At 40.7% G+C, this 288,358-nt stretch overlaps 3 protein-coding genes across 4 annotated transcripts in view; 2 read left to right on the forward strand and 1 right to left on the reverse strand.

The window, feature by feature from the left end:
* The first annotated feature begins 10,169 nt into the window (after nucleotides 1-10,169).
* mut (methylmalonyl CoA mutase) lies at nucleotides 10,170-137,695 on the forward strand. Of its 2 annotated transcripts, none has more exons than XM_039749442.1 (13): nucleotides 10,170-10,240; nucleotides 27,239-27,679; nucleotides 40,956-41,323; nucleotides 45,333-45,490; nucleotides 49,284-49,455; nucleotides 59,977-60,225; nucleotides 60,675-60,789; nucleotides 67,346-67,461; nucleotides 74,959-75,074; nucleotides 85,865-85,996; nucleotides 98,320-98,467; nucleotides 104,542-104,709; nucleotides 136,955-137,695. In XM_039749442.1, the coding sequence occupies exons 2-13, from the start codon at nucleotides 27,277-27,279 to the stop codon at nucleotides 137,081-137,083; spliced, it is 2,274 nt and encodes a 757-aa protein (XP_039605376.1). In that variant the 5' UTR covers nucleotides 10,170-10,240; nucleotides 27,239-27,276; the 3' UTR covers nucleotides 137,084-137,695. The 2 variants fall into 2 exon arrangements, with proteins under 2 accessions (XP_039605376.1, XP_039605375.1); XM_039749441.1 differs by lacking the exon at nucleotides 10,170-10,240 and adding an exon at nucleotides 12,797-12,850.
* Nucleotides 137,696-151,401: 13,706 nt separating this feature from the next.
* Nucleotides 151,402-172,706, reverse strand: opn8b (opsin 8, group member b). Its single transcript, XM_039749443.1, has 4 exons — nucleotides 172,591-172,706; nucleotides 162,728-163,021; nucleotides 161,361-161,686; nucleotides 151,402-152,022 (listed from the first exon to the last, which is right to left on the reverse strand). The coding sequence occupies exons 1-4, from the start codon at nucleotides 172,658-172,660 to the stop codon at nucleotides 151,702-151,704; spliced, it is 1,011 nt and encodes a 336-aa protein (XP_039605377.1). The 5' UTR covers nucleotides 172,661-172,706; the 3' UTR covers nucleotides 151,402-151,701.
* A 31,266-nt stretch (nucleotides 172,707-203,972) lies between these two features.
* The window catches only part of cdc5l (CDC5 cell division cycle 5-like (S. pombe)), a 98,313-nt gene continuing 13,927 nt past the window's right edge, over nucleotides 203,973-288,358 (forward strand). The window contains exons 1-14 of the mRNA XM_039749444.1: nucleotides 203,973-204,115; nucleotides 214,035-214,138; nucleotides 220,800-220,961; nucleotides 233,043-233,170; nucleotides 240,438-240,537; nucleotides 240,840-241,058; nucleotides 246,730-246,874; nucleotides 246,968-247,156; nucleotides 248,861-249,009; nucleotides 250,459-250,621; nucleotides 253,886-254,050; nucleotides 256,558-256,638; nucleotides 270,714-270,956; nucleotides 277,896-278,093. Coding sequence (XP_039605378.1) covers nucleotides 204,071-204,115; nucleotides 214,035-214,138; nucleotides 220,800-220,961; nucleotides 233,043-233,170; nucleotides 240,438-240,537; nucleotides 240,840-241,058; nucleotides 246,730-246,874; nucleotides 246,968-247,156; nucleotides 248,861-249,009; nucleotides 250,459-250,621; nucleotides 253,886-254,050; nucleotides 256,558-256,638; nucleotides 270,714-270,956; nucleotides 277,896-278,093 — 2,091 coding nt within the window. The 5' untranslated portion in view covers nucleotides 203,973-204,070. The remainder of the gene's footprint in view (nucleotides 204,116-214,034; nucleotides 214,139-220,799; nucleotides 220,962-233,042; nucleotides 233,171-240,437; nucleotides 240,538-240,839; nucleotides 241,059-246,729; nucleotides 246,875-246,967; nucleotides 247,157-248,860; nucleotides 249,010-250,458; nucleotides 250,622-253,885; nucleotides 254,051-256,557; nucleotides 256,639-270,713; nucleotides 270,957-277,895; nucleotides 278,094-288,358) is intronic.

Below are 288,358 nucleotides of genomic sequence, written 5' to 3' on the forward strand. Positions count from 1 at the left end.
CGTTTTCCCTGTGCTGTGTGATGGACTCCTATCCCATCCTGGGCTGGTTCTTGCCTTTTGATCTGTAGGGATGGGATCAGGTTCAGCTGTCATTATCCCGAATTTCAAAATGAATTCTGTGTTTTATTTTTAAATTGATTGATTGATGTTAGGGATTTTCTATTTATTAAACAATCGGCTGGAGCTCTGGATGATTTGAAGGTTCCTTGAAGGTACTAAAAGAGCCCAGCACAGTTCCTTGAGCAGGTTTCTGGCTGAGCTAAAGTCGTACTGTTTTGATCACATTGTGCATTTACGAACCTCTGTTCACGGGATTTGCCCTACATCTGTCTTTTCCAGGGTTGGCAGCCTAAGGACTGACCATAAACAACAACCACCTTACTGCCCTTCAGTATCTTGTGTGACCATCCTTGGCGCACAGAGCCAATTGGCTTCTGGTTCTTGCTTTTTGGATGTTATCTCGTTCCTATAGAAGGTGTTGATGAAGTTGCTTGACATTGGCAGACAGAGAGTCATGTCTCCAAATTCTGTCATCCAGGGCAACCCAGAGGTGTTCTGTAGGGTTACATTCAGTCCAAAGTAGCATCTGCACTCCAGCACCCATTACTCTGGACAACTATGACTACGGCCACTGTGAGCCACCTTCCATTGTCCTGATTTAAGGTCAAGTGGTCAAGGAAGTACGAGCACAGTGCATCTGAGAGTTGACCCATAAGGCCAGCAGTACAGAGTTTGTCCCTCACTGCCCTGTAATTCAGGTAGCTTTTTTTTTCTGACGATATTTTCAAAAGACAACAACATTTATTTCTATAGCAAATTTTAATACAAATAGTGTAGCTCAAAGTGCTTTACATGATGAAGAAAGAGAAAAAAGACAAAATAAGAATTAAAATCAGAGAACACTAATTAACATAGAATAAAAGTAAGGTCCGATGGCCAGGGACTACAGGAAAAAAAAAAAAACTCCAGACGGCTGGAGAAAAAATAAAATCTGCATGGGTTCCAGGCCATGAGACCACCTAGCCCCCTCTAGGCATTTTACCTAACATAAATGATCAGTCCTCATTGTATTCAGGGTTCTCATGGAAGGACTTGATGATCACCACCCTCCATCTGGTTCTCTCTCACCTGAACAAGAAGGAAACTTAACGTTCAAATGCTGTTCATAGACTTTAGTTCAGCATTTAATACAGTGTGGACGTGGCCCGGACACAGACAGGCAGACATGTTGTAATCCACCACCACACGTTTATTTACAATACTATATACAAGATTAAAGTGCACACAAACCCCAAAAGTCCCCAAAGTCCTGGCCAATAGCACATCTGCCTTCACTCTTCGGGCCGCCTTCACTCTCGTTTCCTGAGTGGTCCTGCTTCCACCCGACTCCAGCCTCGAATGAAGGGAGGCGGCCCCTTTTATACTCACCCGGATATGCTCCAGGTGCTCCCGGCAATCACCCCGACACGCCCCTGTGGGGCGGAAGTGCCGGCTGTTCTCCCGGAAGCTCTCCGGGTGTCCCTGCTCCTTTTCCCCCCAGCACTTCCTGGTATGGCGGAAATACTGAGATCCAGGGTTCCCAAGGCATCGGGGCGCCCCCTGGCGTTGACCACAGGCCCCTACAGGGTTGGGCTTCCAAGCCCTCTACCCGTGGCCCCCAAAGCAACCAAGGTGGCGGCCCCCATGTGATCCAGGGTGGGCGTAGACCCTCTTCTGATCCTTCAGAGTGTCCTGGCCGGGTCGTCGCCCCTGGCATCCCTGACAACAGTCATTTTTCAACAACTGACTGGAAAGCTATGCCTGCTGGGCCTGAACACCTTCCTCTGCAAATTGGATCCCAGACTTCTTGACTGAGAGACCTCAGACAATCAGGAAGGGAAACAGCATCTCCAGCAACACCACACTGAGCTCCGCAGGGCTGGGTGCTTAGTCCACTGTTGCTCACTTTAATGACTTGCAGCAATGTACAGCTTAAATCATATCATCAGGTTCGCTGATGACATGACTGTGGTGGGACTCATCAGCAAGAATGACAAGTCAGCATACCGAGAGGTGGTGCAGCGGTAACAGACTGATGCAGATCCACCAACCTGTTTCTGAATGTAGACAAAACAAAGGAGATGGTTGTTGACTTCATTGAAACTAGAAGTGACCACTCTCCACTGTATATCAACGGCTCAAGTGTGGAGATCGTCAAGAGTACCAAATTCATTCAACCTCACCTCATGCATGACGCTGTGCGTAGAATTCACACTATAACATGACGTAAGCACAAAAGCGGAAATGTACTTATGCACAAAAAAATACAGATGCATAAATCTGTGCATTTGCCAACTTCCACGTTCTTCCGCTACATAAATCCTGGTCAGTGTGGAAATTAATGCACGTGCACGTGCCTGCTGTCCCGCCCAGTCTCCTCCCAGAATTACGCCTCTTTGAATATGTAAATCAATAAAAATAGCCCTTAAGCTCAGTGTTCTGTGAAAAGACAACGGCAAAACCACAAGGAAAACTAGAACAATTTCAGCGAATATCAAGTGGAGGCACAGTGTCGCACAGTGCCTGAAATAAAAAAGAAGTTGTCAGATAATCAAATTCGCCATGAAAAGCCGAGTCGTAGCCCACCGTCTGAGTGGCATATGAAAGCTTATTAGGGTACAATGAAAAAAAAATAGGCACACAGTGGGGAAAAAGCACAAAATGTCAACTTTAATCTCGAAATTTCCACTTTAATTACGTAGTTTACTTTGTCATTAAAGTAGAACATCATAAACGTCATCTCAAAATCGTTTAATTTACTAGTTTCTCAAATCCCATCGTAACTAAAGTAGCACGTTAAATACTTTGTTTTGTATGTGCTCTATGTGTGTGAATCACTACGGGCTTCCGTGCTTTGTCTTCCTCCGACAGGACACAGAATCCATTACATTCGTAATGTTACAGCTCTCTGAATAATTAAAATACTGAGATGTATACTTGATATCATTTTCATGATGATAGGGGTTGAAGCATGTTATTAAACATGGGAACACGGTGGCGCAGTGATTGTGCACGACCTTCGATGAAATAATTTATTGCAGCAGTACAGTCTCTTTCAAACGTACTAACCTCCAATTCCTGTCCTTACTTTTCTTTCTCCAAGTAACCAATCGCCACACAATCAGCTCTGTAATAGACGTTAAGCCATCTGTAAGCTTAGAACGCCAATTCTTCAAAACTTTTAAGGAACATTGAAATATCTTTGTAGTACATGTTTAATTATTCTATCCTTCACGCCAGTCCCAGTGAAGCATACAGTGCAAGGCAGGAACAATCGTGAGCGGAGTGCCAGATCCTTGCTAGCGCAGTGACACCGTGTCCTTTAATTATTAACAATATAGATTATTTAAATGCAGTTAAAGTTTTATCTGTATAATATAATAAACATATTTTGCTGCATTTCATCTTAAAAATGATATCATCAGCATATGTAAATGCGTGCTTTATAAAGTGGCTCAGGTTGTGCAATATTACGACTGTATCACAAGTTTACAGGGAGGTGATTGTACAAATAAGTACAGACAGTTCAACAAGGAGCAGTTGATGGACTGATGGATTGCGTTTAGAGCTCTTGGGATGAAACTCTTTTTGAACCGCGAGGTCCGTATAGGAAAGGTTTGAAGCGTTTGCCATGTGAGAAGCAGTTCAAATAGGAAGCACGGCTGAGGCAGTGTGTGCTTGATGCTGTATACTGATAATTCTCTTTCCGATCAGCTGCTCCGAGTGATGCAGTGAGAGTAATATGGAAAAAGATGATCCGCTGTGGCAACCCCTAACAGGAGCAGCTGTAAGAAGGAAACAAAGGTGCAGTGAGAGTAACAACGCTAAAGCAGCTATGGTATTTAGAACAGTTTGAATATTCTGTGAACCATTATATTGTTACAGGTTAATTACAATCAGATGCATTAAACTAATAAACAATTTGCGGTTACTTTCAGTGTATTTACAGGTGCCGGTCATAAAATTAGAATATCATGACAAAGTTGATTTATTTCAGTAATTCCATTCAAAAAGTGAAACTTGTATATTAGATTCATTCATTACACACAGACTGATGTATTTCAAATGTTTATTTCTTTTAATTTTGATGATTATAACTGACAAACTAATGAAAGTCCCAAATTCAGTATCTCGGAAAATTAGAATATCAATTAAGACCAATGCAAAAAAAAGGATTTTTAGAAATGTTGGCCAACTGAAAGGTATGAACATGAAAAGTATGAGCATGTACAGCACTCAATATTTAGTTGGGGCTCCTTTGGCCTGGATTACTACAGCAATACGGCGTGGCATGGAGTCGATCAGTCTGTGCCACTGCTCAGGTGTTATGAGAGCCCATGTTGCTCTGATAGTGGCCTTCAGCTCTTCTGAATTGTTGGGTCTGGCGTGTTGCATCTTCCTCTTCACAATACAATTTTCTATGGGGTTAAGGTCAGGCGAGTTTGCTGGCCAATCAAGAACAGGGATACCATGGTCCTTAAACCAGGTACTGGTAGTTTTGGCACTTTGTGCAGGTGCCAGGTCCTGTTGGAAAATGAAATCTGCATCTCCATAAAGTTCGTCAGCAGCAGGAAGCATGAAGTGCTCTAAAACTTCCTGGTAGACGGCTGCGTTGACCTTGGACCTCAGAAAACACAATGGACCAACACCAGCAGATGACATGGCACCCCAAACCATCACTGACTGTGGAAACTTTACACTGGACCTCAAGCAATGTAGATTCTGTGCCTCTCCTCTCTTCCTCCAGACTCTGGGACCTTGATTTCCAAAGGAAATGCAAAATTTACTTTCATCAGAGAACATAACTTTGGACCACACAGCAGCAGTCCAGTCGAGACGCTTCTGACGCTGTCTCTTGTTCAAGAGTGGCTTGACACAAGGAATGCGACAGCTGAAACCCATGTCTTGAATACGTCTGTGTGTGATGATTTTTGAAGCACTGACTCCAGCTGCAGTCCACTCTTTGTGAATCTCCCCCACAGTTTTGTGTCACAATCCCTCAGGGTACAAGTGCGTTATCCCTATTGCTTGTACACTTTTTCTACCACATCTTGTCCTTCCCTTGCCTCTCTATTAATGTGCTTGGACACAGAGCTCTGTGAACAGCCAGCCTCTTTAGCAATGACCTTTTGTGTCTTGCCCTCCTTGTGCAAGGTGTCAATGGTCGTCTTTTGGACAACTGTCAAGTCAGCAGTCTTCCCCATGATTGTGTAGCCTACAGAACTAGACTGAGAGACCATTTAAAGGCTTTTGAGTTAATTAGCTGATTAGAGTGTGGCACCAGGTGTCTTCAATATTGAACCTTTTCACAATATTCAAATTTTCCCGAGATACTGAATTTGGGACTTTCATTAGTTGTCAGTTATAATCATCAAAATTAAAAGAAATAAACATTTGAAATACATCAGTCTGTGTGTAATGAATGAATCTAATATACAAGTTTCACTTTTTGAATGGAATTACTGAAATAAATCAACTTTGTCATGATATTCTAATTTTATGACCGGCACCTGTATAAAGCCACGTCAGTAATGTGGATCTGAAAAAGAAAGATAAACCACACAGGAATTGTAGCACTGCTTTGACGCTGGGTGCCGCCAGTCTGCAACACTGAGCGGAGAACTTGCGTATGACAGGGTATGAGCTACCGTGGAAATGTGCGTGGCTTTACGCCAAGTTTAGGTTTTATACATCGTGATTTGAAGGAGGAAATGTTCTTACGCAACATTTCTGTGCATACGCACCGTTTCTACATGAGGCCCCTGGTCCCTCAACACCAGCTCCAGAGCCAAGAAAGCCCAGCAGCTTCTTTACTTCCTGTGAAGGCTGAGGAAAGCATATCATCCACTACCCATGCTCACCACCTTCTACAGAGGGACTATTGAGAGCATCCTCAGCAGCTGCATCACTATCGAGTTTGGGAATTGCACCGTCATGGATCGCAAGACCATACTGCAGAGAGTTAGGACAGCCAAGAAGATCAACAGAATCTCTCTTCTCTCCATCATGGACTTGTTGTAAACCACACCCTGCATCTGCAAAGCCACCAGCATTGTGGAGGACCCGATGCACCCCTCACATAAACAGTTCACCCAAGCACTTAAACCTGCATTACAAGAATGTGTAATAATTTCTTTCCTCAAGCCATAAGACTCCTAAACACTCAGGGCTTAGTCTGACAGCACACACACACACCGTGCTACTCAACTAGATCATGTCTTATATTATTACCTTCTTCCTACTTCCAGTGTGATGTTTACAGGTGCATCTGAATAAATTAGAATATCATTGAAAAGTTAATTTATTTCAGTAATTCAATTCAAAAAGCGAAACTGATATATTATGTAGATTCATTACATGCGGAGTGATATATTTAAAGCGTTTAATTCTTTTCATTTTGCCGATTATGGCTTATAGCTAAAGAACACCCAAAATTCAGTATCTCAGGAAATTTGAATATTGGTGAAAAAGTTCAATATTGTTGATTCCTGGTGTCCCACTCCACTCCACTAAGTAACCCAAAACACCTGCAAAAGGGTCCTGAGCCTTGAAATGGTCTCTCCGTCTGGTTCAGTAGGTCACACAATCAGACTGCTGACTTGCCAGTTGTCCAGAAGACAGTCCTTGACACCCTCCACAAGGTGGGTAAGCCACAAAAGGTCACTGCTAGAGAATCTGGCTGTTCACAAGAGTGCTGTATCTAAGCATATTAATGGAAAGTTGAGTGTAAGCAAAAAATGGGGCAGGAAAAGGTACACAAGCAACAGGGCTAACCGCAGCCTTGGGAGGATTGTGAAGCACAGCCCATTCAAGAATTTGGGGGAGATTCACAAGGAGTGAACTGCAGCTGGAGTCAGTGCTTCAAGAGCCAACACACACACACGTATCCAGGCCGTGGGCTACAACTGTCACAGCATTCCTTGTGTCAAGCCACTCCTGAACCAGAAATTATGTCAAAAGTGTCTTACCTGGGCTAGGGAGAAAACGGACTGGACTGTTGCTCAGTGGTCGAAAGTCCTCTTTTCAGAAGAAAGACAAATTTGCATTTCATTTGGAAATCAAGGTCCCAGAGTCTGGAGGAAGAGTGGAGAGGCACAGAATCCAAGTTGCTTGAGGGTCCAGTGTGAAGTTTTCATAGTCAGTGATGATTTGGGGAGCCATGTCATCTGCTGGCGTTGGTCCACTGTGTTTTATCAAGACCAAAGTCAGGGCAGCCAGACGTCTACCAGGACATTTTAGAGCACATCATGCTGCCCTCCGCTGATAAGCTTTATGGAGAAGCTGATTTTATTTTCCAGCAGGATTTGGCACCTGCCCATCTACCTGGTTTAATGACTATGGTATCACCGTGCTTGACTGGTCAGTAAACTTGCCTGACCTAAACCCCATAGAGAATCTACCAAGGGGAAGATGAGACACCAGAGCCAACAATGCAGAGAAGCTGAAGGCATCCATAACACCTCATCAGTGCCACAGACTGATCGCTTCCATGCCATGCCGCATTGACGCAGTAATTCATGCAAAAGGAGCCCAGACCAAGTATTGAGTGTTTACACAGTCGTACTTTTCAGTAGGCCAACATTTCTGCATTAAAAATCTTATGTAATATTCTAATTTTCTGAGATACTGAATTATCAATTGCACCTGATGACCCCAATTCTCTTGATTCACTAACAGAATGTCTGACTTCTATCTCAGAATGGATGAATAGTAACTTTCTCAAGTTAAATAAAGAGAAAACTGAAATCTTAGTGATTGGCAATAATGGATACAATGAGGCTATTAGAAATAAACTGGATACATTAGAATTAAAAGTCAAGACGGAGGTAAAAAGCTTAGGGGTAATTGTTGACTGTAATCTGAATTTTAAATGGCATATTAATCAGATCACTTGGACAGCATTTTTTCACCTAAGAAACATAGCAAAAGTTAGACCTCTTATATCATTGAAAGATGCTGAGAAATTAGTTCACGCGTTTGTTTTCAGTCGACTAGATTACTGTAACACACTCCTCTCAGGACTACCCAAAAAAGACATAAATCATTTGCAACGAGTGCAGAATGGAGCTGCTAGAATCCTAACTAGGAAAAGAAAATCTGAGCACATCTCTCCAGTTTTGATGTCACTACACTGGTTACCTGTGTCATTCAGGATTGACTTTAAAATTCTGCTTATGGTTTATAAAGCCTTAAATAATCTTGCTCCATCGTAACCTCAGATCCTCAAATGAGTGTCTCCTTAGAATTCCAAGAACAAAACTTAAAAGAAGTGGTGAGGCGGGCGGCCTTCTGCTGCTATGCACCTAAAATCTGGAATAGCCTGCCAATAGGAATTCACCAGGCTGATATGGTGGAGCACTTTAAAAAACTGCTGAAAACACATTACTTTAACATGGCCTTTTTATAACTTCAATTTAACTTAATCCTGATACTCTGTATGTTCAATTCCTCATAATAACTATTCATGGTGGCTCTAAAATCCGTACTGACCCCTACTCTCTCTTCTGTTTGTTTTTCCGGTTTCTTTGTGGTGGTGATGACCTCCACCTACTCAAAGCTTCATGATGCTCCAACAATGATGGATGGATTAAAAGCCAGAAGTCTACGTGACCATCATCATCAAGTCCTCCCGTGAGAACCCTAAATCCAAAGAGGACTGTTGCATTTATGTGAGGTAGAATGCCCAGAGGGGACTGGGCGGTCTCGTGGTCTGGAATCCCTACAGATTTTATTTTTTCTCCAGCCGTCTGGAGTTTTTTTGTTTTTTCTGTCCACCCTGGCCATCGGACCTTACTCTATTTCTATGTTAATTAATGTTGATTTATTTTATTTTTCTTACTGTGTCTTTTATTTTTTCTATTCTTCATTATGTAAAGCACTTTGAGCTACTTTTTGCATGAAAATGTGCTATATAAATAAATGTTGTTGTTGAATTTTAAGTTTTCCTTACCTGTAGGCCATAATTAGCAAAATGAAAAGAAATAAATGCTTGAATATATATATATATATATATATATATATATATATATATATATATTACTCTGTATTTAATGAATCTATATAATATATGAGTTTCACTTTTTGAATTGAATTACTGAACTAAATTAACTTTTTGATGATATTCTAATTTATTGAGATGCACCTGTACATCCGTTCCTTTTATTCAAGGTATTGTCACATTTCGGCACAACCTGCCACTTTTTTCTACCTTAAGATTATTATAAATGTGTACTGGTTAGCGTTGTATTGTCTTCGTTTGCACCACTCCTGCAATGTTTGCACATACGTGCATACATGCACTTAATGAATGGTGTACAAGTGTTCCTAATAATTTGCTCATTTTAGGATGAACAGTCACACACAAAAAACACATTGGGGCCAAATTAGCATCCCCGATCCGCCTAACCTGTTTGTCTGTGGGCATTAAGGTTAGCATTTCTTTGTGGGTGCTTAACAATATATTTGCATTTCACAGGCAAGCTTTTCAGATCGCGGCAGGAACCAGGGTGCCACGAGAAAAGTCACACGTGGGTACTGAAATGACGTACAAACGTCTCAGAAGCATCCGAGTTATTGGTAAACCAGAGCTCCGGGTAAATGGATGTCCACGCCGAGAAGATTTGAGTAGATACACTTTATTTATCCAAAGGAGAAATTCAAACGCACGCAACGTTAAAAACATCAAAAAAAAAAAAAAATCCTCAAAATAATACTTAACTGATTACACATATGCTGCATGCAATTTTGTACGTTTCGCGTAACAAATTAACATATTTTTAAATGACACTGAAGCACTGTGCACAGACCCCTATCGATTAATCTTGAAAGTTGCGCCTTCATTCATTGGGAACCGCTATAGAAAGAGCGAAACGAACCTCGCCGTATGTATAGCAGGTTAAGCCTAAGAGAATGGAATTGTTAAAAATGCAATTTTAAGGCAAATAATGCATAAAATAAGAGAAATGTTTTCCACGTCCCCCTTTTCTTTGTAGCCAATAACTCGTATGACACTGGTGTTTTTTTTCTGTTTTGCTTCCGTGTCGATCTTCGGGTGTCACATAACTTCCTCCTCATTCTGATTGGTTTACGGTCATAATGAAGATTTTGATTGGATGATTCTTTGGCGAAGGCGTTTACTTTCCTTCAGGGCTGGTGGGGGCGCGTGTAATGCGGAAAGATCTTCATATGCACCCACACAGAGGTCAGTTTGTGACGTTCAAATGTTCATTTTCTGCAGTAGTGTGTTTATGAACGGTTTGTACATTCTTCTGATGCAACGGGTTAAAGTGTATACTGTAATAACAATTGGGATCTCAAAAGACTTGATACACTTTAGCCTTAATATACCTATTAGCGTTTCGTAGCGAATGTCAAATAACATGAGTAAAGTAGTTACTTATTGAAGCAGATAGTTTCTTACTGCTCCGTTTTGAAAACCTTTTTGGCTTGTTTATTTCTGCACATGTGGCGATTTTATCTTTCTCCTTGTTCATCATATTTGCTCAGTGCTGTTAATGTAATTTTTCGTAATATTAAGTAGACGACCATCTTCAATTTCTGCGGACTGCTTTGCATTTTGAGGCTGCCCCTGCTTTAAAGCAAAGCGTCTTGTTTGGCATCTTGCGGGTTCCTCTTTCGACTTTGCCTTTTATCTCAGTCCTATGTAAACACGTTTCGTAATCATTACATTTTCACGGGAATTTAAGCTAAAACAAAACTTTAATAAACGTGTGGGCTTTACTACAGCTGTCGAAGTGCATTCTGCTTTACGCAGCGTGTTCATTTATTAGTTTCATCCTCGGCAGTGCTCCGAGCAGTCTGGAACAATATCTGCTGTAAATGAGAATCGTCCGCAGCCTATTCTGTTGTCATTCCTGCACTCTAGGCAAACCAGTATATTGATTCTGTTCGACCTTAGTGTCAACCAGTGACCCCTCTAAGGCACGGGTGGCGAACTCTGGTCCTGGAGGGCCGCAATGGCCATACGTTTTCATTCTAACCATCTTCATTAGTGATCAGTTTTTGCTGCTAAAAAAATTCTTTTGCTTTAGTTTTAATCAACTTGACTCAGGTCCCTTAGTTGTCACTTTTTCCTTAATTAGCAGCCAAAGTATAATGAGACATAAAGCAAGCCACCACATGACCAGCACACAAGATCTGAAAATAGTGAAAGGTGAAGGTGTCATTAAGGCTGATCTCTCTGGTCACCAAAACATTTTGACGTTCCTAGAAAAATCATTCATCCATCCATCCATTTTCCAACCTGCTGAATCTGAACACAGGGTCACGGGGGTCTGCTGGAGCCAATCCCAGCCAACACAGGGCACAAGGCAGGAACCAATCCAGGGCAGGGTGCCAACCCATCGCAGGACACACACCAAGCACACACTAGGGCCAATTTAGAATCGCACAGTTCTGGAAATGTCTGCTGTGGCAGAATGAGAGCAGCAACAAGCAGTGGAATTAAATAACGGGTTTAATTAACGGCAAGAATTGGCCTCTCATTCAGAGATCAGTTGGAGTGAAATTGGTTGGAGTTTGAAATCCCAGTTTAGCTGGTCATCTGTTTCACATCTCATTTCTTTTTGGCTGTCATTTAATGATGAAGGTAATAAATTCCGAGGACTGAATCCTTACAAATAAGGCTATTAAAATGAAGGAAAAAGAAGTTAATTAGCAGTGAAAATTGGTCACTGATTACGAAAGGGGTGAAAATGAAAACCTGCAGCCACTGCGGCCTTCCAAGCCCAGAGTGGCCTGGTCCCAGCATTTTTTTTCATGTGAGCAACAATTTCTACAAACCAACTATTTTTGAGTGCAGTAATAGCAACCTTAACATTTGTTTCTATAGCATGTTTTTATACAGACAATATAGCTCAAAGTGCTTCACAAGATGTTAAAGTTACAAGAAAAGAAAAACAAATTGTTAAGAATATTAATGAATAATAAGGAAAAAATGTGTATGATATTATAAAACAAATATTATATAATTAGTGAGATTAATAGGAGTTCGCAGTGTTGTGTGTAGATGCAAAATAGGCTCAGATACAGGAAGAGGCTGATGGTGAGGGGAACCTTATCAGCACTGGCTGATGTTAAGAGTGGTGTCCAGCAGGGGTCAGTGCTGGGGCTGCTGCTATTTTTAATATACCTGCATATACAATAATAAAGGATTATTAGGACCACCATACTAATACGGTGTTTGACCCCCTTTCGCCTTCAGAACTGCCTTCATTCTACGTGGCATTGATTCAACAAGGTGCTGAAAGCATTCTTTAGAAATGTTGGCCCATATTGATAGGATAGCATCTTGCAGTTGATGGAGATTTGTGGGATGCACATCCAGGGCACGAAGCTCCCGTTCCACCACATCCCAAAGATGCTCTATTGGGTTGAGATCTGGTGACTGTGGGGGCCATTTTAGTACAGTGAACTCATTGCCATGTTCAAGAAACCAATTTGAAATGATTCGAGCTTTGTGACATGGTGCATTATCCTGCTGGAAGTAGCCATCAGAGGATGGGTACATGGTGGTCATGAAGAGATGGACATGGTCAGAAACAATGCTCAGGTAGCCTGTGGCATTTAAACGATGCCCAATTGGCACTAAGGGGCCTAAAGTGTGCCAAGAAAACATCCCCCACACCATTACACCACCACCACCAGCCTGCACAGTGGTAACAAGGCATGATGGATCCATGTTCTCATTCTGTTTACGCCAAATTCTGACTCTACCATTTGAATGTCTCAACAGAAATCGAGACTCATCAGACCAGGCAACATTTTTCCAGTCTTCAACTGTCCAATTTTGGTGAGTTTGTGCAAATTGTAGCCTCTTTTTCCTATTTGTAGTGGAGATGAGTGGTACCCGGTGGGGTCTTCTGCTGTTGTAGCCCATCCGCCTCAAGGTTGTGCGTGTTGTGGCTTCACAAATGCTTTGCTGCATACCTCACTTGTAACGAGTGGTTATTTCAGTCAAAGTTGCTCTTCTATCAGCTTGAATCAGTCGGCCCATTCATTCTCCTCTGACCTCTAGCATCAACAAGGCATTTTCGCCCACAGGACTGCCGCATACTGGATGTTTTTCCCTTTTCACACAATTCTTTGTAAACCCTAGAAATGGTTGTGCGTGAAAATCCCAGTAACTGAGCAGATTGTGAAATACTCAGACCGGCCCGTCTGGCACCAACAACCATGCCACGCTCAAAATTGCTTAAATCACCTTTCTTTGCCATTCTGACATTCAGTTTGGAGTTCAGGAGATTGTCTTGACCAGGACCACACCCCTAAATGCATTGAAGCAACTGCCATGTGATTGGTTGATTAGATAATTGCATTCATGAGAAATTGAACAGGTGTTCCTAATAATCCTTTAGGTGAGTTTAAATGATTTGGATAGGAATGTATGTTACAAGCTTGTTAAGTCTGCAGATGATACTAAGCTAGGTGGACTGGCAGATAATTGAAAATCTGTTGAATCATCACTGAGGGACTTGGACAACATACAGGCTTGGGCAGGTTTGTTTCAGATGAAATTTAATGTCAGTAAATGTAAATTATTGCATGTAGAAAGTAAGAATATGCAATCGGAATACAGAATAGTGGGTCTTGTAATTGAAAGTATACCTAATGAGAAGAATTTAGTACTCGTAGTGGACTCAACACTATCAACTACCAGACAACGTTCAGAAGCCATTAAGAAGAGTAACAGGATGTGAGGTTATATAGCGCCCTGAGTTGTGGAGTACAAGTCACAGGAGTTTATGCTGAAGTTTTATAACACAATGGTGAGACCTCATGTGGAGTACTGGGTGCAGTTTTTGTTTCCAGGCTACAAAAAGGACATAGCAGTGCTAGAAAAAGTCCAAAGAAGAGCAACTAAGCTGATTCCAGGACTACAGAGGATGAATTATGAGGAAAGAATAAAAGAGCTGAGCCTTTTCATTTTAAGCAAAATAAGACTAAAAGGTGACATGATTGAAGTGTTTTAAATTATGAAGGGAATTAGTCCAGTGGATCGAGACTGTTATTTTAAAATAAAATCATCAAGATCATGGGGACACAGTTGGAAACTTGTTAATGATAAATTTCACACAAGCATTTGGAAATTTTTCTTTACTAATAGAACCACAGACGCGTGGAATAAGTGACCAAGTGGTGTGGTAGACAGTAGGACTTTAGTTAACTTCAAAACTCAACTTGATGTTACTTTAGAAGAATTAAGTGGGCAGAACTGGCGAGCTTTGTGGGGTGAACGGTCTACTGACGTCTCGATTGTTCTGATGTTCTAGTAGAAGGGTGTACAGTACTTATATGTCAATGTCAATTTATTTATATAGCACATTTAAAACAACATAGGAATGCTGTGGCCAAAGTCCTTTACAATAATAGAATAAAAGGAAACAAACAAATAACATAAATAGAAATAAAATATTAGAACATAAATAAAATACATAATAAATAGAAGTAATGTTATATAATCACAATGAGGAAACCATCAGTATTACTGAAGGTGACAGAATGCAAGTGAGTAGAAATGAGTCTTTAATCTCGTTTTGAATTGTAGACGACTCCTTTATGTGACGAGGTAAAGAGTTCCACAGGCGAGGAGCAGCAGCTGCAAAGGCCCTGTCTGTCCCCCTTGGTTTTACACTCGGTACGAGGGACAACAAGAGACAACTGAGCAGAAGATCTAAGCACTCTGGATGGCTGGTGTAAAACACACAATTCAGATAAATAGGCAGGAGCGAGCCCGTGTAAAGATATAAAAACTAGCAACAAGATTTTAAAATCAATTTGAAAACTGACAGGCAGTGAGTGTAAAGAAGCTAAAATTGGAGAAACAGAGTCAGACTTTCTTGCCCCAACCAGAAAGCGAGCGGCAGCATTCTGGAACAACTGTAACCTGCGTCTCAGGGATTTATTAATCCCAGAATACAGCGAGTTGCAGTAATCAAGGCGAAAAAAGATAAAAGCAGGAGTAGCTTTCTCAAGATCCCTAGAAGATGATAAAAAAGGCTTGATCTTACCTAATAGACAAAGCTGGAAAAAGCAGCTGTTGACTACAGAATTTACTTGTTTCTCAAAAGAGAGGTTGCTGTCATATATAACGCCAAGATCGCAGACTTGAGGTTTGCAAAAGACAGAGAAAGAGCCGAGAAGTCCAAGACCAATTTGGGTTTAGCTGATGGACCTGCTATAAGCACCTCTGTTTTATTTTGATTCAGATCAAGAAAATTTATTAGCCAAATTCAAAAAGACAGTAGTGCAGTTGATTTACTGCAGAGTTGCAGACAGGAATGTAAACCTGAGTATCATCAGCATAGCAGTGAAAAGAAATGTTAAATTTCCTAAAAATCGCTCCAATAGGGTGAAGGTATATTGAGAATAAGATAGGACCCAAAATGGATCCCTGAGGAACACCACATTTAAGTGGAGCAGTAGACGGAAAAGAGGAATTAAAAGTCACTGAAAAGTGTCTACCAGTTAGATATGACCTGAACCAGTTAAGAGCAGCTTCTTTAAGCCCAACAAGATGTTCAAGCCGCATCAGCAAAGCCCAACAAGATGTTCAAGCCGCATCAGCAACATCTCATGGTCAGTAATATCAAAGGCAGTGCATTTCTGTATACATACAGCAGAAAAAAAATCACATCATTGTGTACTGTAATGCATAATGTCAAAAAAATGAACTGACCTGATTTAACAATTTTTAGACAGTTTACTTCTGCTCAAAATTTTACTGAATATTTAAAGTGTTTCTCTTCTATCTTTTTTGTCTTTGTTATAACTATAATAAATATTAACAATCTCTCCAGAATTTTGTAGAGTTAAATTTTTACCAAGTTTTCCAAATGCTTGACATCTAAACAGTTCCTAGATTTTGTTTTAATATTCTTCATTGGACTAAATAAAAAACAACCATTTATTTCTTATATAGCCCCAAAAGTACATAAGGAATGCCTTAGTAGGCTTTAAAAGTTCCCCAGCCTTGACTTCCTAATAAGATAAGAACCCCCCCTCTCCCCAAAAAAACCCTTATAAGGAAAAAAAAATTAAAGAAATCTTGGGAAGGGCAATTCAGAGAAACAGTCCATTCCAGGTAAATTGGGTGTGAAAAAAATAGAACAAATGCAACATACTAAACATAATCCTGTTCACAGAGCTGGATGGCCAGTCTATCATGGCCATCTCAGAAGTACAACACAACAGTATAAACAACTTTATTCTTGCACAACACGGCTCACCAAATGCAGGTGCAGACCACCACAACAACTCTTCAAGGGAAAATGTAGGAACAGATTATACCAGTCACTAAATACAGAACTATCATATATGAAGATACAGGTTTGTTCGAATACATCAAAAGCAAAGTAGAAAGTAATTAACATTAATTAAAAACAACAACATCTGTCCATCAGCTAATTGTAAAACTGTGACCAGATTGTAGAAAACAATTCACAGCCTCCTGAAACAAATTAAGTTTGAAGTATGAGGCACCACTGTGTATCTATCGCACGTGTGTGTATGTGTGTATATATATCTTATATATAAACATGGAAGTGTGTGTGTCTGTCTGTCCGGCCCAGAAGTGTGAGCCTACAACAAGATACTCAAAAGCAACTCTGTCGCCAAAGTGAAACCGCTGACAAAAGAGAAGCTTGCTTAGCCGTTAATACACAAGCAAAGCAAGCACATCAGCAAAAAGAAACCTCAGAGGAAAGAGAACCTCGCTTAGCTGTTAATGTACAATGATGTGATTCATTGAAGTACCAGAATCTATGGTTTCTAGGAGCCTGGGCTTTTTACATCACGGGCTTATACTAGTGTGTGTATATATATATATATATATATATATATATATATATATATATATATATATATATATATATATATATATATATATATATATATATGAGAGAGAGATTATATAAGATAGATATATAGATATATACTGCACATATAGATCTATACTAATAAAAGGCAAAGCCCTCACTCACTCACTCACTCATCACTAATTCTCCAACTTCCCGTGTAGGTAGAAGGCTGAAATTTGGCAGGCTCTTTCCTTACAGCTTACTTACAAAAGTTGGGCAGGTTTCATTTCGAAATTCTACGCCTAATGGTCATAACTGGAAGGTATTTTCTCCATTAACTGTAATGAAGTTGAGCTGGAATGACGGGGCGGAGTTTGTGTGACATCATCACGCCTCCCACGTAATCACGTGAACTGACTGTCAACGCAGCGTAGAAAACCAGGAAGACCTCCAAAAGCGCTTAAGAAAACATGCATTATATAATTGAGAAGGCAGCGAAACAATAAGAAGTGAGCGAGTGACATATACTACCATATTCATGAGTGCTGCTACCTCGGAAAGAAAGCACACGGTGTAAACCTAAACTTTAAATTAAGTTCATAGACAGGCTACGCTGGTGTTTTCATGCCCACAGGTAATGCGGGATACAAGTTTAATGAGAGGACGAGGATATAAACGAGAGTTTTGATCACTTTGTAACTAAGTTAAAATTGTAGGTGAAGGGGTGTGCTTATGCAAATTCCGAGACTGTGTTTGTGGGGATTGACAGTTAAGGCGGGTGGGGAGTCACGTCATCATCTCCCTCCCACCTCATTTTGCTCTGAGCTGAGCTCCGCGGCTAACGCTGTCTTCCGAAGCAACTTCGTCAGACTGCCACCAAATACTCACAGAAAAATCCACAAGTTAATACACAAGCTGTCTCCAGAGTTTCTACACACTGAATCCTCCAGGCACTACTTACAAAAGGTCACATTGACAATCGTGTTACATTATTTTTAAAATCTTTCCTTTTCTTAGCACAAGCACAGCCGAGAAGCTTCGATGCATGTGCTCCATAACGCGTTAAAAAATAATGCATTTAATCACACTTTGCATTACAAGCAAAGGGAGCTTTTGTCAATGCATGATTTCCTGGTACACGGATTACATTGATCAGCGCATCACGATTCATTTTACCCTCACACCACCTTAGTTTGAGAAGAAGTATGAAAAAATATGAGGTTAACACAGAAAAACAGATCACCAATTCAAGCTTTATGAATAATCGATTCACCATCAATAATTGTTTTGGTAAAGCCATCCTCCTTCCATTTTATAATTTTTCCGCCACTAGCCATGATTAAATGAACGGTAAAAAAGTAAGAGCAAAGCGAGGGTGACTTATTTAGGCAGGAATATATATGACAGCAACACTCATGACAATGTCAATCATGTTACGTTATTATTAAAATGTTTCCTTTTCTTTTTCATTACTTCTTTAACACACTACTTCTCCGCTGCGAGGCGCGGGTATTTTGCTATATATATATATATATGAATGACCTCCAAAGAGCGCTGAGACTTTTGATATCATGAACGTGTCTGCAAACTGGGGTCTCCTGCCCAGCAAAAGTCGAGCAGCCAGCCTGCGCATAGCTGTGCCGGCCTTTGAGACGCTGACTGCGCTTCTGCCTTAAGTCAAAGTGAGCACTTTTAATTTTTTTCATCCTCCCCCTGCGCTATAGCCCAGACAAGTGCAAACACGGGACCCCTTTTCTACACCACAGCAAAATAATATTAAGGCGATTCACACTTTCTTTTGCACGTATACGATTATCAGGTCCTCACCTCGAATTATGAAGACACGCACACGAGTGCAGGAATGACAGTGCCATCACAGCCGATTAATGGCGGGGACGTCTCACCAGTCTACACAAGACCCACCAAATACACAAAACAATTACTTTGACAATCATGTTACATTATTTTTAAAATGTTTCCTTTTCTTTTTCATAACTTCTTTAACACATGACATCGCTGTGAAGCGCGGGTATTTTGCTATATATAAATATATATATCACAGCGACACTCATAACAGTGACAAAACAATTACATTGACAATCATGTTACGTTATTTTCAGAATGTTTCCTTTTCTTTCTCTTTTCTTCTTTAACACACTACTTCTCCGCTGCCAAGCACGGGTATATATATATATATATATATATATAGATAAATATGAGAACAACATATACTGTATATATAGATACATAGATATATATATAAATATAGATAGATATGAGAACAACACTCATATCAATGACAAAACAATTACATTAACAACCATGTTACGTTATTTTTAAAATTTTTCCTTTTCTTTTTCGTACCTTCTTTAACACACTTCTTCTCAAGCTGCTGGTATTCTGCTAGTAGATTTTATATATATATATATATATATATATATATATATATATATATATAATATTATATTAAAATATATATATATATATATATAGATAATATATGACTTCTGGTGAAAGGGTGAAATCTCTAATGAACCTATTCCCAGGAAGCCTGCGTCCACTGCTGGATACAAGTCTCAATGTCGCTCATCATGGGGACTGTCTTTCAAAGCGTCATCTCTACACCAGGATATGCCTCACGACATGGCACCCAGTGGCACTCTGGTTAGGTGTGGAATGGACTGCTGCAAAAGAGCAGGCGCAAATTTTTGTGTGTCCTGCATGACTGATGCACCCTCTGAGGTAAACATTAACAAGCTTTACCATCTGGTTTAACTTGATAGCCCCAAGAGTAGATATATTGTCACATGCTGTTCATGTTATTGCGTCAGCGACCACAGTTTTATATATACTAATAAAAGGCAAAGCCCTCACTCACTCACTCACTCACTCATCACTAATTCTCCAACTTCCCGTGTGGGTGGAAGACTGAAATTTGGCAGGCTCATTCCTTACAGCTTACTTATAAAAGTTGCGCAGGTTTCATTTCGAAATTCTACGCGTAATGGTCATAACTGGAACCTATTTTTCTCCATATAATGTAATTATGTTGAGTTCGATGGCCGTGGGGGGCAGAGTTTCGTGTGACATCATCACGCCTCCCACGTAATCACGTGAACTGACTGTCAAAGCAATACGTAGAAAACAAGGAAGAGCTCCAAAAAGCGCTGAAGAAAACATGCATTATATAATTGAGAAGGCAGCGGAACAATAAGAACCGAGCGAGTCACACATAGAACCATATTCATGAGTGCAGCTACTTCGGAAACAAAGCACGGTGTAAACCTAAAGTTTAAATTAAGTTCATAGACAGGCTGCCGCTGGCGGTTGTCATGCCCACGGCTAATGCGGGATACAAGTTTAATGAGAGGACGCAGGATATAAACGAGAGTTTTGATCACTTTGTAACTAAGTTCAAATTGCTGGTCAAAGGCTGTGCTTATGCAAATTCCGAGAGACTGTGTTTGTGGGGGATTGACAGTTAAGGCGGGTGGGGGAGTCACGTCATCATCTCCCCTCCCATTTACCTTATTTCGCTCTGAGCTGAGCTTCGCAGCTAACGCAGTCTTACAGAAGTGACTTTGTGACGCTGCCACCAAATACTCACAGAAAAATCCACAAGTTAATACACACGCTGTCTCTAGAGTTTCTCCACACTGAATCCTCCAGGCACTACTTACAAAAAGGTTACATTGTCAATCATGTTACGTTATTTTTAAAATGTTTCCTTTTTTTAGCACAAGCACAGGTGAGAAGCTTCGATGCATGTGCTCCATAACGCGTTAAAAAATAACGCATTTAATCACACTTTGCATTCCAAGCAAAGGGAAACTTCTGTCAATGCATGATTCCTGGAACACCGATTACATTGATGCACACATCAGAGCTACAAAAATGTAACAGTTGGAAGAAAGTGCGTTGCTACGACTGATTGGAGGAAAATTTCATTTCAAAAGACTACCCGACGGAAGCCTTGATAAAAGCGTGGTTTTGTGCACATATATGTATATATATGTAGATGTATATGTATATATACTGTATATATGTGTGTATATGTATATATATGTTTATGTATGTGTGTGTATATATATATATATATGTATATATATATATGACAGCAACACTCATGACAATGTCAATCATGTTACGTTATTATTAAAATGTTTTCTTTTCTTTTTCATTACTTCAACACACTACTTCTCCGCTGCGAGGCTCGGGTATTTTGCTATATATGTACAGTGGTGTGAAAAAATATTTGCCCCCTTCCTGATTTCTTATTCTTTTGCATGTTTGTCACACAAAATGTTTCTGATCATCAAACACATTTAACCTTTAGTCAAATATAACACAAGTAAACACAAAATGCAGTTTTTAAATGATGGTTTTTATTATTTAGGGAGAAAAAAAATCCAAACCTACATGGCCCTGTGTGAAAAAGTAATTGCCCCCTGAACCTAATAACTGGTTGGGCCACCCTTAGCAGCAATAACTGCAATCAAGCGTTTGCGATAACTTGCAATGAGTCTTTTACAGCTCTGGAGGAATTTTGGCCCACTCATCTTTGAAGAATTGTTGTAATTCAGCTTTATTTGAGGGTTTTCTAGCATGAACCGCCTTTTTAAGGTCATGCCATAGCATCTCAGTTGGATTCAGGTTAGGAATTTGACTAGGCCACTCCAAAGTCTTCATTTTGTTTTTCTTCAGCCATTCAGAGGTGGATTTGCTGGTGTTTTTTGGGTCATTGTCCTGTTGCAGCACCCAAGATCGCTTCACCTTGAGTTGACGAACAGATCGCCGGACATTCTCCTTCAGGATTTTTTGGTAGACAGTAGAATTCATGGTTCCATCTATCACAGCAAGCCTTCCAGGTCCTGAAGCAGCAAAACAAGCCCAGACCATCACACTACCACCACCATATTTTACTGTTGGTATGATATTCTTTTTCTGAAATGCTGTGTTCCTTTTACGCCAGATGTAACGGGACATTTGCCTTCCAACAAGTTCAACTTTGGCTCATCAGTCCACAAGGTATTTTCCCAAAAGTCTTGGCAATCATTGAGATGTTTCTTAGCAAAATTGAGACGAGTCCTAATGTTCTTTTTGCTTAACAGTGGTTTGCGTCTTGGAAATCTGCCATGCAGGCCGTTTTGCCCAGTCTCTTTCTTATGGTGGAGTCGTGAACACTGACCTTAATTGAGGCAAGTGAGGCCTGCTGTCCTTTAGACGTTGTCCTGGGGTCATTTGTGACCTCTCAGATGAGTTGTCTCTGCGCTCTTGGGGTAATTTTGGTCGGCCAGCCACTCCTGGGAAGGTTCACCACTGTTCCATGTTTTTGCCATTTGTGGATAATGGCTCTCACTGTGGTTCGCTGGAGTCCCAAAGCTTTAGAAATGGCTTTATAACCTTTACCAGACTGATAGATCTTAATTACTTCTGTTCTCATTTGTTACTGAATTTCTTTGGATCTTGGCATGATGTCTAGCTTTTGAGGTGCTTTTGGTCTACTTCTCTGTTCTCTGTATTTAAGTGATTTCTTGATTGAAACAGGTGTGGCAGTAATCAGGCCTGGGGGTGGCTACGGAAATTGAACTCAGGTGTGATACACCACAGTTAGGTTATTTTTAACAAGGGGCAATTACTTTTCACACAGGGCCATGTAGGTTTGGATTTTTTCTCCCTAAATAATAAAACCATCATTTAAAAACTGCATTTTGTGTTTACTTGTGTTATATTTGACTAATGGTTAAATGTGTTTGATGATCAGAAACATTTTGTGTGACAAACATGCAAAAGAATAAGAAATCAGGAAGGGGGCAAATAGTTTTTCACACCACTATATATATATATATATATATATATATATATATATATATATATATATTTATATATATATATATATATGAATGACCTCCAAAGAGAGCGGAGACTTTTGATCACGTGAACGTGTCTGCAAAAAGTGGCGTCTCCTGCCCAGCAAAAGCCTTAAGTCAAAGTGAGCACTTTTAATTCTTTTCATCCTCCCCCTGCGCTATAGCCCAGACAAGTGTAAACACGGGACCCCTTTTCTACACCGCGGCAAACTAATATTAAGGCGCTTCACACTTTCTTTTGCACATACTGTATACGATTATGAGGTCGTCAGCTCGGATTATGAAGACACGCACACGAGTGGAGGACTGACAGTGCCATCACAGCCGATTAATGGCAGGGACGTCTCACCAGTCTACACAAGACCCACCGCGACTGTCCCCAAAAGGCTCTCATATCGTCAGCGAAGACATCTCTCTACACTATATAAAAGAAAAAGGCAACTTTCCTTTCTTTACACCATTTTTCCTTTTATCCCAAACCAAAGCCTTTCTCTCTTAACACTGCAGAGGACACAAAACTAATTTTCTTTAATTGCTGGTAATGCTGGTAAGGCACATTACCAGAGGCAGAAATTTGGACGTTCACATAGAAAATGTAATTTCTATACCACAGCCGTCGTGTAGCGCCTTGTATGTGTGTGTATATATATGATGTAGATAGTTATGTATATATGTAGATATGTATATAGATATGAAAATATGTATGTGTGTGTATATATATATATATATATATTATATATATATATATATATATATGTAGACTCAAACCCATTATGACAGCAGCAATCCAAGCTGTGAGAAAACACTAAAAAGGAGGCGTGTCAGACGTCGTGGTACATTTTCTGATGCAGCTAGACGAAAACAACTTCGTGACGCTGCCGCCAAATACACAAAACAATTACTTTGACAATAATGTTACGTTATTTTTAAAATGTTTCCTTTACTTTTTCATAACTTCTTTAACACAACACACTCAGCTGGTGTTTTGCTATATATATATATATATATATATATATATATATATATATGTATATATATATGACAGCAACACTCATAACAGTGACAAAACAATTACATTGACAATCATGTTACGTTATTTTCAAAAAGTTTCCTTTTCTTTTTCTTTCCTTCTTTAACACACTACTTCTCGCGGGTATTTTGCTAGTGAATGGATAAATGAAAAAATATAAAAATTATATGTTGTAAAACGCTGTTGCCCCGTTGACCCCAACAGACGCTCTAGACACCAAGTAAAAGTACTAAGGAGTATTTTAATGACTTTTCTTTCTAGTAACAGTGCCTTAAGCACCACAGCCACAATAACACAGGTAAATAACATTTAAACAATACAAAATTGTCTCTCCAATTCTTTTCCACACCTCCCAGCAAGCTTTGTCCACCTCCACCCGACTCTGGCTCACTTGCTGGGTTCCCAGCAGTCCTTTAAATAGTCCTTGACCCAGAAGTGGTTCTGTCCTTCCAACCACATGACTGGGTAGCATTTCTGGGTCCAATGAAGAACTGGCTTTTTTCTTCAGCCCGAAAGTGCATCAGGGCTTCCGTCCTCGTGACTACCTAATACTTCTGGGCTATAGGGATAGGATGAGTCCTCATGTCCTTCGAAAGCTCCCCCTGGCAGCACCCAACAGGGCTGAGAAACCGAACTCCAAGTCCCAGGACGCCCTGCGGGAATCCAGGGAGCCGCTACACTCCAGGGGAGCTGCCATCTAGCATTTTAGGGGAGGCAGTGTCCCCTTTAGGAAGGAAGGATGGGCCTTTGGGCTTCCCTCACGATGTATAAAAAGTGTTTTCATTTCCACATGTTGTGACCAAAATGTATGCAAATACTCTCAAATGAAACACTTTAGTGTGTGCTTTAATCGTGTCTGACTTGCAGTTTTAAACTGTGGAGCAGAGGGGCAAATGAAAGAAAAATGTGCCTTTATCCCAAACATTATGAAGGGCACCGTAAGTAATATCTCTAACATAATTGAAAATATGAACATAAAAGCATTAGACATGAACAAAGAAGACCTAAAACAAAGATCTGAACTCCAGCCAGAGGAGGAACCCTGGCTGAAATATAACCGTGTCCAAATTGCTGAAATTACTTCATTTTACTGATGTGTCGATTCACATAGGATTAGTTCTCCCTGGGGTTATTGATTTACAGACTGTCATAAGTGGTCTGTGGCATAGAGCAGATTTTAAATAATCAGCATCCCGGGGGCGTGCAGGCTTAGAATAGGTGCAGATGTGCGCATGATGGTGCTGCTCCGGAGTTGATTGCAGGGCTTAGCCGATCACACGCTCCTGTGGGTAGAGGGCCGCATCTACGCCCAATCAGGACATATAAAGAGGAGCCTGCACAGCAGATAGGGGAACAGAGAGGGACAGAGAACGAAAAGATCAAGACTGAGGTTAAAAAGGAGAACAAGAGAGAGAGAGAGAGCTTGAACAAACAAAGGCAAGATCGAGAGACACACCAGTGTGTGAGGGGATGGAGGCAGGCAGCCGGGAGGAAGGATCCTTGATGGAGCATTGGGATGACACTCAGGAGCTGCAGAGGGCCATTCAGCTAAGCATTTGTTGGTGTAACTGGAGTGGTTTGCCGTATGGCACTGGAGTGGCAGCAAGAGGAGGAAGTGTGAGGTTCGGCCCCGCGCCCTGCAGGGAGCCTGTGAGACAGCAGGACCCCCGAGCCTGTGAAGAAGTTTGGCTGTGCCTGTCAGTTGGACGTCTCCTCTGCTGCAAGGTCTCGTGTGGGATAAGCAGAGGAGACGTCAGTTTGAGAAGAATGCACCAGGGCTTGTGCAATGTTCTATAGAACAGATTCTAGCTGTGTGATTTTTAGCTTCGATTTTATGGATTATTTACTAATCACTTTTTACCTCCACATTCACTTTGGTTTTATGGCATTATTAATTTATTGGCTATTTATTGAGGACTTTGATCACTGCACTTTTGAACACTGCCATGTTTTGGATTGTTTTAAATAAAAGCACTTGTCACTTTTGCTCTTTAGCCTTGCTGTAAGTGTGTGCCCTCATTTGCCTGGCTCAACTCAGTTCATGACAATTGACGGTTCGGGTTTAATGCAACAGGGAGCATGGAGCCAACACAGACCATCACGCAGACTTATAATTGAAAGTAAAAGGCTCCATGATCTTTACTTGAGACGTGAACACGCAGTCCATGAAAAGTTACTGACATTAGCATTTTGGATGAGACTAAAATTGCAGATTAAAATGTTAAAGAGGAGTTGTGCTCCAGTAGCCAATGGTAAACTTTGTAAATGTAAAGGCAATCGTATTGTGAGGTTGATGGATAGTTAGAGGAGTTTCATTCAACTATTAGTCACTATGATGGTCTGCCATTCTCTTTTGTATTGGGCACTGCTTTTCACCCAATGGCATCAGAATAGTGCAGGGGTGGCGAACTCCAGGCCTGGAGTGCCGCAGTGGCTACAGATTTTCATTCTCACCCTTTTCCTAATCAGTCACCAGTTTTCACTGCTAATTAACTTTTTCCCCATCACTTTAATAGCCCAGTTAGAAGAGTTCAGCCCTCTGAATTGATTCCTTTCTTCATTAAATTACAGCCAAGCAGAAATGAGATGTGAAACGAGCTAACAGATGACCAGCTAAAGTGGGGCTTCAAACTCTAACCAATTTCACTCCAATCTCTTTCTTAATGATAAGCCAATTCTTGCTGTTAATTAAACCTGTTATTTAATTCAATGGCTTGTTGCTGCTCTCATTCTGCCACAGCACACATTTCCAAAACTGTTGTTTTTCTGTTCTTTTAAGAGAACCGTCAATATGTTTTGGTGACCTGAGAGATCAGCTTTACCAAGACCATCACCTCTCTTTAATTTCAGATATTGTGTGATGGGCACAGGGGAGCTGGTTATGTGGTGGCTTGTTTGATGTCTCATTATTATTTGGCTACTAATTAAGGAAAAAGAGACAACTAATGGGCCTGAGTCAAGCTGATTAAAATGAAGGCAAAAGAAGTTAATTAGCAGCAAAAATGGCTCACTAATTAAGAAGATGATAAGAATGAAAACCTCGTGGCGTGGAGTTCGCCACCCCTGGAATAGTGTACGGCGTCAACTACTGTGTAAGAGGAAGAGCAATTTTGAAAATCAGATTGACGTGTGGATATTTTCTGCTTCATCAGTTGTTGTCTCTTTCTTCTGTTGTCTTCCTACATGCATTTTCCAATCCTATTTATTTTAACTGTAGGTTCATTGGAAGGTGGGTTCAGTCTCCTCAGTATCACACTGGGCAGGAACCAGCCTGAGGACTTCACAGTGCACATGCGTTCACACTCAAGGCCAGGTCAATATAGAATCATAAATGAAAGCCTGGTGAGACTGGCATGAGACTTTGTTGCGTAAAGTCGGAAAGCTTTTTCCACCATCCCATTAGAAGAAGGTATTTGACTTGGTGTACAGTGCATCTTGAAACTTGCCTTTGTTTAATGTGCATTTTTTTTTTTTAATTTTAGCTTTCACATGTCAAATTAATTCAAGAAGAGGTTGAAGAATGTTGGGAGTTCGGCAAATCTGTTTATCCTTACACCGCAGAAAGCTGCTGAAATCACAAAGTGCCTTCCCTCAGTTGTCTAGATTTGGCTGCAGGTACTTCCGGGTAGCAACCTCACTGGATCACGAGCAACTGAATCCACAGTGGGCCTCCTTGGCAAAGAAACAGCTTAAAGGGAAGAATCCAGAGGAGTTAATATGGCACACTCCAGAAGGAATCAGCATCAAACCAGTATACTCCCAGCAGGATACAGAGAACTTTCGAGATGAGTTACCTGGTGTCAATCCTTTCACTCGAGGCCCTTACCCCACCATGTACACCTACAGACCCTGGACGATCCGCCAGTATGCAGGCTTCAGCACAGTGGAAGAAAGCAATAAATTCTACAGGGACAACATTAAAGGTATTTGGTGTATTGATTTGTAGATTTGTAGGTGTGTGGTATGGTCCATGCTGTGCTGTAGCGAAAGATCTGTTCCCTCTTGGAATTCATGGATGGGCAATCAGAATTTAGACTTTATTGTATAGATGCACAAAAGCCATGTTAGTTCAATGAAGTGAGTGCCATATTTTGGTGGTACCTCATTTTACTACAATTTTCTTATCATAACATTAGCTCACTCTATATATTTCTCTACATTATCTGACCCCAACTTTCTTGAGTTTTTGCCTAGTCACCAATATATTCTAATGCCTAATAAACATTAATACATTTCTGAATGGATATAATAGCCCCCGTCTTGCATTTTACCTACCTTCTGACTTATAAATTTTACCAGTGTATTCTTGAGCTTAAAGGGCACAAATAATCTCCTAAAGGACACAATTACCTTTCCACCATTATCTTTTGACCTAAGAAATATTTCTGCCATCTTTTATTTACTTGGCTCATTCCAAAACTTAGTTTTTGTAACTAGTGATGGCCTTCCAGAATACTTTTAGAGAAAAGATATAGGCTTTAGCTTTTAATATTTAACTGTTACACTGCTTGAGGCTATCAGTTACATTCACTACATGCTGAAGCTACCTAGTGCAATATATGATTTAACTTTTTAAGTGAATTAAGACTTTCATTACTTACCGATTTCATGTCACTTGATTGGCCAGTTCCACTACCGATTTCAATTTTTTTTTTGCCATTATTCCTTTAAAGCAGGTGTCTCCAACATGTCACGGTAGCTCGCGACTCCTTTCCAAGTAGCTCGGCAAAGGGTTAATGAATCCTACATAAATTTGAAAACTTGATTTGTCAAATTAGGGGTGAGCAATCTTTCCAAAAAATCACATCATGATCCACAATCTGAATTGCAATCTATCTTTTCAATGTGGCATACATTTAAGATAATGTCCGGACTTAAACTCATCAAGACCTAAGTAACACTTTATTAAACAAAGGAACACGCCCCAAAGCTGGCGAGTGAGTGAGAAGCCCACCGAACCCCTCCCTGCTCCCTTCGGCAGGCTGCGTGTTTCTTGGATTGGCGCTAATAAATCAATACCGCAAGCGAGCTGTGATACATAGCGCAATGAGAGACGTTGCACAATCAACCAGAATGTTCAATAATATTGTAGACAAATCCATTAAGTAGTTCTCTCGTGAAAAGCGGACAGATGACAGACAGACATTGGATTTAATATATTATATATTAGTAAACTTTCAAACTAATGTGCAGTTAAAGTCTCAACAGCATTCTCAGCATTTCTGGAGCTTAGCAGAGCCCGCTAACTATAAGAATCTTCACCAAGCTGCAGCTCTGAAAATGTCTGCTTTGTTTGGGTCTCCATACCTCTGTGAGTCTGACGTGAATGTCATGAAGTCAAAGTTCAGAACAAGACTGACAGAGGAACATTGAAATGACTCCATGAGAGTGAACCTCAGTGGCTCCACTCCACCAGACACCTGCCTCTCCTGTTGACTCCATGCAGTGGCAGTCATCTGACTAACTGAAAAACACATCACGCATACAACTGGACCAGTGAATAAAGTGACACAGTGACATGGAACAAAATGACAAATGAAGAAGTCAGATCTGTGGATTTGGAATTGCATTGTTTTGTTTTGACAGCATTCATGTTTTAATTCAATAGTGTGAGATACACTAGGAAATGCATACAGACGTACAAAATGCACTTGGCAGGTGAACTAAATATTTTTTTTGTTATGTTTTAATGCAAAATGTGAGTTGTGAACACCAACATTTTGTAAATGTTCAGGCAAAAAAGCATGTTCAGTTTGTTTGGGTTAAAATAAGCTATGGGAATAAACGTTAGAAAACAGGAGGACTTCTCGGCCATTTTCATTTTGTAAAAGTAGCTCTCAGGGGAAAAAAGGTTGGAGACCCCTGATGTAAAGGGTGCAGCAACACACAGTATCAGTGCATGCTCCCTACCTCCTCCTCCTCCAAACATCTTTTTACACTAAGCTGCTGCATAACCAGATGTATTGAAGTGTTATGTCTGATATTAAAGTGTTAACTTTGGTATTTTTATAATTAAACTATAGACCACAAGTGTTTTTTATTACCAAAATTAAGTTCTGTATGTCTATTGTTCAAGGACCATAAAAAAATACTAATACAGATAAAACTAATAAAATATATGTAAAAATATTTACCCATAATACGTATGACATAAAAGAAAATAAAGCTTTTCATAATTACAAGCTGCCATATTGTTTAATTTTTTTTGTAATGTACTTATCTGAAAAGGTTCAATTAAAAAAGTAGTTTTCACCCTTTCCCTAAAAACAAAAACATATATATATTCTCAAACAATAAGTCAATTGATATTGGCAATTAAACGCTGATTATATGTAAATTTAAATGCACTTCTAGGCCTTAGTCAATTTTAAATTATTAATGGCAATGCAGATGTTTGCTGTTAAAATGTACATTTAATATATTTATACATGTGTGTTTTTTTTTCTTCTTCAGTGTATCTCCTAGACGTTCGTAATTCTTGAGGTGTAATTATAAATATGGGTCATTATTTTAATTATGAAGTTCTTGTTTCTTACCAAAATGTACGCTGTATGATAACAGAAACAAATAATAAACACTAGCATAATTTCAAATTCGTCTTTATCTTTTCTTTTTCCCAATTAAATATGTAAGGTGCTGCACTTAAAACAAACTGAAACATTGTGCATTTTAATTTAAAATACAAAGCAATAAGGTCTGAATCCCTCAACCTCCTTACTTAGACCTGAGCATCACACGGGCTTTAAAAACGGAGCTAAATAAAAGTGTTAGTCAAGAGTGTCACACAGGCAACTGTATAGTCACGTCTCACGTAAGTGTTAGACTTGAGGATTACTCGGGCTGTAAAAGTGTCAACAGCATTACTGCTGAGCATTACTCGGGCAATGGTATAAATGTCTCATGTAAGCATCAGGCCAGAGTGTTACCCGGTCAACAGCGTAGATGTGTCTTCCTCTGTTCTCGTAATGGCATTGCGTGAGAAATATTTTTTAGCAGCCCAGGTGTTGCGTACTCTTGACTGTGATAAGAGGAGTGTTGTTTAGGAACCTCTCCTCAGCACAGATGACAAAGTGAATCTATCTTCAGGTAGTAAACTGTGAAACCGAAAGTGATTCTGATGAATCCGAAAGTGACAGTTGTGCACAATTTACAGTAGAAAGATGAGGGTTAATAAAAGTTGAATTTTTCAAGGCAAAAATGCAATGTTTTCTTGCTTTTTCGAGAAACAATGTAACACTAAGGAGATTAAAGTAGCTTTTCTTACCGTGATGACTTCTTCAGTTCCCTTTTTTCAGTTTATTACTCCACTTTCTTTAACGTAAAGGCTGATATTCCAATCGCCTCTCAATACCAACCTCCCATTCCTCTAACTCTCTAATAAAATGAGCCTTCACTCACTGCTGTTTGTTTACACTGCAGGAATTTAGGTCCTCCCCAAAAAAATAAAAAGAAGTATGCTGTTTCAGCTACACTAATACCTTGTATTAAGGAACACTGTAAAGTTTAGGAAAGCAGGGGCTGAGAATATCGTAGCTAATATTATTGTGGCTAATTTACCAATCACTGATTGAATCTTTTTTATTGAAAATTGGACAATTTAGATCAGCACATCCGTAGTTTTTACATTTTACATTACATTCTGTACGTAACAGGATTCGGACGGAGATGGGTGGTATGATGCGTATTGGTCAAAGGTGCATCAAAGTACTGCGTGTGACAGTACTTTTTATCTTTTTTACTGATTACATTACTGAACATTTTTCATCATAGCAAAGCCCTCAATTTTTGAAAGAGCTAAAGCCATTGTTCACCTGCATATTAATGCTAAGTTTAAAATAGCAATCATCTCTCAACAATGAATATTTTTGGTATTATTTTGTTGTTTTCAGCTTTGGTCCCAATTGATGCCTATGTGTTGCCTTCATTGTTCATAAAAACACGACATTAACAATTTTTCTTGGCCATCACTACAAACAACACAGGGTAGAAATGATTCTGAAAGTACTCAGACCCCTATCAATCAACACTCAATAACCCATAATGACAAAGTGAAAACAATCAGTTATTTATTATAGTATGACTACATGGAAGGCTCAGTTGTGTGGAGTATTCCCAAATGGCATTTGAAGAACTCTGAGAGCCTGAGGAAATTGATTCTCTGGTCTGATGACACAAAAATTGAACTCTCAACTCCAAGCACTATACCTCATCACCATTCTAATACTATCTCCACGACGAAGCATGGTGGTGGTGGCGGCGGCATCATGCTATGGGGGTTCTACTCAGTGTAGGAACAGAGAAACTGGTCAAAACTGAGGGAATACTGATGTGATGCCCCATACCTACCATGTGCCTTGTCCAGGGTTCACCCTGTGGTGGAGCAGGCTTTCCTGATAGCTTTGTTTAGGCATTGTGCTTCTTTTCAGGTCAAGTTGCTTCCCTAGGAGACAACAGCGTAGAACAACCCACTGACAAATATGGACTGATTGAACATTTCCAGCATCTTGCTGCACATCGTAAAAGACTTGAGAGTCTCCTTAGCAAGTCCAGTCAGCTCTGGCCACTGTGTTGTCAGACCAGTCCAGTTTGTTGTTTATGTGAACCCCCAGGTCCTTTTAGCTCTGTGCCACTTCCACGTCTTTCCCCTGAATGGTGACTCGCCTCAGAGGCTCCTTGGCATGTTGGAAGTCAACTACCAGCTCTTTTCTCTTGCTGATGTTGAGTTGCAGGTTGTTCTCCTTGCACCACAAGATGATGTCCACAACCTTTCAGTACTGTGACTCCTCTGATTTAATTAATGCAGCCAATGATGGAAGAGTCATCTGAAAATTTCTGTAGTTGGCAAGCGCTGGTATTGTGCTAGAAGTCTGTTGTGTAGAGGATAAACAGAGAAGTATGTAAGAGTGGTACAGGATATTGACGAGGGAAGTATGACAATAGTGAGGTCTGCGCTAGGAGTGACAGATGTGTTCAAGCTAGAGGTGGGATGGCATCAGGGATAGGCTTTGAGCCCTTTCTTATTTACAGTTGTAATAGACAGGTTGACAGATGAAATTGGACGATGATGTTTGCTGATGACATTGTGAGCTGTAGCGAGAGTAGGGAACAGGTTGAGGAGACCTTGGAGGGGTGGAGATCTGCTCTAGAGAAGGGAAGAGAGGGATGAAGATTAGTAGGACCAGCAAGGCAGAATACATGTGTGTGAATAAGAGGGAGGTCCGTCGAATGGTGAAAGTGCAGGGAGTAGAATTGGCGAAGGTGGATGAGTTTAAATACTTGGGATCAACAGTACAGAGTAATAGGAATTGTGCAAGAGGGGTGAAAAGAGAGTGCAAGCAGTATAGATAGATAGATAGATAGATACTTTATTAATCCCAAGGGGAAATTCACATAATCCAGCAGCAGTATACTGATACAAAGAAACAATATTAAATTAAAGAGTAATAAAAATGAAAAGAATTAAAATAAAATTAATGTTCGCATTTACTCCCCCGGGTGGAATTGAAGAGTCGCATAGTGTGGGGGAGGAACGATCTCCTCAGTCTGTCAGTGGAACAGGACAGTGACAAAAGTCTGTCACTGAAGCTACTCCTCTGTCTGGAGATGACACTGTTAAGTGGATGCAGTGGATTCTTCATGATTGACAGGAGTTTGCTTAGTGCCCGTCGCTCTGCCACAGATGTTAAACTGTCCAACTTTAATCCTACAATGGAGCCTGCCTTCTTAACAAGTTTGTCCAGGCGTGAGGCGTCTTTCATCTTTATGCTGCCACCCCAGCACACCACCACGTAGAAGAGGGCACTCGCCACGACCGTCTGGTAGAACATCTGCAGCATCTTACTGCAGATGTTGAAGGATGCCAACCTTCTCAGAAAGTATAGTCTGCTCTGAGCTTTCTTACATAGAGCATCAGTATTGGCAGTCCAGTCCAATTTGTCATCCAGCTGCACTCCCAGATATTTATAGGTCTGCACACAGTCACCTCTGATGATCACAGGGTCCATGAGGGGCCTGGAGTGGGTGGAGAAGAGTGTCAGGAATGGTTTGTGACAGACGGGTATCAGCAAGAGTGAAAGGAAAGGTCTACAAAATGATAGTGAGACCAGCTATATTATATGGGTTGGAGATGGTGGCACTGACCAGAAAGCAGGAGACAGAGCTGGAGGTGGCAGAGTTAAAGATGCTAAGATTTGCATTGAGACTGAAGAGGATGGACAGGATTAGGAACAAGTACATTAGAGGGTCAACTCAGGTTGGACAGTTTGGAGATAAAGTCAGAGAGGAGAGATTGCATTGGTTTGGTCATGTGCAGAGTAGAGATGCTGGGTATAGTGGGGGAAGAATTCTAGGGTTAGAGCTGCCAGGTAAGAGGAACTGAGGAATGCCTAAGAGAAGGTTTATAGATGTAGTGAGAGAGGACATGCAGGTTGTAGGTGTGGCAGAGCAAGTTATAGAGGAGAGGAAGAGATGGAAAAAGATCCTCTGATGATCTGCTATGGTGACCCCTAACAGGAGCAGCCAGAAGAAGAAGATGAATTAAGGATAAGCAAAGGGAGTTGTCCATTAGGGCACAGAAGGAAATAGCTGCTGAAAATAGGGCTTTGCAGCCATATGTGAATAATAAATTGAACATCAGTCATTTCACACAGTAATAGCCATTGTAAATAATAGTAATGCTTTTTAAATCCATTTAATGTCATCTCAGTAAGGAAATGTATGAACATTTATGTCTACAACATTATAAAGTGTGCAGAAAGTGAAGGGGTGTGAATACTTTGTGAATCCACTGTAGATCACCTCCCCTTTGATCATTCATTTTTGTGCTACTGAAGTAACAAAGTAGCCCGTTAGGCCTGACATGTCCATTTTTCAGCTCTTTGGCTGCTCTAACTCCCTTTTGATGTTTTTCATTTTTCCTTTCACTGTTGTCTTCCTGCTCATAAGTTCTGCGGTTACTGCTGGAGTTTTTTAACTAGTATGCATTGTAAATTCATTTTTTTTTCCTTTAATTTCTTTTTCATTTTTTTCAATTGTCTGCTCATCTCTTGATGATTTAAGTTTGCTTTTGATTTTAAACTTTAGGATTTACTTGTCCAGTGCTGTTTGAAGCAGAGCTTTAAACCAACCCCACTGCTCTCCCACATACGTCTCCATACCTAAAATTCCACCCAAGTTTGTTTCTTTAAGTTTTTTTCACATCTGCCACAAATTTGCCTTACTAAAATTAAATGTAACAGTTAGTTTTTTGTTTAATACACTCTGCCAGAACATCAAAAGTAATATTTTTTTTAACTACCAGATCTTAAAGGTTCAGTAAGTTTTAAATTCTGTATTTTTCCTTGATTACTAGAGGATATTAAATCTTGATAGGCTTTTCTTTTTGGTGTTTTGACATACTGGATTTAAAACAGTCATTAATTGCAGCTATGAGCTCTTATGCCTCTGCTGTGCTTTTTTGTTAGATTTTATTTTTATATATAGTTAGTTAAGTTACAATAAATTCTAATCTTGCTCTTTAAATATTGTAATTTGGACACCGTTTTCTTCTTTGGTGTGTCTTGTGGCCCCTAGGGAGTGTCCCTATGCCCCAAACCTCAGACACAACTATGCAAGGACAGTCTCTGGTTCAAACCAAGTTATTTAAATTTTCAAAAGGCTTTATTTCCTCAGCAATGCACAATTCAATCCACTCCTTTTCTTTTCTTGACTCCTCCACTCTTCCCAGTCGAGTGTTGCCCACTCTGCATTCTGAATCCCTGGGGCAAAACCCAGCTTGAAGCATTTTCAGTTCCCCACACCATTGTCTCCAGGAAGCACTTCCCAGTCAGGCAGACTACCCTATAACAAGGCATTCATCTCTTGATAGCTCCCCCTGGTGGCCCACGTAGAACCCAACAGGGGTAGCCCTATGGGACCACAACTCCCATACTGTCCTGCGGGTTTCAGTATGCTGTAGGGGCTTGCCACAAGAGATGCTGCCTTCCAGTGTATGGGATTGTTTTTCTCTTGGGGGCGATAGCTCCCTGGTTGGAATAAGTTCTTTTTAATTGCGGCTTTTTAAGTAACCTGAACCTATATTAACGAGGCAGTTTCCCTCCCATAGTGATACAGCGGTAAGAAATTACATAAGAGAAAATAACTTAGCTTTCTTTAATGACAATTTACGCTGCATGACAGATGAAAGGAAGCCAATGGCAAGACAATTACCGAAGTGGAAGCTTGATGTATATAGTCTCCTATTCGTCTGTCGGCTTCCTGGTGTGCCGGGCAATGTTCTACGGCTTTATAATCTTTCTCCATGTGCAGGCCCTTACTTAGGTACAGTGCTGCTTGAAAGTTTGTGAACCCTTTAGAGCTTTCTATATTTCTGCATAAATATGACCTAAACATATCAGATTTTCACTCAAGTCCTAAAAGTAGATAAGATAGAGAAACCAGTTAAATAAATGAGACAAAAATATTATACTTGGTCATTTATTTATTAAGGAAAATGATCGACTATTACATATTTGTGAGTGGCAATAGTATGTGAACCGTTGCTTTCAGTGTCTGTTGTGACCCCCCAATAACTGCAACTAAACGTTTCCGGTAACTTCTGATCATTCCTGCACACCGGCTTGGAGGAATTTTCGCCCATTCCTCCGTACAGAAGAGCTTCAACTCTGGGATGTTGGTGGGTTTCCTCACATGAACTGCTCGCTTCAGGTCCTTCCACAACATTTCGATTGGATTAAGGTCAGGCCTTTGACTTGGCCATTTCAGAACATTCACTTTATTCTTCTTTAACTGTTCTTTGGTAGAACGACTTGTGTGCTTAGGGTCGTTGTCTTGCTGCATGACCCACCTTCTCTTGAGATTCAGTTCATGGACAGATGCCCTGACATTTTCCTTTAGAATTCTCTGATATAATTCAGAATTCATTATTCCATCAATGAAGGCAAGCCGTCCTGGCCCAAATGCAGCAAAACAGGCCCAAACCCTGATACTACCACCACCATGGTTCACAGATGGGATAAGGTTCTTATGCTGGAATGCAGTGTTTTCCTTTCTCCAAACATAACACTTTTCATTCAAACCAAAAAGTTTTATTTTGGTCTCTGTCCACAAAACATTCTTCCAATAGCCTTCTGGTTTGTCCACGTGATCTTTAGCAAACTGCAGACGAGCAGCAATGTTTTTTTTGGAGAGCAGTGGCTTTCTTTCTCCTTGCAACCCTGCCATGCACACCCTTGTTGTTCAGTGTTCTCCTGATGGTGGACTCATGAACATGAACATTAGCCAATATGAGAGAGGCCTTCAGTTGCTTAGAAGTTACCCTGGGGTCTTGAATTTCCTCCATTTGTACACAATCTGTCTGACTGTGGATTGGTGGAGTCCAAACTCTTTACAGATGGTCTTGTAATCTTTTCCAACCTGATGAGCATCAACAACTCTTTTTTTGAGGTCCTCAGAAATCTCCTTTGTCCGTGCCATGATACACTTCCACAAACATGTGTGGTGAAGAGCAGACTTTGATAGATCCTGTTCTTTAAATAACACAGGGTGCCCACTCACACCTGATTGGCATCCCATTGATTGAAAACACCGGACTCGAATTTTACCTTCAAACTAACTGATCATCCGTGAGGTTCACATACTTTTGCCACTCACAGATATGTAATATTCGATCATTTTCCTCAATAAATAAATGACCAAGTATAATATGTTTGTCTCATTTGTTTAACTGGTTTCTCTTTATCTACTTTTAGAACTTGAGTGAAAATCTGATGATGTTTTAGGTCATATTTATGCAGAAATATAGAATATCCTAAAGGGTTCACAAACTTTCAAGCACCACTGTAAATCATGCCATTCCAAACAAGGCAAAGAGAGGCATGCTGACTCTTAACACACAGAAATAGTGCATGTTGTCCATTTGTCTTTGTCTATCTTGTCCTATGCTTTGCCTAGCAGTTTGAAATGCTGAGAGCCCCCCTGTGTTAAATCTGGCCTGTACATGTGAGTGGATTTATTAAATATTTTTTGTACAGAGCACAATGACATTAAACTTATATTCTTATTACAGGGATTCAGTCTTCTACTGACCCCCATTTCTTCTGGCCTCCCGAATAGGAAAAAGGCTGCTGCTGATCCCAATTAGGATGCTTCTCCCAGCCAGTTATGGGCCTCCCATCCATTGCTGCTGGGATACCATTACCATTGCATTAGCTGACACAGTGCTCCTTCATGCTCACCTCCTGGCTGTAACCGTTCTGTTCATGACATACGTTATAATGACCTCCCAAGGAAACGGGGTCCATCCTGACTGGCACTCCCATCCGTCTATCATAATCTGTAACACCCTTGCAGCTTTTTATTTGAACACATATTATTTTCACTGAGGTGTTGCCTGTGTCAGACGAGCTTTCAAATCCTTTGTTATATAAATGGCTGCTTGTTGATCTTGCCCAGGCATTTAAAAATACTGTAATACTGTACCTCATAGGGCTGGGTGATAGATCAAATTAGGGTTTTGATCTGTATGATTAATATTCGCTTCCCGGGTCCTCCCTGCGTGGAGTTTGCATGTTCTCCCCGTGTCTGCGTGGGTTTCCTCCGGCTCGGTTTCCTCCCACAATCCAAAGACATGCAGGTTAGGTGGATTGGTGATTCTAAATTGGTCCTAGTGTGTGCTTGGTGTGTGGGTGTGTTTGTGTGTGTCCTGTGGTGGGTTGGCACCCTGCCCAGGATTGGTTCCTGCCTTGTGCCCTGTGTTGGCTGGGATTGGCTCCAGCAGACCCCCGTGACCCTATTCGGATTCAGCGGGTTAGACAATGGATGGATGGATGGATGGATGTATTGTTTTTATTTTTTTGTAGTTCACACAGTTTTGTACTGTTATTTGAGTATTTGTACTGGATAATCTGGACAAGGTTGCTAATGTACACTACTGGTCAAAGGTTTTAGAACGCCTCAGATTTTTCCGTTTTTCTTCAGATTTAATCAGCTGAAATTAAATGAATGTCCTAAAATGGTGAAATGGTAAGCAGTAAACAGCCAAAGGTCTAAATTTATAGTTTTGTTTAGCAAAAACTGGAAAAAAAAAGGAAATTTCAGAATATTACAAATGGGTCTTCTTCAGGGAACATCTAATAGGTTACAACCTACAGATGTTCTGCAGCAGTCTATGTGAATTAGGCCTTGCCAGTTGAAGCAAACAATTTGCACAGGTGTCCCAACTTCTGTTGATTACTTAAAAACCATCGGTGCGTCTTAAAGCAGAGCTGACCGGGAACTGACTGTGTTACTACACCCTCTGGAGTACTATTTGGACAATATTCCAGTGATAATGGCAAGAAAATGGCAATTAACAAATGAAAATTTGCCAGAGTATTGTTACCTTTAAAAGTGTAGGCCTTTCATTTAGAGAAATCGCAAAAAAAATCAACGTGTCAGTGAGTCCAGTGGTGTCCTACACAATCCAAAGGCAATTGGAAACTATAAGAAACTCTGATAGGAAAAGGTCTGGGAGAGCTAAAGTCACAAGCCAATCAGAAGACAGGTTTCTGTCAGCTTGCATGATCACAGGTGCCTCACAACACAGGCTTAACAGTTATGAAATTAACAGACTCAGCACACTTAAAAAGGTTTGGGGCAGCCACTCGTATTATTTCCCTGGCTGCAAAAGAGCTTGAACAATAGCACTGATGTGCATTGGTTGGAGTCTGAAACTGAACTGACTTACTTAAGCAAAGATGGCGGCTTTAAAGATCTTTGCAGAAAATGACGTCTTTCTTGAGGTCAGAACCGGAAGTGATGTCTTTCTTGAGGTTGGAACAGGAAGTGATGTCTTTCTTGGTGCCGGAACCGGAAGTGACATTGTCAAGGCTGAATCAGGCAGAACTTCCCGTATTTGGTCTGCAGAAATAACAGAGGAAGGTTTACTGCACCCCGCCAACCCATGGCCTAGAATTACCATCATTGGGTCCATTCAGCTTCCTACTAAGCGCACATGTGTGACATAGTTCAGGTTGAAAAAAGCAAGTGAGATTGGAGGAGGCACAAAGATGTAAAAAAATAAATAAATAAAAATTAAGCGTCACATGTTCGAATGTGCGCATAAGTCAGGGTCTGATTTTATGATCGATTTTTCAGGTTTCAAGACCTGACTTATATGTGAGTATATACGGTATACAGCAATGTATAAGCAATTTCAAAACAATGGTACGTGATAGTGAAACTTGAAGGTTTGTGATCAGCAGGCTAATATATCCATAAGATAAGAAATTTGACAAATGAGAGTAGACCGTTCAGTCCGTCAAGCCCATTTGTTTAGATAATAATTAGGTTGTCCCAATTTCCCATCTAGAATTTTCTTAAAGGTTTCTAAGGCCTCTGCTTCAACTCTATGTCTCTGTAGTTTGTTCTTGATTCCCACAATTCTTTGCTTAATGGCTTCAGTCCTAAATGCACTTTCCCTTTATTTCCACTGATATCCTCGATTTACCCTTAAGTTGAAAGAATGTTGCTAGATCTACCGTATTAATGCCTTTGTGAATTTTAAAGACCTCGATGAGGTCCCCATGCAGTCCCCTCTAGTAGAGACTAAACAGATATCATTTTCTTAGTCTGTCAGAGTAGGACATGCCCTTAAGTTCCATGATGCACTTGGTTGCTCTCCTCTACACAGCCCCAAGTGCTGCTATGTCTTTCTTGTAGCGTGGTGACCAAAACTACACGCAATACTCTAGATGTGGTTTTACTAGAGTATTATATGGTTTGAACATAATGTCCCTTGACTTGAATTCAGCGGTTTTTATGATATGACCTAACATTTTATTTGCCTTTTTAATTGCTTCTGTGCATTGCTTAGTCAAAGAAAATGTTGTGTCACTCAAATCCTTGTCAGAGTTTGCTTCCTATAGGACAGTGTCTCCCATCTTGTATTTATAATTAATGTTCCTAAACAAGTTTTCTTTCATAAATCCAGACATTTGCGTGAGAATTGGCTTATGCAGATTTCAAGCCTCTTCACAGGTTTCATGAATGAGGTCCCTGAGGTGATGGTTGTTGAAAAGGTAGTAACTAATGAGCTACAGTATATCACTTTTATTCTTAGAATTAGAATTCTTAGAATCTGACTTTGTGTATACCATTTTTCTGAAAAATATCGCTGCCTTAATGAAGTTTTCTGTTTTTTCTTTGTGTTTGATTTTGCAGCTGGCCAGCAGGGACTTTCAGTAGCATTTGATTTGGCAACTCATCGTGGCTATGATTCAGACAACCCTAGAGTTCTTGGTGACGTTGGTATGGCAGGTGTGGCCATTGACAGTGTGGAGGATACCAAAATTCTCTTTGATGGGATCCCTTTAGAGAAGATGTCTGTTTCTATGACAATGAATGGCGCTGTTATTCCTATCCTAGCCATGTTCATTGTAACGGGTGAAGAGCAAGGTGTCCCAGCTGAGAAACTGACAGGAACCATCCAGAATGATATCTTGAAGGAGTTCATGGTCCGTAATACGTACATTTTTCCCCCAGAGCCATCCATGCGCATCATAGCTGACATATTTGCCTATACATCAAAGGTATTTATTTTAGTTTTTCTCTAATCTGATACGCTAATTGTAGTATAAATATGAAAAACTGCATTCAGTTTTGTTTTTATGGGTATACCATCATGTTCTCTGTTCCCATTAACCCTGCAATCCTGGGTGTCTAAAAATGCTGAATTGATTTCAAAGTGCATTGGGCAAAATTTGAGACTGGCCTTCACACGAGGTTGGACTTTGAAAACAAGAATCTTGACCAATGAATTAATAAACCCATGCAGACATACGGAGAACATGCAAGCACCATGAAGGGAGGGTCCTGAATGCAAACCATGATCTCTTTACTGCACTGTGCCATCCAAATTGAAATTTAAAGGTCTCTAAAACCATACACTCCAATATACTACTTGATAGTTTATGTCTCTGGCTCTTTGCATGAAGAAAATATTTCCACCATGTTCTTCTTTTAAATTAAGAAACTGAGATCTACACAGACACTTTGATCGTGTCACCTCTTAATCTCCATTTACTTAAACTGAAAAGGTCCGGTTCCTGCAACCTTTTCTTCATGGCTCATACCCTGCAGTCCTATATTTGGCCTAGTCTCTTTTCTCTGAACTTTCTTTAACACTGCTGTGCCTTTTTCTGATATATAGACCAAATACATGCATAGTTCTCCAGTTGACACCTCACGAGTACATTATACCACTTACAGACATGAACAGATTTGTTGGTATCCATCCATCCTCTTCCGCTTATCCGAGATCAGGTTGCGGGGGCAGCAGCTTGAGCAGAGATGCCCAGACTTCCCTCTACCCGGCCACTTCTTCTAGCTGTTCCGGGGGAATCCCGAGGGGTTCCCAGGCCAGCAGGGAGACATAGTCCCTCCAGCGTTTGTTGGTATCCCTCCATGGAAATGAAGAACCCAGAATTGTGTCTGAAATAACTTGAAATTGACAAAAGTCATTGGCACCCTTCATTGTTTATTCCATATTTAACAAAAATCAAACTTTGCTTTAGAGTGTTAATTCAACAGAATATTTCAAATAATAATGCAAAAGGAAAACAATTGAACAAAGTAATGGGACCCTTAAAATAATATTTTGTTGCACGAACTTTAGCGGCCGTCACTGCAAAAAAGTGATTCCTGGAACTCTCCATGAGACTTCTGCACCTGTCCACAGGTAGTTTGGCGCACTCTTCCTGAGCAAACTGCTCTAGCTGTGTCAGGCCTGAAGAGGTCTTCTCCAGACTGCATGTTTCAGTTTTTTTTTTCTATAGATGTTTGATGGGATTCAAATCAGGACTCAAAGAAGGCCACTTCAGAACAGTCCAATGTTTTTGTTTTAGCCATTCTTGCGGGTTTTTCTCTGTGTGTTTTGTCTCCCTTTGCTGTTGAAGGATCCTTGACCTACAACTGAGACAGAGATTTCTGACACTGGGCAGGACATTTTGCTCCAGTATGTCTTGATAGTCCTGAGATTTAATTGTTCCCTGCACAGACTCAAATCACCCTGTGGCAAATGCAGCAAAGCAAGGCCAACACGTAAGCAAGCCTCCTCCATGTTTCACGGTAGGTCTGGTGTTCCTTTCTTTGAAAAGTTTCATTTTTTCATCTGTGGACATGAGCTGATGTGACTTGCCAAAAAGCTCCAACTTTATCTCATCTGTCCAGAAGCACTGTGGCATGTCAATATGCATTTTAGCAAATTCTAGTCTTGCTGTTTTTTAGTTTTTCTTTCAGCAGTGGAGTCCTCCTGGATCTTCATTCATTGATCTCACTGTCACTCAAAAAGTGATGGATGGTGCAATCAGACACTGGTGGATCTTAATGTGGAGTTCAGTTTGTATCTCTTTGGAAGATGTCCTTGGCTTTTTCTCTACCATTCTCAATATCCTTTTGCCCATTCTGGCCTCAATTTTCCTCAAGTGGCCTTGTCCAGGGAGACAATGAACTTTAAACTTTTTCATAATATTTGCCACTGTTGTCACTGGAACATCATACTGCTTGGAGGGATGGTCTTCTAGCCTTTCTCATTAACATGTTTGTCTGTCATTTTCTTTCTGATCTCCTCACGATGCCACCAAACTGCAGAGTGATGACCTTTCTCCATTTAAATAGGCTGGATTGCTCGATTGCTACTTTGAATTAATAACTTAAATCCAATTATTTATGAACATTTCCCAGGGTCCCAACAAATGTGTCCAAACCATTTTAGAATCTCTTTGTAGAATAAGCAACAACATTTATTTGTATAGCACATTTTCATACAAATTATGTAGCTCAAAGTGCTTTATAAGATGAAGAAAAAAAAAAGAAAATTAGGCAATACTAAGTAACAAGGAATAAAGTAAGGCCTGATGGCCAGGAGGACAGAAAGAAAAAAACAAAACTCCAGAGGGTGGAAAAAAAAATAAAAAATTTGCAGGGGTTCTGAGGCCACGAGACCACCCAGCAGTAACTGATCTCTTGTCACATTTGCTGTGCTGTACATGATTACATATCGTAGGCATGCAGGTACACAGGGTGCAATTGCTTTTCATGTCATCACTTTTTAGGAGGCATACAGCACTTTTACAATGAACTGTAAGAGGACCAACAGATTTGTCCACGTCTGTAAGGTATAATTTTCCTTGACTTGTAATTTACACAATGTGATATATAAACTAAAAGTTTTTTATCTTCTGTTATCAGCTTCAGTCCACTGCAGAAATGTAACAACAACAACATTTATTTCTATAGCACATTTTCATACAAACAGTAGCTCAAAGTGCTTTACATATTAAAGAATAGAAAAATGAAAGACACAATTATAAAACAAAATAAATCAACATTAACATCGAATAAGAGTAAGGTTCAATGGCCAGGGGGAACAGAAAAAACAAAAAAACTCCAGATGGCTGGAGAAAAAATAAAATCTGTAGGGATTCCAGACCATGAGACCGCCCAGTCCCCTCTGGGCATTCTTACCTAACATAAATGAAACAGTCCTCTTTGGATTTAGGATTCTCACGGAAGGGCTTGATGATGATGATGGTCACGTAGACTTCTTCCTTTTAATCCATCCATCATTGTTGGAGCATCATGAAGCTTTGAGTAGGTGGAGGTGGCGCAGGACACCACCACAAAGAAACCGGAAAAAGAAACAGAAAAGAGAGTAGGGGTCAGTACCGATTTTAGAGCCACCATGAATAGTTATTATGATGATGAATTGAACATAGGTAGGTAGTGACCAGTCCACAATGACTCCCAGGACTTTCTCAAACGGCAAATACCTAGTACACATTAGTGTACCTGGCTAATGAAGCAAATTCTGATAAGCTGCATGTCCAAATATCAAACATCATTTAGTGCATCCAAATAAAACATTTTTCACTTCCTATATGCAATAACTTTGTATTTGCTTACATTATATGTCATCTTCCACAAATGTGCCCAAGCCTGTATGAAGCTGAGCTAATTCTCCATTAGCTGCACTTCCTCTTAGTTTGGAATCATCTGAAAACTTAACCAGTTTACTGATTATATTAATGTTCAGATCGTGTATGCATATTGTTCTCTGGGAGTTATCACTTTTAATGTCACCTAATTTAGAGTAAAAAAAAGTTGTATTCTTTTGTGTGTGAGTTAACTTTTTATTTAAGTCCCTAAAGATAGCCCTGGAGAGGTAGGATACTATAACAATGAGTTAAGGATGTGAGAACAGATATTTTAATTTTAGAAACTGATCAGATTTAAAATAGATTATGTAACTGAAATCTACTCATTGGCTTCATTTGGGATTTCATTGGTAAGTGAATGCTGTAGCTCTGGAGCACCAGACTGCAGCTATAATCCCTTGAAAGAGGCTGACTGTACCCACAGGCTTTTGGGATATGCCATTTTTAATTTATGACCTTTACCTAGATCTAATTAAATTCAGAGGCCAAATGATTTTAGAGAGTGAGCAAATTAGCATGGCCTTATGATTTTCCTCCTTTTTTCTACTTTGTTGTTTGGTTCTCAATTTCATTAGTTACAGTCTTTCTGTTTTTTTGCACACAGCACATGCCAAAGTTCAACTCCATTTCAATAAGTGGCTACCACATACAGGAGGCAGGAGCAGATGCTGTGCTTGAGCTTGCCTACACCATCGCCAATGGACTTGAGTACTGCAGGACTGGAATCAAGGCTGGCCTAACCATTGATGAATTTGCTCCCCGGTAAGAGTGACAGCACACACCATGCTATCATATTTACCATCAATATCACATGACCATCACATTTACTTTTTTGTTTCCGCTGTTAAGTTAGGAATGGATGAATATATATCCTAGGTAATAGTACCTTCAGACTTTTTCACATTTTGTTATGTTGCAGCCTTGGGTTAAAATTGTTTACGTTCATTTCTTGCCCTCATCAGGCAACACTCAGTACCTCAGACTAATAAAGTGAAAACAGGATTTTCAAAACTTTGTGCACATATAAAAAACTAAAATCTCACATTGACACAAGTATACTCAGTACTTTGCTGAAGCCCCTTTGGTGGCAATTATAGCCTGGAGTCTTCTTGAGTCTGACAGAAGGTCCACACGCACACCTATAATTGGGGATTTCCTGACATTCTTCTCTGCAGACCCTCTCAAGCTCTATCAGGTTGGATGGAGTCAGTTGATGGACTGACTATTTTCATGTCTCTCCAGCATTTTTCCATTGAGTTCAAATCCAGGCTTTGGTTGGACCACTCAAGGACATTCCCAGAGATCACCCTAAGCTAGTGCTTCCTAAATTCGGTCCTGGGGACCCACTGTGGCTGCAGGTTTTTGTTCCAGCCAGATTCATTATCTGTTACAACACCTGGTAACACTGATATCCTTTAATTAGCTGGTATTTTATTTCTCTTATTCTACATTCAGAAAAGCACAGCAGCATGATTTTTACATTTATAGCACACTAGCCATTCCCCGCAGCTCTGCCTTTGTAGTAGTGAAACAGGACAAACTTTAAAAATCAATAAACAAAAAGGTATTGCTAGCTAAGCGGAGGTAAGGAACACTCCAAAACACAGAAGTAGACCGACTCCCCACTCCTGACTTCACGTTTCCCCCTTCCCTCGGCCCACAGCCTCTGTCTTGGATTAGCGCGAATATATCACTCTTGCAAGCGAACTCTGATTCTTAGCACAATGAGAGAATTCGCAAAATCAACCGGAATGTTCAAGCAAATTATAGAAAAAAAAGATCTAAATCCGTTAAGTAGTTCTGTCATTTGCTAGCTAAGCAGATGTAGGACATGCCCCAAGGCTGGCACATGAGTGAGGAGGAGCCCCCCACCTTCCCTTGCCCCACTGCGTCTCTCTCAGATTCATGAAATAAAATATGATACTTAGTGCAATGAGAGAAGTTGCAAAATCAACCGGAATGTTCAAGCAAGTTATAGAAGAAAGCCCGATCTAAATCCGTTAAGTAGTTCTCTCGTGAAAAGTAGACAGACAGGCGTACGTTGGATTTTATATATTGTGGCAAAGGCGATATATAGGCATCGACCTGACAGACTGGTAATGGAGGCATGTGTAAAATAAACAAAAAGAAGTTTTAATTTTTCTTCAGCCGTGGGGCACGTCTTCCCCATGTCCCACAGGCCCAACACAGATCCGAAATAACACCCAAAGTAAATCACCCCAAACCACACTCTTCTTCCACCACTACTCCTCCCAGGCAGCTTCATCTTCGTCGTCCTCCTCCTCCCAACTCTGGTGCCTTGAGTAGTGGCTGCAGGCTCTTCTTATAGCCCACCCGGAAGTACTTCAGGTGGTAATTAGCCTAATTAGGCTGCACTTCTGGGTGTGGCTGCATCACAGCCCAGACGGGCTCATTAACTCCTTGCAGCTTCCCATTGCGGTGGCCACGGAACCCAACAGGAATGAGCTCCGAAGTCCCATGCCTGTGGCCCCGATGCATCCCAGGAGGGCTGCAACCAAGTGTTCCAGGGGACAGAGCGTGGATCCCATGGCTGCTCCCCCGGCTCTAGTGTCAAAGGGGCGTCCCGGCCAGGCATGGGTCTCGGCTGTCTGTCACTATATATATATATATATATATATATATATATAGTGAAAGGCGCTATATAGCGCCCGACCCAGCACAGACCACGCAGAGGCACGTGTACAAAAACACACAGACTTTATTTTTTCATCAGCTGTGTGACACGTCTTCCCCGTGCCACACAGCCCAAACACAGTCCCAAAGCACAAACACACAGCAAACCACAATTCTCCACCTCGCTCCACCACTCCTCCCAATCAAGCTTCGTCTCCTTCTTCCTCCCAACTCTGGCTCACCGAGTGGTGGTGGCTGGGCCCTTTTATAGCCCGCCCGGAAGCGTTCCAGGTGATTAACCACCTGGTCCTAATTGCACTTCCGGGTGGGGCTGAAAACTCGTCCAGCCGGGCTGTGGGAAGCAGGCAGCTCCCCATAGCGGCCACACCGGGCCCCAACCAAGCTGTGGAGGACTCCATCTCCCATGGAGCCCTGCGGGCGGCTGGGAAGTCACCGTCAGCCAGGGAGGCTGCCACCAAGCGTCCCGGGGAAGGTATTGGACTGCCCATGGCGGCTCCCCCGGAACATAAGTAGCAGGGGCGTCCCTGCCAGGCATGGGACCCAGCTGTCCTTCACAATATATATAATTCACTAAGTCGCCTGACCATGGGATACGCACGACAGAGCCCCACCCGCCAACTCTAATGCTCCTTCTGCATCCACCCTCACTCTTGAGGCATGCGTACTTCCTGCTCATGTGCCCGCATGCCTTAATAGTCTTACTCCCACTGGCATGCCTCCGCATAAACTCAAAATTAAAATTGGTTCAGTTGTCAAGCTTCTCAGAAACCTCCTGCCAGCAAGAGGTCTCTGTAATGGCACTAGATTTTCTGTTACCAGCATTCACCGCAATGTACTGGAGTGTAAAACTATCACAGCTGCTATCTCACAAACTGTCCTTATTCCCTGGATTTCAATGACCCCATCAGATTCCAATTTGCCTTTTACACGCAGACAATTTCCTGTTAGATTGGTCTTTGCAATGACAATTAATAAGGCACAGGGCCAAAACCAGTTTTCAGTCACGGACAATTGTATGTTGCTCTCTCCAGAGTTCCATCTTTTCATTCACTCACAGTCGTATCCTCAAACCCACCACATTTGGACAACTGTGTCTTTCAGGAAGTCTTCACCCATCAATGAATAATTATGTGGCATATGCTACGCCGCATATATATACAGTATATATACATACAGTACACATACATGGATATATATAGAGAGAGATTTAGAAATATTTCTGCTTTTGCTGTAGATTTAAATGCTTAACTCTCTTTTGTTGATTTCATTATACTGTATATTGCCCTTTCTCTGTGCAGTTTTCCCCCTTCATTGTATCTTATTAATGACAATTAAAGACAAGCAGAGTGGACACCCAGGCAAACACTGCATAATCAAAAGCTGCAACTACTTTAGCATCAGTCCCACTAATTAGTAAATAATAAATTAATTAAACAATTAAAAAAACACCTGGAAAAGTAGAATGAAAATCAAGTTGAAAATATTGTTAAAAAGAAAAAAAATACATTTTTCCCATATCCAACTGCTTGATACATTTTAATATTCAATTTAATAATCAATTTGAAAGTGATAGTAGTTGTGTTCATTTTCTTTATATACAACATTTTCAATCATGTAGAACATTCTTTACCTTTCTTTTTAAACATAATTACAATTTTCATGTGTAAAATGGTTTTGACTGTTAGATAATCCTATCTCATCCATCCTTCTACCTCAAGAGGGTGTTATTGTTCAAGTAATTCTTATTCTGCTGCATGTACTAAAGTGCACATTACTGCAGTCATACTTGAAGAGGATCTGACTAGATGACTACAACAGAAGAGGTTAAACATGTTTCTTTACAGATTATTATTTTCTCAATGACTGCTATGAAAACCGTAGTATTTATTTTTCTTTGCAGATTATCTTTTTTCTGGGGAATCGGCATGAACTTCTATATGGAAATTGCAAAGCTGAGAGCAGCACGGCGCCTTTGGGCCAATTTAATCAAGGAAAAGTTTCAGCCTAAAAATGAGAAATCCCTTTTGCTGAGAACTCACTGCCAAACATCAGGCTGGTCACTTACAGAACAGGTAAAGACTAAATAAATATGTTGTGGAGGATGTAGTTAATTAGATGACCAGCGCACAGCCATTTTGGCCAAGCACTTCTTTCTGGGCTCTTTCAGGGTGTACGTGTAGCTGCGATTTTCCAAAATTGCCAAAGTTCGGCAGCCCCAAGTTAAAAAATGGCATTCAACAAAAGCCTGACGCACTGAAATGATTCCATTGACAAAAATCTTTGTTTTTAAAAGTTTTAGGTAAAATTCAAAGTAAAACAGTTCACACAAAAAAGAAAATGAAAATAGCAAAAGCAGGAAAAATTATTGTTAAGAAAAGTTCTGTTCAAAGCATAAATCTTGTTACATTTCAAATCGTTACAAATCACTTCAAACGTTTCTGAACCATTTCTAAACAGTCAGAAAACTGTATGCCTATCCCATTTCTAAGTTGAAAATGTTCTAAACTACAACTAGGTCAATTATCAAATTGTATCTCAGTTACAGCAAGAAAGTTCTATCTCTTACTAACTTATAGGGGAAAAGACTATACCATTGTCTATGGCTATATAGGTTAGGAGCGCGCGCCCACCACATGACAAACCAACTCAGGATCCAGATTAGGACCCGAGTGCAGCCATGCAATGGGTGACACCTCAGCACCACACTAGTTCAGATGGCTATGAAAGAAGTTATATTGTACTGAAATTAAGCAAACATTAATATGAGCTTAACTCAAAACTTTAACTTTCTAAGATTGGCTCTTACAGGGTGTTTTAACAGTTTTATTTTATGTTATTAAGGTCTGCTTTTCTTTACTCTTCCTCCTTTTAAAGTATGTTCAGTTACACATTTCTTCTTATAAGATTTTTACGTTTATGGGAATAATATTGCCTCACAACATTGAAGACCCGGACCCAGGCTTCTGGTGCTGCAAATTCATCAGTTGTTCTGTTTTTTTGTTTTCGTTTTCCATATCATAGAGAATATTATTCCCTGTACTTGAAAATGCTTATTTGCATTATTAAACTGTTGTGTTATTTGTTTTTTAAGGCGAGGCATTATTTATTATTATTTGTATTTCTCAAATATAATTGCTATTCATCAACATTGGGCAGAGTGATAACTCTGAGGCTAAGGATCCATGCTGGTATCTGGAAGGTTGCCAGTTCAAATCCCATTACTGACAGAAAAGATCCTACTCTGTTGGGCCCTTGAGTAAGTCCATTAACCTGAAAATTGCTCCAGGGGTGCTCGCTGTACACTGGCTGACCCATTGCTCTTGATTCCCAAAGGTCATAACACAATTTTCCCTAGGGGATTAACAAAGTATATCAAATAAAAAAAAATAAAAAATATCATGTTACTTCAGACATATTTCCTGGGATTCCCTTCATTGCCACTCTTTCCACAAGAACTACAGTGGCTTGTTTAAAGCTATCCAGGTAATATAAGCCTCCTGATTCCGAATTCTGTTTTCTCAACCAGTATTTAATACACATTAATAGGCTAACTGAGGTACCCACCTCTTTTCCACAGCCCTTAAAGACATCATATCCAAAAGCATCAAAAGATAATTATAAGTGTATAATGTACTGTGGAGCTTGCTAAACATAAACAAAATTTGCATTTTTTAGTTACATCCTAGCCCCCATGGCACATTTTCAACAGACAATGACAGTTGTGTTTTTCAGCATTGACAGATTTGTTCATAAACAGTTTTTTGTCAGTGTTATACATTGAATGTCTGAGGAAAGGAAGGCATCAGGAAAAAATGTCTGGAGAAGTGGTGCACCCAAAACTGGATTTTGCACCATGAAAATGTACCTAAACATGCTGTATTGCCAGTTAAAGAGTTTTTGACCTAAAACAATGTGGTTGTTACTATATTCCCCCCATATTTCATCTGATCTCGTTCCCTGTGACTTCATTTTGTTTCCTGAAATTAAAATTAGTACTAAAAAGAAGAAGATTTGCTACCATGGAAGAAATGCTGGTACTGTTCCTTCATCTTTTAAAACTGCTGCAATAACCCCAATACTGAAAAAACCTGGTGCCGATCCAACTAATTTCAGTAATTTTCGTCCTATTTCTAATCTACCCTTCATTTCCAAAATTCTTGAAATAACAGTGGCTATTCAACTTCATTCTCATTTATCTCAAAATAATCTGTATGAACAGTTCCAGTCTGGTTTTCGCCCCCTCCACAGTACAGAAACGGCACTTATAAAAATTACTAATGACCTCCTTATGGCAGCTGATTCTTGTTTAATTACTATTCTCATCCTCCTTGATCTGAGTGCAGCCTTTCACACTATTTGTCACACTACTCTTCTCAATAGATTATCTTCAATTGGCATTACCCACACTCCACTACATTGGTTCAGATCCTACCTCTCAGACCGCACTCAGTTTGTTCAGCTTAAAACTTTCACATCCCAACCCACCGCTGTTACTTCAGGTGTGTCCCAGGGTTCTGTCCCGGGGCCCCTCCTTTTCATTATTTATCTCCTCCTTGGCAACATCTTTCGTAAATATAACATTAGCTTCCACTGTTATGCTGATGACAGCCAGCTCTGTCTCACTAGCAAACCTACTGCTTCCTTTCCACCCTTCTCACTTACTGATTGCATAGCAGAAATCAAATCCTGATTTTCTTCAAACTTTCTTCAATTAAATAGTGACAAAACTGAGATTCTCCTCATTGGTACAAAATCAACATTATCCAAAACTGATCATTTTTCATTTGTTATTGATAATTTCTCTGTGTCCCCTTCCCCACAGGATAAAAGTCTGGGTGTCATCCTTGAGAGTACTTTATGCTTTCAGTCCCACATCAATAACATCTCCCGGTCTGCGTATTTCCACTTGCGTAACATTAATCGTATTCTCCCCTCCCTCACTCCCCACACCACTGATATCCTTGTTCATAGCCTTGTCACTTCTCGTTTGGATTATTCCAGTTCCCTTTTCTTTGGTCTTTCTCACAGATCTCTTTATAAGCTTCAACTGGTCCAGAATTCAGCTGCCCGCATCATTACTAGAGCCCCCTCTACTCACCATATCACTCCTGTTTTGCAGCAGCTTCACTGGCTTCCAGTTCAGTTCCGAAGTCAATTCAAAATTCTCCTACTAACTTTTAAGGTACTCCACAACCTCGCCCCTCCATATCTGTCTGACCTCCTCCATGTTCCCATTCCCTCCCGTACCCTTAGATCCTCTTCATCCATCCACTTGACTGTCCCCTTCGTCCGTCTTACCACTATGGGGAGCAGAGCATTCAGTTGCTCTGCTCCCCAGCTTTGGAACTCACTACCATCTGAACTTAGAAATATTGAATCATTTTCACTTTTCAAATCTAAACTTAAAACTCGTTTGTTTAAGACTGCTTTTTCTCTTTGATTACAATTGCTCTGTCTGGTTTTAACTTTTGTATTTTAGTTTTGTTTATAATCTGTGTTTTGTCTATTGTTCGCTGTCCTTGAGTGTTTAGAAAGGCACCTACAAATAAATTAAATGTATTATTATTGTTATGTCCGCATCCTTCCCTGTCGTAACCATATAGATAGATAGATAAATATAAAAAGCACTATATAAAGATAGATAGACAGAAAGATATAATAGATGGATGGATGGAGATACAAATGCACACACTATGGTCTGAACACACACCAGAGTGACTGACTAAAAAGGAAGAAAATTATAAAGAGTGAGTCACTATACAGGCATATTTGTGTTGGTATAAAGGAGCCCCCATAGTGTTTCTCAATACACTTTTGCTGAATACTTTCCATCTATCCATTCTCCAACCCGCTATATCCTGACTACAGGGTCACAGGGGTCTGCTGGAGCCATTCCCAGCCAACACAGGGCTCAAGGCAGGAAACAAACCCCGGGCAGGGCACAATGAAAATCCTCATTGTTGGTGTGTCATGGTGTGGATGTGCAGCATTGTTCATAATGACACTGTTTTGTTTTAATTCTCTCCTACTTTATGACCTCTAGGGGGTCCAGAGTGTGTCCCATATCTGACCCTGCCTTTTTTAATCAACTTGTTGATTTGGTGGTCCTCTCTTGAAGTGATGCTTCCAGCCCAGCACACCACAGTGTAGAAAATCACACTGGCCATCACAGAGTTATAGACGATATGAAGGATGTCATTACCCACATTAAAGGAACACAATCTCCTAAGGAAAAAGAGTCTGGTCTACCCTTTCTTCTCTAGTTCCTCTGTGTTCTTAGACCAGTCCATCCTGTCATTGATGTGAATCCCCAAGTCCGTGTTGGTGTTGACCACCTCTACATCCGTTCCTTTAGTAGTGACCAGACATAGAGGGTCTTTGGTGCGGTGAAAGTCAATAAGCAGTTCCTTGGTTTTGCTGATGTTAAGTTGCAGACAATTCTCAAACTTCTCCCCTGACTCCTCTCCTCTGTGTCATTCCCTTTATCAATACATCCCTATAAGTGCAGAATCATTTGTGAATTTCTGCAAGTGATATGATAGTGAATGTGGTGAACGCTGGCGTGACTGCTCGCCGCTGCCATTTTTTTAGAGGTTAAATTCTTAAATACTTTTTAATTAACTTCTTTTAAGCATTTTTTGAACTCGTAACAATTCATAACAACTTTTGTGGACTGTCTGTGAACTCTTCAAGTAAGCTTTAAACTTTTTGACCAAATTGAACTCGATTTGAAATCTTATCGGGATTGCTGGGTGCGGTTAACAACTTCTAACGATGGCAGGATCAGTGCAAGGAAACTGGATATGCAGGGCTCTTACCTGTCTTGTGCTGGCCCTTTGCCTCCTGTCGACGATGATTCAGCCGGTTTTGGGCCTGTATCAATATTCGGCGGCGGATCTTCTTTGACTTCGACCAAGGTTGACTGGATCTCCTATGGACGTCCTGTTAACCTTCCCGGACATCTTTTTTCAGCCACGACGGAGATATATCCACAGAGGCTCCTGCCGGAATTTTCAACAGGATACTCGAGCTCCAATAACCTCTTACTGGTCCACTTCTCGTCCATCGCTGAGGCCATCTGGCAGAGCCTCGGATCCGAGTGTGTTAGCCAGCCTAGCTACGGTGGCTAGCGCCCCTGCTCATCTCAGCGAGCATACCATCAACTTTGCTCATCTCAACATCCGTTCCCTTACAGGAAAGACCCATCTCATTCAGGATCTTCTCACGGATCGTAACATCGACATTCTTTCTCTAAATGAGACGTGGCAGCAACCCCAGGACTTTACTTTGCTCAATGAAGCAACAGCTCCTGGGTTTGTTTACATGGCGCAATCTCACAACTCTGGTCATGGAGGAGGTCTCGCGATACTCTTCCGCGAGACAGTGCGAGTTACGCTGCTGACAGTTTCTTCCTATGGTTCATTTGAGTCTCTTGTCTGTCAACTACCTGGCTCTATTCCCACCATTGTTGCAACTATTTACCGTTCCCCTAAATTCAACAAAGAGTTTCCGAATGACTTTTCTGCTTTTTTAGCTTATTTGTCCTCGTTATCTTCGAACATAATAATAATGGGTGATTTTAACATTCATTTGGATAACAGTAAGTCCTTGGCAACCAGAGATTTTATTTCTTGCCTTGATAACTTTGACTTTCAGCAGTTTATGGAAACCCCGACACATTTCAAAGGACATAGCTTGGATTTGATTTGCTGTACTGGACTTACTCCGAATGATTGTACTGCGGAAGAATTTCCATCTTCAGATCATTTTCTTCTTACATTTAATATGACTCTTACTGTCTACATCATCAAACCTCTCCGTGTAATAAGTTTTAGGAATCTTAAAAATATCAACATGGACAATTTTCAATTAGGTATTGATACATTTGTGGAATCATTACAAACTACTTCTCCGCCAGATTTAGTTAACTTTTATAATGAAGGACTTCTTGATATTTTGAATTCGGTAGCCCCACTCAAAACCCGATCAGTTTCATTTACACATACTGCCCCATGGTTTACACCAACTTTGCGCATTTTAAAATCTAAAGGTCGGCAGTTAGAACGGCTGTACAAGAAGACAGGTCTTAATGTTCATAAAGAGATGTATTTCAGCCATATGCATCACTATAGGGACAGCATACGGCATGCTAAAGCTGCCTATTTTACTGTCCTAATTTCTTCCAACAAGGGGAACTCTGGAACACTTTTTTCCCTGTTCAGATCGCTGACAAGTCCTCCAGACTCTCTTTCCTTGCACTGCCTTTCTAACGAATTCTGTAACACCTTAATGACATTCTTTAATGATAAAATCCAGGCAATACATTATAATTTAGGCTCTGCTGCTATTGACTCCACCATTGATGATTTTCCTCCTCCTACTCATTCATTTTCTATGTTTGAGCTTCCCTCCACCTCAGAAATCATGGATCTTATCAATAGCTCTAAGCCTTCGACCTGTCACATGGATCCAATTCCCACTGCCTGCCTTCCCTCGCTAGCTCCTCTTGTTGTTTCAATTATTCACTCATCACTTTCAACCAGAATTGTTCACCAATCTATGAAAACTGCAGTGATTCACCCCTTACTGAAAAAACCTGGGGTTGACCCTACTGACTTTAATAATCTTTGACCAATTTCTAATCTTCCTTTTATTTCAAAGGTTCTTGAAAAAACTGTGGCTTCCCAACTACATCAGCATTTATCTGCTAACAGTTTATACAAACCGTTCCAGTCAGGTTTTCGACGTTTTCGCAGCACTGAGACGCCACTAATTAAGATCACTAATGATTTGAGTGGCTGCAGACTCAGGCCCTAATCACAATCCTTGTTCTTCTTGACCTCAGTGCTGCATTTGATACTGTCTGTCACTCCACCTTACTAAAAAGGTTATCTGCACTAGGTATTTCTCACATTCCGTTAACTTGATTTAAGTCATATCTTAAAACAGAACTCAATTCATTCAGCTAGACACATGTACCTCTACTCCCACTCCTGTAGTATCTGGGGTTCCTCAGGGTTCTGTCCTTGGCCCCCTGCTGTTTATCATTTATCTGCTTCCTTTGGGTGTCATTTTTCGTAAATGGAAGATAAACTTTCATTGTTACACAGATGATACCGTTATATATCTCAACTTCACCATCTGCATCGCTTCCACCATCCTCACTTACTGATTGCCTTGCTGAGATCAAGTCTTGGTTCTCTTCTAACTTCTTGCAGTTGAACTCTAATAAAACTGAGGTGCTTCTTATGGGCACAAAATCTGCAATAGCGAAGGCATCAAAGATCTCATTATTAATAGACAACGCATCTGTTACCTGTACAGATCAGATAAAAAGCCTTGGTGTAATTCTGGACAGCACGTTGTCTTTTCAGTCTCACATTAGTTCTGTTACTCGAGCAGCTTACTTCCACCTGCGTAACATTAATCGCCTGCGTCCATTTTTGTCAAATCACTCTACTGCCATTTTAGTCAAAAGTTTGGTCACCTCCCGCCTGGACTATTGCAACTCACTTCTCTTTGGTCTGCCCCAAAAGTTACTACATAAACTTCAACTTGTTCAAAATTCGGCTGCTCGTATAATTACTAAAACACCCTATTCTGATCACATTACACCAGTTATTCAGCAGCTTCATTGGCTGCCAATAAAGTTTAGGGTCAACTACAAAATTTTAGTCCTTACATATAAGACTATTCATAATCTTGCCCCTACATATCTCTCACAGCTCCTACAAGTCATTAAACCCTCTCATTTGCTCAGATCCTCTTCTTCCATCAACTTAAATAATCCACCAGCACGTCTTGTCACGATGGGATATCGAGCATTTAGCAGATCGGCACCTTCCTTATGGAACTCATTACCTGCTTATCTTAGGAATATGACTACCCTTCACCAATTTCAGGCTAATCTTAAAACTCATCTGTTCAAAATTGCTTATTCACTGTAATTGTTACTGGTGTTTTATCTGATGTTTTATTTGGATTTAAAATTTTTTAGTCATTGAATGTTTATTTTTTTATCTGATTGTACAGTGACCTTGAGTTTTCAAATAAAATGCATTATTATTATTATTATCCATCCACCCAACCATTTTCTAACCCGCTGAATCCGAACACAGTGTCACGGGGGTCTGCTGGAGCCAATCCCAGCCAACACAGGGCACAAGGCAGGAACCAATCCTGGGCAGGGTGCCAACCCACCGCAGGACACACACAAACACACCCACACACCAAGCACACACTAGGGCCAATTTTGAATCTCCAATCCACCTAACCTGCATGTCTTTGGACTGTGGGAGGAAACCCACGCAGACACGGGGAGAACATGCAAACTCAACGCAGGGAGGACCAGGGAAGCGAACCCAGGTCTCCTAACTGCGAGGCAGCAGCACTACCACTGCGCCACCGTGCCGCCCATTATTATTATTATTATTATTATTATCATCATTATTATTATCATTATTATTATCATCTGCTGTTATATTTACTGTATTTATATATGTATGTGCTTTTTTCCATTCCAATAGGGTTTCCAATTTAAAACAATGCTTTTGTAACCATTCTTTTTATACAAACCGGATTCCAAAAAAGTTGGGACACTATACAAATCATGAATAAAAACTGAATGCAATGATGTGGAGGTGCCAACTTCTAATATTTTATTCAGAATAGAACATAAATCACGGAACAAAAGTTTAAACTGAGAAAATGTATCATTTTAAGGGAAAAATATGTTGATTCAGAATTTCATGCTGTGTCAACAAATCCCAAAAAAGTTGGGACAAGGCCATTTTCACCACTGTGTGCCATCTCCCCTTCTTCTTACAACACTCAACAGACGTCTGGGGACCGAGGAGACCAGTTTCTCAAGTTTAGAAATAGGAATGCTCTCCCATTCTTGTCTAATACAGGCCTCTAACTGTTCAATCGTCTTGGGCCTTCTTTGTCGCACCTTCCTCTTTATGATGCACCAAATGTTCTCTATAGGTGAAAGATCTGGACTGCAGACTGGCCATTTCAGTACCCGGATCCTTCTCCTACGCAGCCATGATGTTGTGATTGATGCAGAATGTGGTCTGGCATTATCTTGTTGAAAAATGCAGGGTCTTCCCTGAAAGAGATGACGTCTGGATGGGAGCATATGTTGTTCTAGAACCTGAATATATTTTTCTGCATTGATGGTGCCTTTCCAGACATGCAAGCTGCCCATGCCACACGCACTCATGCAACCCCATACCATCAGAGATGCAGGCTTCTGAACTGAGCGTTGATAACAACTTGTGTTGTCCTTGTCCTCTTTGGTCCGGATGACATGGCGTCCCAGATTTCCAAAAGAACTTGAATCGTGACTCGCCTGACCACAGAACAGTCTTCCATTTTGCCACACTCCATTTTAAATGATCCCTGGCCCAGTGACAACGCCTGAGCTTGTGGATCTTGCTTAGAAATGGCTTCTTCTTTGCACTGTAGAGTTTCAGCTGGCAACGGCGGATGGCACGGTGGATTGTGTTCACTGACAATGGTTTCTGGAAGTATTCCTGAGCCCATTCTGTGATTTCCTTTACAGTAGCATTCCTGTTTGTGGTGCAGTGTCGTTTAAGGGCCCGGAGATCACGGGCATCCAGTATGGTTTTACGGCCTTGACCCTTACGCACAGAGATTGTTCCAGATTCTCTGAATCTTCGGATGATGTTATGCACAGTTGATGATGATAGATGCAAAGTCTTTGCAATTTTTCGCTGGGTAACACCTTTCTGATATTGCTCCACTATCTTTCTGCACAACATTGTGGGAATTAGTGATCCTCTACCCATCTTGGCTTCTAAGAGACACTGCCACTCTGAGAAGCTCTTTTTATACCCAATCATGTTGCCAATTGACCTAATTAGTGTTTATTGGTCTTCCAGCTCTTCGTTATGCTCAAATTTACTTTTTCCAGCCTCTTATTGCTACTTTTCCCAACTTTTTTGGGATTTGTTGACACCGTGAAATTTTGAATCAACATATTTTTCCTTTAAAATGATACATTTACTCGGATTAAACGTTTGATCTGTCATCTACGTTCTATTACAAATAAAATATTGACATTTGCCATCTCCACATCATTGCATTCAGTTTTTATTCACAATTTGTTTAGTGTCCCAACTTTTTTGGAATCCAGTTTGTAAATTTTTTATGAGTCATTCATTGTTTTTGGAAATGGTTAATTAAAAAAGTACATTTCTGTTGAGAAGATACAGTGCCCATCATAATGTTTTGGACAAAGACACATTTTTCCTTAATTTCCCCCTCTGCTCCACAGTTTAAAATTATAAATCAAACAATTCAGACATGTTTAAAGTACACTTTGCAGACTTTCTTTTAAGGGTATGTGTATATATGTTGACCACAGCAAGTAGAAGTGACAATGTCCCAAACATTATGGAGGGTGCACTGTATATCGGGGAAATGCCAGAGCAATTTCTTTCAGGTCTGATCCTCAGGTTGTTTTTGCAGTTGTGTTGGTTTACAAACTTCTTAAAATCTGAAGTCAGATCTTGGGGAAAACTGAAGTTTAAAATAAAGACTTCTGAAGTGTGTGTTTGTTATTTTAGGACCCTTACAACAATATTATCCGCACTGTAATTGAAGCGATGGCAGCAGTTTTTGGAGGGACCCAGTCTTTACACACAAACTCTTTTGATGAGGCTCTTGGCTTACCTACAGTCACCAGTGCCCGCATTGCCAGAAACACGCAGATCATACTTCAGGAAGAATCTGGAATCACTAAAGTGGCTGATCCTTGGGGTGGTTCATACATGATGGAGTCTCTCACTAATGATCTCTATAATAAATCCTTGAAGGTAAGATTTGTATATGAATTTTACAATCAGTCACTCTTTATTTTCTGTAGCCTGACATTATTGTATTTTCCATGTGTCTGTGTGAGATTTTTGATAGTTTTGTTCTCATACCCCAGACATTTTCAATAGAACATTCAAAATATTTTGCCAAGATCAGGTCACTCAATCCAACAAAGTTCACTAATCCTATCCACCTGTTTTTCCAAACTGACATCAAGTCAAGTTCTGAAAGTCCCTAAAGTCCTAACCCATGTGATGTCTTTCTTTTTTTGTATTACCTACAAGAGCATTTCAGATTAATTATTGTTTATGAAATTAAAAAGTACAATACTTGCAATCTTATGGCACTTTGCAGCTGTACACACTGACCATGCATAGTTAGTGGTTTTTACAGTTTTTGCCATGTCATTCGTACCCTGCTGATATTTTTGCACCTCTTGTCCTCACAGTATATAAAAGAGATTGAAGACGAAATGGGAGGCATGGCCAAGGCAGTGGCAGAAGGGATCCCCAAACTGCGCATTGAAGAGAGTGCAGCACGAAGACAGGCTCGCATTGACTCCGGTAAAGATTCTTCTTCCTATGTCAGGCTGTGGCGGTAGCTGCAGGACTAGTTTCCTGCTAAAAATTAAAAAAACATTTTCATAATCTCCTAATTATGAGAATGTAATTAGACCTGATGTCTCAAAGTGTTCATATTTCTTCATTCTACATTAAATGTTTTGTTTACATTTGAAGTGAAAAAATCAGAAATACAACAAACTGTAAACAAACTTTAAGATAATTTACAGTTAGAATTTATTTGATGAACTAAACAAATGTAAAACCATACTGTAAAAGATTAAATTTGCCGTTTACTAAGGTTTGGGTACCATTTCATTTGGAACAAATGGACTGGCATCCCGAATGGGACAGTGATGCCTTACCCAGCTGGGATACCATAATAGTTGGACTAATGTATTGTTGTGGAAATTTGCCTTAATATACAGTGGGTATAGAAAAGAACCCCCTTCAAAATATTCCCATTTTTTTTTTGCTTTACAGCCTTAAATGAAAACACACAAACCAATATTTTCCCAGCTTTACTTACTCAGTGCAATCGAAAACATCCAAATGAAAGATATCACAGCTACAGTTCAGAAGAATTTAAAAAAATAAAAAAGAAGAAATCTTGGGATTAATAAAGGATAATCCCCAACCCCCCAAAACTCATTCAGGTGTAAGTACCCACCGTTTTCATTGTGGTTACTGGCTTCCTTCCACCTGTGATTCAGTTGTAATGAGTGTGATTAGTGAAGCTGTTCCTGGAGCATTCATTCCCTTGCTTGGTGGTGCAACTGACTATGGGTGGCAAGCCACATTCAAAAGATCTCAGGGATGGAGTTGTGGACAGACATAATGCAGAAGATGGAGACAAAAAAATCCCAAGGAGCTCAGTAAAGTTCATAATAATGAAATGTCAAGTGTTTCGTACTACTTGGACCGTCCCTAAATCCAGCGGTCCTTCCAAACTGGATGGAACAGCAAAGAGGAAACTGGTAAGAGAGGCTACCAAGAGGCCACTGGTCACTTTGAAGGAGTTACAGGATTTTTGACAAGGAGTGGTCATTGTGTGCAGGTGACAACAATTTGACAAGCACTCCACAATTGTGGCTTGTTCAGGTGGGTCGCAAGAAAAAAGCCACTTCCCAAGAAAGGCCACATTAAGGCTCGTTTGAGCTTTGCCAGAATGCTCCTTGAAGATTCTGATGCCAAGTGGAAAAAGGTCTTATAGTCAGATGAGACCAAAATCGAACTATTTGGCCTCAATACCGAATGTACACCTGGCGGAAATCCAATGTAGCTTACCATCCACAACACACCATACCTACACTAAAGCATGGAGGTGGCAGCATCCTGTTGTGGGGGTGGTTCTCTGCCGCAGGGCCTGGGGCTCTCGTTAGGGTAGAAGGAAAAATGGATGGGGTAAAATACCATCAAATTCTTGAGGAACACCTGCTACCCTCTGCCAGAAAGTTGAAGATGGGCAGAATGTTCACCTTTCAACATGACAACGACCAGAAGCATGCAGCAAAATTGACCACACAGTGGCTGAAGGAGAAGAAAGTGAATGTCCTCATGTGGTCCAGTCAGAGCTCAGACCTAAATCCCATTGAAAATCTGTGGAAAGATTTGAAGATAGCAGTCCACCAACGCTCACCATCCAATTTGTCCAAACTTGTACAGTTCTGTAAAGAAGGGGGGGGGGGGCTAATATTACTCAATCTAGATGTGCAAAGCTGATAGAGAAGAATCCTAACAGACTCAAGACTGTCATTAAAGCAAAAGGTGGGTCAACAAAATAACATTTACATTGGGGGGTGATCCTTTATTAATAATCTCAGTAGGTCTTGTTTTTGATTTTTTTATAATTTTTCTTAACTGTAGCTGTGATCTCTTTCACTTGTATGTTTTATAGGTTGCATTGAGTAAGTAAAGCTGGGAACGCGTTATGGAGCACATGCATCGAAGCTTCTCAGCTGTGCTTGTGCTAAGAAAAGGAAAGATTTTAAAAATAACGTAACACGATTGTCAATGTAACCTTTTGTAAGTAGTGCCTCGAGGATTCAGTGTGGAGAACCTCTAGAGACAGCGTGTGTATTAACTTGTGGATTTTTCTGTGAGTATTTGGTGGCAGTGTGACGAAGTTGCTTCGAAAGATGGCGTTAGCCGCGGAGCTCAGCTCAGAGCGAAATGAGGTAAATGGGAGGGAGATGATGACGTGACTCCCCCACCCGCCTTTAACTGTCAATCCCCACAAACACAGTCTCGAATTTGCATAAGCACACCCTTCACCTACAATTTTAACTTAGTTACAAAGTGATCAAAACTCTCGTTTATATCCTGCGTCCTCTCATTAAACTTGTATCCCGCATTACCCGTGGGCATGAGAAATGCCAGTGGCAGCCTGTCTATGAACTTAATTTAAAGTTTAGGTTTACACCGTGCTTTCTTTCCGAAGTAGCAGCACTCATGAATATGGTTGTATATGTCACTCGCTCGCTTCTTATTGTTTCGCTGCCTTCTCAATTATATAATGCATGTTTTCTTCAGCGCTTTTTGGAGCTCTTCCTGGTTTTCACGCACCGCGCTGACAGTCAGTTCACGTGATTATGTGGGAGGCGTGATGATGTCACACGAAACTCCGCCCCCCACGGCTTTCGAGCTCAACTCCATTACAGTAAATGGAGAAAAATACCTTCCTGTTATGACCATTACGCGTAGAATTTCGAAATGAAACCTGCCCAACTTTTGTAAGTAAGCTGTAAGGAATGAGCCTGCCAAATTTCAGCCTTCTACCCACACGGGAACTTGGAGAATTAGTGATGAGTCAGTCAGTCAGTCAGTGAGGGCTTTGCCTTTTATTAGTATAGATAATAAAACTGCAACTTGCATTTATAATGCTATTTGTGGTATAGCCCTACGGAATCGTATTAGGGCCACAGTGAAGAAAAAAAAATTCAACACGGGGAAGAAAAAAACAAACTATATATCGAGAATAAAGTCGACATGTTGACTTTATTCTCGACATTTCCACTCTAATTTTGACGCTTATGTTGAGATTAAAGGTGACATTTCCACTTTATTCTCACTGTTTATTTTATAATTAAAGTAGAATGTCGTAAACTAAACTTCATCCTAAAATCAGTGTTTAATTTACTAGATTTTCTCAAACCCCGTCATAAGTTAATGCAGCACGTTAAATGCTTTGTCTTAAGTGTTTCCTGACCCAGTTGATAATCACTATGCTTCTTAAACTGACTTTCTCCGCAGCGATCCGCACAGAATCCATTCACTTCATGATATTCCTGCTCTCTGAAAATTTAGAATCATCGAGATTAAATTGGAAATGTCGAGAATAAAGTCAACATGCCGTCACGCTGTTACACAGTACCCAGGTACATTACACTGTATTGAAAACAAATAAAACAAGTACAACTTGGTTTGCAGTATTATCCAGTAGTATAGAAACAGTATTTACACATTTGAACATAATGGTCCACATCCGACCTTTTAAAACCAAAGTATTTCCAGGCAAAGGGCTTGACTCCTTTTTTTTCGGCAGAAGTTCTTATGTGTCATCATGTTCAACTTTAGTGTCAGCTACAGCTTCAATTTCAGAATGTTCTCTGTATATTTTAACCGTTCAATACCTACACTACCACTACCTATTTAGCGGTGTAGCAGTGAAAAAGAGCCCCCGGGCAAAACACCTCTGTGATTAGCGGTGTAGCAGTAAAAATAGGTCCCCACTTGAACAGTTTGCTGCACCATGTTCCGAACGTCGTTTAGGCAATTTAAACCGGTGTTGCGGTATAAGAAAAATCCATATCATAACAAAAATCGGTATACCGCCCAGCACTATTTTAAGCAATGAGACTTACTAGCTTGGCATAAGCAGACAAAGTGGTTAAGCTACATCTGTGTTAATCTCCAAAGCAGGTCCCAACTCTTCACACTGCTTTTTATTGGATGCGTCCCCCCTCAGCTGCCCTGTGGGAGTAAGGCAGTCACCCACATCTTGTTTGCTTATTAGTATACCTTGAATATTTTACCATTGAGATTTCCATGTTCATTCTTTTGGTTCACCTATGCTATGATAACTATTAACTGTATTGGTTATTTGAGCATTGGGTATTTTATACTTTATAGCGCCCCACATGTTCAGCCATACTTGTACAGGGACGGCTACCTCAGGCAAAGAAACTTACTAGCTAGCTCAGCACAAGCAGACCAAATGGTTAAGCTACATCTGTGCTCATCACCAAAGCAGGTGCCCTCTCATCTCGCTGCTCTTCATTTGAGAGAACCTTCCCCTCCATTAGCTATTAACTCTTTTGGCATTGTGGCAATCACCCACACCAGCTGCTCATATAATTATGCCTTGAATATACTTTCATGGAAATTCCTGCGTTCATTATTTTGGTTCACCTATGCTTTATTTCCTGTTAACTATATTGTTTATATGAGTATTAAGTATATCTACTTTATAGCGCCCTGTCCTGATACACTTGTCATGGATCATCAGGATGTGATTTTAGTAGGTGAACGGGACAGACGCACACAATTTCAAGCAAAGACAGTTGCTGCATCAAAAGCTCTGACAGAGTTTTAATTGAGAGTGTAGCCATTGTTTGTTCTTACATTCCCACCTTATCATTCAAACAGTACAGCTTGTATGTAACTTATTCATGATTCCACCAAAGTTGAATTACTTTCTATCCTGTAGTGGTCTAAGAGCCCATCAAGTTTGTTTAGATTTTGTGTTAGTTTTTCAGGTTTATGAGGAAAGGCTTCATCTGTATTTTCTGCAAACATTCAATTATGAATTACTTAATTCAAGACCCTTTTTAGTTTGCTAGTGTCTCTCAAGAAGTCAAAACTGTGAATTGAAGAAAAAAACTAAAACTATTCTGATTTTACCATTCTATTTTGTTTTAGTTACTTGGGCATTATTGTCTTTGTTTATTCATTTTTAACAGTAATTTTTATTTTTGTTTCAATTCAAAGTATATTTTCACTGCTAGTTCTGGTTTTAGTCTTAGTTTTCATGAGCCCTAATAAACTTGTGCCATTCACGGATCACTAAGTGTCAGTCAACAGCATTGTAAGGAATTGTGGTTTTGATACACAATTCAGAAACCAAAGACCAAATTTTCTGGAGATGTTCATGACATTATAAGCTGGCTTTAGTGAAAAATTGACCAATTTTAAAATCTAGGTTTTTTTCGCTATTCATTTTATAATATTACTAGGGAGCACCCGGCCTGCGCTACACACCATTATAAAGAGGGGGGCTGAATGCACCCGAAGGAGACGTGGTCGCTCCTCTGAAACCCCTCTGAAATGGTGATACAATGGCAAACAGATAACAGTTTTTTTTATTTATTTATTTATTTTTACCTCCTCTTTGCTGTATCAGCTGCTGCTGCTGCTATGCCACGTGATCTGCACTGTGAAAGTTTAAAAAGCCTGTACAGCAGCTGTCCTTTTGCCTCACTGCCTTGTGTCTCTTCTCCCCCAGACAACCTCAAACACTATTAGATCTCTTTTTGCTGTTCCATTATTTCACCGGGTAGTTTTTTCCATTTGTTTGCGCTAATGAAATCTTTACTCTCATTTTTTTGAGACTTTCGAACTTTCCTACTTCCATTATCTCTAACATGCTCTGCATGTGTATCACAGGACTTGCTTCCAAAGGTTGTAAGTATGACGTGACTTGACCGTCTCACGGGATGTGAAAGTGTCTCTCTGTCTCTTCAAAAGATCTCGTCTCGTCACAAGATTTGTTTTTATAATAGAGAGATAGTCACTCTTAACAAGATAATTTTTAATTTTGGGAATAGCATAGTATGTCTGCAAAATATAGAGTTAGAAAAAAGCTTTAAAACAATATGGGAACCATTTCTTATATTTAGGGAGATATAGCAAGTCAAAGTCATAACCACCACCACCCCCACAAAATAAGTTCAAACTTTATTAGCTTAAATCTCCCTTAATATTAATCCATGACATGTGCAATTTCAGTTCCATGGGTTACTCATATGACCAGATTGGCATGCCAAGGTTTGTTAAAATATTTGGTGATAAGGTCCAAAAAGTGTGATGACTTGACATGGAATTACTCATGTGTTAATTCCACATACCTCAACTACCTTTTAAGAAGTGGCTGAATTCAAGAATTGGAGAGATTGCGAACCGAACAAGAGACCCGGATTGAATGCCACCTACTTGTCATTTTTGGCGTAACTTTTTTGTTTTTTTCCTAGTATAAAATGTTGAACTTGCATGACTTCAGAATACAAGAAAATGTTTTCCTTTTGATTTGATGACATTTCCACAGATGGTAAAATTCCTTTATTTAAATGATTAAATAAGATGAACATTTCCAGTGCCCTCTTAATTCTACAACCCTCAGACTTTTATTTTCCTGTTTTAAAAACGCACCTTAGCATCTCCCTATTAAATCCTCCCAGTTGTTAGTCTTTTTGGTTTTAAAGGTATTTAAGAGATGTTTTTACATTTATATGCAAGATTTTCGGAGACTTTGATCTTATGTTATGGCCCTCTTTTATTTCAGGAGCTGAAGTCATAGTAGGTGTCAACAAGTACCGTCTGGAAAGAGAAGAAAGGGTGGAGGTGCTCTCCATTGACAACACAGCAGTGCGCAAGAAACAGATTGAGAAATTAGAGAAGGTAAAATGTTATATCATGGAGCACTCTTTAAGAGTATCCATCCATCCATGAACAACAACAACAACAACATTTATTTATATAGCACATTTTCATACAAACAGTAGCTCAAAGTGCTTTACATATTAAAGAATAGAAAAATGAAAGACACAATTATAAAACAAAATAAATCAACATTAATTAACATCGAATAAGAGTAAGGTTCAATGGCCAGGGGGGACAGAAAAAAAAAAAACTCCAGACGGCTGGAGAAAAAATAAAATCTGTAGGGATTCCAGACCATGAGACCGCCCAGTCCCCTCGGGGCATTCTACCTAACATAAATTAAACAGTCCTCTTTGGATTTAGGATTCTCACGGAAGGGCTTGATGATGATGATGATGATGGTCACGTAGACTTCTGCCTTTTAATCCGTCCATCATTGTTGGAGCATCATGAAGCTTTGAGTAGGTGGTGGTGGCGCAGGCCACCACCACAAAGAAACCGGAAAAAGAAACAGAAAAGAGAGTAGGGGTCAGTACCGATTTTAGAGCCACCATGAATAGTTATTTTGAGGAAATTGAACATATAGAGTATCAGGATTAAGTTAAATTAAGATTAAAATGAAGTTATAAAAAGGCCATGTTAAAGTAATGAACTACAGTATCTACATCAGTTTGGCACATTGCATAATGTGCTGTTTTATAATGCAGGCAATTCATTGGTCAAATAGAGCCCAAAATAAAATAATCACCCTCTTTGGACATTTTCATATTTTATTGTTATACAGTATTGAATTACAGAAATTTTTAATTTGGTCTTTTTTGGCATTGATCAGCATAATAATACTATAATGTCAAACTGAAAATAGATCTCTGCAAAGTGGTATAAATAAATTACAAATATAAAACACAAAATAGTGCATTACATAATTATTCAGCCACTTCAATATGACTTATCTGGTGCCTCCAATCAATATTAGACATCACAGAAACAGTTCAATGGAGATCACCTGTCTGGAATTTAAATTAATTGAATCTCTAGGGCCAACTTCTGATGAGTCGGCATGATGATCTAACCTACACAGTGAAGACAAAATAACACTCCAAGCAATTTGATGAAAAGGATATTCTCTTGTCCCCATTTCCTGACTTGTGCTTTTCAATTACCAAGTCACTGAATATTCCTTGGAATCTAGCTAGCTAAAATCATTAAATAAATTAAAAGTTCATGACACAGATAAAAAATCTCCCTAGAGAAGACAATCCACAACAACAGATTGGTCACAGAAGACGAAGACTAGTAAAGGACGCCACCAAAAGCCCTCTTAAAAACTCTGAAGGAGATACAAGCCACATTGAATAAGATAAGAGAGAAGGTGCAGACAACACCAGGGATAACTTTATGGTTGAGTGGCAAAGACAAATTCACTGTTAGAAAATGCATGTGACATCTCAGTAGAAGGCACCTGCGTGAAGGTTCAATGGTCTTAAGTTCTGTGGTCTTCTACACCATTCTCACTGTCAAACATGGTGGTGGCAGCATCAGGCTGTGCAAAGTAGGCCTTGGATGGCTTGTGAGGCTATGAATGAATGTAGCAAAATACGTAGAAATCCTGGAAGAAAACCTGATGCTGTCTGTGAGAAACCTGCACCTTGGGAGAAGATTTGTTTTTCAGCAAGGTAACAACCCCAAGTACAAAGCCAAAGCTCCCCAATAATGGCTTCAAAACAACAATGTTAATGTCATGGATGGCAGAGTCAGATACCAAATCTCAGTTTAAGTGAGAATTTGTGTCTGGACTTGATAAATTCTTGATAAAGAGGAAGGGGATAAAATGGTAGAGTCCAGATGTGCAACGCTAATAACATAAATAGGGAGACCTTTGCACAGAGACGCAAGGCTGTCATGGCTGCCGTATGCTAAATATTCTTCTAATGGGATGAAAACGTATGTGATGAACTTTTTTTCTGTGGCAGGGAAGGACTTTGGAGCAGGAAGAAATGTTGGGGTACCAACCTGGTAACCTTGTTTAATTGCTGCAAACTAGTACTAGGGCGTTGTACCTTGTTAGCCATTATGGATGTAGTGAGAAGTCAAGCAAAATTACACTTTTTATTGACTAATACAAGAGATTACAATATGCAGGCTTTCAAGGCAACTCGGGCCCCTTCGTCAGGTAGGATGTAACCTGCATCAGAGTGATGATGGCAAGAGCAAGGGGATTTTTTACAGGTTTTTACTATAGCACTAACTCAATCATTTTATCAGTTTTATCTTTAAAATGTACACTTCATAATGTATTTTAGTTTTTGTTTTCATTTCTGTTAGGCTACTTAAGGTTACAGTGAGGAGGATAGATAGATAATCATGTATTTTTTCCATATAAGAAATTGCAAACTAAAATAGTTCATTTTACCAACAGGCTTATTCAGTGCTGCCTGTCAATAGTGTTTTTTGGCCTATTCCAGAAAATTCCAACAGACACATTAAGCTGCTGGTGGCAACAACGCATGGCAGCCTTCTTTTTTTTGGTCCAGATATAAAATGTCATATCAGTTTCATAACACATTCTGCCAGACTAAACTCAAATGGCAGAAGATTCATATGAATATAAACAATTTTTACAGGATACTTTTCTTTGCTTACTTGTTTAAAAAAGTATGGCAACTAAATTATGAAGGCCTCATTAGACATTTCTGACCGTTTGTAGTCAGCTGCAGTCACAGCCTTCATACAACAGCTTCATTCAGACTCTCTTGTTGCAGACCTGTGCCCAGTTGGTGTTTACTCTTAAGATTAATTTGCATCTGTTATCCACCTTAATTAATGGACAAGTGCCTGTGTGTCTGTCTGTGCGTCCGTCCGCAAAGTTACTATGTCTCCATCATTCTGAAAGATGGCGCATCACAAACATTGTCTGTAATGAAAGGCATTGCTTTTGTCATTATAACAGATCACACGTCACAAACATTACTGCTTTTACAAATCCCATACCAAATGGCATATAACACTTGTCATTCCAACAGGTGGTGTATTGCAATGTTAACGCTGCTTTTATGAATCCCATACTAAATGGCATATAACAGAGACGTGCATTCCATTTGCCATTCCAAAAAATGGTGCATCACAAACATTAACACTGCCTTTACAAATCCCACACCAAATAGCATGTAACAAAGACATATGCATTGCATTTTACATTCTAACAGATGGTGCATCACAAACATTAACACTGCTTTTATGTATCACATACCAAATGGCAAATAACAGAGACACAAACATTAAAGCTAAGACCTACATTGAGTATTTAGATTTCAACCTGCTCATGATGAAAAGAATCCAGGTTCCATCCTTAACAAAATCCAAAATTTTGTATTTTCATCCACCTTATTCTTTGAAACACAGAATGTGACAATTTTTTTTTTTTTACCATTCGAAATAATTGATGAATTGCCTAAAGTTCTACAAGCGATAACATCACAATAATGGTAAAAAAAATTAAAACTAATCTAGTGCTGGACATACGTTCTCCATAATTCTTTACAATGGATGGAGCACATGTTCATCTGCACTGTCTGGCCGAAAGTGCTAATACGTTTCAAGCAAATGGCCAAATCAGTCAATTGTGTCATCCATTCTCTCCTGCACTGCTCTCTCCAGCAAATCAGGAGGTCATCCCAAAACTGAACCTGCCTTACTAATCAGTTTGTTGATTTTGTGGACTCTCTTTTGTAATGTTACCAGCCAAGCATAACACACTAGCTAACATAGAGCTGTAGAACATGAAGTGGATATCCCCACATTAAGCTCCTTAATGTTACGTTTACCCCAGGAAAGATGAACCAAAAACAATGAGTATTGTTTCCACAAGAACAAAACCTATAAATACCAAAACGTCAACATAATTACAGTAGGAAAGGTCTGTCTGTTGTTCACTGCTGTACTGATGCAGATTTATTACATATTGTTAGCATGACATGTTTTGAGACAGTCACCAGCATACAGCCCGAAGTCACAATCAGGACAGCACAGGCATGTTTCTTTGTGCAGTTTTCTTATATTGTTTCTGTTGCTTGTACATGAGAGGGTACAATGTCAGTGCCTGATCTTCACGATTGATGCACACCTTGTGTTATTGCAGGCTACCACAAAACAAGGCATTGTGACTTCCACATTTCCCCTGACACGGACATTGACAGTCGCTGTATTGTGAACTGTGCTTAGGGGCCCACATCTTGCTTGTCCTTCCATTTGATCGCAGTTATGTAGCTCGACTGAATTCACCGGGCGTATTACAAACGTTTGGTCATATGTTTATTGCATCACACATTAGTTTCAGTTTCCTCGTCAAAGTCTGATGTCCAATTCAAATCATCATCCCTATCGCTTGATCTAAGCCAGTGTTTTTCAACTTTTTCACTGGAGTGGAACCTTGCGCAAATGGTTACCTTGCTCACGGAACCCTGTGCAATTATCCACCAGTATGTCCTATATCATTAGGACTTTTTTGGCGGAGCCCTTGGGTTCCATGGAACCCCGGTTGAAAAACACTGATCTAAGCAAAGGTTCAGTTTCAGTTTATTGTAAAACTGCCTTTATGGCTTTTTGTTCACCATTGTGTTTTACGTTAAAGGCTCTGCCCCTCTCATGAATATTGATTAGTTAATTAGGAGTTACTATAAAGTGGCAGAAAGTATCAAAATATTCTTTTTTTTTTCTGAAGCATGACGTTATTTCATCCATCAGCATAATACTGTCCCAAGAGTGACCCGGAGTTAACCGTAATTACATAGAATTTTGAGCCTGAGTCACGCTCAGGGTTAACGTCAAGGCAGTTAAAGGAATGCAGTCTCTTAAAGGAAACGGAGTCTGATCTGCCCTTATTATACAGTTTCTGTCTGTTACGAGACCAGTCCAGTCTGTCATTGATGTCGACCCTCAAATATCTGTAGCAGTGTACCATCATATTCCCTAATCAGTGACTGATATTAGAAGCTGTTTGGTGTGGAGAAAGTTAATAAGCAGTTGCCTGGTTTTGTTGATGCTGAGTTGCAGACAGTTAACTTTGTACCAAGAAACGAATCCTCTGTCTCATCCCTCTTGTAAATAACCCTGTTAGTGCAAAATCAACAGAGAATTTCTGCAAGTGACTTAACCTTTAGTTAGAGGTGTACAAGGTGATCAGAGAAAGGTGACCAGACTGTTCCTTGTGTTGCTCCAGTGCTCGTCACACAGTCCTTAAGTCTCACAAACTGTGGTCTGCCCAACAGATAGTCCATTATTCAGGACACCACAGTCTTATCAACCCACATATCTCTCAGTTTACCCCTTAACAGGGATGGCTGGATGGTATTAAATGCACTGGAGAAATCAAAAAACATCTTCCTCACAGTGCTGCCAGCTTTGTCCAGATGAGAATAAGCCATTTGGAGCAGATGGAGCATATGGATAATTGCATCGTCCACTCCAGTCTTTGTTCATTAGGCAAACTGCAGTGGGTCTAGGTGGTCAACTAGAAGAGCACGGGTGGGCAGATTCAGTCCCGGAGGGCCGCAGTGGTTGCAGGTTTTTGTTCCAACCCAGTTGCTTAATTAAAAACCAATCCTTGTCAATAATTTAATTTCATGACTTGTTGTTGCTTTAACTCTGCTATGTCAGGTCATTCTCATATCCTAGATTTTTTTTTCCTTTCTAAGGATATCTAAATAAAAGTCTAAAACAGACGAGTTATTCTCAGTGCTTCACTTTTTTCTCTTTACTTTCCTTCCAAGTATTTAATTAAACCCAATAGTGCCCGATAAATACACACGGGTGTAAATGGAAACAAGCCAAATGGAGTAATGCTGGTTTCTTTTGTCATTTGCATCTTATTGCTAATGACGAGCAATTAAAAACCAAGACTACAGCCGTTTAAGACTAAAATAAGCAAGCAATAAGGGTTCAAAATCTTAACGAGTGAGACAACTAAAGTGAAGTAGAAGTGTTACTTGAGCAATAAGTGCTTCTTATTAAGCAATTGGGTTGGAACAAAAACCACTGCGGCCGTCCAGGACTGAATCTGCCCACCCCTGTACAAGAAGACTCCTATAGTTCAGGACTAGCCTGTCAAAGGTCTTCATGATGGGAGATGTAAGTGCCACTGGCCTGTACTTAGTGGGGGAACAGGTGCCTGCCTTCTTTGGAATCAGGAACTTGTTTTCAATAGCAGTGGCATTTTATGGATCCTTAGTGACAGACTGAACAGATGACAGAAAACACCACAAAATTGGATCAGCACAGGCCTTTAGAACTTGAGGATTAACTCCATACAGTCCCATAGCTTTTCCTGTGTTTAGCTCTCTCAGTTGTCTCCTTCCTTGGTCTTTAGTTATGAGCATCTCAAGCTTATGGTCAGATGTGGACTGGTTGCTGGCCATTCCAGTTGACGTGGAGGGAGTTGTTGATGTAGTAGAGATTATATAGGGAGACTGGTCATTGGAAGAAGGTGGCAATGGGAAGTTACATCTGTTAAAAAAAAAAAAAACTGGTTCAGGGTGTTAGCTTTGACTAAACTCCTTGTAGTGCTCGAGTCCAGTAGTGATACTAAGTCCTTTCCGCACACCTTTCATGTTATTCTGCGTGAGTTTGTTTTTTATTTCACCCTTGTAAGCTTCCTTTCCTTCACTCAGCTTTTCTTACACACACGCTGTCCCACATTCAGAGACTCTTTGTTTGGATTTGAATGCTCTCATTTTTCATTCAGGGGACCTTTTAACTCCTTAGTAATCCAGGGCTTGTTGTTTGGAAAGCAACACATTGTCTTTGTGTATACCACAGTGTCAACACGGAATTTAATATAGTTTGTAATCAATTAACAGAGTCCTTCAAAATTGTTCCCATTTGACTGCACATCATTTCCCAGTCTGTCATTTGGAGACACTCATTCAGAGCCATTTCAGCCTTTACTTTCTCACTATTCTGTTGATAGCGGGTTGCTGCCTAATAACAGGCTTATAGCTAGGAATAAGATGAATCAGGATGTGGTCAGATCTGCCCAAAGGTTTGTCAATAGGTAAAAGATGTGCATCTGGAAAGTCACATTTGAAGCACAGTTGTTCATAAGATGCAAACGTCTATGTAAAGATCTCTAAGCATCTTAATGTTTAGCCTTTTCCATAGATTAAATACTGAGTAGGTCTGAAAAGATGGTGAAAGCTGATTATCGTGTTTAGCATTAACCAATTAGAGCCCTTGAAATGTGTCCTGCATTGGTTACATCTTTTAAGTAATTGGTGGATGACTGGATTACTGGTAAATTGGCGATGGTAAGAATTGATTGGTGCACTGAGCAGTAAATACAAAGGTTTACAACAGGATTTGCAAGTCAGACTAGTGTGAATTCATGAATTTCTGCCGATTTCCAAGATGTTATTGTTCATATGTTTGCTGCCCAGTAATACAAGTGAAAGTTAGGTAGTGCCATGCCACCTTCTGCTTTAGACTTTAAACAATGTTTTTTGCTTTCCTCTAAATTTTCAGGTTAGAGCAAGCAGAAACCAAAAAGCAGCAGCAGATTGCTTGAGCGCCATTACCAAGTGCGCCGAAACCGGAGAGGGCAACGTGTTGGCTTGTGCAGTGGATGCGGCTCGAGCAAGGTTAGTTAAAAAAAAAGAAAGAACTGCTTACCGAAACCTCATTATAATGGGTATATTATGACAGCAATACTGCCCTATATTACAAGCATTCAAAAATAATTCTTTTCTCCTATACACTGTGTGCACAATTATTAGGCAAGTTGTATTTTTGAGGATTAATTTTAATATGGAACAAACACAGTGCTATCAGTCAATCCAAAATGTTAATAAACCTGAAACCTGAATGTTTCACAACGGAAATGTGAGTGTGAACATCATCAGGGGAATACATATGTGCGCACAATTATTAGGCAACTATTAGTGTGCAGATTTATTATGCAACTAAAGGAAAAATGAAAATGTTCCCATCTCACTTGTTTATTTTCATCTGTTATAGTGAGAATAATAAACAAACACCTCAAAATTTACAAATAAACATCTCTGACATTTCAAAAAATCAATCAATCAATCAATGACCAATATAGCCACCCTTCTTTCCAATAACAGTCATAAGCCTTTCCATTCATGGAGTCTGTCAGTTTCTTGATCTGTTGACGATCAGCTTTTTGTGGAGCAGTGACTACAGCCTCCCAGACACTCTTCAGAGAGGTGTATTGTTTTTCTCCCCCGTAAATCTAGCGTTTAAGAAGTGCCCACAAGTTCTCGATAGGGTTTAGGTCAGATGAGGAAGGGGGGCCATGTCATTATTCCTTCATCTTTAAGGCCTTTACTGGCTGGCCACACAGTGGAGAACTTCGATGCAAGTGATGGAGCATTGGCCTGCATAACAATCATGGTCTTTGTCCTGTATCACTGTTTGAAGAAAGTGTCTTGAAAAACTGGCAGTAGGTTTGGGAGTTGATTTTGAGTTCATCTTCAATGCAAAAAGGTCCAACTAGCTCATCTTTAAAATACCAGCTCATACCAGTACCCCACCTCCACGTTGGAGTGGAGCTCTGTGCCCATTACTGATCCACAGGTCCATCCATCTGGTCCATCAAGAGTCACTCTCATCTCATCGGTCCATAAAACCTTTGAAAAAATCTGTCTTCAGATATTTCTTGGCCCAGTTTTGACGTTTAAACTTATGTTTCTTGTTCAGTGGTGGTTGGGTTTCAGCTCTCCTTACCTTGGCCATGTCTTTGAGCACTGAACACCTTGTACTTCTGGGCACTCCAGGTAGGTTGCAGCTCTGGAATATGAAAGTACTGGAGGATAATGGGTTCCTGGTAGCTTCACGTTTGATTCTTCTCAAATCTTTGGCAGCTAATTTGCGTCTTTTGTTCTCAACACGTTTCTTGCGACCCTGTTGACTATTTGCAACAAAATGTTTGATGGTTCTGTGATCACACACCAATATCTTAGCAATTCCAAAAGTGCTGCATCCCTCTGAAAGACTTTTTACAATTTTTGACTTTTCAGAGTCAGTTAAATCTCTTTTTTGGCCCATTTTGCCTGAGGAAAACTAGCTGCCTAATAATTCTGCACACCTTGATATAGGGTGTTGATCTCCTTAGGCCACACCCTCCCTCATTACACAAATACACATCACCTGACGTGCTGAAATCCAATAAGCATTCAAGTTAATACAGCTTGGAGTTGGAATATATGTATTAAAAATGATGATATGGTCAAAATACTCACTTGCCTAATAATTGTGCACACAGTGTAAATTAGATTTGAATGTGAAAAGCAATATTATAGTGGCTTTTAAATTAGAAATAGAATAGTGTAATTAACATTCAAAAAACAAATTACAGTAAAAGAGTAAATAAGCTCTCTAATATTCACAAGTATGTTAAAAAGTATATAGCATGCCCTCATACACTTGTGTCTGTTATGAACGAGGGATCCCAAGGCACATAATAACCAAACGGTCCCAAAAAGCACCTTCAAAAAATGCCCACTAGAGAGGGAAATACCACCACACCTAGGCTAGGTAACAGGACAAATGCAGGATCTTTTTGAAAATAAAAGATTTATTTTTAACAAAATGCTCAGAGGATCACAAATAGGAATTGTCTGAAAAGGCAAAGTAATTCAAGGTACACATAGTTTCCAGAAACGACATCAAAAAACAGAGCACAAGTTCAAAAATCCAGAAGTTCACAAAAAGGCACAGCAAAACACAAAAACCCACCCACTCCAGAGCTCATTCACAATGAACCACTCCTAGGTTTGCAGGGCGGAGAGCAATTCCTGGTGATGATTGGCAGGTGGAACCGCCCACAAAACACACGGTACATTATCAGGGCATTGACACAAAGAAAAAATTAAAAACAAAAAATGTAAATAATAAACACATGCAATATTACTGTAATGTAAACCAAATAATCAAAATGGCACAAAAAACAACATAAAACAAAGATAGGGTAAGGACCCTGGCTGAAACATGACAGTATGTTTGTTTATTTATAAAAAAAAAAATAATAATGAACTTTTCCATGGTGTATTCAACCAGAGTACAAAGGAATGTTTCACTGCCCCAAAAAAAAAGAGTCATAAAATGGCTACAGCCAGAATATTCTAGAGTTTTGTACACCTTGTGGCTGAACAGCAGTGAAGCCTGGGTTCAAGGATGAAATTTTGGGACACCAATTGGGTTATCCCTTTTAATTCTTTCAACAGAAAATAAACTAAACAACACGATGCCACTGTATAACAAAAAAATATGTATCATGGTATGCATAAAGTCCTGTAAATCTATGATTTTCATTTGATGATTGTCAAGGTAGTAGTAACAATAATACTAATAATACCTTTTATTTATATAGCACCTTAAGTAAATTATTGTGAAATTTAAAAGTTTCTATGAGCTAATTGCTCTTTTATTAGTATACAATATTTGATTAATAGAGAATATTATTAATGAAATTAAAATTCTACAGATCAGTCAATGGCCTGGGCTGTTTCTCTCTGACTACATCTTTTAGTGTCCTATATTACTCAAGTGTTTGTGACAGGATTTCAAAGCTTACAGGAAATGTCAGGATTCCCAGAGAGAAGTGATAAATTCACTCTCCAGGGTCCTGCCACACTGAATGAAAGTGACAGCTAGTCTAGCTTATCAGTTTTTGGCCTTTTTCTGTTTTTCTCTTAGCCATTTATTAACATCTCGACAGGGTCCATAGATTCCCTTTGGTGACTGGAGGACAATTTTAACAGGTTGTGTGAAGTGTTTACAGCAAGTAAAAAAAAATGAACAAACAACCAGAAGGATTTGACATAAGGCAGCATGTTGAAAGTGAGAATGCTGACAGTTTTGTGCTCTTAGTGTGATTTCCTCTCTTTATTTTGTAACCTTTTAAAAACAGTTCCACTTGAGAAGTTGCAGTGAGCCTCATGTCCTAGACTGACTCTCACTGGTATTAATTTCTGATTTCCTGGGAGGTTTCAGGCTTAAAGCGTATCCTAAATGTTCCACTAATCACAGCACTTTACCCCATACAAACCTGTCAGACATCCTAGAGCTTTCTTACAAAACTCTTGAACTTTTTTTTACTTTTGTGTATCCTGCTAATGATTAGTGTTTTTCCTTTCTTTGTTTATGCATTTCTAGTATTTTATTTAGACATATTATCCATCTATTAAGTTGACTGAATTGAGGGTTTGGATAGGATTTACAGCCGGATACCTTTCCAGACACTATACCTCTCTATTTATCCGGGTTTGGGACCAGTACCAGGTTGGGCTGGTTTGCCCCCCTGGTGGGTCGAAATTGTACCCACTTCTAAGGAGAAGCGTGATGTTCAGGATTGTAGAACCTTTGGGGGAATATAGCTGATGTCACATATAATGAAAATTTGGGAAAGCTTTACAGAGAGATGGCTTAGGGAAGAGACCACTCTGGGGTTTATACCAGGGACAGGAACAACTGATGCAGTCTTTGGATTGAAACAGATCATAGAGAAGCATCGAAAACAACAGAAAGGTTTGTATATGGTGTTTATCTATCTGGAGAAGGTGAGACGTCAATAGACCTTGGTGGTGCATGAGAGATAAAGGTGGCTCAGAGAAGTATATGAGGATCCTGAGGGAGCAGTGTTGGGGTAAGAGACAAGATTTCAGTGTGATTAGGGCTGCACCAGGGATCATGTTGAAGTCCTGACCACGTTGATCAGGACATGAATGTGTTGAGTCGTGGGTTAAAATCCACCTGGTGCAGGTTTTTGCTGATAACACTGTGTTGTGTAGCACCAGAAAAGAGGACGTTGAGAGGAATTTGGAAGAATGGAGAAGGGCTTTGGAACACGAAGGTTTGAAGATAAATAAGAAGAAGACAAAATGTGTGAGGTTTAATGATGATCAGGATTCAGAGGTTAGCCTGCAGGGGGAGCTTTGAAAAGAGTGGATAAATTAAAATATCTAGGGTCAGTGGTAGCACATGTAAAATTGCATACAGAAATAACCCATAGAGAGTAATGTGGTTGGGACAATTGGAAGAGTATTGTGGGATTGAAAAATTAAGGTGAAGGTTAAAAGCAAGACAATGGTAAGACCAGTGATGATGTATGTGTGGAGCTGAGACAAGGGCAGTAAAGGGGGTGCAGGAGAAGAAGTTAGATATGGCAGAATTGAGAATGTTGAGATGGTTATGTGGAGTTACAAAAAAGGACAGAATAAAAAATGAGACAAATACAGGAAAGCAGGTTGAGGAGGTATGGACGTGTGATGAGAGACAATGAATATGTGGGCAAAAGAGTGATGGGAATTGAAGAACAAGAGAACGAAAAAGTGAAGGAATCAAAAGTGGAGGTAGATGGATAAAGTAAAAGAAGATGTGAAGGAAAAGGGCCCGACTGGTGGTGAGGTACAGGACCAAGCTGTTTGGAGAAGGTTGATCAAGTATATCAACAACACATAGAAGTGGGAACACATGAAGAAGAAGAAGAAGAAGCATCTGTTAGTGTTTTTTATTATGATATTTGGAAATTATGTATTTTTCATACAGTTGCTAATGCAGCTTCTAGTTAATTAGACGTGGAGTATAGGGTTTTTAACACAAGGAGATCATGAGTTTAAGGTGTGCTTTGTTTTATCTTACATCATTGAAAAGTTCCTAATTGGTTTACATTTTATCATGATGAACACCACCATTTTAGGTTATTGTTTTGGCCAGCTTCATTGATAGCCTTCCCAGCATTCCCCAGAGTGTGCTCATTTGTGACATCATTTAGGCAATGGGTTAAAGGTCATCCTTTAACAGTTTCAAGGGAATCCGAGCTTCTCTACTAATTAACAAGAGACAGAAGTAGGAAACTTGAAATATGACCTGGAAGATGCATATTCAAAGAACGGGCCAAAGTCAAAACTGGGAGTCAGATCTTTCATCAAGGCTGATAGCACAATCAAAAATCAGTGTTGCAAAAGATTAGTTAGCCAGACAGTCAAGAAAGTAAACTTTTTAAATCACAATCATGGAGTAATCAGTCAAGCTCGGATACCCCAAAACTACCGAGGATGGCCTGTAATCCATCACCTACCATCACATTACTTTACAAACAAACACACTTTAAATTGTCCTGTGCGGCAGGTTGACACTATTCACATCCCATTATCTAAGATTACTGACATAATACTCTAACTTCTGTCTGTGATTATTTTTCTTTAGGGTTACCTCCTACAAAAAATGTCAGCTTCATCTTTTGACTTTAATTTTGGATTTGGATTTGGCCTTGACAATTGTACAGGTTGACTTTCTGGTTTTGATCTTGTCCTGTTTATACTGACATGTTTTCTTCAGGTTCCTTCCCATTTAGAAACCTGCCATTTCCTTCTACAGCAGTTTAGTCTTGGACACCACTAGTCTGCTGCAGCATACAAATCACACTGGTTTAACACAATGTAACTTTTTTGCCATATGAATAAATATGGGTGAATCTTAGTGTTTTCTTGCTGAATTTAATTATCTAATCAGATTTTCTCTCTTAAAAAAAATGAAAAATTTAGAATAAACATATTTACACAAGCAGGACAGTGGTACAGTGGTAGTGCTGCTGACTCACAATAAGAGGACCAGGGTTCATGTCCAGGTTCCTCCCCATATGGAGTTTCCATGTTCTCCCTATGTCTGCATAGGTTTCCTCAGGGTTCTCCAGTTTACTCCCACCGTCTGTAGACATACAAGTTAGAGGTGGATTGGCATTGCTAAAATGACCCTAGAGTGTGTATGGTGTGTTTGAGTGCATTCACCCTGACACAGACCAGCGCTCTGTCCAGGAGTTCTTCCAGCCTTGCACCATGCACTAGCTTGAATTGGCTCCACCTGGCACGACCCTACCCAGGATTACATGGATTAGAAAATGATGACCAATATTTACTCTGTATATACATTTTGGGAGAACATCACCTAGAAGGTAGAAGCATGCAATTTTTTGTTCTACTTGGCCCTAAGGGTCCATCAGCAGTCGGCAAACACACCGAGATTACACTTGCCTTGGTATTGCTTTTTTATTTCAGAAATGGTCTTAATGAGACTTTTCCTTGGAAATGTTGAAGTGTTGGCAATGAGCATGGTGAACAAAGTCTAGAAAGTTCTAAAATATTCATAAACAACAACAAAAAATTTTAATCATGATTTTAACTTAAAAAATAACATACACCTTAAAAAGGATTTACAGTGCCCTTCGTGATGTTTGGGACAGAGACACATTTTATTCTTTTATTTCTCCATCTGCTCCACAGTTTAAAATTACAAATCAGACCATTCAGACTTGAATAAAGTGCACATTGCAGACTTTAAGGGGAGTTGTGCACATTTCAGTCACACAACACTTTTTTCTACATGGTTCCCCCATTTCAGGGCACCTTAATGTTTAGGCCACAACAATGGCAGGTCTATTAAAGCAGTCATATTTAAGACTTTGTCTCATATCCCTTGCATGCAATGACTGCTTGAAGCCTGCGATTCGTAGACATCATCAGGTGCTGAGGGTCTTCTCAGGCGATGCTCTGCAAAGTCTCTAATGCAGCCATCTTCAGCTCCTGCTTGTTTGGGTGGCTTGTCCCCGTAAGTTTATCCTTCAGAATATGGAAGGCCTGCTGAATTGGATATAAATCACATGACTGGCTTGGCATTCAATAATGTTTCATTTTTTAGCTTTGATAAACTCCTTTGTGGCTGTAGCAGTGTGTTTGGATTATCATGTTGTTGTAGGATGAAGAGCCGTCCACTGAGTTTGGAGACATTTACTGGAATCTGAGCAGGTCAGATATTTCAACAGACCTCAGAATTCATTATGCCATTGCCGTCAGCAGTTCCATCATCAATGAAGAGAAGAGTGCCTGGACCTGTGGCAACCATACATGCCCAAGCCATAACACCCACAGCACCATGTTTAACAGATGAGGTGGTCTGCTTTGGATCTTTGGCAGTTCCTCTTCACCTCCACACTTTGCTCTTGTCATTACCCCGATGCTGGTTCATCTTTGTCTCGTTTGTTTACAAGAACTTTTTCTAGGAATTCGGCAGGCTTTTTGAAGTCCTCTTTTGGCAAACTGGCATCTGTAATGTGGCTAATAGTGGTTTGCATCTTGTAGTGTGGCCACTGTGTTTCTGTTCACGAAGTCTTCTACAGATAGTGGTCTCTGACAAATACACACATCTGCCTGGTGATCTGTTGGGCATGCATGTGGGGCTTTTTCTTGACCATAGTGAGGACTGTCCTGTCATCAGCAGTGGAGGTCTTCCTTGGCTTACCTGTCTGTTTGCGATTACTGAGCTCACCAGTGTGTTCTTTCTTTTTCATGATATTCCAGATAGTTGATTATGTCATCCTAAGGCCTTACTGACGTCTCCAAAGGTTTGATTCTTGTTTTTCAGCCTCATAATGGCTTCTTTAACTTCCATTGGCACAGCTCTTATCATAATGAATAATGGCAGCTACAGACTCCAAAGGATATAGGCAAGCTGAGGTATCTTATGAAGCCATGAAACCCACCCAAGGAATCATAAACACCTGTGACGCCAATTGTCCAAACATTATGGTACCCTAAAATGGGGCAACCATATGGCACTTTTCCACTGCATAGTACGGCACAGCACGGTTCAGTACAGCTCACCTTGGTTCGGCTCAGTTCGGCTCGGTTTGTGTTTCGACTGCAGTTTAGTACCGCTTTAGAGTGGGTGGGATTATTCACGTGTCGTTATAGTTGCGCCGCCTCTACTGCCGTAACATCATCGTAAACGCGCCACAAGCGACCTCCTGAAAAACTTTTTCATTCCGCGTCGCCCCATCCAACTCTCGCTGGATCCGCTCCTCGGCTACCAACGAGAGGAACGTCTGTACTTCCTCAATAGACCACGAAACAGCCATTTTTGGTTAAAACAAAATGGTGCGTCCGAACCTTCGCTGGCTTTGCTAAAAATCTAGCGGGTCTGTTGTGTCTCGTGTCGCAAGTTCAGTGACGCAGTAATGACGACTTTCTCCGGCCAATCAGTGACCAGCAGAGTTTACACGTCACGTTTTGGTAACGGTTCGGCGCGCTTGGAACCTTGGCTGAGGTGGTACTAAAAAAAGGACCAGGTACCAGGTACTGTTCCCAGTGGAAAACCCCCCAAAAGTGAGCTGAATTGAACCGTGTCGTGCTGTACTATGCAGTGGAAAAACTCCAATATAGAAAAAGCACTGTAATTTCTACATGGTGTGACCAAAATGTATTTAAATCCCCTTTGAAAGTCTGTAATGTGCATTTTAATACGTCTGAATTATCAGATTTGGAATTCTGCAGTGTGGCGTAACCATTAAGGAACTGGATTTCATACCATGAGGTTGTGGGTTCATATACTGACTATTGACACTGTATGATGATAAGCAAGTCATTTGACCTGCCTGTGATCCAATTGGAAAAAAAAATGTACCCATTTATATCCTAACTGTTATAAGTTGCCTTGAATAAAGGCATCAGCCAAATAAGTAAATGTACTGTAAATGACCTCATGTTGAACAAGGACAAATAAGACTCCAAAGGGTAGAAGCAAGCCAAGGTATCTTATGAAGTTATACATCTGAGGAATCACAAACACCTGTGATGCCAATTGACCCAAACATTAGGATGCCCTGAAATGGGGGGACGGTGCAGAAAAAGTGTTGTGTGACTAAATGTATGCAAATTCCCTTAAGTGAAAGTCTGCAAAGTGCACTTTAATCAGGTCTGAATTGTTTGGTTTATAATTTTAAACTGTGGAGCAGAGGGGGTTATCAAGAAGAAATGCATCTTTGTCTCAAACATTATGGAGGGCACTGTATATACTAAGCATACTGTGTGAAAAGAGACAAAATCTTTATTCACGTCTTTAAAATATTGTTTTATTTGAAAGCCATGCGCAGACACCATAGCTGGGCTTAAAATTGAATTATTGAGGTAGTGTCAGTAACCACTGCACCACCCTACCCTCAGATCAAAGAGCTTCATTTAAAAAGCATTGAGACAGAAGGCATCCTTCAGGAACTTGATAAAAAACATTTCAAACAGTCAGCTTACTTCAGTATGTTCAATATTTCCTTTTATTACAGTTTTGTTTTTATTTATGTGTTCCTGTGTGGAGTGCAACATTAAATATTTCCCGGTTTACCTCAACTCTTCATTCTGGATGCATTGTACCCCAAGGGACCACAGGGCCAAGCTGGTGATGAGACTAGAAATCGCACATTGCTTGAAAACAAGCTACATCCCCTCCAGTCACAAAGAAGACAATCAGTATGCATCTGATGCGGGTGATAGCTTATTTAATTTCTCCTTTCATTCATCCATTCATTATTATTTCTAAAGCAGCTTTGACGTGTAAGCCACTCAAACTGTCAGATCTGATCACTTCTACATTTAAAAAGTTTTGCCTAAAGTGGTGACTGTATGAAGAGATAATTTAAAGTCAAGGATCTGTGAACTGACGTCACTAATGTGAAATTACTTTGGTCTGCATTTATAAGATACAGTAGTGCTTGAAAGCTTGTGAACCCCTGTCTTCATTTCTTTTATGTGTTACTCCACCTGCACTATTTTCTTTAACTGCAACAATTGGTGAAAGTTAGGAACCAACCCTGAAAACAATGCCAGTGAAGATGTCCTTTTTTTAAATAAGTTATTCTGGAATTACTCCCCTACAGTACATTCATTTTGAGAAAAAGAGATATTTTCATTGGGGATTTTTTATTTAAAAGTTTACAAGACTGTTCTTTATAAAGTGAAATTTTTATCATCTGAAGTAACTTCAGAACAGGAAGTCCATCTGAAGCTAAACATGTTCATGCCTGGCCAGTACTTGCATGAGAGACCAACCAGAAAAAGGCTGGGTTGCTGCTGGAAGAGGTGATGGCGAGAGTATTCTGTGTGTGGATCCCAGTGCCCCAGTATAGTGACAGGAACACTGTGCTGTAAATATGATGCTGTCATTTGGATGAGACATTAAACTGAGGTCTTGACTCTGTGTAGTCATTAAAGTTCCCTGAATATTCCTGGTAAAGAGTAGAGTGTATTACGATGTCCTGACTAAATTTCCCACCATGACTTATTCACTCTGGCCCCCTAATCATCACCTGTTTCTAATTGGCTATCTATCTCACTACCCATCACCACCTAACAGCTAATGTGTGTTGAACATTCTAGTGCAAGATGGATGCTGCACATTAGTGGTGGCTGAAGTGTAAAGCCTTTGAGTAGTGAGAAAGCTACATAAATATAAAGAATTATTTTTGTTTGGTTATGTGAGTTATGTCTGGCCTTCATCAAGAGTGCAGAAATGGAGCACCTGAATGAAACGAACAACTCCTCCACTGGATGATGGAAGTCTTTTACTTTTTTCCCTGTTTTAGGTGCACAGTGGGAGAAATCACTGATGCAATGAAGAAGGTGTTTGGAGAGCACAAAGCCAGTACTCGAATGGTTAGTGGAGCCTACATTAATGAATTTGGGGAAAGTCAGGAAATCGCAGAAGCCCAGAGGAGGTAAGAGTACTTTTCATGACCTAGAAGAATGTTAGACTTGGCAGATAATTTACCCACAAGGCCTATCAAGGCTTTGATGATTCTCATTTTTTACGTTGGGGCTTTTTTTAACTGTTAATTGATTATTTTAACATGTATAAAGCTATCCATTATTTTTCTTGAACCTGCAAATTTTAATATATGGTACAGTCTACCACAAATATGACACAAACAAGGGAAAAACTGTAACCTTCAGGGTGATATTGCTTTAAATTATATAGCTTTTGAGTGTTAATTATTAAATAACCCAGTGCTTTAAAGAAAATGAAGTTCAAGGTGCGCAAAAGCTACTCAGTTAAATGAACACTTTTATTAGGGCTGTGTCAACCTCCTTGGCGTTTACCGCAAATGTCTCTTGGGTTTAGAATTATAAGTAAATGTGGTTAAGCCTGAGTGTCTCTCGGGAAATTGCATGTACAGTGTTAAGTCCAAACTGTACTTTGGACAGTGTTCTGCTGCCATTTACCTGATAAAATAACATCATGCTCCAAAAAAATCATGAATATTTTTATGTTTTGCCACACTATGGTAACTCCTCAGTAACATACTATAAGTGAGACAAAGCCTTCAACCAAAACACAGAACGGTACGTAAATGAAAAAATATAAAGCCAGGATTTAAACAAACTAAAACTAAACCATTAGTTGTATCAAGCGATAGTGATGATGATATGAATTGCTCATCGAACATTGACAGAAATAGTGAAACTGATGCACAGAGAACTATATGACTGAACCGCCTTAATATCTCCAGTAAATTCAGTCGCATGAAGTTTTAGTGTAGCAAAAGGTAAAATGATTGTGATAAAATGGTAGGACAAGAAAGATGTTAACTGCCGAAGCACTGTTTACAATATACCTGTCAATGTTTGTGTTGAGGCTGTGACCGTCTGAGTTAGCTCCATGCTCCCTGGTTGCTTCCGAGAGCCCTTTGAACCTGAAACCATTGTTAATGGCATGTACTTAAAAACAACCAAAAGTGTCCACACTGCAGTGCAAAAAAAAAAAAAAAAAGATATTCAATAACTAAATAATCCATAAAATCTAAGTGAAACTAAACTAAAATCCAATAAATTATCAAACAATAAATATCTATTACAGTAAGGCTAAAACCCTAGTCAGAATTCTTCTTTCAAAACAGTCATGAGCCCCAAGGCCTCTTTCTAAAATCTGACATCTCCTCAGCTCATCCCAGCAAGACCTTGCAGCATGAGGAAACAACCGCCAACAGGTGCAGTCATCCAATTAATCCCGGATTCAGGATCCTACCTTCAGTCCGTCGGCATCCATCGGACTCCCCGCCGGATCCCACTCATGTCTCAGCCAGTCCATGGGTGTTAAGAGGGGGACGCAGTACAGTGGGGCTGCTCCTACTTCCCTACGTTACTCTAAGGAGCTCCCAATCTCCAGCCCCACACTTGAGTGCAGGCCTGCCGCTCGCTTCATAGGGTATACGCCATACAACCTGCCTCCACTCTTTACCACATGGGCACTCCTGATCCTGCCTCTTACTTCTCTTGTGACCACCACTCCCTCCTCTTTGTTTCTTTTTGTCGTTTTTTCTTTTGTTCTCAGATCTGCTATCTTGTTTGATCCTTGATCTTCTCTCTTTAATCTCCTCTACCTGCCATAGAAGCTCACTATATAGCCCTGATTGGGTGAAGGTGCTATCACCCCAGCTACTTGGATGTGTGACTGAAGCACTTGACTGACCAGCTCACATTTTCAAATGAATGTGCGATCAGGCAAGCGCCCCAATCAACTTCAGAGTGGCACATGCACCCGTACCTGCTGGGATCCTGCACGCTCCAGGACTCACAATTATTTATTAAATATTGCGCTTCACCACAGACCTCCGTGGAATGTGGAGGTTGCTAAGCCTTGTGCTGTGGTAGCCTACAATAATACGATACACATGTCCACCATTCGGATCAGATACTGACATCCTACTCTCTCATGTGGAAGCAACATATTATAAGAAAATTATTATAAGAAACTGCAAAGAGACACACTTCTACTGTCTTGCTTGCAACGTCGGGATGTGTATTGATGTCTCAATACACGTCACATGAAAAACTTGTTTTTAAATCTGAATCAGTACAGCAGTGGGCACTGGACAGACCTTTCCTATCGTATTCATTTTGACATTTTCATATTTACATGTCTCTAATACAGGTAATAACATTTTTCCTGTTGATAGAAGTTCGTTTTTTGGCTTATTTTTCTGGGGCTAAATGCTAAGGAAGTAAATAGCGAGAAGACAAGCATCAAATAATCACAGGTATCATGCAAGTGTATGTGAGGCAAAAGGCATGTTAGAACTACATAAATAATGCCTTGTTTTGTTTTTCATTTTTCCTGTTATGGCTGTTAAGTCATTTCTTTTTTATGAGCCCTACCAATTGAGACATTTGGTCACTATAGTGACGTGTGCCTCTGGACACATGGTGGATGTGCTGCACTATACATAAGTAATTCTCAACTTTTTTTGCCTTGGGACCCACTTTTATCTATTTTTGTTTATTAGCAGTAATGGTTAGTTAATTAATTAATTAATTAATTAATTGTCATTAGTACAGTGGAACCTTGGGTCACGAACGTCTCTGAACACGTACAAATCGGGTTACAACCAACAAGTTCGCCAGTGGGCCCCTAAAGTTGTTAAGTTAAAGTGAGGTTTTAGTAATTAAGTTTGCTCATATTATAGATTTGGTTATTGTGTTTTCTTTAACAGTGGGATGTTTTAAGTGCTGGTAAAAGCAAAGAGTTAAAAGTACTGTAAGAGCCATTTTCCTAGTTCTATAAAACGTATGAATATTTACTAGATGATAATGCATAACATATGGGAGGTTCCTAAAACCCCCGTAAATAGAATTGAGTTGGTATTTTCCTGTCATTTCTTAACAGTTTTTGAGTAAACAATGTTCTCTAGTAAGTGTTTAGCCTTGCCTTGTGTAAGGTACAGAGGCATACGGTTTTTTAACCGTGTCCTTGAAATAATTCTTTTTCGTGCTCGCGTTCGTGCTTGCACGTCACTGAGCATGGCGCATAGTGCCAACGGCCTAAGGGTCTTTTGAGTGTGAAGTAACTCGTAAATTAAAAGATCTAAGTTTTGAACCGTATGTTTAAAGCATACAGAAGAAGAAAAAAATAACCTTTAAGTACAGAAGTAACCAAAGCTTCATAAGAAAAACAAAGTTTATAGAAGATACATTTTTCCCTTTTTTTGCCTTTATTCTTTGTGTGTAACTATTTTTCTTTTTATTCTTGTATGGATTATTTGCCTTTAACTTTCACTAAATATTTTTAAAAACGAACTTTTGGACTGAGAGATTTCTTTGACACGCGTCTTACCCGTGCCTGACTTCACCTTATGCACAAGTACATTTGTACGGTTTAAGTACACTGCCTGAACCTATAGGTTTTTGTTTTTAAAGGGTAAATTTACTGCAATTTGTATGAGTTTTCTAATTTCTGTAATCTATGATTTGGGGGAATTTTGATTGGATTTAACTATAAATAGTTTTTTTTTTTTTTTTATATTTATTTCCAATTTAGTCAATAAATTTTGTAAAATTTTGGGAACATATTTGTTTGTGAATTGTGTTACAAGTTACTAATTGTGAAACAGCTGGCAGCTTATTACTGAGGGGTAGATATTAGTTAAGGGATTCTAATTTATTCTCTAAAAACACGTATTTAAAATTAAAGGGGTTTTCATAAATCAGGTTAGGGAAATAGAGTTTACGAACTTGTGGCGCAATCCTGTGGCTTAAGGGTAAAGAAAGCGCTACACTTACACAATGTCTTTAAATGTCAATGTACAATCTGAATGTACAGAAAGGTTTTTTGCTTGCCACATGTTTATTATTCTGTTTATTTTTAACGCATGCAATGTGCTTTCTGTATAAGCGACACACATATTTAATGGAGTCTTTTCAACTGTTTATCGTAATCAAAAGTTTGCTGTCTGACGGACCAGATTAACAAGACCATTACTTTTTGTAGTTCAAAATCACCAGCCCTTCATTGAGCACCTCCTTCATGAAGTGTTGGATTGGTTTAGAAATGTAACACTCAGCCGTTTAATCCCACCCAGTCTTGTGCGCAGTTCACCCATGGACGTCTCAACATGTATAGATTATATGTCTGGCTCAGTGAGACTAGTTTGTGTGCGACAGTGATCCAGTCTTAGCACCCTCATGGTAGGGCAAGTGACATGCTGGTGATGTTTAAAGCAAAAATCTCAACCAATACCGACAATATAAATGCTTATATTTTGTAATGATACTGTATAGGGTGCGTGGCTAAATGCTGGAGGTTGTTTGTTTTTTTTTAAACAAGTATAGACAGCAATCACAAAACCAGTGGAACAACAGTTTCCATTCATTACATGATACACGATCTAGTAGATGAAGCCAATTGTATGTCTATGCACAGAATTTCTATCCACTAGTAGAATATGTCTTTTCAAGGTTTAAGCACAAACAGTTTTTGTTTATCCACTCTTTTCACTTGTCACCTTGAAGTGACTAACATTACAAACCTGGAGATCAACTTTTTGAGATCAACTTTTTATTAAATAAAGACGAAATGACAGGATATAAAAATAAACTGACATAACGTACAAAAGAAAACCCAAACCACCCACTCCCACCAACCTGTGCCATGGGGTGGGAAAAAAAGTTCAAGGAGTTACAAACCTTTTTGAATGTATTCCGAGTCTCTAAGCTTTGCCTCATTTGAAACATGAGTTTGTGCACAAAAGAAAATTACTTTTATTGTTGTTTTTTTCTTTTCCTTTGACAAGAGCATCAAAAAGAAAAACGAAAGCTCAAAAGGTCCTTGAAATGGAACAAGGTGTCTCTGAAAGCATTAGCAACGTGAGAATACAATATAACTAGTGGAACACACAGATGTTGCCTGCCTTCTTCTTGTTCCTGCCATTGTGGTTGTTTTTACTTTGATTTTTGATCACTTTTGTGATACACAAACACAGGGCACTGTCCCTTCCTTTATACACATATAATAAAAGTTTGATATTAGAGGATCAGAAAGTATAATAAATTTAAAAACAGAATGTTGTTGTTATGTGCACATTATTTGTAGCAGGTAAAGTAAGGAGCGTTTTCAGTTAATTAATTAACTAATTACATTTATATAGCACTTTTCTCACTACACATATAGCTTTACATAGACACCACCACCAGTGTGTAGCTCCCTGCTGTATAATGCATCAGCAGCCATTATTGCACCAGTACTCTCATCACACATTAGCAGGAAGGAAGGATTTTGATTATTAATGTACGCTTAATTACAGTAATCCCTCCTCGATCGCGGGGGTTGCGTTCCAGAACCCCCCGCAATAGGTGAAAATCCACGAAGTAGAAACCATATGTTTGTATAGTTATTTGCATATATTTTAAGCGCTTATAAACTCTCCCACACTGTTAACATTATTAGAGCCCTCTAGACATGAAATAACACCCTTTAGTCAAAAGTTTAAACTGTGCTCCATGACAAGACAGAGATGACAGTTCTTTCTCATAATTAAAAGAATGCAAACATATCTTCTCTTCAAAGGAGTGCGCGTCAGGAGCAGAGAATGTCAGAGAGAGAGAGAGAGAGATAAAAGCAAGCAATCAAAAAATCAATACTGTACGTGCTGTTGGGCTTTTAAGTATGCCGAGCACCTCAATAAAGCGGCCGTAAAGAAGGGAGCAATGTGAAGGTAGTCTTTCAGCATTTTTTAGAGCAACGTCTGTATCCTCTAGGCAAACAGCCTCTGTGCTCACACCCCCTCCGTCAGGCAGAGAGAGTGAGAGAGACAGAGAAAAGCAAACAATCAAGCACAGCTCGGGAAGCACATTGTATATCATTGAGGAGTTGTAGTTAATACGTAATACATGCTCTGATTGGGTAGCTTCTAAGCCATCCGCCAATAGCGTCCCTTGTATGAAATCAACTGGGCAAACCAACTGAGTAGGCATGTACCATAAATTAAAAGACCCATTGTCCGCAGAAATCCATGAACCAGCGAAAAATCCGTGATATATATTTAGATATGCTTACATTTTAAATCCGCGATAGAGTGAAGCCGCGACAGTCGAACAGCTATATAGCGAGGGATCACTGTACTCAGTAACATCCATCCATCCATTATCCAACCCGCATTATCCTAACTACAGGGTCACGGGGGTCTGCTGGAGCCAATTCCAGCCAACACAGGGCGCAAGGTAGGAACCCCGGGCAGGGCGACAGCCCACCGCAGGGCTCACACACACACCCACACACCAAGCACACACTAGAGACAATTTAGGATAGCCAATGCACCTAACCTCTATGTCTTTGGACTGTGGGAGGAAACCGGAGTACCCGGAGGAAACCCACATAGACACAGGGAGAACATGCAAACTCCACATCCACTGCACCACCATGCCACCTCTACTAAGTAACGATCATTGCAAAAAATAAACTAAATCTCCACAGTCATGAGCTCTCAAAATGTATTTAAAAAGCATAAATACCAAAATTTGGTATTAAAATTACAAACAAAAAAAGAGTTCCTCATTCCTGATTGTACAAACTGCCCCACTTATACACCACTGGTGAGTAGAACTTTGTAAGTTAAAATTAATTTTATAAAATGCACATTCGGAAGAAATACCCTTGCTTTTACAAAGGTAGTAAACATTTTACCTAAATCAGAGTCTCTTTTATTATTGATGTTTTGTCTGGTCTAACAAAAAATTGCCAATCCTACTCTAGTGTGCTTCAAATCAGATACTCCACCTGAAGCTAAACTTGTTCAGGCCCAGCCAGTACTTGGATGGGAGACCATCAAGAAAAAGGTTGGGTTGCTGCTGGAAGAGGTGTTGGTGAGGCAGGCAGGGGGCCCTTACCTTGTGGTCTGTTTGTGGATCCTAATGCCTCAGTGCAGTGATTGGGACACGGTGCTGCAAAAATGATGCTGTCCTTCAGATGAGACATAAAACCAAGTCAAGTTGGGAAGCATGCACTGGTACAGCCCATTTCCACACCCACTACACAATGAAACAACTCGGGATCCCGGTTGGTAACCCCCCCAGGCAGACATGCGGTCCAGTCCCACCCTTCAGAAGTGACCCTCTATATGCCACAGCCAGGTGTTACGTAGGCAACCCCTTGGCCTGGTCCAGCCACTCAGGTCCCTAACAATGAGGATCTTACGAGCAGGATCACTCTCGGGGAAACGCACCACATGGCCGTGGTGCCGTAATTGACACTCCCTCACAGTGCAGGTAATGTGCCTCATTCAGGACTCCATGAGAAACCGCTCAGTCAACACAAAGTCACACCAGTGATACCCAAGGATTTTCTGGAGAGACACAGTACTGAAGGAGTCCAGTCTTCATATCAGGTCACTGGATAGCATTCATGTCTCGTAACCATATAGCAAGACAGGAAGCACCAGGACTCTAAAGACTTGGACCTTCGTCCTTTTGCATAGATATTGGGAGCGCCACACAACCCTTTCCAGCGACCTTATTTCCTGACACTCTTTGTAGTCATTAAAAATCCCTGCTCATTCTTCATAAAGAGTAGGTTGTGTATCCCGATGTCCAGGCTAAATTGCCTGCCATGGCCTAGTCATTCTGGTCATCTCATAATTCCCCTGTCTCTAACTGGCTATCTCTCTCACTCTTTTACCATCCAATAGCTAACATGTAGTGAGTGTACTGGCACAATAATGAATGCCATTGCATCATCCAGGTGGGTGCAACACATTAGTGGTGGCTGAAGTGGTCTCCCACACACTTTGAAAAGCGCTATGTAAATATAAAGAATTATTGTTGCAATTGTTATTATTATTATTATTAAATAAATACAGATTAATTAAAATGCAAATCCAAAGCATTAAAAATAGAATTAAGAACAGCTAAGAGTGGCTGAATCCTAAAACAAACAGAACAGAAAGGGCGCTTATCACATCAGTGAGACATACAAACAAGTTCACAGCGCTCAGCAGTCCTCTTATTCAATGGTGGTCTGTATAGACTGCCCCAAGATGAACTGTAATTCCCTAATCTTCCCAGTCCCTCTCTCCAGGGTGTATCCAGTTTTTTCCTGAGCTGGCTTTGATGTCTTATCTGGACACACAGTTTATAAAGTTCTTTCCCTTCTGCAGCATCCAGGTCAAGTGTTTTAATATCCAGTTTGGCTTCCATCTTGACTTTGGAATTTTGAGTTAACTGAAAGGTATGGAAACCCAAAAAGTGACTCAGGAGTGTCCACATTAAAAAAAAAAATAGTCTTTCAGCAGTTCTTTAACCACTTTTTCTATTTTTGCAGCTGTATGCAGAGAGCACATCTTTAAGTCTACCACTACCTTTGGTGGGAGTTACCCAATCGCTCTGTGTGTCATTCAGATTCTTGATTTGCAACGTCCCAGCATTCAGCAGTTGTTTTTACATTGACATAGCGTCTGTCAAGGAGGGTAACGAAATATGGGCATTTGTAAAACCCAGTACAGTGTAAGATAGTCTTCCTCAAGGCTTGCTTTCAGCTGTTGCCAGCATCTCAAAAGACTAGAGTAATATTTTGGAAGACTGGCCAAAAGAAGAAGGGAACTGTGTGACAGTACAGGTCCTGCTCCATGCTCCCTCTTCTTGTTTTGGGAGCCTCTTGAACTCAACACTGTCGGTAATGTAACCGGATGTGCAGTGCTTTTATTAAAAATACTCAAAAAAAAAAATGTCCACAATGCTCAAAGTTAATAAATAAAAACAATCCATAAAATCATGTAAAATGGGTGGAGTTCAAAAATCCAAAAATAACCCTTTAAAATGAGGTTAAAATACTGGCTAGAACCTGTCCTTTATAAAAAACAAACCTGGGTCCCCAAAGACCAGGGTGCTCACACTAGGGCTTTCCATCCCAAGCCTCCTCAACTCCCGCTGCCTTCTTGGCCTTACGTGGCGAACCGTCCTTACTCCCGGTCACTCCAGTTCCTCAGAACTGCTCAGCTTGAGCGACTGCTTCCTACTGCACCCGCCGAGTGTCTGCCAGGGCACTTCTTCCAACTTCCTGCCTTTGCTCAAGCAAGACTGCTTTCACTTGCTCCCGCACCGGCATTTTTCTCCTGCCTTCTTCTTTCTATCTTGTTTCTCCCTTTTTGTCCTTTCCTCCTATGCCAGCCCATACTTGTATGGCTCCGTGAGTGCAGCGTCTTAAATCACACACTGCAGGAAGCCAATGAAGCAATAGAGAACGATCGCAACTTGACGTGCAGGTGCATCTCGCCCCAACTACCTCATTAACTCCCCATGGTTGCGCAGGCCCTCCCACAGAGACTGACATGGGTAATGGATTATTTAAAAAAATTCTTTCAGAGCTGCGGACCCGCTATATCACAAACTGTCCATCAAAAACAGGGTCTGGTCCAGCTGTAAAGCTTCCATTTGATGGTGATGAAGTAAGCTGCAAGCAAATAGATAGAGGGGAGCTATTTCAACCACCACCAATGTGTAGTACTCACCTGGATAATGTGACAACAGATTATTGCATCAGTATGCTCACCATCCATGAGCTATTAGGTGGTTGGGAAGGAAGGAAGGAACAAGAAGCCTAATTTTCTTTCTTTGTATCCATGATAAAATGCCAGGGTTAGGAAAAAGCAAAATAATAAGTTTAGAGTTTACCCCCTAGTCCTAACAGTTTGTCTAATAATGGATGCGGCTGGATAGTGTTAAATGCACTGTTAAAATCTATAAACACAATCTTAATGAAGCTTTAGCTTTGTTCCAAATGTTCAAGGGCATTGTTTAGCACAAACAACAGCGCATTATCCACCTCCCTTCCTGCACTAAAGGCAAACTGGTACAGATCAAGATGGGAGATAACCTCTGAAAGTAGGTGCTTTATAACAAATCGCATCACTTTGCCACAAGACCACACCATGTCCAATATGACACATTAGGAATCATATGGTCTTTGCAAAAATACTAAACTAGTTGTAATAAAAAATTAAAGCAATAATAAATTCATGGGGGCAGCACAGTGGCGCAGTGGTAGCGCTGCTGCCTCGCAGTTAGGAGGCCCGGGTTCGCTTCCTGGGTCTTCCCTGCATGGAGTATGCATGTTCTTCCCGCATCTGCGTGGGTTTCCTCCGGGCCCTCCAGTTTCCTCCCACAGTCCAGACATGCAGGTTAGGTGCATTGCCGATCCTAAATTGTCCCTATTGTATGCTTGGTGTGTGTGTGTGTGCGCGGTGGGCTGGCGCCCTGCCCTTGGTTTGCTTCCTTCCTTTGCGCCCTGTGTTGCCTAGGATTGGCTCCAGTAGACCCCCGTGGATATAGCGGGTTGGATAATGGATGGATGGATAAATTCATGACAGTGACACGACAGAGGAAGTGTAATTAGAATTTATAAATCTACACAGCTTTGTGACTCAGATATACAAACTAAACAGTATTGGTCTGAGCACTAAACTCTGGACACCATCTCTAAATACAGGTAGATTTGAGGGGGCACACTCTCAGGCTTGCATACATTGTTTTGTTTGTTTGTTTTTTTTAAGATTAGAACAATCGGGACATTTTCAGGCCATTCAGCCCAACTAAACGTTCACTAGTCCTATCAACTGAATTCTTACTAAATAACATCAAGTCAAGTTTTGAAGGTCCGTAAAGTCCTACTGTCTACCATACTACTAGAAAAACTTTTAATGTTTGTGCGAAATGTTCTCTTAACAAGTTTCAAACTGTGTCCCCGTGTCCCCGTGTTCTTGCTGAACAAATTTTAAAGTCACTGTCTCTATCCAATGGACTAATTTCCTTGATAATTTTAAACACTTCAGTCATGTCACCTCTTATTCTCCTTTTGCATTAACTGAAAAGGTTTGACTCCTTCAGTCTTTCCTCATAACTCATCCCCTGTAGCCCTGGAATCAGCCTAGTTGCGCTTCTCTGGACTTTTTCTAGCTCACTTAAGTCCTTTTTGTAGCCTGGAGACCAAAATTGCACAAAGTACTCCAGATGAGGTTTGTATGTTCTCACCGTGTCTGCATGGGTTTCCTCCAGGTGCTCTGGTTTCCTCCCACAGTCCAAAGACATGCAGGTTAGGTGCATTGGCGATCCTAAATTGTCCCTTGATGTGTGCTTGGTGTGTGGGTGCCCTGCAGTGGGCTGGCACCCTGCCTGGGGTTTGTTTCCTGCCTTGCGCCCTGTGTTGGCTAAGATTGTCTCCAGCAGACCCCCGTGACCCTGTGTTAGGATATAGCGAGTTGGAAGATGACTGACTGACTCCAGATGAGGCCTCACCAGTGTGTTATAAAGCCTGAGCAGAACCTCCTGTGGCTTGTACTTCAGACATCAAGGCGCTATATAACCTGACATTGCCTTCTTAATGACTTCTGAACACTTTGTCGGTTGATAGTGTTGAGTCCGCTACGACTCCTAAGTCCTTCTCCTAAGGTCTTCTTTCGATTTTCAGACCTCCCATTGTGTATTCAAAAAATGTATTATGTATGCTTTTTAGCATTTTAATGAAATAAATGTCTTTTGTGTGCTGCTCTTGTTTTAATTAGTCTTTTCACATTTCCATACTAAAACTGGTGCTGTCATGTTGTCCACAAGAAGGTATTGCTGTATGGTAAAATATTCATTGTAGTGAAATCCAAACTGATCTCACAATGAACACTTTATCTGAGTCCTGATTCCGGTTATACACGTGCATTCCTACTTTTATTGTGAAGGCAAACAGAGAACAATACAGAGGAAAAGGGCGGCAAGAAAAGTTTTCCACAGAAAAGAAAATCTCACCGTGCAGCTAATTTTGTTAACATATTCCTCCTTTTTTCAGCTGTTGCCTTGCATTTAGTTACTAGATACTGAGACAGCACAGCGGCGCAGTGGTGCTGCTGTCTCACAGTAAGAAGACCAGGGTTCGCGTCCCAGACCTCCTTGCATGGAGTTTGCATGTTCTCCCTGTGTCTGAGTAGGTTTCCTCTTGGTGCTCCGGTGTACTCCAGCTTTCCAAAGACATGCAGGTCAGATGATTTGGCAATGCTGAAACTGGCCCTAATGTGCGTTTGCTGTGTGGGTATATCTGTGGTTTCTTCCCTCGATGGACTGGCGCCTTATGCTGACTGAGATTAGCTCCAAATTGGTCTGAATTAAGCAGGTTTGAACGTGACATGCCCTTCATTGAGATTTAGAAAACCAGCATGCCATATGTTAATCTTTAAAAAAAATATAAAACCAACTTTCCATAATGCCTTTCCTTTTTTGTTTTTTCTGCCTGTAGAATTGGACGATTTTTTGAACGTGAAGGCCGTAAACCACGTCTGCTCGTAGCCAAAATGGGACAGGATGGACATGACAGAGGCGCCAAAGTTATTGCAACTGGATTTGCAGACTTGGGCTTCGATGTTGATATTGGACCTCTTTTTCAGGTAGAAAACTGTGTGTTATGTTGTTAAAATGTTTAACCTTAAGTTTTTAATATCTCTTTTTGGTTATTCTCTTTATTTGAATTAAATGCTTTCATTTTGTGAAGAACAAAATAATGCTCTTCTTTTTTGACTAGAACGTGATTAGTATAAAGATGAATGTGCAATCAAAAAAGCTAGTATATGCAACTTAATGCTCAAATTGAAGTTGAAGACCACACTTGGAAATTGGGATCCACACACCGACCACTGGGTATGCGCCCCCTGCTGGCCTCACCAACACCTCTTCAAGCAGCAACCCCTAGCTTTTTCCTTAATGGACTCCCATCCATCCAAGTCTGCTGTTAAGGAAGACAGAGCCTCAGAAGTGACAGACTAGTTGGTGACACTTTCTCATTATATTTCAAGAAGTCCCAAAAAATAAAGCAGACTCATCCATGTCCGTGCATTACTATTACACTTTAGGTCCATGCTGCAAAAAATTAAGTTGGGTCCCACAGGAATGCAGACCTCCACCTCAAACTTCTTGAGGATTTTGTCTTTATTCTTTTGCATGTAATTATCTTGTAAAAACCTTTTTTTTTCAGCAGCCATACCATCTGTTCTTCAGAAGGGTTTATCCAGTTGAAGCTGAGCACATTCTGGCCCAGCCTGTACTTGGACGGGAGACCATCTAGGAAAGCTTGGGCTCCTTGCTAGAAGAGGTGTTGGTGAGGCCAGCAGAGGGTGCTTACCCTGTGGTCTGTGTGTGGATCCCAATACACCATTGCAGTGATGGGGACACTGTGCTGAAAAAGTACGCTGTCCTTCAGATGAGACATAAAAGTGAGGTCCTGACTCTCCATGGTCTTTAAAGATTCCTGGACATCCTTTGTAAAGAGTATGGTTTATCCCGATGTCCTAGCTAAAATGACCACCACGGCCTAGTCATTCTTGCCCCTTTACGATCCCCTGTCTCTAATTGTATATCTAGCTCACTACTTCATAGCTCATGTGTGGTAAGCAAACTGGTGCAGAAATGGTTGCTACCGTATCATCCAGGTGGGTGCTGCACATTAGTGGTGGTTGAAGCGGCTCACCATTCACTATGAAAAGCACTTCCAGTAGTGAGAAAAGTGCAATATAAATGTAAAGAATTGTTGTTATTATTATTAAATACCTTAAATATCGGTCACTTTGTTTTTAAATGGCAGTTTTGTTCCATTTGTGTTGGGTGGGTCAATAGTTTTGTCCTTAACTGTATATATTTTATCTTCTATCTTCTAAAAATAGAACATTTCAATATCATACTGCTCAGTCAGTAATAATAACATTGTAGATACAACCATTTATTTCAAAATAAATGCAGAGACCACAAAAGGCGGATTAGTGGCTCTGAGGCTAGGGAGCTGCTCTGGCAATTGGAAGGTTACCGGTTTTGAATCCCATAAATGCTAAAAGGGACTCTGCTCTGTTGGGCCCTTGAGCAAGACCCTTCACCTGCAATTGCTGATCGCTTTGAGCAGTGAGAAAAGCGCTATATAAATGCAAAGAATTATTATTATTTATTAAAAGCAAAACAGGATTCAACCCCACATTGACACCACAATATTGTGATTGTTGTGTTTAATACATTTGCAAAAACTTATAAAATCCTGTTTTGCTTTGTCATTCTGTGTTATTAAGTGTTGCTTGATGGGAGAAACAATGAATTGAAATGATTTTAGTGTGAGGCTGCAGCATCGCAAAATGTGAAATATAAAAAGTAAAGGGGTGTGAAGACACTCTGAATCCACTATAAATAAAAAATACACTTCCAGAATACCACATATTCAAAATAGACCAAGAATAAATATAATTCACAGAGGATGCTAACACAGAGACTGACACGGGTTTTTAACATTCTTTCTCCAGTTCCAGTGTCTGTGTCCAATTACTTATAGCACTGGGTTTGCACTCATTCGACATAATAATTGGAAGGCTAAAAAATGAGTATTAACATTGTTAGTTGTTTTTCTTGATTTTTTTTTTTAGCATTTGATGGTGATCTAAGGATATTTATAGCTACAAATCGCATGGTTTGTGATGTGAAAAAAGGCTATTAGGGGCAAGAAACATTTTAAAATGCCTTGCTTGTGTTCTCTAATTTGGTTGAACACAGTTGCTTTTGCATGGCTAATGAATCTTTCTTGACAGTCCTCTAAATGAAGGCCCACAAACTTTAACTGATTACTTCCTTGGATCATGGTGGACTTTGTGAGGGTTGTCCTTTAATGTTGTGTGCCTGGTGCTTTAAATAACATTTAAGTAAATCCTGCAGTAAATTGATTACAGTTGGTGAAGTTGCCCCAAATTTAGCATGCAGAGTGGAGGAAAATAGCATAGTTCCTTCTGCAGCATGTACATATATTATTCTCAGTGAAGAGAAATATTTTCTGCAATACATGAGAGAATTTTTTTTTGTGGAAGGATTGCATCCATCCATCCATTTTCGGAGAACAATGTTCTGAAATTACCTTTAATTTGCTGATTTGTGGCAGTCTTCTTTCAAGACAGCCTCAGAACACTTACCGTACTTGCATGATTAGTTAAAAAATGTCATATTTACTGTATATTTTTATAGTGAGTGTGTATATTTGTTTATTTATTTACCCACCTATTTAAACAGCTTCTGTAAAAGTGAAAAATTTGTTTGTGGGTACAAGTAAATTATCTGTCTGTCTGGCTAGCTAGCTAACCATATCTTTTTAAGTATATAGTAAGTGAGAATAACATCAGGAGGTGTATGACAGGGAAAGCGGGACCAGAGAAATACAGTATGTGAGGAGGATTTCCGGGATAACGACCACGTTTTTTGTATAGCCCAAAATCACGCAAGGAGTGCCACAATGAGCTTGAACAGTCCCTTGACTCAAAAAAAAAGACCCTTCTAGAGATAAAAATTGGAAGAAATCTTAGGAAAGGCAATTCAGAGAGAGACCTCTTTCCAGGTAGGTTGGGCATGCAGTGGGTATCAAAAAATGTGATAAACAGAACATAAAAATAGAACACAAGTAATCCTCTTCACAGAGTTGGATGGCCACCTCAGGAATACAACACAACAGTACAAACTGCAAAGCAAAATGCAAGAATATATTGCCGTATAGTATCACTCACTAAATGCAGAAATATAACAAATGAAGATTCAGATTTGTTCAGAGTCTTGGAGGTCTCAGCCAACAAGCCACAAAACCCTACTGGCCATTCTACAGTTGAATCAGTGCAAGCCGGCCAATCAGGTGAAAAGACTCTTCTGCCAGATGATTACAGTGCTCCTTTATCAGTGATGACTTTTCCAATGGCAGACAAATAATTTGGCAGTATAACAGTGGCACCCAGTGCCACATGAGGATACTGAGAAGAGAAACAGAATAGCGGAAGGTTAGTAACATTTTATAAAGAACATTTTACTCATATTTTAGAACTAATGAATAACAGACATGCAGTATGCACAGCTAATCAGCAGTTCTAGTCCGAATATGCCAAACTGAAATCGTGAGTCTTTAGCCTGGATTTAAAATATATATTAAATAACATTCCATACAAGCAAGTCAAGTTTAACAAAACTAGGTTCGAAACCCATCAACCCTCCACCCATGAGAAAGAGAGTTAGGCCAGCAGAGCAACTTTAAACTAGTAAAAATAAGAAAATAGATAAATTAATGAATGAATAAAAATAAATAGAATAAAAAAGAGAGGAGAGAATCCGATTTCTCAATATAAATGCTTATTCTAAAATGTTATTAATTAGATCCTGCCAGGTTTTGAAAAAGTGTAGTTTTGTACAGATCCTCTAAGTGAGAATTAGATTTTTTCCAATTTCCAATAGTATATAACATCAGTTATCCACTGACTTAAAAGAGGTGAGTTAGGATTCTTCTAGATGAGCAAGATAAGTCTACGTGCTAATAGTGTAGTAAAGGCCATTATAGTTTGTTTGTCCTTCTCCACTGTAAGCCCACCAAACACAGCTGTTAATGGATTAGGAGGGATTGTGACCCCAAGGCTGTGTGTAAAGCATTTAAAGATTTTGGCCCAGAATTATGTTAATTTGGTGCAGGCCCAAAACATGTGGCCCAGTGAGGCTAGAGCTCGATTGCAATGTGCACAGGTTGGATCTTGCCCTGGAAACATTTTGGACAATTTTAAAGAAGACAGATGTGCTCAATAGATGATTTTAAGTTGAATAATTGTATGCTTTGCGCATACGGAGCTGGAGTGAATTCTGTGCATGGCAGCCTTCCACTCCTTTTCTGAGATGTTGAGTGAGAGCTCCTTTTCCCACTGTACACTGGGATCTTTGAAAGGGAGGGACTATAAAATGTTTTTATATATTACAGAAATGCTGTTCAAGTCCTGAAGACTGATCAATATTTTTTCCGGCATAGAGGTTGGTGGGAGGTGAGGAAAATTGGGCAGGTTTTGTTTAACAAAGTTTCTGATTTGAAGGTAGTGAAAGAAATGCGTTGCTGGAAAGTCAAATTTGGAGTGTAATTGTTCGTAGGATGCAAAGACGTTGTCTGTGTACAGATCTCTAAGTGATTTAATCCCGAATGTTTCCAGACATTAAAAACTGTGTACATTTGAGAGGGTGGAAAAATGTGGTTCTTGTGCAGAGGTGCCACAGATAAAAGCTTCTCTATCTTAAAATGCTTTCTACATTGATTCCATATTCTGAGTGAGTGAAGCACAATTGGGTTGTTAGTACTGTATATTGGGGATGACTTGTACTTATTGGGGTACAAAGCAAGGAATATGAAGAAGTACTGGAGGATTTTATTTCTATTGCAGACCAAGCCTGTGTATGTTCATCTATTTGTGTCCAGGTGTTGATCACTTGTATATTTGTAATAAAATTGTTAGGTAGAGCCATGCCACCTTCTGTCTTAGGTCTTTGTAGGGTTGCCCTTTGGATATGTGGATGTTTTGAATTCCAAATAAATGAGGTTATGGTTAAATCTAATTTCTTAAAAAAATTATTTATTGATGTATATTGGAATGTTTTGAAATAGAAAAAGAAGAGTCATCTCTTATAGTAGCAGGCAGACCATTCCACAGCTTTGGGGCCATGTAACTAACAGCTTGAAAAACCAATGTTGTTATGCATGAGGATAGGAAGGACTCAGGTTAAAAGCATTATTGGTGTAACAGACAAGATCCCAGCTAGAATAGGTCTGCACCAGGGATCTTCTTCAAGTCCTTACCACTTTGATCTGCTTATGGATGATGTGTTGAGTCATGGGATAAAAGACTAATGCTGGTGCTGGCTTTGTGCTGATGATGTTGTGTTGTCCAGAAAAAAGGAAGTGGAGAGGAAGTTGGAAGAATGGAGACAGACTTTGGAAGATAGAGGATTAAAGATAAATAGGAAGAATATTTGAGGATTATTGATTGATTGGGATTCAGAAGTTAGGATGCTGGGAGAGCTGTTGAAAAGACTGGAGAAGTTTAAATATCTAGAATCAGTGATATCCCAAAGTGGAGATTTAGATGAAGAGATAATCCACATGGATGGAACAATTGGAAGAAGGTATCAGAAGTATGGAGTGATCAAAGAATTAAACCGAAGGTTAAAGGTAAGGTTTTTAAGACAGTGGTAAGACCAGTAATGATGTAAGAAGATGAGGCATGAGCAGTAAAGGGAGTGCAGGAGAAGAAGTTAAATGTGGCAGAAATGAGAACATGGAGATGGATGTGCAGAGCTGCAAAAAAGGACAGAATAAGAAATGAGACAATCAGAGGTACAACAAAATTGGGAGATATATCTAAGAAAGTACTGGAAAGAAAATTGAAGTGGTATGGACATGGGATGAGGAGAGACAAGGGCCCTCATGTATAAACGGTGCATAGGCCCATTTCCATGCACACTTTGAGACACATTTTCACGGCAGCCTCACACCATGCGGATGCAAGTTCCTGCTCGGTTTTGGAAACGGGCGGCACCCAGCGTCAAAGCTCAATTGTACGCACTTACAGCCACAAATGTGACAGTATGAGAAAATGGATCATATTGGTCTCAGATTTAATTCATTTGTTCTGTTCCTTAATATTTTTCATAGACTCCTGTAGAAGTTGCCCAGCAAGCCGTCGATGCAGATGTTCATTGTGTCGGTGTCAGCACGCTGGCAGCAGGTCACAAGACCTTAGTTCCTGAGCTGGTTATGGAGCTTGCAAATCTTAAAAGACCAGACATCCTTGTCATCTGTGGCGGTGTTATCCCACCTCAGGTAAGCTTGTTTTTTATTTGTACTCTGTTGCTGTTGTTGACAAATGTCCAGAGGATTGTACTCTTATTTTTCTTGTTATAACACGATTCGGTTCACCGACAAAAGCGCGATAGACATATGAGCGCCGACAAAACCGCGACGGACAAATGAGCACCGACAAACTCGCTAACTGGTTTTCGACAAATGCGCATTGACAAAATCACCACAACAAAATCGCGAGAGAGGCCAAGAGAGTGGGACGCATACGTGGGCATTATGTACACATTATGTGCTAGGTTATAACTGTTATTACTGCTGATGGCATGCCGCGAACAAATAACTCAGTCGAGGGTTGGCATAACGCGTCGTATGCAAAGCAGAATTACCAGCAGTCAGGCAGCCAGCAAGTCTAAATACGCTCAACTATCAAGACATCTTGCTGCAATTCTTCCTACATATGCAGGGCGTGATCTTAAGGACTATCTGCGTGCCATGTCTCATAATATTGACTTCTAAAATAAACATTATTATATATGCTTTAAACTTGCAATTCATATTTAATGAAACTTTTGCGATTTTGTCGGCGCGATTTTGTCACCGCGTTTTAATAGGCGCTATTTTGTCGGCGCTCATACAGTACAGACCAAAAGTTTGGACACACCTCCTCATTCAATGTGTTTTCTTTATTTTCATGACCATTTACATTGGTAGATTCTCACTGAAGACATCAAAACTATGAATGAACACATGTGGAGTTATGTACTTAACAAAAAAAGGTGAAATAACTGAAAACATGTTTTATATTCTAGTTTCTTCAAAATAGCCACCCTTTGCTCTGATTACTGCTTTGCACACTCTTGGCATTCTCTCGATGAGCTTCAACAGGTAGTCACCTGAAATGGTTTTCACTTCACAGGTGTGCCTTATCAGGGTTATTTAGTGGAATTTCTTGCTTTATCAATGGGGTTGGGACCAGCAGTTGTGTTGTGCAGAAGTCAGGTTAGTTGGAGGATCATTTATTTTTCAACAGGACAATGACCCCAAACACACCTTCAGGCTGTGTAAGGACTATTTGACCAAGTAGTTTTGATGCCTTCAGTGAGAATCTACCAATGTAAATGGTCATGAAAATAAAGAAAAGGCATTGAATGAGGAGGTGTATCCAAACTTTTGACCTGTACTGTATGTCTATCGCGCAAATGTCGGGTCACTACACGATTCTTGTCTAATAAGCAAATTATGTGCCAGCAACAAAATGTATAAAATCCTGTTGATGCAAGTCAGGAGCTTCAGTTAATATTCAAATCAAACACCGGAATGGGGAAAAAAATTGTGATCCCTGGGATTTCCCCCGTGGCATGTTTGTTGGTGCCAGACAGGTTGGTTTGAGTATTTCTGTAACTGGGATTTTCATTCAAAAAATGTCTGTGCAGAGCTTTCTCAGCGTGGTGCAAAGTCACATCAAGTGGGAGGCCTAATGATGAAAGAGGTCAGAGGAGAAAGGCCAGCCTGGTTCAAGCTGACAGAAAGGCTACGGTAAGTTGGTCTGTACAACTGTGGTGAGCAGAAAAGCATCTCAGAATGCACTATATGTTGAAACTTGAGGCGGATGGGCTACAACAGCTGGGGACCTTATTGGTTTCCACTCCTGTCAGATACGAACAAACAGCTGACAGTGGGCACAGACTCACCAAAACTGGACAGTTGAATACTAGAAAAACAGCCTGGTCTGATGAATCTCAATTTCTGCTAACACATACAGATGATGGAAGGGTCAGAGTTTTGGCATCAACAGCATGAATCTATGCACACAACCTGCTTTGTGTGAATAGTCCAGGCTGGTGTCGGTATTGGTGTTGTAATGGTGTGGACAATGTTTACTTGGTACACTTTGGGCCAGTCACTGTTAATTAATCATCTCTTGGATGCCACGGCCTAATTGAGTATTGTTGCTGTAAACTGTGGGCACAATTTACCCAGCTTCTAATAGCTACTTCCAGTATGATAATGTACCTTATCACAAAGCTAACTGGTTTCATGAACAATGACAATGGGGTCAAAGCTCTTCAGTGGCCTTCCCATTCACTGGATCTGAATCCAGTAGAACATGTTTGGGAGGTGGTGGAACAGGAGATTGACAGCTGACAAACCTGCAGAAATTGCATGATGCAGTCACATCATCTCAAAAGTATGTTTCCAACATCTTGTGGAATTCGTGCCATAAATTAAGTGTTTGTGAGAGCAAAATGAACCCCTACCCAGTATCAGTGTGGTGTTCCTAAGATTAAATTAGGTTATATGAACTTTATGGGCGGCATGGTGGCGCAGCGTTATCGCTGCTGCCTCGCAGTTAGGAGACCCGGGTTTGCCTCCCATGTCCTCCCTGCATGGAGTTTTCATGTTCTCCCCGTGTCTGCGTGGGTTTCCTCCAGGTGCTCCGGTTTCCTCCCACAGTCCAAAGACATGCGGGTTAGGTGCATTGCCAATTCTAAATTGTCCCTGGTGTGTGTTTGTGTGTGTGCGCCCTGCCCAGGATTTGTTTCCTGCCTTGCACCCTGTGTTAGCTGGGATTGGCTCCAGCAGACCCCCATGACCCTGTAGCTAGGATATAGCGGGTTGGATAATGGATGGATGGATGGATGAACTTTATGAATCCCAAAGGAAAGTTCAGATGCATACAGCTGCAAACACATAAAAATCAAGGATAAAGACTCACGGAGCAAAACATACAGCCAATTAATCGATAGATTAATAAATAAATAAATGTGTAGTATATTGTAAAGATATTTCAAGTTGAACTTAAAGTACATCAAGAGGAACTATTAAATTGCCAGATATCAGTGGGTAGAAAAGACCACCAGAGGCTGTTCTTAACTCACCATGGTAAAATGAGCCTGTGACTAAAAGTGCTTCAAGAGAATGCCTTCTGGAGGGGATGGAGGGGATTTTTCATGATGGCATACAATTTTGTAACCATTATCTTTTCCACAACAGCTTCATTGTGTCCACAGTGGATTTGCCCTCTGATGGAGCAGGCTTTCTTGAGAAGTTTGTTCAGGCAGTGTGCTTCCTCAGGGGACCACAATGTAGAACACCTCAGTGGTTACTATTGACTGGTATAACATTTCCAGCAGCTTGCTGTATACATCTGTTCTTGTACAGTGCCACTGTGTTGTCAGATCAGCCTAGTTTGTCGTTCATGTGAACCCTCAGGTACTTGTAGTTCTGCACCACTTCCACGTTCTCCCCCTTTACATAGTGATTGGTCTCGAGACTTCTTGGTACGTCAGATGTCCACCACCAGTTGCAAGTTTTGTCCTCCACAACCGTCCTGTACTCTGACTTTGTCTCCAAGAATTTTCTCAGTGAGTTTTTTTAAGACAAGGGGCTGTAGAAAAGCAAACAGGATTATTGAAGACTTCAGCGATCCGATAAGTTCACTTTTTTGCTTCTACATTATGGACCATTGCATCACTAGACTATGGAGACAGCTTTTACGCTCTGGTCATAAGACTCCTCAACAGCTGGTCATAATGGCAAGACCCTCATCAGTCTACCTGATGTATGTTTTTTTGTATCCATTGACATATGTTGTGGCTTATGTCTGGTATCATATTCACCCTGTATTGGTATTGTACTGCTGTCATTAGTCTGTGATAGACATGGACATAAAATTTGTATTTTTTGTTTTTATATAAAATACAGCTGCCAGCCCTGTTTCAATGTCCACTTTACATGATTACTTCACTGCCATCCCTGGCATAACTGCTAACAGCCCACTTAGCATTCAGATGAATGTGTGAACAGTAGTCGCCTTATTAACATGGGAGCACCAGGCCCTGAAGCAGCTCATTGTGACGCTAGTTGTTACAGGCAGGAATGAAAGCAGAATCATCCTTGAAATGTGTTATTTAATAGAAAAAAAAATGCTTCAGGTTTTTTTTACCATGCAAAACATGATTTAGACTGCTTGACGCTTAGATATTTGGACGTATTTTTTTCCTAGTCACATCTTAGTGTTTTCAGCTTTATTTATAATCTGACATTCCTTTAAAGTGTAAAGTTCAGTTTTGTATTATATTGGGCGATAGATAGATAGATAGATATGAAAGGCACTATATGATAGATAGATAGATAGATAGATATGAAAGGCAATATACAGTATGATAGATAGATATGAAAGGCAATATACAGTATGATAGATAGATAGATAGAACATCCTATCTATCTATCATATAGTGCCTTTCCTATCTATCTATCTATCTATCTATCTATCTATCTATCTATCTATCTATCTATCGATCGTCACACAAAGTACACCAAAGAGTCATAGAAAGGTTTGGGGTAGCCATCCGTATATTGTTCCCTGGCTGCAAAAGGATATGAATTATGGATGTGCACAGATCGAACTTCAAGCCAGAACTGATGCTATAGATGAAAAATGGCAGCTTTAAAGGCCAGCAAAGGAAATCATGCCATCTAGGGCGGAACCAGAAGGACCCTTCTCCTTAGGCTCCGACCCGGACGTGACGTCATCAAAAGGGCCAGGACTGGAAGAGCCTTCGTCCATAGGTTTGGGGCTGGAAGTGACGTCATCAAAGGAAGCAGAAGTGACGTCATCAAGGCCAGGTGGAATTTTCCATGAACAGTTTGCAGGAAAGCGAGTCAATGCACTCCGCCACCCCCTGGTCTGCCATGGAATTAGATAGATAGTCTCATTCAGGGTCTCTATCTATCTATCTATCTATCTATCTATCTATCTATCTATCTATCTATCTATCTATCTATCTATCATATAGTGCCTTTTCCATCTATCTATCTTTCCATCAAAGGGGTGGCCAGCTTCAATCCTGGAGAGCCACACTGACTGCAGGTTTTCATTCTAACCATTTTCTTAATTAGTGACTATTTTTTCTATTGTATCAAGATGAAATGATGGTGCAGAACAAGATATGAAGTTTGGGGTGCCACCGGGGCCATTAAACCCATTTAACTAGGACAAAGATGCAGAAAAAGCAAGGAAAATTAAACAGTTTAATGTGTAGTTTTAAACAGAAAATACTACTTTTAGTTAAACATTTCCAATATAGCTTGAATCGGCACAGAAGCCGGATCCACATCAAAATGTGATGCCATCCTCCGTCGTCATTCTGCGTGTATACTGTGCAGACCAGAAGGGGCATTCCTTTTGGTCTGGTGCCCTCAAGGGGTGGTTTCTCAAGACCGTGATGGAGAAAGGAGACAAGTCTCTTAGTGGCAGCAGCCCTTTTCATCCTATGGTTGTACAACTTACTGAAGGTGACCCTCTGGTGGGAATGTGTAACACTATTTATTAGAAGTCCATGATATGAATAAAATGTTTTATGTTGCTAAACACTGTATTGTGATATAATCTAGAATCAATTGAAATAATGTAGAACTCCATGAATCCTTACAGAGGGACTTGAACGGCATTTAGGCTTCAGCAGATTTGTGGACGGTGGAATTTAATATAAGTAAATGTAGAGTATTACACAAAGGAAGTAAAAATGTGAGATCTGAATACGCAATGGGAGGTTTGAAAATCAAAAGTTCACCTTGTGAGAAGGATTTAGGAATTGTAGTGGACTCGACACTATAAACTGGAGACAGTATTCAGAAGCCATTCAGAAGGCTAACATAATGTCAGGTTATATAGTGCCCTGATATGTGGAATACAATCTCAGGAGGTTCTGTTCAAGCTTTATAACACACTTGTGATTCCTCATCTGGAGTTCTGTGTGCAGTTTTGATCCAGTGGTTTGACAATGAGAATCATCAGGTACACAGGGACATAGTTGGAAACTTGTTAAAGGTGAATTTTACAAAAATATTAGGAAGTTTTTCTTCATGCAGAGAACTACAGGCACTTGGAGTAAGTGATCAAGTACAGGGTAGGATTCAAAAGTAATGAATCTCATTTTGTTCTGACGCAACGTACCTCGCCGCACGCCCCACTTGCCAGCGACGGAAACGGTGGGTGTTGGCTTCACAACGCAACGGAGCTCCTACCGCTCCAAGCTTTCGGAGCGGTAGGATTGGCCTTGACGGGAACCCCTGCGCGGTAGTGCGTTACACGGCAGAATGGAAAGTTTGTGAGAGCAACGGTACGCAATCAAGTTCTTCGGAGTGAAGGGGATCATCCACTACGAGTTTGTCCCGCAAGGACAGACCGTGAATGCTGCTTACTACTTGGAAGTCCTGAAAAGGCTGAAAAGAAGCGCCGCGCGCAAGTGAAGGGACATCAAGGACAGCTGGAAGCTTCACCACGATAACGCGCCCAGCCATACCGCCTTCATCGTGAGCGCCTACCTGGCCCGGGTGAACGTTCTGGTGGTCCCCCAGCCTCCCTACAGTCCGGACGTGTCGCCTTCTGACTTCTTGTTTCCACGCTTAAAATCAGCGCTGAAAGGAAAACGCTTCGACTTGATCGAGGACATCCAAGCAAATGTCAAGGCAGCCCTTGCAACCATCCCGGAACAGGCCTACGTGGACGCCTTCGAGTCATGGAAAAGCCGCCTACAAAAGTGTATTGATGCAGGAGGTGCCTATTTTGAAGACTATTTATTAGTTGTACCGATTTGCTCAATAAATTTGTCTTTTTGAACAAAGGCTCATTACTTTTGAATCCTACCCTGTAGTATGTTAGACAGTAGGTCTTTCAAAACTTGATGTTATTTTAAAAGAAGTAAGTGGATAGGACTAGCGAGCTTTTTGTGCTGAATGGCCTGTTCTCTTCTAAATTGTTCTAATGTTCTAAAATCTATTGTCAGTCAATGCAAGGATCATGTGATATTTCCATCTGATATCCATTAAAAGGAGAAAAGTATAAGCTATCTAATAATGATGCAAGCACACGTTATTTTAGATTAGTTTTAAACAAACAAAAAAAGATTTTTTTGCTTTACTTTTGTTTAGGTGTATTTGCATATAATGCAAGAAGCACCTACTGTGAAAGCCCAGGTCTGTCTGTCCACATGAAACAGCTCGGCCCCTTGTGGACCAGTTTTATTGAAATGTGGCATACATTTTGTCAAAGAAATTTGTTGATACAGTTCTGTTTTCATTGAGATATTTGAAACAGATTGCACTGTACAAAGTTTAAAAATGTCAAAATCTCCCATTGAAAAGCATTGCCATATTGTGAACTCATCCATCATAAAACGGACAAACTTTTGATGTGTGATTTCAACTAGAAATCTATCAGGGTAGGGGACGCTGGTGCACACATGTTGGTGTCATTAAAATTCACCCCTTAGCCGTTGTACTTTTTGCATGTCTTTCATTTTTTTTATTGTATGTATAGTTCATGGATACATGTGACTCAAACAGTACTGATTTGGATATAGACTTTATGGGCTTTGACAGATTTTGCAGCCTCTGGGACAAATTAATCTTTCTGTGGTTCAAAGGACAAGTCTTATGAACGTTTCTTTGCACTATGGTGATCTAGGAGCTGGAAATGGTCTGTCTTCTTGATTACAGTGGATATACTGGATTGCTCTCCATTCCTTTTATACATGCATAGTGACTGAGAAATGATCTGATATTACCACCACATGGCTTGCGGCTCTGGGGTGATCACGTCTGTAATGCAAGCGTAATATGTATGTGAATGTATATTGGAACCCCAGGATTCTGGTATCTTCATGTGCCTCTTGTAATATCTCCTACTATGCTTTTTCTGCTGCTTGCTATCGCCACTCATCTGCGCCATCCCACCCTGCCCATCTCACCTTCCCTACTGTGCTATGCTGCTTCTCTCCTATTATCATATAAGTATTGCTCTGTACTATGCTAAAATACTCTGGTGACAAATTTGTTCATATTAAACAGTTTGTCCAGAGCAAATGGTCAGACTGGAATGTCGTAAAAGTCACTGGCATTGTGCTGCACACAAAATATTTATATCTTGGGTCAGATCGCTGCTACTCCTGGGCTGCAAATGAAAAGTGCAGCGGCAGCATTTGTTCAGGAATACATCGTCCTCTTCATGGCTTTGGAAACGGTAGTGTCAGCGTGCCAAATTTGAATTCTTTTTTTTTTAAATGAACTCTGATCATGAATCTGTGTACATTGAACCCTTGTCAGCTAATATTGCTGTCAAAATTCATTACAGACTCCAATATTGTCATGTTATGCCTAACAGAAACCTGGCAAAAACAAAACAATTTTACATCTCTCTTGAAGGCGACACCACCCGAATATGGTTACTTCGCAGAGCCTTGCAGCTCAAAACAAGTCGGAGGAGTCACAGTAGTTTTGTTCTCTGTGGTTGGCTACTTCAACCTGCATCTGGTGCAATTACCTCCTCCACCGAAGTGTTTGAAAAATGCCTCCACTTCTTCCACAATAAAATGAAAGATCTAAATAATTCAACTAACATAAATCCATCATCCATTTATGTCTTTCCCTGTCTTCCCACTCCATCCAGTTCTTTTACTAAATTTTCACCAGTCACATCAGCATTTGTTATTAACCTACTTTTTACTACTGGACCCCATCCTCACCACACTTCTTAAATCCTGCCCTCATGCTGTTACAACAATAATAAATACATTAATTGACACTGGCTTTGTGCCAGCCACTGTTAAAACCACTTGTGTAACCCCAATGTTAAAAAATCTGGTCTCGATGCTTGACAGTCTTAGCAATTTTTGGCCCATCTCTCACTTACCCTTTCTGTCAAAAGTTCTTGAGCATGTTATAGCCTCTCAACCAGGGCTGTGGAGTCGGAGTCGAGGAGTCGGAGTCGGAGACAATTTTAGGTACCTGGAGTCGGAGTCGGCAAAAAGTTAACCTACTCCAACTCCTACTAAATTTAAATGGGAATTAAAAAAAGTAAGTTGAAATGTCCCAATTCACAAACAGTCATAATGAACTACTTCTCTGCTGTAAGAATAAAGCCCAATGCATGCAGTGCATAATGTTACCACAAAACGAACATGTCAAGTAACCATGAAGCATGCTTTTCATTGACTGTATGCGTCACTATATGGGATGTAATGCACAGGTAAGGTGCGGCACCGCTTTCCATTGTGTCGTGTTCCACTGTTACAGGGAACTGTGAACCTAGCCTAAAGCCCCCCATACATTTGCAGATTCACTGCCGATTTTTTGGTCGTTCAACGAGTCATCACGTGTCAAACGCCTGAAAAATCATCTAGTGTGTTCTCAGCTCCGTCGGCTCCCCTTCGCTATGCGCTAGTGAAGGGGGGGCCGGAGCCGAGAACACAGATCTCCCTACCTGTCTCCAGCAGAGGCTCGTTCTGCTGATCAGCTGGCCGGTGAGTGACACAATGCACTAAACTTCCGGCTGGCTGACAGACGAGACAGCCACTGCAGCAGACAGAGGCATCACATTACTTTGGATGGGGGCGGTGGTCGAGATTTTCGGCAAGCTGGATCTGCCCGTCCATGTGGACACCTGCAATCTGCGGCCGCCAATCAATTGTGTTTGTCTTTAATCTGGCATTATAGTAGAGTGTTGGCTTCCTAGCCAGTAGTTCTGTGGTGAAATGACATGTATGTTGCCTTCCTTTCCTTTAATGGATGTAGAAAATACATTAGCATAGTATATACATACAGAGGAGTTGGAGTCGGGGAGTCGGAGTCGGAAGATTTGGAAAGGAGGGGTCGGAGCATTTATCTACCGACTCCACAGCCCTGCTCTCAACTCACCAATTACTTAACTTCTAATAATATGGTGGAACCCTTTCAGTCTGGCTTCAGAACGCAGCACAGCTGCGAAACTGCTCCACTTCGAGTAACCAATGATTTGCTTATGGCAGCTGCATATTAATTCTGTTAGATCTTAGTGCAGCATTTGACTCTGTCACACATGACATTCTACTGTCCAGAAAGGAGTGCATGCTAGGTGTCTCTGGCACTGCCCTCCAGTGGTTTAAGTCCTATCTGAGTGACAGGCAGGAGTTTTTTAGTCTTGGCCACAGAAGATCCATTGCAGTGCTGGACACACAAGGGGTTCTTCAGGGCTCTTTCCTTAGCCCTCTGCTCTTCTGTATTTATATGCTTCCCCTTGGCCATATCATTCGTAGTGAATGATACTCAACTCTATTTCAGTGTTAAAAGTAATTTTACCTTTTGTAGCGGTTGCTTGAACTTGTAGATTTTATTTGTCTGACAAACACTCTGATGCCCAATGCAAGTCGGTCAGATCCCAGGAAGAGCGCAGACAACTCATGCAGCAGCGCCCTCTCCTTGTGCTTTAGGTAAGTCAACTAATAGAGGACAAAAAAAAGTCACTTATCTGGAAATAAATGGAAGGGGAAAGCAATTATGTAAGCATACAAAAGACTGAATTGATTGATCAATATTTTCTACAGATTATTATTGTGAAGAACTGACAATATCAACCTGTAACCAAATGGCATTTGAACTAATTAATAACACAGGAAAGGCACAGTTGCCCTAACCAATGTAAACACAGGATGGGTTTAAAAATGGACAGTGGCATCAGAAGATGGGGGTCTTCAGTGGCTTTAGCCCCTGATCTCTGCTTCCTGGCCTATGATCTTTCAGTCCCAGATATGTACGATTCATCACGGCAATCGTATACCATTTATATCCCGGTTATATAATAAATCAGTTTCTTTCCAGGTTCATACTTGTTTATATAATTTTTAACAACTTACTGTGTTTTAACAAATATTAATAGCTAGATGGAGAACTAATTTCTGTTCCTTTTCTCCCTTTTGAAGTTAATATTGATGCTACTTTTATACTAGTTTTGGACATTTTATATTAATAAATATTTTTCAATTGGTAATTATTGTATACTACTCTGTCGGGTATACTTTCAAAAATGTCATGTTTAAAAAAAATTGAACAGCAGTTAGTCACAAACCCTGCATCATTAACACACATCAGTCGATGCCATTTTCACATCACTTCAATTGCAGTCTGCTGTGTATGAAAGCTGTCAAGCCACCAGAAGCCTCTTGTGCTCTGTTTTTAACGCCATTGTAAAGTGCTGTTAAAGAGCACAGATTTGGAGTCTGCTAACACATGGAATTGCACTCTAGTATCGCTAATGTGAAAGGCCACAACTTTGGTATCAGTTAACTTAGTTGCTGAACATCAATAACAGAGAGTGACTTCAACGTCTGCAAATACACCCAGATAAATGGGGTCTCAGTTTTTAACAAACTTCTGACTTAATGCCGCCACTCCAGGGTAATCTACAGAAAGGCACTGGCGTACAAAACATCTGGGTCCCCATTACTCCTCGGCATTATTTTATGAAAGGAATGCTCCTCCTTTATACCTCATATAGTAAAATAATGTGTTATATGTGCCAACCATCGATTAAACTCCATCCGCCAGCTTTTAGCTAGCAATTAAAACGCTTCATATCTGCACCATAATAACAAAAAAATGAAACTTGTTCTTTGACTTGCTAAAATGTGCCTTTATGGTATACTTTGGGTCTAAGTCGCATGATTAAAAACATATTTTTGTAAGTTAATTGTCAAAATTCTGTTTTCAGTATATAAATTGATTTTACTATTTTCATCTTGCAATTTATACTTAAAGCATTCCATGCAAAAAAAGCCATGATAGCCTGGTTTCACACCTTGAATAACATTCACAGTATGATCATTTGTTTAAAAGTGCTAGCTGTGCGTTTAACTTGTCAATGTCACCTAGAATGGTTTCCAGTCTGTTTATTTCACACTAGTAGCTAAACATTTTTTGTCTTTTAAGATTTTATGATATGCTGTTCTTCCATTTTCTTTCCATATTCAAAGATGTACTTGTGAGGTTGTGACAGTCCCGGTCAGCTGCAGCTGCTTTGTCCCTCTTAAACCTGGGACCATCGATAGTCATATACCTAGATGAACCAGAGCAATGAGGGCACAAATGGGTAGTAAGAGTGGTGGTGAAAAGTGCTTTTATTTCCACAAGGTGCAAACAATGCGGAAGCTCTTTCCATTGTAAATGAATAGAACAATAATCCCAATAAAACCTGTGCTCATGGTGAAGGTTAAAATCAACAATAAGTATTCCAATAAATACAGTAGGTTATATTCGAAGGTAAAAATAAAGTCAAGATCCCTTTATTAAAATCACAAGACTCTGTGCATCCTTCCATGTTCATGTTTGTGCTGCTCGCCATTTTCATTTCACCATACACCAGTCCAGGGTTGTCTTGTCAGCATCATAGGCCCCCGGGCAAAGTAGTGTACTGGGGCCCCTGTTTTGATAGCAAAACAGAAGCATACATAGGCATCAGAAATATATTGACCCCTATGCTTCTAGGACCCCTGGCCAGTGTCTATTGTGCCCATACATTAAGACTGCCCTGCACCAATCCTCTTCCAGCCTGTTCAGCTGACATATCAGCCCCCTCAGGTAGTACCCGCTGGGGCACTAGAAGCCAGGCCTCCATCATTGTGTCACCTGACATTAGTCTAGCCAGACCGCTGGAGCACTCAATCACTACTCCATCTCCAGGAATGCTCGGCTGGAGTGAGACACCCCTGGAACACCATACCTTTCGTTCCTCCATGGGACCACCTCCTGCTTTACCTTCCTTCCACCATGCTGGTTGTTAACCTGTGCACAGCACCACTCAGATAGGCTTCTGTTCCCTCATCAAGCCAGCAGAGAAAGTGGATGGATTGATACCTAAGCAAAAGAAGATTAAGATGAGACATGACTGAAGTGTTTAAAATTATGAAGAAAATTAGTCCAGTGGATTGAAACTGAGAATCATCAAGAACACGGGTACACAGTTGGATCTTGTTGAGGGTAAATTTCACACAATCATTAGGAAGTTTTTCTTTACACTGAGAGCCACAGACACATGGAGTAAGTGAGCAAGTAGTGTGGTAGACAGTAGGACTTTAACACTCGACTTGATGTTATTTAGAAGAAATAAGTGGATAGGACATGGGACCTTTGTTGAGCTGAATGACCATTTCTCATCCTTATTGTACTTACGTTCAAATAAAATACTTGCTAAAATATTGTCGTCAGACAGTAGTGAAACCCAGGATCAATGAAGAAATGTTGAGACAACAACTGGATTGTCCCATTTCATTCTTTCAAACAGAAAATAAAATGACTTGGAGTGGCACATAGGCATTTGGCTTTCTCTTTTAAAATAATCATTGTCCGTCCAAGTGGTTCCTTCCTTTCCTCTGAATTTGTCTCTCTGCACAGCTCTGATCAAAGTCAGACTCCATCCTCCGTGGAAGCGCAGCTTTATAGGAATTCCATCAGAAGGGATGGAGTCAAATGCCATCAGTGGGCGTTGGCTCTGAGCTGTTGAGGTAGAATCAGGTGACAGAGTCAACAACAGCACCCTCTCTCACTTTGGGGTGGTACTACATACTTCAAGACAGCCTGGAAAATGACCCATTGTACCCTTATGCTAAAATTGTTTAAATTATTTTTTCTCCTAATCAAGCAATAATCACTATCCCATAACAACGAAATAAGACAGAATTTATTATTAAAAATAATATACTGAAATCTCACATTGACACAAGTAATCAGACCCTTTGTTATGACACCTGAAATTTGTCTCAGGTGCATTCTGTTTTATATTGATGACTAGCAAAATACCTGCGCTTCGCAGCGGAGAAGTAGTGTGTTAAAGAAGTAATGAAAAAGAAAAGGAAACATTTTGAAAATAACGTAACCTGATTGTCAATGTAATTGTTTTGTCACTGTTGTGAGTGATGAGTGTTGCTGTCATATATATATATATATATATATATATATATATATATATATATATATATATATATATATATATATATATATATATATATATATATACACATACATATATATATACTGCTCAAAAGAATTAAAGGAACACTTTTTAATCAGAGTATAGCATAAAGTCAATGAAACTTATGGGATATTAATCTGGTCAGGTAAGTAGCAGAGGGGGTTGTTAATCAGTTTCAGCTGCTGTGGTGTTAATGAAATTAACAACAGATGCACTAGAGGGGCCACAATGAGATGACCCCCAAAACAGGAATGGTTTAACAGGTGGAGGCCACTGACATTTTTCCCTCCTCATCTTTTCTGACTGTTTCTTCACTAGTTTTGCATTTGGCTACAGTCAGTGTCACTACTGGTAGCATGAGGCGATACCTGGACCCTAAAGAGGTTGCACAGGTAGTCCAACTTCTCCAGGATGGCACATCAATACGTGTCATTGCCAGAAGGTTTGCTGTGTCTCCCTGCACAGTCTCAAGGGCATGGAGGAGATTCTAGGAGACAAGCAGTTACTCTAGGAGAGCTGGAGAGGGCCATAGAAGGTCCATAGCCCATCAGCAGGACCAGTATCTGCTCCTTTGGGCAAGGAGGAACAGGATGAGCACTGCCAGAGCCCTACAAAATGACCTCCAGCAGGCCACTGGTGTGAATGTCTCTGACCAAACAACCAGAAAGACTCCATGAGGGTGACCCAAGGGCCCCATGTCCTCTAATTGGGCCCTGAGCTCACTGCCCAGCAGCATGCAGCTCGATTGGCATTCGCCATAGAATACCAGAATTGGTAGATGCACCACTGGTGCCCTGTGCTTTTTACAGATGAGAGAAGGTTCACCCTGAGCACGTGACAGAACTGAAAGGGTCTGGAGAAGCCATGGAGAACATTATGCTACCTGTAACATCATTCAGCATGAGCAGTTTGGTGGTGGGTTAATGATTGTCTGGGGAGGCATATCCATGGAGGGTCACACAGACTGCTACAGGCTTGACAAAGGCACCTTGGCTGCCATTAGGTATCAGGATGAAATCCTTGGACCCATTGTCAGACCCTATGCTGGAACAGTGGCTCCTGGTGCACGACAATTCCTAGCCTCATGTGGTGAGAGTATGCAGGCAGTTCCTGGAGGATGAAGGAATTGATACCATTGACTGGCCACCACACTTTCCTGACCTAAATCCAATAGAACACCTTTGGGACATTATGTTTTGGTCCATCCAATGCCACCAGGTTGCACCTCAGACTGTCCAGGAGCTCAGTGATGCCCTGGTCCAGATCTGGGAGGAGATCCCCCACAACACCATCTGACATCTCATTAGAAGCATGCACCGATGTTGTCAGGCATGTATACAAGAACACAGGGGCCATACAAAGTGCTGCGTACAATTTTGAGTTGCTGCAATTAAATTTTGGCAAAGTGGACTAGCCTGCCACATAATTTTTTCACTCTGATTTTTGGGGTGTCTTTGAATTCAGGGCTCTGTAGGTTGATCATTTTCATTTCCATCAAACGATGTGGCATCCTTTCGTTCCTAACACATTACCCAGTCTATAACAGTATAGATATCCAGGAGGATTTCTTTTTCCCATTGAGATCTGATGTGTTTTCAAAGTGTTCCTTTAATTTTTTTGAGCAGTTTATATATACATATCTACATACATACATACACACATACATATACATATACACATACATATATACATATACATACATATCTACATGTATACATACACACACACATACACACATATATATATATATATATATATATACATATACACTCTTTGGGGTGCGAGCAAATGTTGCTGGGGGTGGCAGAATCCATCAAGGAAGAAAAATGAAAAACATTATTTGTACAAAATCTTAATTTATTTATCCATTCCTAAATAATTAAAAGGGCAGGCTATTTCATATCAGTGCAATACGCTGTTTGTTAAAACGGATGACTCCCGCTCTTACGTGCAAGTCTGAGTGGATATTATGAACTATCATAGCTGTTCAAGTTCTATTTAAATTTTAAATAGAAGGAATTTTTATTTAGTCGACAGAAATATCTTTGGTAGGAATGGAAGTTAAATGTAGGCATCATTGCATAAATTTTTCTTCACCATACAAATGTAAAGAGTAAATTAGCCTTACATTCCAACCAAAGATATTTGTGTCGACTAAATCAGGGGTGTCAAACTCAATTGCACAGGGGCCAAAATCCAAAACACACTTTAGGTCGGGCGAACAGGATAAACATTTATTGAACACACTAAAACTAAACTTTTAAAACTTTAAAACTTTTAAAACTTAACTTTTTTGAACATAAATATGAATTAAAACAGACAGGAATATTATTCCGGAATAAATCAACTCAAACCTTAAATAACTTATAATATTTTGCTCTCCATAAAAATATATCCTGTCTAAATTATACAAGTTAGAAATAAAGTAAACGTTAAAAGAACAAACATTCAAATTTCTTTACTCTTATGTAATTTTATATAAAAAGTAAACTTAAATTTTAAATATCCCAAAAGATTTTGCTCTCCATAAAAATATATCCTGTCAAAATTATACAAATTCAAATATGAACATGCTGCATAACAAAACCTGGAAATATAAATAAAATGTGTTCTTTTCAGCAATAACAAATCAAATCATTCAGTTGTCTTTGCTCTTATGTCATTTTATCAGAGCTGGACGCCTGGCATCTTTTTTTGGCAACAAGTTCGTTTATGTTTGGTGTGAGGTTCTGTGTTGTGGAGATTCTCAGGATGGACTGCAGGTGCTCATCAGTGAGGCGACTCCTGTGTGCTGTTTTGTTAGTCTTCATCACTGAGAAGAGCTTCTCACACAGATATGTGCTACCAAACATGCACAAGGTTCGAGCCGCATGTAGACGGAGCTGGAGCATTTCTGCGGGAATGGAGTGAATAAACTGCGCGGGCCCTGCAGTATCGTACTTTGCCTTCAGTGTGCCATTACACTGCAGCTCAATCACCTCCATCTGAATCTGCACAGGTGCAGTTTCCACATCGACGGCAAATGGGTTGCGAAACAACTCAAAATTCTTTTTTTGTTCTTCAAAGTCACCAAAGCGCAGTGCGCTCAGTTTATCAGCAAAGTGCGTATTTGGGAACACCGTTGTGCCGACTTGGTTCAACATTACTTGGCAACAGGGAAAGTGGGGCAAGTTGCACTGGTGCATTTGTGTCTCCCATAAAAGCAGCTTCACTTGAAATCACTTTGTGATTTTGCATGGGTAAAACGTCTGCTGAAGTGTCAGATTCTTCTTTAACTCTTCTGCTTTCTGTATCTTCTGCATTGCATTCAGGTCTTTCAGGTTATCCTGATGTTTTGTCTCATAGTGCCGTCTTAGATTAAATTCTGTAATTACAGCCACATTAGCTCCACAAATGAGACACACGGGTTCAGTAAACATATACTCAGCCTCCCATCGGTTTTTAAAGGCTCTATTTTCAGAATCAACTTTTCTCTTTGGCATCGTGTGGGCTAGCTTCGCAATAACTTGCAGCATCATAAGCTAGACTTGATTAACGCGGTAAGTGTTGGAAGGCAGCTGAAGCGCTGCATTATGGGATCTGTAGTTTATTGTGTTACCAGCGCTTCATATCCCCGGGCCATTAATAACAATAATATATAAAATGATCTTGCGGGCCGGATGTGGCCCGAGGGCCTTGAGTTTGACACATATGGACTAAATAGAACTTGAAAAGATATATTTTTTCGAATGTGATCGTGCAATTCAGATCGAGTTGACACGCACTACAGTACATCGAGCCCGCGTGCTATTGTGGTTTTGCCAGCATGCCTCAATAAGTCACCCTCCCCTTCGCTCTTACTTTTTTACCGTTCATCTAATGAATACACTGAGTATGGCTTTACCAAAACAATTATTGATGGTGAATCGATTATTCATAAAGCTTCAATTGGTGATCTGTTTTTCTGTGTTAACCTCATATTTTTTCATACTTCTTCTCAAACCAAGGGTGTGCGAGGGTAAAATGAATCGGGAAGTGCTGATCAATGTAATCGGTGTACCATGAAATCATGCATTGACAGAAGTTCCCCTTTGCTTGTATTGAAAAGTGTGATTAAATGCGTGATTTTTTTACGTGTTATGTAGCATATGCATCGAAGCTTCTCAGCTGTGCTTGTGCTAAGAAGAGGAAACATTTTAAAAATAACGTAACACGATTGTCAATGTAACCTTTTGTAAGTAGTGCCTGGAGGATTCAGTGTGGAGAAACTGTAGAGACAGCATGTGTATTAACTTGTGGATTTTTCTGTGAGTATTTGGTGGCAGCGTCACAAAGTCGCTTCCGTAACACTGCGTGCGTTAGCTGCGGAGCTCAGCTCAGAGCGAAATGAGGTGAATGGGAGGGGAGATGATGACGTGACTCCCCCACCCGCCTTAACTGTCAATCCCCTAAAAACACAGTCTCTCAGAATTTGCATAAGCACAGCCCTTCACATGCAATTTGAACTTAGTTAAAAAAAGTGATCAAAACTCTTGTTTATATTCTGCGTCCTCTCATTAAACTTGTATCCCACATTACCCGTGGGCATGACAAACGCCAGCGGCAGCCTATCTATGAACTTAATTTAAACTTTAGGTTTACACCTTGCTTTGTTTCCGAAGTAGCAGCACTCATGAATATGGTTGTATATGTCACTCGCTCGCTTCTTATTGTTTCGCTGCCTTCTCAATTATATAATGCATGTTTTCTTCAGCGCTTTTTGGAGCTCTTCCTGGTTTTTATGCACTGCATTGACAGTCAGTTCACGTGATTACATGGGAGGCGTGATGATGTCGAACGAAACTCTGCCCCCACGGCTTTCGAGCTCAACTCCATTACAGTAAATTGAGAAAAATAGCTTCCAGTTATGACCATTACGCGTAGAATTTCGAAATGAAACCTGCCCAGCTTTTGTAAGGAAGCTGTAAGGAATGAGCCTGCCAAAGTTCAGCCTTCTACCTACACGGGAACTTGGAATATTAGTGATGAGTCAGTGAGTGAGTGAGTCAGTCAGTCAGTCAGTGAGGGCTTTGCCTTTTATTAGTATAGATTATTGAGATGTTGGACACCTTGTTTGGAGTCCACCTGTCATCAGTTCCATTCATTGGATGTGTTTAGGAAAGGCACACACCTGTCTATAGGAGTTCCCACAGTTCAACCAAAGCCAAGCAGTGTGAGGTCAAGAATACTACTTAGAGACGGGGTTGTGTTGAGGCACAGATGACTAAACAATTCTGCAGAACTCAAAGTTCCCAAGATCATGGTGCCCTCCATAGTTCTTAAGTAGAATATGTTAGGGAAAAACCCTGACTCTTCTTGGAGCTGTCTGCCCAGCCAAACAGAACAACGTGGTAGAGAGTCCTTGGTAAGAGAGGTTACAAAGAATCTGATGGTCATTCTGACTGAGTTCTAGAGAACCTGTGTGGGAATGGGATAAACGTCCAGAATAGCAACCATCACCACAGTACTTGCACTAATCTGAGCTTTTTGGAATAGTGGCCAGACGACATGTGAAAGCCCACTTAGGGTTTGCAAAAAGGCAGCTAAAGAACTCCGTTGAAGACTGTGACAAAACATGATTAATACATGAATTTTGCATGTGAGTACTTTTGAAAGAAAGAACATGAAAAGGGTATTTGTGAATAATACAATGTAATTTATTTTGAACCCTTGGTTGTGTATGTGCACTGTATCTTGAGTCAGGGGTGTCAGTGGCACCCCCCTAACCTGTCACACTAGGAAATACAAAAAACAGCATTCATAGTTCAAACTCAGCAAGTAGTTGCCACAATTCTGGAATGTAGTCATACACAAAAATAACAAATTCTTGACTTAAGAGAACAACTAATCAACAGAAATAGTATTGTTGATTGGTCCCTCATGGACCCTGTGATCATCAGAGGTGACTGTGCAGAGGGTGCAGACCTTTAAATATCTGGGAGTGCAGCTGGATGACAAATTGGACTGGACTGCCAATACTGATGCTCTATGTAAGAAAGGTCAGAGCAGACTATACTTTCTGAGAAGGTTGGCATCCTTCAACATCTGCAGTAAGATGCTGCAGATGTTCTACCAGACGGTTGTGGCGAGTGCCCTCTTCTACGCGGTGGTGTGCTGGGGTGGCAGCATAAAGATGAAAGACGCCTCACGCCTGGACAAACTTGTTAAGAAGGCAGGCTCTATTGTAGGAGTAAAGTTGGACAGTTTAACATCTGTGGCAGAGAGACTGGCACTAAGCAAACTCCTGTCAATCATGAAGAATCCACTGCATCCACTTAACAGTGTCATCTCCAGACAGAAGAGTAGCTTCAGTGACAGACTTTTGTCACTGTCCTGCTCCACTGACAGACTAAAGAGATCGTTCCTCCCCCACACTATGCGACTCTTCAATTCCACCCAGGGGAGTAAATGCGAACATTAATTTTATTTTAATTTTTTTCATTTTTATTACTATTTAATTTAATATTGTTTCTTTGTATCAGTATACTGCTGCTGGATTATGTGAATTTCCCCTTGGGATTAATAAAGTATCTATCTATCTATCTATCTATCTATCTATCTATCTATCTATCTATCTATCTATCTATCTATCTATCTATCTATCTATCTATCTATCTATCTGTCATAACTATTAACAGTAACAGACATTTTAAGCAAGGGGATCCAAACTTTTGCATACAACTGTATGCTGGGTTCAGTTCCAGCACCTGCTCATTATCCTTGTGAAGTTTTCCTTCAGGTACTCAGATGCCCCCAAGACTTGACTGATGTTTCCAAACTGACCCAAGCTAGAGTGAGCGTGGATGTGTGAATGTGCAGAAATCAGCTCTGCCAAGGACCAGCACCCTATTCTCCAGCCCTGTGCTTACTGGGGATAGGCTGCCCCTCACCCTGCACAGCCCCTGGATTGGATTAAGCACATTTGAAAATGTACTTTCTCAATACACCAGATGGTGCAACTTGGACACATCATCGGTAATGAACCCAGGGTCACTGGATGATCAGTCCCCAGCTTGTGTCTAAGTAACACGCTACACCTTGAATCATCCCTCTTGATCCACAACCACCTTGACACTTTTTCTGCAACATCCATGATGTTTTTGGTGGCTCTTCTTTCCTGTAATCATCTAATGCCATGGAGACTGTGTGTCCGATGTAGAGACTGCCCTGCAGCTAACCTCAATGGGTTTACAGTAGGTTTCACAGTAGGCTTACCACCCATGCCTTCCATATTTTTTTTTTTTACCAATTCTAGATGTTTTGCCTTCTTATGCTAATGGGTCTCCTCAGTCTAGACTTCCAAAGGGACAGTGAGGTCCTTGCTTAGAACAGTCAGATGTTAAGGCCAAGTGTCACCCTTGTAATGGGTTCCAGACTCTACAATTGCTTCCCTAGGTCAGCTTCATCTTCAAGTCACACTCTGGGGCTAGCTGCCCAGTTGAGGTCCAGAGCTCCACCTTGAAGTTTTTCTCCTGCTTTAACAAAGACAGAGTTGTGCCTTATTGGGATTTGATGCTTGGTCCGTTGAATTCCAGTGCAGATGGTCTCATCTACTATCTTCAGCACCTGGTCGTGGCATCATGTATACCTCCGCTCTCCCAAGGCTTTCAGGCAGAAGCTCAAAATGTGTTCCAAGGAACCTTTTGCCAGGCACAATAGCCATGTCAGGGTATCAACGAGACCCCAACACTGCAGATTGGAAGGGCATGGAAGGACATCATACATTGACTTGTTATGAAACTTGAGTCTGGCTGGTTCTGACTTCCAAAGTTCTGCCCATGTGATTTTATGGGAAGTTATATGGTCCTAGTTGATCCAAGTTCCCTACTTGCACATAGCCACTGTCCTGTTGCTGCATTCCTCTTTCACATCTGCACAGATTTTTCCCTGGATCAGCTGACATCTCTCCGTCTCCCCCGGCTTTATTGTAGCATAGTCTTGTATAGTTCCAAACCCAAGTTGCCTGGCTTCCTCCCAACCTACCGGTAGGCTGTGTCTCTGCCTTGAATGCCTCCTGTGCCCATCACTTCCTTCCAGTTAGTCTCTATGGGAAATTTTCAAATAATTCTTCAAGAATGAACCCCCCTACTATGCGGTTGATTCTGACAACAGTCAGTGCTATAAAGAGCATTGCACACGATGCTGAAGCACTGACCCAAGGGCATCCTCCTCGTCCTCATCCTCCTCCACCACCATCTGTTGGTAATTAGCACAGTCTTATTCATAGTCTTCAGGGGTGCTGTATTCTAGTCATTTTGAAAGGTCAGTTTTATGTTTTATATGCATCTTACATGTTTTTGCCGTCTCATTAATGTCAATGGCAAAAATGCCTCAAGATAAATGCTTTCGTGCCGGATCAGGTTTATTAACTATGTTCTTGTTTTATATAGTTAGTGTGTGTCATTTAATTTCTAAAAATAAAATGGTTAGCATATGTTAATGTCAGTATACCATCTGATAGAGCTAAACACAACCCTGTTCAGGACTAAGCAGGTTTGGAAATGACTGACTGACTGTTATTGCTAGACAAACGTTGCAATCTCCATTGAAAGCAGCCAGTAGTTTCTTGTGATGTTTCATGCAGTCAAGGTTATTTCTTTACAAACATGGTAGATATGCATCTGAAATGTGAAACTGTATTCTAAAGTTACATGTTTTCTATAGATTTAAAAAGTATATCTTGCCCTCACTGGTGCTTTTGTCACCACAGTGTTGACAAAATAACAACTACAACAACTACTGATAAGGTGCCACATGAGAGGTTGGGCATCAAGTTAAAAGAAGTGGGAGTTCAGGGTGATGTTTTTAGATGGGTGCAGAATTGGCTCAGACACAGGAAGCAGAGGGTGATGGTGTGAGGAACCTCATCAGAACTGGCCAATGTTAAGAGTGGTGTTCCACAGGGGTCAGTGCTAGGGCCGCTGCTATTTTTAATATATATAAATGATTTGGATAGGAATATAAGTAACAAGCTGGTTAAGTTTGCAGATGATACCAAGATAGGTGGATTAGCAGATAATTTGGAATCCGTTATATCATTACAGAAGGACTTGGATAGCAGACAGGCTTGGGCAGACTTGTGCCAGATGAAATTTAAAGTCAGTAAATGTAAAGTATTACACATAGGAAGTAAAAATATTAGGTTTGAATACACAATGGCGGTCGGAAAATCGAGAGAACACCTTATGAGAAGGATTTAGGAGTCATAGTGGACTCAAAGCTATCAACTTCCCAACAGTGTTCAGAAGCCATTAAGAAGGCTAACAGAATGTTAGGTTATATAGCGCCTTGATGTGTGGAGTACAAGTCACAGGAGGTTCTGCTCAACCTTTATAATGCACTGGTGAGGCCTCATCTTGAATACTGTGTGCAGGTTTGGTCTCCAGGCTACAAAAAGGACATAACAGCACAAGAGAAGGTCCAGAGAAGAGCGACTGGGCTGATTAGAGGTCTACAGGGGTTGAATTATGAGGAAAGATTAAAAGAGCTGAGCCTTTACAGTTTAAGCAAAAGAAGATTAAGAGGTGACATGATTGAAGTGTTTAAAATTATGAAGGAAATTAGTACAGTGGATCGAGACTTGTATTTTAAAATGAGTTCTTCAAGAACACGGGGACACAGTTGGAAACTTGTTAAGGGTAAATTTCGCACAAACATTAGGAAGTTTTTCTTTACACAAAGAACGATAGACACTTGGAATAAGCTACCAAGTAGTGTGGTAGACAGTAAGACGTTAGGGACTTTCAAAACTCGACTTGATGTTTTCTTGGAGGAAACAAGTGGATAGGACTGGCGAGCTTTGTTGGGCTGAATGGCCTGTTCTCGTCTAGATTGTTCTAATCAGCTCTGTAATAGATGTTAAGCCATCTTTAAGCTTAGAACGCCGATTCTACAATGACACAAATCAATTTAGGCCCTGTTCTACAAAGAGAAGGAAAATTTCAGACAATTGAATGAATGCCTTCCCCATTCCCACAAGCTCAACACATTCCCAGCACAAGCACAGCACAAACACAATAGTCTTCTCTCTCTTTTCCTTCTCCTCCACTCCTCAGGTCAACATTAGTCTTCCTCCTTTCCGACTCTGGCTCCCCGAGTAGTGACTGCTGGCTCTTTTTATAAGGCACCCAGAAGTGCTCCAGATGCTTGATGATTCATTTCCGGCAGCACTTCCTGGTTGTGGAAAAATTGCCCATAAGGGCTCAGCAGCTCCTGCTGCAGCACCCCCTGGTGGCGCCTGCAGATCCCAACAGGGTTGCACCAAACTCCAACTCCCATGAAGCCCTGCAGAAGTCACAGGCACTGCTATAACCCAGGAGGGTTGCCCTCTAGCATCCTAGGGGAAGTAAGGCTCTGGCCACGCTTGCTCACCCGGACCTCCCAGCTTAGAGATTCCCCAGCTGCATGCTACACAGGAAAGAAAGCCTAATATATTTTTCAAACTCAAAATGTGTACCAAAATCAAAGTCAAGAAACTGTCTGTCACACACATGGACAGATTAAGGACTCTGGTGATTGTATTTCCCTTCTGTTCCAAGGGTTGGCGCTGTGTTCTAATGCCTTTTCGGATGATTGATAGCTGTAACACCTCTGATGTCACTTCTGGTATCAGTACATCTGGATAAGGGATATGCGATAACTTCTTAAATATGAAAACAGCTTTAATAGACCTGCCATTGCTGTGTCTCAAACATTAAGATGCCCTGAAATGGGGGGACCATTTAGAAATAGTGCTGTGTGACCAAAATTTATGCAAATTCCATTAAATGAAATCTGCAATGTGCACTTTAATCGCATCTGAATTGTTTGTTTTGTAATTTTAAACTGTGGCGCAGAATTTGCACTATAACATGACGTAAGCACAAAAGCCGAAATGTGCTTACGCACAGAAAAATCCATATGCAGGAATCTATGCATACTCCAACTTCCGCGTTCTTTCGCTACATAAATCCCGGTCAGCATGAAAAGTAATGCTCAAGCACACGCCTTCTGTCCCGCCCCATCTTCTCCCAGAATTACGCCTCTTTGAATATGCAAATCAATATAAATCGCCCTTAAGCTCAGCCTTATGTGAAAAAACAATGGGAAAAGCACGGGGAAAAATATAAGAATTTCAGCGAATACCAAGTGGAGGCAAAGGAATAACATACTAATTGTTTATTTAAACCGTGGTATAATCAACAAAAGGAAGTTGATCGAGTGATATAGCGTGTTGGAGAAACTTGAAAGCTCACGTTCACAAAGTCGCACAGTGCTGGAAATAAAAAAAGTTGTCAGATATCAAAGTCGCCGTGAAAAGGCAAGTCGTAGCCCACTGTCTGAGTGTCATATGAAAGGTTATTAGGGTACAGAGAAAAATAAAGGAACACAGTGGGGAAAAAAGCACAAAATGTCAACTTCAATCTCGAATTTTCCACTTTAATCATGTAGTTTATTTTGTCATTAAAGCAGAACATCATAAACTTCGTGTTAAAATCGTTTAATTAACCAGTTTCTCAAATCACATCGTAATTAAAGTAGCACGTTAAATGCTTTGTTTTGTATGTGATTATCTATATGTTCTATGTGTGTGAATCACTACCTGCTTCTTAAACCGGCTCTCTTCCTCTTACTGGACACAGAGTCCATTACATTCGTGATATTACAGCTCTCTGAATAACTAGAATACTGAGATGTACTGTATACGTGATATCATTTTCATGATAATAGGAGATAAAGGACGTTATTAAACATGGGTTTCACGGCGCAGTGATTGTGCACAACCTTCGATGAAATTATTTATTGCAGCAGTACTCGGGGGCAGCTCTAGGCTTGTGGCAGCCCTGGGCAGAGAAAGAATCGGTGGCCCTTCGCCGCCAATGTCAATATGGTATCTTATGCACGGTGGATGGCCATGTCCGTTGTGGACACTGCATAGCCGCCTCGTGCTCATGACACAAGCATTTAACTTTTGTCGAAATTTGTCGCTGCGTTTTTAGCTGTGTCGATATTTTCTCTTTCTGTTGTATATTCAATATATGTTGGCGTGGCGCCCCTGCAGTTCCTTGCTTTTCTTTCTCCAAGTAACCGATCGCCACACAATCAGCTCTGTAATAGACATTAAGCCATCTGTATGCTTAGAGCGCCGATTCTTCAAAACGTTTAAGGAACATTGAAATATCTTCGTAGTACATGTTTAATTATTCCATCCTTCACGCCAGCCCCAGTGAAGAATATAGATTATTTAAATGAAGTTAAAGTTTTATCTGTATAATATAATAAACATATTTTGCTGCATTTCATCTTAAAAATGATATCATCATCATATGTAAATACAGGCTTTATAAAGTGGCTCAGGTTGTGTAATATTATAACTATAGTGCAAGTTTACAGTGGGGTTATTGTACTTATACAGTAAGTACAAACAGTTCTACAAGGAGCAATGATTGAGTGCGTTTAAAGTTCTTGGGATGAAACTGTTTCTGAACCGCGAGGTCCGTACAGGAAAGGCTTTGAAACATTTTGCTGTGCCTGAGACAGCGTGTGCTTGATACTGTATACCGATAATTCTCTTTCTGATCAGTTGCTGCTGTGATTCCCCACTCAGATACAGTGATATAAATACTCAAAGTGGTGCAGTGAGAGTAATATGGAAAAAGATGATCCGCTGTGCCAACTCCTAACGGGAGCAGCTGAAAAAAGAAGAAGGTGCAGTTAGAGTAACAACGCTAAAGCAGTTATGGTATTTGGAATACTATGGCTGTTCCCTGGACCATTATATTGTTACAAGTTAATTACAATCAGATGCATTACACTAATAAACAATATGCGGTTAGTTTCAGTGTATTTATAAAGCCGCATCAGGAAAATAAGAGTAACCACACTGGAACAGTAGCACTGCTTTGACGCTGGGTGCCGCCAGTCTGCAAAACCGAGCGGAGAACTTGCGTACGACAAGGTATGAGGTACCGTGGAAAAGTGCGTGGCTTTATGCCAAGTGTAGGTTTTATACATCGCAATTTGAACGTGGAAAACTTCTTACGCAACATTTCTGTGCGTACGCACCGTTTATACATGAGGCCCCAGATCATCACCCATTGGTGGTTCCGCAGTCAAACCTAAACAATCAATCAATCAATCAACATTTATTTATATAGCACATATTCATACAAAAAAAATGTAGCTCAAAGTGCTTTACAAAATGAATAGAAAAATAGAAGACACAATAAAAAATAAACATAAGTCAACATTAATTAACATAGAATAAGAGTAAGGTCCGATGGCCAGGGTGGACAGAAAAAACAAAAAAACTCCAAAGGCTGGAGAAAAAAATAAAATCTGTAGGGGTTCCAGACCAAGAGACCGCCCAGTCCCCTCTGGGCAATCTACCTAACATAAGTCAAACAGTCCTCTTTGTATTTAGGGTTTTCATGGAAGGACCTGATGATGATGGTCACGTAGACTTCTGGCTTTCAGTCCATCAATGTTGGTGCATCATGATGCTTTGAGTAGGTGGTGGTGGCGCAGGCTTTTCTTGTACTTTGTCTTACATAGCACCCAAGTTATGGGACATGTTAACCTGTTGTCATCAGATCAGCCTCATCAGTTATGCTTTTCAAATCTACTTTGAAAATCTATTTGTGTTTTTTGGATTATAAATGATTTGTTAAAGTGTTCTTTAACCAAAGGTTTAAATCGTACCACTGTGATCTGTGAAATTTATCCCACAGTGCATGGTTTTTACCAAACGACGAAAGCCATGAACTGACACAGATGAACTATCCAAACTACAAAGACCAGCTGACAAACCCCCCTCTCTGCAACATTTTAGTGGATCAGAGAAGAACATAGCAGTCATCTTCTGTCACTGCACTGTGGAACAGAATACTTTAGAAGATCATTTGTTCCTACTGCCTATTTATTATATTGTGCCTTTCACATGCATCTATCTATCTATCTATCTATCTATCTATCTATCTATCTATCTATCTATCTATCTATCTATCTATCTATCTATCTATCTATCTATCTATCTATCTATCTATTATATAGTGCCTTTCATATCTATCTATCTATCTATCATATAAGAAACCTGACAGAGAGATTGGATGATACAAGTAGAAGCAACTCGGGCACACTAATTAATAAGAGTATGTGTATCCACAGGTTCGGTGGTCAGTTTATGGTGCTGACGTGACTATCTGCTATTTTCTTTTTATGCTATGCCAGCAGAAGATTGCAATCATGTTTGGAGATTGCATTCTGCTCTTTTGGGAATCTTGGATTGTAGAGAAAGTATACAATGCTCTGACAATTGCCCAGAAAATGGAAGCTCATCTAGGGATGGGTGGGTGATGTCATTGCTGCCCTTGCCTAATGAATGCCTCCAGCACTGTCGAAATTGATGGGATCCACTTCTAGGAATCTCAGTCAAGTATCAGGCTTTGACAAGAGCTTCATTTGGGTTTTTATCTACAGTGTTAGCCAAAATTAAACAGAAGCTAAGTGTATCCTTCCTAAGTGTTTATTTTCTTCTTTAACATAAATTTACCACCATATCACTAAGGATGGCTGTATCATTTTATTTTATATCTATATAGATTTTGGTTAAGTAAAAAACTGAAATCGCTAATGGACATATACCCAGGGAGTGTGCACCCCCTGCTAGATACACTCCTGCACAGCACTCGGGTCAACCATGGTTGTTTTAAAATGTGCTTCATGAATAAAACTTACTTACTTACATACTTATTTCTGTAGAGCTCCTGCATCTTTTTTTGCACTTTGGGTACCAAAACTGCATGCCATACTCCAGATGAGACCTCACCAGTGTGTTGTATGACTTAAGCGTAACCTCCCTTGGCTTGTACTCCACACTGTGGTATATACTGTATAGCATGACATCCTAGCAAGCCTTTATAATATCCTCTGTACAGTGTTGTGATGTAAATATCGATGAGTCCACTGGGAGTCCTAGGAACTCCTCATGAAGTGTGCTTTCATGTTTTAGACCTCCCATAGTGTGTTCAAATCCAGAATTTTTAATTCCTGTGTATAATACTTTACATTTGCTTACATTAAATTTCACCTGCCCAAGCTCTCTTCTGTCCAAATCCTTCTGTAACAGTTGAGCTGATTCTACTGTACATTATTTTCCCTTCCATCTAGTTTGGTATCTTCTGCCAAGTTAACCAATGTAGTGATTCATTTCTTGGTGCACATAGTTTATATATACTAAAAGGATATTTCTTGGTCTCTTTTAAAATCAGCTAATCATGAAAAAGTTCCACTCCCAATAACCATTTGCTTCCTGTGTTTAGTTATCAATTAGTATCAATTTAGACCTCTTTCCAGAGATCTGCTTTCACTTGGCAATTAAAGAAACCTCTGTTGATCAGCATATAGAATGTCAAGTTCAATCCACCACAATGTTAGATAACAATAAAATGTGAAAACGTTCAAGTACAGTATGTGAATACTTTTTATAGGCACTACACATATCTGTCTATTTTTCTTATATAACTGTTCAGAATTGGTCTAGCAGTCTGATTGTTAGTTGAACTAAGCTTATTAGGAATGATGAGAACATTCTTGTGAAGCTCTCATCATTTTTCTGCTCATCCTTATTTTGTAATGCATCGTCTCCCACAGATTCCAGTCCCCTGCCTGGTTTTCCACTTGGTGATACTTAATGTGAGTCATTAGTTTTCTGGCCATCTCGCCTCTCCTACATCACTAATTATCAGGCACTCAAGCATCGCCACTCCCTATGACCTCTAATCACATGGCCCTGGGCCAGCAACAACAGCAGACTCTAGGAACAGCACTATGGTGCCATTATCCAGTAGACACCGTGAATCCACTTCTTAATTCAATGAGAAGCAAGATTTTTAATGCTTAGCCAGGTCCAGTTTAGAATTCTCCTAGAAGTTGAGTGTACAGCACACCTCCTGTTCCAGGCTTTTGGCTTGTCATGTCTGGACTACTGCAACTTTCTGCTGACAGGATTTCTGTCATGGGTCACCAGTTTGCTTTAGATGATTCAAATACAATGGCCCATCTGGTGTTCAACCAGCTGAGGCAGGCAGATGTCACTCCTCTTTTGAGATAACTGCATTTGCTCCTTGTGGCGGCTGTGACCTGCAGGGGGTACCACTGAAACCCCCACTTCCCAAACACAGCAGCACCACCACCATAAGTCCCGGGTGCAGATGATAATTTATTTTAACAAATACCTTACCACAGGTTATTTTGAAGTACACACACAAGCAAAAATTGCTTCATTCTCTTCCCATTCTTCTTCTTCCTCTCTTTAAGGTGAGCTTCAGCCTCCGCCTTCCCACTTCAACTCCCTGGGGTGATGCATCAGAGCTCTTTTATACCAGATGAGGGAGTACTTCCGGTGATATAGCTAGGCACGTTGGAATCACTTCCTGGTCAGGTGGAGGTTCCTTAAAGTAGGGGTGGTCTGTCCCTGCAGCTCACCCTGGCGGCCTCCATGGAACCCAGTAAGGCTGTCTTAATGAGACTGCAATTCCCAGCCTTCCCTGCAATTGTCCATACAGCTACTGTAGCCTAGAGAGACTGCCACCTATTATATCAGGGGACCAAATAGTCCATGTGGGTGTTCTCCCCCTCTCCTTCAATTATGCTAGCCTCCCAGCCAGAATGCCAACCTATGCTTGGTGCCCGTGATGCAGCACATATTACATTCAAATTCTTGATGCTTGCCTACAGTGTGCTCAATGTGTCTGCACCTACAATGCATATATGGAGACACTGATGAGGTCCTCTGCTCCTTCTCACCCATTCAGGTCTGCTGATGAACAATGTTTGGTGATGTCATCTCTGCATGATATGAAATCCCAATCCAGGCCTTTTTAATTTTTAGCTCCTATCTGGTTTAATGAACTGCCCACTGCCAGCAGCCATGCTACATGCACTTCAGATCAGGACATCCACCTGAAGCTAAGTATGTTCTGGCCTAGACAGTACTTGGATGGGAGACCATCTAGACAAGTCAAGTCCATTTTTTTTTAAGAAAAGCTTGGGTTGCTGCTGGAAGTTGGTGAGGATATAGAAAAAATGTATTCTTAAAATTGGTAATCTCTACGTATTAGAAAAGTATTACAAGCACATGAGAAAAGAAGACACTATATTTTATTAAGCGTTAGGACTAAAAAGACTTATGCCTATATATTTTTTATTATTCTGTATGAGCGAGAAACCATCAATAGTTTATTAAGCCAAAGGTTAGACGTGCAGGAGAGCAAGATGGGCCCCTTGCTTAGAGAGGAAATGTGAACTCTTTGGCTATAAATAATAGTAGCAAGCGCCGACCTAATAGGGAGTAAGGATAGGCCTTGTCAAACAGAAATGATGTCGTGTAAGACGTCGTGTAAGAAATATTGGTAGAAATAATTAGAGGCAAGATTAGAGCAGTGAAATGATAGGAGTCAGATGAGGATGAATAATAGCTTGTATGATAAGAATTGTAATACATGTAAAAGATGCCTATGAGTCAATTAATTGAGTCTGTATGTGTGCCGTATAATAAAGCTTGATTCTGCTGTCTGTCCTGAGACTCCGTGTGCCTTCATTGGGGCTAAGCGTGCCTGCTCCAGTCTGCTTCAACAAGGCCAGCAAGGGGCACTTACCCTGTGGTCTGTATGTGGATCCCAATGTCTCCGTGCAGTGACAGGGACACTATGCTGTAAAAATGGTGCTGTCCTTTGGATGAGACATACAGCCAAAGTCCTGACACTCGGTGGTCATAAAAGATCCTTGGGCATCTTTTAAGAGTAGGGTGTATCCCGATGTCCTGGCTAAATTGCCCACCATGGCCTAGTCATTCTTGCTTCCTATCATCCCCTGTCTCTAATTGGCTATCTCTCTCTCTCTCACCACTTCACCACCTAATAGCTAATGTGTGGTGAGTGTACTGGCGCAGTAATGGCTACCGTCACATCATACAGGTGGATGCTGCACATTAGTGGGGGTTGAAGTGGCTCCCCACTCACTATGAAAATTGTTTTAAGTAAGGAGAAAAGCACTGTATAAATGTAATGAATTATTATTATCATTTGAACTTCTACCTCCCTCAGTGTGTTTAAGAAGCATTTGAAGACCCTCTTGTTCAATGAATTTCTCTCAAACAGATAATGGCTGTTAGGTTTTTATTATCAACAAATTGTAACCTTTTTATATTTTGAGTTCTTCACTTGTGGTGATCAATTTTTGTCACCTTGTCCTTTAACACTTGTTAACAGACAGTCGCCCAGACTGATTTTTATTCAATTATGTTGACCTCATGTGTAAGTCTCTTAGGACAACAGTATCTGCTAAGAAAATAAATGGAAATGGCAAAAAGTCCCTAGTGTGTTTCTCTCTGTAAACCTTCAGAACTTTAACACTGTTTTATGTTTGACTCTCATGCAGAATAGTGGTGAAGTTAAATAACCTTTGTATATTCTTTTTGTTTTTCAGGATTACGACTTCTTGTATGAAGCTGGTGTTTCCAGTGTTTTTGGACCAGGAACAAGAATCCCAAAAGCTGCTGTACAGGTCCTTGATAAGATAGAGATGAGTCTTGAGAAAAGACAGCATGCCATGTAGAAAGTTTTGGAGAGTTTTGCTTTTGTTGTTGCCATAGTCACTTCACAAATTCAAAATTATTCATTTTCTATTTGGTTTAAAAGGTCTAAGTGGCCTTTCATACCAACTTCAGCAAATAACATAAAATAAATTCAAATGTGTTAGAACTCAGCTTTTTGTAATGTACATAATTCATGTTTTGAAATGTCCGAAATATGAAACTCTGCACATTTTTGTGTCTGACGATCACATAAAATTCAAAAACATTTCAAAAGACCATAACGAAATTCCACATAATGTGAAACATAATAAGTACTGACAACATTTTTAGTGAAATTGGAAACCTTTAATGATTTTAGGGTGAAGTTTTCCAAATGAAGCAAATGTTTCAAAACCATAAACAAAATCCTAAAATGCCATTTCCAGTCATTTAAGCATAACGTCTTGACAACTAAGGGCTTTAGAACTGGCAATCTCGAGATTTTTGTCGCGTCTGTGTGTGTGCAGTGCAACATATTACTTTGTTATCAGTACTTCAATGGTATGGATATTTCCTGCTGTACATTTAGCTGCACTTGTGGAATGCTTTGTGATGAAAGATGCTATATCAAATAAATGGATCTTTTGATTCAGGTGACGCCTGACCTCTTTAGCCTGCGAAGGCTTGCGATAGTTTTGGGTAACAAATTCTTCATTTTGACTTTGAAAATATATTGTTACAGCACAAGAGTTCACATTACAAATACTGAATGGACAAATGTGTGGACAAATCTTTTGTCATGCAGAAAATTAGGATGACATTCAAGGGTATTGAATACTTTTGCATGCCACTGTAATAGCATACAAATTATTACGTTGTTCTTATATATTGATTTCATCACTCAAACGTTCACAGGTACAGGTTGGAAAAAGTCCATGGAATCCTAGGCTGCTGACTTCAACGAAAGCTAACAGGAGTCAGGACTTGGCAAACCTGGAGTTCAACCAATGAACCGAGATTGGTGGTATGGTTTAGGGCTGTGCGATGCCTTCAAAGTTCACATCACCATTTCAAAACATGGACGACGTTCGATACCATTGTATGGCGCTTGGGGAGATTCCTGTGGATTTACGAAAAAATTAGCGACATGTACCCATGCACCTCAGAAAGTGTCTACACTTTCGGTGTGTGGGTGTTTTAGCTCGGGATACAGTAATTTTGCTTTCTTATAGATTCCTTCAACTCGACACATGTCATGGTATGTGGTAGTATCATTACGATGATTCAAAAGTGATTCGTTCCAAGTTCATTTAAAAATTGCTACAAATCACATTGGTACGAATAGATTTGCATCATCGTAAAATGGATTTGAATAAATGTCTGCCAACAGGAGAATGAAGGCTGCTAACAACTTCTACTCACTCAGTCACAGCATCCTCAGTTCTCTTTTTACTGTCTTGTGAACACAAAAGGCAACTTGCCACACGTTATACAAAAAAAATCGTACTTCACTGTAGTGCATATTTTTCCTATTCTTGTGAGCAAGCGACATGGCGCATAACGATTAATTGTGTTATACTGCTCTGTAATATTATGTTACTCTTTGGCCACACACTTTACTTGAAGTAACACCAAATTTCTGGCAGTACTCTGTTTAGTCAGTGCCTTGATCCTCTGCCAATTCATTATTAATTTTACATGGCGGGGTAGAGGGGGCTCCCACTCGGAGGTCAGTGTATGTGTATATTAGTATATCATATCAGAAGGTTGGGGGGGCACCACTGGTACCGGCCCAGCTCAAGCACAACACGCAAGACCGAACACACGCCACCACTTTCCTTTTCCACTGCCTATAGGAGGAGGAGGAGTACAGGAAGCTAATCAAAGACCTTGTTAAATGGTGCGACTCAAACCACTTACATCTTAACACCAGCAAAACCAAGGAGCTGGTGGTGGATTTTAGGAGGCCCAGGCCCCTCATGGACCCCGTGATCATCAGAGGTGACTGTGCAGAGGGTGCAGACCTATAAATACCTGGGAGTGCAGCTGGATGACAAATTGGACTGGACTGCCAATACTGATGCTCTGTGTAAGAGAGGACAGAGCCGACTATACTTTCTGAGAAGGTTGGCGTCCTTCAACATCTGTAATAAGATGCTTCAGATGTTCTACCAGACGGTTGTGGCGAGTGCCCTCTTCTACGCGGTGGTGTGCTGGGGTGGCAGCATAAAGATGAAAGACGCCTCACGCCTAGACAAACTTGTTAAGAAGGCAGGCTCTATTGTAGGCACGGAGCTGGACAGTATGACATCCGTGGCAGGCGCGGCGCTGAGCAGACTCCTGTCAATCATGGAGAATCCACTGCATCCACTGAACAGGATCATCTCCAGACAGAGGAGCAGCTTCAGTGACAGACTGCTGTCACCGTCCTGCTCCACTGACAGACTGAGGAGACCCCACACTATGCGACTCTTCAATTCCATCCGGGAGAGTAAATGCTAACATTACTCAAAGTTATTGTCTGCTTTTTTATTTTTATTTTTTTCATTTTTTCATTTTTATTACTATTTAATTTAATATTGTTTCTTTGTATCAGTATACTGCTGCTGGAGTATGTGAATTTCCCCTTGGGATTAATAAAGTATCTATCTATCTATCTATCTATCTATCTATCTATCTATCTATCTATCTATCTATCTATCACCACGTAGGTTCTTTAAAATACAACGCCACAATTACAAGCTCTGGCAGCTCTGTGACCCTTTTCAGGATAAGCAGGTTAGGAAAACAAATGGTGAATGAAGAATATTGTAATGTTATTGACAACTTCATCAGGCCGTGATCTTCAGCTCTCTCTTTAACGGTTCGCAGCTGAGTGTGAAGCGGCTGGGATGAGAATCGGCACCTCCAAATCCGAGACCATAGTCCTCAGCCGGAAAAGGGTGGAGTGCCCACTCAGGGTTGGGGGAGAGATCCTGCCCCAAGTGGAGGAGTTCAAGTATCTTGAGGTCTTGTTCACGAGTGAGGGAAGAATGGACCGTGAGATCAACAGGCGGATCGGTGCGGCGTCCGCAGTGATGCGGGCTCTGCATCGGTCTGTCGTGGTGAAAAAGGAGCTGAGCCGTAAGGCAAAGCTCCCAATTTACCAGTCGATCTACGCTCCTACCCTCACCTATGGTCATGAGCTATGAGTAGTGACCGAAAGAACGAGATCGCGAATACAAGCGGCTGAAATGAGTTTCCTCCGCAGGGTGTCTGGACTTTCCCTTAAAGATAGGGTGAGAAGCTCAGTCATCCGGGAGGGGCTCAGAGTAGAGCCGCTACTTCTCCGCATCGAGAGGAGTCAGATTAGGTGGCTCGGGCATCTGATCAGGATGCCTCCTGTACGTCTCCCTGGTGAGGTGTTCTGGGCACGTCCAACTGGGAGGAGGCCCCAGGGAAGACCCAGGATGCGCTGGAGGGACTATGTCTCCCGGCTGGCCTGGGAACGCCTTGGGATTCTCCCGGAAGAGCTAGAAGAAGTCTGGGCCTCTCTGCTCAGGCTGCTGCCCCCGCGACCCGACCTCGGATAAGCGGAAGAGGATGGATGGATGGACAAGTTGCACTACCCAGGGGAATCAATCACCCAATGTATGAGCTGACACTCCATCACACTAATGAGTGACTTCAGGGGACACTTTAAAAGTGAAAAACCAGCCAAAGTCACAAAAGAAGTTCAAGTTCTGCGTCCAAAATGAGCGATCATTTTAAGTATAGCGAGTTGCCTAAAAGAGTAAATAACCATGGGTAGTCAGAGTGGCACGGTGCTACAAATCCACCTGTGCTCCTGCCATTCAGAGTGTGTGCGACGCACTGTTCAGGCTGCCGCCCCTCAGCTATTACACACTCCTGCGAGTAAGACAGCAAGATTAGCGTAACGGCTCAAGTTTAACGCTTTCAGGAAATCTCTGCAGATGTTTGGAGCCAGTCAACGATGTGCCTGGCCAATCAGCGATGGATGATATAATTGACCATCAGCTCAGCCCTAGTTTGACCAATTAAAAAAAGACTTGAAACATTTTGAGTTGGCTGTTCACAAGAGCCATCTGCTGATGTGAAGCAGGCCTTGCAAAACAAAAAATTCTCAGAAGGTCTGCGATCAAGAGTTGTCAATTTGCGTGAAGCTGGGAAGGATTCCAAAGTCATTTCAAAGAGTTTTAGATATTTGTCAGTCCACAATTAGACAAACTGCACATTAATCGTGACAATTTAATACTGTGGATGCTCTCCTTAGAAGTGGGTGCCTAGCGAAGTTGACTCAAAAGGCATAACATGATATGCTCAAATGGATAAAAAAAAAAAATGAACCCGCAAGTAACTGCTAAAGACTTGAAGGAATCCCTAAATATCCCCACACCAAAATTCTTTGTTTCCTAGTGAACCGCTGGACGAGGGTGACCTCGGAGCCAGTATGCTGCTTTGGGTGCCACTGGGTCCCAGATTTCTTTCATGATGCATTTCTACTCTTGTTGGTCATGTTCAATGTTCTTAGCTTCATTGATGTTGATTCTGTGATTTTTGATGTCAGCTTCGATTTGTTTGGTGCAAACTTGTGTGGTAGCCTGCTGTCGGCCATCCTGCATACGTGTCTGAACCATCGCAGTCTGGGCCTCTGTGTTTCTTCTTTGATTGTGGACATCAGGTTTGAAAAGTGTCATTTCAGATGTGGTCACAGGGCGAGACACCCAGAATTTGATATAAGCAACTCATTAAAAAAAACTTTTAAGCTTCTTGATGCCGGATTGAAGCATCGTCCAAGTCTCTTATCCATAGAGCAAAATAGTCAAGATCAATGTTCTGAAGAGGCAGACTTTTCTTTTGCCACAAGCACCATTTGAGGGATGCAAAGGTTGCAGTGGTGTAGTCAATCTGGCTGGTGATTTTGGTGCTGCATGACCCTTTTCGCTCCTGGACTAGTGATCTTAGGTACTTAAATGGACAATTAAATCCCAAAATTAATAATTGGTTGTGCCATCTTCAGCACCAACAACTGTAATCAGACGCTACCAGTAACATGAGATCAGTCTTTGGCATCACTGTGGAGAAATTTTCTCTTCACATTGCTGGAAAGATTTTACTGAAGTGATGTTTCGATTCAGTAGGGCTGGCAGCAGTCAAACTTGGCTGTGTCTCCTCTCATTTAACCCCATATCATCTACTTTTTTTTTTCCAATGATTGATTCTGTGACAAAGTGGGCAACTACTTTTTTTTTTTACATGGGTGACGTAGGTGAAAATATTTTCTTCAGTAAATCAAGTGATCATTTACAAACAGTGTATTGTGTTATGAAACTGGTAAAAAATAGAGGAAATCAGGAAGGGGCACATACTTTTTCACATCACTGTAATTGGCAGAAAGTAGACACAGTTTAAGAAAAAATAATCTTATGATTTGGACACACAATCGGTCTCTTGTTACAAGCCATGGCATGACATAACCACAAAAGAAATGGAATCGCAGAGACAAAAGTAGAAAAATACGCAGACTGTAGCGTCGGACATTTGGCGCTGGTGGACCATGGCTGAGTCAGGCCTCCACACACGAAGGCCATTGCAAGCAAGAGACATCTCTGTACTTAGAGAAAAAAATAATAATAATATTACCAAGAATCTGAGATAAAATGGATTACTTCAAACCACAAGCAAGCCTCAGAAATGTGGAGAGGCATGTTACCTTAAATCGAAACCTTTGCAGCTTCAAAGTGGGCGTCTTCAGTAAGTTTAAAGGCTTTTGTCATTATGGTGAACCCTGGTGTCCATTAAAATGCCAGACTGATTCTTTAAGGGGTCCAGTGTTTTTGCCCATGCCATTTTGATTTGTTTCATTCTTTAAAATAATATGTTAGGTCAGAAGTCAAATGCAAAGTTTCTGTTTTATTATGTGTGAGGTAAAAAATAAGAGTTATTTTTAAAAAAGGGTACTGGTACCAATATGTTTGGGCAAATGAAATTAATTTTTTTTATTATTAGGAGGAGGACATGCTGTTGCTCTTGTCTTCTAAGCCTGGAGGTGGAGCTAGCAGCTGAACTTGAGGTTAGAAGCCCCAGTCATCCTTGTAGCTTCAACCAAATGCAGCCTTAGATTGATACAGTTGTTTTCCTCCTCCTCCTCTTCTTGTTCTTCTACTTTTCCCTCTTCATTTTCTTCTTCTTCTTTTGCTTCTCATCCTTTCCTTTTTTGTTCTTGTTCTCCTCCTCCTTTTTGTTCTTCTCCTCTTCTTTTCCTGTTCCTCTTCCTCATTCTTCTTGTTCTTCTTCTTGTTCTCCTCCTCCTTCTCATTTTTCTTCTCCTTCTTGTTCCTCCTCTTCTTGTTCTCCTTTTCCTTCTTGTTTTTCTTCTTGTTCTCCTCCTCCTTCTCCTTCTTCTCCTCATTATTCTTCTACATCTTCTTCTCCTCCTCCCTATACTTCCTTTCTTTTTTCTTATCCTACTTGCTCTTCCTCTTCTTGAATTTCTTCTCCTCCTTCTTATCCTTCTCATTATTCTTCTCGTTTTCCTTCTCCTTCTTCTCATTATTCTTCTCCTTCTTGTTCCTCCTCTTCTTGTTTTTCTTCTTGTTCTCCTCCTCCACTACTTCTCCTTCTTCTCCTCCTTCTTGTTCTACATCTTCTTCTCCTCCTCTCTATACTTCCTTTCTTTTTTCTTCTCCTGCTTGTTCTTCCTCTTCTTGTTTTTGCTCTTCTTCTCCTCCTCCTTCTCCGTCTCCTTCTACTCTTTGTTCTTCTTTTTATCCTCCTCCTTCTACTGTTTACTTCAGTTTGTTCTTCTTTTTCTTTTTCTCCATATTCTTATTACAGTATTATTCTTATCCTAGTCCTCCTCCTCCTTTTTTTTTTAAATTGTAGAACGCCTTTCCTCAAATCATGTGAAATGTATTCAATACAATGACAGTTGCCTTTGGGGGCCTGCTGTCTTTTTGTAGATTCTATCAGATTAGATCAACTTTATTAATCCCAAGGGGAAACTCGGATGCATACAGCAGTAGAAACATAAAAAAAACAAGAATACAGACTTACAGGACAAGATGATACAGCCAGTCAACCAATTGATGTGTCAATAACTAAATAAATAAACACAAAATGAACTTAACGTGAACATAGCCGCCCTGCTCCTAACTGATGCTTCTCCCCTCTTTTAAGGAGGTCATTTCATCGCCAGGCTGCTTCTAAAATCTTGCAAGCGGAACAAACTGTGAACAAATCATTGTGCCGCACGGCCTTCGGGGGGCTCGGCCTACCCGATCCTGGACGTCTCTCAAGGTCCTGCGTTATTTAACTTTGCCATGAGTTACAGCGTTAAAGCTTTGAGGCAGTGGCATTTAGGAATTTGTATGATTGTTTGCCATGCCAGCCAGGGCCTTGCTTGGTATAAAACTGGCTGCTTTCACACCCTAGACTTCACAATAGGTACGAACTTCGAAAGGAACGAATTTATTGTGTTACAGGAATACGAATGGAACACAATGGTCAAGAAGATCAGGGACTTGCCGTGATTGTTCATTTATATCTGAAACTGAAAGGTCAGAGGCCTGGCACCTGAAGCCACTGAAGCCCCACACCACTGTCCATTTCTAAACCGGTTCTTTGTCTATATAAGTTAGGACAGTGGCGCCTTCCCCATGTTATTAACTGTTTCAGGGCGGATGTCGTCTTTTGTCGGAATTCAGAGGTGCTCAGCTGTAAACTACGACAAAACTTGCTGTTATATTTTAGAAGGAAAGTTAGCTTTATGGATTTGACCTCGATTTCTTGCGTGTGTATGAGTAGCAAAGAGCAAATAACCTCTAAAATGGCATCGACATCTGATAAGAGACCAAAGCAAACGTGTAAAGGAAAATATTCCGTGAACGGCATTTTGTGTATTACTGCCGAATGAGACTCGTAACTCTCCAGACTTACATTTTGGTGCAAGTGCTCCGGAGATCGAAAATGAAAGTGGGGTACTGATCAGTCCCCAGCTGTTTGTGGTGCTGAACACGTTCTGTTAATTTTTGTGTGAAACCATTGCTTTGTGTTCTATTCAGAAAAACTGAGTTGTTTGGAAAAAATATTCAGCCCACAAAGAGTTAATTAGTTTGAATGCGATGTAGCTGCAGGTTGGTTCTGTACAGTCATAATCTGCAGATAATATTAGTTGAATCAATTCAGTCTTATTTATGCTTACATGATTGCTTTCCCCTTCCATTTATTCCTAATGACTTTTTTTGTCCTCTTTTATTTAACGTACCTAAAGCACCAGGAGATGGCGCTGCTGTGCCCCCGCGCTGTGCTCGGCATTTGACCCGTATTGGGCACCTGAGAAAATAACACAAAATCTACAAGTTTAAGCAACCGCTGCCAAGGTAAAACTGAAACCATAAACTGACTCCTAGTTGAGGTTGCACCAAACGTTTCTCCTTTTTAAGATGGACAGGTTCACAAATTCACCAATGCTTTTCAATTAAATATTTTTGAAATTTTGTACAGCGAAATCTATTTGAGATATCTGAACGAAAATTCAACTGTAAATTTATTGGAAGAATAAGTTCGGCACATTTCAACAAAACTGGTCTACGGGGGGTGGCCAATTTGTTTCATACAGGCAGATGGAGGTACCAGGGTGTTGTACTGTGTTAGCCATTATGGATGTAATGAGACATCAAGCAAAATGACACCTCGTAATCTTTTTAGTTAGGTGATAAAGGGTGTCATTTTGCTTGATTTCTCAATACAGACAGACAGAGGTGGGCTTTTGCATTAGTTGTTCTGCGTGTTACATGCATCTACTAAAAGAAAAGCTGCTGACTTGCTCACCGTATGACCCCCACTGTGATTGACAGCATTGTTTGGCATTTATTCTCATTTGTATTCGTGCATGTTTCACCAATAGGGAAGGCTCTTATCATTATGTTTGTTTCATCACAGGGAACAAGCTTATTGATTTTATTACCAATTTGTGATTATTCACATTTCACCAAGGAGTGCCCAGCCACCCCATTCTTCTATACTGCTCAAAAGAACTAAAGGAACACTTTTTAATCAGAGTATAGCATAAAGTCAATGAAACTTATGGGATATTAATCTGGTCAGTTAAGTAGCAGAGGGGGTTGTTAATCAGTTTCAGCTGCTGTGGTGTTAATGAAATTAACAACAGATGCACTAGAGGGGCAACAATGAGATGACCCCCAAAACAGGAATGGTTTAACAGGTGGAGGCCACTGACATTTTTCCCTCCTCATCTTTTCTGACTGTTTCTTCACTAGTTTCACATTTGGCTACAGTCAGTGTCACTACTGGTAGCATGAGGCGATACCTGGACCCTACAGAGGTTGCACAGGTAGTCCAACTTCTCCAGGATGGCACATCAATACGTGTCATTGCCAGAAGGTTTGCTGTGTCTCCCTGCACAGTCTCAAGGGCATGGAGGAGATTCTAGGAGACAAGCAGTTACTCTAGGAGAGCTGGAGAGGGCCATAGAAGGTCCATAACCCATCAGCAGGACCAGTATCTGCTCCTTTGGGCAAGGAGGAACAGGATGAGCACTGCCAGAGCCCTACAAAATGACCTCCAGCAGGCCACTGGTGTGAATGTCTCTGACCAAACAACCAGAAAGACTTCATGAGGGTGACCCAAGGGCCCCATGTCCTCTAATGGGCCCTGAGCTCACTGCCCAGCAGCATGCAGCTCGATTGGCATTCACCATAGAATACCAGAATTGGCAGATGCACCACTGGTGCCCTGTGCTTTTACAGATGAGAGCAGGTTCACCCTGAGCACGTGACAGAAGTGAAAGGGTCTGGAGAAGCCATGGAGAACATTATGCTGCCTGTAACATCATTCAGCATGAGCAGTTTGGTGGTGGGTTAATGATTGTCTGGGGAGGCATATCCATGGAGGGTCACACAGACCGCTACAGGCTTGACAAAGGCACCTTGGCTGCCATTAGGTATCAGGATGAAATCCTTGGACCCATTGTCAGACCCTATGCTGGTACAGTGGCTCCTGGTGCACGACAATTCCTGGCCTCATGTGGTGAGAGTATGCAGGCAGTTCCTGGAGGATGAAGGAATTGATACCATTGACTGGCCACCACACTTTCCTGACCTAAATCCAATAGAACACCTCTGGGACATTATGTTTTGGTCCATTCAATGCCACCAGGTTGCACCTCAGACTGTCCAGGAGCTCAGTGATGCCCTGGTCCAGATCTGGGAGGAGATCCCCCACAACACCATCTGTCATCTCATTAGAAGCATGCACTGATGTTGTCAGGCATGTATACAAGAACACAGGGGCCATACAAAGTGCTGCGTACAATTTGGAGTTGCTGCAATTAAATTTTGGCAAAATGGACTAGCCTGCCACATAATTTTTTCACTCTGATTTTTGGGGCGTCTTTGAATTCAGGGCTCTGTAGGTTGATCATTTTCATTTCCATCAAACGATGTGGCATCCTTTCGTTCCTAACACATTACCCAGTCTATATCAGTATAGATATCCAGGAGGATTTCTTTTTCCCATTGAGATCTGATGTGTTTTCAAAGTGTTCCTTTAATTTTTTTGAGCAGTTTATTTTTTTTTTTGCATGGAGGTCGTCAGTCATCTTCAACAGAGAAGACTGAGGCCTACAAAAATAGAAGGTGAGACCCTCAGCCGTAAGGGTTAGCAGAAGAACAATTCCAAGAACTGAAAGTTAGTCATTGACAGAAATTCCAGAGCAGATCAACCAACAGGAGAAAACGTTCAGAAGCAATAGAAACCCAGAGATAACGCCGGCTATCCCCATTGGCACAGAATAACTTGGAGTCTCGGAAACAAGATGGCGACATGCAGGGCCACAGCATATCTTTATTCATCGATGTACAGTACACAACTTGCCATCTCCCCTCATTGACAACAAGGATCACCCCGACATCTTCATGGCAGGGTTTTGTCAAAACAGCCCAATCTGAAAACTAAATTTGAAGACGGAGGCAAAAAAAGGGCAACATCACCAGACTTGGACCATTTAATGTCTGTGCTGGTCAGCCTCAGCTTCAAAACTCCGTGGGGTGGAGAGTCTGCTTGAAAAATTCAGGTGGTCTGCGGAAAGCATCATAGTTGACTAAAAAAATCCAAACCTTTTTACAACCTCCAGAAGAATATCATCTGTTTATTTTTTTTATTTGTTTCAAGATATTTTGCAAGCAGGAATAGCAATAATATTTAAAATTTTTTTTTTTTTTTATTTTAAGTGTGGCGTTGCAGTGGGATGAGTGTGTGCACGTCCATCAGACACAATGGCGCGATGACAGTGTGCGCCCATCTGTCCGAATGATGTGATGAGCGTGGGCTTGTAGATCAGTCACAATAGTGGAATGACTCTGCACTTGTCCATCTACCAGAAAGGTGGGGTGATAGTGTGGGCCCATCGGTCAGAACGGTGGAATGAGTGTGTGCTCATCTCTTAATGACAATGGCACAATGAATGTGTGCACGGTGTGGCGGACAGCCGGGGGAATGCTCCTGTGATGGAAGGACCGGGAGAGGGGACAGTTGCATGGCAATACCTACTCCTGAACACAAGTGGGCAGCCCCTCTGCATTGCATCGGAGATGGAAGCTCAACCCTGATGGGGCCCGTGACCACCGCCAGGGGCTGCCTGGACAGCTCCAGAGCCCTGGACTGCAGCACCTGGAAGTGCTGCCAGAAGAGGATCCAGGTGCACTCCATTCAGGGAGCCAGAGTTGGGAGGAGGAGGAGGACAAAGCTTGCTGGGAGAGGTAGTGGAGGCAGCAGAGAAGAGAGAGAAAGAGAAGGGGCTGAGCATTATTGTTGGTGATTTGTGCACTGTGCCGTAAAGGGCAGCAAAAGAAATAAAAGCATGTGTTTGGACTTTGTGCCTGTCTGTGTCGAGTTTACCACAACGGCCATCAGTCACAATGGTGGGATATCTAGGCACTTGTCCATCTGTTAGAAACTTTGGATGATTGTGTGAGTGTCAGTCAATGAGAATAACACAATGTCTGTGCTCATTCATCTGTCATAACGGCAGGATGACTGTGTGCTCATCTATCAGCCACAATGGTGTGTGTGCGTTGTGGCCTGCAGGGGGTGCACCAGCTCCCAAAACTTGACACAGACAGACTCGAAGTACAAGTCCAGCACAACACAGGCTTTCATTTACCTGGGAAACGCTTCCCAAATCGTTTCCCACAACACAAATGCACACAGCACAGTACAACAAAAGCAGCTGGCGCTTTCTTCTCTTCTTCTCTCTTCCTTTGTCTCTTCTCCTCCAGCAAAGCTTTATCCTCGACCTCCTGACTCTGGCTCCTGGAATGAAGGCAGTGGGCTTTTTTTTACCTCACTCGGGAGTACTTCCCGTGGCTCGATAGCGTGGTCCGGAGGCACATCTGGGTGAGGTGAAAGTCCAATGAAATAGGGTTCTGCAGTGTCTGCTGCACCCGCTGGTGGTGCCCATGGAATTCAACAGGACTGTGCTGAACTCCAACTACCATGAATTCCTGAGGTAATCCAAGGCACCATTGTAACTGAAGGGTGCTGCCATCTAGCACTCCAGGGGAGATAATGCCCTTCTTTTATGAAGGCACCCCGACCAGGTTAGGGCCCCGGCTGTTCGCTACAACGCCCATCGGTCCGCAATTGCAGGATGACTATGCACTTGTCCATCTGTCAGAAAGGTGCAATGACTGTGTGCTCATCCTTCTCTTAGAATGGTGGGAACGACTGTGCGCTCATCCATTCTTTCATCTGTCAGCAATGTTGCATTATGGTGTGTTGTTCTTTCACTGAGAATGGCGCGATGACTGTGCTCGTCTATCTGTCACAATGGCGCGATGACTGTGTGCTCATCTATCAGTCTGAACAGTAGGAGGACTGCGTGCTTATCTGCCAATGAGAATGGTGCAATGATTGAGTGCGTGTATTCATGTATCAGTTGCAATGGTGGGATGACCGTTCACTCGTACATCTGTCAGAATGGCGGGATGACTATGATGTCCTCAGTCAATGAGGATGGCGGCGTGACCATACACCTGTCTGTTATTCACAATGGCAGGATGGCTGTGTGCTCATCTCTTGGTGAAACTGGCTAGATGACCACCAGTCAGAATGAGGAAACTTGTCTGTCAGTGAGGTTAGGGAGGTCGGTGAGCGTTTCTCCATCGGTCAGTCAGAATGGCAGGATGACTTTCTGGTCGTCCATCAGTCAGAATGAAGGGTCTCACCTGTCAGTGAAAATGGCGGCACGACTGTGTGGTCATCCGTTGGTCACAATGGCAGAGATGGCTGTGCACTCATCCGTCAGTCAGAATGACTGTACAGTCCTCTGAAAGTAAGAATGGTGAGATGACTGCGTGCTTGTCCTTCAGTCACAGTGGCAGGATGACTACTCATTTGTTCATTTGTCACAATGGTGGGATGACCGCTCGCTCGTCATCAAATCAGAATGGAGGGATATCTTGGTGCTCGTCTGTCAGTCACAGTGACTGAATGACTGTGCCCTTGTCCATCTGTCCGAAAGGTGGGATGACTGTACGGTCCTTAGTCAATATAGAATGGCAGCATGACTATGCATTTCTCGGTTATTCACAATGGCAGGATGGCTGTGTCCTCACCTGTCAATGACAATGGCTAGATGGCCGCACACACGTCCATCAGTCACAATGAGGAGAAATGTGCACCCGTCTGTCAGTAGGGTTAAGGAGATGATTGAGTGTTTGTCCATCTGTCGGAGTGGTGAGATGACTAGATGGTCTGTGCCAGTAGGAATGACAGTAGGAACAGGAATGTGTCAGTGACAATAAGGAGATGAGTGTTTGTTTATCTGCCCATCAGTCAGAATGGAGAAATGGCCGAGTGCTTATCTGCCAGTGAGATTATTGAGATGACTGAGCGTTTGTCCATCTGCTAGAACAGCAGGATGCCTGTGCTCTCCTGTGTGACCCCGCAATGGCAGGATGAACGTGTGATCATCCGTCCATCGTTCAGAATGGAATATGTGACCATCTGTCAGATCTGTCAATGACCGGATGACGATGTGCTCATCCGTCAATGAGAATGGCAGGACAACCTTGTGCTTGTCTGTCACCGTGGTGGGATGACGGTGTGCTCATCTGTCAATGAGAATGAGCGGGGATGACTTTACGGTCCTCTGTCAGTAAGAATGGAGGAATGAATGTCACCTTACCTATTAGCCACAATGACTGGATGTATGACGAATGGTGGGATGTCTGTGTGCTTGCCTGATGGTCACAATGGTGGTATGACTGTGTGTTCGTCTTTCAGTCACAATAGTATGGTGGGACAAATGGATGCTTGTCCATCAGTGAGATGGGGTCTCTTTGCACCTGTCACCCGTCTGTGAGTTACACATATAAGTCTGTCTATGAGAACGATGGGATGTCAGGCCGCATGTGCATCAAAATGGCTCCTGGCTCTGGTATCTGCCAACCAGATTTCGGATTCCATAATTCTTATTCATCCTTTATCCAGCTTTTCCATTTCTGTAGTCCTTCTTCTAAATTTTCGGGGAAAGGCACGACATGGAAATAATTTCGATAGAGAATGCCAGTTTCACTGCAGTTGCTGCTTCTCACCCGATCGTTCAGAGTCGTCTTTACTCTCACACTTGGTTGCCTTACTCGAAAGTGCCCACGCTGTGAAGCTTCCTCTCACCGTTGTGCCTCACATGCATTTCTCGCTCCACTACGTTGACCGTGTTGAGTAAATGAGGCGGCCTTCTGGAGAAGCACATCAGCTGCTTGACCTCCTTCCGGAAGGTGTTACTGAAGGCGTAGTAGATGATCGGGTTGTATGCGGTGGAGGATTTCGCAAACAGACAAGGAAGCAGACTGACTAAGGGTGGAATTGAGTCACTGGATCTGAACATGGACCAGAAGCTGACCATGGCATAGGGCGCCCAGCAGCCAATGAAACCCAGGGACACCAGTATAGCAATCTGAAAGACAAGAACAAAGAAGGAGGTCAGCCATACCCAAAAGCGGGAATTGAAAACCTCTTATGAAGAATCTGGACCAAAAAAAAAAAAGAACGATAAGCTTACTTGAAAGTGGATACTGTGATGGTTTATGCAGCATTTTCCCCTTTGGCTGCGGTTCACAATTGTGTTTTTGGTTTGTGGTGTCTGATTTCATGTCATTTATTTGTATCTATATTTCTTCTGTTTATTTCTTTGTGTTCATTTGTAAGTGAATGCGGCCTTGCTTATGTGCCTTGTGTTCTTTGGGTGGTTCCCCAAGGGGCGGGGCCACCTGCCAATCACTGCCAGGCAATACCCTTCGCCTTATTTAAGGGTGTGTCCAGCAGGGTGCGCTCACTCCCTGGGAATTAGTTTGTTAGTGATTGCGGCCTGTTACTTAACCCGAATCGAGATATCTCTCTATTATATAAAAAAATCTTGGGACGAGGCTTTTTTCCAGCGATGAGACGTGATCTTTTGAAGAGAGACAGAGCCACACTCTGGTAGAGAGATCTTTCACATCCCACGAGACAGGCATGTCACGTCATACTTACAACCTTTGGAAGCAGGTCCCGTGATACACATGCAGAGCAGGTTAGAGATAATGGAAGTAGGAAAATTAAAAAGTCTCCAAAGAATGAGCGAAAAGGTCACATTAGCACAAACAAATGGAAAATATTACTCGGTGAAATAACATAAAAAACGGAAAGAGATCGCATAGTGTTTAAGGACAAAAGGACAGGTGCTGTACAGGCATTTAAACATTCAAAGCGCCACCCGAAATGCCAATCATGTGGAACCAGGGCCGGATTAAGGTGGGTGCTATTGATGCTGCAGTATTAGGCCCAGATGAAAACAGACGAGAATTTTCCGGAAGCTGAACAGTTTTCCTCAAAATAATTCTTAGAATGAAATTTGGAGTCCGACTTTCAGACGCCTAGACACGGCGTTACTTATTATATAGTTACTATTGTTCTTTGTGCTGTAACGTAACTATAATGTCGTTGTGTTTATTGTTAACCGAAGATTGTAAGTTAATGCTATCAATTTTACGTTAAACAGTTTACTTAGTAATTTAGCTGCGTTTTTTGCCATATCTTGGGGATTCTTGCCATTTTATTATTGTTCGGTAAGTGCCACGTAGTACATTTTTCACCTTGAAAGTTAGTTGTACAGTAAAAATCGATGGCTATTTAAATGCTTATCTGTAAAGTGTAAAACTAAAAGCCGGCCTGCAGGCCCGGCATGGATGTTTAGAATTTTTAAAATTCTCGACAGGATTCTGGTCTATTATGAAATTTAAAATCGTGGACAAATTTTTACCCTCAAGTGCCTGAGCTGAGTCACTTTGACCCAATGGCTCTGCAAATTCATTTTTTCTTACTCTGTTTCATAAGAGAATTGTGAAATTGTGTGTATTTCGTTGTTAGGTTTTCTGCATTAAGTGCACTCTTCAGACAATTGCTATTGAATGTTACGTAGTTTGATGTTCATCTCGAGTTGTTATTATACTACATTGTTATTAGTATTCATGTTCATTAAAGGCTGGCTGGTTGCGTTGCAAGCAATTAAGGCTCCTTGGTCGGTCTGAGTGCGCATGTACGGCGAGTGTCGAATGCACAGGCACCTATGCCGAGAAAAAATAGGCCTTTTTTGCTCTGCAGCATCAGGCCCAACTTCGTCTTAATCCAGCCCTGTGTGCAACGAAAGCAGCAGCAAGCCAATAGCTTATCGAGCAAACAGGAGTTTTGTTACTTGTTTCCCAATGAATCACCATTTAAGAGGGGTTATAGAGGAGCGACCACACCACCTTGGTGTGCATTCAGCCACACTCTTCACAACAACGCATTACTTGGTATGCGAGTGAAGTTCTGATCACACGGCATGGCAGTGCATAGCGCTGTTAGGCGAGCGAAGTGCAGATCACGCGGCAAAACAGCAACAGTAAGCCAATAGCTGATCGAGCAAAGAGGAGTTAAAAAAAATGTATTTGTATCCCATTGTATCACCGTTTAAGTGTGGTTTGGGAGAAGTAGACGCGTCTCCTTGGGGTGCGTTCAGCCCCCCAATTCACAATGGTGTGAAGTGCAGGCAGGTTGGGGAAAGGGGTTGGCGAGTGAAGCGAGCAGGGGGCAAAGCTCCCAAGTATGTGTGTATCTATACTAATAAAAGGCAAAGCCCTCACTGACTCACTCACTCACTCACTCATCACTAATTCTCCAACTTCCCGTGTAGGTAGAAGGCTCGTTCCTTACAGCTTACTTATAAAAGTTAAGCAGGTTTCATTGTGAAATTCTACGCGTAACGGTCATAACGGTCGACAAGGTCCGCCATGTTGAACTTTCTTATTCATGGCCCCATCTTCACAAAATTTGGTAGGCGGCTTCCCTGTGCTAACCGAAACCGATGTACGTACTTATTTCGGTGGTATGACGCCACTGTCGGCCGCCATATTGAACTTGTCAACGGTCTTTGTTACTTATGGGCCCATCTTCAAGATATTTGGTACGCGGGTTCCCAACGCTAACTGAATCCTAGCTTGCAGCTCGGTCAACGTGTGAGGTGGCGTTGGGTCCCCCATCCCAACGCCTCCCACGTTGTTGGCTGCCTGCCTATATAAGGCCGTCCGTCGCTCCGGTCTCTACATTCCCTTTCTTGCTTCGCCACGGGATTCACGTCTCCCTGCTGATAACCGCAGCCTTTTTATTTAATCCACGGCTTCTCCGCTGTTTTATTGTTCATTTATTACGATTATAGTTATTGTGTAGGTATTTTAGACTTACTTTACATTGTTCAGGTCCCCATTTCCTTTATCATTCTAACCGTACCCCCATTAACATGTCTATCGAGGTGATCACCATCGATCAAAGAACTGTCACTTACCGAGTGGTTTCCATGCCCAGAGATGGCACCTACCTTTTCCATTCTCTTTGTTACATATTGCACGGCCATATCAGGCTCACTCTTGATATCCGGAGGAACATTGTGTCTTATGTATTGAATGACTGGACAGGTTCAAGGTGTGGACTGATGACGGTACAGGAGATAATTAGACTACACAGGAGCACTAGAAGAGTGAAATGCTTAAGCCCTTCACCTGTGGTTCTGCATGTGAGTTGATGGCTGCTGCTGAATTGTTCAGTTGTCGCTTTCAAGTGTACCGAAATGGCCAAATATTTTACAGCTTTGTACAACCGCCAATGCCTCTTAAACATCTTAGATTGACAGGTGACGATTTCAGTAGTGGACACTTGGATGTTTATGAATGTTTAAACTCTCAAAAGCTGGATGTGAAGTTATCGATGAAACTGGTTGTATACCTACAACGCTTGACAGATGCCGAATGTCTCTTCAACACAAGTCCTGCAAATACTGACGTAATTGAAACAAACCATGAAACTCAAACCGATTATGACAGCAGCAATCCAAGCTGCGAGATCTGAGACAAGATTACTGTTCACATGGCCAACTGTACGTTACATGCTCAAGAGTAAGCTCAGCGCACAGCTTGGTCATATTACAACCGGAGGGCCGAACTCACAATGTGGTATACAAAGAGATCCTTAACAGATAATTATTGGTATATTATCCCTCAGTTTAAAAAGGTTTAATTTTCTTCTTAATAAAAATTTTAAGGCAGTACTTCGCCACTGCGAAGCACAGGTATTTTGCTAGTATATCATAAAAGAGGATACCCTTCCATAGTGAAACGGCAGTAAGAAAAAATAACTTTGTAGGTTTACACTGCAAATCATAACTCGAATAAAGCTCTTGACACCCAGCCTTGGAGAGGAAGCCCAAGAATTGGAGACCAAATTTGACAGCAGAGAAGGCATGTGGAGAAACAGGCGGTGGCGACAACATCTTCCATCCGTCTCGGTTGAGCTTCAAAGGACCGAGCTTTGTCAGAGCTTTTCTTATTCAGGTTCTAAAAGTCAAAATTCCCAGAAGTCAAGCTGATCACAAGAAGTCTTTTTTAAGGAGCGCATAACTGACATACCCGGCACCGAGGTCCTCGCTAGGGTCATCCTCAACTGGATCCGTGATCATTTGTTCATCTATCAGTGACTGGAGCAGTCTGGTTTTACACCTAAGAAGTTTACCATTTAACTGCATCCTGGCACTGAGGGTTCTCATCGAGCACAAACGTGAATATTGGCAGTTTCTTTGCAGCCTTTGTCGATTTTCGTAAAGCACTTGATCAAGCCACCCTGTGGGACCTCCTGAGGGTTTGCGGGATCCCCTCAAGGTTGCTGGATATGACGGCCTGCCTGTACACTGGCCTGGTGAGTGCGGTGCAGAGAGGAGGCATTTTTTCCCAGTTGATTCTGTGGTTCATTGGCGGTGTGTTCTGCTCCTACTCTGTTCAGTGCTTGCATGGACTGGGAGTTGGGCAGGGTTGTGGGGTCCAGCAGCTGTGTGGCATCTACTTTGCTGATGATGCTGTGATCTTCACAAAGTCAATGAAGGCTCTAATCGGGGCTCTCGAGAGACTGTGAGGAGTCTGAGTGTCTGGGCTTGTGAGTGTCCTGATAAAAACCAACAGCCAGGCCTTTAACTCTTTATTTATTTTTTCCGAAAAACTCAGTTTTCTGAAAAGCACACAAAGCAATGGTTTCACACATTAATCAACATAAAACATCTGTTGCTATGTGCTGTGGCTGCTATTGGCGCATGTTTGGCATCTCTGGTGGCAGTTGCTGTGCATGGGCACCTCAATGGTCAACAGTAAGGCACGGTGGGCCGGCTCCCTGGCTGTCTTTGCACAGCAGGTGGGTGGCGGTGGCAGTGAGACGCAATCTGGTTCGTACCTCTTGTCATCATAAGTGGTGGTCCTCCCAGGCGAACGCTGCCATAGGCGCATCAGCTACACAAAAGTGTTCAGCACCACGATCAGCTGTGGACCGATCAAACAATGCTGGTACCTCACTGTCATTTTTGATATCCATCTCCAGGTCGGAGTCCAACAAGTCCTATTCAACGAAATTACGTGAAGCGTCCATGGAGTATATTGCTTTGCACATTTGCTTTGGTTTCTCACCAGATGTTGAAGCCATTTTAGATGTTGTTTGCTCATCGCTACTCACACACGCGTAAGTATTCGAGGTTAAAGCTACATAACTGTTCTTCTACCAAAGAGAGTCAAACTGAAATGTGAGGGCGAGGTTTGTTGCAGTTTACAGCTGATTACCGTCCTCTACCCCTGAAATTTGACAAAAGTCGACCTCAGCCCTGAAAGAGTTAATGACCTCTTGGGCACGGCCATCAGCAGTGTGTCTGTCTGCAGCGAGAGTGTCGACCTCATTGAGAGGTTTACTTACCTGGGCAGTGACATTCATGTCTCTGGTGACTCTTCCTGTGAAGTCAGTAGACGGACTGGGAGAGCATGGGGGGGGTCATGAGGTCGCTGGAAAGGGGTGTGTGGGGCTCCTGATATCTCTGCAAAAGGACGAAGGTGCAAGTCTTTAGAGTCTTGGTGCTTTGAGTCTTGCTATACGGTTGTGTGCTTATCCAGGAGTCCTTTATGAAAGTTATGTCAATTATGCAAGTTATCACTGTCTTTCCTAAGAAAAATAAGGACTTATCACAATTTGCATCCTACAGACCAATCTTGCTTCTAAATAATGATATTAGGATTCTCCTCAAAGTCCTTGCTAGAAGGATTGAGAAAGTGCTTCCCTTGGTAATATCACAGGACCAAGCTGGGTTTATCAAAGGCAGACACTTAGCTTCCAGTCTTTGACCCCTGTTTAATGTGATAAATTTACCCACAAAGCCTAACACCCCAGAGGTCTTATCATCTTTAGAATGTGACTACCTTTTCGCTGCATTGCACACATTTGGGTTTGGCTCAAACATTTGTGCATGGATCAAATTACTGTATGCCAGTCCAGAAGCTTCAGCTTGTATTAACAACATTATTTCAGAGTACTTCAAAATTGAACGTGGTACTAGACAAGGTTGCCCCCTGTCACCACTGCTATATGCAATTGCCATGGAGCCAATGGCTGATCACTTTCGAAATGCATCAGAGATAAAGGGGATTATCAGAGAAAGACTAAAACAGAAAATATCATATGCAGATGACATGGTACTGAATATATCCGATCCACAGAATACTGTGCCTGTGGTCCTAACAACACTAGCAGAAGATACTAATCATTTTTAGAGTCAAAATCACGGAATTGGCGCAGTTCCTGTTCAAATACAGAAGAGAAACACGAGATGCGGCAGCAACGAGCCTCACCTCCCCTCACACACTGGGCTGATGCCTAATTGGCACGTGCCAACATAAAGTTTGCAGACACGTTTATTATACACCCTGACTTTCCACAGTCTGGCTAATATCTTTAATGAATGTGTGTGACATATTTAGTCTCACTAATCTGACATAAAACCGCAGTGAAAAGGCACAACATGCGGCTGACAGTACCGTGCCATCCTGAAGGGGGCGCATGTGAGCCGAACAGGTGCTCGCTGCTGCTGTTCTTCTACACAGAGGCGCCAATAAGTTAGCGACATCAGAAAGTCAAGGGCACTGCAGCTGTCCATTTATTTTTATTTTTTGTTCCGACTGACTAACAAAATGGAAGACTAAGACTTTTCAAAACTAGAGGAAGATCAGGAGGACTTTTACAAGAAAGTGATGGAGATTTTCGTGGAGAAGGATAGCGGAGGGACTTCATTTACAAATAAAGGTAAGAATATAAACGGTTTTCAATTTTATAAAAAATGGGATCCGACTAAGAAAAAAAAAAAAAACAATATTTGAAAACTAAATTTTGACCTTAAATAAAATATTCTTTTGTTTTTCTTGTTATCCTTTTGTTGAACAGTCTGCATTAAAATTGAGTAAAGCATCCGAATTGACAACTAAATATTTCAGTTAAGGTCAAAATTGAAATCCGTTTTTATTTGTACACCAGTCTATACTTTCATTTGTATTGAATGAGTGTGAATTGTGGAATTGCAACAGCAGAACACATGGAGGGTGTGGAGCAAATACGCTCTGTCTCTCTGGCTGCTATAAACGTAACGTTCTTTCTAAGCCTTACCAGTCTGTGAGTGTGTAAAGAATGCTGATGAGATATGAAACATAACCAGCAGTCAATGTGCCAAGTGAATGGTGAATAAGCGACTCTTTGGGGTTCATATATTTGTAAATCTGACTCCATGAACCTCACCGCACGTCACTGCACTTCAGTACTGCCAGCTGAAATGGTCAGCATACAGTCTGCTGGCTCCAGTGGCTGAGGACCTCGTCTGTGTACCTGCATTACAGGCGCTCGTCAAGTGTGGCTATCTGTGTAACGAACGTCATTGCAACATGAAAAAGTCTCTTGAAAAAAGCGTGCTTGTTTAAAGCTTAACTGTAACGCGCTTGCACAGACAGGTTTCTTGGGTTGAAACGCTTGATCTTGCCGACTATACTCATTAGGCCACTTAATCTGTTTGCTCATTGATAGTCAAGTTGTGTTTAATGGGATCATGAACTGTGAGTTTACTTTGTTGACTGAAACATAACTTGCATTGAAATATGTGTAGGCTGGCATTTGTGGTCTTGCAACAGAAAAAAAAAAAAAAACAAACTAAAATTGTACTAATATTATGTAAAAAAGCCAGAACTAAATAAAATAAAAACTAAAAGTTTAAACACAGAACTAAATTAAAATAAAAATTGTTGACTCCACTGAAAACTAGAACGAAATAAAAATGTATCTTATAAAATAAAATTAAAACTATAATTAATATCAGAATTGGAATATCACTGGTTCTGGGTGTGCGCCAAATTAACATCATTCTGGACCAAAATCTTTGCATTGGGGTCCCAATCCCTCCTAATCCACTAACAGCTGTGTTTGGTGGGCTCACAGAGGGGCTTAAAGTGGAGAAGGACAAACAAACTGTAATGGCCTTTACTACACTATTGGCACGTAGACTTGCTCAACTGGTAGAATCGTAGCCCACCTCTTTTAAGTCAGTGGGCAACTGATGTTCTATAATATTTGACAATTGGAAAAAAAAATCAAATTGTCACTTAGAGGGTCTGTACAAAACTTTTTAAAAAACCTGGTGGGATCTAATCGATAACATTTTAGAATATGCATCTATATTGGGGAAAAGGATTCTCCTCGCTCTTTTCTACCCATAAAGTCTTACTCTGGCTGTTGGCCTTCCTCTCTTTCTCTTGGTTGGGGTTGAATTGAATTTCGTTTTGAGTTTGACTTGTTCGTATGGAATGTTAATTGCTTTTAATAAGTTCATTTTTTTAAAAATGCAAATTATTTCCCATGATGTTCTGTGGTTTATGCAAATTAGCCTCTACTAATTAGACAGACAGTCACCTCTTTCCAGCCAGGTCCAGGGTTAGGGTTAGTCCTACAAACATTCACTGTTCAAAATTTGTAATACTGATGGCAAACAGAAAAGCGGTAAACGGTTTGTCACAGCGCCATACTGAATACGTGATCACGAAATTTCAAAACTTTTGGATGTTGCAGTCTTATAGGCAGTAGATAGATAGATAGATAGTGAAAGGCACTATATGATAGATAGATAGATAGATAGATAGATAGATAGGAAAGGCACTTTATGATAGATAGATAGTGAAAGGCACTATATGATAGATAGATAGGAAAGGCACTGATAGATAGATAGAGAAAGGCGCTATATGATAGATAGGTAAATAGATAGATAGATAGTGAAAGGCACTATATGATAGATGGATAGAAATGAAATGCACTGTATAATAGATAGATATGAAAGGCACTGTATAATAGATAGATAGATAGTGAAAGGCACTATATGATAGATGGATGGATAGATAGATAGATAGTGAAAGGCACAGAAAGATAGTGAAAGGCACTTTATGATAGATAGATAGAAATGAAATGCACTGTATAATAGATAGATAGATAGATAGAAATGAAAGGCACTGTATAATAGATAGATAGATAGGAAAGGCACTATATAATAGATAGATAGATATGAAAGGCACTATATAATAGATATATATGAAAGGAACTATATTATAGATAGATAGTGAAAGGCACTATATGATAGATAGATAGAAATGAAAGGCACTGTATAATAGATAGATAGATAGATATTTAATTAATCCAAAGGGGAAATTCTCAGTTCACAGTAGAAGACTACGCTGCACGTAATGGCCAAGAACTTAGAGAGGCGAGCATAAAAACACACAACCTGCCATGTGGATTAGAAGCCAGGACTGCGCACCACACCGCGGCCCCCCGCTGAACCCACTGCACCAGAACAATAACATTCAAGTTCTACTTTACCACGTGGATACCTACAGCTGTTAGCCTGCGTTCCAGTTTCACAGCATTGGGAATCTGTTGGCCATTTTCTAGGCTCTTGTACTCTTGGTGGAGTCTCCAGACAATTCCAAAGTAGCAGATGATGATGGTGAAGGCTGGAATTAGCGTGCAAAGGATAAACATGCTAATGATGAACGGGGCTCCACTGACCCGAAAGTCACTCCATGCGATTGTGCAGGATGTCCCAAAAGGTTCTGGGCCGTACTTCCCCCAACCAAATAAAGGCAGAACGGCCCAAATCAAAGCATAGATCCAGGAGAAGAGGATGAGCAGCACCATATTGCGTTTGCTTAGCTTCTGCCCTGAAACCAGAGAAAAACAAATAAAACTTTGAGGTAGCCGATTTAAAGCCAGCACCTTCAGATGTTTGCATTTTTGTGTATTCGGTTTTAAAGGAAAACATAACGAGAGTGCCACACAGGAGCCCGTTGGTGTATAGGGCCAAGAAGGTAATGCCCTGGATGCCCACTGCCATGGCATTACCCATTTCTCAGGACTTCAGAAGTCATGTGCCGAGGATGACGAGAACACAAACAACAGGAAATGGTGAAAAGTGCTTAATGCACTTCTTTCCCAGCAATCAAAGAAACAGTGTCCACTAAAAATTCAAAGCAGAATCTTCAATATAAAGCAATCAGATGTGAAATAAATATTGAAACTGTAATATTTCGGTAAAATGTTTTGCTTTTATAAATCAAGAATGCCTCAACAAATGAAAATAGACCTCTTCAGGTTAAGTTTGCTTAGCTGTGCCCCCTAATCACGGCCCTGGAGACTGGTGACGTATCACATGTCAGTCAGGACATACAAGTCAGACTTTCACGGTACTCTCTACATGTGACCATAAGGACCCCACAAACCCAGACTAGTGCCCGCCCGGCATGCCAGTTCCATAATCTATCAGCACAGTGCCATTTCTAATTCTTTTTTGGGATCTCTAGTTCTGTCACCATGTGGATGCTGACAGAATTGCTTTCCTAGGTAAACTTCTCAGACCTGCTGGATTCAAATGAGGATCACAAGAGACACAGGCTGTCCTAACAGCATGAGAACCAGCCGTGGACAGGGTGCCAGTCCATTGCAGGGCACGTTTTAATTTTTTTAACAATATTATTTAAGCCTTTCCCCACTTTCGGACTCTCTAATTCTTTACATACAAAGTCACGGGTATTGGAACTGGTGGCAGCCTTTCTAAATCTTTCCTTGAAACCCCTTGTGCACCAGTTGTGTGGAGTTAACTCAGCAGTGGTTGCCAGTCTGAGCTGAGCTCATGAAGGATGGAAGCTTTACACACATCAACTGGCCTTTTTTGTAATGAACATGGAAGGATCAGACCTACTCACCAGGAGACCGCAGGTTCATGGAGAACACAAACCGGGTTACAGCCATTATAGTTAAGGTCATGATGCTGGCGACTCCAAAGAAGAATCCCATTAATCCATAATACAAGCAGGAGCTGTCGCCCCCCAGCCAGCCATGGCTCCAGGCAGAGGTGATGGCCAGTGGATACATGGAGATGGTCATACCCACATCGGTGACAGCCAGGTTGACATTAAGCATTTCAGGTGGCTTCATCTTGGAGAACCTCTTCAAAGCAGTGACAAGAACTGAGAGGTTTCCCAAGACTGACATGACAGCTAACAGGGAAAAAAAAAAAAAGAAATGAATTTGGTTTCATTAAATCCACCAGTCCATTATGAAGTCCACGTGTCTGTCACAGCAGCATCAGACATAAAGTGAGAGCCAACGCTGAATGGGACATCTGCCCAGGGGGCAACCGGCCCTACTCATCTGAGGCCAGTTTAGGGTCAACAATTCACCAAACTCACAAGTCCACCTCATCAGTTATTGGTCAATTCAAACAGCCTGACTGGGGTCACATCAGAGCACATCATGTGACTGCCACACAAGGAATGTTGCTAAACAACACGGTGAAGTGGGCGGGGCCAGGGCAGAGTTTACTGCCAGAACTGATAGACCCGTCACATCACAAACTCATATACCCTGCAAAGGGCTGCCTGCTCGACAGGAGGTTGGGGGGCTTGGGGGGGGATGCACAGAAAAAGTGAAAGGTACAGCAGAAACACTGGTTAGCAGAGGTCAGTATATTATCTCAAATAAAGATAGATAGATATGAAAGGCACTATATAACTGATAGATAGATAGATAGTGTCCGGGATGCCAGGGGCCACGACCCGGCCGGGACGCCATGAGGGACCGGATGTGGGTCTGCGCCCACCCTGGATCACGTGGGGGTCACCTTCCTGGTTGCTTTGCGGGCCACGGGTTGAGGGCATGGAAGCCCCACCCTGTAGGGGCCCATGGTCACCGCCAGGAGGCGCCCCAATGCCTTGGGGACCTGTTACCTCAGCACTTCCGCCACACCAGGAAGTGCTGGGGGGAAGAATTAAAGGGCCGGAGAGCTGCCGGAGAACAGCCGGCACTTCCCACGCTGGGGCGTGGCCAATGAAGGAATGTCGGGAATCACCTGGAGCTCATCCGGGAGAATATAAAAGGGGCCGTCTCCCTTCATTCAGGGCTGGAGTCGGGTGGAAGAAGGACAAGGCACGAGAGGAGTGTGGAGGCGGCCCGAAGAAAAGGCATTGTGAGGTCAGGACTGAGTATTGGGGTATTTGTGCACAAACTGAGTCTGAGTGACTTTAAACTTTGTTTATATTATTGTAAATTATTATGTGTGGTGGTGATTAACAACATGTCCACCTGTCTGTGTCCGGGTCGGCTCCACAATAGATAGATAGATATGAAAGACACTAAATGATAGATAGATATACACTGTGTGCACAATTATTAGGCAAGTTGTATTTTTGAGGATTCATTTTAATATGGAACAAACACAGTGCTATCAGTCAATCCAAAATGTTAATAAACCTGAAACCTGAATGTTTCACAACGGAAATGTGAGTGTGAACATCATCAGGGGAATACATATGTGCGCACAATTATTAGGCAACTATTAGTGTGCAGATTTATTATGCAACTAAAGGAAAAATGAAAATTTTCCCATCTCACTTGTTTCTTTTCATCTGTTATAGTGAGAATAATAAACAAACACCTCAAAATTTACAAATAAACATCTCTGACATTTCAAAAAAAATCAATCAATCAATCAATGAATGACCAATATAGCCACCCTTCTTTCCAATAACAGTCATAAGCCTTTCCATTCATGGAGTCTGTCAGTTTCTTGATCTGTTGACGATCAGCTTTTGTGGAGCAGTGACTACAGCCTCCCAGACACTCTTCAGAGAGGTGGATTGTTTTTCTCCCCCGTAAATCTAGCGTTTAAGAAGTGCCCACAAGTTCTCGATAGGGTTTAGGTCAGATGAGGAAGGGGGGCCATGTCATTATTCCTTCATCTTTAAGGCCTTTACTGGCTGGCCACACAGTGGAGAACTTCGATGCAAGTGATGGAGCATTGGCCTGCATAACAATCATGGTCTTCTTCCTGTATCACTGTTTGAAGAAAGTGTCTTGAAAAACTGGCAGTAGGTTTGGGAGTTGATTTTGAGTTCATCTTCAATGCAAAAGGTCCAACTAGCTCATCTTTAAAAATACCAGCTCATACCAGTACCCCACCTCCACGTTGGAGTGGAGCTCTGTGCCCATTACTGATCCACAGGTCCATCCATCTGGTCCATCAAGAGTCACTCTCATCTCATCGGTCCATAAAACCTTTGAAAAAAATCTGTCTTCAGATATTTCTTGGCCCAGTTTTGACGTTTCAACTTATGTTTCTTGTTCAGTGGTGGTTGGGTTTCAGCCCTCCTTACCTTGGCCATGTCTTTGAGCACTGAACACCTTGTACTTCTGGGCACTCCAGGTAGGTTGCAGCTCTGGAATATGAAAGTACTGGAGGATAATGGGTTCCTGGTAGCTTCACGTTTGATTCTTCTCAAATCTTTGGCAGCTAATTTGCATCTTTTGTTCTCAACACGTTTCTTGCGACCCTGTTGACTATTTGCAACAAAATGTTTGATGGTTCTGTGATCACACACCAATATCTTAGCAATTCCAAAAGTGCTGCATCCCTCTGAAAGACTTTTACAATTTTTGACTTTTCAGAGTCAGTTAAATCTCTTTTTGGCCCATTTTGCCTGAGGAAAACTAGCTGCCTAATAATTCTGCACACCTTGATATAGGGTGTTGATCTCCTTAGGCCACACCCTCCCTCATTACACAAATACACATCACCTGACGTGCTTAAATCCAATAAGCATTCAAGTTAATACAGCTTGGAGTTGGAATATACGCATTAAAAATGATGATATGGTCAAAATACTCACTTGCCTAATAATTGTGCACACAGTGTATAGAGAGATGTGAAAGGCATTATTGGATGAGAACTACTTGTCTTTTTTTTTTTTTAATTTTTATTTATTAATTTTATTACAATCAATACATAGCAATCAAGTTTTTACAAAAAAAAAGAATTATGCTAAGAACAGATCGATCCCCACCCTTGAGAGAGAGAGCAAGCCAAACGGTGTAAAATTTAAGGCTTGTAAAAATACCTAAATTAATAAATTCTCTGTGCTTTATAAACTTATTTTAAAATATTACTGATTAGATCCTGCCATGTTTTGAAAAAAGTCTGTACAGATCCTCTAACTGAGTATTTGATTTTTTCCAATTTCAAATAATATAAAACATCAGTTTCCCACTGACTTAAAAGAGGAGAGTTTGGGTTCTTTCAGTTTATCAGAATAAGTCTGCGTGCCAACAGTGTAGTGAATGCAATCACAATTTATTTGTCCTTCTCCACTTTAAGACCCTCTGGAAGAACCCCAAACACAGCTGTTAATGGGTTAGGAGGGATTGTGAGTCCAAGGCTGTCTGAGAGGTAATTAAAAATTTTTGTCCAGAATGATGTTAATTTGGAGCAGGCCCAGAACATGTGACCCAGTGAGGCTAGAACTACTTGTCTTTAAACACAGATAAAACAGAGATATTAATTGTTGGAGGGAATGACGCTGATCACAACAATATTCTGTCATCATTTAACTCGGTTGGAATCACCATTCATTTCACTGAATCAGCCTGCAATCTAGGAGTTATCTTTGACTCTAGCATGTCATGTAAAGCACACATTACAAAGTTGTCCAAATCAGGTTTCTTCCATCTTAAAAATGTTAGGAAATTGAGGCACTTTCTAAATATGTGGGATTCTGAGAAACTAATTCATGCATTTATTTCTAGTAGGATTGACTACTGCAATGTGGTGTGCACTGGATGTTCAAACTGTTCTCCATACAGCCTCCAGTTAATCCAAAATGCTGCTGCAAGAATTATTACAAGAACAAGAAAATCTGAACACAAAACTCCAGTTCTTAAATCCTTACACTGGCTCTCGGTTAAGTTTAGGACAAATTTCAAAATCCTCCTTTTAACATATAAAGCATTAAATGGCCGAGATCCAGCTTACTGTCTGAACTTATTATGACTTACAAACCTGAGAGCACATTAAGATCTCAAGATGTTACTCTGCTGATGATTCCAAGAATTAATAAAATAACAATGGGAGGTTGTGAGCTTTTAGTTACAGGACCCCTAAACTGTGGGGTGGTCTGCCTGCTACTATAAGAGATGCCCCTTTGGTCTCAGCTTTTAAATCTCACGACTTCAGTTCAGCACACCTTGACTAGAGCTGCTAATTAACTGTGCAGACTGCATCTCTGTTGTCAATCATTAGCACTAAAACATAAGTAACATGATCTATGTTATAATCTGTTACTAACCCTCACCTCTTCTGTTTCTCTTCTCGGTACTCAAATGTGGCACTTGGTGCCCACGGCCCACCTGCCAAGTTGTTTTGCCTGCCTAAGGTAAAGTCATCTCTGATGGAGGATCACAGGAATTGTGGGAAAGAGGGGTCCTTTCATTGGATTGGCTGGTCCAGCACTGTTTCAGCCGTGGAATGGCCAAATGGGGGAGGCAGCTTGATGGCTGAGGTCTTCAGGACTCTAAACAAATCCAAATCCTATTATGGGATATCATCCATCCATCCATTATCCAACCCGCTGAATCCAAACACAGGGTCACGGGGTTCTGCTGGAGCCAGAATCCCAACCAACACAGGGCACAAGGCAGGAACCAATCCTGGGCAGGGTGCCAACCCACCGCAGGACACACACAAACACACACAAACACCAAGCACACACTAGGACCAATTTAGAATCGCCAATCCACCTAACCTGCATGTCTTTGGATTGTGGGAGGAAACCCACGCAGACACGGGGAGAACATGCAAACTCCACGCAGGGAGGACCCGGGAAGCGAACCCGGGTCTCCTAACTGCGAGGCATATGAGATATCATCTACTGTTAAATTCTGCTCTGTACTTCTAAAATTTTTGTTTTTTATACTGTATTGAGGATTTATTCTGTTCTATTATTGTATTGTATTGTATTGACCCCCTTTTTCTTTTTGACACCCACTGCATGTCCAACCTACCTGGAAAGGGGTTTCTCTTTGAACTGCCTTTCCTAGGTTTCTTCCATATTTCCCTACTAGGGTTTTATTTTTGGGAGTTTTTTCTTGTCTTCTCAGAGAGTCAAGGCTGGGGGCTGTCAAGAGGCAGGGCCTGTTAAACCCATTGCGGCACTTTTTGTGTGATTTTCGGCTGTACAAAAATAAACTGTATTGTATCGTACTATATCACAGATAGATATGAAAGGCACTATATAACAGATAGATAGATAGATAGATGTGAAAGGCATGATAGATAGATAGATAGTGTCATAGAAGACATGGATAGATTGGCACACTGGCCATGACGGGTGATTCCTTGTCCAGCCAGGAAGCCATAATTAAAGAAGGACATGGATGGATGGATGGACATCCCAGCTGGGTTGGTTGCTGGTACCTTTCCCGGCCAGGTGACCATAATGGAAGAACAGAGGGAGGCTGCTTCCTCAGGCCTTATATTCTCTCTATACAAAGAGTGGCAGCATCCCTCTGGTGGACGTCCTCTTTGTACACCGGCAGGCCATATTGGAAGCTGTAGTCCTGTGTGGCAGCCCTGTTTAGAGCTATGGGGAGATGAAGGGGGACAATCCCATTACTTTCAGTGGCTTTCGCTTGGCCAGAAATTGCTTCTGACGTACAGTGCTGTGGAACTGGAAGTACTCCTGGGTCCAGGGTAAAAGAAGTTGCCCCCTCTACTTTCAGGAGTCATTGTCAGAAGGAGGTGGGCAGCACTTGCTCCTGGTAGTGGGGAGGTGAAAATGGAAAGGAAAGCAATCGAAGTGAAACGGAACGAAACTGAATTGATTTATCTGGTGAAGAAAATCTGTCAAATGTATTGTTTAAATTAAACACTTCGTTCTTTGAACCCGTGCCTGTGTGCTTTGGTTGTGTGTGGGTATTTGGGGTGCAGATGCGCTCCCTACAGGTCACAAGTGATAGATGCAAGTTGCGCCCCACGTGAATGTTTCGCCGGGTTGCGATCGATTAACCCCATCCTGAGTTCAGTCAATATGTGGCGATAAGTTCATCGATCGCCTCCTCCTGAGTCCAGCTGGCTTATCTAAAGATTTTCTTAAGATCCCCGTGAGCTGAGAGAATTTCGGGATTTACGCTTTTGCCTAATTAAGCATAATAAGAAACACCACGACTCCCAGCAGGAGAAAGTAGGACAATATGGCGATAGCCCAATGCCTCGGTGGGCTTTGGGAGTCGCCATTTGCACACGGTGGTCACTTTGAGGACCAACCAGTTGCGTACCTGACTTGTATTTACTGCAATGCGCAGTTTCAGTTACTGTAGAGTTAAATGAGTGTATGCGTGTGTCTTCAGTGTAAGTCCTCGCACTTGACCTCAAATTAATCGAGGACCACATCTCTGTCACATGTCCAGAGTACCGTGAAATTCTTAGTCTGTCTAATCGACAGGCGTCACGTCGCCACTTTCTGGAGCCATGTCACGCATCGTTCAGTTTTTTGCATGGTTTCACGCTGGCGCAAGCATGCTGTTGCCGCTCCTCCCTGTTAACAACACTTTTAGCAAACTTCGCCTTAACCCTGCACTTTTTTACGCTTGTTTTATTTTCTTTATTGTATTTGGTTTAGTACAATACTATATACTGTATACCCTGCCGTTCTTTCTTAAACTTTGTGAAGTGCCTTGAGCATGGGAAAAGCGCTATTTAAATAAAATATATTATTATTATTATTATTATTATTATTATTTATTTATTTCATTGAGCGCTTATGCTTTCACGTAGATGGTAATTTTGTCACCAAATGGCAACCCGTCCATTCAGCGCAGAGTGAAGCGCAACGGGCGCAAAGAAGGAGCAAGCCCTCCAGGGGGCGCCAGTGTGTCAAACACAACAACCGGGAATTGGGCATCGACAGCAAATCAAGGGACGCACCCTGGACGGGACTCCGGTCATTTACTGCGCGCATTCCTAAGCGCCGTTACATACACCGAGCAAATCAAAGAGACACGACATCCGGTATATGCGAGATACGAAAGGCACCATATTAGATAGATAGATAGATAAGATAAGAAACATAGCAAAAGTTAGACCTCTTATATCATTGAAAGATGCTGAGAAATTAATTCACACTTTTGTTTTCAGTCGACTAGATTACTGTAACGCACTCCTCTCAGGACCACCCAAAAAAGACATAAATCACTTGCAACGAGTGCAGAATGCAGCTGCTAGAATCCTAACTAGGAAAAGAAAATCCGAACACATTTCTCCAGTTTTGATGTCACTACACTGGTTACCTGTGTCATTCAGGATTGACTTTAAAATTCTGCTTATGGTTTATAAAGCCTTAAATAATCTGCTCCATCTTATATATCGGAATGTCTGACATCTTATATTCCAAATCGTAACCTCAGATCCTCAAATGAGTGTCTCCTTAGAATTCCAAGAACAAAACTTAAAAGAAGTGGTGAGGCGGGCGGCCTTCTGCTGTTATGCACCTAAAATCTGGAATAGCCTGCCAATAGGAATTCACCAGGCTGATACAGTAGAGCACTTTAAAACACTGCTGAAAACACATTACTTTAACATGGCCTTTTTATAACTTAATTTAACTTAATCCTGATACTCTGTATGTTCAATTCATCATAATAACTATTCATGGTGGCTCTAAAATCTGTATTAACCCCTACTCTCTCTTCTGTTTCCTTTTCCGGTGTCCTTTTGGTGGTTGGTCTACTCAAAGCATCATGATGCTCCAACAATGATGGATGGATCAAAAGGCAGAAGTCTACGTGACCATCATCATCAAGTCCTTCCGTGAGAACCCTAAATCCAAAGAGGACTGTTTCATTTATGTTAGGTAGAATGCCCAGAGGGGACTGGGCGGTCTCTTGGTCTGGACCCCCTGCAGATTTTATTTTTTCTCCAGCCGTCTGGAGTTTTTTTTTTTCTGTCCCCCCTGGCCATTGAACCTTACTCTTATTCGATGTTAATTAATGTTGACTTATTTTGTTTTCTTATTGTGTCTTTTATTTTTCTATTCTTTATTATGTAAAGCACTTTGAGCTACTGTTTGTATGAAAATGTGCTATAGAAATAAATGTTGTTGTTGTTGATAGATAGATAGATAGATAGATAGATAGATATGAAAGGCACTATATGATAGATAGATAGATAGATGAAGTGAAAGGCAATACAGTATATGATAGATAGAAGTGAAAGGCACTATATTATAGATAGGTAGAAAGGCACTATATATTAGAGAGATAGCAAATATTCTATATTAAAATGAAAGAAATAGGCTGAAGTTTGGTATATGGTACCCGGCTAACTCCATTGTTTGATACTCTTGTTTTATTTGTTGAAAATCTACAGGAATTGTTTTCCCAGAACTCATTTTTATTTTTGCAATATTTCGCCCTGGGATAAATAAACAGAACGTCTTACTTGCTAATTGTTTTTATTGGGTCATGTTAAAATAGACAAAACATACAGCTTTATGAATGCTTACGGTTTTCTGTAATAGCAAATTAAACGCTGAATTTGCATATTATAAATAGTACGTTAAATCAAATCGAACTTTTTCGGGAACTTTGTGGTATTAATGATGACTAATGATTAATGATTTATGTACTATAGAAAATTAAGTTCTAGTGGTAAAATGTGACTAGAAAAGCAAGAAATGTGCAATTGTTTCCATATGATATAGATTGATGTACAGTATGTAAGTAGGATTATATTGTAAATTAAAGTCGGTTTAAAATATATTCAACAATCAGATCTTCGCCGCGGAGAATCCCGCTGAGGCCGGTGCGGCGCTCGCTCGCTTTGCCAGGCTGATTCCAATTCCGCTCCCTGGAGCTTCGTCTACCGCTTTAATTTGTGCGCCGTCGCGCCTCTCCGTTTCAGTTGCATTCCATTGTGTTTTAAAAGATTCATAAAAAGTTGTCATCATTTGGTGCATCTAAAACTTGCCAAACTGTACTCCTGTGACGGGTTTAAACTTTTGTCAGTGCATCCAGTAACGTGGGTAACATTTAAGAACATTTTCTGATCTTACGGGTTTGGCACAATTTACCCAAATCATTAGTAGTTTGTGGAAACGAGCTCAAAAATAAAAAGCCGATGTAGACACAAAAATATATTGTCACCAGACAGTATGAAGCCTTTATTAGGCCACCTGCCTGTTTTCCAAACTCGTCGGTTTTCTGTTTCGAGTCGCAAGGAGGACCGTGTCCGGACAGGAAGCTTGTAGCGCTCAGTGGTGCTCACCTCCACGCCGGATGTCCCCAGTTTAGCGTCAGATGGTACGCCGACTACTTAATCGCTGCTGATGAAGAAATCACAGCACAAGTGGACCAGCATTGCTCGGTGTCTCTCGAGTGTTTTGTTCACTCCGAAAGGGGACATTAAATGACAGCATACTGCAGAACTGAATCGCAATACTGAATACAGTACAGGATGCTGGACCCGCCAGCGGCCGCGCTATCGACCACGCCACATCGTGCCACCTGTTTTGTTAATGTATACCTCGGTTCAAAGTTAATTGTAATTGTTTCCCTTGTTAACGCCTGTGAAGCATTCTCTCCGGCGACTTGAGCCCCTCGGGTACTTGAGCTTCGCAAAGCGAACTCCCTTCAGTATTTAATAAATTTTCTCTATTCGACATTTCACACTGAATAAACCGAGCATATCGATGACAGTTTAGACAAGCGCTCTCCGGCCACCGCGTCTCGACGTTCGACTCACCAACTAGTAGCAGGAACGTCCCGGCCCCGTAGTCCACTCCGGCGGACAGCTTGGACATGTATTTGTCCATCGCTTATCGATACGGGAAGCTAGAGCCGTTATCCTGCGCATCTCTCGGACGGTGCGGATGAAGGCGCGCTGCTTCGTCTTCCTCCGCCCATTTTAGTCCGCGGGAGGGGCTGAGATTCTTCTGCCTCCGCTTTATTAGTCGTCTTACAGTAAAGAAAAGAACGTGGGGACAAATATGCGCTCCGATGCCGGAATGTCCGCAGAAAACTCACATGGCTGCGCAAAGTCGAGGGGCGAGGACATCAAGAACACACCAGTCACAGTGCGCCAACTGCTGCGCCACGCTAAAGTGGCAATTTATAAATCTGTTTACTGACTCTCCGGCCCCTCGATAGTCAGATGGCTTTGCTATATTATATATAATGACAATAATAATAATTACAAAAATGATGACGGCAACGGGAGATACGGTCCAGCTCATTCGTGTTATGCTTTGTTTTCTTTCCCTATGTTATGTCATGTTGTGTTATGTAATATAATGCTATGCCATCGTAAGTTATAGTATGTTATGTTACGTAACTTTATAATATGTTATATTATACAATTGTTTTGTTATGCTGCGGTGGGCTGGCGCCCTGCCCGGGGTTTGTTTCCTGCCTTGCGCCCTGTGTTGGCTGCGATTGGCTCCAGCAGACCCCCGTGACCTTGTAGTTGGGATATAGCGGGTTGGATAATGGATGGATGGGTGACTGACTGACTGTTGTGTTATGTTCAGTCATCTTGTGTTGTGTTATGTTACACTTTGCTATGTTATGTTGCATTACGTTATTTTATGTTATGTTATGTGAGTAACTTCACACTGTCTTATGTTGCCCTGCACTTTCCTATGTTATGCTATGATTTCATGTTATGTTATGCTATGTTATGTACTCTGACACTATGTCATGTCATGTCACGTTGTGTCATGTTGTGTTGTCACATTATACTTTGCCATCTTTTTATGCTGCGTTATGTTATTGTGTTATGTATGTAGCTTTATACCATCTCATGTTATACTATGATTTATTTTGTTGTGTTATGTTATACTTTGCTATCCCATGTCATGTTGTGTTATGTTATATTATGTTATGTAACTTTATCCAATGTTATGTTACACTATGCTTTCCTATGTAATGCTATGATTTTCTGTTTTATGTTATGTTATGTCCTGTCATGATGTGTTGTGTTATTGTTACGTTATACTTTACTAGTCTATGTTATGTGGCGTTATGTTATTTTATGTTGTGTTACGTATAACTTTACACCACGTTATGTTATGCTATGCTTTGCTATTTTATGTGTCACACACATGCGACTGGGAGACTAAAGGGCCTGAATGATTGTAATTCCATGCCAGACCAGGGGGTGGCGAGGTCCACTGACTGTCTCTCTCAATCCCTTGCAGACCATTCACGGGGAATCCCGTAGGATTCTGGCGGCACTGATGACGTCACTTCCGTTCCTGGCATATAAAGCCGCCATCTTTGACTACCTAAATCAGTTCTGACCTGTGAACAACTCTCAAGCATTACCTTTAGCAGCCAGGGTATATCATGTGGGTGGCTGCCCCAAACCTGTCTGATGTCTCACCGTCATTTGTGTGACATACGTTACGTTACGTTATGTTAGGTTATGTTAGGCCAGCGTTTCTCAACCTTTGCGTATTTGCGACCCAAGTTTTCATAACAGTTTTAATCGCCCCCAACGTTTTTTTGAAAGGAGTCCACTAATACCAATTTGTTCTTTTTTAATTAATGATATATCACAGATGCATATTTTATTATACCTACTTAACTTTTATCAACATTCATCTAACTCTGTATTTATTGTTCTAGTATCAGAATGTAGTTTAAGTTCATTTGTTTTGGTTTCAATTGACGTATTTTTCATATTTTCAATTCTTGTTTTCTTTTTTTCACATCTTCGCACCCCCCTTTTTGTTACTTCGTGCCCGCCCCACAGATTGAGAACCACCATGATATGTTATATTATATTATATTTTGCTATCTCATGTTATGTTGTTCTATGTTATTTTGTGCTATATTATGTTATGTACCTTTACACTCTTCTTCTTCTTCTTTCAGCTGCTCCCGTTAAGGGTCGCCACAGCAGATCATCTTTTTCCATCTCTTCCTGTCCTCCTCCTCTTGTTCTGTTACCTCCATCACTGCATGTCCTCTCTCAGCACATCCATAAACCTTCGCTTAGTCCTCCCTCTTCTCCTCTTCCCTGGCAGCTCTATCCTTACCACCCTTCTCCCAGTATACCCCTCATCTCTCCTCTGCACCAAACCAACACAATCTCACCTCTCTGACTTCGTCTCCCAACCGTCCCACCTGAGCTGACCCTCTAATGTCCTCATTTCTAATCCTGTCCATCCTTATCGCACCCAATGCCAATCTTAGCATTTTTAACTCTGCCACCTCCAGATCTGTCTCCTGTGCCACCATCTCCAGCCCATATAACATAGCTGGTCTCAATACTGTCCTGTAGACCTTCTCTTTAACTCTTGCTGATACCCGTCTGTCACAAATCACTCCTGACACTCTTCTCCACCCACTCCACCCTGTCTGCACTCTCTTCTTCACCTTCTCTTCCACAATCCCCATTACTCTGTACTGTTGGTCCCAAGTATTTAAACTCCTCCATCTTCACCAACTCTACTCACTGCATCCTCACCACTCCACTGACCTCCCTCTCATTCACACACATGTATTTTGTCTTGGTGGTCCTACTGACCTTCATTCCTCTGTTCTCTAGAGCAGATCTCCACCTCTCCAGGGTCTCCTCAACCTGCTCCCTACCTCGCTACAGATCACAATGTCATCAGCAAACATCACAGTCCACGGGGACTCCTGTCTAATCTCATCTGTCAACCTGTCCATCACCACAGCAAATAAGAAAGGGGCTCAGAGCCGATCCCTGATGTAATCCCACCTCCGTCACTCCTACCACAGACCTCACCATGGTCACACTTTCCTCATACATATCCTGTACCACTCTTATGTACTTCTCTGCCACTCCTGACTTCCTCACACAATACCACAGCTCCTCTCTCCTCACCCTGTCATACGCTTTCTTCAGGTCCACAAAGACACAATGCAACTCCTTCTGGGCTTCTCTAAACTTCTCCATCAACACCCTCAGTGCAAACATCCCCGTTATTCTCTACTGTTGACTCCCTGACCTCCCTCTCATTCACACGCATGTATTCTGTCTTGGTGGTCCTACTGACCTTCATTCCTCTCCTCTCTAGAGCAGATCTCCACCTCTCCAGGGTCTTCTCAACCTGCTCCCTACTCTCGCTACAGATCACAATGTCATCAGCAAACATCACAGTCCACGGGGACTCCTGTCTAATCTCATCTGTCAACCTGTCCATCACCACAGCAAATAAGAAAGGGGCTCAGAGCCGATCCCTGATGTAATCCCACCTCCGTCACTCCTACCACAGACCTCACCATGGTCACACTTTCCTCGTACATATCCTGTACCACTCTTATGTACTTCTCTGCCACTCCTGACTTCCTCACACAATACCACAGCTCCTCTCTCCTCACCCTGTCATACGCTTTCTTCAGGTCCACAAAGACACAATGCAACTCCTTCTGGGCTTCTCTAAACTTCTCCATCAACACCTTCAGTGTAAACATCCCCGTTATTCTCTACTGTTGACTCCAAGTATTTAAACTCATCCACCTTCACCAACTCTACTCACTTCATCCTCACCATTCCACTGACCTCTGTCTTGGTGGTCCTACTGACCTTCATTCCTCTCTTCTCTAGAGCAGATCTCCACCTCTCCAGGGTCTCCTCAACCTGCTCCCTACTCTCACTACAGATCACAATGTCATCAGCAAACATCACAGTCCACGTGAACTCCTGTCTAATCTCGTCTGTCAACCTGTCCATCACCATTGCAAATAAGAAAGGCCTCAGAGCCGATCCCTGATGTAATCCCACCTCCGTCACTCCTACTGCAGACCTCACCACGGTCACACTCCCCTCGTACATATCCTGTACCACTCTTATGTACTTCTCTGCCATTTCAGACTTCCTCACACAATACCACAGCTCCTCTCTTGTCACCCTGTCATACGCTTTCTCCAGGTCCACAAAGACGCAATGCAACTCCTTCTGGTCTTCTCTAACCTTCTCCATCAACACCTTCAGTGTAAACATCCCCGTTATTCTCTACTGTTGACTCCAAGTATTTAAACTCATCCACCTTCACCAACTCTACTCTCTTCATCCTCACCATTCCAATGACCTCCGTCTCATTTACACACATGTATTCTGTCTTGGTGGTCCTACTGACCTTCATTCCTCTCTTCTCTAGAGCAGATCTCCACCTCTCCAGGGTCTCCTCAACCTGCTCCCTACTCTCGCTACAGATCACAATGTCATCAGCAAACATCACAGTCCACGTGGACTCCTGTCTAATCTCATCAACAACCTGTCCATCACCATTGCAAATAAGAAAGGCCTCAGAGCCATCCCTGATGTAATCCCACCTCCGTCACTCCTACTGCAGACCTCACCACGGTCACACTCCCCTCGTACATATCCTGTACCACTCTTATGTACTTCTCTGCCACTCCCGACTTCCTCACACAATACCACAGCTCCTCTCTTGTCACCCTGTCATGTGCTTTACACTACAGTCTTTTATGCTTTCCTACGTTTTATTATGTCATGTTGTGTGTTATTGTGATGTTATATTTTGCTATCCTATATAAGTTATATTATGTTATTTTATGTTATGTTGTACTGTGCTTTGTTATGTTATTTTATTTTATACTTTGCTATCCCATGCTATGTTGTCTTATGTTATGTAACTTCACACTATGTTACGTTACTGTGCTCTTGTAAGTTCTGATTTTCTGTTTTATGTTATATTATGGTCTGTAATCTGACGCTATGTCATGTCATCGTATGTTATATTATAATATGCTGTGCTCTCCAATGTCACATTATGTTTTGCCACATTACACTATTTTCCTATTGTGCAGTTATGTTATACTGTGCTACGATATGCCATGCTGTGTTAGGGACGGCCACGTTCACGTGATCAGACTCCCGTGTCGTGTAAACAACAAACAGAAAAGGACAAAATGAAAGTAAACAAACTTTATTAAATCACATGGAAACCATAAAACACTATGATTCCCTATCACAGAAAATCCTATAATAACTCAAAATACAAGTGTATATAAACATGAAATCTCTTGATTATGAAAGAAAATCTTGAGACGAGATTATTGCCAAGAGATTTTTTCAAGTCCCGCCCTCCTCTCCACCATTTCTGGTTCACGGCCCACGCCGACGGTCCTCTCACCTCTCATTCGTGTGAATGCTTTTGTCAGACACACTTCCTGCGCTCTCAGGTCTTATACATTTTTACGTTTTCCTCACTTTAAGTTCCCAATAAAAGAAGACTTATTATGTCCAAATCTTATTGAAGAATTTCATCCGGAAGGGTTATCAACAGAAGAGACGAGTACACGGCAATCCTAACACCGAGAAATGATGAAGTCAAATTAATTAACGTGACAACTGTTGATCAGTTACACAGCAAATTGGTTAAATGTGTAGCAGTAGACTAACAGTTGGTGGTGATGGTGCGGAAGATGAAAACATCAACTTACAACATCGCGAAGAATATCTAGAACCGTTAACACGGTCAGGTCTTCCACCGGCCGAATTACTGTTGAAAGAAGGACGTATCGTAATGTTATCACGTAATTTATATATGAGTGATGGGCTATGCAATAGGACAAGATTAGTTGTGTTCAAAATTGGTTGAACAATTCTGACATGTCAAATTTTAACAGACGACAAGAAAGGTAACGTAGTCCATCTTCAGGGGATAACATGAGACACCAAAGGAGATCTTGATATGCCATTCGTATTAAAACGTTTACAGTTTCCCGTTAGAATAGCTTTTGCAAAGACAATTATCAAATCACAGAGACAAACTTTCGAAAAAGTTGGTTTATTTATGAGAGAGAAGGAAACGAAATTCACTCACGGGCAGTTATACGTTGCGTTTTCACGATGTAAGTCCAAACACGGAATCAAAATTCAATGCAATATTGACAAAAAGTTACTTCCAAATACTGTTTTTACTGAAGTCAAAGTGAAAGTTTAAAAGTATTTGCGTGTTCATTTCACAAACAGATAACGCAATGAATATGTTATGGCAGGCGGCTGGGGGCTGTGCCCATCCGGGGCGCCTAGAAGGACCGGGAGAGGGACTGTGCCTCTCCCAGACCACAAGAGGGCAGCCACCCTGGTTTGTATGGGGGCCACGGGAATTGAGCATGGAAGCTCTACCCTATAGGGACCCGTGGCCACTGCCAGGGGGCACCCGGACGAGTAAGAAGCCCTGGACGTCAGCACTTCCCCCACACCCGGAGGTGCTGCCGGAAGAAATACCAGGGACACCCGGAGTGCTTCCGGGTGCTCATGCGGCACTTCCCCTACACCAAGAAGTGCCGCAGGAAGCTCGTCAGGGGGCACCTGGAGCACATCCGGGTGGGAATAAAGGAGCCGGAGTCGGGAAGAAGAGGATGGAGCTCAGAGGAGAGGAGTGGAGGTGGTGAAGGAAGGAAGGCGTTGGAAGGCCCGGAATTAAGGGTGATTGGTGCTGGGGCACTGGGTGCTGTGCAGGACTTTAGTGTAAATAGTATAAATAAACGTGTGTGTTTTGGAGCCATTGGTGTCTGGGGCTGGACTTCCACAACCTCTAGCGCAACATGAAACATAATTTACTTTCAATTTAGTACGTTTTACTATTTTTTAATATGGTCAATTACTCGCTGTAATGTAAAATAGTTAGTTCTATTATGCATATGTAACCCATCCATCCATTATCCAACCCGCTATATCCTAACTACAGGGTCACGGGGGTCCACTGGAGTCAATCCTAGCCAACACCGGGCGCAAGGCAGGAAACAAACCCCGGGCAGGGCGCCAGCCAAACACAGGGCGCACACACACACACACACACACTGGGGACAATTTAGGATCGCCAATGCACCCAACCTGCATGTCTTTGGACTGTGGGAGGAAACCAGAGCAGACACGGGGAGAACATGCAGACTTCACGCAGAGTGGGTTCACTTCCCAAGTCTCCTAACTGAGAGGCAGCATATGTAACAATTCAAATGAAAATAACAATCTGTTTAAATTGTACATCTGCTTCTGATGTGGCCAGCGCGTAGTGCCCGACCGGGGGTTGGCGAGCGAAGCGAGTAGAGGGCAGAGCCCATTAGTACTATAAAACTATTAAACTCCTGCCTTTCTAAAGATTCCTCGTTATTGTCCGTTGAGAAGGGACAGTTAAAGCATTTTGAACTTTAAATTCCTCTTCCCCATGTCTAGGCCCGGGCCGGCCAAAGCTGCTGTGATTTATCTCAGAAATGGCCAAAGGGGCGATGAGCGGCTTTTAAAAAAGATCCAGGGAATCAGCAGCAGCAGCAGTCACCAGCGTGCATTTCAATGTTGCAGTCGGGACAGTCGAGGTGGGTTTCTTTGCAGACTTTTCTTATATTTTTCTGTTGCTTGCACACGACTGTCCAAGTCTGATCCACACAAACGGCACAGCCTTGTAGGCCACCACAGCGCATGGCTTAGTGACTTCCACGTTCCCGCTGACACGAACATTGACAGTTGCTGACTTGTGAAGAACGCTTAGGGGGCTGACATCTTGAGTCACCAGGCATATCACAGCGGGGTGGGCACACAGTGTCATATGAATCAGTGTCACCATCTGTGTCGCTCATCTCAAGCAATGGTTCGGTTTCAGTTTGTTCTAAAACTGGCTTTACAGCTTTTTGTTTGCCCTTGTGTTTTTGGTTGAAGGCTCCGCCCCATCCATGAATATTCATGAGTCACCTCAAAGTGACAAAACACATAGAAATATTCATGACGTTTTTTTATATCACGATGTTCTCTGATCTACTCGACGACAGCAGATGAGTTTTTCAAGCTTAACTCTGTAAAGCAGGACGTTACACGTCACCCTGAGTCTCGGTTTTAAACATTGTGGTCACGTTTTTACCCCAGAGACACAAATCAACCAAACGCAATTTTAGGTGCAATAAAAGGTAGTTTAATGTGCAATGATTTCTTAACTGGGGTCAATCAGGCCGGCACAATAATAATGCCCACTTGGTCACCATCTGTCTCCCTCCACTACCACCACCATCACTCCTCCACGAGTGTCGTCTGCTGCCTCCCGACTCCGATTCCCTGATCTAGAGGAGACAATTACTTTTATGCTGGACTTCTCGTGCCACGTCACTGCACATTGGAAGCACTTCAGGGCCAGGCAGGTGCCACAAAATAACAGTAGTGTCCCCCTGCAGCTCCCCTGGTGGCACTCAAGTACTCCAACATGGCTGCCTATCAGGACTTCAGCTCCCAGTTATCCCTGTAGGTGTACAAATGGGAGTTTCACCAGAGGGATGCTGCCACCTTGTGTATAGGGGAAATATATGGCGCGGGGAAGCAGGCTCCCTCTGTCCTTCCATTATGGCCACCAATAACCAACTTAGCCGAGATGCATGCCCATCCTCATCGTTCCATTGTGGAATGCAATCCAGACAAGAAATCGACATCCATCTCCATCAGGATGCCAGTCCCTCTGTTGTGGCATTCATACCATTTTTACATAGAATTGTGAGCCAGAGTCAATGCCAAGGGGACTAAGCCAGTCTCAAAATTTCACAGTAGCCTGGACTTGCCATAACTTTCTATAAGTTCATACAACTTATATGAAAGCAATCAAACATTACTCATTACATAGCGTCTGGCAGGCTGCTCCTCTGATGGGACAGAGTGAAGATCCTCAGGTGGCAGTGATTGCCATACTACCAGCAGAATACGGAAATATTTAATATATTCCTCTTTACGTTTCTGAGAGTCTTTTATATTTTCAGATGTATAGGTTGGTAGCCATCAAGCCTTATAGTTGCCATTATTAGTGTATAAATGGATATAAATAATTGCATTTAAACGATTCGCCAAAATTTGTTGTGTGTAAACGATACTGTTTTAAACGTTATTGTTTTTTCATCAGAAAACCGGTTTCCACGTCTACCTGTATTAGTTTAAATGTCAGTTTTGCCACTCGCAATATGGCGGACGCGCTGACGTATCGTGCCGACTGGGCAACACAGTGAATGCGCCGTCTATCTATATACTGTATGTCCATGCACACACCTTCCTGGGTCTGCTGTGGTACGCAATGGCACTCTGGGTCCAGAGAGGGCGCTGTCGTTAACTGTAACTTCTCTTTTCATTCGCCCAAAGAGGACATGTAGCCCCACCCACAGCACCCAGAGAAGGCTCCACCCCTTTCTTTTGGCTGCCATTAAAGTGTGCAGTCCCAGGAAGGCAGCATTTCAAAGGGTTATGCAGAAGATCTAATCATCCTTAAACCTTAAAGTGTAGATTGATGGAATGTACTGCATATGAGAAGGAAAGAAAATATCTTCTTGAAAAGCTGAAAACTTTGGGTCAGGTGGTTATTACTGTAGAAAGTATATTAGAACAGTGTTGGCAATATAATGGATCAAAATGCTTAACTGAAAAAGTGCTGGATTTTTTGATATTATTTTTTGTTTTCACGATCCTTCTCGGGGCGGCATGGTGGCGCAGTGGGTAGTGCTGCTGCCTCGCAGTTAGGAGATCCAGGTTCGCTTCCCAGGTCCTCCCTACATGGAGCTTGCATGTTCTCCCTGTGTCTGTGTGGGTTTCCTTCCACAGTCCAAAGGTGCATTGGCCACCTAGTGTATGCTTGGTGTGTGGGTGTGTGTGTGTGCCCTGCGGTGGGCTGGCACCCTGCAGGTTTGTTTCCTGCCTTGCACCCTGTGTTGGCTGGGATTGGCTCCAGCAGACCCCCGTGACCCTGTAGTTAGGATATAGCGGGTTGGATAATGGATGGATGGATGGACAATCCTCCTGCAAACTCCCTAATGCCCCCATACTCCCCAAGTGTAGGGCAAGGTCATCCACTTGAAGCTACGCATGTCCAAGCCCGTAAGAAAAGCTTGTGTTGCTACTGGAGGAGGAGATGGTGAGGCCAGCAGGAGGCGCTTACCCTGTGGTCTGAATGTGGAGCCCAGTACTCAGGGGCTCTGTGCTGTAAACATGGCGCTGTCCTTCAGTTCAGTCCTAAAACCAAGGTCCCAACTCTCTGTGGTCATAAAAGATCCCTGGGCATCTTTTGTAAAGAGTGGGGTGTATGCAGATGTCCAGGATAAATTGGTCTAACCATCCCATCTCTAATTCTCTCACTCTCAGCATTTCACCAATAGCATACTGGTGCAAAAATGGCAGCCATCGTATCATCCAGCAGGTGGATGCTGCACATCAGTGGTGGCTGAAATGGTTCTCTGACTAAGCTTTGAGTAGTGAGAAAAGTGCTCTAAATATAATAATAGTAATTATTATTATTCCAGAGTCTCTGCTCCACACTCCGTCTCAGTAGGATGGCAGTAATGCATCATTTCCATTACTATGCCAACCCCCATATAAACTCAAAAGAGGAAGAAGAAAGTGGCATCTAATTTTGACAAGGATGGAGTTTCCACTGACAAAAGTCACCTTTGCCAAAGAGCTAGCAGGCTGATGAGAGCCATCTTTAGTTGGTGCCCTGCACACTTTTTTTGTTTTTTTGACAGTTAAACGGAGTAGCCCAGCTGGTGCCCCAATATTTTTTGCTGGGTGTGGACATGTTACAAATGCTAAACCAGGGAGCTAGCAGTTCAGCTGGCCCGCAAGTGTAGGAAAAGCTGATCTGCTTTTAAAATCCTGGATTTCCAGGTTTAAAGAAAAAATGTGAAAAATAAAAAGGATCAGGAGATGAAACGCCGTCAAAAAGAATCACGCAAAGTTGCCTACTGGGCGGTCAAGACGCACTGTTATGAAAACCAAAAACGAAATCCTAAATCGAAGCTGTAATGTGGAGGACAGCAGGACTCAGTGGACCAGAGATGGCAGTGAACTCCTACATTATGCAAGTCTAAAGTTATAAGGACGGCATTCAAGCAAGTGAAGTCAACTCGAGCCACAAGTAGGTAAGTAAGTTTTTAATTTTTCATGAGCCTCTGCAGTTAATCTAATTATGATGATATCTGTGATGTATTGTCATCGAAGCCACAGCCCCGTCCACACTTCTCCGTTCTTATTTAAAATCGTATATTTTTGTGTACGTTTTCTTCTTTTTAACCCCTGAAGACGAAGAGAGCAGTGTCAGCGATCAGGTGTGGACAAGTGAAAAAAAAAAACGGTACTCTGCTTACGATCTGATTGGTTCGTTCTTCTTTCGCGGCTCTTCCTTGATTGGATCCTGTCCGTTACATCATCTCATTCGCTGATCATTCCCCGCCATTGACTCGCTTTATATTACAGTATATGCCATTAATAACACCTGTTTACACTATGGGTAAGATTAGGGTTGGGGGGGAAGGGGGGGGGCATTGATACAGTGCATCCGGAAAGTATTCACAGCGCATCACTTTTTCCACATTTTCTTATGTCACAGCCTTATTCCAAAATGGATTAAATTCATTTTTTCCTCAGAATTCTACACACAACACCCCATAATGACAACGTGAAAAAAGTTTACTTGAGATTTTTGCAAATTTATTAAAAATAAAAAAACTGAGAAATCCCACATACATAAGTATTCACAGCCTTTGCCATGAAGCTCCAAATTGAGCTCAGGTTCATCCTGTTTCCCCTGATCATCCTTGAGATGTTTCTACAGCTTCATTGGAGTCCACCTGTGGTCAATTCAGTTGACTGGACATGATTTGGAAAGGCACACAACTGTCTATAGAAGGTCCCACAGTTGACAGTTCATGTTAGAGCACAAACCAAGCATGAAGTCAAAGGAATTGTCTGTAGACCTCCGAGACAGGATTGTCTCGAGGCACAAATCTGGGGAAGGTCACAGAAAAATGTCTGCTGCTTTGAAGGTCCCAATGAGCACAGTGGCCTCCATCATCCATAAGTGGAAGAAGTTCGAAACCACCAGGGGCCTCATGTATAACGCCGTGCGTAGAACTCGCACTATAACATGGCGTAAGCACAAAAGCCGAAATGTGCTTACGCACAGAAAAATCCAGATGCAGGAATCTGTGCGTACTCCAACTTCCACGTTCTTCCGCTACATAAATCCCGATCAGCGTGAAAACTAACGCTAGTGCACGCGCATTATGTAACGCCCCAACTCCTCCCAGAATTCCGCCTCTTTGAATATGCAAATCAATATAAATCGCCCTTAAGCGCAGCCTTCTGTGAAAAGACAATGGGAAAAGCACGGGGAAAATATAAGAATTTCAGCGAATACCAAGTGGAGGCAAAGGAAAAACATACAATTTGTTCAAATAAACCGTGGAATAATCAACAAAAGGAAGTTGATCGAGTGACATAGCGTGTTGGAGAAACTTGAAAGCTCACATTCACAAAATCGCACAGTGCCGGGAATAAAAAAGAAGTCACATATCAAAGTCGCCGTGAAAAGAAGAGTTGTAGCCCACCGTCTGAGTGTCATATGAAAGCTTATTAGGGTACAGAGAAAAAAAAAATAGGCACACAGTGGGGAAAAAGCACGAAATGTCAACTTCAGTCTCGACATGTCCACTTTAATCACGTAGTTTATTTTGTCATTTAGTAGAACATCATAAACTTCATCTTAAAATCGTTTAATTAACCAGTTTCTCAAATCACATCGTAATTAAAGTAGCACGTTAAATGCTTTGTTTTGTATTTGATCTTCTATGTGATCTATGTGTGTGAATCACTACTTGCTTCTTAAACCGGCTCTCTTCCTCCAACTGGGCACAGAGTCCATTACATTTGTGATATTACAGCTCTCTGAATAACTAAAATACTGAGATGTATACGTGATACCATTTTCATGATGATAGGAGTTAAAGCACGGGTTTCACTTCGATGAAATAATTTATTGCAGCAGTACAATCAGGGGCGGCTCTAGGCTTGTGGTGGCACTGGGCAGAGGAAGAATCGGTGGCTCCTTCGCCCGCCAATGTCAGTAAGGTATCTTATGTATGGTGGATGCCCTCGTCCGTTGTAGACACTGCATAGCCGCCTCGTGCTCATGACACAAGCATTTAACTTTTGCCGAAATTTATCGCTGCGTTTTTAGCCGTGTTGTTATTTTCTCTTTCTGTTTTATATTCAATATTTATTGGCGTAGCCGCCACTGCAGTCCTTGCTTTTCTTTCCCCAAGTAACCGATCGCCATACAATCAGCTCTGTAATAGAAGTTAAGCCATCTGTAAGCTTAGCGCCGATTCTTCAAAACGTTTAAGGAACATTGAAATATCTTCATAGTACATGTTTAATTATTCTATCCTTAACGACACTCCCAGTGAAGAATATAGATTATTTAAATGAAAGGAAAGGCTTTAAAACGTTTTGCAGTGGCTGAGACAGTGTGTCCATGAAGCTGTATACCGATAATTCCCTTTCCGATCAGCTGCTGCTGTGATTCACACTCTGATACAGTGATATAAATACTCTGAGTCGTGCAGTGAGAGTAATATGGAAAAAGATGATCCGCTGTGGCAACTCCTAACAAGAGGAGCTGAAAGAAGAAGAAGAAGGTGCAGTGAGAGTAACAACGCTAAAGCAGTTATGGTATTTGCAATACTATGGCTGTTCCCTCTACCATTATATTGTTACAAGTTAATTACAATCAGATGCATTACACTAATAAACAATATGTGGTTAGTTTCAGTGTATTTATAAAGCCGTGTCAGGAAAATAAGGTGTAACCACACATGAACAGTACCACTGCTTTGACGCTGGGTGCCGCCAGTCTGCAAAACCGAGCGGAGAACTTGCGTACGACAAGGTATGAGGTACCGTGGAAAAGTGCGTGGCTTTACGCCAAGTGTAGGTTTTATACATCGCGATTTGAACGTGGAAAAGTTCTTACGCAACATTTCTGTGCATACGCACCGTTTATACATGAGGCCCCAGGTGATGCAGTTCCCTGCTCTGGACGTCCATCCTTTGACATTCCAGCTTAATCAATAAAAAGTACGACAGATTGCAGATCTGTATGGTGTATCGGAGAAGACGATCACAAGGCGAATGGGCCAGTTTGATATACGGTAAGCTGCAACGGCTGTATTAGTTTAGGTACTTTGACATGGAATGCCCAAAGCAGCGCCAACTAATATTTTGAACTGAGTATTTGACGCTTGTTTTACGAGTACGGTAATCCCTCCTCGATCGCGGGGGTTGCGTTCCAAGCTCCGCGCGGGAAGCACATCGCATATCATTGAGGAGCTTTAGTTAATATGTAATACATGCTCTGATTGGGTAGCTTCTAAGCCATCCGCCAATAGCGTCCCTTGTATGAAATCAACTGGGCAATCAAACTGAGGAAGCGTGTAGCATAAATTAAAAGACCCACTGTCTGCAGAAATCCGCGAACCAGCGAAAAATCCATGATATATATTTAGATGTGCTTACAATTAAAATCCGCGATAGAGTGAAACCGCGAAAGTCGAAGCGCGATATAGCGAGGGATTACTGTGTATATAGTCAGGTGCATATTCGCAGCTACGTTTTTCAAACAACTTTACCACTGATCAGAGCTGTAGAGTTGTTTGAAAAGTAGCTAACGAATATGCACCTGACTATACCCGTAAAACAAGGGGCAAATTTTTTTTTCAAATATTTCATGACATATTTATTTATTTAGACTCTCATTTCACAGTACTTTTATTTATTTGCGCATTTATTTATTTGTTTAATTTTGTCCAAAATATTCCTCCATACCTTAATGTAGATAATATAAAAATGTAATCATTGTCTGGCGGTTTACTTCTCAATTATCCATCCCCATACCTGAGTATACGAGAAAGTCGAGGGAAGACCATTCCAGATTTTTACAGATGGAAAAGAACACAGACGCCGATGCAGTTTTTATCAGAAGAGTGAACAGTCCATCCATCCATCCATTATCCAACCCGCTATATCCTAACTACACGGTCACGGGGGTCTGCTGGAGCCAATCCCAGCCAACACAGGGCGCAAGGCAGGAAACAAACCCCGGGCAGGACGCCCTCCCACCGCAGAAGAGTGAACAGTGCAGTGGCAAAATATCTTCAAATGTTTTCAAGATATCTCTACACGATCATTTGGCTTGCCATACTGGAGAGTTTTCAAAGGGGCACGAGACGTCATCCGGGTAACTCTGCTACTAGTTAGATTATGTAGACGGTGGTTTACCGAACAGTTTACCGTTTGCCACTCGTTAATACATAAATAACGTAAAGCCCGTTGTTACCATAATGGGGGACACATGCAGTAATAATGTAAAGCAGCACTGTCAGAGCTTTTTTTACGGGTTATGACCGTTTCAGGTTTTTTTTCAGCCAATTAAAATGAAGGCTACGGGATAACCAATATACATAAAGAAGAATGTTAAATAGTCTTAACACTATGAAAAGCACCCAATTGCCAGGCTTAATTTGAAGATGAAAACTTTCACTGAAGGGAGTTTTTTTTTTCTTTCTGAAAAATAAGTGCCCAAGTAAATGTTAATAAAAATATGAATTAATTTGCAAGTTTAGCTATGATATGCATTGAGTGTAACAAGGATGGACAGGATTAGAAATGAGGACATTAGAGGGTCGGCTCAGGTGGGCGACAAAGTCAGAGAGGCGAGATGGCGTTGGTTTGGACATGTGCAGAGGAGAGAGGCCGAATATATTGGGAGAAGGGTGCTAAGGACAGAGGTGCCAGGGAAGAGGAGAAGAGGAAGACCTAAGAGAAGTTTTATGGATGTGGTGAGAGGGGACATGCAGGTGATGGGTGTGACAGAACAAGGTGACGAGGACAGGAAGAGAGGGAAGAAGATGATCCGTGATGGCAACCCCTAATGGGAGTAGATGAAAGAGGAAGAAGAAGAACTAGATTCAAAAGTACTTTAATTGCATTAGTAACAGTATCTAGTGTAATAAAATATAATTTTCCTACTTAATTTTGTATTGTTAAACTTGTGTTGTTCTCCTGTCCCCTCCCACAGTCCAAAGACATGCAGGTTAGGTGGACTGTCAATCTTTAATTGCCCCTGATATGTGTGTGTGTGTGTGTTCACCCTGTGATGGACTGTTACCGTGTCCAGCCACTGATATTATTTTTTTTTTGTAAATGTTAGTGTCCTAACACAAGGGTGGGCAAAGACGTTCCTGGAGGGCCGCAGTGGCTGCAATCCAATTGCTTAATAAGAAGCCCTTATTGCTCAAGAGACATTTTTCTGCTTCATTTTCCTTTAACACCCGTGTGCACTTATCGTGCAATATTTGGTTAAATTAAATACTTGGAAGGAAAGTGAAGAGAAAAAGTGAAGGACTGAAAATCACTCACCCGTTTTATCATTTGGATGACTGGGAGGCTCTGCCCTCTACTCGCTTTGCTCGCCAATCCCCGGGTGGGCACTACGCTAGCCACTTCACGGCTCTGCCACTCGCGTATGTTGAAGTGGACGTACAATTTAAAAAGATTGTTATTTTTATGGGAATTGTTACGTATGCATAATAGAAGTAACTATTTCACCTTACAGCGAGTAATTAAGCATATTAAAAAATAGTAAAACATAATAAATTGAAAGAAAATTATGTTTTATGTTGCATTAGAGGTATTCGTAGCATTATATGATTGTGTTCTGTTTGGCTTTGAAATGGACACGCAAATACTTTTTAAACCTACACTTTTACTGTGAAACCATCCATCCATCCATCCATCCATTTTCTAACCCGCTGAATCCGTACTGTGAAACCAATAAAAAAAAATTTTTGAATTAACTTTTCGTCAATATTGCATTGAATTTTGATTCTGTGTTTGGAGTTACATCGTGACAACGCAACGTATAACTGCCAGTGAGTGAATTTCATTTCTTTCTCTCTAATAAATAAACCGACTTTTTCAAATGTTTGTCCCTGTGATTTGTTAATTGTCACAGCAAAAGCTATTCTAATGGGAAACTGTAAACGTTTTAATACGAATGGCGTATCAAGATCTCCTTTGGTGTCTGATGTTATCACCTGAAGATGTACTACGTGGATTATGTGGATTTCCCCTTGGGATTAATAAAATATCTATCTATCTATCTATCTATCTATCTATCTATCTATCTATCTATCTATCTATCTATCTATCTATCTATCTATCTATCTATCTATCTATCTATCTATCTATCTATCTATCTATCTATCTATCTATTATATAGTGCCTTTCATTTCTATCTATCTATCTATCTATCTACATTACCTTTCTTGTCACCTGTTAAAATTTTACATGTCCACATACCACAAATTGATGCTATTAGTGTGGAGGAGCTCGATAAACCTCTGGCGTTATCAGAATTACTGGATGCTATAAAGTCACTCCAAGGCGGGAAAGCAGCAGGCCCTGATGGCTACCCTGCAGAATTTTACAAGAAATTCTCCGCTCAGCTAGCTCCCCTCCTATTAGCAACATTTAAAGAAGCCAGAGATAACCAATCTCTTCCACAAACCTTTCACTAAGCACTAATCACTGTTTTTCCAAAACAAAATAAGGACTTATTACAATGTGCATCATACAGACCAATTTCACTTCTGAATAACGACGTTAAAATACTCTCTAAAATCATAGCTAGAAGGATGGAGAAAGTGCTCCCCTCAGTAATATCACAAGACCAAACTGGATTTATTAGGGGCCAACACTTATCTTCAAATCTTGAGCCTGTTTAATGTAATATACTCACCAACTAAATCAAACACCCCAAAAATATTACTATCATTGAATGAAGAAAAAGCATTCAACATGATTGAATGGAAATACCTTTTACTACATTGGAGAAGTTTGGGTTTGGCCGAACATTTGTGCATGGATTAAATTACTGTATACTAACCCAGAAGCTTCAGTTTGCATCAACAACATTTGCTCAGACTACTTTAAACTAGAGCGTGGCACTAGACAAGGATGCCCTTGTCACCGCTGCTGTTTGCAGATTGCCATTGAACCACTGGCAATACATTGTCGAAATACTGATCAGATAAAGGGGATTAGCAGAGAAGGACTGGAACAGAAAATCTCATTATATGCAGATGACATGGTACTGTATATATCGGACCCAGAAAATTCTGTGCCTGCAGTCTTAGCAGCACTCACAGAATTTCAAAAGATCTCTGGTCTCAGAATTAATCTGAATAAAAGTGTACTCTTTCCAGTGAATTCTCAAGCATATAATATTAGATTAGACACCCTACCTTTTATCATTGCAGAACAGTTTAAATACCTGGGGTAAACATCACAAGTAAACATAAAGCTCTTTATCAACAAAATTTCGCCTCTGCATGGAAAAAATTAAACAAGACTTGCATAGATGGTCAACCCTTCATCTCACACTAGCTGGAAGAATTAACACTATTAAGATGAATATTCTTCCTAAGCTCCTTTTTATTTCAAAACATCCAATATACATTAATAAATCATTCTTTAAGCAATTAGATTCAACAATAACCTCATTTATTTGGAATTCAAAACATCCACGCATCCAAAGAGCGACCCTACAAAGACAAAAGGCAGAAGGCGGCATGGCTCTACCTAACTTCCAGTTTTATTACTGGGCAGCAAATATACAGTCGATAAGAACCTGGACACAAATAGAAGAACATACACAGGCTTGGACCGCAATAGAAGTAAAATCCTGCAGTACTTCTTTGTATTCCTTGCTCTGTGCTCCAATAAACACACGTTATCGGCAATACACTAATAACCCAATTGTGCTCCACTCACTTAGAATCTGGAACCAATGTAGAAAGCATTTTAAGACGGAGAAGCTTCTATCTGTGGCACCTGCAAGAACCACCTCTTTCAACCTTCACAAACATATGCAGTTTTAATATCTGGAAAAATTTGGAATTAACTTGCTTAGAGATCTTTATATAGACAACGTCTTTGCATCCTATGAACAATTACATTCCAAATTTAACATTCCAGCTACACATTTCTTTCACTATCTTCAAATCAGGAACTTTGTTAAACAGAACCTTCCAGATTTTCCTCATCTTGCACCCTCAACCATGCTGGAAAAATATTGCTCAATCTTAAGGACTCCATCTCTACAATATATAAAATCATTTTACAATCCCTCCTTTCAAAGATCCAAGAGGACACTGGGAAAAAGATCTCTCAATTAATATATCAGAAAAGGAGTGGAAAGTAGCAATGCAGAGAATTCACTCGAGCTCCATATGCGCAAAGCATACAATTATACAACTCAAAATTATATATCGAGCACATCTGTCTCGACTAAAACTCTCCAAAATGTTTCCAGGGCATGATCCAACCTGCGAGCGCTGCAACCAAGTCCCAGCCTCACTAGGTCACATGTTCTGGGCCTGCACCAAATTAATATTATTCTGGACAAAAATCTTTAATTACCTCTCAGACAGTCTTGGACTCACAATCCCTCCTAACCCATTAACAGCTGTGTTTGGGGTTATTCCAGAGGGGCTTAAAGTGGAGAAAGACAAACAAATTGTGATTGCATTCACTACACTGTTGGCACGCAGACTCATTCTGATAAACTGGAAGAACCCAAACTCTCCTCTTTAAGTCAGTGGGAAACTGATGTGTTATATTATTTGAAATTGGAAAAAATCAAATACTCAGTTAGAGGATCCGTACAGACTTTTTTGAAAACATGGCAGGATCTAATCAGTAATATTTTAAAAAAAAGTTCATGAAGCACAGAAAATTTATTAATTTAGGTATGTTTACAAGGCTTAAATTTTACACCGTTTAGCTTACTCTCTCTCTCAGGGGTGGGGATCGATCTGTTCTTAACTTAATTTTTCTTTTTATAAAAACTTGATTGCTTTGTATGGATTCCAATAAAATTAATAAAATAAATTAAAAAAAAAATTTTACATGTCAGAATTGTTTGACCAATTTTGAACACAACTAATCTTATCCTATTTCATAGCCCATCACTCAGACATAAATTACGCAATAACATTACAATACATCCTTCTTTCAGTAGTAATTTTAACGGTTGTAGATATTCTTTGTGATGTTGTAAGTTGATGTTTTCATCTTCTGCACCATCACCACCAACTGTTCCAACATAGTCTATTGATACGCATTTAACCAATTTGTCGTGTAACCAATCAACAGTTTTCGTGTTAATTCGTTTGACTTCATCGTTTCTCAGTGTTAGGATTGCCCGTGTACTCATTTCTTCTGCTGATAACCCTTCAGAATGAAATTCTTCAATAACATCTTCTTTTAATTAGGAACTTAAAGTGAAGAAAACGTTAAAATGTATCAGAGCTGAGAGTGCAGGAACTGTGTCTGGCAAAAGCATTCACACAAATGAGAGGTAAGAGGACCGTTGGCGTGGGCCGTGAACTGGAAATGGTGGAGAGGAGGGCGGGACTTGAAAAAATCTCATGGCAATAGTCTCGTCTCACTATTTTCTTTAATAATAGAGAGAAATGTTATAATGTATAGGGAACTTAATTTAAGATATTTGAAAAATTTATTTCACATATCTTAGAAAGTAAATTATATTTTAAGATACCAGAAATTCATTTTGAGATATCTCTAAATGTTAATTTGGCTTGCCATATAAGGACAGAGATCCCATCGTAAGCAACATGAAAACACGGCAGTTTGGATGGAGACCGTTTTTGTTTAAACGCTTCATTTTTAAATGCAAGCCTCTTAGTGTGGACATAACCTAACCCTAACAATAGGGAATATTCACTTTGCTAGGAAGAAAAATACCTTGAATAAATGGAGGAGAGACGCATTTGTCAAAATTTCCAAATCCATTCAAAAAACTGTGTCAATGGTATCCAATGCTCCACGTGTGGGATGATCTATATAGGAGAAAGTAAAAATTCATTGCAAGAGAGGTTGGTGCAACACCTCAGACTCGTAGAAAATCAAATATAAAACAGCATCATAAGGTCATAAACGTCTTATGTTTGGTCTGCAACAGCAATCAGATTGGAAAAAAACAAGGCGATTGGATAAGAACCCCGAATACCTGATACGCATTGGGATTAAAGGAAAAATAAAACTAATTGGGGGAATGTAGGATTACTAATTAGGAATTATTAATTATGGATTATTCATTATTTATTAAATTTGTGGGGGTCACTATTTATTAAATTTTAGGGAGTATCAATTATGGATTTTTATAGCAAAATTTTAGGGATTCCCATTTATGGACTATTTATTAATTTTATTAGATATTATTTATTAATTATACAGGGTGTCCATACAGTCTATGTGCAATTTAAAATAGTTGTAACTTTGTAGGTATATATGATAGAAAGAATCTTTAAAAAGGATTACAAAGAAGAAATTCTTACATCTCTCATATATATTTCTCTTCTGGTTCGTCCTGCTTCCTCTTCAAACCCGGTCACGTCACGTCACGGCCCTATATCTAGCCAGACTGCGTGAGCTTTCAGTTCGGCGGTGACGTGACACCAATGGGGTCATGAGAGAGGAGCAGGGAACGCGGTAATCCGAAGGAGGAATAGGAATCGAGAAATGCCATGTGGGCTGCGTGTGGGGGGGACCGAGTTTGAAGAGGAAGCAGGACAATCCAGAAGAGAAATATACAGTATACAGTGGTGTGAAAAACTATTTGCCCCTTCCTGATTTCTTCTTCTTTTGCATGTTTGTCACACAAAATGTTTCTGTTCATCAAACACATTTAACCATTAGTCAAATATAACACAAGTAAACACAAAATGCAGTTTTTAAATGATGGTTTTATTATTTAGGGAGAAAAAATCCAAACCTACATGGCCCTGTGTGAAAAGTAATTGCCCCTGAACCTAATAACTGGTTGGGCCACCCTTAGCAGCAATAACTGCAATCAAGCGTTTGCGATAACTTGCAATGAGTCTTTTACAGCACTCTGGAGGAATTTTGGCCCACTCATCTTTGCAGAATTGTTGTAATTCAGCTTTATTTGAGGGTTTTCTAGCATGAACCGCCTTTTTAAGGTCATGCCATAGCATCTCAATTGGATTCAGGTCCGGACTTTGACTAGGCCACTCCAAAGTCTTCATTTTGTTTTTCTTCAGCCATTCAGAGGTGGATTTGCTGGTGTGTTTTGGGTCATTGTCCTGTTGCAGCACCCAAGATCGCTTCAGCTTGAGTTGTGAACAGATGGCCGGACATTCTCCTTCAGGATTTTTTGGTAGACAGTAGAATTCATGGTTCCATCTATCACAGCAAGCCATCCAGGTCCTGAAGCAGCAAAACAACCCCAGACCATCACACTACCACCACCATATTTTACTGTTGGTATGATGTTCTTTTTCTGAAATGCTGTGTTCCTTTTACGCCAGATGTAACGGGACATTTGCCTTCCAAAAAGTTCAACTTTTGTCTCATCAGTCCACAAGGTATTTTCCCAAAAGTCTTCGCAATCATTGAGATGTTTCTTAGCAAAATTGAGACGAGCCCTAATGTTCTTTTGCTTAACAGTGGTTTGCGTCTTGGAAATCTGCCATGCAGGCCGTTTTTGCCCAGTCTCTTTCTTATGGTGGAGTCGTGAACACTGACCTTAATTGAGGCAAGTGAGGCCTGCAGTTCTTTAGACGTTGTCCTGGGGTCTTTTGTGACCTCTCGGATGAGTCGTCTCTGCGCTCTTGGGGTAATTTTGGTCGGCCGGCCACTCCTGGGAAGGTTCACCACTGTTCCATGTTTTTGCCATTTGTGGATAATGGCTCTCACTGTGGTTCGCTGGAGTCCCAAAGCTTTAGAAATGGCTTTATAACCTTTACCAGACTGATAGATCTCAATTACTTCTGTTCTCATTTGTTCCTGAATTTCTTTGGATCTTGGCATGATGTCTAGCTTTTGAGGTGCTTTTGGTCTACTTCTCTGTGTCAGGCAGCTCCTATTTAAGTGATTTCTTGATTGAAACAGGTCTGGCAGTAATCAGGCCTGGGGGTGGCTACGGAAATTGAACTCAGGTGTGATACACCACAGTTAGGTGATTTTTAACAAGGGGGCAATTACTTTTTCACACAGGGCCATGTAGGTTTGGATTTTTTTTCTCCCCAAATAATAAAAACCATCATTTAAAAACTGAATTTTGTGTTTACTTGTGTTATATTTGACTAATGGTTAAATGTGTTTGATGATCAGAAACATTTTGTGTGACAAACATGCAAAAGAATAAGAAATCAGGAAGGGGGCAAATAGTTTTTCACACCACTGTATCTATCCTGACCGCGTGACCTTTCACTTCAGCGGTGACGTGACACCAATGGGGTCATGAGAGGGGAGAGGGGAACGCAGTCATAGACATAGAATTACTAGATGCCGCATGACCAGCAGCATCGTATGTGAACGTCGCTGCCATATTGCGAGTGGCACTGCTGTGGAGTGAACTAATCAATAATGTGCTGTTTATGATTGTACAAACCGCTGTACGCTCCAAACCAGATCCCGGGGGATTACATTTCATAGGTAAGGCTGAACAATTGTTTTGGTTATATTTGGCTATTAGAAAATCCTGTTTTATAATCTTAGCACTCAAGGTCACCTTACAATAAAATCCCAGGGGGAGAAAATGTGCCCGCTGCTGGATACAGCCCTGCAGATGGACTGTCACCCTGTCCAGGGTTTGTTCCTGCCTTGCACCCCATTCCCACTTGGATAGGCTCCAGGACCCCAAAGAGATCCTGGTCTGGATGAAGCAGGTTAGCAAAATGACAAGACACTTTCTGAATCCTATATATATTTTTACAAGTCCCCCCATGACCTGCCACGCTACAGTACAGCAGCTCGAGGGTCACAGGTGCCAGCACACCCCCAATGACCCTGGTGTGGCTTAAGCAGATTATTTTTAGTGAAGCCATATTTAGTTGTATGAAATGAAATCAAATGTGAAAAACTTGCTGTGCACAAATGTGGGTCCCCTTGTCATTGTGCTGATTTGAATGCCTGTCACTGCTCAGTGCTGATTACTTGGTTGGATGAGCTCGTCAAGCCTTGAACTTCATAGACAGGAGTGTCCAGTCATGAGTGGTCAAAGGTATTTAAGGTGGTCAATTGCAAGTTGTGCTTCCTTCCCTTTGACTCTCCTCTGAAGAGTGACAGACAGCATGGGATCCTCAAAGCAACTCTCAAAGATCTAAAAACAAAGATTGTTGAGTCTCCTGGTTTAGGGGAAGGCTACAAAAAGCCACCTCAGAGGTTTAAACTGTCAGTTTCAAGTGTAAGGAATGGAATCAGGAAATGGAAGGCCACAGGCACAGTTGCTGTTAAACCAACTCAGGTCTGGCAGGCCAAGAAAAATACAGGAGAGGAATATGACAGGATTGTGAGAATGGTGACAGACAACCAACAGATCACCTCCACAGAACATCTCGCTGCAGATGGTGTATCTGTACATCGTTCTACAATTCAGCGCAATTTACACAAAGAAAATCTGTATGGCAGGGTGATGAGAAAGAAGCCCTTTCTGCACTCACGTCACAAACAGAGTCGCTTGTTGTATCAAATGCTCATTTAGACAAGTCAGATTCATTTGGGAACAAAGTGCTTTGGACTGATAAGACAAAAATGGAGTTATTTGGTCAGAACAAAAATCGCTTTGCATGGCGGAAGAAGAACACCGCATTCCAAGAAAAACACCTGCTACCTACTGTCAAATTTGGTGGAGGTCCCATCATGCTGTGAGGCTGTGTGGCTAGTTCAGGGACTGGGGCCCTTGTTAAAGTCGAGGGTCGGATGAATTCAACCCAATAGCAACAAATTCTTCAGGATAATGTTCAAGCATCAGTCACAAAGTTGAAGTTACGCAGGGGTTGGATATTCCAACAAGACAATGAGCCAAAACACAGTTGGAAATCTACAAAGGCATTCATGAGGAGGGAGAAGTACAATGTTCTGGAATGGCCGTCACAGTCCACTGACTTGAATATCATTGAAAATCTATGGGATGGTTTGAAGCAGGCTGTCCATCAACTTGAACTGAACTGGAGAGACTTTGTATGAAGAATGGTCAGAAATACCTCCATCCAGAATCCAGACACTCGTCAGAGGCTACAGGAGGACAGCGTCTGGAGGCTCAAAGGAGCAAAAGGAGGCTCAACTAAGTATTGATGTCATATCTCTGTTGGGGTGCCCACATTTATGCACCTGTCTAATTCTGTTATGATGCATATTTCATATTTTCTGTTAATCCAATAAACGTAATGTCACTGCTGAAGTCCTACTGTGTCCATAAGGCATGTCAGATATTAAAAGGAAGTTCAGCCAATGAGAACCAAAAATCCAAAGAATTAAGATGGGTGCCTAAACTTTTTCATATGACTGTATAAACAATGTGGCCGCATTATCATCCCTCCATAACTAAACACCTGTGCCCATTTTCATCAAGTATCTCAGAATTACTCCTATGAATTGCACTAAAACACTGACTAGGGTAATAATTTTTCCTACCTCAGAGTACAACATGAGAAGTAGATATGAAGCATCCTACACACACTCCTGGCTAAGAGTATGAGTAACGAGTGAGAGTTTTGTGTAGCCCTTTTACTGTCTAGCTGGGGTTTTTGTGATAGGACTTCCCTCTCTAGTGACATTTATTTTACATATTGGGTCTCTCTGGTGCTTTGAACTCCTCCTACTTTATGACAAAAAAAGGGATCTGACTGCAAGTTTTACTAAACAACATAACGAGCTAACCATTCAAATTAAGAAAAGGCTGGTCATGGAAGTGAAGTGCATAAAACAGATCAGTAAATTCCCGTAGCTTGGCATTGGGCATTTGGAGTAACTGCCAAAACACCTACTATTTTACAATCAAATGTCAGCTTTTGACTTTGGTTAAGACCTTGTTTAAATAAATTCAAATTATATTTGAATAGTGACATACGATCTTATAGCCCTTCAGTCAGACATGACAGGTGTTGTGATATTGGGGAGTTACTCTGAACAAAGTCTCAGTAATTGTTTCAAGAAACAAGAGGACAGATCTGTCACACCTTTCAGGCTTACAGTATACGACAATTGGCCATCAAAGAAATTTTAGTAAAATAAAACATTTATTTCATCAAAAAGAAGCATGAAGGAGCCCAACAGACCTTCACAAAATAGGTAATCCGATGGCGAACAAGTCCAAAAATGGCAAATCCAAAAAACGACATCAAAAACAGAATAAACAGGTCAAAAATCCAGTAATACAATCAAAAACAGCAAAGTTAGAATCTCAACACTCTGCACATACAATGAACCACAAGGGACTGTTTGTTCCCTCAGCCTTGAAAGAGCTGAGGGCAGTCCTTTGATAGTGATGGACAGGTGGCCCCGCCTCTTGGGGAACCACCAACAAACCATAAGAAACATAGCAGAACAAGCATGAACACAAAGAAATGAAATAATACACAACACTCATAACACAGAATAAACAATTAACATAAATAACAATAACAGGGCAGCTGATGGAACGGTCCTTATGGATGACACTGCAGTTGTGACCTGCTGGGCTGGCTACTCTGAGCAGATGTTCAAAGCTGATCCTCCGGTCAGGACGTTGGATATCTCTGGTCCACGGTCCTTGAGGCTGATCCTCCAATTAGCTGTGAACCCCCTAATCTCACTGAGATGGCACAGGTGGTGAACCAGCTGAGGGGAAGGCTGCAGGGATCTGTGGTATCCTGGGGTGAACTTCTCCAGGCTGGTGGTAAGGCTGGCCTCCTGGCATTACAAGCAATCTTTGCTTCCATTTGGTAGACTGCCATCATCCCAACTGACTTGTCATCCCTATCTGGAAAGGGAAGGCTGATTGCCTGGATTGTAGCAACTACAGGGGGATAACACTGCTCTCGGTGCCGGGTGAGGTCCTTGCTAGGGTCGTCCTCGATAGGATCCGTGATCACTTGCTCACCTACCAGCGACCAGAACAGTCTGGTTTTACACCTAAGAAGTCTACCATCGACCGCATCCTGGCACTGAGGGCTCTCATGGAGCGCAAACGCGAGTATCGGCAGAGTTTCTTTGCAGCCTTTGTCAATTTCGTAAAGCGTTCGACTCAGTTGATCGAGCTGCCCTGTGGGACATCCTGAGGGTTCACGGGATCTCCTCGAGGTTACTGGATGTCATGGCCGGCCTGTACACTGGTACTGTGCAGAGGTGAGACAGGACCTCTGTGTTTTTCCCAGTTGATTCTGAGGTTCATCAGCGGTGTGTTCTGCTCCTACTTTGTTCAATGCTTGTATGGTCTGGGTGTTGGTCAGGGTCGTGGGGTCCAGCGGCTGTGGGGCATCTGTTGGTGAAGAAAGATTCACGGATCTTGACTTTGCTGATGATGCTGTGATCTTCGTGGAGTCAATGGAGGCTCTGACCGGGGCGCTTGAGAGACTGAGTGAGGAGTCTGAGTGTCTGGGCTTGTGAGTGTCCTGATAAAAACCAACAGCAAGGCCTTTAATGACCTCTTGGGCACGGCCATCAGCAGTGTGTCTGTCTGTGGAGAGAGTGTCGACCTCATCGAGAGGTTTACTTACATCGGCAGTAAAATTCATGTCTCCGGTGACTCTTCCTATGAAGTCAGTAGACGGATTGGGAGAGCACAGGGGGGTCATGAGGTCACTGGAAAGGGGTGTGTGGCGCTCCCGATATCTGCTAAAGGACGAAGGTCCAAGTCTTTAGAGTCCTGGAGCTTCCTGGTTATGAGACATGGACGCTATCCAGTGAGCTGAGATGAATACTGGACTCCTTCATGTGTGTCCCTTCAGAGAGTCTTTGGGTACCTCTGGTTTGACTTTGTGTCGCTCATGGAGTCTCGAATGAGGCACATGACCTGCATCGTGAGGGAGCGTCAGTTACGGCACTACGGCCATTGTGGCACGTTTTCTTGAGTGTGACCCGACTCATAACATTCTCATTGATGCGGACCCAAGTGGCTGGACCAGGCCAAGGGGTCGCCCACGTAACACCTGGCTGCAGCAGATTTTCGGAGGGTGGGACTGGACTGCATGTCTGCCTGGAGGGTTGCCAACCAGGATCCCGAGTTGTTTTGTCGTGTAGTGGGTGCAGCAATGCGCTGTACCAGTGCAGGCTCCCCAACTTGACTTGACTTGATAAATAACAAAACTTTAAACAAAAGTCTGCGTGGGTATGTGTAATGAAGCGGATCCGTTCTGCATGATGCTGGTCAGAAGTGCAAGGCAGCTTGGTTCTTCTTTGCAGATTACGTATTCATGTCTGATGCAGTTTGTCTCCTTAAGCTGTGCATATCCTGACTGACAGCATTCTTTTTAGCTAATGTGATGTATACTCCATAGTCCTAGAGGAAATTCAGCCAACACGAGAGCACTAATTTGACCCCTAATTACCACAAAGAGCTACATTCTCCAGCGGTCCTCACATGCGGACTTTCCACAGTGAACTTGTTAATCTTTTGCTCATTCTCCCCACCTAGGAGGAGCTGGCCAAGCCAGAGGTCACTGCAGTTTCAAATCCCATCCTGATCAGGTCAATACGGAAACCCTGTGGACCCTATAGGTGTGAGCTGCACAGCTGATTGCATCAGAGTCGATACTTTTAAAAACCTCAGATCAATAGATGGTAAAGCTTAAGTTTCAGAAATGATGGTCAAAACAGCTAGAGGTGGAAAAGAAGAATCGACATTCTACCAAATCAATGAAGCTGCGGCTTAGCTGCCGGATAGAAGCTGTGAACGTCAGGACCTCAGACGGGGCGCACCTGCTGTTTCTGTGGTGACGTGATGTTTCTCCAACAGGTAAGGAATGAAGTGTGCCGCTCATTCTGTATAGGCCTGAGTGTTCATGGAGGTTTAACCAATGCTCACAACTATGCGGTCCAAGGGTTTGCCATTAATTCATCTTTATTTTGTATAGCATCTCATTCTGCAAGCTCCATCACAGGATTCTGAATAAAGTTAACTAGAAAGAAATAATGAGGCCGACCACAGACAGCCTCTGTACTCATGTAGACAGCTCTGTGTCGCCCTCTACTGGTAAGTCTCTGCCTAAGCCTGTACTATAGGCACTAAAGAACTGAGACGTAGATAGATAGATAGATAGATAGATAGATAGATAGATAGATAGATAGATAGATGTGAAAATCACTATATAATAGATAGATAGATAGATAGATAGATAGATAGATAGATAGATAGATAGATAGATATGAAAGGCACTATATAATAAATAGATAGATAGATATGAAAAGACTATATAATAGATAGATAGATAGATAGATATGAAAGGCACTATATAATAGATAGATAGATAGATAGATATGAAAGGCACTATATAATAAGATAGATAGATATGAAAGGCACTATATAATAGATAGATAGATAGATAGATATGAAAGGCACTATATAATAGATAGATAGATAGATAGATAGATAGATAGATAGATAGATAGATAGATAGATAGATAGATAGATAGATAGATAGACATTAAAGTCACTATATAATAGATAGATATTTTTAATAAATTTTATTGTGGGCATTAATAGAAACTCACCAACATATCAATATATACAGTTAATAATAATTTCACAATAAATAAACAGTAAAGGGTATATCTGATTTCTGTGAATAGCCAAGTTAACTCAGTTAATAACTGTAAACTGGTACATTAAGTAAATCAAAAGAACAATTGACCAGTCAGTGGGTAATTGATGTTTTATACTTTTTGAATCTGGAAAAGATCTAATTCTCACTAAGAGAATCTGTACAAAACTTTTTCAAAACCTGGCAGGATCTGATCAATAACATTTTAGAATTAGCCCCTCTTTTACTCTATTTATCTTTATTTGTATATTAATTTATCTATTTACTTATTTTTACTAGTTTAAAGTTTTCCTGTGCTGGCCTAGTACTTCTCTCTCAGGGGTGGGGGTTGATTTGTTTCAAACCTATTTTTGTAAAACTTGAGTCATTTGCATAAAAAAAACAAAATCGACCAATCACATAAACAATGCAGCCCCTCCTTCTTTGTGTTACCATTCAATTACCAGCCTGCCCCCTACAGGTCACACAGAATGCTGACACTCTCTTACTCTTTCCTACATTTCTTTTATTAAATGTAATGAAAGGGTCAATCAAATGCTGCCTTGTCTGTGACTGCATACCTTAGGGACCTTGTGGGTTCTTCAAAAAATTACAAAGTGTAAATTTATTTTTTAGTGCATTTCTGTTGACACTTTGCCCCTGTGAGAGTGCCATGGGCTATATTTCATGGCAAGTTGTTAAACCTGACAGAAGAAATAAATTTTCAAACATATGAAATTGTCACATGTGGCCAGTCAGCGTCTCACTGACTCCTTTTAACTAAAGTGCACTCACATGTGGCAGAAAAAAAATTAATTAAAGTGTGCAGGTTTAACATTTTAGTGCTGGCACTCATTTGTTGATCTTTCTGACACGTGCCATGGCAACAGAATGGATGACACTACCATCTCCCAATACTTGGTCCCGTACTGATTCCCAGGTGTGGTGTGGAGCTGGCATGGCCCCCAATTTCACACAAACTGACCCCCTCTGACTAATCTAAGATAATCATAGTGTTAAATTACAATTAAATAGATATACAGTGGTGTGTGGTGCCTTTCATATCTATCTATCTATCTATCTATCTATCTATCTATCTATCTATCTATCTATCTATTATATAGTGCCTTTCATATCTATCTATTATATAGTGCCTTTCATATCTATCTATCTATCTATCTATTATATAGTGCCTTTCATATCTATCTATCTATCTATCTATCTATCTATCTATCTATCTATCTATCTATTATATAGTGCCTTTCATATGTATCTATCTATCTATCTATCTATCTATCTATCTATCTATCTATTCTATATAGTGCCTTTCACATCTATCTATCTATCTATCTATCTATCTATCTATCTATTATATAGTGCCTTTCATATCTATCTATTATATAGTGCCTTTCATATCTATCTATCTATCTATCTATGTATCTATCTATCTGTCTATGTTGATTCCTTACTACTGTATATACTTTTTTCTATTATTGCCTGTGAATCCTGCGAGATCCGTCATCTATGTCGGTTTCGAAATTTTACGATAGGGCAGCAAAAAAATGGCAGTATATTGGCAAACAACAGACTTCAGTCTTTGTCGCCTTGTAAACGTGAACACGTGACCCAGCACACCGCGTGTTAAGCGTCTGCAGACCCCCCGAGCGATGGGGGGCGCGCGCGAGCATCTGGAGGGACGGTTTCACCTCGCTGCCTCTCTTTCCTCCACAGGTTCGCCGGAAGCGAAGGGGCCATATTGGTGCAGAGTTCTGTTTACTGCAGGTTTTGGTGCCCAGGCTGCCGCTTTTTTTGCAATCAAGATGCCGCGGATTATGATTAAAGGAGGCGTTTGGCGCAACACTGAGGTAAGGGACGTTCGGAAGAAGCGAGACGCCGTGTGGGGTTTGGCGACAACGTTTTGCTGTCGTGTGTCGCACCAGGCTATTTAAGCAGGAGGGCTGGCAGCCTCTTCGCTTGCAGTGCCACATTGCCTACGGTGTATAAAGTAAAGCGAATGGACCCTTTTGTAGAGCTGCCTGATTTAATTATTTTAAGCCGCAGACATCGTCTCTTCTGCTTGATTTGTTGAGCGCTGTACCACTGCAGAGGTTTTCTCGGGGTGTACTTTATTTGGCTGCCCTTTTCATTCATGCGCCCGTTCTTTCTGGCGCCTTTTATTTGTTCGTCTTTAAGTAAATGTATTTATTTCAATGATAATTGGTGCTAGTCTCATTTCGTGACTGTACCCCGTGATTAGTAGCAGTACCTACTTTGCCCGGTGGCACCCCAGGGCACCTGGCTGATATGGTCATTGTTGTGCCTGGACATCTTTGAGCATTGACTGATATGTCGATTGTGTTAATGTGGAATAAACAACAGATCGCTAACACAGAGCAATGTTGCCTTTTCCTTGCTGCCCTCCAGTTTCTGATATCAATCTGGTGAAGTAGTGACCAGTTCCTTTAGTTGCAAGATGTTGGTGGGCTTTCATGCATGCGTTTCAGATCCGCTCCACAACATTTCAATGGCATTCAAACCAGGGCCAGTCCATAACCTCCATTTCTTCTTTGTGAGACATGTGGATTTGCTAGTGTATTTTGGGTCATTATCATGTTGAAAAGTAAAGTGCTGGTTCAGCTTCAGCTATTGGAGAGATGGCCTCACATTCTTCTCAAGCAGACTTTGTAGAATTCATAGTTGATTCAGTTACTGCAAGCTGCCCAGGACTTCAGGCAGCAAAGCAGCCCCAGACAAGCCAGACACAATGAGAGACCTGGAGGCCTCAGCCAACTGGTCACCTCTTCCCTACTGGCCACTCTACAGCCGTGCCAGTGCTGGGCCAGCCAATCAGATGAAAAGACTCTTCTACCCAATGACTCCAGTGCTGCTTTATCTGAGATGACTTTTCCAGTGGCAAGCAAACATCTTGGTGGTATAGAAATGGCACCAAGTGCCACATGAGGATGCCAAGAAGAGAAACAGAATGGCAGAGGATCAGTAAGAGTTTATAAATATATTTTAGTACTAATGGCTAGCCTCAGAGATGCAGTATACACAGCCAGTTAGCAACTCTAGTCAGGGTATGCTAAACTGAAGTCGTGATTTAAAAGCGGAGACTGAAGTGGGCTTATCTTCTCTTCTCTTAACATCGGAGCCCTGGAACTGAAAGCTCGACCTCACATCTGTTATTTTGTTAATCCTTGGAATCATAAGCAGGGTGACATCTTGAGATCTTAAGGGCTGGTTTATACTTCATGCTCGGGACGCGTGCGCAAGTTGCGGTACCATCAAAAAAATCATGAGGGGTGCTGGGGGCGAAGTGTGTTCAAGTTGGAAGGCGGCATCCGAATCTTTTACTATCAACATGTGACGCCAAGCCACTTTGGAGATCCTGCAGGTTACGATGTGTGTACGTTCATGTTCGATGTGGGGAAGCAAATCAACAAACTTAAATACTGACATTATAAATGTACTCATGGTGGTTTTCTTCGTCTATATCTCGCATGGGCAATGCAAGCATCGCATAGTCCCCATCGTAATGACACAATAGGTCTCACATACCATCGTCTTCTGTACCGTGGACGGAAGTGTATTTGAGCCACAGAGGAATTTAATTTATTTGTTTATTTATTTGTCACATGCATAGTTATACAGGACAACACACAGTGAAATGCTTCTTTTTCGCATACTCCTTGGGGTCCGAGCACAGGGTCAGCCATTGTACAGCGCCCCTGCAGCAATTGAAGGTTAAGGGCCTTGCTCGAGGGCCCACCAGAGTAGCATCTCCTTTTTTGGTATTGATGGGGATTCGAACCGGCAACCTTCGGGATGCCAGCGCAGATCCTAAGCCTCAGAGCCAAAAAAATTGGGGACACAGTGAAGGAAAAAAAAAAAGGTCTGTTTTAAATTTCTACTTTAATATTGAATTTTCCACTTTAATGACAAAATAAACTACAGGATTAAAGTAGAACGTTGTAAACGTCATCTGAAATCCGACCCAGTTGTTAATCGCTATGTGCCTCTGCAGCTTCCTCTTGCGCTGACAGCAGTGGCAGGCAGCGACTGCCACACACAACACGTTCAATTTATGATATGCCAGCTCCCAGCACATTTAGAATCCTTAGATTTACACTTTCTTGATGAAATGTGTTAAAGCAGTGCTACCCAAACTCGGCCCTGGGGACCCCCTGTGCCTGCAGGTTTTTGTTCCAACCAGCTTCTGTTTTTAATTGGACTCCTGGGCCAATTAAGTGAACTGTTATTTCCCAAGTTTTGTGTTTAGGGAACAATATAGAAATTAGAAAACTTAAGTTTGGTTAAAAAATATATATATATATACAGTGGTGTGAAAAACTATTTTCCCCTTCCTGATTTCTTATTCTTTTGCATGTTTGTCACACAAAATGTTTCTGATCATCAAACACATTTAACCATTAGTCAAATATAACACAAGTAAACACAAAATGCAGTTTTTAAATGATGGTTTTTATTATTTAGGGAGAAAAAAAAATCCAAACCTACATGGCCCTGTGTAAAAAAGTAATTGCCCCCTGAACCTAATAACTGGTTGGGCCACCCTTAGCAGCAATAACTGCAATCAAGCTTTTGCTATAACTTGCAATGAGTCTTTTACAGCGCTCTGGAGGAATTTTGGCCCACTCATCTTTGCAGAATTGTAATTCAGCTTTATTTGAGGGTTTTCTAGCATGAACCGCCTTTTTAAGGTCATGCCATAGCATCTCAATTGGATTCAGGTCAGGACTTTGACTAGGCCACTCCAAAGTCTTCATTTTGTTTTTCTTCAGCCATTCAGAGGTGGATTTGCTGGTGTGTTTTGGGTCATTGTCCTGTTGCAGCACCCAAGATCGCTTCAGCTTGAGTTGACGAACAGATGGCCGGACATTCTCCTTCAGGATTTTTTGGTAGACAATAGAATTCATGGTTCCATCTATCACAGCAAGCCTTCCAGGTCCTGAAGCAGCAAAACAACCCCAGACCATCACACTACCACCACCATATTTTACTGTTGGTATGATGTTCTTTTTCTGAAATGCTGTGTTCCTTTTACGCCAGATGTAACGGGACATTTGCCTTCCAAAAGTTCAACTTTTGTCTCATCAGTCCACAAGGTATTTTCCCAAAAGTCTTGGCAATCATTGAGATGTTTCTTAGCAAAATTGAGACGAGCCCTAATGTTCTTTTTGCTTAACAGTGGTTTGCGTCTTGGAAATCTGCCATGCAGGCCGTTTTTGCCCAGTCTCTTTCTTATGGTGGAGTCGTGAACACTGACCTTAAATGAGGCAAGTGAGGCCTGCAGTTCTTTAGACGTTGTCCTGGGGTCTTTTGTGACCTCTCGGATGAGTCGTCTCTGCGCTCTTGGGGTAATTTTGGTCGGCCGGCCACTCCTGGGAAGGTTCACCACTGTTCCATGTTTTTGCCATTTGTGGATAATGGCTCTCACTGTGGTTCGCTGGAGTCCCAAAGCTTTAGAAATGGCTTTATAACCTTTACCAGACTGATAGATCTCAATTACTTCTGTTCTCATTTGTTCCTGAATTTCTTTGGATCTTGGCATGATGTCTAGCTTTTGAGGTGCTTTTGGTCTACTTCTCTGTGTCAGGCAGCTCCTATTGAAGTGATTTCTTGATTGAAACAGGTGTGGCAGTAATCAGGCCTGGGGGTGGCTACGGAAATTGAACTCAGGTGTGATACACCACAGTTAGGTGATTTTTGAACAAGGGGGCAATTACTTTTTCACACAGGGCCATGTAGGTTTGGATTTTTTTTTCTCCCTAAATAATACAAACCATCATTTAAAAAGTGCATTTTGTGTTTACTTGTGTTATATTTGACTAATGGTTAAATGTGTTTGATGATCAGAAACATTTTGTGTGACAAACATGCAAAAGAATAAGAAATCAGGAAGGGGGCAAATAGTTTTTCACACCACTGTATTAAAATAAAGCAAGCATTAGTTATATGGAAATAATGTATTTTGTTGTTTTTAATAATATTTACATCTTGATTTAAATTCTGCTGGTTTAATTAATCCATCCATCCATTTTTAAGAAATAAAATGTAATGTTTGTGTGTTATTTTAAAAGTACAAAAACAACATCATTTAACATATTACAGCCATCCGTTATCCAACCCACTATATCCTCATTACAGGGTCACGGGGGTCTGCTGGAGCCAATCCCAGCCAACACAGGGCACAGAGCAGGACGCCAGCCCACCGCAGTAATTAATCCATTATTTACTAATTAGTGGGCCTGATGCTAAAGCAGTTGCAGCCTTTGATTATTCCGTGTTCTTTGTCAGCGTGTCTGTTCTGCTCGTTTAATAAGATACAACGAAAGGGAAAAAAACACACAGAGAAAGGGCAAAATAAAATGAAATCAACAAACGAGAGTTAAGAATTAAAATCTATAGCAAAAGCAGAAATACTTCTAAATGTCTTGTAAATATAATAATCACGCCGCTGTGCTTTTCTGAATGTAAATAAATCCCAGCTAATTAAATGAGATGTGTGTGATCAGGTGTTGTCACTGATTAGGAATCTGTTTGGAACAAAAACCTGCAGCCACAGGGGGTCCCCAGGGCCGAGTTTGGGAAGCACTGTGTTAAAGCATGTCTGTTACATTTTACAGGTTGGATAATGGACAGTCGTGGCTTTGTCTCGAGAGAGGTAGGCAAGGGTAGCACGCTGTGTTCCAGCATACGTACGTCGTATTCCAAACAAAGGTCGTATACCAAGCAAAATGTTTTTCATCGAAACAGGACGTATACCAAGTTGAACTTACTCCAAAGCGGACGTATACCGAGGTACCACTGTATCTTTTTGTGTCCAGTCTGTGGGCATACTGGCAAAACTTGCAGAAAAGTCGTTGTCCAGATTCGTAAAAGTCGCCGGGATATTGTTGTGCCCTCAATTTTGCAGTTAAGCTGGTGTTTTAGTTTTTTTTTACGTAACTAGGGTATCTTATACTGCTCGCTTCAATATTTCGGTCTCATGCAACTAGCTAATTCGCATGCCTTTAATGAGAAAACATATCCGAAACATGCGCATAAACAGATAGAGACACGACTGAATTTCTACAAAGAATTGCGTTTGATTGAAAAACAACAAACTAGAAAATAGCTGAATGATAGAACTACAGATTATTCAACTGTTTGATTTATTGGGAAGTTTTATAACAGTCACCCCTTTGGTCTCTAAATTCTGCACATTTCCATTTTTAAATCTAAAATCTATTTTTATGTGTCAGTTCCGTGATTCCGTCCGTGTTTTCCACATCGCGGAAATTATAGGGCCCTACATATGTGGGGCTCCTTGTTTCTACTTTATACAGGGGGATTCACTCGAAAGAGGCCCTGAAAATTCTGTTCTAACTCCCATTAGGATGAAGCAATCTGAACCAAAAAAATATGCTCTATACCTTGACGTATGTGTAATCGATTGCATGTGATGCTGGAAGTGGTTTCCATTTTCTGCCAGACACATTTTGACTCAGCCCTTCCTGAACGTATCGGCAAGACTTTTGGGGGTTTGAATAGCAGCAATTTCACGTTGGATGCTTTCCTTCAAATCTTCCACATTGTGAGGTTTGTTCCGGTAGACTTTTCCTTTGAGCATACCCCAAAGGAAGGAGTCTGGTGGTGTCAGATCCGGCAACCGTGGTGGCCAAAGCCTCTTTGAAATTACTCTGTTGCCAAAGAAAGACTCAGATTCTGCCATGCTCCTTGCCGATGTGTGACACGTTGCTTCATCTTGCTGGAAGTAACCTTCCTTTAACTCACGATCATCCAGTTGTTTCTGACGTCACTTAAATGAATTGGTGACCCAATAGGTTCGCACCGTGAAGACGCGCTGCTCAATACTGTACACCACCGTCCTGATGAGAAGTCGAGTGACTGTGTGAAGGGATACGGGTGGTATGCACCCAAAAGCTGAAAACGGAGGTTGAACATCACGACGACTCTCTGGCGCCTACCTCATTGCTCTGACGCAGGGGCATCTTGGCTTGTTTGAAGCTCCATATATTGAGGAGCACATTGCACATCGTTTTGTTCAGATTGCTTTGTCTTAGCGAGAGTTATTACAGAATATTCTGGGCCTGTTTCGAGTGAATCTCCCTGTAAACGTCTATATCATCTTGCGAATATTATTATAAAATAATCAAATATTGTTTCTTAGCTTTTTGAGGACTGAATTTTCTTTCCAAAAAACAGTTTCTGAAAAGCAATGGTTTCGCATAAAAATCAACATAAAACATTTGTTGTGTATGCTGTGGCTGCCAGTTTGCCAAGAATATGCGTCAGGCTTGCTGCCAGGCCGTTTTCATGTGGCTGGTGTAGCAGCAGCGGTCAGTCACAGTGCATTACATTACAATCTGGTTTCTACCTCCTATCATTGTTAAGTGGCAGTCCTCCCTGGCAAACATTGCCATAGGCGTGTCAGCTACATGAACCTGTTCAGCACCGCAAATAGCTGGGGACCAATCAGCTGAAGCTGGAACCTCACATTCGTTTTCGATCACTTGTATCAGAATCTGTGTTTGACAAGTCATAGTCCAGTTCAGAAATAATAGACAAAATGTCGTCCACAGAGTATATTGCTTTACGGATTCGCTTTGATATCTCGCCAGATATCCGTGCCATTTTTGCCATTCTTTGCGTCTTGCTACGCACGCAAGCGCACAAAATCTCGGTCAAACCAATGAAGCCAACTTTCCTTCTAGCTACAAGAGTCCAACTAAAACATAATAGTTGATTTTGTCACAGTTTACAGTTGATTACCATCGTCAACGCCTGCTTTTGAGAAAAGTCAACATCAGCCCTGAAAGAGTTAAATAATAAATGTTATTCAACAATCTATGTGTGTGTTACAAATCTCCATGTAGGCACCCTTCAACTGAACTGTTGACCAAATGTATTCCCCTATTGGACATTTAAAGTAATCTTTAATTAGTCGAAATTAAAGATACGCGGGAAGGCTCGTGACTTTCTATAATTCTACAAGTTACACATATCTTCAGTAGCTCACGTGTGGCTTTCACTTTAGTCAGTCTCAAAAATGTGTACTCACAGTCCTCGGTCAAAAAGGAAATGAGGATCAAGAGCGGGTGCTTGTTGAAAACGGATTTGAATGAATGGAACATAAAAGAAAAAGAACGGCCATCGTGACTGATATTGTCACTATTATGGAGTTACTGTTGTATCTCAGGCTGCTCTGAAAATGCTCTGAAAATTCCAACGCTTGCTTTGCTGGGTGAGGAGTGTTGCAAACATTTTCCACCATTGCAGTACTGCTAGCCATGTGCTTATAGAGAAGCGCAAGTTTATTGGACTTGTGTAATGGAAGGTAATTTTCTCTATGTCGGGAGGGGGGGAATAAAGAGTGCAGATGGGTATTGGTCGCTTGAGTGCAAAACCAGCTGCGAGGATTTGTTTTTCGAAAACAGCCAGGAATGTTCTAAACATACAGCCAAGGCTATGTAAGGAGTTGTTTTTCACTTCGAGGGGCCTCATTGCACGCAACGCTTATTATTGTGCGTCTTCTGGTACTAGGCACCGTCTCGGTCAAGGCCAAGTAGAGGAAAAACAACACCGTGTCCCGTGGTAGGGTGTGTACCGAAACTGATCACTTCTGTATACACTGCTTGCACGTAAGCCGCTTTTTGGGCAATGACACTCAATTAGTGTATAAGGGAAGGTTCCGCCCTCCGTTTCTTTGGAAGCTCAATCGTGGGGAATGTGCACATCGCCCGGTACTTTGACTAGGCTCACGAGTAGATCCTCTGACGAGACTGACAAGTGGGCTCCCTCAGTCTACTGGTCTAGGATGATGGCTCTGGGTCTTTTGATATTATTGTAAGCATAATCTTGTTTCTGTATGTCTGTTGTCACTGCATTATATGTATTTGAATGTTGCTATAATTGAATAAGTAAATTTCACTAAAATATCGGACCTTCTCTCTCTGATTCTTGCCTACTTACTCTTTAATCTCTTGAACCATTTTCCCAATTTAAAACAACTTGCCACACACAAACTTGTGATCAGTGTGGCCAAGCAGTGGAACAGCGCATTAGAAATGGCAGAAACGTTTTTGGAACAACAGAGAGTCATCACAGAAGCTCTGTATAGATAGATACTTTATTAATCCCAAGGGGAAATTCACATAATCCTGCAGCAGAGATACAAAGAAACAATATTAAATTAAATAGTAATAAAAATGAAAAAAATTAAAATAAAATTAATGTTAGCATTTACTCCCCCGGTTGGAATTGAAGAGTCGCATAGTGTGGGGGAGGAACGATGTCCTCAGTCTGTCAGTGGAACAGGACGGTGACAAAAGTCTGTCACTGAAGCTGCTCCTCTGTCTGGAGATGATCCTGTTAAGTGGATGCAGTGGATTCTTCATGATTGACTGGAGTTTGCTTAGTGCCCGTCGCTCTGCCACAGATGTTAAACTGTCCAACTTTAATCCTACAATAGAGATATATAATACAATATATAATACAATAGAATATAGGCAGCAAAGTTGCTCCGTGTGTGACTGGCATGCAGAAAACTTGTCTGCAACACATCTGTCACAGGTGCCCAGTCGTTTCTAAAGTGTGATTGTCACATAGGAATCTGTTGCCCTGGATGTTAAGCTGTTTGAATCTGTAATAAGTCCACACATCTGATGTGTGTGTGGAAGACAATTTCGGTTAAAGAGGAACACACCATTTTATGCTTTTTCTGTTGCATTGGCGACATCTACTTGTCTTCGTTTTTGGTGTCCGATCAAGTTAAAATCACAAAATTGATCTTGAGAATCAATATAGAATTGTTTAAATGAAAAGTAACGATCAATCGGAAAAATCTATATTTTGCCCTTGCCCAGTGACTGGTGCCGTTTATTTGAACTTGCTTCAGGATTCCATCATTGCTTGCATTCGAGTTTTATTTTCAGCAGGAGCAGGGGGCGGAGTGGTGGCTCTGAGGCTAAGGATCTGCACTGGTATCCCGAAGGTTGCCGGTTCGAATCCCTGTCCTGCTCTTCTGGGCCCTCGAGCAAGACCCTTAAACTTCAGTTGCTCCAGGGGTGCTGTACAATGGCTGACCCTGCGCTCTGACCCCAAGGGGTATGTGAAAACTAACAAATTCCTAATACAAGAAATTGTATAAGGTGAAATAATAAAAAAAATAATAAAAAATCTCCCCACAACCATCATGATGTGTGGGCCCATCTTGATGAAAATCTGCCAAACAAATAGATTGTGCAAAGCCCTCGTGTTCACCATGGCTCTTTTAAATGATGTCACGTCAAAGATGAAGTTTCTCTCGCAAAACCTAGCAATCAATAAATTGAAAGCCCAAATACCAATTGATAAGATCTTTGATATTGGTAGATCCATTGATCTATGTTATCAGCAGTGCTTGGACCAGAGCAGCCAGCAGTTAACTGATTCTACATTTGTCGTCTTTAATTTAAAGAGTAAAACTTAGATGTATCTTAATAAACCTTTTATTTATAATCATTGAAAGTGTGTACAGGTATACATTTTATGGGACACCCAGTATATACAGTATACATATGTGCTTCATCATCCAGTGTTGCTCTTGTCTCATGGATTTTGCTTTCAATAAATGTAATTGAGCGGACAGTTCCCCGAGACACTGTTGTGTGAATCCCAATAACAATTTTTTTTAGTTGTAGTCAAGTGATCATTTGAAAGACGTTTCTGGTTTTCTGGATGAGTTTGTTAATCAACTTTTTTTTTTTGTTTCTTTAGGATGAAATCCTTAAGGCAGCTGTTATGAAATATGGCAAAAATCAGTGGTCTCGAATTGCATCTCTGCTACACAGAAAGTCTGCCAAGCAGTGCAAGGCCCGCTGGTGAGTCACATTTTCAAAAACTACCAATTCAGTCTTTCAGCTGGTAATTTTGCCATAGCCCATTAATTCATTTTTTGACCAAAACTCGTAAGAACATTACCTGCATAATAAATCAAGTGATCCTTAACAGTCTAGTGACTTCAAAATTACTTTAACTGCTGAGGGTGTTGCTTGCAACCTAAAAAAAGTTGTGAATCTGACCAATTAAGTGAAACGTAAGTAAAACCAAACATCATTTGCATCACAATTCCTCTGAACACTGATACACTATTCAGATAACACATTTTGTCTGGCTTGTGCAGCATTAATACCGTGGCACCATTGAGTGCCAAAGTCAGTCAGTCATTTTCCAACCCGCTATATCCTAACACAGGTTCATGGGGGTCTGCTGGAGCCAATCCCAGCCAACCCAGGGTGCAAGGCAGGAACAAACCCCGGGCAACAAGCCAGCCCACCACAGGACACGCACACACACACCAAGCACACACTAGGGACAGTTTAGGAACACCAGTCCACCTAACCTGCATGTCTTTGGACTGTCGGAGGAAACCCACGCAGACACGGGGAGAACATGCAAACCCCACGCAGGGAGGAGCCGGGAAGCAAACCTAGGTCTCCTTACTGCGAGGGGGCAGTGCTACCACTGTGCCACCGTGCCGCCCTTGAGTACCAAATGCATCTCAAAAATATCAGTGTTGTAAAAGTTGTCAGTTTAAAAAATAAATAAATAACCTTGACCTTAATATTTGGAGGAATCACAAAATAGCATTGCCCTGAGGGCTAGCAAAATCCAGCCTCACAAAGAAGTTCATTTAATGGTGGGAAGAAGAAAAAACAGTAATGTTTTACATTTAATAGTTGAAAAAGGGCCATTGTAGTGCCAATCAGCGGTAGTTGCAGAGTTACATAAATGGCAGCATGTCCGACTGTGGCATCATGGTTGGAGTTCAGACTTCATAGTTGTATCCTGTGGACGCTGGCCCGGACACACACAGACGGACATCGTAAGTTCCACCACACACTCTTTATTCACACAATAGTTACAGTTTAATGTGCTCTCAAACCCCAGTGCCTCTTGCACCGATCCCCCAAAGTCCAGGCCTCATAGTTCTCCGTGCCTCTCTCCTGGCTGCCTCCAGTCCTCTCTCCAGCTCCGTCCTCTTCCACCCGACATCCACCAATGACTGGAGGGAGGCGGCCCCTTAAATAGGAACCTGGATGGGCTCCAGCTGCATCCCGGCATTCCTCCGAAGACGCGCCCCAGTGTGGCGGAAATACCGGCTGCGCACCCGGAAGCTCTCCGGGTGTCCCCTGTCTTCTTCCCCCCAGCACTTCCTGGTGTGGCGGAAGTTCTGGGCTCCAGACTTCTACAGGCACCGGGGCGCCGCCTGGCGGTGGCCACGGGTCCCTACAGGGCTGGGCTTCCAAGCCCTTTACCCGAGGCCCCCAACATAACCAGGGCGGACGCCCCCTCGCAGTTTGGAGGAGGCACAAGCCCTCCTCCGGTCCTCCTTGGCGTCCTGGCCCAGCTCCAGCCCCGGCCGGATGCCACAATCCTGCATTGTTTATTAGTTTATATACTCGGCCAAAAAAGAAACGTCCTCTGATTTTCAACTGTTTTTACTTTCAGTAAACTTAATGTGTAAATATTTGTATGAACACTAAAAGACATAAACTACAAATGTTTCACAATGTGTCCCTGAATGAAGGGAGGCTCAAAATCAAAAGTACCAGTCAGTATCTGGTGTGGCCACCAGCTGCTTGAAGTACTGCAGTGCATCTCCTCCTCATGGACTGGACCAGATTTGTCAGTTCTTGCTGTGAGATGTTACCCCACTCTTCCACCAAGGCACCTGCAAGGTTCTGGACATTTCTGGGGGGAATGGCCCTAGCCATCGATCCAAGTCGATCCCGCTCCAGGGTACAGGCCTCGGTGTAACGCTCATTCCTTCGACGATAAACACGAATACGTCCATCACTCCTGGTGAGACAAAACCGTGACTCATCAGTGAAGAGCACTTTCTGCCACTCCTGTCTGGTCCAGCGAAGGTGGGTTTGTGCCCATAGGCGGCGTTGTTGCTGGTGATGTCTGGTAAGGACCTGCCTTACAACAGGCCTACAAGCCCTCAGTGCAGCCTCTCTCAGCCTATTGCGGACAGTCTGAGCACTGATGGAGGGATTGTGTGTTCCTGGTGTGACTCGGGCAGTTGTTGTGGCCATCCTGTACCCGTCACGCAGGTGTGATATTCGGATGTACCGATCCTGTGCAGGTGTTGTTACACGTGGTCTTCCACTGCGAGGATGATCAGCTGTCCTTCCTGTCTCCCTGTCTCACAGTGCGGACATGGCAATTTATTGCCCTCGCCACATCAGCAGTCCTCATGCCTCCCTGCAGCATGCCTAATGCACGTTCACGCAGATGAGCAGGGACCCTGGGCATCTTTCTTTTGGTGTTTTTCACAGTTGGTAGACAAGTCTCTTTAGCGTCCTGCGTTTTTAGAACTGTGACCTTAAATGCCTACTTTCTGTAAGCTGTTAAGGTCTTAACGACCATTCCACAGGAGCATGTTAATTAATTGATTATGGTTAATTGAACATGCATGGAAAACATTGTTTAAACCCTTTACAATGAAGATCTGTCAAGTTATTTGGATTTTTAAAACATTATTGTTGAAATACACAGTCCTGGAAAAGGGACGTTTCTTTTTTTGCTGAGTATATAAGACTTGCTTCCTGTGTTATCATTTAGGTGGGAGTTTTAAATTATTGCTCCAAATCGTAAGTCCGTCGTTAGTGTTCTATAAATGTCTCTTTTCCTAAATGTAATGTCATGATAATGTGATGTCTGTTGCAGAATACAAAGTGGTAGAATGCAATGTGGTGTTTGAAAATGTCTTTCACAACAACCACAGAATGACAGTGGTACTTTTGTGCCATATTCTGCCCAAAAAATGTAGCATTTTTACTCATTACTACAAATACTGAATTTGCCTTTTGCTAATTTTAGTCAAATATATATATATGAATAGTGAAAATTCAGTGCATCCTTAATAGAAGTTCAATCATACTGTTTTCCTCGGATGGATTGAAGTTAACTGGTGTGGCGTTCTTTTTTGGTTCATGTGACTGCCACTGGAAGAAATGATAGTGTTAGGGGGGAAAAAAATCCCAAGTAACACTTCAGGTTTGACTTTTCTTTTTTTTTTTGTGAGGTTTTTTACACCAAAGTCCAGACCACAGACTCAACACTACCACTGAAATTCTGCTTGTTGATGTCTTTCCACATTTTGACTAATTCAGAATGACAGGGTTTATAACTGTGTTTAACATGAAGGAAAACTCACGTATGAAGTGAAAATTGCCCCTCATTTTTCAAGACATTAAGGAGGACATAAAATCAGGTGGGGTCTCCCCTAGGCCTTCTTGTGTACTCTGATACGGGGATGGATATTTGAGGAGTAAACCACAAGACAATGATTATATTTTTATATTATGTACATTAAAGAACCATCAACGGCAAATCAAATGAGTAATATATTCAACAATTATTATAAAAGTAAAGTTGAATAAATCAGATTCTGCAGCTACATAAATAAAAAAAGTACCACTTCTGGTTAGTGGAAATAGCTCAAAAGTTGATAGAAATCTATGTTTTGTACCTAATACTAGTATACAACATTCAGTTGACCTACAGTCATATGAAAAAGTTTGGGAACCCCTCTTAATTCTTTGCATTTTTGGTTCTCATTGGCTGAACTTCCTTTTAATATCTGACATGCCTTATGGACACAGTAGGATTTCAGCAGTGACATTACGTTTATTGGATCAACAGAAAATATGCAATATGCATCATAACAGAATTAGACAGGTGAGTAAATGTTGGAACCCAACAGAGATATGACATCAATACTTAGTTGAGCCTCCTTTTGCTCCTTTGAGCCTCTAGACGCTGTCCTCCTGTAGCCTCTGATGAGTGTCTGGATTCTGGATGGAGGTATTTCTGACCATTCTTCATACAAAGTCTCTCCAGTTCAGTTCAATTTGATGGCTGCCGAGCATGGACAGCCTGCTTCAAATCATCCCATAGATTTTCAATGATATTCAAGTCAGGGGACTGTGACGGCCATTCCAGAACATTGTACTTCTCCCTCCTCATGAAGGCCTTTGTAGATTTCCAACTGTGTTTTGGGTCATTGTCTTGTTGGAATATCCAACCCCTGCATGACTTCAACTTTGTGACTGATGCCTGAACATTATCCTGAAGAATTTGTTGATATTGGGTTGAATTCATCCGACCCTCGACTTTAACAAGGGCCCCAGTCCCTGAACTAGCCACACAGCCCCACAGCATGATGGGACCTCCACCCAATTTGACAGGAGGTAGCAGGTGTTCTTCTTGGAATGCAGTGTTCTTCATCCACCATGCAAAGCGCTTTTTGTTCTGACCAAATAACTCAATTTGTGTTTCATCAGTCCAAAGCACTTTGTTCCCAAATGAATCTGACTTATCTAAATGAGCATTTGATACAACAAGCGACTCTGTTTGTGACGTGAGTGCAGAAAGGGCTTCTTTCTCATCGCCCTGCCATACAGATGTTCTTTGTGCAAATTGCGCTGAATTGTAGAACGATGTACAGATACACCATCTGCAGCGAGATGTTCTTGCAGGTCTGTGGAGATGATCTGTGGGTTGTCTGTCACCATTCTCACAATCCTGTCATATGCCACTCCTGTATTTTTCTTGGCCTGCCAGACCTGAGTTGGTTTAACAGCAACTGTGCCTGTGGCCTTCCATTTTCTGATTCCTTTCCTTACACTTGAAACTGACAGTTTAAACCTCTGAGATGGCTTTTTGTAGCCTTCCCCTTAACCTGGAGACTCAACAATCTTTGTTTTCAGATCTTTTGAGAGTTGCTTTGAGGATCCTGTGCTGTCTGTCACTCTTCAAAGGAGAGTCAAAGGGAAGGAAGCACAACTTGTGATTGACCACCTTAAATACCTTTTAGCACTCGTGATTGGACACTCCTGTCTATGAAGTTCAAGGCTTAACGAGCTCATCCAACCAAGTAATCAGCACTGAGCAGTGACAGGCAGTCAAATCAGCACAATGACAAGGGGACCCACATTTGTGCACAGCCAGTTTTTCACATTTGATTTCATTTCATACAACTAAATACTGCGTCACTAAAAATCTTTGTTCGGAAAATACCGCAGTACTCAGATGTTCCTAGGAAATTAAAGACATACCACTGTTATCTTTTTTGTGGAAATGATTGTAAATGAAAGTATATGTATGTATGTATGTATGTATGTATGTATGTATGTGTGTATATATATTGTTTTATATATTATATATATATATATATTGTTTTATATATTATATATATATATTTTTTATATATTATATATATATTATATATATATATATTATATATTATATATTATATATATTATATATATTATATATTATATAATATATATATAATATACAGTACAGGCCAAAACTTTGGACACACCTCCTCATTCAATGTGTTTTCTTTATTTTCATGACCATTTCCAGCACTCCATCACTCTCCTTCTTGGTCAAATAGTCCTTACACAGCCTGGAGGTGTGTTTGGGGTCATTGTCCTGTTGAAAAATAAATGATCGTCCAACTAACCTGACTTCTGCACAACACAACTGCTGGTCCCAACCCCATTGATAAAGCAAAAAATTCCAGTAAATAACCCTGATAAGGCATACCTGTGAAGTGAAAACCATTTCAGGTGACTACCTGTTGAAGCTCATCATGAGAATGCCAAGAGTGTGCAAAGCAGTAATCAGAGCAAAGGGTGGCTATTTTGAAGAAACTAAAATATAAAACATGTTTTCAGTTATTTCACCTTTTTTGTTAAGTACATAACTCCACATGTGTTCATTCATAGTTTTGATGCCTTCAGTGAGAATCTACCAATGTAAATGGTCATGAAAATAAAGAAAACACATTGAATGAGGAGGTGTGTCCAAACTTTTGGCCTGTACTGTATGTGTGTGTATGTATATATATGTATATATATGTATATATATATATATATATATATGTATATATGTATATATATGTATATATGTATATATATGTATATGTATATATATTATAATACACACACACACACACAAACAAAGACATAATTCCAAAAATGGTATTTTCGAACTCAGGGAGGTCTAAAACATTGAGATTCATCAAAATCTCGAGGTTGACTTTTTGGACGATTACAATACTTTCCCTACACTTTGTATATGAGAATGTAAAAAAGAGCTCTGTATTTTGTCAGCCACTGCTCATTTTACTGTATATCGCGACTTGTACAGACCATATCAACAAAAGGCTCTAAATCAAGCACACCGTAATGCAGTTGTGAGTTCAGACCTTAAAGTGTAGTCATTTTAAAGGGACGACAATCTTTCAAAGTAAGATAGGATGGCAGAAACTTTGACTCGTGTCTCCATCGATTACCAAGGACAACAATTGCAAGCACAGTTTTGAAACTTAAAAGAAACATTGGTGTAACAGTCATTGTTGTATTATTCTCGGTGTCTGAATATTTGTATAGTTTTTTAGTAGTTTTTTTTTTTTTTTCTCTCTTGTGACTTGATCTCTTTTTGTTTTTAATTGAAAATTAGGTATGAGTGGCTGGACCCAAGTATTAAAAAGACAGAATGGTCACGTGAAGAGGAAGAGAAACTGCTTCACTTGGCAAAACTGATGCCGACTCAGTGGAGGACAATTGCTCCCATTATCGGAAGAACAGCAGCCCAATGTTTGGAACACTATGAATTCCTTTTGTAAGTAGAAACCCTATTTTCTTATCCAGAACAAGATGAAAGTGAGGGGATTATATGAATAGTAAAATTTGCTAATTTTTCTTTGTTTGATCTGTCTGTATGATATCTGCACATTTTCCCCCCATTTCTGCAGGCGATCTGCATTTCTCACAGAGTTCTTTAGTTAGCTTGGTAATGTTAAATGAGTATGATTGGGTGTACCCCACAATGCACTGGAACTCTGGATTTTTTTTTTCCTTAAGTTTAACCACATATTGTTATTCAGAGTGGTAGTTCTTTGGCCTTCTACAGATTGTATCTGATTATTTTCTGAGCTGTGATGCCAGAAACATGGACCTCAACATACAGTGGGAGAAAAAAAATATTAAGGTTGTGGAATTGGTATGGGCCTGATAGTGTTAACCTGTTTTAAATGCAATAACACAAGGAGTGGTAACAAATAATAGTTTATTTATGGAAGGACTTCGCCAACAGTTTCAGTTTCCCCAACAATGAGGATAGTTTGCTTTAAACAGAAGTTTAAGGGTGCTCAAGTAAAAAAAAAAGTGAGCATGTTGTAAGATAGGGCGGCATGGTGGCACAGTGGGTAGCGCTGCTGCCTCACAGTTAGGAGACCCGGGTTCACTTCCCAGGTCCTCCCTGCGTGGAGTTTGCATGTTCCTCCCCGTGTCTACGTGGGTTTCCTCCGGGTGCTCCGGGTGCAGGTTAGGTGGATTTGGCGATAATAAATTAGCCCCAGGGTGGGTGTGCTGTGTGTAAGCCCTGCTGTGGGCTGGCACCCTGCCTAGGGTTTGTTTCTTGCCTTGCGCCCTGGATTGGCTCCAGCTGACCCCCGTGACCCTGTAGTTGGGATATAGCGGGTTGGATAATGGATGGATGATAAGCCCAGAATCATTTACTGAGCAAAAGGATCTCCTCCTCCTCCTCCATATTTCCAACCCAAGCTTGTTTTCATTTTTGTTTTTTTTGTTTTTTTAATAATACAGAGAGAGACAGAGTGTGTTCCTGTTAAATAAGGGAAATCAAAAAGTAAGAGGAGTTTTATCTTTTTAATGGATTGAATAAGTGGGATGGGTACTCAGAATGTATTCAGACTCCTTCATTTATTTTTTCTTTGTTATTTTGCAGCCTTATGGTAATGGTAAATGGTTTCAGTTCATTTTTCCTTGCATTGAACAACACACAATACTTTAGAATGATAAGGCTAAAAGAGGATATTAGAAAGTTTTGGAAATGTATATAAAATAAAAAACAGAAATATCCCAGTGACACATGTATTCAGGCTTTTCTGCTTTGGCTCAGTTGGATCCCATTCTGTTGATTTAATATTCAGGTGTTTCTATACCGTGTTTGTCCACCAAGTCCATGTGTGGTCAATTCAAAAAATGACTGGATTAAGAAAGATAGATAGATAGATGTGAAAGGCAGTATATATGATAGATAGATAGGAAAGGCACTATATGATAGAGATAGATAGATAGATAGATGTGAAAGGCACTATATGATAGAGATAGATAGATAGATATAAAAGGCACTATATGATAGAGATAGATAGATAGATGTGAAAGGCAGTATATGTGATAGATAGATAGGAAAGGCACTATATGATAGATAGATAGATAGATAGATGTGAAAGGTAGTATATATGATAGATAGATAGTATACTGCTGCTGGATTATGTGAATTTCCCCTTGGGATTAATAAAGTATCTATCTATCTATCTATCTATCTATCTATCTATCTATCTATCTATCTATCTATCTATCTATCTATCTATCTATCTATCTATCTATCTATCTATCTATCTATCTATCTATCTATCTATCTATCTATCTATCTATCTATCTATCTATCTATCTATCTATCTATCTATCTATCTATCTATCTATCTATCTATCTATCTATCTAGGAAAGGCTGTATATATGATAGATAGATAGATACTTTATTAATCCCAAGGGGAATTTCACATACTCCAGAAGCAGCATACTGATAATAACAATATTAAATTAAAGAGTGATAACAATGCAGGTATAACAGACAATAACTTTGTATAATGTTAACGTTTACCCCCCCACCCCGGGTGGAATTGAAGAGTCGCATAGAGTGGGGTCTCCTCAGTCTGTCAGTGGAGCAGGACAGTGAAAGGAACACAGTTCTGAGTTTAGAGTCAGGGTACTGATCTAGGGAAGGCTACAGAAACATTTCTGTAGCATTAAAGGTTCCCACGAGTGGCCTCCATAATTTTAAAATTTGGATCGACCATGACTCTTCCTAGAGATGGCTGTCCAGTCAAACTGAGCAATTGGTAAGTAGGACCAGGGTAAGAAAGGTGACCCAGGGTCTGGTTGTCTCTCTGACTGAGCTCCAAAAAACCTGTGCGGAAATGGAATAAACTTCCAGAAGGGCAACCACCACTGCAAAACTCCTTTAAAACTGGGCCAACCGACACATGAAAGGCCACTTGGAATGTGCAAAAAGGCACCTAATAGACTGTCTGGTCATAAAAAGCAAGATTCCTTGGTCTGATGAAACTAAGATGAACTGTTCTGCCTCGGTTCTAAGCGTCTAGTGTGGAAGAAGTCAATGGTGAAGCATTGTGGTGGCAGCATCTTGCGGTGGGTTTGTTCTTCAACAGCAGGAACTGGAAAGCTAGCCATTTGATTGAAAGCCGAACGGAGAAAAGTAGAGAGATCCTAAATGAAAACCTGCTCAGACTTGTATAGTAGAGCAAAGCAAAGACAATACAAGAGGCTTAGGGACAACTCTGGTAATGTCCGGCCAGCACCCAGACTTGAACAGGGGTGGGCAAACTCAGTCCTGGAGGGCCGCAGTGGCTGCAGGTTTTTGTTCCAACCCAGTTGCTTAATTAGAAAATAATCCTTGCTAATAATTTAATTTCATGACTTGTTCATGCTTTAAATCTGCCATGTCAGGTCATTGTCATATTCTAGACTTTTTTTTTTCCTTTCTAAGGATCTTGTCCAAATTATTTGAAGTCTAAAATTGAAGAGTAATTCTCAGCCCATTACTTTTTTCGCTTGCATTTCTTTCTAAGTATTGAATTAAACCGAACAGTGCACATTAAATACACACAGGTGTGAATTGAAACAAGTTAAGTGGAGAAAAGCTGGTTTCTTTTGTCACTTGCATCTTATTACTAATAAGGAGCCATTAAAAACCAAGAATACAGCTGTTTAAGACTAAAATAGGCAATAAGGGTTCAAAATCTTAATGAGCAAGACAACTAAAATGGAGAAGTGTTACTTGAGCAGTAAGTGCTTCTGATTAAGTAACTGGGTTGGAACAAACACCTGCAGCCACTGCGGCCCTCCAGGATTGACTTTGTTCACCCCTGCAGTAGAACATCTTTGGATAGACCTGAAAATAACTGCACAACGGTGGTCTCTGTCTAACAGAACTTGGGAGGATCGGCAGAAAATCCCCAAATATCGGCATGCAGAGCTTATCATGTTAGAGCCAAGAAGATTCCAAACGTGCTTGATCTGAGTGCTGAGTAAAGAGTCTGAACCCTGAAATCAATGTGAGAGCTTGTTTTTTTTTTGTTAATTTCCCAGAACTCCTAAAATTCTGCTCTTTTTGCTTTGACAGTCTGGTGATTAAGTGTTGCTTGATGAAGGACAGAAATTAGTTGGAAGTGATTTTAGCAAAATATGTAAAAAATGAATGGCTCTGTTTATTTTCTGAAGGCTCTGTAAACGTTAATGAGGTTCCGTGTTGAAGCCTGACACATCTGTACCTACCGTACTGTGCTGGGTCTCAACTTGCAGTCCGAGTGTAAACATGGAAGCACCACTTTGTGAATGCACCATTGTGAAGCAGTGTGCTTTAAAACAATTTTTGTACTCAGAGAGGATCAAGCCTACAGAAATTTTCAAGAAGAATGTTAGAGCAATATGGTTATAACTGCATTGGACACATGAAAGTGCATTAATGTGTGGAGAGGTTTAAAAACGAAAGAACTTGTTTGACAGACAACCTCCAAACCAAAATCCTTTTTCTGTAAGGGAATTAAAAAGCTTTTTGAACATTGTGAAAAGTGTGTGTGGGTAAACTAGGGAGACTAAATTGAAAAGTAACCTAATAGGTCAGTATTATAAATTAACGCATAACACAAAATCGGACCTAAATTCCCCCCGCTGTGATAATCATTTAGCAAACACTGAACAATTAAAACGGAATGAATCACTAGGCGCCCACAATAAAATATTAATACTTACGACTCAGTCCAGTACAGGAGGAGCGGATGACAGTGGTGAGTAGAATGAAAAACCCCTCAAGATTCAAGAGTATTTATTGTCATTTCATCGATATACAGTATTACAGCATACAGTGAAACGAAACAACGTTCCTCCAGGACCATGGTGCTACATATGGCGCTTTTCCACTGCATAGTACGGCACGACACGGTTCAGTTCATCTCACTTTTGGGGGGTTTTCCACTGGGAACAGTACCTGGTACCTGGTCCTTTTTTTAGTACCACCTCAGCCGAGGTTCCAAGCGCCAAACCGTTACCAAAACGTGACGTGTAAACTCTGCTGGTCACTGATTGGGCGGAGAAAATCGTCATTACTGCGTCACTGGCTATTCTTTTCTTTTAGGTACACACACGCGGAAGTTTGTGTCCCGTCTCTCCATCGCTGGACGCAGTTTGTTGCATAAGTGGATGAATGTTTCTTCAGACATTCGAAAGTTCTCCAGCCACTGAGTGTTTGTAAAACCGGGAACAATCACATCCCACCACTCTGAAGCACGGTTAAATGTCCAAACAGATGGTCTGTTGCGGCGACTTTTTTGCAAAATGTGGAAGATCTGTGATATACAGAATCAGCATTTTAATGTTACACTGGCAGTTAAGTTCATTTTATGCTTTGCAACAGTGATAAAAGTTAGCTAGTGATGTGCTTTTTTTAGATGCTTACCCTTGCGCGTCGTCGAGCTAAAGTGTTGTCGTTGTCTGTGTGGTGTTGTAAAAGTTCCACGGTGTCACGGCAGTAGAGGCGGCGCAACTATAACGACACGTGAATAATCCCGCCCACTCTAAAGCGGTACTAAATTGCAGTCGAAACGCAAAACCGAGCCGAACCAAGGTGAGCTGTACTGAACCGTGCTGTGCCGTACTATGCAGTGGAAAAGCGCCTATAGAACACAGGACAACGAAGAATCCACGACACATAACATAAAGACACAAAATATATAACCAGAGCCCTCTGAATGAAATATATAATTTTGTCTTGAAAGTTTCCAGCTGTAGTGTGAAGTTTTTGGCGTGATTAGGAGCGCTCCCTAGATGAAGACGGAGCCAACCAAGACAAAAATCACACGAACGAGCAGAAAATAAATCAAGAAAGGACTGTAATCTGCTGTGGTTGTATTAGTAATCCAGTAGATGTGAAGTGTAGAAACAAATGGACACAGATGATCGGCAACCCTTTTGGCTTCTTCAGGCTCCTTTTTAATCATTCTTATTCTCAGCAACTGCAGTGCCACTCTGAAGCTGTAAAACTACCATTACGGCAGGGGTTTGTAGGCCATTTAAGCAGCACTGCTACAAGTTCTTGATAATAATAATACTATGCAGATAATATTGTTCAGTCAATTCACTTTAATAGGTGCTTAGATAATTGCTTTTCCCTTCTGTTTATTTTGCGAGAAGTGCCTTTTTTTTGTCCACTATTAGTGAAATTACCTAAAGCAGGAGAAGGGCACTGCTGTGTGAGCTGTTTATATACATACTGTACATTTACATTTTTTTTTGTTTTTGGCCGACGTTTGAGATACAATCGGTTATATCTCTTTGTTTTTTCCAATTGGAGCACAGACTGGTGAAGTGACTTGCTCAGAGTCGCACAGTGTAGGTAGTGGGATTCAAAGGTTTAAAGTCCAAAGCCTTAACTACTAACCTGCTACCTCCATGCACAAGCTCTGCCCGATGTTTGACACACTTGCAAAAAGTAAAAGAGGAAAACATACAAGATGTGCACGTTCAAGCAGCCGCTATCGAGGTAAAATTTAAAGAGTCAACTAATTCCTAGTTGAGGTTGCACAGAACGTTTCTCCGTTTTTTAAGATGGATGACTTTGTAAATTCATGTATGCTTTTCATTAGGAAATTTGAAAACCATGTACATTGCAACCTGTTCGAGATATCTGAACAAAGCTTGAACTGCCTTGACAAAATTCTTTGAAGAATACGTGTGCCACAGCTCAACAAAAATAGATAGATACTTTATTAATCCCAAGGGGGAATTCACATACTCCAGCATAATGATAAAGAACAATATTAAATTAGAGTGATAAGAGACATATAACATACTAGCAAAATACCCGCGCTTCGCAGCGGAGAAGTAGTGTGTTAAAGAAGCAATGAAAAAGAAAAGGAAACATTTTGAAAATAACGTAACATGATTGTCAATGTAATTGTTTTGTCACTGTTGTGGGTGATGAGTGTTGTTGTCATATATATATATATATATATATATATATATATATATATATATATATATATATATATATATATATATATATATATGTATATATATATGTATGTATATATTTACACATACATATACACACACACATATATACACACAAATACATATATATATATACATACATACACACACACATATATAAACATATATATACATATACATACATATCTACATATATACACACACAGCTATTTTGTATCAGTGCAATACGCTGCTTGTTAAAACGGATGACTCCCGCTCTTACGTGCAAGTCTGCGTGGATATTATGAACTATCGTATTTGTTCAAGTTCTATTTAAATTTTAAATAGAAGGAATTTTTATTTAGTCGACAGAAATATCTTTGGTAGGAATGGTAAAACAGACAGGAATATTATTCTGAATAAATCAACTCAAACCTTAAACAACTTATAATATTTTGCTCTCCATAAAAATATATCCTGTCTAAATTATACAAGTTAGAAATAAAGTAAACGTTAAAAGAACAAACATTCAAATTTCTTTACTCTTATGTAATTTTATATAAAAATAAACTTAGATTTTAAATATCCCAAAAGATTTTGCTCTCCATAAAAATATATCCTGTCAAAATTATACAAATTCAAATATGAACATGCTGCATAACAAAACCTGGAAATATAAATAAAATGTGTTCCTTTCAGCAATAACAAATCAAATCATTCAGTTGTCTTTGCTCATATGTCATTTTAGAGCTGGACGCCTGGCATCTTTTTGGCCACAGGTTCGTTTCTGTTTGTGTGAGGTTCTGTGTTGTGGAGATTCTCAGGATGGATTGCAGGTGCTCATCAGTGAGGCGACTCCTGTGTGCTGTTTTGTTAGTCTTTATCACTGAGAAGAGCTTCTCACACAGATATGTGCTACCAAACATGCACAAGGTTCGAGCCGCATGTAGACGGACTTTTTGTTCTTCAAAGTCACCAAAGCGCCGTGCAAACTCAGTGCGCGCCAGTTTATCAGCAAAGTGCGATTTGGGAACACCGTAGTGACGACTTGGTTTAACATTACTTGGCAACAGGGAAAGTGGGGCAAGGTGAACTGGTGCATTTGTGTCTCCCATAAAAGCAGCTTCACTTGAAATCACTTTGTGATTGTGCACGGGTAAAACGTCCGCTGAAGTGTCAGATTCTTATTTAATTATTCTGCTTTCTGTATCTTCTGCATTGCATTCAGGTTACCCTGATGTTTTGTCTCATAGTGCCGTCTTAGATTAAATTCTGTAATTACAGCCACATTAGCTCCACAAATGAGACACACGGGTTCAGTAAACATATACTCAGCCTCCCATCGGTTTTAAAGGCTCTATTTTCAGAATCAACTTTTCTCTTCAGCATCGTGTGAGCTAGCTTCGCAATAACTTGCAGCATCATAAGGTAGACTTGATTAACGCGTAAGTGTTCGCAAGGCAGCTGAAGCGCTGCATTATGGGATCTGTAGTTTATTGTGTTACCAGCGCTTCATATACCCGGCTTTAATAACAATAATACAGTATATAAAATGATCTCGGGGCGGATATAATTACGCCGGGCGGATGTGGCCCTGCCCTTGAGTTTGACACATATGGACTAAATAGAACTTGAAAAGATATATTTTTTCAAATGTGATCGCGCAATTCAGATAGAGTTGACGCGCACTACAGCCTGCATGCCTCAATAAGTCATCCTCCCCGCCCTTACTTTTTACCGCTCATCTAATGAATACACTGAGTATGGCTTTACCAAAACAATCATTGATGGCGAATAAAGTATCCATTATTCGAGTATGTAGATCGGGTTATATATATATATATACATATATATATACCAGCGTATCGCAGCGGAGAAGTAGTGTGTTAAAAAGCTAGAAAAAGAAAAGGGAACATTTTAAAAATAACGTAACATGACTGTCAATATACAGTATTTGTTTTGTGAGTGTTACTGAGTGTTGCTGTCATCAAGGATTTGATTATCATTATTTCTTTCAATCAGGTTCGTATTTGTAGGATGTGTTGTGTTCAAGTTACATTCCGTGTTTGTCAATCGTTGTAAAGATGACAGGTTTCATTCATCGATTCGTTTCTTACTGCATCAATAAACAGCTCGTCTTCTTCTTTATCTGAGACCTGACACACTGCATGCACGGGTTTTTTTTACACTGTCTTCCTTTAGCGGGACATTGACTTTTTCCAACGTGTGCTTTGTTTCCGCAGTAGTTGGATTTATGAATATGCTTATATGTATCAGACGCTTCATATTTTTGCTGCCTTTTCAATTGTGTAATTCGGTTTTGTTCAGCCTCTTTGGAACTGTTGCTTTTATCTGTGCACGCGTCAGTTCACGTGAGCCTCGGTGTACATGCATCGAAGGTTCCCAGCTGTGCTGGTGCCATCTCGTGCTATGTCCATGGCTGTATTTAATGTTACCTTAGTCCTGGCACTTAAAACTTTCTCTCGCAGTTTCGCTGAGTTTGTGTCAAACACCACCCTGACCATCTCATCTTCCTCTCCATAAGCACAGTCCTTCACCCGTGAATATTTAGTGGCAGTTTGCTATTGGATTGCCGCTGACGGACGGCCTTATATGGGCAGGCACTAAATTACAAACGCCAGCGGCAGCCTGTCTATGAACTTAATTTAAAGTGTAGGTTTACATCGTGCTTTGTTTCCGAAGTAGCAGAACTCATGAATATGGTTGTATATGTCACTCGCTCGCTTCTTATTGTTTCGCTGCCTTCTCAATTATATAATGCATGTTTTCTTCAGCGCTTTTTGGAGGTCTTCCTGGTTTTCTATGTACTGCATGATTACGTGGGAGGCGTGATGATGTCACAAACTCTCCCCACGGCGTTGAAGCTCATCTCCATTACAGTAAATGGAGAAAAACTGCTTCCAGTTATGACCCTTACGCGTAGAATTTCGATATAAAACCTGCCCAACTTTTGTAAGGAAGCTGTAAGGAATGAACCTGCCAAATTTCAGCCTTCTACCTACACGGGAAGTTTGAGAATTAGTGATGAGTGAGTGAGTGAGGGCTTTGCCTTTTATTAGTATAGATAACAGACAGACAATAATTTTTTATAATATTAACGTTTACCCCCAGGTGGAATTGAAGAGTCACATAGTGTGGGGTCTCCTCAGTCTGTCAGTGAGCAGGATGGTGACAGCAGTCTGTCGCTGAAGCTGCTCCTCTGTCTGGAGATGATCCTGTTCAGTGGATGCAGTGGATTCTCCATGATTGACAGGAGTCTGCTCAGCGCCCGTCGCTCTGCCACGGATGTCAAACTGTCCAGCTCCGTGTCTACAATAGAGCCTGCCTTCCTCACCAGTTTGTCTAGGCGTGAGGTGTCCCTCTTCTTTAAGCTGCCTCCCCAGCACACCACCGCGTAGAATGGGTTGAGTTGTTACATGTGGACAAACAGACAGACAGACAGACAGGGGCTTTCGCAATCGGTGCTTAATGTATGTTATGCAAACGCACCTTAAAAAAAGATTAATTTTTGTTAGTTGTGCCGTGTCAAAGAGAGTATATGTTCGTATTTATGAAAGGTTTCATTTAATTTCTTATTTGCTTACAACCTTACTTATATTTGTTTAATTTTATTCAAACATGTATTATATACGTATTGTATTTTATTCACAACCCTTTTTCTGTTACACTAATGGAGCTTTATATGAGTGTAAAAGCATCAGTCACATCTTTATTCACATTTGTGTATTCTTTCAGAGCTGATCTTTAAATATGGAGGCTGTTAGTGGCGAATTTACAAACATTGCTATGGTTGTTTTTATTTACTAGGAAAACGTGCATAACTAGACTTTGGAAAAATCTAAATTCTTGCGCTTCAAGCCGTTCTTTAATAAAGCTCCGGTAGTACATTCAAGATTTATACTATAGTTAAATAGAACTTTATTTGTACCCAAAGGGAATTTGGCTTTTTAACAGAAACTCTTTAAATAAATAAATATTTATATAGGTAAATGAGTGAGTAAATAAATACATATACACACACACTTTGGTCTGAACTCACAATGGAATGACTATAAAGAAAGAAAATTCCAAAAAAAGAAACGTTCTGACATGGATGCTACAGTCATAGTGAGGTATTACACGGATGTATTGCCATTGGTATAAAGGAGTCTCCCCCCCCGGAGTGTTTGCTGACACACTTCAGCTGAGTAATTCATTGGCTGAAAGTCCTCAGTGTTAGTGTGTCACAGAGAGGGGATGTGCAGCATTTTTCGTGATGGTGCTCTGTTTTGTATTCGTTCTCTCCTCCTCGACTACCTCCAGGGGTCTATAACTGATTTTGCCCCTTTAATTAGCTTGTTGATTCGGTTGACCCCTCCTGAAGTGATTTTACCAGCCCAGCACACAACAGCGTAGAAGCTTGCATTGGCCAACACAGAGTTATTGAAGATGTGAAGGATATCACTTCCCACATTGAAGGATCACAGCCTGCTTTGCCCTTACTTCTTATGTTCCTCTGTGTTCTGAGACCAGTCCAACCTGTCATCAATGTGGACCACCTCTACATCCACTCCTTGAATAGTGGCGGGACACAGAAACACTCTAGTGCGGCAAAAGTCAATAAGCAGTTCCTTGGTTTTGCTGATGTTAAGATGCGGACAGTTCTCTTTGGACCAAGAAAGAAAGTTCTCCCCCTGACTTCTCTTCTCGGTCTCATCCCCCTTATCAACACGCCCTATAAGTGCAGAATCATCTGAGAATTTCTGCAAATGCCATGACCTGCTGATGGTGTACAGATTTAAAGAGGAAAGAAGACAGGGTTGGTCCTTATGGTGCTCTAGTGTTGTCTTCACAGTCCTTCAGCCTCACCAACTGCGTTCTGCTGGATGGATATTCTATTATTCAAGACACCATGGGCATCCACCTGCGTATCTCTCAGTTCACCCCTTAACAGAGATGGCATTGAAGGCACCAGAGAAATCAACAACACATCATCCTCACAGTACCAACAGCTTTGTCTAAGTGAGAATAAGTTTTGTGGAGCAGATAGATAATTAGATCCTCCACTCTAGTGTTTGTCCGATATGCAGACTTCAGTGGGTCCAGGTTCTCTACCACAAGAGGACTCATTTAGTCCCAGACCAGTGCCTGAAAGGTCTTCATGATGCAAGACGTAAGTGCCACTGGTTTGTAGTCATTAGATGATGAGGCGTCTGCTATACCAAAATCAGAATAATTTATCAAAGTATTTGTCCATACCCCATTTCTACAATTATTTTTAGTTGATTTTTTTTATCTAATTGCCTGTTAGTTGCATACTCCTTCACTTACTCATACTAGGCTAAGTTATAGCAGCAAGGGAGTAAAATACTGAGGCGAATTGGCCGAGGATGAGTTACTATGCTGAAAATTTGTTAACATTTATGTTGCACTTTGATTAGCACATGCAGTAAGAATTTAAGTGTACTCTGTACACATAACAGTAATGACCCTATAAACATTACAGTTTATAGTAATAGTAAAAGAGCAGGAATGAGTATTGCAATTTGTATACTTCTAGAAATACTTCTTGCTTGAATAGTGTACATTTTGTTTTTTTATATGCAGAGACAAAGCAGCCCAAAGGGACAATGAAGAAGATACAACAGATGACCCTCGTAAACTTAAACCAGGAGAAATTGATCCCAATCCAGAGACTAAACCAGCCAGGCCTGATCCGGTTGACATGGATGAAGGTAACCGAGCACATTATTTGTTGTATAGGGACACAAGTTAATGAAAGCACGTGCAAAGCAAATGCATGTACAGGCTGACAGAGTGCGTCGGACATGTGCAGACTACAAAATCCTTAATGGTAACTCGGTTGAGTGTTTACACGGCCTCATAATCTTGGTTATTCGCCCAGAAGCCTATCTCTGTTAAGCAGGTTTCTCGGACACAAAGAACCGGATTTCTCTAACTGTAATAAATTTAATAAAGGTTTACGTGACATTTTAGAAGGCAGATTTTCTGTGAATACCTAGATTATTGGAACACATATACAGTGGTGTGAAAAACTATTTGCCCCCTTCCTGATTTCTTATTCTTTTGCATGTTTGTCACACAAAATGTTTCTGATCATCAAACACATTTAACCATTAGTCAAATATAACACAAGTAAACACAAAATGCAGTTTTTAAATGATGGTTTTTATTATTTAGGGAGAAAAAAAATCCAAACCTACATGGCCCTGTGTGAAAAAGTAATTGCCCCCTTGTTCAAAAATCACCTAACTGTGGTGTATCACACCTGAGTTCAATTTCCGTAGCCACCCCCAGGCCTGATTACTGCCACACCTGTTTCAATCAAGAAATCACTTAAATAGGAGCTGCCTGACACAGAGAAGTAGACCAAAAGCACCTCAAAAGCTAGACATCATGACAAGATCCAAAGAAATTCAGGAACAAATGAGAACAGAAGTAATTGAGATCTATCAGTCTGGTAAAGGTTATAAAGCCATTTCTAAAGCTTTGGGACTCCAGCGAACCACAGTGAGAGCCATTATCCACAAATGGCAAAAACATGGAACAGTGGTGAACCTTCCCAGGAGTGGCCGGCCGACCAAAATTACCCCAAGAGCGCAGAGACGACTCATACGAGAGGTCACAAAAGACCCCAGGACAACGTCTAAAGAACTGCAGGCCTCACTTGCCTCATTTAAGGTCAGTGTTCACGACTCCACCATAAGAAAGAGACTGGGCAAAAACGGCCTGCATGGCAGATTTCCAAGACGCAAACCACTGTTAAGCAAAAAGAACATTAGGGCTCGTCTCAATTTTGCTAAGAAACATCTCAATGATTGCCAAGACTTTTGGGAAAATACCTTGTGGACTGATGAGACAAAAGTTGAACTTTTGGAAGGCAAATGTCCCGTTACATCTGGCGTAAAAGGAACACAGCATTTCAGAAAAAGAACATCATACCAACAGTAAAATATGGTGGTGGTAGTGTGATGGTCTGAGGTTGTTTTGCTGCTTCAGGACCTGGAAGGCTTGCTGTGATAGATGGAACCATGAATTCTACTGTCTACCAAAAATCCTGAAGGAGAATGTCCGCCATCTGTTCGTCAACTCAAGCTGAAGCGATCTTGGGTGCTGCAACAGGACAATGACCCAAAACACACCAGCAAATCCACCTCTGAATGGCTGAAGAAAAACAAAATGAAGACTTTGGAGTGGCCTAGTCAAAGTCCTGACCTGAATCCAATTGAGATGCTATGGCATGACCTTAAAAAGGCGGTTCATGCTAGAAAACCCTCAAATAAAGCTGAATTACAACAATTCTGCAAAGATGAGTGGGCCAAAATTCCTCCAGAGCTGTAAAAGACTCATTGCAAGTTATCGCAAACGCTTGATTGCAGTTATTGCTGCTAAGGGTGGCCCAACCAGTTATTAGGTTCAGGGGCAATTACTTTTTCACACAGGGCCATGTAGGTTTGGATTTTTTTTCTTCCTAAATAATAAAAACCATCATTTAAAAACTGCATTTTGTGTTTACTTGTGTTATATTTGACTAATGGTTAAATGTGTTTGATGATCATTTTGTGTGACAAACATGCAAAAGAATAAGAAATCAGGAAGGGGGCAAATAGTTTTTCACACCACTGTAAATGCACTGAATGATTCATAGAATAATAATAATAATACATTTTATTTATACAGTAATCCCTCCTCGATCGCGGGGGTTGCGTTCCAGACCCAAACGATAGATGAAAATCCGCGAAGTAGAAACCATATGTTTGTATGGTTATTTTTATATATTTTAAGCCCTTATAAACTCTCCCACACTGTTAACATTATTAGAGCCCTCTAGACATGAAATAACACCCTTTAGTCAAATGTTTAAACTGTGCTCCATGACGAGACAGAGATGACAGTTCTTTCTCACAATTAAAAGAATGCAAACATATCTTCTCTTCAAAGGAGTGCGCGCATCAGGAGCAGAGAATGTCAGAGAGAGAGAGAGAGATAAAAGCAAGCAATCAAAAAATCAATACGTGCTTTTAAGTATGCCGAAGCACCGAGATAAAGCGGCATTTTGTAGAGGAGCATCCGTATCCCCTGTGCAAACAGCCCCTCTGCTCACACCCCCTACGTCAGGCGCAGAGAATGTCAGAGAGGGTGAGAGAGAGAGAGAGAAAAGCAAACAATCGAGCACCGCGCGAAGCATATCTTATATCATTGAGGAGTTTTAGTTAATATGTAATACATGCTCTGATTGGGTAGCTTCTAAGCCATCCGCCAATTGCGTCCCTTGTATGAAATCAACTGGGCAAACAAACTGAGGAAGCCTGTACCATAAATTAAGACACCGCAAAAATCAGTGAACCAGCGAAAAATCTGTGATATATATTTAGATATGCTTACATTTAAAATCCGCGATGGAGTGAAGCTGCGAAATTCGAAGCGCGATATAGCGAGGAATTACTGTATAGCGCTTTTCCCATGCTCAAGGCACTTACAGAATATAAGAGAGAACGGCAGGGTATACAGTATATAGCATAGTACAAACCAAATAAATAAATAAATAAATAAAGATTACGACAGTGAGTTCAGAGAAAAAAAAAGTCTAACAGACAACATAATTGATGGTCTCGCACCCACACATACAGGTGACATGAGCATCTTGACATGGAGGTAAACTGAGAGAAGGGTAATAAAGTCAAGTAGAGCTAAAAGCCTTCCTGAACAGATGAGCTTGGAGTTGTTTTTTAAAAGAATTCATGGAGTCGGCTGATCTGATTAATTTCGGTAGGTCATTCTAGAGTCTGGGCACTCGCTATACAGCTGAAGGCCCTGCTGTCACCCATGGAGTGTAGATTAGTGTGGGGCACAACAAGATTGGCAGAATCAGAGGACCTTAGTGGGCAGGCAGGCACATAGTGATGGAGAAGGTCACTGATGTAGTTTGGCGAGAGGTTATTTAAGGTTTTGTAGGTTATTAGTAGGATTTTATATTCGATTCTGTAAGACACAGGGAGCCAGTGAAGACGGAGCAGGATGGGTGTGATGTGCTCGCTCCTGCTGGTTTGAGTAAGGACTCTTGCAGCCAAGTTTTGAATAAGCTGGAGCTGTGATATAAGATTAAAAGGGGCACCTGCCAGCAGCGAGTTACAATAATCTATGCGGGATGTGATAAAAGCAGGGACAAGTTTCTCAGCATTAGCAAATTTCAAGCAAGAGAGGATACTGGGATGCATGCAAATGAAGTAAGGTATACTGGGAGGTATGCAAATGTAAAAGTAAATATAGAATTAACATACAAACAGTAGATTAATTAGTTTACCTGAGATTAAATCCTATACAGAGAGTGTATGTTTGTAAGACAATATAAAATAGATCCTTGAGACCTGGCCATCAGCCTGTTCTCATATAAAGTAGTTTCACTGACAAGTCTGTTGGACGTTATCAGTTGTCCAGATTCAGCAGAGGCATCTATTGTAAATTCTTGTGTGATCAAGTATCAAGGCACTGTATAAAAGAAAAGGTTTTAGACACATGTTTTGGTATGAGAGGGAGAGAGAGAGAGAGAGAGACAAGGCATAGGATGTATGTGAGATGGTTTTAAAGAGTCAAAAAAGCGTCACGTCCGGAGACAAAAGTAACAGTGCCACCTACAAATTTAGAATACGCCTCAACAGAGGCAAGTGCTAAGAGGATAAAAAGTTATGCAATGGCGTGCACTTTAAAAGAGCACCCTATCTGAATTAAGAAGAAAAGTCTCTCCATTTACATGGACATTTCGTTTGGTCTTAGTAATGGGCATTGATTTAAATTATTCAGGTTATTTGTTTTCTTCTGTTTATGACTTTTACTGTTTGATATGCCTGATTTCTCAAGTTTAGATTGAAATAAGGTTTGATTTTTATCATACTGAAACTGCCCTGTTGTTTGCTGATGTTAGCAAACACTGGAAGGTTCAGAGATTCTAGAGACACTTATCCGTGTTTTTGCAGGGTCCTAACCCAGGTCAAAAGTGTTAAGAGATTCAGTAATATGGCTAGCTGTGCTTGTTCAGATTAAATCCTTTCAGAAGTAGCAAACTGGGAGCAGACTGTGCTCTGTGATCCTGGCAGTAGCAGGCTTCTGGGTATTTAGTGTAAAATCCTTTCAGGGTAGCCAGTCCCTGTTAGGTATGATCTAGCCCTTATAGTGGGGGAAACTGAGAGCAAGTTTGGTCTCAGCCTTTGTTAAGGTATTCAAAGGTTCAGCGCTTACAACGGTGGAAAACTGGGATCAAGCTCCCTTGCAGCCTGGCATATTAAGATACTCTGAAGATCAGTATAAAATCCTTCTAGGGCTGGAAAACCTACAAGAGTTGTTTGTATCATTTAGCCTGGAACAGGGGGGAGTCCCGAGGCTTTGGAAAACATCTTGCATCACCCCAGTCCCAAAGGTACCACGTCCTAGTGAGCTGAACGACTTCCTGCCTGTCGCTCTGAAGTCACATGTAAAGAAGACCATGGAACGGCTGCTGCTTCACCACCTGAGGCCACAGGTCCGCCACGCAGTTTGCATACTAGGATAAGGTGGGAGCGGAGGATGCCATCATCTATATGCTACATCGATCCCTCTCCCACTTGGACAGAGGCAGCGGTGCTGTTAGAATTAAGTTTCTGGACTTCGCTAGCGCCTTCAACACCATCCAACCTCTGCTCCTCAGGGACAAGCTGACAGAGATGGGAGTAGATTCAGACCTGGTGGCATGGATCGTGGACTATCTTACAGACAGACCTCAGTATGTGCATCTCTGGAACTGCAGGTCTGACATTATGGTCAGTAGCACAGGAGCACCGCAGGGGGCTATACTCTCTCCAGTCCTGCTCAGCCAACATACATCAGACTTCCAATACAACTTGGAGTCCTGCCACGTTGAAAAGTTCGCTGATGACACTGCTATGGTGGGCTGCATCAGGAGTGGGCAGGAGGAGGAGTATAGGAACCTAATCAAGGACTTTGTTAAATGGTGCGACTCAAACCACCTACAACTGAACACCAGCAAAACCAAGGAGCTGGTGGTGGATTTTAGGAGGACCAGGCCCCTCATGGACCCCGTGATCATCAGAGGTGAATGTGCAGAGGGTGCACACCTATAAATGCCTGGGAGTGCAGCGGGATGATAAATTGGACTGAACTGCCAATACTGATGCTCTGTGTAAGAGAGGTCAGGGCCGACTATACTTCATTAGGAGGCTGGCATCCTTCAACATTTGCAATAAGATGCTGCAGATATTCTACCAGACGGTTGTGGCGAGCGCCCTCTTCTACGCGGTGGTGTGCCGGGGAGGCAGCATAAAGAAGAAGGGCACCTCACACCTGGGCAAATTGGTGAGGAAGGCAGGCTCTATTGTAGACACGGAGCTGGACAGTTTGACATCCGTGGCAGAGCGACGGGCGCTGAGCAGACTCCTGTCAATCATGGAGAATCCACTGCATTCACTGAACAGGATCATCTCCAGACAGAGGAGCAGCTTCAGCGACAGACTGCTGTCACCGTCCTGTTCTACTGACAGACTGAGGAGACCCCACACTATGCGACTGTTCAATTCCAAGTTATTGTCTATTATACTTGCATTTTTATCTCTCTTTAATTTAATATTGTTTTTTATCAGTATGCTGCTGCTGGAGTATGTGAATTTCCCCTTGGGAATAATAAAGTATCTATCTATCGATCGAATAGTTGTGTTTTTTTTTTGGTATGATTACATTCTAACCATCCTCAATAGTCCCTGTCACATTACACAATATTTTCTATTCTCAGACTTCATTTAAATCGTCTTGGAGAGTCAGAGGCGGTTGTGCTGCGTTCCTGTGACAGCCAGTAATATAGTTTAAGAAGAGCTCACATCAACCAGGTAGATTTGTCATAGGTACACACGTGTGTGTGTGTGTGTGTGTGTGTGTGTGTGTGTGCGTGATAGAGAGAGAGAGAGAGCTGACAACCAATGACTGCTTACCTAGAAGTACAGTGCATAGAATGCAGATACAAGATGTAAGCCACCTGGGCGTTTAGGACCTGACAAACAGAGGAGGGTCTCATTTGTCTGATGTGTTTTGAGCAGAATGGAAAAAGGGTGGAGATTTGGCTGAACTTGCCATACCTGGAAAGCATTTGTACATTACCAGTACTGTCAGACAAGATGTTATTGGCTGTCGGGAAAAAGAAGCGAGTTTGTGATGAGACTGTGTTGGAAATTTAACATAGTGCTGCATAATTTGTCATGCCCTGCGATTTTTAATCGTGTAATCTGACATCTTCAGGCAGTGAGATCAGCAACTTGAGTTTGACGTCCCTTCTGACTAGAAGTCTAGTGATTTGTTACCAACTTTAGACAGCATTGTGCATTTTTTTGTATAGAAAAACATCTTAACAATCTGAAATATAAGTGACTCATATAGCCTTGAATGCTGCACCACCCATTGCGTTTCACATTTTGATCTTATTTTTCTATTACAACAATGCTCTCTCTGGGCTCATTTCAAATTCTGATGAGTTTGCACCCGACTGTGTTTGATTTTTGTGTGCAGAATATGTTAAAGAAGAATCTGTTTGATGCAGTTGTCATATGAGCTGTGTTTTATCTTGCCAAAATGTATACCAGTGGTTGTTCAGAAATGATAGGAGTGTGATGGATGTAGAAAGCTTGGGACAACAGTCAACAGCAAATACTGAGAAGTACGAAGAAACAAGTCATTGACAGAAGAATACCAATAGAGGAACTTGCTTAACACCTAAGGAAGTTCATCGATTTGCAGGTAAAAATGGGTTATAGAAGAGAGGAGCACGCTTGACCACAAAGGTTTTTAAGAAAGGCATTAAGAAGCTTGCAGGCTGTATTTGGAAGGAATGAATTTGATATACAGTATCTCTGGCAAAAGTTTAATTTCTTAAAAGTATAATGAGCAGAGACATTTTGAAGACTCTTCATGCTTACGTTTAAACTTTGATTGCGTTCCTCTCAGATGAATTGGAAATGCTTTCTGAGGCGAGAGCTCGTCTTGCGAACACACAAGGGAAAAAAGCAAAGAGGAAGGCACGTGAGAAGCAGTTGGAGGAGGCACGGTAAGTTCATTCAAACCAACTTTGAAGTAAAATAAAATTAATGAAAGATGCGTTCCATAGAATTAGAGTAATAACAGAGTGGTAATTTTAATGTTGTGTTCCTTAGCAAACATGCAGGTAATGCAGTGGATGTGCATGCTGGGATTGTCGCACAGAGATGTTCAGTTTTCTGCTTGTGTTTAGCCCTGATTTTCATAAGCAGGTCCACATGTGTAGGGCTAGATTATTACATTGCTTGCGTTAATGTTCTAGTATATTACTATCAGTGTAGTCACACAGATTCTTACTTGCTATGTTTTAAGGCGACTGGCAGCACTTCAGAAGAGAAGGGAGTTAAGGGCAGCCGGCATTGAGATACAAAAAAAGAGGAAAAAGAAGAGAGGCGTAGACTATAATGCTGAAATCCCCTTTGAAAAAAAGCCAGCACAAGGTTTCTACGATACATCAATGGAGAACTATGATGCCCTTGAGCCAGACTTTAAAAGGCTACGCCAGCAGCACCTGGATGGAGAACTACGCTTGTAAGTAGAGTGCTTGTTTTTTTTCCCTCCCCTACCTTTTGAATAATAAGGTAAGGTTCATTTTCATTATTATATCAGATTTAGTGCTGGGCAGCGATTTAAAAATTTTTTTAATTGCGATCATTCGCAGACAATCACCAGTAATCACATTATGTGCAAAATTCAGTAATGAACTCCAAAGTAGTGTTTTGCGTGTATTTGGTTTGCAAACACTTTAAACAAATAAGGTGCTTTTTAACACCAGTATTCCCTTTACGTAGTAGCAGTTAAAATATTTCTTGTAAATCTCAACTTAAACATTAATGCAATCAAATCAAATATAAAACCAAAGCAATTTGCCACTGCCAGGGCATTAACGTTTTATCTAGTTTGTTATTGAAAAACAAGTTGCCCTCAGAGTCCAGAGCCACGATCACAACTTTATAACAGTCACCTTCCGAGGAACAGCAGGTTCACATTTCTAAGTCTGTTTTCTTTTTTATCTGAACAGATACCAGCAGAAACATTTTCTTTTATTCGGGAGCAGCATAAACAGTCCACGTTCAGTAGCAACTCTTTGAGGGCTAATATTTTTTCCAAAAAACTCAAACACTCAAAAACATAAATCAACATAAAAAGTCAGTTGCTGCCTGTTGTGCCTGCTGTCGGCGCCTGTTTGCAGTTTGTGGCAGCGTGGGGAGCGGCTCGACGGCCAGCTGGAATGCACATTAGGCTGGCTGTCTTTGTGAGACGCAATATGTTTTATACCTTCATGTCATCGTAAGTGTCTGTCCTCCCAGGCGAACGTTGCCATCGGTGCATCAGCTACACAAACGTGTTCAGCACCACAATCAGCTGGGGACCGATCAGCTGATGCTGGTACCTCACTTTTGTTCTCCAGATCACTTGCATCAAAATCAAGAGTCCGGCAAATCAAGAGTCCGGCAAATCAAGAGTCCGGCAAATCAAGAGTCCGGCAAATCAAGAGTCCGGCAAATCAAGAGTCCGGCAAATCAAGAGTCCGGCAAATCAAGAGTCCGGCAAATCAAGAGTCCGGCAAATCAAGAGTCCGGCAAATCAAGAGTCCGATTTAGCACTAATACGAAAAACGAAATCCACAAATTCTTTTGCTTTGAGCATTCATTTTGGGATCTCTCCACATGCCATTTTAGAAGCTGTTTGCTCTTCACTACTCATGCACGTGCAGGGAATCGAGGTCAAATCAACAGCTAACTTTCCTTTTAACAAAAGTGTATCGAAAAGCGCTGGAACAAGTAGATCACTGATCTCTATCGATCACTAGTGAGAATGAGGTTTTAAAAATAATAACAAAAACTGCGTTAACACACGATAAAAATAATTGTCAGTGTTAATTAATTAATACATTAAAGGGATAATAATGCGTTAACTTGCCCAGCCCTGATAATTTTAAACAAAAATACTGTTTTTACTTGGTACTTTTATGTTGCAGTAAGTGCACATTTACTAAACAAAAGAACATAATACATTTGGCCCACCTTACCTAATGGTTCGGTATTAATAAAAAAAAAAACATTCCAGATTGTTCTCAGAAAAGATCATTTGAAATTCCCTGCATGCAGCACTGGCTGCTAAATATGCAAAAGAAGTAACATTTGCAGGCCTATGCAGTTTGAGGCATGGTGTACCCAAGCCCAGCAAACCCTCAGTCCTGCCATATTAGCCCTTGTGTTCATTTCTGCTGCACAATTATCTTTTATGCTTTTATGTACGTTCTGAGCATCGGTGGTTTTTTCACATCCACTGGCCGTCATGAAACCATATACCCACAGATAAGGGGGCTGCTCTGTATACCTGACAAATGACAGAAAACCATTTAATTAATTAAGCTGATATAAATAGTTTTGGATTTCAGTTGCCATTTACAATTTGTGGCATTTTCTTTTCTGACCCTTAGCCTTACATTTATGTGGTGCACAGAAACCATACTTTATCAGACCTAAAATTTCCAAAAGGTGTACTTTGTACTGCGGTGGGCTGGCGCCCTGCCTGGCGTTTGTTTCCTACCTTGCACCCTGTGTTGGCTGGAATTGGCTCCAGCAGACCCTCGTGACCCTGTAGTTGGGATATAGTGGGCTGGATAATGGATGGATGTACTCTCTAGTAAAGTCTCTTTATTGATTTTATTTGAAGAAAATCAAATTACATACAATTAAGTCAAAGTTAACAAACCAGAATTCAACCCCTGCCCAAGAGAAAGTAAGGAGAGCTAACAACAAGAGAAAATCTTTCAAAACAGCAAAGAAGGAAGAATATCCTTTTCTCTGATATAAATGCTTATTCTCAAATTTTGTTAATTATCTTTCCTTATTTTTTTTTAAAAAAAAAAAAAAAGGCTTGAACAGATCCTTTAAGTGAAAAATTAATTTTGTTCAAATTTAAACACAGTATACAGGGGTGGCCAACTCCGCAGTGGCTGCAGGTTTTTGTTCCAATCTAGTTGCTTATTTAGATGCCAGTCCTCCCCAATAAGTGATCTTATTTAATTTCATGGCTTGCTAGTGTTTTAACTCTACCATGTCAGTCCATTCTTAAATCATAGATTTTTTTTTTCCTTTATAATGATTCATGTATCATCCAAATGATTTGAAGCCCAAAACGGGTGAGTAATTTTCAGTTCTTTAGTTTCTCTTCAGTTTCCTTCTGAGTACTTAATTAAACCAAGTAACGAATGATAAATACACATGGGTGGGAATGGAGACAAGCTAGATGTAGAACTGCTGGTTCCTTTGCATCTTATTGCTAATAAGGAGCAATTAAAATAATGAATAAAGCTGTTTAAGACTAAAATAAGCAATTAAGGGTTCGAAATCTTAACATGCGAGACAACTAAAAAGAAGCAGAAAAATGTTATTTGAGCAGTGAGTGCTTCTTCAGCAATGAATGATTTCTCATGAAGCAGTTGGGTTGGAACAAAAATATGAAGTCACTGCAGCCCTCCAGGACCAACGTTGCCCTTGTTTAAAGGGTCAGAGTCTTAATAACAAATAAATAATATGACGTTAATTAGTAGCAAAAAACTAGGCACTAATTAAGAAAATGGTTAGAATGAAAACCTGTAGCCACAGTGGCTCTCCAGGACCAGAGTTAGCCACCCCGTTACAGAACTTCAGTGTGTTCTCCACTGCCACCTGTTATATGGGGGAATGGAACTGCTCCTGGTCCCCTGGCTTCCACTAGCCATCCTTTATGTAACTCCTTCCTTCCACCATGGCCTCCCCTCCAGGTAAGAAATCGTCCCTCATCCCGGCCAGGACGCCTGTCCTTCCCCCCCTCGGGCACTCACAACACGTAACATTAAATGTAACTAGCGGCACACAGTAAACTCAGACGCACGTAAGCAGCTTGACCAGCAACTGACCGTAATTCCAAGCGTTCGAAGTATGTTTCTAAGCCACGACTTTTCAGGGAATAAAGTTGCTGGCCAGGGAGTGGTGACACTCTAGCGATCCTTCAGCAAAGACAACACATGTCACCAAATGTAATTGGAAGCACACACACCACAGAATAAGCTGGACCGGCAGGTATACATTTTAGTTGAGAAGAGGTACAGCCTGCTGCATGTTATTCCCAGGATCCTAAGTATACCTTGCTGCCATGGGAGCACAGCTGCTGGGAAGGAGTGGGGACACCTTTAGCAATCCATAAGCAAAGATGGTAAGTCTCTGCTGAGGCATCAGTCATAAGCTAGTGGTGGCTTTTTGTGCCACTATTAGGTACTGTGCCATTATCAAAAACTGGAGGATGTTTAAGCATAAGGCCAAGATATACCGCACATACCTGCAGTGTAATTTGGTTTAAGATACGTGTTTTGTAACTTAAAGTACCCTAGTATTCCTTCACTTTTAATTTGATAAGATGTTTTAAAAGCATTATGCAATTTTGCCGATATTTCAACTTGCATGCAAAATCTGGCTGTGAATTTCAGCAGGAATAGAGCACGATCATAACCTGAGGCTCACTACTGAACCACTTCTATTTCCAGCTTGATCCACATAAGAAAAAGTATACCTTTAAAAAGCTTTTGTATAAAAGAAAATACTAATAGCAATTGAAGTTGCTGTTTAGGCCGCTGTATAGATTGCAAAATATTATGTTATTGTTAAATGATAGAGCTGTAACAAGGCATTTTTTAAGGAATATTCACGCTTCACCATACCGTTTATATTAGTAAGGAGAGAGAGGGGGCGAAGAGTGTGTTTGTGTATGTGTGTTTACAAATATGCATATGCATTATAACCACAAGGGGGCAAAACTGAGCCCCAAATCACAGACACAATAATACCCAGAAATTCTTTTGCCTCAATTAAATAGTTTTTATTTAACTCCGACGCCTTCTTCACAAGAGCACCAGCAAAACTCTCATTCACAGTTCCTTCTTCCTCATACAAAAGAGTATCGACCACCGCCTCCCAACTCTGACTCCACTGAAGTGAGTCGAATTGCTTCCATTCTTCTGCCCAAGTCGTCCAGAACACTTTCAGGTTGTGCAGAAATCAGGACAGTCCTGTATTTCTAGACTCCAATTCCCATGCCTACTGTGTGGGGAAAATTGCCTGGTTGCCTGGTCCTTCCATTATGGCCTCCTGGCCATACTTTCCTTTATCCCGGCCAGGATGCCTGTACTTCTTGCCTGGCACCTACACCATACACAACGTTTATACCAATCACATAGTGTTGAGCACTATCATATCTAGAAGTTCTTTCTGTCACCTCACACTTGCATGAAAAGTAATGCCTTGATCGCATGCTCATATTCCAGTGACAGAAAATGGCTTACAAGATTGTGAGTGGGGATTGAGTTTTGTTATGAAGAAAATCCGCACCCTGACCCCATGCTAACATTCAGCTAGAGAAGTCTGCATCACTGCTAAAGTGGGTAAAGCACTTTAAAGACAGATATCAGTATGTTGGCATACTGGTCACAATACATTTGCTTAAACAAGAGCACAAAAGAAACATTTTATAAGCTCATCAAAGGAAAACAACAGGTGGGCAGCAGAGACTGGAGGTCAATGTTAAAGTCCTTGACAGTGCAGTTCTACGTCAAAGGGATGTTTAAACTTCAAGAACAGTGGCAAAACATTTTGTAGAAATATAAACAAAGAAGTAGAAATATCGTTGGCATATGGTAATTTCTTATTTATACCTTTTATTACCCTGTAAAAGTGGTATACCCGTTATTTTTGTTTCGATGTGTTTATGTATTTCAGATGTTTTATGTTGAGGTTGAGCTTAAATGGAGTCCATCTAGTTCAATGAATGTTCACTTTACTGTTTGTCTTTTTTAATCATGAACAAATTCTATAGAGGTGAAAGAAAATAGACATTTCTAAAAGAGTGGGTTGTGCAGCAGGAGGCCTGAAATGCATTTGCCTTGTCACAGTAACCGTTACGCCCAGTGTTGACTCTTGGGTCATCCCAGTCTATCATTTTAGCACTTGCATTTCACAAACGTATGGGATTTATGATGTTAATCACAATTCACAGATTTCTAAAGAATTTGATCATTAGTACAATTGAGATTGTCAGCCTATTTGTAAAAAAATCACCTGTACAGTGTGAATGTCTTGACTTTTTTGTTTTGGTTACATTCATCTGTCTCTGTTGGTGCCCCTTTTTATTTTTTAATGTTTATTGTAATTTTGTTCAGTGAAAAGGAAGAAAGGGATCGGAAAAAGGATAAGCTGAAGATAAAAAAGAAAAAAGAATCTGACCTTCCCTCTGCAATTCTGCAGACTAGTGGTGTATCTGAATTCACTAAGAAAAGAAGTAAGCTGGTCCTCCCAGCACCACAGGTATGGCTGTGTTGCACTTTTGACAATCTCTGCGCCTACTAATCAGTCCTACCTGATTACTAGTTTGACTTAACTACTTTAAAATTTTTAAAGATTTCAGACACTGAGCTGGAGGAAGTCGTAAAGCTTGGACAAGCCAGTGAAGTTGCTCGTCAGACAGCTGAAGAATCAGGAATCACCAATTCAGCCTCCAGTGCTTTGTTGTCAGAGTATAATGTTACAAACACAGCCATGGCATTACGTACACCCAAGACTCCTGCTGCCCAAGACCGGATTCTCCAGGTAATACATTTTTAAATTTGTTGGGAAGGAGACGTCTAGATATGGTGTCTTGTAGGGATTATTTTTCACATTACAGCACACCTTTTACGTTTCATGATAAATGAACATCTTCAAAATCCGAAATGCTCTAAAATCTGAAAAGTTGAGAAGTGGAGAATTTCACAACTGACCTTTGCTTCCTATCTAGGTCTCTCACCAATCTTCTCTCTAATTTTATTTATTTATTACTAAGGGGCTTTTCTTATCAAACCCCAGGGCCAGTGGCGAGACTCCTGATATCTTGCGGCTGAGCTGCTCGAAGGCCATTGGGGCGCCCATCCGTTAGAGGAAGCGATTATATTTAAAGAGATGGTATATAGAAGAGCATGCAGGGCGTGGGAGGAAGGCCATTTGGTCCTTAGTTATTACCAATGAATAATAAAACATAGTGAAAAAATGAAAGTAAAGGTAGAAGTAATAAAACATAATAAAAAGTAAATAACTAATTACATTAACGCCTCATCAAAAACAATATTATTAATTACTTTATCCCTCTGACTTACATTCTGTAAATGTTACTTTTTTGCATTTGTGTTCACATATTGTTTGATATTTTTATCTTTCTTGTTAATTGGACAACTGTCTTTGTTCTTGATTTTTTTTATATGCAGCACTTTTTTTGTTCATTTTCTATTTTTCGACTTTCATTATTGGCCCTTGCCGCTCTTTTTCTTTCGTAATCTAAAATTTGACGTTCTTGAATAGATCATTTTCTTTTCTGCCTTGCTATTTTAACCAACTGCGTTGAAGGATGAGTTAACACCGAGAGTGTTATACAGAGAGAGGATGTGCGCAGTAGGAGTACTTATTAGGCGAGCAGTGTGGAGGGGAATGGTCAAGAGAGATTTTTTTTAAGCTGGTACTTACAGTTTACGACCAATTTCTTCAATCCCCCTTTGAATTTCAAGCAGTGCACCTATACATAAACGACAAGCAGCGATGGCGGGGAAGCCACAGGTGCACTACCAAAGGGTGGAAGTATTATCGCTGCACCTAACTGCAGCGTGGGATGACCCGTTTATTATCGACCATCATCACCGCCAATCCTACATGCATTACTCAGTTTGTCTGTGCTTATTCTCTGTGTACAATAACCTTATAATCAACACGCAACATCTCAGCAAGAGACTGAAAGCTTGTTGTTGTTTGCCGTTTCTGCTTTTTAACAGTTGATACAGGTATTCTGCTGATGCTACAGTGCACAAAATTATTCAAAATATTGTCTAGCATAGCCTTCAGGCTGTGGTTTATAAGGTGTATCTGAAACGTGAATTGATATTGTGTGTAGACTTGGGTACCATCCCCAAGATATCACATTATGTATATGCAAATATTCAATAATATCAGAAATCTAAAAATACTTCTAGCATTTTGGATAAGGTGCTCAACCTGTATAGGTTTGTGTTTGCTACCCTTTATTAACCAAAAATTGGTTATATTTTGCCAGTATCGCTGTGTCTTAGTTTCAGTAAATCCTTTTTTAAACATTCCTTATCTGTAATAAAGTAGGTTTTGTTTTGTTTGTTTTTACAATTTAGTTACCATGTGCTTGTTCTTGTTATGCATTGAACAAATATTTAATGTAATTGATAAGGTTGATACAGGTAGTTTTATGTCTGTATCAGCAATTTACTAATCTTGATTTTTTTTGTCCCCTAATAATAGGAGGCTCAGAATCTGATGGCTTTGACAAATGTGGATACACCACTGAAAGGTGGACTGAACACCCCCCTTCATGAGAGTGACTTCTCGGGCGTTACCCCTCAGAGACAAATTGTGCAGACTCCCAATACTGTTTTAGCAACTCCTTTCAGGTAATGGGGACCTCAGAATAAAACCAGGAAGGTGTATTAGATAGATGGATGGATGGATAGATGTGAAAGGCACTATATAATAGATAGATACTTTATTAATCCCACGGTGAAATTCACATACTCCAGCAGCAGCCTACTGATGGTAAAAAAAAAACAATATTAAATTAAAGAGTGATAAAAATGCAGGTATAATAGACAATAACTTTGTATAATGTTAACGTTTACCCCCCAGGGTGGAATTGAAGAGTGGCATAGTGTGGCGTCTCCTCAGTCTGTCAGTGGAGCAGGACGGTGACAGCAGTCAGTCACTGAAGCTGCTCCTCTGTCTGGAGATGATCCTGTTCAGTGGATGCAGTGGATTCTCCATGATTGACAGGAGTCTGCTCAGCGCCCGTCGCTCTGCCACGGATGTCAAACTGTCCAGCTCCGTGCCTACAATAGAGCCTGCCTTCCTCACCAGTTTGTCCAGGCGTGAGGCGTCCCTTTTCTTTATGCTGCCTCCCTAGCACACCACCGCGTAGAAGAGGGCGCTCACCACAACCGTCTGATAGAACATCTGCAGCATCTTATTGCAGATGTTGAAGGACGCCAGCCTTCTAAGGAAGTATAGTCGGCTCTGTCCTCTCTTGCACAGAGCATCAGTATTGGCAGTCCAGTCTAATTTATCATCCCGCTGCGCTCCCAGGTATTTATAGGTCTGCACCCTCTGCACAGTCACCTCTGATGATCACGGGGTCCATGAGGGGCCTGGGCCTCCTAAAATCCACCGCCAACTCCTTGTTTTTGCTAGTGTTCAGTTGTAGGTCGCACCATTTAACAAAGTCCTTGATTAGGTTCCTATACTTATTAGGCAAAGTGGGGAAGGCTGTGTTAATCCGTTTTAGAAAGAACCGGCTGACATACTAGTCATTTTCACACAGCCACAAGCAAAAATCCACTCTTTTAAAACAAGAGCTGTTATATCAAATGTCCTTAGTATACACTGATGACCGTGTTGTTAACTACAACTGCCCTTGCCTTGTAAACTATTAATAAGTAAGTGGTAGGTAGCATCATGTGTGTATAAAAAATACAAATTTTTGTGGCTTTCCCTAGACAACAGGGAAGTGTTTCTGGTAGATAGTACTAATTATGTATGGAATATGAAATTTATAACTTTTAAAAATCTAGCAGCAGGTAAACGCAGGTAAACAAGTGATTGTGGCATGTTGTAGATCATGTGGACTAGCATCAATGTGCTGCCCTTTAAATACCTTTTTTGAGTCTGCGGCCAAACAAAGTCAAGCTTTTGAGAGGGCAATGTTTGGACCAACTTGCTATTTCCTAGGTTAACAAAGTGATCAATCAGCATTTTACGCGGATTAGTACATTTTGAAATTGATTGTGCATCTTTGCTGCAGTAAATCTCTCCCTCAGATCTTAGTTGTCTGTTTCCATGTCTTCACACAGGACACCCACTCATGGAGGAGAAGGTCTGACCCCTCGTGGAGGACTCACACCCAAGTCAAGTGTTGGCCTAACTCCTGGGAGAACTCCTCTACGTGATAAGCTCAACATAAATCCTGAGGAAGGCTTGGCAGATTACAATGATCCCTCTTATGCAAAGCATCTGGTAGAGCAGCATGTTATACTTTAAACTGCAGTATGCATTTGTTTGCAAGATGCCATTTTTTTTAAAGTTAGATTATGGAAATGTTAATCCTTTAAAAATTAAAATTTGCACCACTAAGCTAAAGCAGAGCAGAGTGTGGCTTCTGAGGGTATCTCTTTTCCACGTAACATTTGTCTGGGGCCATATCTGGTTTTTAAGCTAAAGATATCAGCACCATTGCTAGACTGTAAGGTGGTAGTTAATCCCATTAGTCTTATTTCTACAATCATTTGTAAACGTTCACTCTGGTAACGCTGTATTTTGTTTGTATTGTAAGGGAAAGACCAGCGCAATGATTAACAATGCTTCATCACAGCCGTACATTGAAAACCCAGCCTATATCCTGCTTTTGGGGTATTCACCAGTTGTCCCCTTTCCCAAGTGGGGTTTTCACTTGTCACAAAGATGTGAAATTTAATTATAGACCTAATGCAGGTCTGTGAATGTGTATGCACTTAGATGGATTAATACCCAATTGAGTGATAGTCTCCTTGTTTTCCCACTACAGCTGTAGTTCAGTTGTAACTCCCTCATATTCATTGTGACAGGGGGCGCTCTCGCTTCCTTGAACCCCTCTCCACGACTCCAGACACCAGGTAAAAGTCCAAACAATGACTTTATTAAATCGCCACAGTGCACAAAGCACCCTCTACTCCACGATACTCATAAAACAACAATAATAAATATAACAAAGAATCCTCCAACTCCCAGACACGTTGCCACCCTTCCACCCAGCTCTTCACCCCGGAAGCATGTCGCTCTTCCTTTGACGAACTTCCCGGTTATAGGGCACAAAGAAGTCTTCGGTCCTCCCTGCAGCTCCCTCTTGCGGCCCCTGTGGTATCCAGCAGGGCTGAGGATAAAAACTACAAAGTCCATGACTCCCTGCTGGTCTTCAAGGCACCTCCATACTGCAGGGAGGGCTCCATCTGGTGGCCTGGGGGTATTGGCCGGGATGACAAGCCAGCCAAATATCACACCATGTATTGAGCTAAGCAGTCCTGAAAAATGAGGGAATGAATCTCGTGCCAAAATCTTCTTCGTTTTTAGTCTTAAAGATGAACTTTGCATGCTTTGGACATTGCTGTTTTTCAACAATAAACAAACTGCTAGAGAGAGAATGGTACTCTCGGTCAAACATTTTATGTTCATGTAATGCACATAAACAAGGGCTCATTCTTTCTTCTGTCTAAGATGAAGTGCTCATGTTTACATCAGGCGTCTCCAACCTTCCCAGCCCGAGTGCTACTTTTACAAAATGAAAACAGCCGAGAGCTACTCATGTTTTCTAACATTTATTCTCATAGCTTATTTCAACCCAAACAAACTGAATAAGCTTGTTTTGCCTGAACATTTACAAAATGTTGATGGCCACAACTCACATTTTGCTTTGAAACATCACAAAAAATATTTAGTATGTCTCTATGCATTATCTCACACTATTGAATTAAAACATGACTGCTGTGAAAACAAAACAGTGCAATTCCTAATACACAGATATGACTTATTCATTTGTCATTTTGTTACATGTCACTGTTCCACTTCACATGAGTATTCACGTGTCCAGTTGCATGTGTGAAGTGTTTTTCAGTTTGTCAGATGACTGGCACTGCATGGAGTCAGCAAGAGAGGCAGGTGTTTGGTGGAGTGGAGCCACTGAGGTTCACTCTCACGGAGTCATTTCAATGTTCATCTGCCCGTCTTGTTCTGAACTTTGACTTCATGACATTCACGTCAGACTCGCAGAGGTATTGAGACCCAAACAAAGCAGACATTTTCAGAGCAGCTTGGTGAAGATTCTTATAGTTATCAGGCTCTGCTAAGCTCCAGAAATGCTGAGAATGCTGTTGAAACTTCAACTGCACATTATTTTTAAGGTTTACTAATATATAATATATAAAACCCTATGTCTGTATGTATGTATGTATGTATGTATGTCTGTCCGCTTTTCACGAGAGAACTACATAACGGATTTAGATTGGGTTTTTTTCTATAATTTGCTTGACTTCTCTCCTTTCTCTGTGTATCAAAGTTTGCTTGTGATATCGATGTATTTGCGCGAATCCATGATCCACACAACAGGCCGGGTGGAGGGGCCTTCCTCACTCACTCGTCAGATTCGTGGCGTGTTCCTTAACTCTGCTTAGCTAGCGAACGAGAGATCAATTGAATTCAACTTTATTTGATATTTAAAATAAAGTGTTGCTTAGGTCTTGAGGAGTTTGAGTCCAGATATTCTCTTAAGTGTATGCCACACTGAAAAGAGAGATTGCAAATCAGATTGTGGATCGTGATTTCGTGTTAAAAGGATCATGATATGATTTTTTGGAAAGATCGCCCACCCCTAATTTGACTAATCAAGTTTTCAAATTTATGTAGGTTTCATTAACCCTTTGGCGAGCTACTTGGAAAGGGGTGGCGAGTGAGCGACGTGTTGGAGACCACTGGTTTACAGTATATGCGTTTGTTTATCAACAACAACATTTATTTCTATAGCACATTTTCATACAAACAGTAGCTCAAAGTGCTTTACATAATCAACAATAGAAAAATAAAAGACACAATAAGAAAACAAAATAAATCAACATATTAATTAACATCGAATAAGAGTAAGGTTCAATGGCCAGGGGACAGAAAAACAAAAAACTCCAGACGGCTGGAGAAAAAATAAAATCTGTAGGGATTCCAGACCATGAGACCAGTCAGTCCCCTCTGAATTTATCCATTTATCTGAATGACTTTGGTCCTTTATAAAAAGAATTGAGCAATTTTTTGAAATCTGAGTTCTACTTTTGTCAGGACTTGTTTCCAGTTCTTCTTTTTAAATCCACCTTCTTTTTGCTTGGGTGTTGGTGATCTTTTGAGAATTTCCCAAATGTTCATAATTTTTTGAGAATTACTGTTTCATTCTTTGTCCTCTAAATCGTAACCGTTTTAAGCATATTTTGAAGCTACAGATTAATGCCTTCTTGTAGCTGACAACTTACCTTTTGTAGACTACAGTATTATTTAACTGTAAACCCATTGGGGGCTTGTTTGGAGCCAGGTCTGCCTATGAAAAAGTCAAAGCAGATGAGGCTAGCCTCTCAGAAATATAAACACACTTAACTCATTGTGTCATGTATCAGTAAGTAGACATTGTTTATGAACATTCGAAATCATTAAAAATATCACCATAAAAGAAAGATGTTAGGATTACATTTTTTTTATTTATCATTATTGTAGGAAAGAGAATCTCGTGAACATCTACGAATGGGTTTGCTGAACTTGCCCACTCCGAAGAATGACTTTGAAATTGTACTCCCTGAAAATGCGGAAAAGGAACTTGAAGATCATGAACCTATGGATGGTTTTGTAGAAGACGCAGCTGATGTTGATGCACAGAAACAGGCAACTATTTTTTTTTTGTATTTATTATACAATTTATAATTGTAAAAGTAGGAATATAAAATGTACCAAATTCCTCATGGAGCCCATATCCTTTAAAAATCAAGCAGTTTAATGAAGTCTTTTCTTAGTTTCTTTTGTTCACGTCCATGCTTTGCATCATGTTTACATTCTCTTGCAATTAGAAATAATTGAATGTATTTGTGGGCCAAGATACTGGACTTCAGCTCACGTAATGACTAGATCCAAAATCACTGTTTAACAATCTGCATCATAACAAATAGCACATTTTAGTTGAGGCTGCCAAGAGAAATTTATAGTACTTAATTTTATACTTCTGTGGAAGACCTGCTAGTTCAAGCAAGACTGAGGAGGCTCAGACTAACATCATTTAACATGATCAATATTTGAAATCTTGTCATAAGGGGCCCAATTTCATGGACCACTGGAGGAGAAAATTTGAATGGCAGAGCCATGTCCTTCCAGGATGAGGTACAATTCAACGGTCATTGAACAGTATTGTTTTGTTAATGTTAATGCAAGGGTTGAGGATTATTTCCACTAGGGGATGGGAGAGGCCAAGAGTTTAGAACATCCATCTATCCATTATCCAACCTGCTATATCCTAACTACAGGGTCATGGGGAGGTCCGCTGGAGCCAATCCCAGCCAACACAGGGCGCAAGGAAGGAAACAAGCCCCAGGCATGGTGCCAGCCCACCACAGAGTTTAGAACAGAACAGGTCAAAAAGTTTATGTATGGCATCAGTCAATTTGGAAAAAAAACATATTTAGGAACTGATAACCAACAGGGAATAGAATATAGAATTGATTGTAGACATAAAATTACTTGTGATAATACTACAAGTAATATTTATAAAACAAATTAATTGGATTTATTAGATTAGATCAAATTTTATTAATCCCATGAGGACATTCAAATGCACACAGCAGCAGAAACATGAAAAATAAGCATACACACTCACAAGACAAATAATACAGCTGATCAATCGATAAATAAACAAACAAATAAATGCATAACATTTAGTATTAATAAAAAATGGTATAAATAAAATTATATGTAGTATTTCTGCACATATGCCTAATGTGTTAGGACTGCAGTAACAAGAACCTGATTAAAGTGTTGAGATGGGGAATGAATATGATATCCTTTTATTCTTAAAATGTAGTGAGGTTGGCCATTTACACGAGAGAGAATTTAAAATCTAAATCTTAATAACATGGGGCATTAGGTACATTTGGGTTCACGTAGAACTTTTAAGACACTTGGTAGTATATTATAGAGCCAAAGCATATATGTTACTTTTATTAATATGAAAAAATGTATGGACCCCAAAGCACATATGTTGAAAATTTGAATATACAAAAGTGGGCTTAGGTTAGGATTGTATAGCAATGGTGAACGATGATTGACCAAATTATCAAATTGAGAACACGTAACCAGTTAATGGAATTCTCAGGACAAAGATGTCATCAATGATTCCATTTTGGCTTACTTGGTAGAAAGTAAACAGAAGCAGCCTGTCTTAAATTTTTTGACACATTTTAGAATGCTCTTCAGGTAAGTAGACGCCACATTAATTTAAAGTGAGTCCTTCAGCAAGAACACAGGAGCTCAGATGGAAGCTGGTTAAGAGCATTTTTTTGTACACACATTAGAAACTGCTTCCTGTCCTAGAAGATTAGATACTAAGTGATTTTGCAAACATAGGTTAAAAGCGACTGATGCATTGTGGTGTCCTAAATGGTTTATTTTTGTCAAAGCTTTCCATATATGTTCATATTGTATCTGCAATTCATTTGTAAAAAAAATACATTTGAAAAATACTGTACAGTGTAAACTCTTTACGATTTTTGCTACAGAAAAGCTTGTGTATACGATACTTGCTTATTTATGTATATATTTGTTTTCATGATTCATGATCCCTATATTAGCACACTTTGAAATTTTCTTTTAACAAGACATTATGAGTAACATATTATAATTTGTGTGCTTTCATTCATGGGGTTGCTTATTTTAAGGAAAAGTTCATATTTCTGCAGTGTGACACCAGATGGTTAAATTGCATGGTCAAGGAGATAAGAATTAGATTTGGCTCCTTTTAATACTCAAATTGTTTCTTTTTCCACTAGGTCAGATAAGTAATTATTAATAAAGTGTATTTTATTAAATTTAGAATTAGTAAAGTTAAGAAAACCTTGTACTTTATACTTTATTATCTCTTTTGATACATTTGCATAAAACTTTAACCACTTCAGTTGAACTTCATTTCTGAGTGAAACTGCAACATCATTTACCAAAATGTAACTTTTATACTTTATGGTTAAATTGGGAAAAATATTTTTAGCTTTTTTATTACATATAATTAAAAGAAATATACATTCTTCAATATTAAAGGAAAAATAATGCTTATAAATATATATATACATTTCTAGTTCTGCATAGCATTGGTAAATATATCAATCAATATTTTTTTTTTATCACTTTAGGCACTCAGAGAAGCAGAACGAGAAAAAGAATTGAAGCAAAGGCACACTCCAGTGCAAAGGAACTTGCCGAGGCCATCAGATGTAAGTCCTTGCGATAATAATAAAAATAATAAGGCATTTTATTTATAGGGCACTTTACATTTGTAGTAAATCTCAAAGTGCTACATAAAAAGTTTAAACAAAGGCAAAACAAGTTAAAAACGGAGATAAAACACAATAATTCTTGTTAATATGCTTTCCTAAATTGAAAAGTCTTTAGCTGTTTTTTAAAACGGCCCACAATCTGCTGTGTTCTCAGGCTCTCTGGTAGGGCATTCCAGAGCCATGGAGCAGCGGCTGCAAAGCCTCGGTCACCCATTGTACGAAGTTTGGTCATCAGAGGGCGAAGGGCGGTAGGCATTTGCAAAACGGAGGTTTCTTGTAGTGGATTGTAATATAAGGAGTTCCTTAAGATATTATGGAGTTCCTTAAGATATTATGGAGCATTTCCATGAATACACTGATGAGTTAGCAAATAGAGTTTGTATTCAACACGGAGGTGAATAGGGAACCAGTGAAGTGACCGAAGGATTGGTAAAGTGTGTTCATATTTCCGCACCCTCATCAGGATCCTTGCAGCACTATTTTGAATTCGTTGTAGCTTTTGAAGGCTCTTGTTGGGTATCCTGATGAGAAAGAAATACAGTTTACGGAAAGTGTGAAATGAAAGGAGCACCATGCAAACGTTTGGGCACCCCTGGATATCTGAGGTCTCAGATAACTTTTTCCAAAGTGGTCTCAGACTTTTCTTTAGCTTGTCGGGACTATGGCTTATTCACAGTCATAATTAGGAAACCCCAGGTGATGCAAATTGCAAAGCCGTATAAATTCTGTGACTCCTCGAAGCTTGTCCCAACAATCAGCAGCCATGGGCTCCTCTAAGTAGCATCTTTGCCTAGAACTCTGAAAATAAAAGAATTGATGCTCACAAAGCCAGGAGAAGGCTACATGAAGATATCAAAGCGTTTTCAGGTATCTGGTTCCTCAGTTCATAGTGTTATTAAGAAATGGCAGTTCACAGGAATGATGGAGGTCATGTTGATGTCTGGAAGACCAAGAAGACTTTCTCAAAGGCAAATAAATCACCCCAACCACCCCCACTTTCACTACATGAAGATTTAGCAGACTCAGGAGTGATGGTTCTCTGTTCTACTGTGCAGCAACACCTCAAAAAATATGTTGTTCATGGTACAGTCACCTGAAGAAAACCTTTCCTGCATCTGAGCCACAAAATTCGAGAAGTGTCCAGCTGCAGTAAGGACAGTTTTAGGCCTCTGACAGATCTGAGCACATCAGACACCATGAGGTCCATAAATTGACGCCCCTTTCTGGAGCCCCACTCTTGTGTCTAACGCCTATATTACAAGCCCCTCATGATGATTTCAATTCCCTTTAGTTCCTGCTCTCAAATGTGTATTCAGCATTTCTAAAACTTCTAAACTTTCGAGGTCTCTCAGTTTTGCATCCAAAGCAGTTGTTTTGGTGTCATATATAAGAAAAAAATTGAACAAAGAAATCTTAACATTTTCTATTTTATAGTATACGTTTCATATCTGTGTTTACCACTTATCATTCACAAGACTGCACTTTTTAATATGTCAGTTATATGCTGTACTCAACGGAGTAGCGGCTCTGTGGATAAGGATCTACACTGGCAGTCAGAAGGCTGACCCCATAGAAAATGGGAAATGCTAAAGAAGAAGAATAAATGATGTGCTGTACTCCGCTACGATTAGCACTATATATTCTTATAGACTCTCAATCAAATAAATCCTATCATTTAGGTAAACAGTCAAAACATGCAATACTACACGCTGCACGTTTAGGAGCTCTTTTGAGTCCTGTCTTTGTGGTCCTCTCTGTGTTATATCATTACTGGTGTACAAAATTTTAATATTTGTATTAACAATGTATTAATTGTGCCGGGGTTCATGCTTCAGAGGAATGACACACTCGTCCTCTGAAGCATGAAGAGGCATAAAGTAGTTTTTTGATTCGCCCTGCTAAGACCTTCTCTGTTAGCCCAGTGGCTTTGTGTACCCATTGCGGATGATGGCTCGCAACCTCACAGCAAGTATGAAAAGTTGTTTATTACGTTAGCATGATAGTTTATCCTGGTGAAGTTTTTTTTTTTATTTATAATAAATATTTTTTTGCACACGGGTTCAGTTTACCACCATTACTATAATAGTACATTTAGCACAAAAGTGTACCACTAACACAGGAGTGGGTGCATGGAAAGTGGGTGGAGTTAAAAGAGATTCAGCTGAAAGGGGCTCATCTTACAGGCCTCAGAATGTCTCAGGTCACTGAATCTGTCCGAGGCCTAAAACTCTCCTGACTTCAGCTGGACTCTATTGCAGAATTCAGGGCCTGAAACTTGCAAATGAACATCTGAACAAGCCTGATGCATTTTGGAAACAAGTTCTGTGGACCGTTGATGTCAAAATAGACATTTGTGTCCACAATGTGCAAAAGGTATGTTTGGAGAAAAAAGTCTGTCAAATTCCAGGACAAGAACATGTCTCCAGCTATTAATCATGGTGATGGATCGATCAGGCTTTGGGCTTGTGTTGCAGCTGTTGGCACAGAGAACGTGACAGTGGTAACATCAAACACCATCTGTTAAAAAAGAAAATAAAGTTAAAAGGATGATGGGTCCTGTAACAAGATAATGATAAGGTGTAAGCTAATGGTTTTGCCAAGGTCCCCCAAAGATCTGTTGAGAGATCTCAAAAGAGCAGTGCATGCAAGACAGCCCAGGAATCTTGCAGAATTAGAAGCCTGTTGTAAAGAACAATGGACAAAATACCCTAAAGTAAGAACTGAAAGACTCTCAGCTGGCTACAAAAAGTCTTTTCAAGCTGAGATACTTGCCAAAGGGGGTCTTACTAAGTACTGACCATGTCAGGTGCCCAAACTTTTCCTTCTGGCCCTTTTCATTTTTTTTAGTAGTTTGTACCTCTGAATCAGTGATCAGTTCATCTTCTGCTCCACTTCAGCAGATATTTTAAGCAAACTTTTGCATGCCACTGCACCTGAATTCACCCACTTGTTTGCAGAACTTTTAATTAATTAATCAAGACTAACTTTCAAATGTGTTCTCATACGAACAATTTTACTTTGCAGTGCAGTCCTTGTTAAGAACACCATGTGTGCAGAAAATAAAATATTTATTCCTTAGTTTTAAGAAATAAAGTGCAATGTTTGTGTGTTATTTTAAAAGTACAAAAACAACCTCATTTAACATAATCCATCCATCCATTATCCAACCCGCTGTATCCTAACTTCAGGGTCACAGGGGTCTGCTGGAGCCAATCCCAGCCAACACAGGGCGCATGGCAGGAAACAAATCCCAGGCAGGGCACCAGCCCACTGCAGTAACATAATACAATAATCCAAATTGTAAAATTCACCTGATTTTTAAATATCTGCTGTCAAAGATAGCTAGTAATCTAAACTCACCAAAAAGTGTTTTGTTTTTTTTTTGCTATTTTCGAATATATTAAAAGTGCATTGTCAGCAGTGATGTAGAATGTGAAATATTCAGGTACCTTAAATGTGCTTTAGTATGCAGCTAAAATTCTAAGATATTAGTGAGTTTTTCTTTTTAGCGAACAAGAACATTATTGACAATCTGTTTCTAGTCCATGATTTGAATGTTTCTTTTCTGAAACATTGTAGTGAGACTCTAGGACTGTGTTTCTAATACAGATGTGAGCACCACAAGGACCAGTCCTGTCCCCTTTTCTCTTCTCTCTGTGCATTTCAGTCTAAAAGTATAACACTAAGTCGTGTCACTTACAGACATTCTCAGATGACTCTGCACTTGTCGGGTGCATTGATAAGGGGGTTTAAACTGTGTAGAGTCAGGTGGAGAACTTTAATCTTTGGCAGAAAGAATTATCTGAAACTTAACATCAACAAATCCAAGCATCTGCTTATTGAGTTGCATTGCACCAGAGAGCCTCAAAGTCTGGTCGCTAATTCCAGGAGTGAATGTAGAGGTGGTCCACTCCTTCAAATACTTAGGGGTCCACATCATTGATAGGTTTGACTGGGGAGAACTATATAATAAAGAGCAGAGCAAGCTCTTCTTCTTTAGGATGCTGCATTCCTTTAATGTGGGTGGTGACATCCTTCACGTCTCCCTTCACACAATTCTGTGAGGACAAATGTGATTTTCTATGCTGTGTTGTGCATAGGCTGGTAATATCACTTCAAAAGGGGCCCACTGATCAGGAAGGTAAATGAAAGGGCATGCTCAGTTATAGGACACACTCGGGACCCCCTGGAGTTTGCAGCAAAAGAGAGACTTAAAACAAAACTGAGTGCCATTATGAGCAATGTTGCACATCTTCTCCATGACACACTGTTTATTTTCAGCTGAAAAATTATTCCTCAGAAGTATGTCAAAAAAATGCTTCGGGGACTCCTTTGTACCAACACCGATATGAATGCATATTGCTGAACTTTGACAACTGCCAAGTCAGAAGTTTTTCTGTCAATTTTTTTCCTTTTTAGTCATTCTGGTGTGTTCAGACTGTAGTGTACCTGTCTATCCATCCATCCATACAAACTATTTATGTATCCTATATATCTATACCTATCTAAATAGGCTCTATAAAAAGCCAAATTTCCCCCAAGAGACAAAAAAAAAAAAAAAAAGATTTATCTGTTCTCCATGCTGCAAGGGGCAGAAAAAATGCAAATTCTCTATAGGCAAAAACTCAACTTGAAATCCTCTTTGATTGATCAAATATACGTGAGCAGGCATCCTAATGGTGTACATCAGGGGTGCCCAATGCGTCAATCGCAATCGACAGGTAGATCGCAAAGGTAGTGCAGGTGGATCACATTGCATTAAAAAAAAAATTGTTTTTAAACGTTAGTCTATCATATATCCTCCCTATGGCATTTGCTACTGGATTGACATACAGGGCAGCCAGTCTAAGATCTCTTCTCTTCTAACACACTGGTCATCTTGCCCTCACACTCAAACACTCGAGCTACTGCAAAACTTCGGCTGTGATCTGGTTAGCCTTCCAATTTATATCGACTAAAGAAGGTATTTTAAAAAAATTGTTTGGGGAGGGTATGGGCTGAATGTGGAATTGGAAGAGGATTTTTTTTCTCACAATGTCACAATCGAAGTGCGTTTGTCTGATCTGTCAATCTGTCATTGCTATTCCAAAGAAGGAAAATGTGGAAAGGCACTTTCGAACTGTTCATAAAAACTACGAAACTGACATCCTTCCAAAAAGCGATCTGAGAAAAAGAGAGGGAACTAAAATCGCAGTTAATCGGACAGCCGTCATTTTTCACTCAGCTGAATTCAAAAGCTTCTTGACTGCATTATTCGGCTCTACTTATTTATGCGAGTCAGCCTTTTCCTACATGAAGATTATTAAACCCAAATAGAGTAGTTACCATAAATGTATTGAATTGTTGTTGTGCCATAAAGGTTATTCAGTTATGCAAATATGACAACATACATTTTATGTATAAAGTATACTCATAGACACACACATATATATAGATATATATATATATAGATATAGATATATATAGATATAGATAGATCTATATATATCTATATATAGATATATATACGTAGATAGTAGATATATATATAGATATATATTATAGCATTTTTAATGTAGGTAGATCATTTCACCCTGGTCATTTTAAAAGTAGCTCGCAAACCGAAAAAGTGTGGGCACCCCTGGTGTACATATATTACTGGGGCATTTTTTTTTTCCTGAAAGGTACACTGGCAGTCATCCTGACACAGGAAAAGGAGGTCCAAGCCACTGGAGATTTAACAGAAACGCATTTTAAACATTTGCCACACAAAAGTAAATCTGCCAATTTTTCACTTTTCAGCGTTTATCGAGTGATATATCTTAAAGACCCCATGTCATTTTCTTGTATTATCCTACACAGATGACATAAAACACATTTATGCTGAAAAAGCCATTTCACAGTACACTAGCTGCATGAATAGCCATGCTTGTTCACCTATGCAGAATTCAGTAGTGTTTTCTAATCCTCAGATGGTTGAGTTTCTTACATCTGTGGCAGGAGTGGAGCTCAGTTCGGTTGTTTGCTGCAGTATTCTGTCCCTTACTAGGTACACTAGGATGAGTTGAGCATACCAGTACCTACTGTATATTTGCCTGTTAGCTGGTTAACTGCAGGTCTGTTACTGTACTTTGTAAATATCATTTAGAGTCGCTGCTTATGCACTTTGTTTAACTGCCACTATTGTACTGCACTCAAAGCCGCTTCAGTTTTGAGTATAGTCCTTTGTTTCTCTGAATTACACATCCAGTTTGAAAAGCTGCTGCTCATGTATTACTGTTAGCTTGTCTGGCTCGGACTGCCATGCCGGACTTAAAGCAGTTTTCGTACCGTGTGTTGCTCTTTCTCTCTTTGGATTAATTACACATTTGTACAAGCCTAGCAGCTTTTAATAGCATAATGCACTCATTGATTGAGCAGTCAATTACTGTACTGTTTACTTAAATACGGAGCCTATCAAAAGTATTCACTCCCTTGGGAGTTTGCACATTTTATTTTTATACAATATTGAATCACCTTTGATTTAATTTGGCTTCTTTGACATTGATCTACAAGGAAAAGACTTTAATGTGAAATGGAAAACAGATATTCAAAGTGGTCTGAATTAATTACAAATATTAAAACACAAAGTACAGTAAAACCTCAATTATCCATCAGGCGACAGCACCAAGGCTGTGACGGATAAGAGAAAAGACGGTTAACAGAACAGCTACTTTAAAAATTATATACTGAAGATTTGCGAATAGCCATATTTATTTAAACAACAAAATATTAACAAAATGAATTCATATAATATTCTAACAGCCAGCAAAATAAGGAAACACCACTTAGATGTACTGGAGGTTTCTACCTTTTACTTGTAGTCTTCGTTCTGTAACAAACAGTGCCCTGTCTTATACTCCATTCTCTGGGTTACAGAGCACACCTCCAAAACAACAAAGGAAAGCTTTCCCTGCCACTCACGTTCTGTCTTTCTTTTTACTGCAAACACTCCTGCTTATTGCCTCCTGACTGTTTACTTAAAACTTCCTTCCACCGCACCTTCTGTTTTTTCTCCTAACTTTTCCTGTCACTTATCTCCTGAGAGGTGTGATCAGCCTGTTACAGAGCAGAAGCTCTTCACCCAGTCCCATCACTTACACCAAGCTGCCTGCACATCACAATATGCTAACAAAACATAATGTAACAGAATTTTAAAAGAAAATTACAATACAGGAGAGTAGAGAAAAGCCAAGCAAAATGACCCCTTTTATTGGCTAACTAAAAAGATTACAATATGCAAGCTTTCGAGGCATCTTACATCTTGCCTGAGGAAGGGGCCTGAGTTGCCTCAAAAGCTTGCATATTGTAATCTTTTTAGTTAGCCAATAAAAGGGGTCATTTTGCTTGGCTTTTCTCTACATTTATAATGGCTAACACGGTACAACACCCTAGTACTAAATACAGGAGAGCATAAACATAATACAGAATAACATTACCGTTACTATTTTCAAAATGTTTTTTATTTTTGTTGGTATCACACTTTATATCATTCACGGTTGTTCTTCCTACTCCTTAAATTAAAGCAATACTTGCAGCACTTTTGCCGTTTTGTAAATGTTCAATAATTTCATTTTTTTGTGACAATTCCACCACAACACGCATATGTTTATTGGCCATAAAAATATATAGGTTTAAGGCTTCTTTATTTAGTCATGTTTACACAAGAAAAAATGAAATTTGTCTTCTCAGTTGCATCTAATAACAGACAGAATGAATTAAAACCAAATAGAAACAAGAAAGGTTAAGGTAGGACAGTTAGATAATACATATTTACACCAAAAAAAAAAGTTACAGGATATATAGATATAGATATAGATATATAGATATATATAGAGATATAGATATAGATATATATAGATATATATATAGAGAGATATATATATATTTATATATATTTATATTTATATATATATATATATAGAGAGAGAGATCTCTCTCTCTCTCTCTCTCTCTCTCTCTATCTCAAAACCTTCATTGTCTCCGATATTTCTTATTGAAAAGTCATATGGCACTGGGAAGAAAGGAGTTCCTGGAGCGATTTGTGTGGGTTTTCAAAGCGACTCTCCTTCCTGATTTACTGAACTTTAGTTCTCCATGTAATGGATGTCTGTCATCAGTTGAGATGATTTCCAGTTTCTTTAACATCGCCTGCCCTCTGACACATGCGAGTCAAATCATCTCCATCAGCCCCGATAACTTCAGATGCATACTTCGTAATCTGCTGGAGCTTCTTTGAGTGTTAGTTTTTCAGACTGTTAAACCAGGCAATGAAACTGAAAGAGATCACAGACTGGATCAGACTGCGATTAAAGGGCAGCATGAGGTCCTTGTCTACTTTAAATAGTTTGAGTTTATGGAGGAAAAATAAGCGCTGGTTGCAAGTAGTTTAATTATAACAAAACAGAAAAGCTATGAAACCTGAAGGTACATACTGTAACTGACACTGTGATTTCAAAATGCTACTTGACATGTGGAGCTGGGGAAGAACACTACAGACTAGCAAAAGGGAGAGTTGATCCAATAACCAAAACTCACAGCATACCGCACAGCAGTAGTAGGTTAACAGAGACTGATGGATAATCAAGGTTTTACTTTATTTGATTGCATTTGCAGTGTATACTTTGTCGGAGATGGTTGGGGGTGCGGGGGGAACAACCCGTCCGGGATGCCAAGGAGGACCGGAGGAGGGCTTACGCCTTCCCCAGACTATGTGGGGGCAACCGCCCTGGTACCTTATGGGGGCCAAGGGTACAGAGCTTTGAAGCTCAACCCTGTATACCTTTGGAGCCCTGGACCTCAGCACATCTGCCACACCCGGAAGTGCTGGGGGAAGAGGAGCAGGGACACCCGGAGTGCTTCCGGAGATGCAGCCAGCACTTCCGCCACACTGGGGCGTGTCGGTGGAAGATTGCCGGGAAACACCTGGAGCACATCCGGGGGAGTATAAAAGGGGTCGCCTCCCTTCATATGATGGCAGGAGTCGGTAGAGAGGCAAGGAGGCGGCCTGAAGAAGGAAAGGCATTGTGTTGTGGCCAGGACTTTGGGGTTGTGTGGCACTGTAAATATGAGAAATAAGCTTGTGTTGGGTGACATTAACGTGTCTGCCTGTCTCTGTCCGGGCCAGTCTCCACAACTTATTAAAGTGACACTAGTTTTATTCTAGTTTGAGGTCGCTATATGTTTTTAACAACACAATGCTGCCTAATTTTAGCTTGCTATTTCCATATATTACACTTCAGCCCTTGTGTTGTGTGTATGTTGTTAAGTTAGAATGTCTAGATTCGCCATGCTGCTGTCATTGCTTTCCATTGCCGTGTACCATTCAGGTGGCACAACATTGTATTTTCCACAAAATTAGGTTTCATTTGAGGGCACTGCATTTACTACTGTTGTAAAATGTTAAGATTGTTTGCCATGGTTTATGTACGTTTTGGTTGTTAAGTAACTGCACAACGGTAAGGCTGCCCTAGCTCAGCATTTAGACGCTGGTTTGATTGTAGGATTTTGGTGCCATTTGTTCACCATGTGTTCACGATTCTGCAAACACCTACCTTCAGCCTCATTGCCACACATTCTTGTGACTTCAGTTCAGGGTTCATCTTCTCTTTAGCCCATTTTTTTTTTTTTTTTTTTTTTTATAAATCAAATAATTCTTCTGTGTGCTTTGTTTTTATTTTCATAGCAACAGTTTATTTTAGATCTGAGTAATATATGTAAGACCTGCATTGTGCAATCAGTCTGTAGAGGAGAATCTTTAATGTCAACATATTATTTATTCTTACCAGTTGTATAATAAAACATTCAAGTCACAAAAGTCATTTGTCATCCCCCTATGATAATTTTGCAATATTTATGAACACTAGCTTTTGCTGTGCCATGCTGTAAGTCGCCAAAAGGAGAGGGTAGTTGGGCAGTTTGCCTAGATGAGTCAGACTTTTTCTTTTCATATTCTGAAGCACCCCAGAGGCACATCAACAGCTTAGACTTGCCAGCTCTCCATAGTTTCTGTTAGCTTAGTCTTACCTTGTCACATTTTGCTTTGATTTATTGAACTGATGATTCTTAAGTTCCATCTTTTGAAACAGTTGATAAAATTCTGTCAGTGTTCCATTTATTTTTTTTAAAAAGATAATGTATATTTTAATTACTCATCGCATAATTTTTCATTTTGTTGTTAATGTTCGGTAAGTATTAAGATTTTGAGTTTTTAGGATTAAAAATAATAGTATTGGGGGTAAAAAAAGCATCAAATAGTTTGTTAATAACACATTCTTTAAAAGTTTGTTGGATCTCATTCCAGCAGACAGAAGCCTTTTGTTTCCTCTCAGAGGAGACCATGGATATAATTGTAAGAGGACAAGGCGATGAGACATAATCAGGATTTGCGTCAAATTCGTTAACCTGGGATCGAACCCATCTTTCGGGAAGCATGATACACTAACCAAGAATTAAAGTCAAAAAAAAATAGAAGTTGGAAGTAATTTATACTAGGCCAATGCATGAAAGATTCATTTGCAAAGACACACAACAACCCTAATTTTTGATGATGCCAAACTGCACACACAAACACTTTGTATTGCCACGCAGATAATGTTACACGTCACGGACACCCAGTGCACTCTGGGTAAAATTGTTATGGTAAGCATGCTGTGCCCATCATTAACTATATATATATAATTCACTAAGGCAAGACACCCATGGAAAGCTTCACTAAGCCGCCGACAAGTAAGACACCTATGGCACACGCAGGAAGGAGCCACGCCCACCAACTCCATTGGATACGACGACAACAACTCGCAGAGCCACGCCCACCAACTCACACGCGACGACACAGAAAAAAACGCCGTCATTTATATCCGTCTGTCGTGGAGGCCACATGCACCTCCGAGCCACCTTGACTGTTCATAGAGGCATGTTTCTCGCGGAGGTGAGTCGCCATATGCAGCGTGTAAAACAGTTTGCAAGGGGTATCGCATGGGATCCTTAAAACAATCCTTTACAACTGAGGTTAAAACACAATTAAGTAAGCAGTCTTTAAAAACCGAGTTTTCGGTTACGACGCACGACAGTGTGCACCATAGCAAACTGTTTTTACACGCTACATACAGCAATACACATTCATGATACACATGCGTCTTCTTAGATGCTCCTGCAGGAACACAGAAGACGTGAGTCACAGGTGCATGTTGACTGTGCAAAAACGACAACGACTCAAGTGACGAGTTGGAGGTGGGCACATGAGCGGGCAGTGCATACTGAACGATAAATCAGCAGACTAGCATGACAGAGGGAGCTGAATGGACGTCCTTCTCCTCTCCTCCCGTTCCACATTCCGCGCCGTGCACCCCCATCCCTCCGTCTGGCAGGGGAAGGCGCGATGGCGGTCCGCCAGTTTTCAGTCACGGACGATTGTGTGTTGGTTCGTTCCGTGCATTGTTACAATGTTGCTTTTCTTGCTGATTTATTACATTACCGATTTTTCAAATGTTAATTTCCTCCCTGTGCTTAAAAATCATTAAAAAACCGGCCTGATTAAGTGACGTATTGTATGCCGCGGGTTGGCTAGTTAACTGTATTAAGCTATGAATTTTTCTACTATTTATGAAAAGTTAGATGTGTTTTTCTCTGCTCTTGCCTTTCTTTGTTTTGTTTTCTTCCTCGTTGGTGTGGGTTGAATCTTATTTCTTTCCCTTTGTATTGCAATTTTTTCCCTTGATTTTGAAGTAAACCATTGATTGAGTAGTATGCATTGTAATTTCTTATTTTGGAAAATAAAATAAAAATATAAATAATTAAAAAAGGTTGCTATACTACTAATAACTACCAAAACAAATGTCAAATGGTGGTGTGGCACAGCAAAAAAAAATGTTTTCAGGATGTCTCCGACATGAAAACAAATACTAGAGCTGAATTCCTTTTCTTAAAAATAAAAAAAACAGAATGAATTCCTATTTTGTCAGCTATCTTCAGGAAATCATAAGGAAAATGAAAGGAAAATACACATTCCAGTTCCTTCTCTTGTCTGTGATGCTGAAGACTGAGAAGTTCTCCCTGTTTGTTGTGGCAGGAGATAGAGAGAGGTGTAAATTCAACGACGACATATCTCATGTGATGTCATTTATGATTGGTAAAATATTTGTGTGCGGGTGTATCATAAATGACTTTATGATTAAAAGTGAAAGAGCAAGTGTTTTCCAACCAGTGATTTTCATGTGTTAGAAAAAGATTTTTCTTTTTTTTTTTTTTATTATTGCATGGCTTGTGGGCCTGATTGTCTTTAGTTAAAACTGACTAAAGTCACAATAAGTAGAGTTCAACTTAAGATGCAATGCTTCATGGGATTATTTAAGGTTAAAGAACTGCTTGCTTGCATTCCAGCAAAATTAGGTCAGTATTGGGTGAGAGTGTTCTGCTTAATGTGAAAGGTCAGTGTCAGTTTAGAAGATCTAATCAAGGTGGTACCTTATTTTATTTGAACCATGGAGTGATATAATGTCCGGATTATTCCAGTTTGATTTAGGGAAATAACTTTTTTTTTTTTTTTTTCTTTTTTGCTTGTAATCGGAGTTATGCATAAAAGGTCTGCCTTTAGGTTGATTAATCAGAATTGTTAACTGACTGTCAGTGATGTCTGAGTGTTCTTCCTCAATAAAGCTGTTGTATTGATCTACCTCTTATTGACTTTGGTTCTTTGTCTCCACACATGGTAGGTCAAAACTTGGTAGAGTGTTTGTGTGCCTGGACATTTTAAGTCTGCTCAGTAAAGAGTGATTTATTAACACATTCTTTAGCCTCCTGGTAACATTCTTTTTAGGTAGGATAGTTGTATTGTTTGGTCATATACTCCATGCAGTACATATAATAACCACATGATGGCAGCAAAACATTAGAAATCTTATTTCTATCCACTACGGACAAAATAATAGCTGATGATGATAATGATATACTTTAGTAATCCATGTAGTGAAATTGTCTTTTCACATTTTTCGTATGACCTTTAGGGGTTAGAGCACATTGTACAGCACCCATAGAGTAATTTTCAGGTTAAGGGACTTGCCTAAGGGGCCAACAGAGTAGTATCCCTTCTGGCAGTAACATTACTTGAACCGACAGTCTGCCAGTATATATTGAATATGCCATATTGTACATCACTCTCGCAAAAACAAAACAAAAAATAAAAATTCTGCTTATTTTGAATAGTAAGTGATTGTCCTGCTCAGTCAAATGTTGTCATGGTGAAGTTTCTCTTTTTAATTATTGTATTAGAACTTGGGAACTCGGGAGAGGTAAATTGGATGCAGCATTATTGTGCTTTTCTTTATATTTTTTGTTTTTTTATTGGTTGCACGGACAGACTAAGTGCCTGTCACAAGCAGGAACTGAACTGGTAATCTTGTGACTGCATGGCTGTCACAGACTAGTGTCAGTAGTACACTGTAAACACAAACAGTAACTTTGACATCGTACACTAAATATAAGATGATCACAATATCACACAGATGCAGCTGTCAGAATGAGTAATTATTGAGTAGCCTTGAGACATGGATATGTATGTAGTAAAGGAGTTGTTCTGCCTTCGTGTTGCTATAATGTTTTTTGCTTACTTTAGGCCATCAGTGATTTTGATTTCAGGAACTGTAAAGCTGCTGTCCCTTTCCATAGCACTCCCACTAATGTAAATATAAAGTCTATGAACAGTTCCTACTTAGTCAAACAATTAATTACAAATCTGAAATAGTAAAATAGATAGGAGCTAGAGAAATATTTGTGCTATTTTTATTAAACCTGTTATAATGAAAGGGGGAAATTAAGCGGGCATAATGTAAGAATTGCATTCCATTCCACAAAATATTGAAATAAAAAATCCATCTGACTAGACTACATGTTCCGTTGACACCGTAAATTGTCATCTTTTCATTACAGAAAAGATTATGGAAGCCGGTTAACTGTTTTGTTTAGATTAACCATCTTTTGCTTTCAATTTTGAATAGGTCAATGAGACCATTTTGAGGCCATTGAATGTTGAGCCACCACTCACAGAAATTCAGAAGGCAGAAGAGCTTGTGAAGAAAGAAATTATCACAATGCTACACTTCGATAATCTTCACCACCCTTATTTGGATTCTGCTGGGAAGAAATTGAAGGGGCCGGGAACTGGAGCCAACAATGCTGAACATATTGCATACCTAGATCACTGCTCCTATGAAAAGTTTACTGAAGATGAGCTCAGAAAGGTAAGTTATACTAAGGTTCACCACACAAGATATCAAAAAGAATAAATAGAGTTACCAAGAAAATGAGGCTGAGATTGTCACTGTCACTCCAATTTTTGTCCTAGAGTTTCTCTGGTGTATGTATATACTGTGTGTGTGTGTGTGTGTGTGTATGTATGTGTGTATGTATGTATGTGTGTATGTATGTATGTGTGTATGTATGTGTGTATATATATATATATATATATATATATATATATATATATATACTGTGTATAATGTATAATCTATATACTGTATATAAAATAATTTCCAGCTGCACTTCTGGGTGTGGTGAAAACACTGCCCATAACGGCCAAGCACCTCCTGCTGCAGCACCCCCTGGTGGCGCCTGCGGATCCCAACAGGGCTATACCAAACTTCAATTCCCATGAAGCCCTGCAGGAGTCCGAGGCACCGCTGCAACCCAGGGGGGTTGCCATCTAGCATCCCAGGGGAGGTATTGGGTAGCCCATGCTTGCTCCCCGGAACATATACTGAAGGGGCATCGGCCATCCGCCACAATATAAATATATATCTATATCTAAATCTATTTATATATATCAGCATCCGCAAAACTGAATCATTCAGTGAGTGTTTATCTTTTTGTACCTAGTGTTTCACTGGTTTTCTTTTGTATATGTAAAATTTATCATTTCTGTCACTTATTACTATAAATTTAGACACAAATTTATTATAATTTAACCTTTATAAAAAGTTACAGTTCACTGATGAACTGCACACTTTTTCAGGGTGGCACCACCCATCTTTGTCTTGGCAGCCAGTCTTACACATGTGATTTGCTTGCACAGTGATCATTCTATCACACATTTCTCACAAATTTTTGCATCTTATTTAGTACAGTAAACTTAGAATTAGCAGTCATCATGGGCCCAAAACATATTTGCAGAATTTTGCATTTGCAGGGGCCTTCATCCAACTGGAAGGGTTTACTGAGTGTGCGTGTGTGTGTGTGTGTGTCTGTGTATTAGTATTTAGTGTGTATTTCAGAGACGCGAAGTGGCTTCACTCGCCCACCTACCCCCAAACCCAGGGCACCCTGCCGCTCACAATGTGTGGGTGGTGCAGAATGCACGCTAAGGAGATGCGGTCGGATCAGCTGCTGCCAGGCTGCATGTCTTGCTTGTCGCGCTGCGTGTCAATCATTTAAAGGCCTGTGTAGCAGCTGTCCTTTTGTCTCACTGCCTAGTCTCGCGGGACGTTAAAGTGTCTCAGACAAAATCACGTATTGTCTCTTTCCAAGCCTTCCAAGATTTTTTATTTTAGGCACCCCTTGTCTCACTGAAAAGAAAAAATAAACACAAGTCAATGCAAGATCTGGAAGTCCTAGGAAAATCTACAATAGAGCCTCTCATAGACTGGTCAAGTATGCAAAACAAAACTCTCATATCTCTCTGTAAATGACCTGATAGAAGTTGTAGTTGGCACAGGAGTAGTGGTACATCAGTCCACTGTGCGGCATTGCTTACACAAACATAAAGAAGCACAAAAATCAGAAGGAAGCCTCACCTGTATTCATATCAGAACAGCCAGTGTCTAAATTAGGCAACACAACACTTAGATAAGCCAACGGCATTTTGGAGCTAAGTGCTATGGTCTCAGGATAACAAAATGTAAAGTTTTTGGCTCAATCACTATAGGTGTACTTCTGAAGAAAAGAACACCTTGTCAGCTGTTTAATCACGACTGGTGAATCTACTATGATCTGGGATTGTGTGGCATTCATTGGCACAGGATACTGTACAGAGAGATTAGAAGACTATTCTAGTAAGTTTCAACAAATCCTGGAAGCTGATGTTCCACACCCAGTGAAGAAACTGGAGCTGAAAATGGTTGTAAATTCCAAGAAGACAATAATCCAAAACATTCCTCAAAATCAACAATGTAGAAATACTTCAAGAAACCAAAGACGAATATTTAAGAATACCCTTTACAGTTCATAGTCTTGAACGTTATTAAAAATCTGTGGGTAGATGTTAATTATACAGTGCAAGAAATAAAAATATTTTTACTCTGAAAGGGTGGCGGAAAAAAATTCCAAAAGCAGGAATTAAAAAAACAAAAAAAAAATACGTTAGCTGACTACAAGATCAAGGACATTTGGAAGCCATGATTTCTGCCATAGGCACTGTGTTTAAAGGATAGGTTTGGTATTTTTAAAGTTGAAGTCATTTCTTCATAATTGTGGTTTATGTTAATTTGCCACATAAACTTGTGTTCTGAAGTGAAGCATTTTAAATAAATTTTAAAAATACCTTGTCTGTTCTTGCAGCTTACAATGGGGCTAAAAGTTACACAGGTCCATAGGTGAATGAAAAAACCTTCCAACTTACCGAATGCATCTAGTTTTCAAGGCAAAAATGTTACTATGTGTTGATCTGTGTCTTAAATTTACACACATATTACAAAATAGCATATCCATGTTGTCTTAAGAGGGTAAAAAAAGCAAACAGCTGAACCGATTTTCATAAAATGTTACATGCATGTTGCCGTTGGTCCAACTTAAAAAACAGGCTATATGGTATATCAGGCCGAGGAATTACAATTGAAGAGGGCATCCCAAAACCCAGTGCCGACATGAAGACCGAAAATCCCATAGGGCAACTGGTGTTTGCTGGGGCTGATGGGAGGATACCGTATCAACCACAGACCACCGGTACAGGGTTTTCTTTTTACTAATTTCGATTATTTCATTGCCACACAAGATTACATCTTTTGTCTAATCCTCCCCATTCATCAACTAAACAATGCACAGAAGCAATTAAAAAGGCACATAAAATGTTAGGTTATATCATAAAAACTGTAGAATTCATGTCCAGGAATATTATGCTCAAACTATATAATGTACCAGTAAGACCGTATCTGGAGTATTATGTGAAGTTCTTCTGGTCACCACGCTACAATAAAAACATGGAAGCACTTGAAGCTTTGCAGAGGAGGACACTTCCTGCTGTGACAGACTTGGAGAATTAAACGTGTTTAGTCTTGAGCAGAGGAGACTGCAATGGGGACCTAATCCAGGTCTTCAAAATCATCAAAGGCGTTGATAAAGTAGATCCAGCAACATACTTTTGGCTTAAAGGTGAATTACTTACTCAAGGATATCAGTGGAAATTAAGGACAAGTGGATTTAAAACTGAAGCCAGGGAGCACTTCATTAACCAAAGAGCAGTGGGACTCTGGAAACAAACTACGGAGACAAGGAGTTCAAGCAGAAACCTCAACATCCTTTAAGAATTTTCTGGATATCGAGACGGTTTCGCTAATAGCTAAGTAAACAGACTTGATGGACTAAGTGGTCTCCTCTTATTTGTCAAATTTCTTATGTTCTCCATACTGTCATTGTTGTCTGCTGTCCATGGATTCATTTATTCAACAAGCCATCCAGTTTAATAATCTGGGATTGAACATTTATTTGAAATGAACATAAACCAGAAAATGCAAAGAAGCTGCATTCAAGGGTCCAGTCCAGCAAGGACTTACAGCAAGTATGGAATCCAGTCAGACAGAAAAAGAGCAAATTCTTGACATGTGTAGTGGAGATGATGGATAGGACAGCTAGCAGTAAGAAAAGGGTTCAACATTTAAAAAATTAAACACACCAGTTCTTTCTTTCTTTCTTCATAGCAAAGTACTTTAGCTGGTTGGCTATTATTTACAAATAAATAAATATACTCAGCAAAAAAAGAAACGCTCCTTTTTTCAGGACTGTGTATTTCAACAGTAATGTTTTAAAAATCCAAATAACTTGACAGATCTTCATTGTAAAGGGTTTAAACAATGTTTTCCATGCATGTTCAATTAACCATAATCAATTAATTAACATGCACCTGTGGAATGGTCGCTAAGACCTTAACAGCTTACAGAAAGTAGGCATTTAAGGTCACAGTTCTAAAAACGCAGGACACTAAAGAGACTTGTCTACCGACTGTGATAAACACCCAAAGAAAGATGCCCAGGGTCCCTGCTCATCTGCGTGAACGTGCATTAGGCATGCTGCAGGGAGGCATGAGGACTGCTGATGTGGCGAGGGCAATAAATTGCCATGTCCGCACTATGAGACAGGGAGACAGGAAGGACAGCTGATCATCCTCGCAGTGGAAGAGCCCGGATCTCAATCCCATTGAGCACGTCTGGGACCCGCTGGATCGCAGGGTGAGGGCTAGGGCCATTCCCCCCCAGAAATGTCCAGGAACTTGCAGGTGCCTTGGTGGAAGAGTGGGGTAACATCTCACAGCAAGAACTGACAAATCTGGTCCAGTCCATGAGGAGGAGATGCACTGCAGTACTTCAAGCAGCTGGTGGCCACACCAGATACTGACTGGTACTTTTGATTTTGAGCCTCCCTTCATTCAGGGACACATTGTGAAACATTTTTAGTTTATGTCTTATGGTGTTGACTCTTTTAGTGTTCATACAAATATTTATACATTAAGTTTACTGAAAGTAAAAACAGTTGAAAGTCAGAGGACGTTTCTTTTTTTGCTGAGTATATATTCTTTGTTCCCTGAATAGATTGTGCTAACGTGTTTTCATTTAGAAAATCAACCAAACCTGATTTGACCAGCGTGCTCAAACATTTGCATCACTGATGTTTTTATATACAAATGCAAATGTATTTCCAACAACTTGCAGGGTTGAGGCTAAGCGACTGCATTGGTATCTGGATGGTTGCCGGTTCAAATCCCATTACTGGCAAAAGAGATCCTACTCCATTTGGCCCTTGAGCAAGTCCCTTACCCTGAAAATTACTCCAGAGTGCTGTACAATGGCTGACCCTGCACTCTGATCCCTAAAGGTCATTTGAAAAGACAATTTCCTCTCAGGGATTAATAAAGAATATCAAATCAAAATAAAACAAAAACCACTCCTGAGACCTTGTCAGAACTGTACTTATTCTATTCATGCTGACCAGTCTGAAAAGAGAGATTAGAATAATGAGGGTTTTTGTTTCCAGAATTTTGTTTTTGTGTATTCAAAGAGCTTTTTGGTTAAAGCTTTTGAAGATGAATAACTTTTTTTTTTTTTTTTTGTCTGTTTTGTTTTATTAGGCTGACAAAATATTCTGCACACCTAGCTGTCACATGAAAGGGTTGGCTTCGGCTCCACTAATCTCTGTAATGTAGAAGTCTTTTGGCAGGGGCTTCTGTTTTAAACTTACAATACTACATTAAACATTTTTCTGTCTACCCAGCCACCCACTTTCTAAACCTGCCTGATCCATTAAAGGCTGGCCGTGCCAATTTTTTTATTTTTTATTTATTTATTTATTTATTTATTTTTTTACAGATCTTGTATATGTGTATATAGACATTCGTGTATATATTAATGTACATACCCACCTCCATAGCTCAGAACTGTAGATATTTACAGATATAACAGACACAAAATATGATTATGACTCAAAAAAACCCAACAAACTATCTACTTTGTTCCTAGAAGTTCTACATATATTTATAGATGTTGTTAAATAGTAACTGTGTCTTTCATTTGTTGAAATGATTGGAAGTGACAGTTTTTATTATATAAACTGCTTCCTGTATTCCACTTCCCAAAAATGAAAAAAACGGGCATGAAAATTGTACTTTTGTGTTTTGGAAGAACTTTCATTTCTGAAACCTGCCTTTTTTGTCCAAAATCATTTAAACTTAATGAGAGGAAACCAGAATTACACATGGAATCAACTACAGGTGGAATTTTTTGAAATTGACATGCACTTTAATGTGCGCCTAGAGCACCTCTGGTTTCTCATTTATCTTCTTAAAACATGGGAGGAAAAAAAACGACACCGTATATGCATGTAATACTCGCTCACATATACACATACTTAAAAAAAGAAAAGAGAGAAAGAGCCCAAAATAGAAATGAAACGCCTTTATACTGCCACCCGTCACATCTCACATAAGGCAGACTGAAAACGGATGTATTGTGGAATAGTTATTGAGATTCAAGCCAGGACCAAACTGCACAGATTTTCCCCAGGTTTCCTCTAATAAACAGTTACAGAATGGGAGTAATTAAACAAAACTCCGCCAAATCTAACTATAGTGTTCATTCACCGATTTTCAACTCTGCTTTTTTGTGGTGAGGGCTGCAGTGGCAGCATGCCACCCGGCTACCCTGTGACTGGCAACTTTTTTCCAGCTACTTCTGGTGTATTCTCTGAACATTCTCAGACCAGTCGATTGAGAAAATCCTACTAGTGTGTCCCCTGGGTTTACTGCAAGTGGTTCTTGGCTGGTCCAGCCATCCTAACTACAGGCCCAAAACCACATCAGCTGGCTCTGCTCGATTTAGAGAAGCAATGGTTTTACTTTGAGGTCCTCCTGCTTTGCTGAGGACCTTCATTACTACACTATATGCTCTTCTGCAGTGCGGTGCAGTGATACCACTGCTGCTTCGCAATAAGGAGAACACTCACTGTTCATGGCCTGGGTCCTTCTTATTTGAAATTTGCATGTTCTCCTCATGTCTGAATAGTTTTTTTTCTCACATTTCAGAGATATGCAGGTTAGGTGAAGTTGAGTTAAATTGATCCTAGTAGTAGGTTTGTATCTTTTCACCCTGCAATGGGCTGGTGCCTTGTCCTGGGATTGTGCCAGCCTTGCACCCGGTGCTTGCTGGATTAGGCCACATCTTCCCAGAGACCCTGCTCAGGATTAAACAATCTTTGAAAATGGTATTGTTTAATCTTCTGAAAATCTGACAAAAGCCATATGTACTCACACGGTGACATATTAACTGATTCATTTGCAAAGATTAATGTTTATTTCACAACTTGTTTTTTTCATTGTTTGTTATAAATGTGTATTACAAGAGACTCTTTATTGAGCTAATGAGAGTGTAATATTGTTTTTCGACTGTTTATACAATTTCTTGTAATCTTTTGTCACCATGCAGGCAAATGATCTGTTAAAATTAGAAATGGAGGTGGTGAAACACGGCATGGGTCATGGAGATCTGTCTATTGAAGCATACAACCAGGTGTGGGAAGAGTGCTATAGTCAAGTGTTATACCTTCCCGGTCAGAGCCGCTATACCCGTGCCAACCTTGCCAGCAAAAAAGACCGAATTGAATCCCTGGAAAAGAAACTCGAGGTGAGTGCGATTTTTAATTAGGGTGTTGTGCATCATGCCTCCAGCAGAGGGCAGCATTGTCATTTGGTAGGCTCACATATAGCCTGGTGTTTGTAGACTACACAAGAAATGTAAATTTCATTTTTTACTTCTGTTTCTTTGTGTGGCTTTAGTATTTACTTATATTATGAAAACATAGGCGATCAAGTATATCTTTTAATTTATAGAGACAGTGCAGTTTGAGAAGGCAATTTCCATGTTTTCTTGTGTAAACATAACTAAGTAAAAGCCTTGAACCTTGGTAAAGGCTACAACTCACAAGGAATTCAGCTAAAACGTTTGGTGTCTTATGTTCCAGTTTAGTCCCCCTCTTTTGCTGCAGAGAGCTGTGGATACTTTTATTGTTTATATTATTTATTCATTTTTTATTATAAATCTTTCTCGGTCCACTTAAGCATGGTACCAACTTCATTCCTGTGTCTGTAGCATTACAATTATGGCATACAGTGCAAACTATGAAGTTAAATTCATCGTGATTTCTGCAGAGGTGCAGGCCTGTAACTGTCAATCAGAAGCTGCATACATTATATTGAAGAAAGCCAATATCAGACATTTGGGCCATATGGTCAGATATGATAAACAGCATCCATACTTTTCATCCACATGTCAGTTTTGTGCTTGCTGGGATTGATGGTTCAGTCCAGTCTTTGACGGTAATGCATGATAAGTGACAAACCAGTCCTGAGATGCCATACATTTTGAACTCTTGTGTGCTAAAATTTATGATCATCCAGCAAAGTGGGCTAACAGCTGCTTTTCTTTTCTTGCTTACCAACAAAGTAAAGTTAACTACGGTATATACAGTAGATTCATAAAGTATCCAGACCCCTTCACTTTCTGCACACTTTATTGTGTTGTAGATTTGATTTGAACAGCAGAATATTACCATTTTAGCCCATCACTCAATGCACAAATAATCCATAATGACAAAGTGAAAACATGTTTTTGGAAAAGTTTACAAATTTATTAAAAATCAGAAACTGAATTTTCTCTTCATCTTGGAACACCTCCGCCATAGGTCTTGTTGTGTTAGACTCATGCACTTTGAAATCCGCAGTGCCTAAAGCTACCTGGAAGTCCTGTGATGAAATTCTGGACTACTTAGAGATTCTTTTAGCATCTTGTCTTCTTCTCTCAGACTAAAGTTGCTGGGACACCCTGGCCTGTTGTTTGAAAGTTTCTCCACTTACAGACTGTAAAATGCTGGGTTGATTTCCTTTTATATGAACATCTTTTTGAAATCCCTTCCCAGACTTGTAGCCATCTATGATCCTCTTTCATCAGCTCTCAGAGAGCTCTTTCGATTTCAGTTACTTTTCAATAAAAATATCAAACCAAACATCTACAACAACAACAACATTTATTTATATAGCACATTTTCATACAAACAGTAGCTCAAAGTGCTTTACATATTAAAGAATAGAAAAATGAAAGACACAATTATAAAACAAAATAAATCAACATTAATTAACATCGAATAAGAGTAAGGTTCAATGGCCAGGGGACAGAAAAACAAAAACTCCAGACGGCTGGAGAAAAAATAAAATCTGTAGGGATTCCAGACCAAGAGACCACCCAGTCCCCTCTGGGCATTCTACCTAACATAAATGAAACAGTCCTCTTTGGATTTAGGATTCTCATGGAAGGGCTTGATGATGATGATGGTCACGTAGACTTCTCCCTTTTAATCCATCCATCAATGTTGGAGCATCATGAAGCTTTGAGTAGGTGGTGGTGGCGCAGGCCATCACCACAAAGAAACCGGAACAAGAAACAGAAAAGAGAGTAGGGGTCAGTACCGATTTTAGAGCCACCATGAATAGTTATTTTGAGGAAATTGAACATATAGAGTATCATTCTGTAAATGTCTGAGGTTTAGATAAGACAGGCTCAGATAAGGTCCTCTTTAATGAGGTTCTAATCATTTGAACCTGACTTTAATTTGAGGTAGTGACAATTGCAGGGATGCAGTTACTTTTTCACATGAGAATTTTGTATTTATCTATCTATCTACCTATCTTCTATGCCCGCTTTGTCATGTGCAGAGTCACAGGAAAGGTGGAACCTATCCCAGAAAGCATAGGACACAAAAAAAGGAACAATCCCTGGGCAGGACGCCAGTCCTTTACAGTGTTAACACCCACACACACTGGGGCCAGTTCATCATTACCAGTCCATCTAATCTGCATGTTTTTGACTGTGGGAATGAACTGAAGAATACAGATGAAACCCATGCTACTACGAAGGGAGGGCCGAGAACAAAAACACTGGTCTCTTTACTGCTTGACAGCGGTGCTGCCATGTTTAGTTACATCACCTTTATCTATAGACTAGCCATGTGCGCCCAACTACATTGCGCATGTTAAAGTTGTCCGTGAAAGGCTCCCTGTTTAAACGCAGCTGCCAGTCGTAAACTGGGCCCTTCGTCACACAGCATTATGATTTTTTTATAAGGGAAACAAAATTACGAAAGAAAACCCTTGGATATTGATTCGATAGGAACGGCCTACTCGGAATCACTGTCCGAATCGTAATTATGTGGTGGTGTAGCAGCATTTCTGCTTCTGTCCGTTCACAGTCCATCTCGTTTTCACAACGCTATCGTTTCCTCTCATGATGTCTTCTCAACCTTTCTCCAATCTCGCAGGTTGCTTTGTGGCAATCCAAAGAGTCAGGCAATATACTCGGAGCAATGGTTATAAAAGGGGGACACATCGGTAAAGCATAAATAGCTCTTTAAAGCATAAATAGGGATCACTTCACTGACATGTGAGCAAACCACGGTACAACTGTGAGACGCGCAGCACTCGCCAGCTACAACGTAACAATAATAATTTCTGGAATGTGCTGTTACATTGTCATTCATTTTCCCCACTGTCTTTCTTTCATTCATATGTTACATAGGCACGTACCTTTTATCTTCGGCAATCTCATTCTCTAACCAGGCCTCAGAAGCTAACCAGCATAACACTGTCCACCACCCCTTTCGTTATTCCGGCACATTGTTGACATCCGTGAGTAACAACAACGTACTAAACTGGAAGGTGGTCTACGCATGCGTGGAATTCGGGGACAAACAAAGATCAAGATCTAAATGAAGATCTCTTTAGTTAATTTAAAGCACAACAATTTGTTTAGTTTGAATGTCTGTGTTTTGAGGTGTGACTGGCGTACTACAGTCTTCAGCAGTATAAGCCTGGAGGAGATTCTTAATGCAATGCCTATGTTTTAGCTGTCTCTCTACTGCCATCTAGTGCTGCTTCTTCTAATTCATTAGCGGACAAACAAAGATCAAGATCCAAATGAAGATTATATATAGAGATACCGTTTAGATGGAAATCCAATTTTGACATGTTCACGTACCCTCACTGACCACTTCATTAGTTACTCCTTGCTAGTACTGGGTTGAGACCCTTTTTTGCTTTTCAGAACTGCAATAATTCTTCATGGCATAGATTCAGCAAGGTGCTGGAAGCATTCCTCTGGGATTTTGGTCCATAGTGACATGATAGCATCACGCAGTTGCTGCACATCCATGACGTGAATCTCTCGTTTTACCACATCCCAAAGGTGCTCTGTTGGATTGAGATCTGGTGACTGTGGAGGCCATTTGAGTACAGTGAATTCATTGTTATGTTCAAGAAAACAGTTTCAGATGATTTGAGCTTTTTGACATGACGCAATATCCCGCTGGGAAGAGCCATCAGAAGATGGGCACACTGTGGTCATAAAGGGATGGACATGGTCAGCAACAATACTCGGGTAGGCTGTGGCATTTAAACAATGCTCAGTTGATACTACAGGGCCCAATGTGTGCCAAGAAAATACCCCCCAAACCATTACAACACCACCACCAGCCTGAGCTGTTGATACGCGGCAGAATGGAGCCATACTTTCATGTTGTTGACATCAAATTCTGACCCTGCCATCCAAATGTCGGTGCAGAAATTGAGACTCCTCAGACTAGACCACATTTTTCCAATCTTCTTTTGTCCAATTTTGGTGAACCTGTGCGAATTGTAGCCTCATTTATCTGTTCTTAGCTGACAGGGGTGGCACAGAGTGTGGTCTCCCACTGCTGCAGCTTATTTGCTTCAAAGTTCAACGTGTTGTGTGTTCAGAAATGCTCTTCTGCATACCTCGGTTGTAACAAGTGCTTATTTGAGTTACCGTTGCCTTTCTATCAGCTCAAACCAGTCTGGCCTTTCTCCTCTGACCTCTGGCATCAACAAGGCATTTTCGCCCAGGGAACTGCCGCTCACTGGATATTTTCCCTTTTTTGAACCATCCTCTATAAACTCTACAATAACAACATTTATTTCTATAGCACATTTTCATACAAAAAAATGTAGCTCAAAGTGCTTTACATAATGAAGAATAGAAAAATAAAAGACACAGTAAGAAAATAAAATAAGATCCATCCATCCATCCATCCATCCGTTTTCCAACCCGCTGAATCTGAACACAGGGTCACGGGAGTCTGCTGGAGCCAATCCCAGCCAACACAGGGCACAAGGCAGGAACCAATCCCCGGCAGGGTGCCAACCCACCGCAGGACGCACCCACACACTAAGCACACACTAGGGCCAATTTAGAATCGCCAGTCCACCTAACCAGCATGTCTTTGGACTGTGGGAGGAAACCCACGCAGACACGGGGAGAACATGCAAACTCCACGCAGGGAGGACCCGGAAAGCGAACCCGTGTCTCCTAACTGCGAGGCAGCAGCGCTACCACTGTGCCACCTGAAAATAAAATAAGTCAACATTAATTAACATAGAATAAGAGTAAGGTCCGATGGCCAGGGTGGACAGAAAAAAAAAAAAACTCCAGACGGCTGGAGAAAAAAATAAATTAATTAATCTAGTGGTGTTTGTGTGTGGAAATCCCAGTTTCCGAAATGCTCAGACCAGCCCCTCTGACACCACCAGCCACGCCACATTCAGGGTCACTTCAGTCATCTTTCTTCCCCATTCTGATGCTCAGTTTGAAATTCAGCAGATCGGCTTGACAAGGTCTACATGCTGAAATGCATTGAGCTGCTGCCGTGTGATCGGCTGATTAGATATTTGCGTTAACAAGCATTTGAACAGGTTTACCTAATAAAGTGGCTGGTCAGTGTATGTTAAAAAAAAATATTTAATGAGGTGAGCTTTCTTTTCTGTCTCTCTATATATTTATCTGTCAATCTATCATAGAGTGCTTTTCCAATCGGTCTGTCTATCTAATTGTGACAGTCATATCTGTCTGTCTTCCAGTCTTTCTGCCTATCTAAAAAGCACTGGAAAACGTGAAAAAAAAAATGAATGTTCTTGGAAATGTTGAAAAAGATGTTATTCATCCAAAATGTTGACTTTTGTTGTCTAAGTAAATCATTAAATACCTAGAGCATAATAATCTGGGAAATGTTAGTAAAGTTATGATAGTTTCTACAATTCTGCTTTTAATATTTTATGATTTCCCTTGCCCCACAGCTTTGCGTAATCAAGAACAGTTTGCTGTAGAACTTCTGTTTACTTAAGTCTATTTGTTATTTAGGATAAAACTGCCTCTCAAACCTCAGGGGTAACAATTTGGTTTAGAAATGATGAATCAAGGATACTTGTTCCCTTTTTGAATGTATATGATCATAGTTCCCAGAGGTATAAGGATAAATGGAACCTTCATGATTGAAAATAAAACAGATAACCAAAACAACCCAGATCTTTAAATGGTTGGGGATTGCTGGCACCACTAAATCTGCTTTTTAAGCATCTTTCTTTTTTCGGACACATATGGTTAAGTTTCAGTTAATCAAGGAAGCGATTGACAAAGGGTGGGTTTGTTTAATATTTCTTGGCATAGCACAGAGGGCGGTGACTTGGCTTGCATTCACACAGCAGCTCCGTCTGACAGTAGAGAGCTAGCGAGGGAAAGAGATCATAATTTCATTCAGAGAATTAACACGATTTATAGTAGCAACAGCTGCTAGCCACATTTATCTTCGAGTGTGCATTGAAAGATCCCTGCCCGAGCACAGTGTTGTCATCTCCAGTCAAATTAGAAGTGCAGAAAAGCTCAAGTGAGTAGATGTGGCCACGTAAAATAAACAGCAGGATTTAGAGCAAAACACGCCATTATTGGCAAAAACCTGGCAGTTTAACTAAGACTACTCTTTTCTGTTAAATTGCAACAGGACCAGTGGTGTGCAGCTGTGGTGGAGTCACAGTCAGCTGTCATTTTATTCGATATTTCTAAAGAGGTCCTCATGCATATTCACCCTTTTTTGTGGAAACCACAGATAAAGCCATGGCTATGCTGCTTTGAAAATATAAAATTAAAAATCTGATTATCCTTTTTCTGAACTTGCTTTCATTACAGGCTCACAAAGAATAGAGGCAATTTTATACATGTGGCACACGGCAGGACGCAGGCCTGGACTGCAGGCAAATACACAGCATAGTCAGTACACAAAACCTACACTCAGGCCTGGTGTTTTATTTTTTAACATGTCTGAAATCTGTATACTCTAAAAACTGTCGAGTTATTTTTCTTTTAGCTGTCTAAATTTGCAGTGGATTTAGAGAATATTCAGACCCCTTCACTCCTCACATATTTTGTTACTAGGCTAACCCGCCTTTTAAGGCGACCGACTTTTAAGTTGACCACTTCTTAAGGCAATTCAATATGTATATCAATTTAATATTTTATACAAACTCATTCATTTGGTTATATTGCATTTGAGTGGTATTACTTTAATACTCGTAGTTCCTGTTATTTTTGTGATGAAATTTAAACTTTTTTTTCTATATTGAGGTCGCCGTTTTGAACCCCCCTGATATTTACTACGTGGTGAGGCATTTGTACTCCATCAACATCAATTATTTCCAGAGACACAATTGTGTCTATTTTTCCAGCACATCGCGCACAAAAGCAAGGGAACGATGGCAGCACCAGAACTCCGCTCACATCATGTCGCTTCGTACCGCAAGCCGCAAGTTGTAAGTCTGTGATAAGCGGCATACCGCTACGCTTTCCACTCACAGGATGGAAGGACAATCCCGACCGCTTTTATATAGTAAGAAAGAAGAAGATATGGCACAGTCTGGAGTAGAAAATCATCTTTTACCTGGAAAAACGAAACTACAAATCCCATCGTGCATTGCAAAATGGACGGGGCGTGTGTGAAACTCCGCACCTGCGTAGCACTCACGGGACGGAAGGACACCCGACCGCTTTTATATAGAAGGATGTTGCTAAAATCATTCAAATTAATTTTTTTTATTACGCAATTTTATTCAACTTGCTCTCTCCGCTTGTCTGAGTCAAATTTTGCAATCAATTTTCTACCCACTTTTACCAAACCAATTTCTTTCAAACTTTGCATGCATGCTAATGTCCGGTGAAAATGCAGTATTTTATCAGTTTTGACATAATTTAATCCGTTTTTATATGATGTGTCTTTTTTTTCCATAGTTAAGCTGGTTAGAAATTTCACTTTAACAAATCTATGCATTTGAATTGAATTAAACTAATTCTTTTATGGGTGCCACATGATTGTATTTTTAGTCACATATGACCAGCAAAATCTTAGAACAAGTTTTATTTTTAGTGCATTTTTTAATAAAATTGGGTCACATAAAAATCTTTTTTGCTTTGCGGCATCCCCCTCCATAACTTATCATCATCTGGGGGAGAGCGAAAGCTTTAGAATCATTAAAAATTTTGATCTCGGGTTTTTCGACGGATCTCGACGTTTTAGTGGTCACCTGATATCTCGATGATGGGTGTGTGTCTGTCTCTGTGTGGAGGTGTGTGTCACAGTTTCTTGAGGACCGCCTAGAGCTAAAACGGCCAGACGGAAAAATACCAAACTCGAAACTTAAGCCTGTTATCAGATAACGATGTGCTGATTAGTTTTTGAGCCAAATCGTGCAGGAGACAGAGGCAAGCAGACTAGAGGAACCCTCAGATACCGTCATTCTGCAATGCATTGTGAATTCTTCTCCTCAATTGGTATCGTAATAACCTATTTTATGATCAGAAAGATCAGCATCAGAGCGGTAATTACTGAAATGTTATGGATTAGTTCGGGTAACTTGGTTCCTAGGGCACATAGCTTACTGACCATCGCGTCCAAATTTTCTTTTTCTTCACTCATCAGGAAACACTCAGTAATCCAGAATGACAAAGCATGACCAGGATTTTACACATTTTGGCAAAGTTTATTATTCACATTGACAGATTGGCAAATTGGACTGTTAACCTAACAAGCCTTTTGTTTACTGTGCAAGAAGGGCAAATTAATCTTTATCTATTCTTTTTTTCTGATTAAAAATGTAAGCTGCTGTACTAAACACAAACTCTCTCTCCCCATCCATGTTCAGACCAGGAGCATCCATTTTAATTTATGGACAAAATGTAAATTCTGAACTCCGCCTTTCATTTAATTTCTGCTGAAGATGCATCCGCCTTTTTTCTTCCAATCAAAGTTCAGCTGGACAACATGTATGTCTGCCATTCCCCTCCATGAACAGGACTGAAACTTTTTTCTCAGTGTATTATTCCAGTTTCTTTAATGTAAAAGCCAATATTTCAATACGTTCGCTCTTCTAAAGTCTGCCATGCTGCTCTCTGTTTACAGGAAATTGAGACTGCAAGACAACATGTGCAATTCCTCGAGTGACATAACACTTTGCATAAAGGAACACTGTAACTAAATTACTGTAAAAAAAAAATAAAATAAATGAAATATACAAAGTGAAAACATTGTTTTAGGAGTACAGCAGTAACACTTTAGGTGCTGCAAAAATTAATCTGTTACTCATTTACTCTTATGGAACAAGACCTGATCAAAGGCTTCTTTTGGTGTTAGTAACACCTACAACGCTTCAGTAAAGTGGTTATTCATCTGTACAAGGTGGCCTTCTAAAATAACTTCACTTTGGAACAATCAGACGTGGTTTAAGCGAGACATGCGTCTCTTGATATTGTGTACTTCATTATGAGACCTTTGAATCCTTCATATTCCTAAGTAATTTTATCAACATTTCAAGTGCCACTTGCTCAGAGATGAGTAACCTATTTGCTGATGCTTTATAACTGTACTTAACACAAAAATAACCCTTTGTTAAGGTCTTGGTGAATAAGAGTAAACGAATAATACTTGCAATTCTGCAGTACAAATACTTAAGTGTTACCAGAACAGCACAATTACCAAACACTGATAGACCCTTTTGGAGTGAAAATCGGCAAATTTAGGCCAAGGTCGATCGTTTGGAGCATCACTTCTATAATATGTTTTTGGAAGTTTTCTCATTTTCTTGTTATACAATAACATTGTAATACATAGGATTTAATTTTGCTTTTTTGGCTCTGATCAGCAGAAACAGATAAGTAGCCCCCACTGTGTAAAGTGGGACGGAGCAGAGATGGAGTTCACGGTGGCCATGGACAGACAAGGTCAGCATTAGAATTTCATATCTGCTCATGCAATGCTATTGTCATTTGCATGGTTAGATGCAGGGCTGTGGAGTCGGTAGATAAATGCTCCGACTCCAACTCCTCAGTTTCTAAATCTTCCGACTCCGACTCCTCTGTATGTATATACTATACTAATGTATTTTCTACATCCATTGAAGGAAAGGAAGGCAACATACATGTCATTTCACCACAGAACTACTGGCTAGGAAACCAACACTCTACTATAATGCCAGATTTAAGACAAACACAATTGATTGGCGGCCGCAGATTGCGGGTGTCCACGTGGACGGGCATATCCAGCTTGCCGAAAATCTCGACCACCGCCCCCATCCAAAGTAATGTGATGCCTCTGTCTGCTGCAGTGGCTGTCTCCTCTGTCAGCCAGCCGGAAGTTTAGTGCATTGTGTCACTCACCGGCCAGCTGATCAGCAGAACGAGCCTCTGCTGGAGACAGGTAGGGAGATCTGTGTTCTCGGCTCCTTCGGCCCCCTTCACTAGCGCATAGCGAAGGGGAGCCGACGGAGCTGAGAACACACCAGATGATTTTTCAGGCGTTTGACGCGTGATGACTCGTTGAACGGCAGAAAAATCGGCAGTGCATCTGTAAACGTATGGGGGGCTTTAGGCTAGGTTCACAGTTCCCTGTAACAGTGGAACACGACACAATGGAAAGCGGTGCCGCACCTTACCTGTGCATTACATCCCATATAGTGACGCATACAGTCAATGAAAAGCATGCTTCATGGTTACTTGACATGTTCGTT

This window comes from Polypterus senegalus, chromosome 3 (assembly GCF_016835505.1).
Source record: "Polypterus senegalus isolate Bchr_013 chromosome 3, ASM1683550v1, whole genome shotgun sequence".
NCBI lineage: Eukaryota > Metazoa > Chordata > Cladistia > Polypteriformes > Polypteridae > Polypterus > Polypterus senegalus.

Coding starts and splice junctions, on each gene's coding strand:
- mut (XM_039749442.1), top strand. CDS start 27,277: ATGTTGGGAGTTCGGCAAATCTGTTTATCCTTACACCGCAGAAAGCTG. Junction 49,456..59,976: donor GCTGGTCACTTACAGAACAG/GTAAAGACTAAA, acceptor TTGTTATTTTAG/GACCCTTACAACAATATTAT. Junction 98,468..104,541: donor ATATTGGACCTCTTTTTCAG/GTAGAAAACTGT, acceptor TATTTTTCATAG/ACTCCTGTAGAAGTTGCCCA.
- opn8b (XM_039749443.1), bottom strand. CDS start 172,660: ATGGACAAATACATGTCCAAGCTGTCCGCCGGAGTGGACTACGGGGCC. Junction 161,687..162,727: donor CATGAACCTGCGGTCTCCTG/GTGAGTAGGTCT, acceptor CTCTGGTTTCAG/GGCAGAAGCTAAGCAAACGC. Junction 152,023..161,360: donor TGGAACGCAGGCTAACAGCT/GTAGGTATCCAC, acceptor CTTGTCTTTCAG/ATTGCTATACTGGTGTCCCT.